We start from the raw sequence: 210750 nt of genomic DNA, 5'->3' as shown, positions 1-210750 counted from the left end.
CGGGCCCTCAAAATATCAGGGAGCAGGCGGCAGAGAAAAAAGTGAGAGAGGAAGTGTGGATACATTTTTTAAAAACCTTGCCTGCCCATGCAGTCTTTTTTTTTTTTTTTCATTACAAGCATTCAAATCTATCGCAGGTTGCTATTAATAGAAATGTGTTGCACATTGATTGAATGCTTATTATTATAATTTAAGTGAATGTGACTCTTGCTCTCCTCCTCCTGCAGGAGTGCGCACTAAATTACAGCCCTCCACATTTCTTTCTCCCCTCTATCTCTTCAACAGCACTCAGAGATTCATTTCACATGCGAGACAAAATAGGTCAATAACTTAAATGTGCTCTACCTTTGCGAAAGAAGAACATGTTTATGAGGGTCTTTATCACGCACTGCAGTACTTTACGAACCTCACACAGCAGCAAATTCTTTATTTAAGCGAATGCATTCAGCTGATTAGATGAAAAGCTCGAAATGCTCTGTACATTGCTCCTCAGTGTATCTGTCTAATGAGTGCGTTATAAAGAAATCATGACGTGTCTCTCTCTTATGAGCTGACAGCACAGAAGAGAAGCTCTGGGGCCCAAGTGTGTCCGCGGTGTTGTTTGGACGATGGTGTGGACGCAGTTTATGATAAATTGGAAACGGGAATCACCAGCAAGCGGTGAAGGACTCGGGGATGAGGCAGCCGCAGTACAGTCGGTCCACTCTTTTTTTTCCGGCGTGGGAGTGATGAGAATACGCCCACAAAAGTAGAACCTGTGGGAGCGATGGGCTCCTGACCTTTGAGCTCTTCATTCCTTACTTTACTTTTTCCCCCCCACGTGTAGAATAACCTGAATAAACATCTGCGTATGGCGTTCAGTCCTCATTATCACATCACATTATCCCCGTCAGACTGTAATATATTCTGATAGATACAGACACCGGAGGTTAATTGACCAAACGGGGGATTCAACTGCTGTCACAGAGCGCGGCCACGCCAGCTCTGCAAAGCCTCCCTGGCTGCATGCATGGCCCAAAGTGTTTCTCCAGCATGATGCTACAATTTGAGTTGCCATGGCAACAGCCCACACAAGCACACATGCCCACATTGTACATAGGAATTAAAAAAGAAAAAGAAAAACAGGCATAACCTCATCTCTGCGAACAACCTTGAGGGGAAAGAAAAAACATTTTTTTAGTCCTAATAACCTGCAGAGCATCAACACATTTCTTCATGGTGAGTTAGTAATTACAGAGATGAGGCTGGTAACTAGAGTCATTCCGCCCACATGGTAGGACGCAGGCTGGCTGCAACTCCCCAGTGAACACATGCATGCAGGTGGTGTTAGTATAGAGCTGGAAGCATCTACCGCACTAAGTATTACATTACTCCACACCACACCTCACTGCAGTGTGCAATCCTGCTCTGCTGATCATTTTCTACCTACGCCACCGCTTTCCCTCACACGTCCTGACTCATAGGACACATGACTGGCCTCCAAGTTTGAAAATAAATAATGAAAAGGCGGACGCAAGTCAATCACCTTTAATCTGATGTCTGTACCTTAAGTAATTAACAACTGCAGCATCAGCAGTTTTGCCATCAGTCAACTCGAGGTCAGGGAGATGCTTCCCTACTTTAGGCCTGAGCGCTGCCAAATTAATGTCAGCCTGGTGTCAAGGGTTCAAGGAGGAAATTCAATCCGCAAACTGTACATCAGTGGTAAATATTGTGTTGTACCTAAGTGAAAAAAAATGTATATATATATTTTTTTTAAGTGAATATTTGCACCATAACTGCATAGTTTCCACACGACTCCTCTAACCCTCTCATACTCAAATCACATTTACACAGCGGCAGCCCCGGGTGTTCTCGACAGCCAGAGTGTCAAAGTCCCATTCAAATAATTAATTCGATCCATATGCGACTGCTAGGAATACGGGACGCAGTGGGAATGTCAATGCGCAGAATATATCCCGCAGATCTACATGTGACATAGAGACAGCAGCGCTAAAGCCTTTGACCTTCAAATAACACGGTTAAAGACACATAATACGTGCACACAAAGACCCTGTTTAGTCAATGCGGTCATTATTGATCACTTGTCACTGGAAGGAAGGAACATGGCAGGGAAATCAATTACACATATGCAGTGTATAATCAAATTTCTGCCAAAGCGCTGGGCTAAGGGGAAATGGTGAACTGACATATAAGCTCTCTACGGGGGAAATATCATTGCTGTATTGAACACTATTCATATGAACTGAGAGTGAGGGAAAGAGGGAGAAGGGAGAGACCGCTCCGGTGGAGTAGGTAACGATCTTAGGGATAATAAGGGATACATTATTTAATATCTCTATTTATTCATTTAAAAACAGGGAGTAGGGAGATCATTATATATTGATAGCTGATAGAGAAGATGGGTTTTGATTACGTGGAGGAGGCATAAGGTGTATCTGCCTGGGTCCGTCACTGACTTACTGCCGATTGCTGTCTCAAGTGGTCAAGAAAAGTGGGGGCCGGCCATCTTATTGTCATCTGCGGATCAGATTACTTTCCGGAGGGGTGAAATGGAGCATCTCACATGGTTGGTTCAGTTGCCAGTTGTTGCATTTTGAGGTCTGGGCTGTTTTGCATGGTCGTCGACACTGGTAGTGTGTCAGAATGAGTGGAGGGGATGGATGTTGTGTTTACGTCCTAAAAAGAGGAAGGGAAATATAGTTTCCAGTCAGTTTTAGAGGAAATCTGTTGCCAGGGGCAGATCCAGGGATGGTGCAAGGGGGGCACTGGCCCCAGCTGAAAACTGGAGTGCCCCTGTCCTGTCTAAGCTTTTTATTTTCTTTGCTTTTTTGAAATTAAAAATGTGCATTGTCAGTGTTTCTAATTTTGTGTAATTGAGGTGGAGGGTTCAGGATATCCCTCTGGGTTTTCTGCCTCCTTTACTGCACAGCTTAATATTATTTTGCATTTGTGTGACGTAACCTTGCTCAAAGCTATAGAACTAACAATAAACCAGGAATGACTTAAAAGTGCACCTTGCTGAATCAGGAATTGAGCATGGTTTGGACCCTCTGTGTAAATTATGGCCCCCCCTTGTGGCCCCCTGCTTTAGAAAAATCCTATATACGCCCCTGTTCTTTGCAGTGCTGCGAAGAGTGTATTCTGCATTTATAGTCACTGTGTATATCTTTATAGTCATTTCACTAAAGAGTGTGCACCTGATTCCATTAGACACTTCAAACCCAGCCTTTAAGGGACCATTGAGACAGGACGGAATCATGGGAGACTATGATTTGATGTTTGCGATATGAAATAAAGGTTATAATATGTGTGTATTACACTATTATAGCAGTTATTATACCCGAAACAGTAAAAAAAAAATCTAACATGAAGTCCATGCTGCTACATCGTGTTTGCGTTTCTATAAAATAAACCTGCTGCCAAGTTGCATTAGTGTTTTCACCTCTGGGATGTGGTGCAGCCCTTGTGCCCCCTCTGCCTGCTCCTCCTTAACTAGTGTGCAGCGGGACGGTCCTCTCCGCAGTTCGCTTATCCCGTTCCCTCCCGTTGGCTTTTTACGCGCACGACGTCTGCGACCACAGTGATTCAGTGGAGCCCGTCTCCTCCGCACGCTCCCAGCTTTTATTTGGATGAGGACTCTTTCCACAGTGTCCCGATGGCGAAACCAAAACGCCGCCCCTGTGTCCGCAGCCGCTGAGGAACACGTTTGTCTCTTTATCTTTCTTTCTCTTGTCCTCGCCTCGACTCGTTTTCAACAAAATGCGGGACGCGCGGTCTTTGCGCAGCGTCCGCGGAGTGCTCTGCTCGGCCGTGGCCGCTTGACGAGAGGGGGATCCCGGCTCCCTTTTCCATCCGCGGCTCCTGTAGGACCGAGAGGAGTTTTGCATGCAAACGGTGGCTTATCCCTGCAAGGTGAGCCTGACTTCAATTCTCTTTGTGTTGCATTTTACATTCTAACATCTACTTTTAAACAGAGTCGAGAGGAAATCCTGTGCGTTGCCAGCACAAATTGGATGTAGACTGATTTAGGTGCACGTATATAAAGGCATCAGAGAATTACTGAGCACAAGAGGCGTTGTAGCGTAACAGGTTTGAATGTATTCAACTGCAGAACAAGTAGTTTCCCCCTTTACATCCATATCTACTCCTATTTGGAATAATACTATGGTACAGTTGTGATCCAAGCAACTAGGCAGTGGCGAATGTAAACTGTTGCATTCAGGAACAACCTCTTGGTGGATTCTCGACACTGAAATTACAGGTTTAGTCTGAATTAAGATGTGTATTTTCTTAAATTAACACAAAAAAAAATTGTTGTTGCATTTATCCAAGTGTAAAGCATATTTAAATTCTCTGTGTTTGATTATAAATTCTCTAGAGCAGCTTTTTTCACACAAACACACACAGAAAATGTGACAATAACAATTAAAGGCATGTGGTAATGGGGGCTTCGATAAAAAGACCCCGGGACCTGCTGTCAGGTGCCTCCTCCATCCACAGTAATAATACATGAATGAATTTCAAGACTCCTTCCGTCCCACTTGTGTCCTGACCCTACCCCGGGGTCCACATTTTGACCGATGGTGCACCAACAGGGGCTCATCTCCTCGCCACAGCCACAACAGTTGCCAGTGTAAAAGCAAAGCAGCCATATTGACTGTTAAAACAAAGTCATTGATTCTGTCTCACACCTCCGTGGAAACGTGATGACGGGATCAATGAAGCTGTGCTATTTTTGACTGACAATATGAGCTAACAAGTGTAGAGAGTTGATTTATTATTCAATTTTGTAAATGTGCACAGGCATTATATTGTGATTTACTGTATCCCCCATATTGATACTGAAATTGACTCATGTGTCATCAGTCATTTTGTCATGTTTCAAACTATCCTTTTTCTCTCCTCAGCCATGGAGGGACTTGCCTAAAGAGGATCCAACATAATTTAAAAGCATTTTGGACTTTTTTTTTTTTGTGTCATCGTAACATCTCCCTCACGTCAAGTCTCCCTCTCCATCACCATGGCTGAGAAGCTTGGACCAGCAGGGCTCAAGCCCCCCAACGCCCGGAACAGCCCCTCGCTGCCCCCAGAGCCCATCGATATAATCCGCACCAAAGCCCGCTCGCGCAGAGTCCGCCTTAACGTTGGGGGTCTAAACCACGAGGTGCTGTGGCGGACCCTAGACCGACTACCCAGGACCCGGCTCGGCAAGCTCCGAGACTGCAACACCCACGAGTCCCTGATGGAGGTCTGCGACGACTACAGCCTGAACGAAAACGAGTACTTCTTCGACCGGCACCCGGGGGCATTCACGTCCATTCTGAACTTTTACCGCACGGGCAAGTTACACATGATGGAGGAGATGTGCGCCCTCTCATTCGGCCAGGAGTTGGACTACTGGGGGATAGACGAGATCTACCTGGAGTCCTGCTGCCAGGCCCGCTACCACCAGAAGAAGGAGCAGATGAACGAGGAGCTGCGGCGGGAGGCCGAGACAATGAGGGAGCGGGAGGGCGAGGGAGAGTTTGATAACACCTGCTGCCCGGACAAGAGGAAGAAGCTGTGGGATCTCCTGGAGAAGCCCAGCTCCTCGGTGGCTGCCAAGGTAGGGAACCGAAACTGGAAGTGTGATCACACCGCCCCCATCTCACAATTCCTGTTCACATGCAACGACGAACACGCTGGATCACAACACATTACATGCACACTTATTCGAGACCTGCTCCCACCATAATCATCATGAGTTCATTGATTTGGATCTCAGGCCACCCTGTGTTGTTCTCTCGCCAGGTGCTTTCTTGTCCGACCTGTTTGTTTTCCGTCACTGGAAACAGGGACAGCTGTTAATGGTGAATTGAACGCAGAGAAAATGTGCAGTGTTGGGGATGTAACGGAGAAAAAGAAGCAGAGGATGGGGAGTGACAGTGGAGACAAGGATGCAAACATGGTAAAGTCACATGTAAAGTTATGCAAGTGAAACACCGGGAGTGGAAACACTACAGGGTCTAGATTTACACTGCATTAGCTTTGACAAGATAATTGGTAGGTGAGTCAGCCTCGAGTGTCGCTTTCTCTGCTTAGATGAAGTGTGTCAGCGTAGATCGGACCAGTCAGTGACTTGTGACGTGACACATCTCTCGGAGGGAGAGAATTGTCGCCGCTCGTGCCACATCGCTGATTGGATGATCATCTTTACGGAAACGACAGGATGAATACAGTCTCTTTAGCTCTTTACTATTTTTGCTTTGGCCATTTTTGATTTGAAGGCTGGGGAAGGGGGGGGGGGTAGTCATGAGTGTTTCTCCCTTCCCACGTACCACATGTTTCAGAGAGCTGCAGCCCTCAGTCACATTTTCATGATGAATCCTGCAGAAATGACTGTGCGGCAATGTCAAGCACCCCCGAAAACGATGACATCTCCCTCAAATCCTCCCCCCCACCACCCATGCATTCCACCCCTGCTCTGACTCAGTCCCTCAATTAGGTAGGTCAACCTTGATGAAATCCAATCACTGGTAATTTACGTTGGGTCTCCAGTATCCTGATCTCATCATCGGCCAGTGCAGGGCTGGGCTGGCCGGGATTATTTTCCATGTCAGAGGATCATAAAAACAGGGTCCAGTGTGTGTGTGTGTGTGTGTGTGTGCGTGTGTGCGTGTGTGCGTGTGCGCGTGTGCGTGTGCGCGTGTGCGTGTGTGTGTGTGTGTGTGTGGGAGACCAAAGCCACAGCATCCCCTCTGTGTAAGAAATGCAGCTCCTGATCATGCGTTGTGCTGGTGGTGTACTTGTTGTGAGCACTTTCCCTTTGAATCAAAGGATGTCTCCCTGGCCAAAACATTTTTAGAAATCCTGATATATTTAACTTTATATTCCTGGTGTCTTGGGCTAAATTTAGAGCTCAGTATTATGCTTTTAAAAATAGCAAAAAATACCCAAATGAAACTGAATACATAGATCCAGTTACAGGACTTCTATTTGATTCCCTGTGCTATTCCTGCATGGCTTGTTTTCCCCGAACAAACTGCTGATCTGTGATTGACAGGGGTCTCGTCTCATCTTAATAATTGTTTCCAGCCTCCATTGAGAAGCCGGGTATCGTATGAATCATTTTAAAGGAGGCTGCCAATATCTAATCTAAGGCAAATCAGGTGATGGGAGCCAGGTAATTTGATGTGCTGTGTGATATTCAAAGTGATTTACCTTCTCATTACGGGCCCCGCATTCTCGAGACACATCTCCGTACTGCTCACCTGTTCACTATCGTGTGGGGAAAGCCTGTGGAACCTTAAAGGGAAATCCCACTCTAATTCAAAATTGCATTTACATCCTGCTGAGTGCTCTGCAAGGAGGACTTTAACATGACTCTAATGGCTGGGCCCTGTGTGCGCACTACAGCTGAAAGTACATTTGGAAATACACTGCAGTGTCCGCTCGACTGTCAGATGGCAGCTCCCCGGGGTCGGGGAAGCCTTTTACGGGGCGCGCACCGTGCAGTGTGAACCCTTAAAGCTACTGACCGAGGAAATGTCATTACTAGGCTGGTACACAACTGAGCACTTTGATACAAAGCAACCTGAGCCTTTTTTTCCAAATGCAATCACAGATTATGGCATATAAATATTCTCTCTCATTTTCTGTCTCTTTCTCTTTCACTCCCTTTTCTTTTCTCTTCTCTTAATCTAATATTAGCTCCCGATGTGTTGCTTTATGGCACTTGTGGTCCTCTGTTCCCTTAAACAAAGGTTAAGCACGAGAGAACTGACCTTTTCAACAGCGTCAATCAAACCAGAATTACAACCATCATGCTTTTGCAGAGTGGGAAAGAAAAACGACTGTGGAACCAGCCACGCTCCACAATCGGGTTTTTTTGGTGCAAAGTTGGGTGAGGGGTGTTCGGCGTGACCCACAAGTGAGGGAGGAGAGGTGGTGGAAAGGGTAGTGACAGAGGAAAGCCCAGAGAGAGGGTGATGTAAGCGGTGCAGTCATGTAAATAAGTCACGCCTCCGGATGCTGAGCTGGATCTTTGCAAAACCTTTACCGATGAATAATGAATGAAATGGTCAAAACATAAGAGGACACGGGCTAATGCAGTGGCCTCTCTGTGTTTAGGTTGAGTAAGGAGGAGGAGGAGGAGGAGGAGGTGGAGGAGGAAGTGGAGGAGAGTTATTTTGTGCCCCGTTCTATCTGCTGCTTGTCTTGTCACAGGTCCATAAGGTGTGTTTGGGAAGTTTCTATTGGAATTTGAATCAGGGCATCGTAATCTTTCCGACTCTGTTTGTTCTGCATCGCGGTACATTTCTATTCTGTCCGAGTGTCAGCTCATAGCCAGGAGGTATAATGTGCTACTAAATTATACAAGAACTGAGAGGCCATCATGTCCAGAGAAACTGTAATTTCTATTAATCCAGCAGAACGTGTCATCCTTGATACTGAGCCAGAAGGATTTGTGCTGCCCTGACCCTCCTTTGTTTACAATGAGTCACGGTTGTAGTTGTACAGCCAATACACTTAGCATGAGCTCATATAAGGGAGCCATATCCAAATTACTGGACTGCTTTAAGGGCTTTTGAATTCCAGCGCCTTTTGCTTTATATCTCCCCGTGTAAATGTATTAAAAATGCATATCTCCATTCCCGCGACAGCCGATCTTGCAGCTTGTAACTTGCAAATGTAGCTTGGAGAATACCTGCTTGTGATTTACCACTGGAATTGTGTTTTTTGCTCCGCATGACGTGGGACGTTATGCAGAGAGTGTGCAGTAAATATCAGGCCCTCACCACGTGTTACTCCACAGCAGTGATTTAAGTGAGAGCTTCAACTATAACATATGAATCCGGCTCTGTCCCTGGTATCATATATTACTGGTATGAGTTGTTTCCATTTAATATATGTATAGAATATTTTGCAAGAACAGCATCTTTTTTATTTTGATTTGTGCTCACGCAGAGCTCCTAGATAAGCTTTTCAGAATATTAACTGCGTAATATGAAATATTAAAGCTGTAATACACTCGTCACTCCGAGGCTGAAATTATTCCATTTTCTCGACGTCAGACCTCAGTCAGTCTGTGTAAATAACGGCTGTGGATTCTGGGCATTTTCAAAAGATCGACGTTTCTACTTGCCAGACAATTTCAAGGTGGACTTTTTCTGTCTCCCTCCTTCCTCCCTACATCGGCCAAGTCCATCCCCGTGCTTGCTCTTAATGTGGATGTGCACCATTACTCTCTCCTTTATCTAATAAGCTGGTCGAGCTAGTGGGAATGCTAAGCAGTGGGCCTGCATGGGCGCAGACGGGTGCTGTTTGGTCCTCCCACGCTTGGAAGCAGCCAGAGTCAGTCCACCACAGACACTGATGATGATGATGATGATGATGCCACAATGTGATGAAGCTGTAGAATCACAAGGTATCATAGCAGACAAACACCGATATGCTGATTATTGACCTTATTCTTAATAACACTTTTAATTTCTATTATGATGCTTACAAGTTACTAATAGAATATCCTGTTCATATTTCTGTTTACATGTTACAGAGCGTAGTCGTTGCGCCATTTCATCCGACGTTATCCCGATAGTTTTAAAACCCTGACCTGAAATATTAAAAAAATTGCCAACAGCCATAGATCGGTATCACAAAATGCTGGCAAAACATGATCGGACGTTATCATGCAATTAAGACTTATACATCTCTCTACATGTCCCTACTTGATTGTTGCACATTCAGAATATGACCTTATTCGGGTTAAGATAATCAGAAAATGCTGTTTTCATAGCAGTGTCTTACTCAGACCATTGGCTTCGTCAGGTTAATCTTGGAATATCCGTGTTAATGTAAAATGACTCATTGTTGTCATGATCATCTGTCTGGATGCGCTGCACACTGTTGATTCATTGTCGTTTCAGCCATGCACAACTTATAAAGTGTGAGAAAAGTTCCACCCACTGCTTTGCTGTAACTTCACAACAGGAGTCCCAGTCCTGCACGGGGTCCATTTTTGCAAACCTGCACCCGCAAAGCTCTGTACTGGAACCGCACAGACAGGTTCACCTGATCTAATGGGTGATGGTGTCCTTGTCCTCCTGTTTGCGTTCTTGGGAAAATATCTGTAAAGTGATGCAGCACCTGTGCACCTGCAGCTGTCAGTGCGTTTCCGACTTGCCTCGCTTGTGGCTATAAAAATGCTAATACCTTTTCGGCTCTTTTACACATACACTTTTAACGTATTCATAGCTGGCCATTTTTGTCTTTATGTAATCTGTTTCAATGTAATAGCAGTACGCTGTTTGTTGAGGGGAAGTGAACGGGATAAGGGTGGTAGGTGGTAGGCTTTCACAATAAAACAAATCCTTGCGCCTGATTGGGCTTCATATAAGCTGATTTAGATAAAAAGAATCACTGCACAATCAATTTAATTTAATTGCTCTCGCCCGCTGCCCGCCTGCATTTAGTTCATGATTTTGTATAAATGTATATTTTAACCGATTACACATCCTGGTGCAGTGAGAGTCAAAGAAGAAGAGAGGCAGGGGATAGAGAAAATGAGTGAGAGGCCTTCAGTCAGCACTACGTCAAAAGTCCTGTACAGTATGGTTCAAGCAGCAGGTCCACTACCTTTTGCCTCATTATCATCCTTTCATCTCTGCATGAATTGTGATCGGTCTTCAGGAGGTTAAATCAATGGGAACTGACATTTTATGGAAGAAATGTTCTCAGCTTGTTGGACAAATGGATCGTAGTTACATTTTTGCTTATTTTGTAAAAAAAAGCCTTTCCCACTGGCTGCTGTTCACGGCTCCTGCAGCCATGTGAAATCAGATTTTTGCTGTTTATGGCTCTTCAGTCATAATTCAGATGCTAACTTTCAAGTCGGACATTTCTCTCGTTGCGACTCCTCTGTGCAAGAGGCAGAGCGGCTGATAATACCTGCAACCTGTCGGAGTTATTATTCCACTAAAGTATTGCTGTACTACATTATCTTATTTGACCTTTAGCAAGTTATCGTGATGTATTATAGGAGCGTGGTTTATCATTTAGGTAGAGCACACCTTCTCCCCTCCTGCTGCCTCCGAGTTACATAAGCCTTCCAGCAGACCTCTAATCAGTACAGCCTAGCATTTAGGCAGCAGCACCTAAATCCTCTTTACCCCGCAATCATAATCAGATAAGAGAGAACCTCCCTAGATTATAGGCATGAGTTCTTATAGTGTCTGTGTTGGTGGAGAGAGGAAGCAGCATTTATCATCTGCATGCTCCAGGACACACTTTAACCCCGGACCCCCTGTACAACGCCCTCTTTCTTTTCTCTGGATAAGTCAAGTTTATTTTTATATTTTGTATGAAAGGCAAAGACTCAATGTGCTTCAAAATAAAAAATAAAAGATACAACATATAATATGTGACCTGAAAATCTATGAAATAAAATAAATGAATAAAAATAAACTCAATTTAACTCCTTCTAAATTAACACGAGGAACAATTTCATCAAACAGCAACAACCTGCTGTTACCGTAGATACTCCTGATTTTTCTTTTTTTTTAAATCCATCTGCAACCATCCCTGTTGTTTTCATGTAAAGTGACTGATTTGTCTTATATACAGTAAATACTCATCGTAAACTCTAGTTTCCTCATATGGAAAACAAACTGCACCAGTTGGAATTTATAGCTGCATGTTACTAAGCAGCAAATATCAACATTCACAACAGCAGCGATGCACGTTCACCAGGATTATGGTACAATTAAAATTAATAAAAAATTCTATGAAACAGTTCTTGCAGTTCCAGACGTAGCGTCTGACCTGTTTACATAATTTTTTTCTGAGTTTACACTGATGCTGCAGATGCATTTTATTCCTGCTGATCATGTTGAAGGACCTTTGTGTGCAAGAATAGAAATGCATGTGGTGAACATTAAACAAGGAGAACATCAAATCAACAGTTCACCACACTAATGCTATTTTTATTTTTAATTGCTGTAAAAATTGCACTCGCACTAGATGACCTCCGCCTGTTAAAAGGGCTGACGAGACCTCATTTGGGTTTTACAGTAGAGGTGTCCCAGGGTCATATTTGTAAAGAGGAGGGAAGTTAGGACACTGCAGCCCTTTAATGGTCCAACTAAAACGTTTGTATCTGTTGAGTTTCACCTGCGGGCTTGAAAGGGAATAATTCAACTGAGGCGGAGGAGGAAGTAGTTGGAGAAAAAGCAGCAGAAAGCTATTGCTGCTACTGACCATTAAAATTGATCAGTTGAAAACATACTGTTGTACATTTTTAATTATTCAAGAAATGCTCATTGATCATCGTGTAGCCTAATTGCAAAACACAAATGCACCCTCTTCTTTTTGCTTTGCTTTTTTAACAAATAACCGACGGCTGTTTTGCAGAGGAATGACAATGCTGCAAAAAAAATCACTGGACTGTCTCGGGGCTTATTGCGCTTGACCGTGCACATCGTGATACACAAATTAAAGCCGCCATTAAGTGAAACCCCTGCACGGCAGCACAACACTTTGTTAAGTAGTTAAAGTAATGAAGACCGGCGAGGACAACGGGCGAAGCATGATTCAGTGGAACTTCAGTGGAACAAGAAAAACTCACTTTAGCACAAGTCTAGTATAAACGACATGGCCAATACAAGCCAAGGCTAATGAGCGGCCAGATGGTGTGAGAGGCCTGATGGTTGAAGTCTCATTAGTAATTCCACTGTCATCCACAGAATACACCCTCACATTCTCTGACAGACCTTATTTCACCTTATTTCGCCTACGGCTGCGAAACGAGGATTGTTTATGGCATTGATTAATATGTCAACCACTCTCTCAATTAATCATTTAGTGTGTAAAAGGGTTAGAAAATAGTCGAAAACGCTGCTCACAATGTTTAAGAACCCACGCTTGTTTTGTCAAACCAGCAGTAAAAAAGATCATTTCATTTACAACCAAATAAAACAAGGAAAGCACAAATCCTCAAGTTTTAAAAGCTAAAACTGGATGTGAAAGTTCTCCTCAGATCATATGTTCAACCTGTTGTTGCATTTTGGAGACAAGCTGTGAGCAAAACACAGCTTGTCTCCAAAATATGCCACAGTTTAAGTTGATTATCGTTAGCAAACATGTTCACGTCCAATAGAGTCAGCAACATTAGCATTTCTCTTAAGTCCAAATGCTTCACTACCTACTGTCCGTACTGTCCTACTGTCCGTACGTGTTCGTACAGAGTTGGTAGCATAGAAGGCAAGTAGCATAGTGTAAATGTATATAGCTTTATTGTTGAAAACAGCTAATGCAACCATAAACAATATGTGAACAACTGCTTTTCTGCTACTGCTTATACCTGCTCTAGTCATGTGATCCATAGTTAACATTAGATTATTGACCACCGCTACTTGAAGTGAGGATTATTAGAGTACGTTTGCCTGTAGTTTCCTCTTTTCCCTTTTTACCTGTTTCACACATCATGCCTGTTCGGCCTGCACCAAAACCCAGGAGAAGTAAACTGGCACAAGGCCCGAGGGTCCGAGCACCATCACAGCCAGACATAAATCCCACTGATGGTTGGGAGTGGCCGTGGACCAGTAGTGAGCAGCTGCCAGCCTGAGTGACACTCTGAGTAAGAGGCTAATGTGTTCCTTCCTCCGCCCGCTTCTCTCATCTCCTCCCTGTCTTCCTCCTCATTGCCTCGGCCGCTGCCTCTTGTGAGGTTTGCTCACCCTATCGCTCGCTGTTTTTCTCGTCGCAGAAGGCATCAGAAAATAGGGGCAGATGGAGAGAGGACAGTGGCGGGTGGAGAGTCATCATTCTAAACGCTGCAAACACCAGGTCTCTATTACGTGCCTCAGTGATCCCCCTACACACACACACACACACACACACACACACACACACACACACACACACACACACACACACACACACACACACACACACACACACACACAAACACTGTGTAGTCACAGTTAACACTCAGTCTTCCACATCTCTGCACATCCACACAATGATACACACATTATGCACTCAATAACAGCACACAAGCAAACGTGCTCATATGCAACACTCGCTCACACACACACACACACACACACACACACACACACACACACACACACAAACACACCTCTTTATCTGCAAACCTTCAAATACTGCTGAGCCAGCTTTCTGTGGGTGCCACAACACAGTCAGTGCCACGCTGTTGTCTCACTCTCTCCATGCCATCTCTTTTTCAATATCCTTCACCCCCCTCCTCTACTCCTACCACAGCTGCTTTCCTCCCCTCACATTTTCTTTTTTATCACCACCACTATACAATCCAGCCATTTCCTCTTATAACTTCAACTTCCTGCGCCCCTCTCGTCCCTGTTTTCCCGTCCCCTACACATTTCTGTCTTAAAGCCGAAAGCTGAGTTGTGATCCCGCTCGACCTTCCATCTTGGAAGCGGTGACTTGTAAGTGCATTGGTATTCATTGCGGTGTTTTCACATTTGGCTCTTTATCAATCATATTTGGTGATTTAGCAACAGCTCAGCTCAGAGGTGCTCTGTTGCTTTATTATACAGAGGAAAGTGTGAGTGGTTTTGTGTGTTAAAAACTGTGAATTCACAAACAATCCAGACACCTTGAAAAATTACGAGTGGAGAAAACCAAATGGAAAAAAAGGGATATTCCTTGGAGTCCTGGCAGTCATCTCTGCCCAAGAAAAACCCTCCGATAAGCTCTTGAAAGTAAAAAACATCAACGTGTAATCAACTTAATTTTACTTGTTCCCTCTGAAATCCTGTTTGCGTAGTTTCCATGGTGACCGTGGTGTGCCATGGTGACTTATTGACACCCAGGGAGCAATTCATCTCTATACAGGCTGTGTGAGAGGCAGAGCAGCTGGTACCTCAGCCCCCACAACCACAACCCCTAATGCAAATGTAAGGGAAATGCTCGAGCTCTACCTTATTGCATGTGTTCTCACTCATTTCAGCCCATGCCCTCAGATTGCATGCTTTCTTCCCTGGGATGTGTTCTCCGCCCCCTGGCGAAGTGTCTTTGGTCATTTTTCTGTCACGAATGCTGAAATACTTCTCAACGGCACTGCAACAACCTCCTAATGTGCAGCAGGGTGTGCAGAACGAGTCCACGCAGGCATGCACAGCGCAGTCGCTGCTGTGGTATGATTAGTGTAAAATACCTTTCACTTTAATTGCAGCAAAATGCACTAATCTGTTCCTCTCTGTTTGAGACCATCCGAAAAAAGAGGAGAGCCGCAGGAAAGATGGGTTTGGGTTCATGTGAAGGAGAGAGGAATAGAGGCGTCTCTGTTTTTCTTGAGGCTCGGCCCTCCAGGTCAGTCCGAGTCTCAGGAGCGTCAGCAGCAGCACGGGGACTTGGCTTGCAGCTTATTAATTAAAACCCCTGCTCTATGAAGGAGCCTCTGAGGATATAAAAGAGAAAAGAGACGGATAGAGCAGATCAGTGGGAGGTTGAAAGCGGGGTTGATACCCACTTGTTAGCCATTGCCTCATGGACACAGGGTGACGAGGGTCGGGCGAGAGGGGAAGCAAGGACAATTTCCTGCTCATCACCTCCCCCTCATCCTCCTCCTCCTCATCCTTTTTCCTGTCTTTTTCCTATTTCCCCTCCTCTGTTGGACCGCTTCCATTTTCATACGCTGTCTTCCATCATGTGCTGTTGGTGTCACTGTGGGCTACGCTGCCAGCTGTTTGCTGTCTCCCAGCGCCGCAGGAAGTGACAGAAAAAATGATCATATCTCCTGCTCTTTGTTGTGTGTGTGGGCCTCCCGCGTCTTCTGCTGCGCCACAGGAGTTCCCTCGTTGCTGACCACAGTAACTCTTGTGCTTTAATGCACCTTAAATTACATTTTTCATATATCTGGGGAAGCTTTCTTTAAAAAGGTCATTTGAAATAGATTTTCTTTCATGTGAATTTAAAAGGACAATATTTAACAATTTACTACCGTGATAGGATATATTTCTGGGAGGGTTTTTTTTCATTGAATTCTCTTGAGAATGTGTCACTGAAGGTATTAGATGATGAATTGTGATAATAAGTTCAAATAACAATGTTGGTCCCATAAATTTTCATCACCAGCAAGTCAAACTTTTAATGCTTTAGTTTACAGCTCGGAAAGCTCATGAAATTCCCATTAACCTGAAATCTCATTTATGCACAACATTAGATATGTATACGGAAACGAGTGGAACGCAGTACCACCGGAAATGGTGGGGGGCAGTATTGCTGATACTTTTACAAGTTGGTAGAAAATCACGACCTCCTTCACCGTCGCCATCTGTATTGTTGTGAGAATTCCTCTGCTCTGCTCTGCCCTCTAATGGATGTTCTGTGTAACAACCATGTCAACGTAAAGGACACATTAAAGTATGTGGGCAGTGATGGTCACATTGTTTCAAATGGACATGTCTCATTTGGTGCGTAATGGCAGAATAACTGAGCCTTTAGTTGTGAATTATACTTAATGTTTTTTATCAAATGTCAGCATGCTAATATACGGAACTAAGACGTAAACATTGAAAGTATGTTCGCGTGCTGACGTTAGCATATAGCTCCAAACAACAGTTTTAAGGTCTCTTGCAAACTCTCTTTGTAAGAGAAGAAACCAAATAACATAATATTTTTATAAAGCTTGAAAGTGAAAGTGAAAATGGTGCTTTACACCAAACTGTTTACGATTTGATTTAGTCCTTTAGGCAGCAGAGACCAGTCACTAAAACCTTCCTGTAACCTAAAGGTCATATTGCTCTAATCCGCGTTGCAGCTCATGTGAGAAATATGATAAAAAAGTAAAGCTTTACACAATATAATATATTCTATTCATCACCAGTTTTCCTTTGTCATTCAGCCTCCATCCAAGCCATTCATGAAATTAGTGTCAGTCAAACACATCCCTAAATGTCCTCCCAAGCAGAACTGTCCATCTGTGTGTCTAGTCAGACGAGGTCACGAGAGGCATTGATACAGTCCCTTAACTCCCTGACTGTATGATTGTAATCAGCTTACTGCCCTCAGGAGGCAAGGACCCGGCTGGCCCGAGGGCTCACAGGGACTAAGACACACACTCCGACCATGTGACCCTTGTCGATGTCAGGAAGCTGAACCCTGGGCCAAAAGATCAGCGTCTGATACGCCTGAAAGGTCACAGTGACGTCTGACGCCTTTCTCTGGCGTATGTGTGGATGTGGACCTTTTGGCTGCACATTTTAAATATATATGGGTGCAAAGCTGCTTTCAGGCACGCGCTGAACTCCAGACAATTTACTGAAATTTTTAGGAGGGGCTGTGTGTGAGAACTTACATGTCCAAGTTAGTTGCTAGGGACATTTTCGGGAAAGCTCAGGATTAAGAAGAGGTGCCATACTTGCAGAGGATGTAGATGAAGATGTCAAATTGGAAAGATAATGCGTTTCTAAAGCTTTTGACAAAAAGGGCCGACGCTGGTGTTGATGTGCTATAAACAAAAACTTTTATGTCATGTCCTGATTCCTGCATTCTCTACCCAGGTGACACCTTTACCTGAAAGTTCTGAACCTTTTCCTGTTTTTGTGAACACGTCTGACCCAAACAATCTCCTGCTGTGTTCCTCATACCAGAAAATGTCTGGACCCCATTTTCCCGGAGATCATATCTGAAAACGGCTGAATCCTTTTGAAAGTTGAAGAATAAAAGTAACGCTCGACATCTTCTCCAGTGACGCCTCACATCACAGCACAAATTTTTCCGCTGCTTCTTTTTGTGCTTTTATGGGTCACTGCCACCTGGAGAAGGATGTGTCCTCCATCACTGCGGGATCAGAGAATATTTGGGCCTGTCGGGTGTTGACATTTCATGGAGACCTTCCAAATCGATCAGATGGCTCTCAGATATTAACCGGTGTGCTGAAAGGCCCACCTGTCTCATTTTATTGCGAAGCACAAGTTGTGTAGTATTAAGTACTGAGGAAGTCTCAAACATCAGTGGTCTTGCACGCTGTGACTGCACCGGCACCTTTACACCCTTGTATATTGCTGATATTTGCTGTTTCGCTCCCTGAGCTGCGGCACATATCGTGTATTTATGTCTGGATTCTTTTGTTTATTTCCCTGAACTTGGTGCTTCTTTTATAGCCCCTCTGCTCTTTTTCTCTTTGCTTGTCCGTGATTCCCCCGCAGTGACTCACACTAAAGTTGATTCTCTTTATACCCGTCTTTGATTATCCACATCTCTCATGTGAAATTCTTGTTGGCCTCTTCTTCTTCTCTGTCCTTCATTTTACTGTCGTGTCCTCTAATCATTCACTCCTGCTCCCAAATCACCTGTTTCCTCTTCAGTGTCCTGCCTTCCAGATACTCTTTAAAAACTAATATTCATTTATACAACTTTTCAAACCATTTTTTATTAAATTTGCTTCGTCTGCTGCCATTCGGATCCACTGTGAGAGTGAGTTCCGCACCCTGCGTCCAGACTCACCGGCGCTGGGGATTGTCTCTGGCAATAGGCCAACTAAAGATTTTTAAAGTATACTTGTTTTGCAATAAATCCCCCTTAAGTAGCATGACAGTATCTAAAGGCCACCTAGCGCTATTAACTATCCCTAGTTTTTGTCTCCTGCTTTAACGTAATGAATAAGGTGTCTGAAAGCGAATAACAATACTAATGTTGATGGATGACTGTTGATACAAGGCAAAGTAGCGGCTGCCGTTGTCACGTTTCCAGCGCCACCATTCTCGCCTTTTTGAGTGGTTGCTTTCCCGCACTAACACTGAAAGTCTTCCCGCTCCACTTGAATCACACTAATACCACTTTAAAACTGCATTAACATCACCACAAATGTCGTCTTATGTCACAGATAGACATCATAAAGCTTAGCATTGAAAATACCAAAGACGCGCAGCACTTAGAGGCAAATGTAAAGGGAAGCTCACCTCTAAAATACCCACAAGTTAGGCGGCTAGTGCCACCACGGTAAGTGAGAGTAAACAACAGTGTGTAATCGCACAGAGAATTAAACCTTAGAATCTAGATTTTCCCTACTCTGGTTAGTCTTGTGGGAATGCGGAGGGAGATTAAGAGGTAACATATAGCTGCATTGTGAATGGGTAAAGGCTAATGCGGATTATAATGTGAAGCATTAAATCGGTTAAGGCAGTGATTTATCCACCCTTGGATGCTGAATTCATCTCCTCTGTTATTAATTCAATATGTATTTATTCCCTTTCTTCACATGTCACAGCTGATGAAACCCCTGGCCTTTAATCTTTGCTAAATTCAGCCTGGACAAGGCAGATGTTTATGATTCCAGGGTGACCTTTTTGGCCGTGTGTGTATGGACATGTACTTTATGTATCAGTAGGCATGTTGATTTAATTTTTTAAGTAAGCATACAGGAGACACATACTGAGGATTATTCATCAAAGACAGATGAAAGACAACACGGTGTCAGATTCATTTCCATCCCACTGATGACAGGCATCATCAAAAGATTTATTTAGTTAAAAATCACATCTTTTTTTATTTTTGTTTTTCGTCTCATTTCTCCACCTTCATTCACTCCTTCGTTTTCCTCCCGTCTCCGAGTTCACCCTCAGATTTACAGGTTTATACAGCTGACGGATCTCCTTGGAGGAATGCGTCTGCAGAAACAGCGCGCACTTTGGCAGTGGAAAGTCGTCCGACGGTGGAATGCTGTTTACGTTTAATAGTTTAAAAGTTTCATAAATATTAATTTGAAAATGTTTACCATTTTGAGCGGTGATTCAATCACAGACGTGTAATTTCTCTCACAGAACGCAGGAAAGATTCCTCAAATTACTCCTAATTGGAAGCCCAAGCCCATATTCTTGTGAGGGTTAACGCTGGAGTAGGAATGTGTAAATCCAGCCTCCTGTTTGACTGACAGACAGGCCGACACACCCCCAACCTGATGTGCTGCTACCCTAATCCCATCTGACGACACTACAGAGTCTAAAGACAGAAATCAACGGCCTTGTTACATAGTGTCAACTGCGACATCCTGCCAGCCTGTCATCGCTGTAATCACACGCCCATGATGACGGCAAATCAATTAGCATTGCTGGCAAATATCAGATTAAGACTAAACGAGGTCAGAGGGAGGCTCATTAAAACAGTTGTCTGTTTGGCTCATCTAATAGACGGCCAGGCTGAGGCTTAAAGGCGGAGGGTTAGAGTTGCTAAGGGATACTATGGATTGCCGGGGTTCAGGGCCTAATCTGGAGTGTTTGGCTTCTCTTCGTCTCCAAGAGGAACAACGAGGAGGAAGGACGGGATTACAGGTGGAGGTGGACATAAAAAAGAGAAATGGTTTTATGCTTGGATTTAAAGCTGATCTTGGCAAACTTTTTGGGGTAATAGTGGGACAGATGACATTTTCCTGCTTTCTAGCATCTTTTAGCCCATTGTTTCGGTTGTGTGGCTTAGAGCAGATGTTTTGGTTCACTCTCACTTGTCTCACCGGCATTGTTTGTCCATGTTTATAGTTATAACTGGTGAACATAGTCGAACATCTAGCAGGTTAAAGCAGGGGGTCGAAACCAAAAACAGAACAAAGAGCCAAGACGGTAAATATTAATATTTATTTGCGGAATCATCTAAAACATGACTCCAATGTTTGAGTAGGCAAAACAATTTGTTGCTCACAAATTGGCTTGACAATTTTGAGGCAAATTTTGGGCAAATTTTGAGCCTCATTGGACCATGTTTTGTTTTTATTTTGAAAAATAACCATATTTCCACTAACTTTAATCAAGTGTAGAAGTGCAGTTTGCTTAATATACATTTATCATACTTTATTTACCATGACTACAATCTTTCCCCGATCATATTACCACAATAACATATTTTTATTTGCCATGCAATATCTTTATGATAACGTGTTTACATACATGTGTGCCCCCTTTCCTGCCCAGTTACAGGTGGGATACCCCGCATGCCCGCAGAAACAGACAGTATATAAGAGCCCTCCCATTTGTCCCCACAGGGCTTTGTACTGAAAAAATGCAGCGTACACAGCCTGCAGATTACATTAGTGCACACTGCATGCATGTGCACATAGCGTGTATGCTTGTGCATGACTGTGTAGGAGTGCAAATGCAGCACACTGTAGCCAGCCATGTAGAACATTGCATGGACAGCATCATGCAAAGTACATTGCGACTCGAGTGCTCTGCAGAAAGCGCGGAGTTCCATTCACGAGAATATATCAAACACCGTCTCAGTTATAAATGTCGAACAAATTTCCCTTTCGTTCTTTGTCCTGTAGATTGAACGTGAGCTCTGGATGAGCTAATGTTTTGCTGAGACCGTTTTTTTCCCCCCGCTCTGAACACGAGTAGTATGATAATGAAATCTCCAATCTTATCTGCTGCAGATATCTGCTCTGCTCTCAGACAAAGCACTCATTCATATCCGCGAGCGCCAGTGGAGGCTGTTTTAAAGGAGCAGTTAGTAAGGGAGATGCACTTTGATATGAAATATTGATAGCATGGACATTTACTTGAATGGCAACGACGTGCTCACAAACAAAAAGCAGGGAGTTTTGGCGAAGGAAAAATAAACCTGAATGATAGAGTAAAGGCGGGGAACTACCATAGGCAGTGAGAGAGAGAGGGGGGTTCAGTGTGTCAGAGTAACAGAATGCAGTTGGAGGGATGAAATCTTATTATGAAGAAGCACAGTAGATGAAGCTTCACAGGGACGGAGCTTTGGTTAAGGTTGTGATCCTGTGACCAGAACAGAGAGGTGGCTCCATAATCGACAACATTTTACTGATCACAATCTGCCACAGGGATCATTTGCCACAAAGAAGAATGAACTCTACTGAATTACAATCAATAGTTACTAAATAATTTCCTAATTTAATATATTTGATGTGTGTTTACTTTGGCCTCTGCAAATTGAGGTGAATGTTTAATGGTCATGTGTGTTCAGTCCTGTGTGTATAGTCTGTATATTTATATGTGGGGCAGTGATCCACTGTACCTGCACCTGATCCATCCCCTTATTGAGGCCGTAAAACAACCGCACATCGATTGTTTACATCCCTTTATTTATTCCCATCATTCCCATTCTTCATCTCCTTCCACTCTGCTATACTTTATCTCTCTTCCTCTTCCTTTTCTGCCCTTGATGCCAATCCCTTTTTCTTGTTCCACCCACACACACACCTACTATCCTCTGCTCCTCTATCCAGCAGAGACAACTGCACTGCATTTAACTTCCTCCCCGCGGAGGACACTTCGTGTAACCTTTTATCATCCCAAATCGTGCTTTTGTACTCACTTAATATTTCATGAAATTGTATACAACAATTTTCGGACACTTGAGTTTGTTATTTTTCAAAATGTGACCCTGTTTGTTTACTGAGCATTAGGAGTTCAAGTCCACGTCAGACATCAAAGGCAAAATTAGCAAATCAGCCAATGCCTGCACTGGTACTAATCCGGCAGAAACATAGAGAGGGCTATTTAAAGTTCAGTTTTCACTGCAACAAGTCAAATTTAGCACAGCCACAGAACTGTATGGATATCACTTTATCATCCTGATAACTTAATCCCTTCTTTGTGTAGTCATGCAGGAGGCAGAGATAGAGTGGCTGGGGGGGGTAGATGGGTGTGAGCGTGTATTAATAAGCTCACGGAACTCTGGTTGGAGCAAAAGGAAAATACCTGCCGGAGATACGGGAAGGTGATGAGGAGAGAATGACCCTGATGGGCTTTGATAGTGATGGAGGGCCACTTGTGTTTATGTTTCCTGCTAAAACAGATAGGTTTTTTTTTAAATAAAAAGTTCAGAGAGAGTGTGGAAATTGTCTTCGGTTAAAGTTGAACCAGCTTCAAAAGAGGCGGCGGGAGCGCTTGCCTCAGATAGCGGGGGTGTTTCAACACAACGCACTCCCACACAACTGCTTCCAAGAGGCCGAGGAACCCAGTGAAAGTGATGTTTATTTTACACCAAAATACTGTCTCGGGCTATGGGGGTTATGTCTATGTGTGAGGGCAGTGCGCACATTTCTCTAAAGCCCTATCATTGCATGCTCTCAGTTTCCAGATTAGCATTTCATCAAGTGTTTTGGCTGCAGTCTTCATTTGACTTTAAGATAGATATGTTTATATGCTCATGCAGGGTGAGGTCATTGACGGCTGGAGCATATTTATTCTACAAGAGAAAAGATGGTGTGGTGTTGGTGAGGCTGGATATGTAAAAAAAACTGATGAACTGTAGCACGAAAAAACAAAATGTAAATGTGGAGATGGAAGATAAAAGGTGGAGAGGCATAAAGACAGAGAGAGAGAGACAGAGAGAGAGAGAGAGAGAGAGAGAGAGAGAGAGAGAGAGAGAGAGAGAGAGAGAGAGAGAGAGGGATCAGAAAGGGCAGAAGGGAGGGAAAGAGAGATGAGAGAAGGAAACGAGAGATGGTGGGATGAAGGGTGGGGGGACTAATGTGTCCTTCATGGGGTGAGGCTGGACAGAAATGGCTCAGCGTGGAGCTAAATTGACTCCATTACAGGAGCAGCGCACCGGAAAGCATCAGTGACATCACCCACCCCTCCCAGACAGGCAGTTACAACTCTCGGAGGGAAGAGCATGGGAATGATGGGAGCAGTCTATCTGCAGGATGTGGTAACCGCTGTGGTTTAGGCGTGTTTACTGCCGCTTTGCATGTTTTACACGTGACACCGCTGAGATGGGCAAGATAATTCTCTGTAGACACAGTGTACAAGTAACAAAGCTCAAACTACTAAGTGGTGCCTATAGAGCAGCGCACTCATCAATGCACTCGCCAGCATGTTGCACCTGCAGTGAATCGTGGCACATGTGGCTACAGGCCATGTGGGTACTGCACTATATGAACACATTAACCTTCATGCACTTATATAAATATTGAAATTGGGTCAATTCATGTTTATAAATCGTATCTGTTAGGTTTTATATCAGTAATTCAGTTATTACAAGTCATTGATTCAATTTCAGTGTAATATTTATGATTATATTAGTGCTAAAACTAAGTATTTACAATTTAAAAATTCTTTGTTTTGTCTCACCCACGGCTCTTGTTTTGGTTATAGATGATACGAACATATTATACTTATAGAGTTATGTACAGTCACACAGCTAAGGAGATTAGACAGAAATTGGCCTTATTAAACAAAAACATTTCTTTTTATAGGAAAAACAATCTCATTTATTTTGAAATACTGACTTGGACCTCATCTATAAGCATGGGTGAGACATCACTGCCTCGTGTGCACTCGCGCCGTCGTGTCACCTCGTCTGAACTCCCCCTCCTGAAAGCGTCTGAGCGTTTGCTTCTGTTTCAGAGAAAACAGGTGATGGTGTCCGTACAACTCATTGGACCATCAACACCTACACTAAAAGCAGAGCGACTAAATACAAAATGCAGTTAAAATTCTGAGCCAAATCCTAGCTGCTATCTCAGATCAACAGCAACACACAGGAATCCTCATCAGCCCTGTTCCAGTGTCAGATTGCTCATGCACCGGCTTAAGGGAAGGTCATGCTTCCACAAGTATGGCATTCATATGCCACGCTGCCATGTTGCTCTGTGTACTTGTATTGTAATACACTGTGTGTTTCGGATCATTAAAGAGGCCTCACCACGGATATGGTGACAGGCTTTGTGGTTTAAGTTGATCTCTTGTGTCCCTCCTCGCCTCTCAAACTGGATCGATACGGTTTATGGGACGGTGTTCATCATACCTGGTTTCAAATGTCCCTTTTTTACATCCCGCCATTCATTTCTGCTACTTAATGCTTCCCACTGTGTTCCAACTGTTGACTCATACCAACGGGGGCTTCCTCTGAGTTCAGAACCCTCAGCGTTATTTATAGAGGCAGAAAACACAAGAAGGAAGATGTAACCAAGACAACAGTGGATACTTTCACATTCCGCAATGGATTGGGCTGAATGGAAAAGAAAGCATACAATTATGTCTCTTCCCTTACTGTGATACATCTGCCTGATTATAGAGGCACAGCATGCACAAGCTGGTGAACACATCCAAACAGAAGTGACTGTGGAACACAGTGTGCAGCATGTAAACACCCCTCAGACAACAACGTAATCTTGTCAAATTATTCCACTGGCGTTTGTCTCTGTCTCAAAACTGCTTGTGTATCGACTTTGTCCAGAACTCATTTGAAGCACTGTTGCCATTGGATTAACCTGCACTCTCCATGTCCTGAGCAGACCACGCTGAGTGGTCTCTTGGCTTTGCATTAGGAGGAGCAACACTCAGGTAATGAACAACGAACAAGGGTAGAAAAATATGGTATGCACCAGCGAGCGACTGATTAGAGGAGGTTAGAGGAGTAATTATGCAGCTGTATGGAGTAGTTAATTAAAAGGAGCACTTGGCAGATCAAGCGTGTTAGACACGCAGAGTATAAGATGGAGGTGCCTCACCGCAGTACCCGGCCAGGACAGTGGGAACTGTGCAGCTGCATTCTCCCTGGCCCCTGGCCGAGGCCTTGGTTTGTGCCCACGACCTGTCCTCCATTTCCTCAAATGAATCCCCGGCTGTTCCACGAAGCCAGAGCACCTGCTGTCCGCTCTTTACCAGACCGATTTCCATCTGTTCCTCTTTGAATCTCCTCTGAAGAATAAGCTCGGGGAAGACAAGGAGAGGGAGACCCTCTCATGGTTAATGCAACAGAACCACGTTGTCGACTCTTCTCGTCTCTCTGGCCCGCTCCATTATTGATGGCTTTTTCCAGAGGAATTGTACAGTAACTGATTTCAGCCAGCTGGTCTTGATCCATGAGTGACAGTCACAGATCATAGGTCTCCGATGTACTGTAAGAGCTTTGCACAGGAGATGCCACTATTCTTCACAGCTGAAGCCAGTGCGTGTCTTCTATATCATATTTCAAATTTCTTCCAGCTTACAGTGAAATATTCCCTTAAATCTCTTGTTCGTGCATGACATCTGATACCTCTGGACGGAGCCACACGGAGCGTCACAGTGTTTGTGTCTCTCTTGTCTTTTCTGTTGGCGAGAGCAACATCAATGGACTTTATGAGTTGCATTTGTGCTCGTCATGGTGACCAGTAATTACTGCATTGGAAGAAAACAGAGGGACATTGTGGTCTTTACAATTCACTTAACCCCCATTATATTCACAGATTTGATCTGGTCCCCCCTTACCCTCATTAGCAGGGTAATTATCAAACTGAGCCCCAAGACACTAAACCCACATTTGGTGGAGCAGCATCTCTTTGTTATCACGCTTCTATTAATTAGACACATCCTGACTCAGCTTTTGTGAACCGCTCTGATGTTCTCGTGTAGGATCAGAAACTTCTCACACCTGCAAAGCTTAATCGCAGCTCCTGTGCTATCAGTGGCCCTGCATCTCCTCATTTGCTAATAACACTGTGACCCTGCCGCCAGAGCGGTTCCGGTGGCCCCTGTCATCACAGGGCGCCACTCCATCACCACAATTAAAGCTTTATGTTTCAGGTCGCCAGGTCTCCGGCTCTAGAGGAGGTGAAATGAAAGACACTGCACGTTGAAGGGGGCTCATGGGAAAGCTTGCGGTGAAGGAGGAGTGGAAGGAGGGTGGGTGTGCACTGACAGGGGAGGGGGATTATCTGTCCTTGCATTTATGCAAATAAAGAAGTTTCCTACTTCACAGTATTTGACAGAGAGGGGAAGAGGTTATTTTATCAGTGGAAGAAAAAAGTGAGCGATGAAGGGGAAAGGAAAGGAGGGAGAGAAGTTACTTCTCAGACAATAGAAAGTGAACGAGGGATGAAAGGAGAGCGAGTGGCAATGAAAGGCGAAGGGAAGGACAGGAGCTTTTTGATGTGGAGTTGGTTCGGCCGTGGTGAGGGGCCCACCTTTTTTGTTCAGGTGCACTTTGCCCAGATCTGAAACGGGCTGACTCGGACGGCTCTTTGGATTTCTGCGAGGCTTATTTCCTTATCAAAGAGCGCTACCTCTTAGAACCCACGACTGCGGGGCTGGCTTACTGTCTGCCCTGTCAGTTTATTTAAATGAACTCAGCTTTTATGCAAGCTAGTCAGGAGAACAGGGCAGGCACCTTCTACATTCCCATTTCTGTCTCAGCTGCGGAGGACGGCCTCTATGGCTCGAGCCGATTGGTTGATTTGGCAGTGGAGGTTTTTTTTTTTTTTCTTTGTTTGCTTTGAGAATACTCACTCACAAGGGTGATCAGCCTTTTTCAAGTAAGTCATTAAAGTGGTTGTGCTCATACTCTTATCAGTAAAAGCCATTAAATGTAATTGTATTCACTAATAATCTCTTTACGGTAGTTGCTTTAGTGCTACAGTACAACTCCCATGCTGGAGTCATATACATAAGAAATTCAAAGGGTGGATGGATGGATGGATGATATCATCCTTATACTCTCTACACTCATTAGAGGTGTATTAAGATATTGCTAATGTACACTGGAAGTTTCCGTCTGCTGCTCGTTCACATTTAAAACATTTGACTAGTCGTGAAACACCGTCTCACGACTTCAGGCATTTCTTTTTAATATTTTTAATCTTTCAGAACATTATCAATATGGGATATGGTTAGCAATGGAACACTGAGTGGCCACAGTAAGCTTTCAGTTAAAGAGATGTGCCATCTTCCTCCTCAGCAACTCCTTTCACTGTATCGGCAGTTGTGTGGCTAATTACTCACTGTGCTCCATGGAATCAAACTGCGGTTGCGAATAGCTAATTATTATTCACTGACTTTTCTATTAAAACAACATCAGTTTTTTGGGCTGCACTGTAAACAGACACACAAGTTGCTCTTTTGTTGTATTTCTCACAGGATCCTGTAGCTGCTCAAGGAGTATTTGATGCCTCCAGACCCCCACTTACAGTTTGTTGTCAAATCAAATATTAAGGATGATTAATTTCATAAATTAATTTTATGAAAAGGTGAGATGTCTCACTTCTTCATGTATACCCCAGCTGTGCATTTGGTGGTTGAATACTTAATTAAAGAAATTATAAGCTCGGATTTTTCAGTGCATTTTCTCTTTAGTGTTGGTTTGGGCAGCTATTCATAGTGTAACGCAGAAATACAGGAAGGAGACAAAGCCCGTTTGGTCTAAATATATCCAGTTGGAGGTTAAGTGTATTCTAAGGTGGAAACAGACACGGCCGTCCCAGTGGACGCTCTGTCCCGGACTTTATTTTTATGTCTCGACAGCAGGACTGACTTTTACTGTGCTCTACCTGTCCTATGAATGTGGCAGACTCCCCCTCATCCTTCTGTGATCTCGCCCACACAACAGCAGGCCGACATGGCCCATGGCGAAGTTAGCTTTTTCCGCGACCGTAAGAAAATGTACACACATAGCAAAAACAAACGCCACGAACCATGACCGGCAAGATTGATAAAGGAGAAAGACCAAAAAAAAAAGGAGAACATGGAGTGAAGGCTAAGTTGTTGAATACATATGAAAGAAAGGACGACAGAGCGAAAGGATAGGATGATAGAATACAGTAGAGACAGCTGAGTCACATAGCTTCTGTCTGAAATAATCAGATGGTGTTATTCATGTGGAGCAAGCTGCACCACGCTGCCACGGGCCATGTGCAGCAGCTGAATTACTGCAAAGAAAGTGAATGACAAGCTAATGGGACTTCTGTGGGAGTGTGAGGAAGCACTCGGAGGGGAGATGCGCGCATGTGTTTACTTTGTGACATTTGCAACATCATCCCGGCTCATTATTGGCTTGTTTTCCTTTCCTTCTCTCTCTGTATTTTTTTTTTTCTTCTCGTGAGTGAGGCTGTCCAAATAACACATGGAGCAATGACGGGGAAAGGGACCTGCATTTGTCTTCCATACTCCAGCTGACTGGGAGAACTAACCGGTTTTCTGTGAGATGGAGTTTGCAGTTTGAAAAGCAATCTCTGTCAGATGATTTACTTCACGGAGAACAATACCTCTATATTACATGACCTGACCGAAGCTGGGGCACGCACACACAAACCTACACAGACAGGACCTACACTGATATACACCCACGTCGCCATGTAGAAACACATGGACGCTTCCACAATGAGCTCCGCAGAGAATCAACGTGATATATTTAAGCAGATCATATAACCTCACTCTGTGCATAATGTGCACATGCTCCCATTACCTTTGGTCTTTCTCTTTCATGTTCACAAACCAGTGTCCTCACCTCATCCAACCTCATAATATACTGACCTTTCATCCAAAAAATCCAGGAAAGGCAGAACCTGCAGCTGCGAAACCGCAACGTTACATTAATATCTCTCCTTTTTCATCCTATGCAAAGTCCCGTCTGTGTACGTTTAGCCCGTATGTGTAATGTACGTCTCCAAACACGATCATTGCACCATCCTCACGTCAAACCGTGAGACTGTATTGCATCCTCCTCCTCCTCAAGTCCCACAACGCTGCAGACCATCAATAATGAACCAATTCGGGGGGTTTGATGTGGTGCTAAACAGCAGGATATGATACGTGGAGAGGAGTGTTGGCATATTTTTTATTCTCTGTGTAGTGCGAATGAATTGTTTTTCCCCAGTCTCCTCTTGCTTCATCCCATCATGCAGGTGGAGGACGGCCAGGCCAGATATTAGCGAGAATTTGTCTGCAGGAATTCAACCACCAAAGGTTTATGCATATATTCATACTTAATGTGGGCAAATTACTTGAAAAATATGAATTCAGCAGTAAATACTTTGCTCATTGCATCACTTTTGTTAACAGCAAAGTTGAAGGGGTCTTGAAACAACCGCAAATTCTTATAATAACTTTATCTACCAACTGCTTGTGAAAATGGTTTTAAAATGAGAAAGAAGCTATCTACTGAAATCTAATGTGAGCTTGCACCCCTAAAGCCTCTAAAAATTGCTTACACACAAATTAATTATGTTTGTTCCACTTAAAGTTATGTTACCTTGACACAAGTAATTTCTTCAGTGAATATCGGCAATACACTTGTGGGGCTTGGCCCGAGGTGTAGCTTGAATTGATTAAAGCGTTAAGGACATGTTTAGCTTTTCAAGTAATATAAATAATAACCTATTAGAGAACATTTAAAGGTACAGTTTAAAAGTAGCATAGGTTATCAGCTGGCTGGTCTTTATGTCGTCTTTTGTCCTCCTGGGTTTTAAACTCCCATTATGTCTTTGGTGTGGGTTTTCTCTTTTCTTTTTGTTGGTTTCCTGCCTAAGGGCAGAACATCATTAACGCTGGGATCCACTGTGAAGCCCCCTGAGACTTAGTTCACAAGTCAGCGAATCACAATGAAAAAAGGCACAACCTGCCTCTTTGCTGTAATCGTTTTATATGTCGCTGCTCCCCTGTGGAAAAGCCAGGTGCACGTCATAAGTGATTTGTTATCATCATCACGCTCAACAATTTACTTGTGTTTGGGGAACGAGTTCAGTCATCAGTGACGGCTGAAAATTGCGGCAGAAGATTGGTGAACGAGTTAATAACAATTCTTTCATGCATGTGATGCAGTTGTCTAATCCATTAAGTAAAACCCATGTGGCGAAGGGTCATGCAGCCTCTAACTAGATTCCAATAGCTGGTGTTAATTTGATATCAGGTATAAAAGAAAGGTGAGGGAGTCATTACACCGTGAGGGGCTGTTCTATCCTATATTTTCATCCTCATGGAAACCATTATTCTGTTTCATTTGTCACATGAGGCGTGCAGGACGGCCCTGTGATTAATGGGGGCTTTAATCCCGTCTCCTTTCCCCCCCCCCTCTTACATTCCTGTCTTCATTTCATCCCACTAATCTCCCACATTTCCGTACCTCCTCACCCTCTGCTTCTGTTCTGTATGATAGGAACAGCCGAGCGTTTGGTGAATGATGTGTCTAAACTCTAAACTTTTGGATAACACGTAATAGGCATAATAGTGGAAGAATTTGTGATTGATACAGCGGATGGCTGACAGTCAACTTGAAGAGCATGGATAGGTTTACGTTGGTTGTTTGGTTGGTAGGTAGGTAGGTAGGTTGGTTGGTTGGTTGGTAGGTAGGTAGGTAGGTTGGTTGGTAGGTAAGTATGTAGGTTGGTGGGTTGGTTGGAAGGTAGGTAGGTAGGTTAGTTGGTTGGTTGGTTGGTTGGTTGGTTGGTAAGTAGGTAGGTAGGTAGACAGACATACAGATCAACTCTTTGGCCTTCAACTTTGTTGTCGACACAGCAGGAACGTTGACCGCCTTGTACCATTTGGTTCTCACCTTCCCCGTGACCTCCCATCTCTGGGGGATGAGAGTATGGGAGCCAGTAATTAGCCACCCTGTTGAGATTGTGGTGACATTAGCCTTTGTCTAATTTAACGCAAGCTGATTATATGACTCACTGACACACCTGAAGGGTTTCATCGCTGGGTATTAGGGACGTGAGTGGAATTGGTTTGGCTCTGCCCGTAGCTTGGCTCTAATGAAAGCATTCACTCTTTTATGACAAATAGCCCGAAACAGCGTCTGAGTTCCAGCGCTATTAGCGATCTTTCAAGTTAACAAAAGGTGGAGAGATTTAATGAGGTTCAACATGGAGCCTGATAAAACCAACACATTACAGAACGTTCTCCAAAACCATCATCCCATCCAGCTGATTCGCTGTTAAGAGATGCTAAACATCCTCTCTGCGGTTGTTTCTCAATGATTGGAGTTTAATATGTGTGATGTGTGTTTGGCAGGCGTACTAATGTTCAAGAGGCCCCGCTGTGATCTCCTATTACTATTGAATGTTGTAATTTGCTGTACTCTGCGTAAAAGCCGTCATTATCTTGGGGCAGCTGAATGATGCGTTGTTGCTGATTGCAGGAAGCAGTGAGGGATCTGTTGTACCGCATCACACTTTAAAGGCTTATTATAGATTCACCGGGAAACACATGCACCCACCAGGTCATTATCAGACATCACATTGCAGAGACGGAAACATAATCAGAACCACACACACAAAGATGGAGATTGTAAAGACAGTGCACATAGGGAGGCTCATCCCTGTCCCAGCAGTGTGTTCCAGGGAATATTGACTTTATTACTGCACCACCACGGCTCCACCCACTGAAAACCATCAGCCGCATCAGTCGCTGATATCAAGCATGTTTCACTTCATTAATAAGGCCATTATCAGCGATGATGCTTATCAGGAGGGGACAGATGCTGAACATGCATGTGTGTGTGAACGTCTGCAGGGGAAATTATTTCTGGAACTGTCAAGGTCCTGACGACTTTCCCCTCGGTGTCTAATGTGCGTGTGTGTGATCTTGTCGTGGTCTGACATATAGGATGCGGCGAGTTCATCCAACACGCCGCGCAGCAGGTGCGACACCGCGTGAAAGCATCTGTTAACTGAGACAGAGAGTTTGTCCGTGTGCTGTGTTGAGAACCATTGCAACAAGTTAGAGAAGCGAGCCGTCATCATAATGGCGCACCATTGTCCATCTCCACAACAATTTGCAGATCCGGCCTCGTAGCCAGCACCAGCGCATGACTCAGTGCGAGCCAATTTTGATTTATCTGTGGCTTTTGCCATGTGAAAATGATTCATAGCTCTACTTTATCCAAACCCATGCAGCATGCAGTCTGGCACACTCCTTATAAGTGCCTGCTTTTATAAATCATGGTCTGAATATGCATCGACCTGCTTTTTATGGATGAACCTCATATTGTTTGTACACCACAGAATTTAGTGTAGCATGTGCAGTGGCAAACAGTGATACGGTTTATTGTGGCATTTCATGTTTTAATGCAATGTATTTGTGGAGGTATTTTTATATTTTTATTCTTGAATAATTCTAAAATAACGTCGGTTTTCCTTTTGACTTTGCATCAGGACACAATGCTGTGTCAGGGCGTGTAACATGTGAAATCGTACATTCGCATCAGTGTACATGCAGTGGCTGGCCAAAATGTTTTTGCGGACATTAATGATACACTCTGGTATCTCTGTGAGGAAGCTGCTAATTGTTAGTTATTGGAGTCAGGGAAATAGAGATGATAAAAGCTCTTAGAGATCACTGCCGTCACGAGAGAAAGCTTTCCTACAGCGCCTGGCCCTCTTCACTCTTATGTCTGCAAAGGGTGTTCCTCAGTCAAGAAGCTAAATAGACTTCCTGGAAGACACACAGAAGAACAGCTTGATAATCTGGAGGGTGTTTATTTAAAGTACAAGTGACATAGCTAACTTATGAAGTTATTATAATGATAAATATCGATTATGATTTATAAAGGGGAAAAAAACAGTTTTTAAAATGTTTGTCACAAGTTACCAGAGCTCATACCATCAGAGATATAACTAAGGTATATCATTTTCACATTTTTGTTATTGATAGGCCTATATAACTTTAAAATCAACATAATAAATAAGAATAATGTTATATTTTACCAATATATTCACCTGTACCAAGGAGGTTATGTTTTCATCTGTTTGTCTGTTAGTTAGCAGGAATACACAAAAACTTCTGGACAGATTCCTACAAAACTGGATGAAAGGATGTTGTATGGATCGAGCCCATTATATTTTAGTACAAAGTCGATTTGTCCGAGAATTATTTGTGGATCTTGATGAAGAAAATATTTACGTTTAAGGCAATGATATTTATGAGTGTGTGCCTTTTGATGCAGATCCAAATAAAAATCTGGATCTAGTGAATTTAAGTGTGGTTTTAGTGTTGGGCCTTGACGGAGGTATGCGCTCTACTGATAGATATTAATATGTTCTTCCACATTATTTCCCTCTTGTTACCTAATAAGAAAAATGAAACCTTAGTATTAAAGAGATGTTCTTATATTTTCAAAGTTTTAGTACTTTGTCCGTGAACTCATCTCCTAATCGACTGTCTGCTCCATTCTTCCCCCTTCAGCGAAGCTTTTAACAGTTTATGGAGAAAAATGTCATGACATACTTTTCGTACGTGAGTAGCAGATCCTCAGACTCAACAGTTGAGGCTGGGGCAGTGAAGCGTGCAGTTTCTGAGTTCATCAAGCCTTTATGTGTACTGTCAGAGTGCCCTCCTGGAAAAGACTACAATGACATTTAATAGGAGGATGGCTGCTGGCATGAGGCCTACCTGTCACTTTCCTGAGGCTTGATGTAAACAATGCGCACAGTTGTGACAAAGTCATCCAACTGCATACTGTATGGTTTTTAACTCACCAACATTTACTGCAGAATAAAAGCGTGCACCTATATACTGTACAGATGGACGTATAGGAAAGTGACTAATGAAATGTATAATGTGTCGACCTAAATGACCTCTTCCACAGTTTTTCTGAGATATGACACATCACTTGGCACCGCATTGCCTTTTCCACCTTCACTACAGACAATGGTGCAGGACATCCATAATTCATGACATCATCACACATGTACAAAGGGATACTCACTTTGATTTGTCTCCACATGTGTGCGCGAGAGGAGGAGGTGGGTCGTGTTTAACAGGCGGCGTGGACAGAATAGCTGTACAACCCGGCTGAGTCAGTGTTACATGTTCACTAAGCGCTCGACTGAGGTTAATCTAGTTAAATGGGATTGAACCAGACAGTGTGCGCTGTGCTGTGTGTTTGGGACATGACAGCGTCTGTTGCGTCACTGTTTGGTGGGAAAGTTTCCTAAAGAAATCAGGGGATTAGCGAGAAAGTGCGAAACGTGTCTGACGGGCGAGAAAAGAGCTTTATTTATAAATTCTGAACATGGACCAAAAAGGAGCTTGAAACGTGTGTGTGTGCTTTAATGCAAATGGTAGAGTAGAGATAGAAGAAATAGATGTCTGATGAAAGAGGTGAATAAAAGAATTAACTCGAGCCTCAGTTGTGCTATTGTAAATTTATTACAACAATCTACAGAGAAAAGTTTAGATTTTAGATTTTGTAGAGGCCTCCAGACCTCTCAGGTCAATCTCCCCTGAGACATAAATCCATCAATATTAAAGGTATCAAATTATAAATCCGTCCAAATCCCTCGACTAGTATGAAAAGATAAACTTGAGGGTCAATCTGTGAAGACATTTTCACGAGGACTTCTCAGACTTTAAACTGCACCTTTTGTTTGCTGCTGAAGCAATTTTTGAATGACAAGCAACCTATGAGGTGTGCAATTAGTTGCTCTCACACTTTTTAACTCACATAAGAGGAAACACCCCGGGGTTCACCTGAGGTAACCATAAATTACAAAACTCTGCGTCTCCATCCTTCTGTGCAACGACACCTCAGATGAAACGCCAAAACAGCACAGAGCTCAGGTGTCCCTCGGACCTCTGCGGTGGCAGCTATGCTTTGTCGGTACCCGGCAGTGCGCTTTGATATTCTACCAGTTCTTGTAGCTCACTGAACTACGGAGTGTCGGTAATGGCCTGATATTCCGTCACCTAATAAACCTTCTCCCATGACAACCAGTGACCTGTGAACTATGAAGTATTACAAGCCAACGGGTCTTCAACACCCACCTCTGTTTGACACTCCACACTCCTCACTAAGTCGCTCTTTCATTGTTTGTCGTAAACAGCTTTTCGTATGAGTCACATAGAGTTATATTCGACCCTTGTTAACATGCAGTGTGCATTTTATAGACACCTTTGGTGGAAAATTACTCGACATCAGTATGGATAGGTCCATAAATCTAAACGTACCGCAGGTGTAAAAGTTCTGTTGAGATGGGGTGTAAAATAGACAGAGAGACGGTGTGAGAGACTGAATTTACATACACAGAGAAACAATCTTCTGGTCTTGTGGATGCAGAGACGCAGATTTGTGATTTATGCAGGGCCATAAATCGAGCGGGAGGAGAATCATTATGAGCGCTAAGAGTGCAAGAACAAAAAAAACAGCCTTTGTTTCCTCTTAAACTTGGAGCTTTTTCTCATTGTCTGCCTCGTCGCTCTCCTCCTCATCCCACACGCCTCGGAGCTCATCCCACACAACCCTAATCTTGTGTTCCGATGGGGATTAGCCCATAATTCAGATTGTTCCTAAACTTTGGCACTGTCTCGTCACTGTCTTGCCTCAGTCAGCACATTATGTCCCCGAGATTAAGATGTGGCCTGGTATGCTTTATTCTCACATCCCTCTAAGCCCAAAACCCAAATTCAATTAAAGAACAATCGCACCCCAAATTGCGTTCTAATTGCCATAGGCTTGTTGGCATGAGCTCCCAAAAAAAATGTCTTGTTGTGTTTTCCGGAAAGCTGCCCACCCGCATAACAAGGAGGGATTGTACCGGAAGTTTTGAGTGGATAGAGAAAGACCCACTCGGATTGAATTACTTTGCCATTACCGACCACTTAACAGTGGAGACACACACACGCGCGCACACATCAGCAGCAGCATCTGTTTTATGGAAGTCTAGATGGTATGCACTTTATTTCATCCACTTCCCGGAGACAGAGGTTGGAGACAGAAAACTAAGAAATACACATCTAGCCTCCAAACACTACTGTTGGGGCTGGAAACTCTCTGATGTAACATAAATGTCGGGATTGCAGGAAGGCATCGGGGGTTTGATTCATACTCAGACGTAATTGCACTTGAAGAGGTCTGTGGCTTGCGGTTTCTTAATGGTTAAGGGAGGGTGGTGGAGTTCATTATGTGGCATCTGTCTGTCAGTTCAACCTTAATGTCTTGAATGCCAGAACCCACATATGACTGAAACACATGTTGAGAGCTTGTGCACCATGAAGAACCACATGGCAATTTTGGTCTTCACGTTAACCACTGATGGCGGAAAACTCTCCCTGCTGTCTTGGTGTTCTGGTAATTGACTGATTTGTTCTGAGGAAAGTAAAATTTGCTCTGTCAAGATCAAATATAATAACCGACTCAACGAGCCAGTGATTTTTCTGATCTGCAGCACAAAGTGTGTCTGGTAGAATTTGGCAGATAACATGAAGTCATGTCCGACCGGTGTTCCTGCCCTTCCTGCTGTCACAATACACGTCGCATCCTTGTGAAGACCTGAGGTCAGTTGACAGACAACAAAGACGTCCAGTGGTGTCCGCTGATAAGGGCCAGTTACCATGGCGACAAAGTGTAGTGGCCCCCTGCGTTGTAAAGAGCTGAATACTTGATGAGTCCTATTATTGTTGCCATGTCTGGGATTGCGATAAGATTAAATCTCTGGCAACAGGGACATGGCTGTACACACAAAATATATGTTTAGACATTTTGAGGTCACAACCTAAACCGACGGGCATGCAAAGTTTGCAAAGTAATTGATTGATCTGTATCTGACAAGGAAAGCAATTTGGGTTTGAAACCTACTTCTGCTGATGTGATTGATGTGATAAAAGAAAAAAGAAGAACATTTAAAGGGAGCAGATAAAAGTGGTGCAAGTTCTTTGGAGGATAAAGATTAAAGTTAGAATAATTCAGATTTTTAAACCTGTAGGTTATTTATCACTGTTTCAGCAGAATTCCAACTAGCAGATTTTAATGCATGGCAAAGAACTGCTTTCAATTCCACCAGGGGGTGATCAAGATGCTTTGGCTTCACTTTGTGGGAGCACTCATGTCGTCCATCTTAATGTAAAGTCTATGGTTTCAGACCATTCCACAACAGTTTTTTGTCAGTAATGCACCAAGAAATGTAGAAATATGGCAACAAAAGGTACAGACTAAACAGAGTGCTAGCAAACGTTCATGGATGAAAGCAGTGTAGCATTCAAAACAAACATTTCAGAATAATTGGCATCACAGCTTTATGGCTAAGGACGTGTTTTTAAGAAGTTGAGAGCGTTGGGATGCAGGCGGTGCATTTTGGAGAGTAACACTACTGTCAGCTTTCTGAGCAAGAATTGCTTTGTAACAGCATGCACATTAATTCCACCTGAAAGAAGAAAAACAGTTTTCTCCTCTCTGTGTCCTTTTTCGTTTATTTACAGCTGTTTTACTCTCATTATCAAAGCATCTCTGTGTTTGCTCATTTCTCGCTTTCGTGAACTGAGCCTCCTACTTCTGCTTTGAAGTGATTTATTCATTAATTAGCTGCAACAGAGCACTCTAGAGGCAGCGCTTGTTAGCCGCTGTGCAAGAATATCATCTATTCTGAGTGGGCCAGCGCTGCTGACCCTTCGCTCGCTGCACAGATGGTTATTTGCTCCTCGGTTGGTGTAACACATTGTTCTATTCAGTCAGGTCAGCATGGAGACATACTTGTTGTACTGGTTATATAAGTGCTGGTTTTGGAGAATGAATATTTGATTGAGGCCCTTAATGCAGAGTGAGCGTGTAGATGAGGAGGCGGTCAGTGGGCGGGGAGCAGCGAGCTGCATCTCTGTCCGGGAGTTGGCCAGGTGCCAACACAGAAGAGAGCTTTTACTGTACCCACTCCTCTACTCTTCGCTCTACTCTCCAATTTCCTTTTCCTCTTTCTCTCCTCCTCTCCTACACCCCGTGTCGGGTTGACCGTCACTTGTACAGCACCTTCATAAAGAACAGCAGGAGCAGGACAAAATGCTCCGCTGAAGGGTTTAGGATGTCTTTTGTCCCTGTGGCAATTAAGCTCTTTAATGAGCAGTGTTGATGCAATTGGCTTTTCGTTCTTTGTGCGACGCAATTACTCGCCGTGCTATTGTCTGCACAGCGTTTACATCGGCACATTAGCGCCCTTGGTTGTTATGATTTTGTGTTTTATCCCGCTATTGGCTTTACACTTGGCTTTCGCTGACCCTCCCTACTGTTGTTGTAAGGAGCTATGTAATTTCCTTTCAATGACTCTGCTTGGCGTTATTGATTTTGGTTATATGTCTCTGTCGACGTATTGTATATGTCTCTGTCTGTGGTGGCAAACCATTTTCCCCTCCAGGGAATCATAAAGTGAAATCTCTTCCATCCTCTCCTCTCAATTTCCACTCCTCTTTGCCTCTGGACTTTGCTCTGTGCTCTCAAGGCAGAGGGCTTTTGATTATTTTCCAAAAATCCAGGAGGCACTTGTCTAAAAAGGGTGTGAGGTCTGGTGGGATGTGGGATGTGTCTGTGTTGGGGTATGGATGGAGGCTTGGTGAGTGTTCATGTTTATGTATATGACTGCATGTGCATCACAGCTCAGGGAAGACACGGGGGAGTTCAGTCACATGCACGACAAGCGAGGGTTTCCGCCCTTAAGGTTGAGTAAGCTGAAGTTTGATTCCAATAGCACGTTAAAGTGAAAAGTTATGTTTGCATTGAATAACACAGCATTTTGTGCAATTAGCTTATATCAGAAATTGACCAATGCTTTATTGATACTGAGGAGAATTAAAACTAACAGTAGAAGGGAAACGCTGCAGGTCACAGCCTCCTCTGAGGAAATACAAGAAAAATGGAGATAGAGTAAACCTTCTCTTGAGATTATATGTCAATGCTGTTCAAATAATAGAGTGGTGCATCATGCAGAGGCCTCAGGGCCACTTTCAGTTGTTGTCAGTAACTTCTCACCAGCTCCTCCTGACAGAATTCACTGCGCATTGAGAAATTCCAATATATAGTAACAGCACTGAAAAATGTGGTGATTTTAAGGAAGTAGTTTTATCAATTGTTGAATTGTTTTGATTAAATGAATTTAATAATGTACGTTCAGCTTGATATATTTAGTGTGAATCATTACTTTCTTTATTTACCTATTGAGTCAGGAGTGTATTTCAGAATTAAATGGTTCAGCAGTAAATTAAACTAATTCAAACCTTTTATTCAGTTAGTTTATTGCTTCGCCAAAAGAAAATAAGAGTGCCTGAGAATAAAGAGCTGTTTATAAAAAGTACAATCAGACAAGTGAGGCTGTAGTTGAGTATATTCTGCAGTCGCTGCACTCACAGACAAGCTGGGTTAAAGAGATCAGGGCCTTCTGTGAATTATTTCACCCTCTTGACTTCGCTGCTCACCTTCCACTGTGGCTACGCTTGGACAACAAGACAGTGTCAGGCAAATCACCTTTTCTGGCCACGTTGTCCTGAGTGGTTTTTTTAGAGGTTCTTTAGAGGGGTGCAGCTGCGTGTTGGCAATTTTTCCACTCCGTTCTCTCCTCACCCACCAACCACCCGCTGCCCCGTGGGGAGGTCATTTACAGAGGTAGTTTGGATCACCAGTTTAATGCCTCCCTAATTGCCGCTTCCAGGTTGCTGAGCGAATTATATGGAAGTGGAGAGGACAGCTGGGTGTGAGGGGGGGACCAACAGGGGTACGAGGGTCAGCTCACACACAAAGGCACTGGCTAATGATAGCAGCATGGACACACAGGGAGAGCCAGGTACACAGCCATATACACACCTGATGGATGGAATGAAATTGAAAACCAACCACGGTCACATGGACCTTCAGTGAGCATCTCAACAGTATTAGGGCCATGCTGAAGAAAATCTTTTGGCTCAGCCCCACATTATCATAGGTATCAGGACTTTGCAAAGTCTATTCTGAAGAAAGAACCGCACAGACTTTTCAAGAATTTGGATCCAGAAGAAGTGGATTTCTGGCGAGCACAGAAATCCACAGGCTGTCCTTGAGAGTAAAAAAAATGTTTTTCTTTATTTTCGTAATATTGTATCGTTTTTCTCGTAATATTATAACTTTTTTCTCATTGCAATACAACTTTCTACAGCTTCTTTTTTTTCTCCATCCATATGGCGCTATAATACTCCATCGTCAACTGACCGTTACAACAATTGATATAAAGACATGGAAAAGAGAGATATAAGCACAGGCAGGGTGGAAAAGAAAGAGAGAGTGACGGATGGTGTATACAACAACGCTCACAGGGATTTATAGTTTTCATAACACATCTGTTTACAGAAACAGTTCCTGTTTTGTTTATATTTTGTCTTGAATAATCTGCATTTAATGCAGAGACGTTTGTTTAACATCTACATCCTCTCTCCCTGGGCACAAATCAGAGTTAGACTCTGTCACAGCTCGAGACCTTTTAAACAGATTTTTCACACAATCCAGATTTGTCAAACACAGATAAAAAGGACAATGGTCTTTGTTTTATGTCCCTGCAGATTTATTTGAATATTCTCTCTGACATTTAGTTGGATTTGTGGTGTGAGTTCCCAGTGGCTAAAACGTGCTCCACTTGTGCTGTGGCATTTAGCCGTTGCCATGGCCCTGTACCATATTTACCAACTGCAGGCCACAGTGGCTTCTTGACAGCTGTGTGTGTGTGTGTGTGTGTGTGTGTGTGTGTGTGTGTGTGTGTGTGTGTGTGTGTGTGTGTGTGTCGGACCTGTGTGTGAACCTGTGTCGCTCTTGTTTAACTTTGAACATCTCACACACAATTTAAAACGCGTGGAAACCATGTTTTTAAACAAATTATTTTTCATCCATAAAGATGCAGCTTCCTCTTTGCCCTTTGCGTTCTGCGCTTCCGGGCCACCTCCTACAGAAATAGGAATATTTACATAAAGATAAGAAGTCAAAGTACTTTCTGATATCATGATTAGCAGTGATTGATTCTCCGCATCTTTGTTATTAATTTTTGTTGTGCGGGGACCATTATGCAAATTGAAAGGACTGCATTTCATTAAAATTAACTGTCAGCTTGAGAGCAGAGACTCATTAACTGGAACTGCAAAGGTTTCTTGTGAATGATTTCTCTAGCCCATGCTCCAAAATCCAGTTATTCTTAGCTTTGGTAGCTCCGGGCAACTGTTGCCATGCATACATATCCATAGATACGCTTGGTGGCGCAGGCTTTTCTTTTTCCTTTTCCTTTTTTTTTTTGTTTTCCAGCAGTGGGGAGACGCAGTGGTAAGGAGGGTGAAAAGAATGTGATTGGTGAAATTAACCCAGGGGATCATTGATTTCTGAAGGGTGGGAGATATAGCAGTTTGTTTCCACAGTCGTGCACGGAACCATGAAATGTCCATTGTTTAACAGCGATGCTTGGATTGTCGCCGGGTCGATGGAAAAGGGTCCCCAGTGGGGAGCAAAGGCACAAAGTACAATTGGAAACAAAAATATAAGACGTGACGAGGTGTTGTGGACTGTTTCTGCATTTGTATGCATGTATACCTGTTACTTGTGTTAGAGCACATCTTTGTTTCCTGTGAAACAAAGATGTGAGTTTCATGTGAGTACATGAAGCGGGTGGCTTAGTTGTTCCTGCTGGCCTGGTGCGGCCAGATGTTTGTGGAAAGCTTCCCAGAAAAGAAAGCTCTCTCTTGTAAACATTTCAACAATACCTTAAGCTTCTTATAGACTTATATGCTGTGTTTGACCCACATGCCTTTAATTTACTTTTATTCATCCGTTATACAAAACTCTGTAATTCGATATTGTTTACATTTCAGTGATGGAGAGATAGAAACTGCAGTTAGAAGATGAGACCTGTGATGGCGATGACATAAGACATTACGACATTTTCTACTTTTACTGCCTTATGTGCTGCTATGTCAATTTTGAATGTCCTCTATGGAAGATCAATAAAGGGTTATCTGATCTCATCTTATCGTATCTTGTCTAGTTTGGGTCTTTTTTTTCCATCTGAAATGAAATTGTAAGAACATGACGTGAATCCGATACCCATGCTGAACCTATTTCGAATCAGCTCTTTTCTTTAAGGTTAGTGGACCACCACAGAAACCCTGTGACCGTATACGATTCACTTGTGTTTTCCAAACTTCCTCTGCTGTCTGCTGGTGCTCTTGCAAGTGTAAATCGATGTGGAACCTGTTGACTTCTAACAGCGTGGTTCTTACATAAGAGCTCAACATTAAACGGACCTGAAATGTGCTTGAACTTGCAGTCTTGAATATGAAAAAGCAGGAAGATTATTTCTCTTCATCCTCTTTTTACTTCCTCCCTTGCTCGGTATCAGTGGCAAGTTATGAAACTATATTACTATTATAACTATTAAAGAGATTATTTAGAGATTTCAGAGTAAGCTTCAGTAAAGCCAGCATAAAGACATCGGGATTAGGTTGGAGGTAGTTTATTTATTTATTTTTTTGGTTGCTCTCCCTCGGTAAATGGACGTGATGGATGTTGGCTGTATCGGCTAAACCCTCCAATGACCAATGGAGAGTGATCACAAATGAAAAGGGGGAGGTGAAGGAATCCAGTGTGTTAGTGTTTGCGGCAAAGGTTAGGACAACAGATTGAATTTCCTCAGCTTTGCTCCATCTATACATGGATTTATCGCAAGCGAGCCTTAAGCTGGCATTCTTAACTCATTAATTCTGGTCCGGAAGAGAGAGAGAGAGAGAGTGTTTGTGTGGGTGTGTGTGTGTGTAGATGCATGCGTGTGTGTGTGTGTGTGTGTGTGTGTGTGTGTGTGTGTGTGTGTGTGTAGATGCATGCGTGTGTGTGTGTGTACCAGTGCTGTCAGTACGACGTTCCTGTGGCGTCCTCGCTCAAGAGCAGCGTTTGACAGGAGGTGGCAGTGTGGGAAGCAAAGGGGAGCTCATCCCTGCCAACCCTTAAACTCACTGATCAGCTCCTGATCAATGTAATTATTTATCTTTCACTTTCATTTCCTTTTCCTTAAGTGTCCTGCTGTTCAAAATGCACTGAGACGTTTTCAGCTGAAGGAAAACGTTTGTTTTTACGACCCTTCCGTTGCGCAGAGGACCATCGCCCATCCCCGCGGAGAGAAACGTACTCGGCTAATCACCCGTCGGCTTTTTGATTAAAGTCTCACGGGATGCTGCATGAAAGTTCAGAAAGCACAAAGCCGGAGTGACAGTAGCTGCAGTCTCTTAATTTAATTACATACATGAGAGGCTGTAATGTAGCCGCGTCAAACCTGTGTTATGGCAGAGGGAATGTGCCGGGTGTCACAGGAGATCATGGTTTGTTCTTGTCAGGTCCTCTCTGCTTGGGAATTTTACACTTTAAAGTCTTAAGATAAAGAAAGAGAGAAGTGGTGAACCTTAAATACAGCTCAAAAAAACATTTAGGGATATTGAGACTTAAGGCCTTTAAGTCTGAATCAGAGGCACAGTGGATAAAACCTCTATTTGCAAGCTTCTTAGACCTGGGAGCATTTCTTTACCGCCATCAATAACTCGTTAAAATGAGATCATTGTACAATCCTCGGAGCACGGCGTCAGGGGGAACAAATGCAGAGAAGATAAAAACAAGGATGAGGAGCTCACAAGCTGCAGTGTTTACCAGCCAGCCCGACTGGTGGAGCTCACGACACAGTTGAGATCTGATTGCTCAGGAGGGGGTCTGGGACGCACTTGGCCACCTTCTTTTAACCCTGGACCCCATTTTCAGACATGACCTGTGGGTAAAATCTGGAGAATTGGTCACAAGAAATTACATATTCAAAAGGTTAGTCATGATAAAATTCCCCTTATGGGCTTAAAAAGGTTTTATGTAACTTTACACCTTCGTTTCTCATGACTTCATGAATGAGATGTATGAATATGGTAATATGGCCCCGCTCTCACAGCTCACGATGGTTGAGGATCCTTTTCCCGCCACTGAGCTCCACCCACATGTTGACAGGATCGGTTTATTAGGTTTGTGACATCGTGTTTAAAAACATGGTTTTCACAGGAGTGGGACTTTTGAACATTGACCGCCACATGATTATTTCCAAAGGAGTAAAATCTTATTTCACTGTAGAGCTGTGTGTCTACAGTGACACACACTGACCCTCCTCACTAAAACACACACAAACACTCACATAGACAAACACACAATCACAGTCTCACTGGCTAAAATCAACACCTCATCTGGTCTTTGCAAACAGAAATGATGCACATGTTTATTTGCATATAGAGCGAGGAAGTGAGCTCACCAGGTGTGAAGGGACGCGTACTAAAAGCTGTCCAGTTGTCATGGGACTCCCAGTGCTCATGTTAATGCCAGGTATTATCAAAGCGTATATGTTTATAGAACAAATAATTTCACAAAGACAGATGAAATTAGCTTTTAAAGACTTTTAATCAGAAAAAGGAGGAGAAACTGGCTTATACTTTTTAATTCTATTCCATGATTTTGACAAAATTTCAGAATTTTATCTTATTCAACTTTTCATTTCCCTATGGTATTTCACCTTGAGTCCAAAAGCTACAGTAATTTTTCAATAACCTTACCTCCACCCTCTCTTTTATCTTCCTCTTCACCTCCACACTGTTCTCTTCTCGCCTCTCTCCCAAACACAGTCGCCCGCCGCAGTTCAACTCATCCTAATCTTTCCCTCATTTCCATATTGCTGACTGTATCTTGTTAATCACTAACCTGCAGCCATGTCCCTGACAATCTGACCTGCTTCGACCTCCCGTGTCTCCTGTCGTCTTTGGCCCGGGGGCTGATTTCATCTCTGAGTAACTCTGCCACCATCTGTCTTCCTGCACTCTCCTTATCTTTCACAAACCTCGCTTCCACGTGCAGCGGCCACATCACCTTTTTTGAATAAACACAACTGTTCACAACACACACTGCGGCGTGTTTCCAGTCACCAGCCAACACCCACCCAAAATTGCCTCTGCTCTTTACCTCCAATCTTTTTCATTGTTGTGTTTTGTTCTGGAAGTGTGTTTTCTTCACTGATAACTATCTTAATCTTGTTTTCACATTTCAAACTGTTTCTGAAAAGCTTATCGTCGTTAAAATGTTATGCAGCGTTTTATTCAAACGGAGCTGGCACGCAGAGACGTATAGTTACAGTACTTACAGTATATTGCTAGTTGGGTGTGTAATATTTATAACCCATCACTGTTGATTTAAGTAAAACAACGCCGCGCCAAATGGGGAGATAGGATATTATGTAAAGCATGAGTATTGCTCAGTATAAACAGTAAAACCACTTTGCTTTGCTGTATGGAGTCTCACGAGTTAAGCACTGATCCAGATGTAATATGAGCAGGTGATAAAAGCTATATTTGGGGAGTAACTAAAAGTGATGTTACAACCCTGTATTTATGTCTGTAATCACCACACTGTGATATTAAGCTCCTCTGGTGCTGCGACTGAGGGCTGAACTTTCTGTCCATCTGCTCCGATATTAACAAAACCTGGAAGGATGATGGATCTTGGCAATGTGCAGGGATATTTAGAGCTGCGTGAAGTTGTATTTCTGTATCAACACTGAATAAAATGGCTCCCTGTAAAAGTCAACAAACCAAGTCAATGCCAGCTCCTATAAAGCTGAGGGCAGCGGCTCATATAAACTTGTTGAACATCACCTCAGCAGATGGAGCGCACGACAGTTATACCTGAGTTTTTACGATCGCACCACCTTAGGTCAGCTCGGACGATTTAACATCATACTACCAATATCACTGAAATTGTATCGAGATGGTGTCAGGATGACGTATTACAAAATGTTGTTGAGGGAAATAAAAAGGGTCACTCTGGCAATTTAGTATCGAACTTTCATAAAGTTACGAGACTAACAAGAAATTTTCAAAGTGGCTTTGGAGTAGCACATTGCAATACATGGGATATGTAAGCTATTGTTGGTATAATTTATTATTATGTCTATATTTGGAATATAGCGTGCCACCATATTTGTATTCGCCAGGGCTTACGTAATGAGAATGGTTGTGAATAGTGGGAGTTGATATATCTTGAGCTTTAGTCCCTAGAATGGGCAAAACTCCCAAAACCCTGGATTAGCAGATTTTGGGGACCGGGGTCAATGCCGAACATTAGGGAGTCAAATATTTTGAATACCAATATATTATTAATCCCTTATGACATAGAGGTATAATTGAATTTATAAATAACTATTAAAAGAAAATACACATGCAACAAAGGTATATAGAACTCAAATAAGAAAATAATCTGATTTTTTCATGTAAAATAAAAAGATAAATGCACATATTTTCTTTATTCTGTGTAATAAAAGTTTTCATATCGGGAAACACTGTTACCAAAAGGCTCATATTGGCCAATATCACCAACCACCTGGCTGTAACTATTTCTAGAATACATTATATTTTTATGTTGCATATTACATATTATGCCGTGCTATTTCCTACCAACATTAGGCTGTAAGAACATTGATATGATGTCACCTTTTTGTGGACTAAAGTAGATTTGATATGTGTTGGAAATAAAGCTCAATGGGCCAAGCGAAATGGAGGCCGGCCACCCCCCTATGCAATGAGCAGACACTCCAGTACCCCTGCAAATGGATGCCCCCCACTCAGCCAACAGACACCTCAAACTAGAGCTGACATATTTTACTTCATTCTGTTGAGATGAAAAGAGGTAAGAGTACATGAGGGAAGAAAGCGCCCAGCCTCACAGCCTGTTATCAGAGTAGATTACCTCATACTCATAGATTCACTGCCAGCACCGTGATATAGGAAGAGGCAATAGAAAGTTGGCCATTTAAAGAAATATGACTGTCATAGCCCATCGTCTAGATACGTGGTCATACTTACAAGCTGTAATGCCCGACCACAGCCACCCGTTCAGAAGGAAGGATAGATTACACGGCTCCAGACCTTATCCATCCTCTCGCACTGCGGGCTGGAGGAAACTGTAACCATGGTCACCTCATTAAAGCAGCAGAGGAAGAGAAAAGAAAATCATAGCAGGGGAGACAGCCTTATAGCTCTACAAAATACCACACACACTTGCACATACCCACACGTACACTCAGACACACTCACAAGCACTCTGTGAGTTCATAAACGCACCGGCACACTCTTTAATATGACTTATTGTGAGTCCCACTGGTTACGAATTTTGAAAGTGGTGATGTCAGCGTCGTGTCATGACGAGACCTGAGGTCAGGGATATTTCTGCTGGTAATTGAATGCCTTTGAACAAATAAATTAGATCTGCAGGACAGGTGCAATTTGGCGTTTATTGGAAATGAGCTTGCAGAAGCATGTCCATCTGGGGATTTGCTATTTTTAAGGCATATCAAAAAGAAAAGTCTGGTTGGAATATTCCCCGGGAAACACTTTGGATCTTTTTCTCCAATAATCTGGGACCCAAATGTTGGAAATTCAATACACCCACTTTTTCATTGTTCCTGGAAATAGCTGTAGCAGTATTGATCGCGGTACTCTCTGGGTTTTTGGCAAGGACTACTCTCACTCTGGAGGATTAGCCACTCACCAAAGTGTTCCCCCAGAATATACCATCGTTCAGCCTTCACCATCTCGTCAGGACCGGCTAAAAACAACCCTGGAGTCAAATTATATACAACATGGCAGTAATGCACCTTGATGTTGGTCGGCACTCGCCACTAAACCAAACAAAGAAGAAGAAGAATTATATACAATTTTAAGTGATAGTTTAACCTTAGTCACAAATATGACGAAGGTCACTGGAGTATGTTAATGCAAAGCTGTGGCCCTTTATGTAAATACAACATATTATGATCCTGCTTGGAAGATTCTCTATAACTAATACATTATTGAATGAATTTAGAAAATCAAGATGGATAAAAGTTGAAGTAGTGCCTATATTTCCCACTGTTAGAGTCAAATAAAGTTTAATCAACCCCTCTGAGGAAAGTAGGAAATGGAAATGTGTAACCTTTCAGCAAAATTTGTTAAAAAGATGCTAATGAAGTAAGTGGTAAAGACTTTCAAGTAAAGTGCAGTATGTGCAAAAAGTTAAGGTTGTGGGTAAAAGATTTGTTTTCTCTAACTCCTCCTTATGTGGACTATATTCTATATTCTGCATCATGACTTCCTCCTTTTATCCTATCACACAGCCACACATCATTAAAACCTATAAAAAGACTCTTTGAAATGCACTTTAAAAAGGTTATTTCTACCTCGGGGATGGATCCAAGAATTTCTTTTCCCTTTCTTTAGCATTTTTTTCAACACTTTTGTTGATTTTTCAGAGCATAATTCATGGATCTTGATTGATCTAATATTGGCCTTGGTGGAGGTATGGTGCTCTAATCAGACTTATTCTTGTTCTCTCTGAAAAGTTGACAGTCAACTGATTTCTTTTGTGGAGTTGCAACCTTGATATCTTTGGATTTTTACTGAAAATCAAAAATGTTTTCATAGTTTGGACACAAAAGGATTTGTCTGTTTTCCTCAACCACAAAACACAGAATATATCATAGTAGTATATAAAATCACACAAAGCTCTCACTGGCAACACATACATGTTATCACTGCTGCCTCCTGACAAAAACGATGTCTCCTGATGACCTCTCAGATCTCTCATTTCCTCAGGAAGGATTATAAAGCGATGCTAAACCCCTGTCGGTGCAGAGGTCACGGAGCGAGAGCTACTTCTCCCCATATTTCCTCTCAGCTGGAGATGGGCTGTGTCAGTCAGTCAGCAGAGATGCAGGGATAAACAACACAGAGGATTATATTTATTCCTATCTGTGATTCTGTGTTTCTCTGGCTTCTCTGTCGCCTGACATTGAATCTATTTGTAGTTACACACACGGCAACAGTTTGAATGAAAGCTGGTTGAGTAAGAGGAGACATCTTGTTCCACGCTGACCCTGTACCTCACAGTGTGGGAGATGAACAACGATGCTTTGCAGCAGTGATACATAAACCATATGGTTATTTGGAAATACAAGAGGGGAGGGCGCTGAGCAAAAATATTCAGCCTTCCTGCAAGAGCAGGCTAATGATGCTACGAGGATGTTATTTGGACAAACTGTTCAGTCCAGCCTGTGCATCATGTTAGGGCAGGCACGGCGCTGTGTTGGGACAGAGCCAGGCTAGCTGTTTCCCCCTGCTTCCAGTCTTTATGCTAAGCTAAGGTAATAGTCTCCTGGCTTGTGAACGTTTAGTCTAATAAACTGACATTTTCTACCAATTTAAATATAGGAACACAAATTAAATAATCACAGTGTGTGCAGGTTTTTCGATGCTTTATCATAGTTACAGGGTTCTGCAACTTAATGTCTCCATTACAAATACATATATAGGAGCTTTGGAAGAAAACATTAAGAAGACTATTCCTTTTCATTATTTTCGAATGAAGACGGGAGGAAATTGTGCTTCTGCAAACTGTTGTTGAATAGCTGTTATTGAATATGCATAATACTGCCATAAGAATTAAGTTGGTGAATCATGCAGAAAAAAAATATTCCTCACAAGGATGCAAAAGTAGAAAAAATGTCCGTGAAAGCCACACAGAGTTTATCTATTCAGCATTTTCTCAATATTACCATGACCTGCTCGATTGTTTTTCAAGTTCTAGTCGTGACATACGTGCAACCATAGACAACAGAGAAATCCTGGGACACACACTTATCTCTGCAGCCATGGGACTAATTGTAACAGGCCAGACCACGAGGCAGTAAAGTGAAGGTCACCTTGTGTTTAGCCTCAGCTGATAAGCTGTAATGTTGTCTTTTGTGATGCCACGCTCTCCAAGGACCCTCTGCAGCTTCCAACGCCGGATCAATGCACTAAATCAGACCGTCTCATTATGGCACCCATGGGCGTGTGTGTGTGTCTGTGTCTGTGCATTTGCGTCATGCAGGTTTCTAATTTTGTGCAGGATGTACTTGGGTATTTTTCATTTGTGGAGATTCTTTTCTGTTAGTTTAGATCCATACTGACCCCTCACTTAACATTTGTTAATGCAGTCATTAACTCAGATAAATCATTAAAAAAAATGTCAGGTTGCTGAGCTGGATGTCTCAGTTGACATTTTGTGACATTCAATGATGTTAATAAGGTATGAAATTAGGGTCTCATTCAAGCAAAATGTCATTTTTATAAGACATAACGTTTGACATTCTTTGTGACCATTCTTCAGTTCATCAGCAGATTTGAGTCTCAGCCCTCTTGTGTTGAATAAATGACAATCAATCGCTTCTAAAACGGCAGCAGGCAATTTGACCTTTTCAGGGAAAGTGGAAAGTTTGTGCGTGAGTGAGATTTTTCTTCTCCTTTTTGTGTGTTTGTGCCCGCGCGTCGGTCGACATGCACTTGCATTTGTGCACATGTGTGTGTACATGTGCGCCGGAAGAATAGAGTTCTGTGCCCAGAGCCAGTAATAGCTACCTTGAAGGTTCACCTTCAAAACTCCTGATTACAACTTGTACCTGCCTCTTTCTTGCCTCCTCTCTCTTTATTCCCCTGTTCTGCAGGTTCTCCATCCACCTCTGCTGTAATTCATGCATGTCCTCGAAACCCAACACTTCCCTTGCCTGGGAATGAAAGCAGGAAATGCTCTGAAGAACTTCAGTCTCTCGCCACACTGACGAACTGTGTCATTGTTTTGAAATCCTAATATCCCTGCTCTCTAACAGAATCAGTGAAGCTATTGTATAAAATCTCATTAGCACATTGTCAATGTGGCAAACTAGCCTCTCTTACGACTGATATTTTTATTTGGCTCGCTGCGTCCTCGTCTCACACACTCAGGCCTGTAATTTCCCCTGCTTGCTTGTTTTTTATCTCCGTTTTAAAACATAATTCTCCCTCTCTCCTGGCGCGATAGTTCCCATATCTACAGCGGGATGTGTTGCTATGTGGAGCTGGAGGCGGGGCTGGGTGACAGCAGGTCGAGCGATTGCGAGCAGGAGGGGGAGAAAAAGGAGGAGAAAGTCTTGGAGTCGGCTAAATGAAGGGAAATCCAAATCTTTCAATTAATCTGCTTTAGCTCCCCTGTGGGCAGATGTTAGAGCGACTGCAGCGGGGCACAGGTCAGGGAAATAAATAGACAAGGGGAATAAGGAGTGAAAAAAAGAAGGAATCAGAACTTCATTGCTGCCTCGGAGTTGTTACATACCCTCGACATAATCTTCTCTGCCCTTCCAGCCACCTTGTCCAAATCTTTTCCTCTGCTTCTGTTTTTTTTCTACCCACACCAACAACATCTGGGTTAAAAAAACGTCAGTGACGCCAGTTCTGCTTTTAATCTGATGTGCCAAGAATCCGTGTGATATAATAGACTATACCATCCCATGGAGCTGGGCAATACATCACTACAATATATATTATTATTATTACAGTGTAAGATTCAGTGCTTTTGTCATATTTCTATTCCCAGGCCAATTTTCGAAAAATCGTTCTATTATAGTTAAATCGACAGTGAATAAATCTTATCAGTGTCATCCAGGGTAAATTGTTAGCAGGTTATTTTTTCTAACAAAATATTGCAACTAAAGCACAATTAAAGATTTTTGATTTAGTTTAAGGTTAAACGGTACCGATAATGGATGGATGGATGACTCACTGTGGATTGATATCAGAGTGTATTTATATGAAAGTGAGGTATTTCTTCTCTGTCTCAGTAGAAGACACAGGTGTTGGGTGGCTTTGAGGAAAGGATCATTTGAACATCCGTGAATGACAGCGGGTGACCTGATGGTTGAGTTAAACATCTCTGCAGCATCTGCAGCCAATAAAAAGGGAATCTGAGGTGCACTCAGCCTCTCAATTAACCCGAGAGCACAGACAAAGAAGCAGAGTCAATTTCCTCACCTCGAGATTATCTGAGACTTTAATCAGCGGTAGGAAGCTAAAATCGTACATGTAATGATGAACACCAGACGATTAGCCACACCGTGTGTCCAAGTGGGAAACTCCTCGTCCTCATTATTCTCCGCTGCGCAGCGCAATTTAACAAACAGCAGTGGTCGCTCATATCGCTACGAAAGCCCCCTCTTCTTGGGCAGGGGCCGACGCTGTAATCTACACCTCAATTGGTGTTCCGGAAGAATAGAGATGGCTCAGCAGAGCTTTAATCAGCAGTGACACTATCTGATTAACAGGCAAACTTTCATGCAGGTGGACAGTGCTGACAGGGAGATCGGGTAGGGAGGGAGGACGAAGGATGAAGGGAGGACAAAATAATAGACAAGGCTAATATTGAGAGAGCGTATAAACCGTTCGAACACTGAGGAATTGCGAGAATTCCCCGGTTATTTACCTTAATGAGCCTTGTGAGCTATAGTGATGGACTTTTTTCAACCAATAAGCTGAGTTTAACTTTAAAGAATCGCCGCGCACCTCAGCGTTGAAACTTATAAATTATGTTTATCTCCCAAATAACAACGTGAATTGAGCTGCATAAACACTGTTTCTTTTGATCGATCAAGCAACACGGGAGCTTTCCTAATTCCCCGCTCCACGGTGAAGGCTTTTCGTTCCGCTTTCATAAGCAATAACATTTCAATAGGTGTACGAAATGGCTTTTCCTGAGGCATATATCTGCTGAGAGCTCGCTGTGCATGGATTATCTTTTTCTGAATACACCGGAGTAATAACCCTTTGATAACGCGTCTCCATGAGGTGGCCTGGGTGTGACATTGGTATTGCCTCTGCCGGAAATGTTCATAGATCTGTTTTCATGGTGAACACATACCGAGGGCGAGTTCTTGCGTAGAAGGAGCTCTAAAGAGTGATAGATTAAACCTGAATTTTCATTCCTCGTTGCAAATTGAAATGATTGATTTGGCTATTATATGTGTTTTTCTGCCCCGGACCCTCGCAGATATCTCCTGTTAGGGTTTCCATTAACATTGTCTGGTTTCAGCCAGCCTATGTGCGGCGTTCTCATTTAGGATTATTGTATGGATTAGAGCAAATCTCGGTGTACATAAATCTTTTCATCAAGGCTTTCCCTTTCTGTGTCACAATATAATCTTAAATGACGTAAGTCGGCCGTATACGTACATGGCACCGCTATCATTTCTGATCCCCGCTTGCTTTTTATGTGAATTTCCTGTGAAGTATCCAATATATCACACTTTAGTAATGTGCTTTTGTTCTGCCACATCCAAATCTCTCATTACCAATTCAATTCTGGGCTCCATCAGCACCACATGCATGTTATGATAAGACCCTTGTAAATCAACTGTAACTAATAGAGCCTGCCAAAGAGAGACGACCTTCTCATGATAAGGGTTTATGCTAGCTCCTCTGTGAGACTGTAGCACAGTGGCGCTTTGACCTTAATGGTAATGATGTTAGCAGGCTAAACTGCCCTCAGTGACAATTAATGCATGCTAACATACAAGTACCATACCGCTACCACATCTTAAAGATTCACCCACATTAAACTGCAATTTTCTTTTCCTGGAAATCTTCTTTTCTTCCGCGCTCCAAAAGTTGCTCCATAAGTCCTTCAAAAGTTTCTCCAAAAGTTGCGCTGGACTGCCACTGGCAAGTACTGTTATAAGAAGGGGGAAGAAGAGGTGAATTCCTGTGGCGAAGCGTTAGCCAGAGCTCGGTAAAGAGTCAGTTGTTTGGCTTTGTCCCGCAAATAAAATGCGGCGTGTACCATGTATCGGCACTAGCCAATCACAACATTATAATTATAATGTTAATAATAATACGCCATAAGTTGTTATTCGTTGAAATGCAAAGGTATACTCGGTATTAGCTGGAACGCAAAGTCCAGGTATCGGAATTTGTATCAGGAAGAAATGATATCGGAAAATATCTACTTTTGGGAAGCTAGCTGTAATGCTGTCCATCCTTTTATACAGTCTATGGTGTGGAGAGGCCGATACTACCGTCCTCACAAGCAACACAGCAAGCACGGCTAAAAACTGCATCGCACTCCATCACATTTCCAGTCCACCCATCTATCAGCCAGCAGCAGCTACATCTGGTCCCTCCACTCTGTGTGCAGCCATGTTTAGTTTGCTAGCACCACAGCTTGCAGCCTTATTAGCACCAACAAATTTGTTCTTGACACTAATTACAGCTTCACAGTAAGCTGTGCAGTGGGCTAGACAAATGAAAGGCAGCAATCTCCCCATCACCGGGACCTTTTGTAAGCACCAGCAGTGACAGGTGTGGGGGAAGAGGGAGGGAAACAATGGATCCTCTTCTCGTCGCCGGGTTAAAAGGTGGCTTCTTCAAAGGAAGGGGGAGGAGGGGGAGGAGAGGATGGGAGGGCAACAGTGGCAAGGTCATCTGGAGGGGATTTCTTTTCTGTCTGTATTGAAGGTTGAGGGAAGTTAAAAGGAGGTTCCCAGGGCCTCGCTGCTCCATGCATCACTGGGGAGTCAATACGTCTATGTTGGGATCGGTTCTCCTCCTGCCTGAGCACTATATAAGTTCCCATCACTTCATGTTTTCCTTTTAACAGGCTTTTCGAATCCACAGCAACAAGAGCTCGCCATCTCCTGTTGTTTTCACTGGAACAATCTGCATCTCCTGTCCAGTTCCAGTCTATATAGGTGTATCCCCATGTGAAATGCGAGTTCACAGCACAGCTCAGCACAGCAATGGCCCGTGACTGTGCAAGTATCTAAAAATGGAACAGTTCCCGTGATGTCAAGTTACTCTCAACCCTCCAAAACATTCACTGTGAAGGCCTATGGTGGCAAAATGTTGGCACCGGTAATGGGCTCACTCACAGGACTTACTACTTTAGAGGAGTCAGGATGTAACTGATGATGAGGAAGGTGTGTAGGTGGCCCCACCAACGCTGCTGCAGATCAGTGGAGAGAGCGGCAGGCGGGAGGAGCTGCAGCACACACACACACACACACACACACACACAAATACACACACATGCACAAACACAGATACGAACGTGTGCTCCCACACTCAGCTATTGCTCTGAAGAGGGAAAACAGTGAGGAGAGAGAGAGAGAGAGAGAGAGAGAGAGAGAGAGAGAGAGAGAGAGAGAGAGAGAGAGAGAGAGAGAGTGTGTGTTTTAGGGAGTGTGGATCATAAAGTAGATACCAGGGATTGAGTTTGTTTCTGGTCAGGGATCATGAGCCAGGCTACGGGATGCCTGGAGCATACTTTAAGCTGCTGGGAGGACAGAGGCTCCTTCAGGAGGGGCCACCACGTCCAGATAGTGCTCTTATTTACTGCTGAACGTTTTTTTTTTTATGTCACACAAGGGTTGCTATGGTTTGTTTGAGCCGACTTTGTTGTAACTCAGGTGCCAAATGGGTTGGATTCGTCAGATCGGCAATGGGCATCAGGCCTGAGTTGCAGAAAGTTTAGGCAACCCCTGGAAAGTATTTGGAAGTCAATTAATTATAATTCCTGCAAACACCAACATCTGGCACATTAGAATAGAGCTGATACAGTAAATGCCAGGCTTCAGGCAGCCCAAGCAGGGTAAAACAAACAGGAGAAATTATTTGGAAAGGCTTTTTATCCAAGGTCCACTACATGTACACACTGAAACTTGGCTTGACTGATAGCGATACTCTGAAGCACCAAATATGGCGTGGATGCGGCACAGACTCTTGGGGAGATTCCGTGGTCCTCCCTCCCACATGTTCTCCCATCTGCACTGTTTTGTGGCAATGTGTGACTCCCGACTCCGCTAAACGCAGCACACTGAGCGTATGTGAGCACATGCACATACAGTATGTGAGCAGCATAGTACAGTGAAGCATTCAAACTTTCACGCCTGCTGCAGCTCTCTTACAATAATTGTATATTGTATGTAGATTTCATGGAATTCACAGAGGAAATTAATCATGTGTGTGTGTGTGTGCGTGTGTGTGTGTGTGTGTGTGTGTGTGTGTGTGTGTGTGTGTGTGTGTGTGTGTGTGTGTTTGTGTGTGTGCGTCTGTGTGCGCGAGTGCAGCCAATTACTCATGAAAGAAGGAGTGGCCAAAGATATTTGTACTCATTTCCTCAGACAGTCGTACACGTGACCGTCACTTTTTTCTTCCCTTCTCTTCTTCTCTTCTTGCTGATTTTTTTTCTGGATTGTCTTGTCCGCCGAAGCGATTAGAAAAGATTTACTCTCCTTGAGGATTATTTTTGTTCTCCATTCAGTCACTAAATCACCCACTAATAAACTCCCTCGGAAGAAATAAATGAAACACTGACATTTGGATATCCTCATTTTTGAATACATCTCTTTTAGTCCCTCCAACATCCACCTCATCAACCTTAGAGTAACCCCTAACCCAATGACACTCTCCTAAAAAGCCCGGTTATTTCAGGTCCAAATGAAAATAAAGCCACTCAAGGGTATTTTCTAACATCTCCATACAGTGGCATCAGCATTATAAGTCTGTGTATCCATTAAGTCCAAAGTAATGATACACTTGGGATGCAAAGAGACGAAGCTGCATCTGTTTCTCCTCAAATTAATAATTGAGAGAGATTGATTATTCAGTGAGGACTGCTTAGGTTGTGTCATACATTTTATTTTAATTGGTCATTTGTCTCTGATAATCAGCGTCTGGTCCTCCAACGGTCCAAAGGTTGAACTTTCACGATCGTCGCATGAAAGAAGGAATGAAGTAAACAAGTTCATGAGAAAGAATACAGTGGAAGAAAGGCCTGTTTCAGCAGACTTATGATATTAGTGTGTCCTGCGTGTGTTGTTGCACCAACACGCATTCAAGTGCCTAAAATGCTTCAACCCCAAAGGCATCCACATGTTCTATGTTCTCCCGCTTGCCTCATTTCCCAGCGATGCCTCACACATCAGCACACTGACATGAAGAAAAAAAGAACATGGCTTGTTTATCCAGCAGCCCACAGTGAAGCCACATGCTCCGGCGCAGTGCAGCATATGAGCGGTGCCACTGACTGTCATCAATATCTGCCTCGTTGGCATTAACAAACATGACTGCGCCGCACGGAATCGTTCGGGGGGTTTGCTTGTCAGGCAGGATTACCCGCGACCCTCCTGCAGATGGCTTCGGCAACTTGTCTCTTTTTCTTGTCCTGACCAGAGACGTCAGATAAAGCAAGGGCTGTTTCACACTGTGTTCATTCTTCATCCAGTCAGTCAGTCAGAAGTGATGATGCGTTACTCGGAGGCAAGACGCTGCTGTAAGGAGTTGTACTGACACAAGGAGATGAATCGGGAGGGAAAGTAGGGGGAGAGGCAGAGCGAAGGAAGGCAGTGACTATTAATAAGGGGACGACGTGATACATATAGCATGACTATTTTAAGCTAGAGTCCTTATAGGCACGTCTCATCACTCAGCAGCCATCTTGGCAAAGGGCCCAGACGATTTGGCATATCAAGACCAACCTCCTGTCTAAATGAATCAAATATGATAAAAAAAACAACAACACACTTTTAAAGTTAGCTATTTTTGTTCCAAAATAAGGTATTAAACCGCTTTTTATTTTAGGAAATGTCGAAAACTACCTCTTTCGTGCTTTTTGGTTTGTTACTTTTGGCATAATCCTTTAGACAAATACACAAACAAACCGACACCCACTTCCCTCTCTATCTGTACTTTAAATGACATTATTTGATTATTATTATTGAATAATTCCACACCTCATGATATACATTGTGGAGGAAGGACCATTGACTGAATACAAGGATGGACGATATGACAGCTCCCCAAATTTGAAGCCAAAACAAAGCCTGCAGTGTAGGTCATTATATTGCTTTTATTATATATACATTATTATTTATTTGAGGCTATAAAATGGGGTGACAAGTCATGATTGACAGCTGAGCCTGGCTCCTGATTGGTCAAGCAAGGCAGGACCTCGATAGCGCGGATCGCTACTTTGCTAAATTTGGCTCCAAGATGTCTTAATATTTGCCTTTTTCAGTATCAAACAAGTTTTTTAGATGCTTAACCCTCAGCCAAACCACAGTTAATTCAACATAAACATGGTGTTTCCCTCGACACGGCTACTCACTGTGTGGCCACCATGTGCCGATATCGTAGAAAGTAATAATAACCAGGGAAAGGTTGGCAATAGGAGAAAGGCAAAGTGTTTTCGGTGGATTTAAAACGGGATTTCAGGGGGTCATGAGCGGACTTTTTAATATCTGTGGCTTTCAGTTTCAATTTGACTGTAATTTATGTGCCTAGGATTCCCTCGAAAGCTGCGCTGATACAGAGTGGAATATCCTGGTGGGGGAAAAAATGTAAACGGGGTAATTTTCAGGTCTGTTAGCAGCTGGTGTGGAGACGCAACTGTGGTTTTTCCTCGATGGTATAGCATGAGTTGGATGAAGGGGTGGTTGGAGGAGAATGCAGTGAGGGAGCACAATGTGATCTCAGTGCCAAGGTTAAAGCCACTGTTGTTCATGTGGCAACTGTTCTTTAAAGCCACAGTGACATCAGATTGTGGTCCGCTGTCCCCGCGCTGAATTTAGCCTGGCAGCCATGGGATCCACTGTTCCTGTTTGTCAAGCAGGAATCACTTATGCCAGCAGTGACATCATCAGTCAGCCGCACATGGAAAGCTTTTAAACCAAAGACACGCGCACACACGCACACACACACATATATATACACACAATCCAGTACAGAGGCATTCAGGAATATCATCTTTATGTTGTCGATGTTATTTGTGTTACACCGGTGTCGAGTCACAGTCCGCTCCCTGTTCCGTCTTCGCTGGTTTAGACACAAACTGGTCAGAAACAAAGAAATGACTTGTTTGCTTTTCAACCAAGTCGTCATAGTGAGGAATTAAACTGTGATTTGTGGAGCCGAAAAAAAGAAATCTCACTCGTTGCAACAGTAATCCCTGTGGGTGCACCTGAGCTCCATTATTACAAACACACGCCTCGCTTTTTACGTGACCACATTTCTCTAGAAACCACCCCACCCCTCCTTCCATTAATTGTAATGAAGATTTCAAGTGGGGGTTTTTTTTTTCCAGAGTGAAAGCCACACGCTGGGAGGGCTTGTGACTGGGTTTAATGAAAAAGAATCAATATTTACATTGATTGTGGGATTTTCTGAGAGCACGGTGTGCCTCGGCGGGCCGGTCTGTAAGCAGCGTACATTTTGTACTTCGGCAGAAGCCGAACACCGAGGTCAGCACAGATTGTTAGAAGGCGTCATTAGCGATGGTTGTTAATGGGCCTGTCGCTAAGAGCTGCGGCGGGGTTTTCACTGTTATTCACACACAAAGCCACGCAGGATTACGCAGGAAACTACAGAATGGATCACCACGGAGCTTGTTGGAAGGATGTAGTATGGGTCGGGATGGAGCCATTAAATTTGGTGCGGATCCAGGATTTTTCTTTTTCACTTTATTTAACAATGAGAGATAGGGGGCGTTTTTTGATCATTTCCTGTCGGGAATAATTCATGGATCCTGATGAAAAGAATCATGCATATTTAGGGAACGGATATCTATGAGTGTGCGCAATTTGGTGCAGCTTGATTGAATTTAAGAGGATTGTTGGGCCTTGGCGGAGGTATGCGCTCTAGTGAGTGCCATTCTAGTTTGAATGAAATCAGATTAAAAAAGCATTAGATTATTAACAGATATCCTCTCAGAGTATGTGTAATGATATCATAACTGCTGTAATTTGGAAGAGATGTTGCTCTCATGATAACGTGTAAAAGTATTCAACCTTCTCATTCAGGGGCAGAGGCTCACACTCATTTTACTGGACATCATTCCGGTTTGTGCACGTATGTGTGAGGATGAGAACCTGCCGCTTCCTCAGACTTACCCCATGTGTATCCATCGTGTTAAGCTAAGTGCTGCGGGGAGCGGGTTATGTTTTCTTGAAGAATCACTTTGTGCGGTGTTCGCTCGATGTGCATCACTAGCAGGGCGAGGCGGAGGGGACCTGTATCTTGTATCCTGGCTTAAATTATGAAGAGAAAAGAGCTCCCTTACTGTTGGAGAGTTGGGGGGGGTGGTACCTTTAATAAATTGTTTACCTGCTGTTATGCAGCTGAGACAACTCGGTGGGGAAAAAAAGCAATAGGATCAGTGACACCAGTAGAAGAGACACGGCCAATTATTTTGACCTTGAGCTGCTCCGACGAAGTGTGTGTGAAGTGGGAAGAGTTGTTCAATGGGTCTCAGGTTTTTCATAAGCGAAAAAGTAAAAGTTCAAAAAGCAGTCCAATTACAGCAAGTCTGAGAGTTTGAAGTTGCTTATAATTCTCAACTTTTTCTCACACGCTCAGTGAGAACTGGAGCCACAGTTATAAATTATAAATACTAGGCTTCACCATTTTCATGAGCGCACAAAGATTTCTGCCTTTTAATAGAAATGGCTCCCCCTGGTTTCAGCGGCACCCTTACCTCTCTCATTATATTACATATATCTGTTCTGTAAATGTAAGTCTGCTACTGTTTATTATCCGTGTTACAGCAGAAAGAAAGAAGCACACACAGTTTACGATGAGAGCAAGAGGCGACCCACTGTGACGTCAGTAATTGGTTTGAAGCCTCAAGTTTGGCATTTTGGCCTTTGCCATCTTGGGTTTGAGGAAGTTACCTTAATTGAAAAAGGGGGCGGTGACCCTGACTGATGTGCACGCCCACCTATACCTGCGACCTCCAAAAATCATGTTTGGATCAGATGCGCTTATAAATTGAATATTTTGAATTTGAACAAGTAATTTTACTGTACATTTTCCCACAATGTTCAAATTAACATTAAAAGTTGAAACAAAAAGCGAACAGCACTATACTTGCACCCATTGGATGGTACTAGCTGTCAATCACATTAAGTCCATGCCCCAATGCATACTTTGCTTTAAGGGTCTTTTGGACTAAATGGGACCATAATTTCCAAAATGAAGATCATGCTGTATTGAAGAAGACTTGAAATTAGTGATTGAGAACATAAACTCCTTATTAAAATGTTTACTAGTGTTCGTTATCAAGTGAGAAGTACAATCATGTCTCAGAGACTTCTATAGAAAGTGATTTCTCTTTGCAACCAGTGAAGTTGGTCATTTAAGAGAACACAAGATTACAGCTACTTCTGCATTGGCCTCACTTTCTGGACCCAGAGTCTAAATTAATTTATATATTCAGTTTTTGGATGTGAGTTAGGAGCCAATATTTGAAAAAATCTAAATGCTTAGGGCAGAAATTCTCCTGCTTTATTCACCTGCCTCCTTTTGACTGGACTTCTTACTATCTGGAATAAGTTATGTGGCTGTTTGAGATGGACTGCTTTCAAAGATGCTTATGGATGTAAAAGAGAAGATCTGTTTTACAACCTTAACACAAGCCAAAGACGAAATCCTCTCGGCTCCTTCTTCATCAAGATATAATTTACACCTGATTCCACATTAACCTGTTTTACGGTGTTTTCTCTCGACGGTGCACAGGACTTATTAGACTTTTAAAAATGAAACAGTTCCCTACAAGGTGGCAGTGCATGCGTTTTATACATCGACGTAATAAAAGTGATTAATGGTCACTTTACGGTCCCCCCCGCCAGGCTGGACCGTAAATCAGCCAAATATACTATCATCTGACAGTAATATAAGATTTGTGCTTGCTTGTTGTTATTTCGCAACATTTGTAACTATTATAAAAACAACAAAATGTCGTAAGTAAAAGAAGTGATGCAGATTTTCTGGAATTTTAGAAATCCAACAATGTGACCCTGATGATCTGAAGCCATGTAGGTTCAGTAACAGAGTCACACTGACATTAGCTTCTCAGGCGCTGGCTGGCAGCATTAGACGTAGCTTCAGTGGAGCATCAGCTAAAGGCAGAGTTGTCTCATCTCTGTATATTTACATCCTGTCTATTGAACGTGATCTTGAGAGAGAACTGTGTAACAAACGTTATTTCTTTAGTTTATATAACCGTCATCTGACACATGATCCTCTTCACATCATTCTCTGGATCCTTCTCTACAGTCTCTTGTTATTTCTGAATAAAATAAATCACATGTGGCGTTGCAGTGAGAAATAAATGTATTGCTGATGTACAGCTTGGATCAGTGGTGGAGGAAGTAAAAGTGCAAATAAAAAGTACCACAAGAACTTTTGTACTTCAATAAAAGTAAGTAAATACTTGAGTATTTAAGTTAAATACAGATACATGAAAAATGTACTTAAATACAGTAATGAAGTACTATGTACTTTGTTACATCCCAGCACTGATTTTGGTTCCGTTTTCTATGTTTCATGTGACTGGTTGATTGTTTTGTTTAAAAATAGTGACGTAATAGTTATTTTTTCTTCCAACCAACAATCTTCACATGTTGCCTTTACAGCAATGTTAAAAACGATGATTTATTGATGCTCTACATTGTGGATTTTCTGTCCATTGATCAACTGATTAATAGGCCTTGAGGACATTGCATGAACAAGTCACTGCTCTCGTCTGCTCGGTTTATAAACTCGCTGTGCAGACAGTGCACAGCGAGTGTTATTGGATTTCATGATTTCATGATTTATTACTGCACAGCCGATGAGAGACAGAAAAGATACCATTAGAACTAATACTGCGGGTGCTTCCCTCCGCAGGGTGTTCAGAGGTCATGATCAGAGCCGGGGCTAGTTGGGATTTGGTGTCTTGCATATTCAGCAGCGCAGATGTTTGCCAACACGTGGGTTTTCAAAAGTGGTCTTCTGCATGGAGGGCAGCGTCTCTTCTCACTAAACTGCTTCGTAACCCCCACGTGTGAATTTTTCATGTGCTCTGAATCGTGTGTCTTCATGCGCATGAGCCCCGGGGCACGATGACTATATTATCATCAGCAAATGGTCTGCTGTAATTTGTGTCTCTTGCTGCGTCTGCTCATGTATGTACAACCCTCCAATTCTCTCACCTCCAGCCCTCAGGCCACACACTCGGCTGTAATAACCATACGGCGGTGCACTTAACCCCTGCTCATCAACGGAAACATCTCAAGTGTTGAGAATTCACCGTCTGTGTGTCGGTGCAAACACCAGAGGCTCCACTCTGTGTCCTCCTGCACGGAGCTGCGGTTTAGGATGTTGGATCTGCAGGGGCTTTCAAAACCTTTCTATCTGAGGCTGATTCAGGATAATTGTAATAGGATTTGATGTCTATCTTTAGTCGGGATGTAAAGAAGGTTGTAAGCAGTTTCTCACTCTTTCCCTCACATGAGTAGTTGTAGACATATCTGATATCACACCTACCCTTTCATTTTCAGCCGCCCTCCCTTCCCACCTGCATGGAAACACTCTCGGTGTGTGTGCGGAAATGTTGTGGGAGCTTATCGTCTTACACACACAGATTTGTTAATCCCGTACCTGCTCCGACGCTGCTGTGCTGATTACCTGATCTGAATGGGCCGTAAGCCGGATGGCCACACTGACACACATTTAAAATAGTTGCCTGTGCAAGCGACACAAACCTGCACAAACACACACACACACACACACACACACACACACACACACACACACACACACACACACACACACACACACACACACACACACACACAAACACGAAAAAGTCATTTCAAAATGGGAAATTCAAAACAGAAGAATCACTTCACACAAACGAGGTGTATAATGGGAAATGGTGAAAGACATATTCATACGACGTTAATCGTTCCCAGAAGATGTTTCCTGTTGACTTTGGTGGTCCCATGACTTTTCCTCCAGCCTCCATAGCTCATATTTCAAATACTTTAGTTTGTGACTTTTCTTTCAGCCTCAGCTGTAATTTATGTTTAGTGCTAATTAGCTAATCGTAGTATGCTAACCTACTAAGACGATGAACCTAGTAAATAAACATGTTAGCAACGTTATTGTGTGCAACCTGCTGTTTACTTAAGCATTTAGCTCAAAGCTGACAGAGCAGCGAGCACGGCTGCAATCACTACAACAAAGATGGACGACATGACAAATACCAAAAAGTGAAGCCAAACCATTTTGCTGGCTGTTTGCATAAACCCCACCTCCTTCACTAAAAAGTCATAGTATATGTTAAATGCATTTTTCCCAAAGTTGGTATTTATATACTTTAATAGTTCCTTTTTTTATTATTAATTTTGATTTTATTTTGTTATTTGATGCTCTGAAAAAAGAGCGAGAGACTGCGATTGTTCAAGCACATTTTGGCTCAAAATGACGTCAAAAATACAAGCTGGTGGAAACTATATCCAGGAAATTTTTGCTTCACTTTTGTGCAATGGGAGGAAATGGAGAGTGTCTATGGTCGGGAGTTTTAATGGATAATAAAGCCTGGTCCTAATGACGTGTGAGTGAGTTTAAGTGTGTGTGTGTGTGTGAATGTGTGTGTGTGTGCTTGTGTGTGATTGTCCTCATTTGGATTAATTAAAGGAAATCTCCCGTGAAGAGTGGGGGGCGTCCCAATCTTTGTCTTCTCAAGGACATACCACCTATCAATAACACCCCCAGCCTCCACCTCAACCTTCATGCAATACCACCACCCACACAGATGTTCACACACACGCACACGCACACAGGCGTACCTCATTCGAACGCCATGGTAACAGTCACCCAGTGCTGCTCCTAAGCCTGGTGATCATCACTCTCATCTGCTGTGGAACAAAGGCTGTGGAACTCTGTGTGTTATTGCAGCTCCCTTATCAGCGCCTCCTGCTTGCCTCTGTCATGAAGCAGCACTCTGCTCACATGCTCAGTCATTCATAGCGCTTTTATTTCAAAGTCACATTTCCATTGTGGTGCGTCGTCTGTTCCTTTGTTGCTGACGACCAGAGTATGATCCAGCATGAGTCATTACTAAAGTAAACATCACGGGCACGTTGCGAGGGAGAGAATGGTATGATTTGCTCTGCGTCAGGGGTTTCCCCGGCTCAGATAATTGCTGAAATCACTCAGCTGGCCCCATGCATTTATTAAAACTCATAGCTGTGCCTTCGAGCACAAAATCTCCTCTAATCTTACAGTTAGTCCCGGTGATGGCGGAGCCTTTCAGACAGTGAATAGCGGGGGGATTCCCTTCCCATGGTTTACGGAGAAAAGGGTCATTATGTTGTTGACACCTTGGTCGCTGAGTTTCTCTCTTTCCACGGCAGCAGACGGCAAGGTCATGGTGTTGTTTGGTAATTGGGATCCAGGAAGCGAAATTGGGATAAAATTGGACCAAGATGACGGAAAGAACAAGTTAGTGCAGGAACAAGAAGAGAGAGCAAACACAGAAGCTGTGAATTATCACTTCACAGGTAACAGGATGACACAATTTCATCCAAAGAATAGATTTTCTTTTTTTTTTTCTTTTTTTTTAAATTTTATTTCTTTTTTATTTGTGGCCTTTGCTCGTCTGTTGTCTGACTCTTCATTTACTCAGCTGCCGTGTCGTGTCTCGGTCGCATACAAGCAAACATCATCAGGCCGAATCTCATTAGAGACGGAGGCATGTTGTCGACTGGGTGTGTTTCTCGTGGTAAACAAAGCTCGGTTCATATTCACCCCAGCTCCCCAGAGGAGAGACGGAACAAGGTTGTTCAGGAAAATCAGGGAATGGGAAAGTGCATTTGTGCCTCTGTGTGTGTGTGTTTTATTTTGAGTTTTCATGATGAGTGAAGTGTTACAGGTGGACCGTGATGGAGGTACTGGTTGGTCCATGTAAGTTATGCTGAATAACAGTAAATCATTCGGGCCACAAGTGAGAGTTTTCCACTGTGAGAGTTGTAGACATCGACACAACGTGCACAGCTGAAGCCAATAATTCAAACAGGCCACATTTTGGAGCGATGGTGTTGTGGTGGGTTCTGGATGCTATAATGTTGTGGGGAATATAAATGATGCGGTGCGCCACTCAGTGTTGTGTTTTTCTTTATTATCCTCCCTTTATTCTTTATGCTTGATAAGGATTATCTGCTCCTCGGTGGGTATGAGTTCATCCCGCAGTCCCGGCTGAGAGACAGAGAAGGAGACGGCGAAGAGAAAGACGAGCGTGTTTCTTATTCTCCGCGTGAAGGATAGAGGGAATAGCCCGAGGGATTTTTCTAGCTCCTCCTTATGTGCATCAAAAAGCTTGAGAGTGGAGTTCTCTCTCTCGACCTCAGACTGACCCTCTTTGCAAAGACAGAAAGTCACAAAGAGACTTTTTTTTTTACCAGTTGAATTCAGCATCAAAGGGAGGAGGAGCGCCCTCATGTGGAATCAGGCACCCTGGAATCTGCTCTCTCCCAAGCACAGTGAGTGACTACTGGAGTGATGGTGGGGGGCTCATGACCTCCTAAACTGTTCCTACTTGCAGCACTGAAAAGCTGTTTTCAGACTTTCTCCGGAGTTTGTCTTTCTTTTTCATCTGGAGATATTTGTATTCTTATTGTTTTTTTATTTTTGCCTCTGTCGCACACATCGGCTAATTTGGACAATCTCAGGACTCTCTCCCAGGGAGCTGGCAGGAGAAACTGTGGAGAAAATGCATGAGCCTCTAACTCAGAACAAAAGTTCCCCCCGAGTGGCAAACGTTTTTCCCATTTCGTTGGAATTCATGGTGGCGTTCACCGAGCCCGACGCGTTTTTGCTTTGTATTCCAATGCTCCAAGTAACCTCTGCTTCCCCTGAAATCCGTCTCCGTCATCCCGCTGCTCAGAGGGCTTCTCAGCTGAATGGTAAAGACTCTGCAAAAAAAAAAACACAACAATGTTAAAGTCACAAAGCTGCTGTCTGCTCGACTTGCGTGCTGGGAGTGCTGGGAGACATCTCCATGGTTACACGGTTTGACTCAGACAGCGAGGTGATGAGTAGTCATTGAGGATAACAGATAGAGGTACGAGAGGAGAGGGAAGGTGGGGGGGATGCTGCTTTTCATGTGCGGGTGTAGTGCCGGGATGCTATAGGACCGTGCTGCGTGCACCTGAATGTGACAGGGAGTGTTTTTAAAAGAGAGGAAAAGGATTGTGAGAGTAAGAGAAAGGAGAGTGTGAGGTGGGCATTTTACAAGCATTTGTACTGTATGTATGTTTGCAAGTGTGTGTGTGAGTGTATACGTGTGTGTGTGAGTGTATACGTGTGTGTGTGCATACGCCTTTGTGCATATGTGTGTGGGAGGTGAGGGGCAGAGATGTTTTTTTTCCTGTGAGGTTTCCCTGGTTTTCTCTGTGAAGGAAAAGAACCAAGGAGAGGTGACAGGAGGCTAATTCATATTCTGAGTAAATTTCTGGAAATACAACACAATACACACAACACACACACACACACACATATATATATATTGTGTGTGTGTGTGTGTGTCTTCTACTTCTACCACGACCACTTCCACCCAACCCTCCCCATCCTCCCTCAGCCTCCAAGCTCAGATTGATGATGTTTTCAGGAGACTCAGGGGGGGGGACGGGCGCAGGGAGCTTGTAAGATATCCTTCCTGTGTTGTTATTTGCATAAACGTACAGGGGAGCTGTGGAGGAGCCCAACACCCTGCGAGTTGATGTCTCCGCACGCAGCACAATCGTGAATATGAACTATTTCACGGTTCCATGGTCTGCGTGTCTGTTTCTGCTTCCTCCCTCTGGTCTGTGGCCGGAGGAAGTGTTGATTATGGGGCCTCGGCCGGGTGATTAACACAGTGATCACTACTCAGGCGCAGTGTGGCTAGCACACTTAGCAGTAATTACACTTAGCCCTGTTGACTGTTCTCTCAGGCTCTCTCTCTCCCTCTCTCTCTCTCTCTCTCTCTCTCTCTCTCTCTCTCTCTCTCTCTCTCTCTCTCTCTCTCTCTCCTACTCTCTCTCTCTGTCACACATGGAGACACACCCCTCTGGGAGCAAGGAGCTGAAAATGACTCAAAGCAAGAGAGCGAGTTATCTCCTGCAATTATTTACCGAACTATTATGGCTTGTGTTCCCTTTTTTAAAAGATAAATATTTTGCACGTGCAGATATAATATAACAAGCATGTGTGTAGGTGTGTTATTTGCATATATATATATATATACTAGAAAAGCCCTCGTGTATGTGCATGTGCATCAGGGTGTGAATGATCCAGAGGGTTACTGGCTGTATCTGTGGTCCGCCTGCTGTTCTCTGCTCTCAGGGAGGGGGGGTGTCAGAGGCATATAGGTTAATAATGTTGTCACGGCATAAGGGCCGAAGGCTTGTTCTCCCCAGAAACTCTCTCACACACGCACACACACACAAATGCAGGAACAAGTACACACACGGTACACACAGAAACATATGCACGGCTGTTTCCAGGTCCACCAGAATTTTTTACTGTCAGTGAAAGGACATGGAAGAAGGAAATTGTTTAAATTGGTTTCTATTGTAAATCATTGAGCCCAAACAACACTGAATCTTTGGAGCAGATGCCAACACAAATTTTAGGGCGTATGGAAATTCTGAAATTGACACATAAGCAGATATTCTTCATAGAAATTCATTCATAACATGCAACGAGCTATTCAGTCTGTAGATTTGATCCTTTTGATTTAGTTTTGTCTTTATTTGAAATGAATCTACTTATTTAATTAAACAATTCCAAGCATCTTTTTCTGCATCATGTTCTTTGAAATGTTTTAGCAATGGCACATATCAGACATATACACTCATAACAATATATCGGTGATATATTTGTGGCCAATATCGGCATTTTGGCTCTATAAATCCGGCTGTCGTAAAAATGTGAGTCTTGTAAAACTTTGTCTCTAGAGGACAAAAGTATAGAAACAAGCAAACGTTGAGCTCAAGCTGTCTCATAGCTCCTGGCAAGTTCTGACATATTTTAGAGGAATTAGTGATGTTGGATTTTCTCCCTCTTTGTGCAGAGTATTTTCTTTATTACTGCAGGTTTTAAACTTATTATGTATTTTTTTATAAATAAATATTTCCCTGTGGATCTTTGGAGTTTTATAGAAAATACAGCTCTGAGACTGCCTTGCAGATTTAGTGCAATCTGCTCTCCCTCTTACCGCCGGGGTCTGCCTGTAATTCCCCCCGCTCTCTGTTTTCCTTTTTTCTTGCTGACATTTGTGTTGTGAAAGTCACAAGCCCTGATTGGCTGCAGGGCGGCTAAGAGGGCGATAGTGATGGGCAGATTACGGAGGAAGGACAACGAGGGCCAGATAAAGAGCGCAATGCAGATTGGTGTGATTAGGTGTTTGCCAAAAGTGAAAAGAGCTTAAAGTGTTGATCTCATGAGACCAAACAAGACATTGTCTAGAATCTTAGTTTGTGCTTTGCATTAAATGATGCGTGGCGCAGTGTGCTTGACTTTCCTCAGTGCCCTTCCTCGGGAAAGAGGCCTGGTCTCAGTGGGAAACCACTTTTACATCCAACGCTTAATTCACAAAACTGCTGAGTCGCCCACAGAAATAGCATCACCACACTGTGTGTTATTTTTTTTTAATACACTGATGAAGTATAGTTGGACTGCAATCATATCTGTCCTGGAGACTGTGGGTGTGGCAACCTGAGAACACACACATAGGGCTGTGTTACAGGATATACAGCAGGATGGACCCAGCATCTATTTCAGTCTCAACGATCCACTCAGAGCTTTAAATATATATTCATCAATACGCTTGATTGAGAAGGAGAAGAGTTGCTGAATTTATCCCAAGGTTGAGTCCAGGAATGACGTGTTAGCAATGTGACGTTCAGCATCTGAAGTTTGTGAGTGTGGGAATTGATTGCGCAGCAGCTCCTTCATAAATGTTTTAAGTTTTACCTGAGTGCTGTTGTGCTGCGCTGCCTTGTGGCTTAAAAAACACACACACCAACACTCAGCTGCAGGCTGTCGCTCAGACCTGAGGACTCTTTATTTGTTATATAGATGAATCATTTTAAAATGTATTAGCCTAATGAAGATGAGAAACAAATGTAAGAGATGCACTTAAGTGTTTGGAGGGCTGTGTTTTTTCTAGTAATTTTTTAGCATTGCAGTGCCAGTTCTAAACCGGTCTGTTCTGGAATGGGCTGTTTGTTCGGCCTGTGGTGATGCTGGTTGCAGTTTTCTTTCTGAAACTGTAAAGGTGACCTGCAGTTACTGAGCCCTGGCAAGCAAAGACCGGCTGGTGGACTCAGAACCCTGAAGCTGCACCACTGCTGCTTCACCTGTTCAGCTGTTTGTTCATAGTTCCGGTAAAAGCTCAGCTCCGTACGCAGTTAGAATCTGGAGAATCATTTGTCGTGAAAGCGTTGATGAGTCCCAGCCGCCGCTGCTACAGAGCGTCGCTTGCCTGGTTAATCAAAGTTTATTAATAGTGAACGTATCACGTCTGCAAATCGCACCAAATTCAACACTGCACTTCCTTGGCCTCATTCCAAGTGTGAAGCCGATAATGGTTCTCGAGATATGCGCTCCACATATAGACAGACACAAAGACAGAGATTTCTGGGATTATTATAACAAGAATGAAAAGTTTAGTAGCCTAATGAAAACGAGAAAAGAATTATCAGACCAATGTATGAAAAGCTGGCTGAGTGGCGGCTCATTTAAGTTGTAAGAGATGTACTTACGGGGTCTGGAGGGTCATGATTTTTGTTCTTATACTTAAAGTCTTCAACTGGGAATAAGAAGCATTTTCCTTTTTCTTTTCTTTCTTTCTTGTCTTTGTAAATTTGAAGACCTGTTGTTTTTTAGTATAACTGTGAATTCAATCTTCTCCCTCTTCTGTCAGGAGAATGGTTGACGACTATTGCTTCTTCTGGACGTTTCCACATTCAGCTGGTGTTTATCTGACAGGTTGGAGAGCAGAAGGTGGACAAACAGCGCGCTGCATTGATTTTTTTGCCAAACTTCTCAACTTCCTGTTGGTATTTAGTTTGGTTCCCTGTGACACCGGTTTTCCTCAAAGTTAGAAAAAAATCATGTTATTTTTTCCCCTTCAAAGTTAGAAGAGGTTGTTTATTTGCACGTTCCACCAGTATCACATCACACTTTGGTTTTCTGTCTCCTCTATGTCACTAAAACCAAAATCCAGCTTCATAACCGACTCACAGGAAATCATACGCTGGTGTATTACCCCTTGATTGCAACAATGAATTAGTCTTAATGAGATTCTGCTAATGTGTCATGTGAACAAACACCAGAGGGGAACTGTCGGTCCAATGTGTCAGCTAATACATTGTTTTCTGTGCAGGATATTTCTGTTTGCTGATCACGGCTGTGTCACTCCTCTGACCTGTAATGAGTTGTGCCACACGCTGACACAAACACGGCCGCGCTGCCTGTTCTGTGCAGGCGTGTTTGTGCGACTGCTGGTCCGATGGATGAACACGGGCTATAAATATTTCATATTAGCCCATTTTCCTCCCTGGTTCCAGAAGCAAACGCACAAAACAAACAGTATAAATAAAGACTGGAGGAGTGAAAGGGCTTTGAGAGGGAGGTTGAAAAGCACTTGAAGTGTGTTTACAAGAATGAGAAGAAAAGGGAACAAAAAAATGCAGCTATTGTACAGTCTCCATGCAGGGAATCGTCCTAGTGAGGGAATGTGGGGATGGTGGAGGGACTCAATCACATGGAGTGGTCACCATCAGTCCATCCATCGTTTATCTGTGCCGCTTATCCTTTTGAAATACAACATGACAACATACAGAGACAAACATATTCATAACAACACTCAATTTAGACTCAGAGTCTCGAAACGAGCCTAACAGTGAGCGCTGACTTTTAGAACGGCTCATTTTCTCCTTTTGACGTTTCAGAAAAATCCTCACAAAAAGAGTTTTAAGCCTGGAACCAGGTCGACCAACTGCAAGATGAATCGTGACTATGAGAAATTTCATTAGGAGAAAAATGGAAAAAGGCAAATGGAAAAGATAAAGAGTGACAAATAAAACACAGCTGATATGAAGCGGACTTTGTTTCACAATCTCAGCTTTGGGTAAAGTCTACATTGGATGGTTACTATTACTCTGACCCAGACCCCTATCTGCATGTTTGTGCCCTGTGGAGGGAAGCCAGAGAAAACTCACGCAGACACGGGAAACATGCAGACTCCACACAGTAAGACCAAGATTCAAACCGGAAACTTTCTTCCAGCGCGGCCACATAAATTATCATTTTTCAATTATTTATCGATGAATCCTAATTTTTACATCCTGTACTATTTTGGCAAAGAAACAGCCTCCATATCGCTCAGTAAGCAAAAGTTATCGGTGACCTGAAAGCAAATGAGGATTAGTTATTGATCAATGTTCCTCTCGAACGCCGTCTCATGCCCCTTCCACCACGTTTCGTGCAGCTGACTGAGCCCCACACGCTCAGCGTATATAGCATTGGCTGAAACCCTCAGGACCCCCTGCTGTTGCACGCCTCCAGCAAGGATAGTATGAAAGTGAGAGAGATTTCTGCTCCTGGTGCTCCAAAAACCAGCAAGAAAAATAGTTTGTCCCTGACAGTGATTGTAAAGGCACCTCAGAGAGTCTGACCCTGAGATTGTGACGTTAATAACATTGTGCCAATACTCCTGACAAAGGCTGCGCAGCACAGAGGGACACATTATATAGTCTCGCTGACTGATGACAAATTAAACTGTAAGTGGCGCAGTGTGGCGATGCTGCGCTGTGCCAAGACAAATGGGATACATCCACTGCAATTATTGACTGCACGGAAAGCTGAACAGCTCAATAGGTTTTTTTCTCAAAATAATAAGCCTTCATTGTTGTATTATCCCAAAGGAGTTGCCAGGGATAGTTAACCAGATGGACACCGCAGTGCTTTGTTTTATCTAGATTGTGTTGCAAAGTTGTGACACCAAAAAAGGAGGATTTGGGACACACTTCAGTCACCAGACACATTGTACCAGTTTCAAGCTGAATCAGTCTGGTCATTTTTCTCCAGTGATTTATCAGCTAATTTCTCTTGTCCGCAGACTAATGTTTTTAGAATTGAGGCCCACGTCGTAACGACTGTGGCATTCCTCCAAACATCTCTGAACCTCAGAGGAGCCGTGGGACAAAAACAGCGGACGGCCACCGAATGTCTCAATCCTGGAAACTGGCCACAGAGGAGGCACTCAACCCCCGCACTCCTGACAGAGTGGGAGAGAAGAGGTCTCTCCTCCTTTGTAGATTAATGTTGAGTCTCTCTGAGCGTGCTTGTGTCATACCCCCAATATTCATGCCTTACAAATCTCTCTTTAAGTATCAGAGGTTCCTTGATAATGTCGTATTTGCGGCTACTAATGGCTCACAAACTGAATTTTAAAGCATTTGGGAGCCGAATGTTGTCATTTGGGTCCTCGTGGTCCTGTGTCCATCATAAAGAGACACTGGGCTGAATGATGAAGAAAAATACCCCACTGCTCCACATAAGAAGAGAAAAGAATAGTTAAGCCTGTGAAAATGAGAGCTGAAATAGTCAGAATGACAGTATGTGAAAGTATAGAATAGAATAAAATGGGTTATAAGATAGAAAATAAAAATTTAATGAAATTTAAATACAGAGAATACACGGATAGACATTTTATTTATAATTGCACAAGGAAGTGAACTCTATTTGTGCATTATGTATCAGGAGATATTGAAATACAAGTATACATATATGCATATATAGACTGCATAAGTATATAGGTAGGTTTGGTACATAATATAAAATTTTGTTTTATATATGTATTTATATCGGTATAATTTAATAGTAGTATCCTAAACACTAGTATACTATACATAGCCTAATATAATTATATGTATGTTTATATATGTGTATATATGAGTCATACACATGAAATAAGTCAAGACTATAAGTACAGTCATTGATTTAATGAAGAGATGATTCTTTAATACTTAAACTAAGATCTGTGACAACGTGACACCCAGCTCTCGTGTGCGCTTTGACGGAGTCGTTACACTAAAGAGATCCAGTCCCTGAAGAGGAAATCATACAAGTCCCCGGGATAAATCCATATTACTGTCGCCATAATCGCCGCGATTCCACAGCAAAAAAATTATCATACCTGAGGAACGGCTCAATTTGTCCTGCGCACAAAGTGATGACACGGGGGGGAGGAGGTGGACGTCAGTGGGGACCTCTGAGGTGGATCATGGTCCGTAAGAGCTCCGAGCAGGGAGATCAATAAGGGCTCGCTGGGGCCTGGCTCAGTGTCCATAATGTGATGTGCACACGATCGATACCGAGCTGGTAGATGGGGCGACTGGTGTGGTGCAGGTTATTTTTCAACCCCCCACACACACACACACACACACAGCATCTTTCCTCCCTCAGTGTAAGGAATGATGGGGATGCGGGGGCCAAGGAGGTGATAGGAGAAGCGGGGTGTAACGTGTGCGACCACAGGGCTGGCACCGCTGACAGGACGTTTAGAGAGAGGAGTTAGTGGCCTGGCATCCTGCGGGAAGCTCAAAGTGGAGGGGGTTAAAGGCCAGCCTCTCATTTCCAAGAGTAGTGGTTGAGATGACGGGCGGCTGAAGATGGAAGTCGAGAGAGGCTCGAGAGGGCTCTCGACTCTGCGGCCGCCGCGTCCTTCCTGCTCTCGTTCAACTTCACACTTCCTGCTCGGGCCCTCCCACAGGATCTGATCCTAACCTTTAAAACGGGCTCTGAGATAAAATAGTGAGGGGTGGGTGTGGGAGTTTGTGGCTAAAATACATTTGGTCGCTCTATACACAGGAGATATTCACCTAAATTGCTAAAGCTAAACCATCGCCAGCTTTATTTTTTTCATGCTGTCCCTCGACAAGCTGAGCCAGCTGGTTTTTGTGAGGACATTTGTCAAGTGATTTATTTTATTTCCAGAATGTGTTTCATAAAGTCTCTAAAAATATTGTATTAAATAAAAAATGTGGTATGTGGTATTTAATAATTCCATCTGTTCTCCAAATTAGAGCAGCTCTCCTGCACCGTCATGAGCAAACTGTTCCAGGTGGAGTTTTGTGCAGAGAAAGTAAAAGAGCCAGAATAAGCCACAGACAAGTAAAGCATGTCACACGTTCCCTAATTATCCGAAGACATTACCTTCCTGTCTAAGCCAATCAGGTCTCATGACTGGCCTGACCGTGACCTCACCCGGTCGTCCTGAGGTCAATACCCTCACAGGAACAGGGACAGGGACAGAGAGAGAGAGAGAGAGAGAGAGAGAGAGAGAGAGAGAGAGAGAGAGAGAGAGAGAGAGAGAGAGAGGAGGTGGAGAAAGTGGTAAAACACTAAAACCTTTAACTTAATTTGATGCAAATCTTAAATACATCCAATTGGTCCACAGGTAACTTTGCTGTGTACCACAAAATTGAGCAGATTTTCTCAATATTGCCTTTTAAAAACTGAGGCAATAACGTTCATTCCAAAGAAATCACAGGAAAATGTTGCTCTCATTCTTTGGCTGTGGAAAGTATAAATATTGTTTAATTCAGTAAATTGATCCGGATACTAGTGACATTATAATCTCATTTTCACAGAACTCATAATTAGAGAATTGTTCTGCGGCTTATTCCAGTGAAATATCTCGTTTCGCTTCCTTCCTCCCCCCCCGGTTCCCTTCCAGGTCCACTGACGTGCTTGTTTCCGTTTGGTTAATCCACCGCTCAAGGCATTTGACGCTATGCTTAATGCACCACCACACGTGCAAATCAGGGACGACTAAGTCTGAGTAATTGATCTTTTTAACTACTCCCACTCAATTACAGCAGGTTAATGTAAGCCACCTCAGGATTGCTCATCATCGCACTCAAACGCCCTTTGCTGGTGTCAGTGAGCAGAGGGTGGACGGGCGTTCACACGGATGTGGATCAATGAGAATCATCACTTTCTCTACGTGTGTGTGTGTGTGTGTGTGGTCCAGGTTTACACAGTCACATTATGGGGATTTGTCTTCCTTAAGGGGACAAAGAGCAAGTCCTCATAACGTAAATCATCACATGTTAAGGGGAAGACCCATTTTAAAGTGAAGTTAATGTTAAGCTGAGGTTTGGGTGTGAATTGTGGTTAGGTTAGAGGTTAGAGTTCGGCATCATGGTTAAGGTTTGGGATAAGGTTTCAGTTCGACTGTCCACAATGAATGGAAGTCAATGCAAATTCCCAGTAAGGGGTGCTATTCAAATCTATATTTGTGTGTGTCTGTGTGACTGTGTGTACGTGTGTGTGTGTATGTGTGTGTGTGTGTGTGCGTCAGCTGTTCATAGCGCAGTTTTAAAGGGTTCTCTTTCTCCAAACTGTGGAACAGTAGAAGATTAACTGTCTCCTCTGAGGCAGCTACTGTGAATCTAAATAAAGAGTAGTTGACCTCTAAAGAATCGGTTACCTTTCGACCTGTATTTCCATACATCATTCTTATTCTTGTGGAGTTAAACAAACTGCCCCATGAGCTGCACAATTTACCACCAGTAAAACCTATAAACTGAGCAAGATCATTACCTCATTTCCTACTCTTCCCCCTCTTTACCTGTCTGGGCTGACTCGGTGCCAAGGTGTTCAGCGACCGGCGCGCGAGCGAAAGGTTCCTCCGATCGGGCGACTTGGCACCGCGGGCTGAGCCTCAAATGAGCTCGCCAAAGAAAAAGTTGAGGGGCAAGGCAGCAATCTGCGTCCCGACTGTGACTCCGCAGTCTTTCCAGCTCAGTGCCAGACCTCCCCCAGGTTGCCTCACCTATAGCTGCTAATAGGTTTAACCTAATCAGCACCAGCATTCATGTAGTGATAACACTTCCTCTGCTGAGCCATGACACCAGCTTGTCTCTACTCCGCTCCCGGGCCCTTTTCTCTCTCTTTCTTTCTCACGCAGGAAGTTCTTTTCTCTAAAAGCATTTTTGCATGAAGCATTACAACGTGTCTACAGGCCTGTGTGCAGCCGGTGGAAATGGCTGACCCCTGAGCACTGCAGAATCCTTGCGGCTAACATGTGATGTTTGCTAAATTAACGAAGTCACAAAGGAGATACAGTGAGTGAGCGGCGGGACGGCTCTGAGTAAATTTGTGCAAGTTAATCAGTGTGTTCTGCAACTTAATGTGGTTTGTGATTAGTATTCAGGGTGCCTGGTTTTTCCCATCTTGTCTCAGACTCTTCAATCTTTGTTCATTAGATTTTAATAGGTTTTATATTGTCTGGGTCGTAGAGGACTTCACAGAAAAGAATGCAGATTTGGACTTGACTTTTGAAGTTGCACTGCGGTGCTGTCGACTGTTAAATGCGGGGGTTATAGTGACAGAGAGTGACGGATATGGAGAGGTCGTATCAGAGGGCTGAATGACAAGCGAGCCATGTATTCACCTCATAACGTGATGTGACATTCAAACACACTCCTCTCACTGCACCATATATCAGTCGGCCTCATTTTCTAAATGAGCGATGTCAGAACGTCTAAGGACAGATTTAATCTATCGAGGTCAATAAATCCTGGTCAAGGTAAAGAGCCACGGTTTGCAACGCAGCCTCATGCTGAGCTGACCTCACAGGATTACGCAGGATGTTCCTGCCCGTCCCCCTCCCTGAGCGGAAAGCCATAGGAGACCATGTCAATATCAGCCTTTCACTTTAAAGGCCCTTTTACAAAAGTTTTGTGCATCTAATTTTCTTTGTAAACTGAAAGTAAAGGAATTATATTTTATAACAGTGAGAGGGAATAGCAGAGTGTTGCCAACAGGTGGAGCCAGAATCCTTTTATCCTTCTGTTGTGGAGGAGATCACATGCAAACACACTCCTCTAGTGTATTTCCAAAATAGATTTCTGGCCTACTTACTTTCCCTGGATTCATTATTTTGGTCATTTTGTATTCCAATGTTACTTTCCTCTGTGTTAATACAATAAATAAACCCTGATGATGATGATGGTATAAAAATAGAAATGCCAGATTTTTGGGGGTAATTCAATTCACTTTATATTGAAGGTCGATGCCAATACCAATGTTAGGAAGTAAAACATTTCTGATACTGATATATTGGCCAATAGATATGTATCTTTTTAAATGGCAATGATTCCTAAGAGGTTGTTATCAAACTTTTATGGTAAATAAATGTATTTGAGGCTTGATATTTCACACATGTGAATACATTATTTAGTATCCTACTAATATGTTCTTCCTCTCTGTGCTCTCTTTTCAGATTCTGGCCATCATATCGATCCTCTTCATCATCCTCTCTACCATCGCCCTGTCCCTCAACACCTTACCAGAGCTCCAGGTGTCAGACGAGTTCGGCCAGGCCAACGACAACCCCCAGCTGGCCCACGTGGAAGCCGTGTGCATCGCCTGGTTCACCATGGAGTACCTCCTTCGCTTCCTCTCCTCGCCTAATAAGTGGAAGTTCTTCAAAGGCCCACTGAATGTCATTGACTTGCTGGCCATCCTGCCCTACTATGTCACCATCTTCCTAACGGAGTCCAATAAGAGCGTGCTGCAGTTCCAGAACGTGCGGCGCGTGGTGCAGATATTCAGGATCATGAGAATATTGAGGATCCTGAAGTTAGCCAGGCACTCCACGGGGCTCCAGTCTCTAGGGTTCACTCTGAGAAGGAGCTACAATGAACTTGGCCTTCTTATTCTATTTCTCGCCATGGGCATCATGATATTCTCCAGCTTGGTGTTCTTTGCTGAGAAAGACGAGGATGCCACTAAATTCACCAGTATCCCTGCCTCGTTCTGGTGGGCAACCATTACAATGACCACAGTGGGCTACGGGGACATTTACCCACAGACTTTGCTTGGTAAGATTGTGGGTGGGCTCTGCTGCATTGCAGGAGTGCTGGTAATTGCCCTCCCCATCCCCATTATTGTCAACAACTTCTCTGAGTTCTACAAGGAGCAGAAGAGGCAGGAGAAGGCCATCAAGAGGAGGGAGGCACTGGAGCGAGCCAAGAGGAATGGCAGCATCGTGTCGATGAACCTAAAAGATGCCTTTGCCCGCAGTATGGAACTGATGGATGTGGTGGTAGAGAAAGGAGAGGATAAAACCTCCCTTGACAACCACCTGTCACCGAGCCGCTTGGGCAGCTCAACCAGGCACGCCTCCTCAGAAATCAACCTGAAGTCAAACCCAGAGTCTCTGCCGCAGAATTCCCCTCAACGTATAACCATCACCACCACTGGAAGTCCGCAGCGGACCAGCAGGACCCCACAGCACCTTAATGTCCAGAAACTGGAGGAGATGTACAACCAGATGACCAGGTCACAGTCCTTAACTAACCTCAACACCACAAGCTCCATGAGCACCTTGAGCACAACTATGACCGCCCCCGTCTCACCGAAGAATTCTCAAAGCCCAGAATTTACATTGAAGGAGGAGGTGGAGCTGGAGATGAAGGAAGTCCCGCCCTCCTCACCAAGTAAGTTTCCTAGTTGCCCAGAAGGCCTTGAAAATCAGGACTTCACCTCAGATGAGGAAGATGATGGGCCGTATCAAATCAGACACCCCAGAGCGCCACCGCTTCTGGATCTTAGCCAACTGAGGGCCAGCAATGACGAGAGCTCTCCTGGCTTCATATGCAGGGATGGCCTCCATTTAGAAGGAGTGGAGAGTTTAAACAGTGCTGTAGAGAATATCCAGAGTCCTTCAAGAGGGAATAATCCTCTTAAAATTAAGGGGTTAAAGGTCAACTCCACCAAAACCTCTGCCGAAGGCCCACTTACACCGCCCAGCACCACTTCTCCTGGAGACATCAGCTCCAGCATCCTGGAAGAGTCGCCGGACGGAGAGACGTCACCGCTCATCCCCTGCTCAGAGGAGCTGCTCCCCATCACAGAAGAGGAGACCGACCCCATGTCCCCGAAGAGGCTGGTGGTCGACACCCCACCGGGCGACGAAGATCCATCCACGGAGAACCACGAGGAGAAGCATCTGATGGAGGTGGCGGGTGCCGCCGTTGGGCCCTTGTCGCCCAAGAAAGCAGCACAAAATTGCACCCAAGGTGTGGTCGGGGCAGGCGAGGAGGTCAAGGCTGACAGCAACCAAAGTGGACACAAAGTAGAGAACCACATGTTTACATCCGATATCCACCTGATACCCGGGGATGGCGGGCTTTCTCCGACCTGCGAAACCAGCATGTGACTGTGAGGGAAGCCGTTGGGGACAAGAGACCCACTACAACCTCGGCCTGGTGCGTGTGCGCGAGCAGCGAGAAAAGACAAAGGTGCTGTTGTAGTGAGAGATATTTTTGCATGGCATGACAAGTCCCTTTTACTTGTGTTGTTGTGTATTGCTGAAAAAGAAACTGCAGTGTTCTGTGCAGATTCAGGAATGACTTAGGAAGTGACAGCGGGCTCCCACAGGAGGCTCTTTGAAAACAGAGGGAATTCATCTACCAGACGTTTCAGTCCTCCCAATGTACATAATGACAGTCTCCTTTTTTTCTAGCAAAAGAAGGAAATGCACAGAAGGGACTTATCTGTAAAAAGCATGCATTTAAAAAAAAAAAGACAAATATTTTACGGTGCTTAGTTTGCTGAAAGCACTCCACTGTAAATACTAGGACATCCAAGGCAATGACAATGCACAGGACGGCAAAGGAAAACTGTCACTGAAGGTACAAATATTTGTAATGTGAAAAAAGGAAAGGAAGGAAGGGTTGAGCGAAGAGCCCTCGGACCGGCGTTGCATCGTAGCGACCTATAAGAAAAAAACATATCATTACCTTTTGTGGAAATGCAAAGTGTTCCCATGACGACCCTGTAATGTTTTTTTGTTTTTTCATTTTTTTTGTGTGTGACAAAATGGTGTATGAAACTTGTAACATTGACATTGTTGCTCTTTGGTTTTCATAATGACTTGTTGAACTTTTCAGTTTGGGCATCTGATATTTAGTCTTTGACTTAACCAACGCGGGCAAAGAAGGACAAAAACACCCTGTTTCCTCTCAAGCGCATACATACACCTGTAGTTGCCAAATATCTATGTAACAGGAGGACAGGAAGTATCAGATATTACCCTTATGGAAAAATATTTATCACACGGTTTCAGGAGTTCAGGACGAGGTTTAAGATGTTTTACTCCTCGTTCGGCCTTTTGTTGCCATCCAACAGAACTGAATTAAATCCTATTTACTCGCTCAGACGTCAGATATATATATATCTAAAAGTAGCTTTAAGAATAAAACAAGAAAAAACGTAGCTATAGATCGGTTGTAGACAAATTCTACGGTAGGTAAGTGAGACTCCATAGAGCAGAGTTAAGACTATTTAGTAATTCAGCACAGTAGACACTGGTCATTATACAATATAGGCTTTATACTATAATTATCTATTTTGGCAAATCAGAAGGGATAAAAAATATTCTTTGTGATATCAATGGACCAAATCAAGCACAGTGACTAGCTTTCATCTATCTCCTCGCTGCATAATATCATATATAGTAATAACATATATTATGAAAGTAGCTATGTTATTTTCCTTATGGTTTGTTTACCTGCATTGTGTTCGTTGTCCTCTCCTCAGTGCACTGACGTCGTCCACACTTGATCCATACTACTGCAATTTTATCCCATCCTGCTGACGAGTTTAAAGCATCTTCTTTTTTTTTATTTATTGTATACCCGTAGTGTCTTGGATTGTTTATTTATTGTGTTTTCATTGTGAACAAAATTTTCAGTCAAACTCGAACCCAAAGAGTTTTTTTTCTTTATTTTTCTTTATTTTTTTCTGCTCATCTTCTTTGTCGCTTTTTGTTTTACACTGACTGAAAATATCCGTTGTATGTTGCCTTCGATTCCAATTTTTATTGCTGGAATATTTGTTCATTGTTTCGGCATGACACTTGGCTGAGTGAATCAGGAGTTGGTTTGTGAACGCCACACAAACCCCAACGCTTCTGACAGGACGTGCGTGGGTGAATTCTTTGTTGTTTGTTTTCTTTCTCTTCTTCTTCTTAGTATTATCATCATGTTTTTTTTCTTTTGTTCTCACAGAGAGGTGTGGAATGTGCAATACCGCATACTGCAATCTATGCAGGCCAAGAATTGTGGCACTTTATTTTCTGTCTATGGGAATTTGTAAGTGTACAGGCAGAAATTACTTGTATTTTTCAAATGTTATATCTTTAATATGAGGCAAAAACAGTATTAACAACCACCAGAATCTCACAAACAATGCAAATGAGGATTTGACTTTTGCTTTTTCATATATTATATGGCAGGCATAATGCTGACAAGCACCTTAATGCCACGTATCAATGGACCTCAAATTTATCGGTGGGAAAAAGGGATCCAAATTGACCACTTTGGGCCTTTTATATCACTGTTAGATTCATGCAGGAATCCAACAGACGTCTGTGGAAGATATAAAGACAAACTTCAATGGCCACACACAAAGGCTTTTATGTTTTTTGTGAATTAACATTGAGAATGATTCTATTTTTTCTAAAAACCAAAATGGAGCACGACCACAATTTCCTGCCATATGGTGGTTGAAATGATGCGTGCCTTTTCATAACGCCGCCGTTTATGAGAAGGTAGCAAGTCATTTTGCTTTGTTCATATAGCACTGTACAGAAAATTCTAATTTTATAGGAGAAATCAGGTCTTTATGTAATAGATACAAGTAATGTTATTGAGTTCTCAGGTTTTCTATAACTCTCTGATGTTCCAATTGGATTGATTCGTTGTTTTTTCTTTAACAGCTATAACGTCAACTAGTTACTTCTGTACTTTTCTTGAATGGTGATGTTGTCAAATCCATGTCGATGTCTCGGCTCCCGTGGTGTAGGAGCGGCAATATTTCTCCCTCCTCCCGGGTGATCTGTGCACCACATTCAGTATCCACCGCCCCATCAGTCTTCAGTGAGGCAGGACGGAGCACGAGCAAAAAGAAAGGGACAAAAAAAAAGTTGGAACAGAAGGCGAGTGAGGGGTCTGAGTGACGGCAGACAGGCAGTGAGAGATCCCTACTGTCACCACACTGATCCATCTGGTTATTTCCCATCATGACACAACTCTGAGCTCCCGTCCCAGCAGCTTCAGGGGCTCTAACCCCACGTCATGCCCTCAGGCTCGTGGATCAGTGGGTGAGAGGACTGACTAGGATGAGGGAACGCTGTGAGAGAAAAACGACCCCCAAAAAGGTTACATCACATCTGTCGTGGTCCATATTTCCTTTTGTCTGTGTTTAGCCCAGACCATCGTGATTTGAGTCCGTAAACACAGATTCATGTGAAATGATTGATCCCTCCTTAGAAACTCAGATTGTTTGCTCCAAAGTAAACGAGTGGGGTCAGCACCTGTACGTTCATTTATTTATTATTTCATCCGTTGTTTGTAGTTATCATGTCTCTGTGTTATCCTCGAGTAATCCTTCATTTTGACAGGTAGGGTGGAGAAACAAGGGATTCGGGATTGATCAGCTGTTTGATTGACGTTTGTGTGGATACTGGAATGAATTGCGTGAGCTGACAGCGGAAACGGATCGTGCTCTGTCTTACTCTCTCATGATGGCATTATCACCTGTGATACTGTACAGAGTGCAAACGTTGTGTCTTTATTTTCTCTGAGAGAATGGGTATTGTCCGTGTCACTCATGCGTGCTTATTAAAACCTCGCTCCCTGAAACGCATAAAGCTATATTGTTTCTTCTTACGTCTCTGTGTATCCTGCCTCTTACATTTGGATTTGTTTGTTTTTATCTGTTCAGCTTTTTAGAACACGATCATTAGACACACTCTGAGCTACAGACTGTTTTCTGTACAAAGCGACATCTTTGTATGCATGTAGTTGTCCGAACAATTATGTGACCACAGAACACTTTGTCATGGTACATGTATGTCAACATTTCTGTAGAGCATTGTTCCCCATTACATCTATTAGCATATGCAGAATTACAAATAAATGTGTATATAACTCGTGTGTGTGTGTGTGTGGTGTTCTATAGATGATGTTTCTCAGCGGCTTCTACATTCCCTGGATACATATCTTGTATATTAAGGATGATTACATATTAAGATTCAAATATATGCTTTAATAAATCATCTCTATAGAGCATTAATTAAAACCGATTCTGCATTTGCTGCAAGAAAGTAGGAAAAGTGGTTTTTTTCAGATCCAAAAGTGCACACAACTCACTAATCTTGCATGGCTGGCTTATAAATGATTTATCACTGGAGGGAAATGTATTCCGTTCCATTAGATGCAATTAATGGATCTCCGCTCTTCTGCTGTGAACTGCTGCCAATGAGTGGTACTGAACATGAGCAGCTCTCCCAAACCTCAGAAACCAGACGATCTGGTGTGTAATGTGTTTAATACGAAACAACGGCACCCATGCATCCTCTCCGAAAGGAAGCAAAGAGGTTAATAATGTATTGTACTGATGTAGTATTGTATCACATGGGACCATAATGACAGTATCCATTACGTCCGTTGTGTCAGAGGATTAAAACTGCACAATCTAGTGTATAACAAGTTTGAATACATAAAACGTGAGTGAGGATTTCGGCATCTGATTTTGGTCACTTGTAAAATGTGTTGCAGGTGTAGCTTTGAAGTCAGACTAAACCCATAAAATATAAAGACTTGAATTTCCATCTATGTTATTAACATTTTAAAGTATTGATACAAAAAACCCTAATGCACTCTTCCTGTGGAAAAATCAAAAAGCTTTTATAAGTATGACTAATGCATGGCAAAGATAAAAAAAAAATAATAATAGACATATTGCTGCACACTGGCCTTCATCAGGCTTTCAGGGTGCCTCGCTTTATTTATTTTTTGTTTTTATATCTTTTGTTGCACACATAGAAAACAAACATGCTCCTTTATTGCCTCTCATCATTAAAAAAATGTTTAAAAGTCAAGGAAACTTTATTTTGTCTACATATTGTACTATATACACAAACGAAAAGACCACAACAACTTTATCCCTTCTAATACTTCAGTGTCAGGAGACATAGGACATGACCTAACAAGACACTACTCTGTGGTCAGTTGTTTTCTATTGGACTGAGATGCACTTTATTTATTTGTTTATTTGTTTATTTATTTATGTGTTTGTTTTGGTCACTGTATCATATTTATTTCTATCAGTGGTATTTTGTCGTTGCTCCTGGCCGCCAGAGGGCGCTGCGATCTGTACAGGCGATGCCAAACTATCACAAACCCTAAAGCGCGCGGAACTCAAACCACTTCCGAAGAAGAAGAAGAAGAAGAAGAAGTTGAGCCTCAGATATAAATATGGAGCCTGAAAAGAACAATAAAAGTGAGACAGACGCGAGTGAACTCGAGCAAAGCGTCAGTTTCCAGCAGGTTTCCTCCGTGGCCACCGGCTGGATGGTGGACTTCATGTTCCGGAGCCTGTGTCGACACTTTAAAGAGGCTGAGTTCGAGGAATTCAACGAGACGCTGTCGGTTTTCGAGGGTAAGGTGTAAACAGCTAACAAACCAGTAGCTAGTTCATCAACCGCCGACACAGTTAACTTTATACTAACTAAAGAGTCCTGGTATCAGATAGAACATAACTAGCGGTTAACAACTGGAAACCGGAAATGTACAATCAAAATGTAAACAACGCTGTTAAAGTCAAGACTCAACGTGTATGACGTCACACTGGTCACACAAAAACAGGTCATGTGGAAAAGCCAGATCCTCCATTAAAAAGCTATGTGGTTCATGAATAGAATTATACCGTAATAAAACGATAATGAGACATTTAGGCTTCCCATTACAAAAGCTCAGTATCAACTGGTGCGTGTAAGTCCCAGTGGTAGATTTTTGATGTTAGTTGTCTTTTGTCTTTTTAGCCATTTCTAAGAGTCCGGCTCTCAAAGAAGACGTCTACAGTGAGAAAATACTGATTTCTGCCTTCCTCGCCCGAGTCATGCATGGAAAACAGCTGGGTGAGTTCCTGCAGTGTGAACATTCACATGAGCTCTGTGCATTTCTGCAGAGAGTTGCTTGTGTTTTGCTGCCTGTTAGTGGAAGTTAGGGAGGACAGGCTGTTCGACTTGCACCGATCAGCCTCAATATTAAAACTGGTAGATGGTTTTATCTGTAGACTGTGTTAAGAGAGGGTTTATGCTGGGTCTCAATCATTTTAATGTTCATTTGATGCCATTTTTTCAAAAATCCATTGTACAACATTAAAAAGAGTTAATGGTTTTGCTGCTGTGGCTGATCGCTGTAAAGCAGCAAGGGGCTCCCGGTGGAAGCTTCTTCCTGAGCGTGTTTATCTGTTGAAGCTGATCCCAGCTCAGATAAAAAAAAAATGTATAGCTGTTAAAGTCTCTTGAGCCAGTGTTCTGATAACAACTGTAGTATCGCATAAATATAAATGTTCCCACTCTCAGTCTGTTTTTACTGTGTAACACGCTGTTTGTCTCCAGACGTCCTGTTTGAGGAGGACCAGGGTGTGATGCCTCTGATGTCCGCCACCAAAATATGGTCAAACCTGGAAGACACTGTGGCAGATGAAACTGTGTTTAAAAACATAACCAATCTTTTGGTTGTCCAGGTAATCTTACTGTCAGATATTTTTTTCTATTGTAGTCTGGTAATTGTAACGCCAGCAAGATTTGACCTGAAAATATCCTGTTATAAATATCCTGTTAAGTATAGAATGATTTTAATGTATTTCTGGTGAAAGCTACAGTCTGTAGGTTATAACGGAACAATATCAACAGTTAACAGTGATGTTACGCAGATGCTTTGTTTTTATTTTCAGTTTTAAGTCTCGTGTGTTTTCCATGTGTCTAGTCTGTGGCTGTTTGTCTGGAGAAAGGCGAAAGATCTTCGGCCTCCTCAGCTCTGAAGTGGTTTGAGAATAACGATGAGCTTCCACAGGTCTGTGTCCTTTAGGGTCTTTTTAAAAACATTGGGTCAATACTATGCTGTTTGATTTTAATACTTAATAATCAATACTGTTTTAACAGAAAGTGGGAGTCAAGCTGAAAACAATCGTGGCACAGACAGAAACTTACCACCCATTACTCATGAGCTTCAGCTTTAACCACCTGCTGGAGACAGTCCGGTCTTACCTGGAGGTTTACCTGGAGAAGAATCCGTCTGACGACCTTCTAAAGGTAAAGGATCCGGTGTGTTATGGGTCAAAACTACCCAAGGTCCCTTTTTCCACGTTCAGCTTAGTTCATAAAAGATGTAGACCAGCTTTAAAATGGGTGTTTGTCCACACCACAAGTTTCAGGTCAACGGGTCATACAACAGTAGACTGGGTTGTGGGGACTTAACAGAGTATATCGTATATCGGCCATATCGGGTTTTTTCAAGACTTATTTTTAATTTACACCTTGCTTGAAAAAGTTTTTCCCCTGGACAGTAACATTAGTTAGATCCTTCACTCGAAGGGAGGATGTTTGATTGTTTAATACATCCATTAAACTTCTGATGGATTGTGAGACAATAGGCTCCTGGGTATAGAGAAGTAAAAGGCCTCACATCTCTTCTATATGGGAGCCCCAGACTGAAACACTAAATATCAGCAGACATTACATTTTAGTCGTTTGATGTTATTTTGTGTCTCCTGTGGTCATTTGGTTTATCTCCGAGGTAGAATTGTTTCACTTTATGATAGTTCTCTCTTTGCAGACTTTTTACTGAGCTCTCTGACTTGGGTACATTAACAGTCACTTAACATCAAGGCTCTGGCCCAGGGGTCTCCTGATCCCCCAGACTCTTGGACCTTTGCCCTGTAGGCCTGTATGTTTTATCCTGACCAGTATAACTGTGTCCAACTAATTGAATCACATTCTCAAGTTATTAAAAGGGTCTTAAAAACTTTTTTTGATTTGGTGAACACTGCCAAAACTTTTTTTTTTATATTTAAAGACTTCAAACGTATTTTGTTGTCATCATGTTTGAGGTTCATTGGATTTCTGAAGCAAAGCAGAAGTTCTACAGTGTTATGTGGGAAATAATCATTTGTGCAGCTGGCCCTGCAGGACTAATCCCAGTGTAAAATTAAGGATCAAGCTTTTTGTGGTTGAAAAACACGGAAAGAAATTAATTGTGCAAGAAATAGTTTGGTCTGAGAGCAAGACTTTGACCAAGAGGATTAGTCTCCTCTTTGCTCACAAATGAAAATAATATGTTGCCTGTGTGGTGGTTTGTTTTCAGCTTAACCTCGCACCAACATGTCATAAATTCACCTTAACAAGTATGAAAATAAGTCTTGAGGTTTTTGCTGCTCAGCTGTTTGTGAGGTGATGACTTAACTATCAAATACAGAAGGTGTCTGGTGTTATGCTCCAGCTAACAGCGAGGATTTATGAATACATTTCAGCAGCCAGTACATTTTCTTGATCTTGTGTTTGGGAGCTAATCGGCTCCGCTCTTGTTCTTCTGAATAATGGCGTCCTGACCAACTGAAGGTTCTGATGTGACTTATCAGTCACAGCTAATGGACAATTTGTCATCAAATTAGTTGGAAGGGCAAACTGCTCAGTTCAGCAGAGGCCTCCTCGGGGTCCAGCACACTTACTTATTCATGAAAGTTTCAGGAGTGATTTACATAGAGGCCGCTGACCAAGGTTAAACATAGAAGTGTATTATAATGACCGACCTCATTAGTTTCACGTTATAGCAACACCTCCACCTGAAAGTTAATTGTTTTGGGAAAATAATGAAAAAGTAACATCATCTTTATAAAATGTAACTTTGTCTGTTTTTCTGTTTAACTCTCCATCCATCAGGAAGCCACCAAGAGAGTCCTGTCATCACAGGGTGTCGAGGGTTTAAAGGACAAGGTGAAGCATGAGAGCTCTCACTCTGAAACAGCCGATGAATCAATGGAGAACGATTTAAAGTAGGAAATAACTTTTTAGACCACACGTGTTTATTGATATGATCCACTTCTGTTCTGTATTTAACATTGTATATGTACAATCATGTCTTACCAGGACAAAAGAGAGCACCACGTGTTTGGGGTCAGTACGAACAAGTGTTTAAATGTGTCGTCTCAATAAGAAATCTTTGTTTTAGAGATGGTCCAATACCATTTTGTCCTTCCCAATACCAAATTTTTACACTTGCATTTCAACAGAACAAAACGGAAACTACTCTCAACTAAGATCACTGAGGTATGGAAACCTGAATCGGGCAAGAAGCCTTGTGTCTCCATCAGGAGAATCTCCAAGAGTGGTAAGTTCAATTTTTCCTCTGACTTTTATTTTCTATAAAATGTAGAAATACTTTCATAGATAATCCTGAGAATGAACAAAAGCTAATGTTAAACCTCCCTCCGTCAGAGTTGACTCAGATATTATCTGAGAAGTCGATGGACAGCACAGACATCCAGAAGAAAAGAAAAGCACATCAGGTAGGTTGAGTCTCATTTAATGCCAGTTAATTCTATCTATTAAGTCTTTCGAGGCATCACTCAAGTGCCGCCTTTCATTTAGGGCAATTTCCTTTGTTTAGAAATGGACCCTTGAGCTGGACAAATACCTCAAGGCTGGCGTTAGACTTCACGGCCCCGGGAAGTGGTCTCGCATATTAATGGATTACGACTTTGAAGGACGCACAGGAACGATGCTCAAAGACCGGTGGAGAGTTTTAATGAGGGCAAACGAAGTCTGCTGAAAAAGGAGAGTGAGCCCACACCCCTTTCTTTAACTTATATTCATTGACCTAACTGATCCACTTCTCTTAATAACTGAAAATGTTCCTTTGTGTTATTGGCTTGTAATACTTTATTTGCACTAAGAAGATATACCACCAGAGGGCAGTCAACACAGAAAAATTACTACTTGCATTGCTTTCTATGACAGATGCAGTTAATTTTCCATTTTTTCCGTTTAATTTAGTCATGTCACCAGACCATGAGCTGTTGTGTTTTCTATTTTGAATAAATGTATGATAGTCACAAATGTAAAATATTTTTTTAATTTTACAAATCAAAGTTAAATAGCTTTGACAGAAGAAGGTTACAAAAACAAAATAGTAGCTTGTTACAATAAAAATGTACAAAAAACAACTGACAGGTTTTTAATGCGTGTTGGAAGTGGTGTCTTTACACAGTATGCTACATTAAACAGAACAATGGAAATGTGCATGGTGATTTGAAAAATGCTTTTACATCATGTGTGATATGTGAAGTATATTAACATACTTCTAGTTGCACTGCGCCACCATCACATGTATTAAGTCTCTTAGTACAAGAAGCCTGCAGCGTCAACACCTCAGATCTGAGCGATATCTCAGTTCCACTGATGAGGGATCAGATCGGAGCTCTGCTCTCTGGTTCGGATCAGATGAAGACGAAGCTGTGCTGCGGTGGACAGTGACACTGGTGGGTTCTCTGGACCTTCTTCCACGTCCCGCGGCACTGAGGGTTCCCCACCGCCTGCCAGCGGAGCGACGCTTCTCTGCAACACAAGATGTTGGTGGTTTTTACACGACGCTACATCAATTTCACATCTGGGTCCCACAAAACACAAATTTACTGATTTACTGCCGTTCTCAGGGGTACATTAAGTTAAACTGTTGGTGGAGGGAACTTATTCTGCTCAGATTTGTCTGGTTAAGGTGGCTCCTTCGTCATAGTTTCAACATATCTTCAAACATAAAGTCCCTCTCTGGTATTTTTAAAAATCGTATGTTTCCCTTGTGCCTTTTTATTTGGGCAAAAAAAGCAATCAGCGCAATGCTGCAGTAAACAAATGTCAATCTGAAGTAGACGGACAGGATTTGTGATGTCATAAATCTAAGAAACCAATCCTGTCAGACTGGGGGTGGGGCTCAGTAGCTTTAAGGATTTATGCCAGAGGGCAGCTAAGGCTCTATCCTAAACTGACTGAGAAGGAACTACATGAGTCCGAACCAGACAGGCTTTCTGTTTTTTTGTGGGGTTAGGTAGAAATGAAATGAAGGAAGGTGTAATGTTACATTTAAGCCATCTTCAGTTCATGAGGGGATATTGTTGAGAGAAGGTGGATGTAAAAGGTTCATAACTTCATACTTGTCCGACTCCTGACCGTCTCCTTGGCAGCTGCCGCTATTGTTTCGCATGGCAGGAGGTTCACATGCCACACACACTCTGAAGCCCTCCGTTATGTAGCGCATCCAGTGTGTGTGTGGCCGGTTCTCCACGGTGCAGTGGGGCGTCCGCGACTCCAGTGTGAATTCCACACAGAACCTGAGGGGAGACAGGGGCAGAGTCAGAGTCACACACACACACACACACACACTCACTCAAACCAGGACTAAAGATGACATGTCACCCAGCTTGTGATAACATCTGCTTTAGGATGAACTAAAGAGAAAATACACAAAAACACTCTGCTCGGCTCACAATGCCTCACCTTACAACACCCAGACCTATTGTGCATGTGCCTTTCATGTGACCGTCCTCATTAAAGTCTTCATTTCAAAGGATTGTGTGTAGTCTCTGCGCTGTTATATTTAATAGTGTGTGGACAGACACACAGGTGAGCAAACAGCTACTGGTGGCTGATGCTCATGGCTCATGGATTAAAAAACGTTGGGCTGTTATCTTTTTTTTCCCCCCCCTAAATGGTTTGGGTTACACAGCACGAAGCTCAAATGAGATTAACCCCTCGGCAGCGCTGGTGAACTTTTCAACTCTTGAATTTAAAGATACCTGAGGTCAGGTGCAGGAGCATGATGGTGTGAAACCTACCCAGGGTCCAGGGGGTTTCCATAGCTGTCATGCTTAGGCCTTCCCTTGCCAAACTCCATGCTGGTGATGAATGCAGGACCTGACAAGAGGAATTCAGAGTCTCAGTTTGTTCAAGTTTAGTCCATTTAAAGTGCAAGATCACAGAGTTGACTTTACTTTAAACCATATAAACTAGAATGGCACTCACAGGAAAACAGCACCAAATGGCTGCACCAAATTTCACACAGACGTAGACATCAGTTCCCTAATTGGGCCTGATGGTTTTGATCAGATCCACAGATGATTCCCTGGGAAATCACTGTTAAAGAAAAACAAATTCCTGGATCCGCCCCTTTGCATCTGCACCTAAATTGAATGGTTTTTTTCTTAGGTTCCCCCCCCCCCACACCTCTCACAAAATGTAATTGAAATCATCAAGTAGTTCTTGTGTGATCCTCCTAATATACAAATACACAAATCCAATCGATGTTGTCAGATGCTGTTGTGAAAGTTTCATGAGGAATTCTTTGCCATGAAGGGGGGGTTGTGTTGTGATGGAGTTATTAATCAGTTTTAGGTTTTTGTTTGGGAGTGAGGTGCATTATGGGAAAATAGATGTCAGCATTAGGAAAGGAACAGCACACTTTTACCAAGGCAGCAACACAACCACTGCACCAACCATCTCCCTGATTTCATTCAATAGAGAATAAAAAGACTTAATTAAATACGAACACAACTTCCCCCCCAAAAAGTAAACAGTTCTGGCAAAGGTAAGAGTTTATTTGACAAATTGGAAACAGGTAAAATCAATGTAGGTCAATGTAACGTCCTCTGAAGTTATGGGGACGTGTGTGTTGTACTTATTTTCTACCATTTTAAGCATCGACCCTACAGAGAGAGGACCTTTTGACCGGCCCTCTCTTTCTCAATGGGATGTTTTGAGGGGTTGGTTTTCGGGTCAGAGCTGGGTTAGGCATTTAGTTTGTAGGGTCAAGGTTTGGGAAAGGGGCTCAGGAATGTATTATATCAATGAGTGTCCTCACTAAGACACAAGTACAAATGTGTGTTTGTGTGTATATACAAATACCTGAGTTGAGTCCACAGTGGTTGCCCTGGTGATCCCTGTACTCCCTGCAGCCGGCCCGTTGCTCAAGGCTGGGACAGGCCTCTCCACTGTTACTGGGCCGCTGCTCTACCTGGCGGATGCGGACTCGCACCGACGGCAGGCAGGGCTTGGCACAGCCGCTCCAAAAGCTCCAGTCGCTCACGGCGCAGTCCTGAGCTGGATGTTAACACCCACAGTCATTATTATTACAGGATATCCTCCGCAGCAGCAAACAATCAAACTGCAGTAAAGGTCAGAGATGTTGGACCTGAACTTGCTCCTTCAATCTTCCGACAATGGTATAAAAGCAAGAGTACTATTCTTATGTGAAACTGGAAGTGAGCTAAGTTTCCAGAACAAAACCTTAGATTAATGGAGCACTGAAGCGTTCAGTAGAATTAGTTTCCTGCTCTAGTACAAGAGCTTTGAGATAAACCCATTCGATCATCACGATGAAGCTTTGATGTATTAAGCATGAAGATCTTTTGGTGACTACCGGCCTTTAACACGTATTAGCTACGCCCGGCTTGTTTGACTGGAACTGTAATTGCTACGACTGATTGACAGAATCACATTCCTCGCATATTTGGACTAATTCGGTTATGTGGGCCAGTCCGCTGAAACGAGGTTAGACACAAAGCTGCCCGGGAAGTTCGGTGTGTGCCCGTCATTGTTTTTATGATGCTGCGGCCATTTGCACCGAGATCACTGCACAAGTTAGAAGGCAGAGGACAGGGGGGAAACCAAACATCAGAGTTTGACAGGACTGTGAGGACGAATATGCACGAGGAATTTCACATGTATGGGAAAAAAATGTTGGCACATATACACACTGATAAGCAGCCCAGTAACGACCAGGTACTGAAAATAACCTTTCGTCTCCATCTTTCAAGCGAGAATCATAAATCTAAGGCGTGTGCAGGAGAAAAACAAACACTCCCTCCAAGCGGCCCCTCCGTTCATCCCTCACCTGGACACTCGGTGAAGTAGTCGAAGCAGCAGTCCTTGGTCCTGACGCAGCCCTCGTCGCAGTAGCACTCCCCATACACGCGGTCCATCCTCCAGTCGGTGGTGGAACAGCTCAAGTCTCGGCCCCGGCAGCATTTGCCCGAACAACCGCCTGACACCAAGTGGTTCTTGGCCAGTGTCGAAACCAGCAGCAACAAACAGGCAAACTCCTCAGATGATCCCATCATCATGATGGGGGGGTCAGGCCAGAGGTCAACCCCTGGAGTGAAACACCGGCCTCCTGGTTTCCCTCTCCGTCTTCTCCTCTTCTGGATGTGTGTATTCCCACCGTCGTCCTTCTCTCACCCTGTCACGCTCATGACCGTGAGAGGGAGAGTTTGGAAATACCAGCCCAGCCCAACTCGGCCGAGACTGTGCCGTGCCACAGGAACCCTTGTGACCTGGAATTCCTGTGCCCAGCCTCTCCGTCTCCCTCCAGAAGCAGAGCGACCTACAGAGCAGAGCCCCCCATCCCAGCTCTGATCATCAGACTGTCTCTCATGTTGTGTGTGTCTGTGTGTGTGTGTGTGCTCCCTCTCTCCCTTCCTCCCCGTTTCCATCTGAGCACCTCCCTCGAGTCGATCACACACACGGGAAGAGACAATGAGGGCGAGGGAGGGGTGAGCCGCTCAGTGTTTTCCCTCCTGTTCTCTCTCTCTCTCTCTCTCTCTCTCTCTATTCCTCACCTGTCTCCCTCTTGTTTACCTTTTCTCTCTCTTTGCCTCTCTCCGTGCAGAGTTACCGTGACCCCGGTGTGAGGTTTGCCCACCACAGACCTCCAGTCCCAAAAGAAAGGGAGGAATGTGAGCGGTTGGCAGGTCTCCAGTGGATTGTGCCAGGGGGGCCCGCTGAGCATTGTAAGGCCCCCCCCCCTTTGGTTCTCACCTCGTTCTCTTTCAGGTTACTGTAATGTAGCAGAAATCACTTCAGACATTCAGGGTTTCTTTTGTTTTAGATTATTCGATTATCTGATATTGACTTTGTTTAAAGGAATAGTTCAAACGTTTTGAGGAATAAGCTTATTCGCTTTCTTGCAGAATGTTGGATGACAATATTGATTGTTTGCTGATTGGTCAGGGAAGAACCGATAACATTTTGGTGTGGATCTAGATCGGGGGGGGGGGGAATCCTAGAACTTTTTTTCCCACTTTATTCAACACTGCAAGATTTTTCAACATTTCCCTTAATTGAGTGTGTGAAATTTGTTGCAGCTTAATTGAATTTACTGTTGGGCCCTATTGGAGGTATATGTGCTCAGTGCTATTCAAGTTAAATATGGAGCTAGAGCTCGTTGGCAGAAAACAGGGAGACTTCTAACTGCTGATGATATCTGACCATATCAACCTGCCAGCATCAATAAAGACCAATAATTAACAATGCCTTAATTAATTTTATCTGCACAAAAACACAGGTTGTTAGATTGCAACCTCACCGTGATAACAATCCTCTAGGAAACTACTGCATCCGCCCAGGAAACAGGCTGTGAATAGTATTGTTTGCAGACCACGGTGTGGCCCTAATGTAAAACTGTTGACACACAGAGTAGGTGAACTGCAGATGACACATTCATCTCATTCACTGTAATTCAGCGGGGGCCTGTGTGTGACGTCTTATTCAGGCAGATTGTTTAATCTCATTTGGATTCGGCTCCTTGCTGACAGTCGATTGGTTAACAGGTCTATTAGATTCGCTGCCATGAGGGAAATTAAGACATGCTGAAAGGAGAAGGCAGTTATCTGAAGGTTTGTAGTATCTAGTGACCTAACCATGTTTTTGCCCATTCAAAAAAAGAAAAGAAAGAAAATTTCTTCAATGTCTTCAACATGTTCTGATGCCGCTGGTGTTGTTACAGATGTGCAGTTTGAAATAAATGGAGAGTCATGGTTAAGATTTGCTTCTTGACAACCGCCCATCTCAAAAACATTGATCATTTGATCAGATGAGCAGTTGTGAAAAAACAGAGGACGGACAGATTGAGATACCTGGAATCATTCTGAGGATTCAAGTGGTGCAAAAATCATCACAAAACTAAATGTTCAGACGAACGCTTTCCAGTTAATTATGAATAGATATGCATGTGAATTAAAGGGAAAATTAGACATGTAATTTTGCAGGGCATCGGCAAAAAGCATCTTTCATTGGAGCCTGAATGTCTGAGGATGTTGTGAACTCCGAAGAGTGTCGGCGTGTATTTGAGCGGTTCCTCCTCCGTCTCATGGGAAACAAATGAGGCCTCCGCAGGGAGCGTCAGTGGGGAATGAGACCTCCCCGAGCCCGCTGCTACAGGAGCAACAGCTATTTGTAATAATCAGGATACTTTGCCTCCGCCGTCTTGAAAAACAAGCTCACACCGAGCAGAGGGGGGTCTCCCTGGGTCCTTTGATTCTTCTTCTCGCTACGGAGAAGGTAGGTCAAGCGACAGTAATAGTCTTCATCTTCACCATAATCATCAGCAACAGCATCAGTGAGGAGCATGTGGCTGCATCAGTGTTTCATAAAGTTGGAGGACGTTGAACCCTAATTGACCCTGTGAGTTGATGCATAAGTATATTTGGTAAATTAACTCAACAAATATTCACTTTCACTAGATGCCGGTTTCTATTCTACACATTCATCAATCAGTTCCTGTAAATATGTCAACAACAAAATGTAGAAAAAGTCCCTATGTCCCAATGTAGGTGACAGGGAAAACAGATCCTGGATCCATGCCAAAACCTAAGGGGTTCTCCCTTAGGTCATGCCCCACCCCTCCACAAAATCTCATGGAAATCGGTTGAGCGGTTTTTGCGTAATCTTGCATATAAACAAACAAGAGCACAACCTCCTTGGTGGAGCTAAATCTGACTCATTTTGAAACGGTTGTGTGGTTTTTCTGTTGCTGCATCATCACGTAAGCTCTCATCAGTCATTTCAAGAAGATGTCTGATCTCATTTTGTGTGAGTCTTGTCCTGTTACACCTTATTTTGTGTAAAACAAAAGGGGGATGCCCCCGAGACGTCACTCAGGCCGACGCACACATTTAGTGAATTCTCAGCGCCGGTTTGATCCGTCCACTGAGGCGAGACTTAGAGCCGCATCAGTTTGCTGTGGCTTCAGCACGTTGGAAGTGCACATCAAAGCGTGTGTGTTTTACCTCTGACAGGCCCCTGAACCTGGACCTCCTGCTCTTACTGTGCACTTGTCAAAGACGATCAGCCTTCCCGCACAAACCCGCCCTGCTCGCGGTTTCCCCCCCTCTGCTCACGTACACTAAGAAAAGGGGATTAAGCCCCATGTTCATGTGTGGCAACACATTGTTTATGATCTTCAAACTGGGTCCCAAACTGCTGTTTCAGACCCTGAGTTCACGACATTCACATGTACACACACTGCTCAGTTTATCTGATATATAAAGACACACAAAGACACACTAATCAGATTGAGTTTTGAAGGAGAGGGTGCGTTCCTCCACTTGTTGCTCTGGGCGTTATGGCGACGGCAGGGTGGGCTCTCGCTCCAATCTCGCCTATATGGCGAATGCAAACGGTGGCTGTCCCCATGGTAACGCCTGACCTGGGTTGCTATAGTTTCAAAACACGTGTTGACAAATGCTAGAATTATCCATTTAATCTCGCCACGTGCCGTGAGAGGTCGACTGATGAGGTCACCTCCGAGCAGGACAACACCCGCTCAGTTTCACCTACACACTCAACAACATCTCGCACAACCTGAACACACAATAAGCCTCCATATGGTTTGACAGTAACTAATGACAGAGCAAATATATTACACACAGTTGAGTTCACTTAATCTCTCCTGTCATTTTCTGTAATTTCTTACATTTAAGAGACTTTTCATAATAAAATAAAAATATTAAATGCTGAATGAGGCATGAGCTCAAAAAAGACTGAAACATGACCTTGGGAATTATTAACCTTAACCAAATATTTTATTACTTCGTCGGGCTAATTAGGGTGAGTTTGTTTCCTGCTGATGAGGACACTCGGTTTCTGTCTCATGAATGGAAGCCTTTGTCCACGACCCTTTAAATTTATAGCTCAGCTGTCTCCGACTTCCTCCCTCCGCTGCTATATCTGAACATTTGGGAGGAGGTGTGTGTGTGTGTGTGTGTTCTGGGGAGTGTTCATACAATTCTATGTCTATGTGTGCATTTGTCCATTTGGTGGCATTCGATAGTCTGGGAGTCTTTCATCTTTTTTTTTTTTTATGAATGACAAGGACAGCGAGCTGCATGAGTCATTATTTAAAGAGTCGAGAAGGTGGATGTTTGACTTGGCTTCCGTCAGGTCCCATTTTGAAGGTGGAGGTTGATGAGGCTGATCAGGTGAATCCAGATGAATTTCCTTAAAGAAGACAGATAACTACACGTAAGTGGCAGCGTCTCATCTGCACCTTATGACTTAACACCCTCACCTCTTCATGAGCGTCTATTATGACGAGCCACCTCGTATATCCCACTAATGACGTTCCATTCATTACAGGCCATTACTGAGTGATAGTTTATGCATGATAGCACGCTTCTCCAGGACTGATGGCGGCCTGGCAGCAGCCCTGCAGGTCGGCCGGCCTCGGAGCTGTGCCAAAGTAATGACAACAAAGACAATTATATTGATAGAAGTTTTTCCTCTGCCCGAAACCTGACATCATCGCTGATAATTGTCCCCTCATCGGTCACCTATCCTGGCATGTACTTCCATATGTATGTAAATCAATGAGGATATTAGAGGCAGCAGCAGGCGGATGAAGGAGGACGTGTGGGAGGGGAGTGGGACTGACCTCGGCCTCTGACAGAGATGAAACTTCAGGTAATGATAATGACTATAGGGGAGATGGTGCATCTATCACTGGGGCTTTCATAAATTCTGTTGTGACATGTCAGCAAGTAGTGGAAAGGTTAGGCCTCTAGACCTCACTGTGTTTGTGTGTGGGTGTGTGTGTGTGTTACCAAGTGTACAAATATCATAAAATGCAAAGCTATGCATCAAGGACTGGATCTGAGAATCATTTTTGCATAATTTCTCAGTAATACTTTGGCTCGTGTATTTGTTGGAGAACATGTCACATCTCACTCTTAACTGGTAATAACAGGTATTTTTGAGGTTGTAGGAAAAAAGATAGGAAATTACAGAATACCTTCTTTCCTGGCAGCTGTAAAAATGTGTAAATGTGTATGCAAAAAAAAGATTTTCTCATCTGGAAATTCTAGCCAGAGAGCATAAGCAAAGGAACTAGAGATTTTTTGCAGCGCAGTAACTCTGTTGCCGTAGATTAGAAGCAGTTTTGGGCTCTTCTGTGTTTATATCAGGGCAAAGACAAAGATTTGACCTCTGAGTGAACCACTTGAATACACAGAGATTGCCATTGAGTTCCTGTTGACTCATGCAGCCTTTATACTCGTGTAGCATTTGTTTTGATCACTGTGTAACTATCTTTTAGGATCTTTTAACCTTTTTAGACCCTGAACTGGTTTCACAACAGAGGAGGAAGAATCAGTCACAGAGTTATGGCCTTGATAAACAAAGACTTTTTATTGCATTTTATATTTCTCTGCAAATAGAGAATATGATTATTTGGACATGTAGCGAGATATCACTTAACTGATCAAGATTGTACTGCAACAGGTTTAGCAATGCTACGTCAATCAGTGTCAAAGGGTGGCTGGAAATCTTGGGAAATACACTTTTTCTCTTTCTTGCCAGGAGTTGAGAGAGAAGATTGATGCCACTCCCATTTCTGTCCAATACACATAGGGCTACAGATGCAGCCGGTTAGCACAGCTTAGCACAAAGACGTGACACATAGGGAGACAGCTTGACTACTAGCTATTCAGTTTGCCTAGTATACTAGCTATTCACCTACAAACAACAAAATCCAGTAGTATCATGCTCACTAAAAGTAGGTCTGTGCCAATGTGTTCCGCACCACAGCCAATACTTCAACATAAGAATTCAAAGTTAAGCAATGTAACTAGAGTATTTCTTAGTCACAAGCAGTAACATCCAAGAACCAGGTTCACACATGATTGGGAGGTGTGCAGAAGGATCCTTTGCGGAAAACTTTCATCCTCCTCCTGTGGTGTACCCCAAGGCTCCATCCTAGGTCCTTTTATAGTTTCACTGGGGGCTGCCCTTAGGAAATTCCATATCCCTTATCACTTCTATGCTAATGACACAAGATTCAAGATTCTATAATTGTTTTTAAAGGGTCTGTAAATCTCCAATCTCCTCTGTCAACATAGTCAATACATTTTAATCACTTTAAAAATCTCTGTTATATTTACTTCATCCTTTTCTTTCCTGTTAATACTGTGGTCAATTGCTGGTGTTTTTTAAATGTACTCAGTAACTTATTGGGACTTAGCTTCTGGCGCAGTTTACAGCTAACACATCGAAATAGTGAATTTTTGAAGGTAATCGAATACTGATCTTTATCCTTGGGCCCAAAACTATCTCTTTTACTCTCATACTGACCCAAATATATTTAGGGCAGTTTTGATTTGAGGTGTTGGCAAAGTAATAATTTGGCAGACAGACTACATTCTTCGATCCCTGCTGATGGAGTCAACTGGCACAATATCAAGTCAGGTGAAACAGTAACACAACCAGGCTATTCTTCTCTAGAGCAGTGTTTCAGGAAATATTCATACTTTTTATTGAAAAGCCAACATTTATAATACTATATCATGGATTTTCGTCGCAAAATAACTAAATAAAAGTGCACCTGAAGCTGTTTGTACTTTAAATTTTGTATTTTTGCCTCAACATCTCTAAAACCTGTAGAAACTGGCTGAATAGAACCAGTGCTGTCCTCTTGGTCTGGTTCTGTCCTGGTTCACAGTTGCGTCAACTTGCAGTGAAACGATAAACCACTTGTTGGCAGGCCCCAGCACGGCTCTTATTAAAGACCTCATTGTTGACTGTTTGTTCCAGGTCATTTTGTTTCAGTCCACTTGAAAAGGACGCTAAAATCCCTGCAAGAGACCAGGCCTCCATTTGAGCGTGAACACAGCCCCTTCACTGAGCATGAATACGTGGGATGGCTCCGGGTTTTCTAGGTCACTGTGCGTCCCTGAAATGCACACCTTACGATCCGCACAGGGGGACGGAGGGAGACAAACACTGTCTGCACACTTCTATTTAATATGAGGAATACACTCATTTAAATCAAACACAGTTTCAAAGTGTCAGCTGTGGCCAAAATGCTCAATCCTATGTGAATCCTGATCCCAGTTGTCAGTCTTTGTGGACTATCCTCCCTTGAATTTTCTTTGCTGTCTCCGCTTTGTTTAATCAAATAGAAATGTCACAAAAATAATGAAATAAAAAAACCTTGATCTCTCACTTGAAAGCGGTTCACTGCATCAAAAAGCTTTAATCTGTCACTTTGAGGCCCGTCTGCCTCTGTTCTAAATGATCTCAGACTGCAGGAGGCTGTCATCCTTCAAATGACACTGATGTGCACCATCGAGGCCGGGTTCTGTTTTCCCATGCCGTTCTGATTAGTACTGGGTAAAACTGAAAATGACTGTAGTGGAGAGATAACACACGGTGGAGATAAGAGGAACAGCTGCAACAACTTCATTTTGGAAATATGTCATTTTCTGCATTTCATATTTGCAGACAACATGCTGAGTGAAATTTTAAAAGACTTAGTATTAAAATGTTGGATTAGGAAGGTGGAAGTTGATAAGAGGGTTGAGAAGAGAATTTGTTTCTGTGACACGACACTTGTGTCCTCCCCGTGTCCTGGTGTTTCTACTGTATCAGACCCACAGCCTCCGGCGGCGTCTGCAACATCTTCAAATAACAGCGGCTAATGACGTCCTCATTTCTCTCTAAACAAAACGACAACTGCTCTGACTGGTGTCTTTGTCGAACACAATGGACAAGACTATTCACAGACGTTAGCTGCCCTCTATCCAGCCACAAAACAATGCGTTATGTGGGAAAGTACCACATTCTGGGATCTGGGGGCACAGTTTTGTGTCTGTCTCGTAGATTATGGAATTCAGATTACGTTTCATTTGGCACTTTGGTGACTGTGGCGGTCGATCTGTAGCGAACGAAGCTCCCTTTATTAGCCTGTGTTCAGTAGAAAGAAAAAGAATGGGTCACAGAAGAGATAAAGTTATTGAGTTATGAAAAATAAATGTTTAATTGCAGGAAGACATGTTACAAGGCACAATAATAGTTTTGCTAAACTATCTAATATATACATAGACGTCCCACTCGCTGAACAAATCGTAACTGGTATATAACGGCAATCATCAAAACACTGTTGTAATGAGATCCCAGCCGGACAGCATCTGCAACCTACTGATGATACAGCGAGAAATATGGCAGTATTACGTAACAGCCATCACAAGCCATTAAAGAGCTAAAATAAAATTGTGGATGTTGAGTGGTAAACTACAGAGAACTGTGAGTCATAACGGGAAGGGATTTATTATTCATCATTTATTGTCAGGGGGAAATGCTGCAGTTTGCTACAGTAAATACTACGTGTGGTCACTAGAACAGAGAAGCTGCAGTCAGGAGTCCCAAAACGTGAAGAGCAGCCATGACAAGCAGGAAACTAAAATCACTGAGGATAAACAAGCTGTCAGAACGAGCCACTGAAATGAACACGGTTCCCTAAACGTTTTATTTTGTTCCGATGCTGTTGGCACAGACTCAATGGTTTTAATCCTTGACCGGTGCGACTGGGACAAAGGTGATTGTCAGGATGGAGGTTTTCTCAGTTTCCTCATTTTCTTGAGTTTTTCTTGTCTCGCCGTCTCGGCCTCCAGAGAGGACAGCTCAGATATCCTCTGGATAAAAGAGCGAGAGGCTCCGACCACCGGGTCTGGATAGGACTGGCCTGTGTGGCGAGAAAAGCAGATGTTAGGATGAGAACTAAATGAAAATACTATACTTTGGAAATAAAACTGTATAGGAGGGACATTTCCCACAATTATGGTTTACAGCCCTGTTTGAACAATCAATGTTTCATTTCAATGTTTAACACCCCGCCTCTGACTGTCCTGCTTCTCTATTTCTACATCTCCTCAATCTGTAAGTGGTATCGATTAAATCTATATCAATGAGCAGTAAAGTCTTGGATACTTTGTTCCGCCTCATCACAGTGTGCTTAAAAAACCAAAGTGTGACTGGTCCATTTGATGAAATGGAGTAAATCTAAAAGGAAAATGGCAGCACCAAGAAAAAGCCCTGAAAAGAAACTGGAGCAAACTGTTGAAATAAGAACCCTCACTCCACTTGGCAACAGTGAACACTCCCTTTTCTCTACGCGTGACCCCTTGTCCACCTCGGTTATGTACCGCGGCCGACAAGGCACCCTGCACTGACAACAGAGAGGCCCGGGATCTGTGCTTCTTTGTTTGGAGAAGGAAAATCCATTAAAATGACATGTTTGCTGCCACTAAATCAATGTCACAAACACCTGTACAGGTTGAAGGTTACACTTTCCTATTCACTCGCAACACAGGCCGGGAGTTCACAGCTGACGTGTTAAGACCACGACAAATACCCGAGTACGGAAAAACCATGTACTTAAAACCGTGGCCCCACAGTCCAAGTTCTGGAATAACTCACTTGTGTGATTGTCTCTAACAGTCAATATGTTGTTGTAGGTTGGATAATTCACCTTAGGCCTGCAGGACAAGAGGACAATGGAAGAAGCATCAGTGTGAGAACTAAATGAGAGAACTATTGATTGGCATGGAGTGATTTCGGTTTAAAGGTGGGAAATACCTGCTGAGTTTACAGTTTTCCACTGAGAAGGTGTTTCTGCCGTTGAGGAATAAACTGGAGGGAAGGAGGATGGCTGGACTCGGGTTCAGCTCGTATCTTTCAGGGTAGCTGGAAAGCAGAGGTGAGGATATTTTATGGGCATGTGAAACTTTGCCATTAGTCTAATTTTATTATTTCTGCCAAGGAGGTTATGTTTTGTCTGCCCTTGTCTTAGCAGGATTATGCAAAAACTACTGGATTTATTACCAGGAAACCTGATGAAGGATGCATTGTGGGTCAGGAAAGAATCCATTGATTTGGGCGCAGTGGATTCTGAGCATAGTGAGATAGGACTTTTTTCCCACATTTTCCTTGATTTCTCAGATAATAATTAATGGATTTTGATGAAAAAGTTCAGACATATTAAGGCAACTGATATTTATAAGTTTGTGCAATTTGGTGCCGATCCAAATTAAAATGGGGATCTAGCTTGTTTATACAATAAGTATGTTTTCCCACCATTGCTTTCAGAGAGTTCAGTATCATGTGAGAGCAAAGGCAGATATCCATCATTAACAAAGCTTAGGTGTCCTCAAAATGGAACATTCCCACAAATGGATGACTATTAGTGATAAATAATTGTGATATTATGATATTTTAGCGATGATCATGCACTCAATAATACCACAATGTTGAACGTTAAAAGCTTGAAATCTTCTTTGTGACAAATAAATGATGCGAGTCCAAATATTAATTGCATCTGGCAGCCGTTTCCTTTCCTTCCCCTTCATGTAAATTGTCATCAATGAAACAGTGGCTCAGTATAATTTGGTTTAATCTGTGCAGCTGTCTCCAGAAATATGCTTTGAAGTGGTACAGCGACAACTCCAGGACTGAGTGACGTGAATGTGCTGGTTACCCCAGAGTGAAGGGCGGCCCGGCGTGGCTGTGGGAAAGCTCCTTGGAGAGGCTGAGGGGGTGCAGGGTGCCCGCTCTGTGGTAGTCTCTCAGCAGTGGAGGGATCACGGTTCTGGTTCTCTCGAACCTGGCACCTGAAAGTAGTTTAAATTTAGCAATTCAGAACTATACAATTCTTTTTTTTCAAACAATTCAGAAACATATTTTGCTTTCATAAGAACTGTTGATTCTGAATGAAATGTTGTAATATCTGAAAGGTGATGTCACTGAAATGGGACCTGGGTATTTTGTGTATGATTACAACTCCACCTAGTGGCTGTCAGGTTACATGACAGAGACACACAAGCCTCAAACTCAATGTTTATTCAATGTAGTGGGATGTTTAAATCTGAAAAAAAATAATTCTTCATAAATGTAACAGTGAAAAGGAAAACTCTTAATCTGCAGTTCTCACATTTGTTATCAAAGAGAAAGTGTCTCCCACAGACATCCTCTGGATCGTTATTCTCGGACTCTTTGGTCACGTTAGGCGACCTGCACGTAAATTGAAAAAGTTAAACTATTAGCCACCCAAGCACAGATTTAATAAATCTTTAAATAAGTATGCAGTGAGTAAGCTATTACTATTAGACCTTTTATAAAGTGAAATATCAAACATATATGATGCACAAAGTAGTTCTTTACTCTTGTAGCCTGTTAATTGTATTTCTATCTGAGCACAACTACACCAGTCACAGTGCTAGTATGTGTACATATACATGGAAAATCAGGCTGATTCTGATGTAATTACCAAGCTTTTATTTAAAGTATTAAACTACTGATACAACTCAACTACAACTAAATACATTTATTGTACTGCCTGCTGATTAGAGGGACCCCTACTGGATCAAAAAGGTATCACAGCACTATGAAATTACACACGAAGATTGAAAGATCAAGAAATTAAGTCAGACTCAGAGATGTATTATAGGATGGATAACTTTGTGTTGTATCTCCTATAAGATGTGTATTTGTTGTCTGCTTGTGTTATGCTCGTGCAGACAAATCCTTAATGTCACCTCCAATAAGCAGGTTTACTGATGAAACCATTTTATCAGATTTTTAATTTATTATAAAAACATCTTACCCCCCGAACATGAGGCCTCCGATGAAGGACTCCCCATCTACGCACTCTACAACACACACACGAAGGGTGGTCCTCACTCACATGTTAGCTAGCTGCACGTAGTGTAGCACATACATGTAGCATGTTTACTCACTGCTCAGCGGCTGCGTGACAGGAAGTGTCCGCCTCATGTGGATCTTCTGTCTGAAGGCGGCTCGTCCTCCGCCCGCTCCCATCCCGAGGCTTCGGTACGCGAGGTGTCCGGCGGAGGCGTCAGGGCCGCAGCCGTTCGAGCCCCGCAGGGCTGCTAGAGCCTCGGCGGTGGGTAGAGAGGAGTTCACCTGGTAAGTCATCATGCTGGGAGCCGCCATAGAAACATAATAATCCCGTTATTGGGCGGAAGTGGAGAATAACGCGGTCATTATAACGGAGGAGTCTGATCATCACTGAGCAGCGAGGCTGCGGCTGCGACACCAGGTTACCATGGTGACAGGGCTCATTACATTACTAGTGGACATGGAAACGTTAGTGAAGATGGAGGTTAACCGACATGTTTAATTTAACTGGTTACTGGTGCACGGTTTCTACCATGATACAGGAGCACGGGTCTGTTTTATAAAATTGATTGTGTAACCGAATGCTATTTTGTAGAAACTTTCATACACTTGACTTGTCTTACTTAAAGACTGGTCACATTTAGTTGATATGAAGGACAAGTCCAGACCAAAACACACTTGTTATTTATGAGTTCCATAACTATATCTCCCATCACAACATTTTTATATGCAATGCTAAACCAATGCTCATTTGGTTTGCATGTAGTCACTTCTTTATTAAACATGAACAAAATAAGTCAATTCTGTTAAACACCAAATTTAATTTGAGACGGAAAAGACAGAAATAAAAAATATGCTTGATACATGAAATGGAAAACACACTGACAAAACTGGGTTTTCTCAACGTTTTTATTGTACAATGAGTCCTTTGAAAACCTGAAAGAGAAAAAGACACCATTATAATCTAAAAATGAAATAAAATTGTTGCATTACTGAAAATGTATCTCATCAGCATTTGTAGTAAGTGAATTGATGCTTAATGGCTTAAGATGTGGTTTCAGACATATTTGGCTTAATTTCAGCAAGGTTTTCACCATAGTCGATAAGATGGGGAAAAAAGATTATGCATCATTAACCACATCTAAAGACATTGCAACTTTCAACACCTACACGTGTTCCATAAACTCACCATAACTTTAGTTCATCCTCCTGATCATTCTGTTGATTTGATCCTCCCTGTTGCCGGCGTCTCCTCCCTCCACAAAGTGTGTGGTCTTCTTGTTCATACCACCACGGGGTGACGACAGTTTGAAGGGCCACAGGAAGTTGTTGGCGGGCTTGAAGTTCTTGCCAACTGTGTAAATCTCATGGATGAGGTCCTCGACGCAGATGATGCCATATTTGCCTGAAGGGAAAAAAGTGTTAAACGTGTAACTGAACTGATTTTTTACTCAACTACCTTTTCTTGGCGTCAGAAGGAAAAACTTAACACAATTTATCTATGGGAAAAAATGGTCTAAACTGTATAATATTGGACATTTGGGCTGGCTGTTAGTAAAGTGATTGCGCTTTTCACCCAGACTACAGGGACTCATTTTGCTAATTTAAATTATTTATTATTATTATTATTTTTTTAAACATCCAAATGGTAAGGTCAGACTGACATGTGGTTTCAGACAAAACTGGCTTAGTTTTCAGTATTTTTCTCACCAGAGTCGATAAGACGGGGAAAAAAGTATGCATCATTAACCACATGTAGCTGTGCCCATGTCTATTGTACACGTCAGTGTGTGCAAGTCCCTCACTATGCAACAGTTCACCCTTTGTACACTTAAAGCATGATGGCTTAGTCTCTGATAAGCAGTGATGTAAACATTATGGGTAGACACATCAATTATCAACCTTTTTCCATACTGTGAAATCTACACGTATATATCAGGTCATGATAACCATGATCATGTGATTCTCACGTTTTCTTCTAAAAACAAACTTGAAATTGTACAAGCACCTCAACATAGTCCTATGCAGAATAATTTTTGTGTGAATGTTAAACTGTCATACCGAGAGCCTTCTCCACCAGAGCGTTGTCTGTGAGGGCGATGCGCTGTTTCCTCATCCTGCCATGGCCACGTTTGTAGATGAGCTCGCGCACAGACTTCAGGTTTGGATATCTGGGGGTAAAAGTGGGTCACAAATACTTTGAAATGAGTTCAAATCAAGAAATTGGACAATTTCAAACACTAATTTTCCTAAGTGTAACTGACCAGCTGCATAAAATTTAATGAAAATACGAAGCTGTATCAGCATTAGTGAAATGAGTATACACACCCAACTAATCTTTCAATGGTAGTTTGAGAGAATGGCTAAAAACCAATGCAATTTGGTGCCCTCAACACTCAGTCAGATTGGATGAATGAGCTTTGAAAGACAAAGATTACAAATAAACATTTGTTTTCATGATTGTGGCTTTAACATTAAGACAATAGATTAACTGAGTATTTCATCAAATATGGGTGTAAATACTGCACATTGTTCAGGATCTATTAAAGTCATGGAATGTGGTTTCAGACTAAATTGGCTTATTTTCAGTCGAAATTCACCAGGGTCGATAAGATGGGGAAAAAAGTTGAGCATCATTAACCACATTCCAGACAATCAGGACTTTTATCAATATCCCTTGTGTTTAATCCTAATTCTAGTGTGTTCACTCAACTGATCAGCTTTGATCAAAATGAAACCATGTGGTCATTTGCATCTAAGTGACAAAGTCTTACCCCCAAGCAATGTATGGCTCGGCGATCCTCAGCATGTTGATGGAAGCCTTGTTCAGCTTGACGAAGACACCGTTGAAGATCTGGCGCAGACGGAGCAGCTGCAGAACTTTGCGGACCTTTGGGCTGACACCATTGATACTGGAAAACACATGAAGTGTGATTAGCATGATTCTAGTTCATTCAATGTTTTGTCAAATTTCAGCATTATGTGTGGTTTCAGAATATAATTGGCTTATGTAAGTCGTGAATCAGCATAGTCGATCAGACGGGGAAAGAGTGTACATCATTAACCACGAGAGCTGAACCACAACATTTACATGGATTGCAATGTTAAACTACATTGAGGAGTTACTGAATGAATGTTCTGGACACTAAAACTTCCAAATATGTCATCACTGATACACATGCAAGTTAATCAGAGTTTTATACAGTCTTTAAGCCACCATCAATAAATGCTGACAACTTTAATTGTAGCCTGCAAGATTTAGACAAAGGCCACATGAGTTCAGGAATAACTTCACTTAAGATTTAATGGAGGGAACCTGACTCAATGTGGAAAGCTAGTGCCATGTGGTCAAAAACGTGAAGTTTGATATTTGAATCACAATCAGTTGTAACTGGTAATCCATGTAAATGTCGCCAACAACGTTGTGCTAAGCAGGGAGAATTATGTTCCCACACACTGGACTCAACTCACCCTCTGATCCTCATGACAAAGGCCAGTTTGGGCTCAGCTGGGACATAGTAGTTTCCCACTTTGCGGGCAGTACGGGACAGACGGACCTCGCGCCTGAACATCTGCTTGTACTCCTTGTGGTACTTCTCAGCCCGCTTGTAGATCAGCTTCCTGGTCACCTTGCGGGCCTGTGGACACACGTACCCATCTTCAGTGAGACCGGGACTGATGGATGAGTCGCTGATTAAACATATACAAGTAGAATACAAAGTCTTATAAGAGATAGTGTCTCACGTCTTCGGACCTACTTTTTTCTCAGCCAGCATCTTCTTGACACGCATGGCCTTCATGGTGGCGAAGGCCTTTCGCCTTTTCAAAAGGCTCTCAGGGACCGCCGGAACCTTTTTTCTGTAGAAGACAAAGAAAACGTCAGGACTCTTCCGTAAGCACACATCTAATATCACGTAAACTCGGCTTATTTAATTACTAACGAGAAACCATTCCTTCCCGAATGTAGCTGCTAGCATGTTAGCCGGTGACTAGCCGGCGTCCAAACAGGCTTTGTTAACCACTCTGAACATTAGCTTACATGACTACACATAATTAACAAACATACATTCAACATTTAACTGCAAGTTCCTACCTTGGTTCTCATCATTAGCATTGAAACTAGCCACGTCTAAGTAGCACGGGGGCCACACCGACAGCCATGTTGTACTCTGACTATCCGGCTACACACGAAGTCGCCATAATGTAAGTAAATATCCTACAATCCTGAACAATACCACCCTGAGCATGATGCAGGGAAACTAAACTACTCATCCAGGAGGCAAAATGGACAAAGATGGACATTTTAACAGCGGATGTGATTAGATTTCTGTTCAGCAGCAAACACTCACTCTGCGTCCGCCATTGCGTCCACCGAGAAAGAGGGATTTTCCTATGCGCATGTCCGGGTTAAAGGATTAAGGACCCCGGGCCGGGGCTGTCCGTCCAGATGCCTGATTCGACTGTGACGCTTCAGCGAGCTAAACACAAGCTCAGCGATATAATGTAAAAGTCAATATATAATATTATATAATTCATGGCGTCAGGTCACTTTAGTGTGTTGCTGGACATATTGCATTAACACGTACAGCGTCACCTTCTCGGTAAGTTTTTATTTTGTTTTACCTTTTAAAAAGTGGCGTTACAAGTTCAACATTACCGTAAAGTTAAAGGTAACTTCCGTTAATCGTACGTACATTTTCTTATTTTGATAAAATTATTTTTTTTAATGCACATTTGTTGCGTAAAACGTTCCCTTTTCCATGATGGTACTGCGCTGGTTGAACCAATAGGGGGCGCACACGTGTCATTTCAAAGCCCCAGAATGAAGGAGCGTGTGGAGGTGAAGTTTTTCTCTGCAGGGTCTGAGGAGAGAAGAGAAAACACCTTCAGGTTGTAAAACCCAGACAGGGTGATGCTCAGCGAGGTTATACAACCATAACACAGTGTGTTGCTGGACTGCCTTTGATTCAAAGTCTGAGAGTTTTAAGCTATTTTGAGTCAAAGTGAAGTAAAAGTACTGTTTTCCCCATACTTTTTACTTTACGTCAATATTTCTCCTATTTGTAAATATACTCTCATCTCTACTTTTACTTTAACTAAACATTTTTGCACATGCAGCTTTTAATGCTGGACCATTTCTTTCTTTTTAAATGCAGTGTCTTTACCTGATTAATAGAACAATCATCACATGTTGGCACATCAGCTCACATCAGTAAAGGACCTGCAAAATACTGACCCTCCCCCAAACACCAAACATGGGCAAAGCCATGCACAAAGGCTGCTGCAGATGCACACACACACACAAGAAAAGACTGGATCATAACCAGAAAATAGCTGTTATGTGTTTTAGATTTCCAATTTAAATCAAGTATATGTTTTCAAAACAAGTAAAATGACCAAATTGAGATTTTCTTCAAGGAAAAGTTCCCCTGATCTTTGCTAATTGTACTTGTGTAATCTCATAATTTAAATGTTCCTAAAATCCTCATCCCAAATCCTATCTATTTAAAAAAAAAAAAGATTAAAACAAGATCACACATGAAAGGAATCAAAACCAGTAGGCTTGAATTATAATCGGACACATGGCACGTTTTCTGATTATAAACATCTTTATTATAGATCAAAATCCAAAGCAGAAAGAAGAAGCAGCCGCTTTAACATGTGACAAAAAAAATGTCTCTGATCTTCCACTGACTTTGGTGAAAAACAGCAGTGTTAGGTAAAATCCTCCAGGTTACATCACCTCCGAGTGTGATGAATGCACCCGGCGCGCAAGTCTCAGTCCTATTGGGTCCAGCGCTGATGGGTGGACTGAATAAATAGCGAGGGAGATGCGGCTGAGGATGAGATGAGTGAAGGAGCAGCAGAGGAAGTAGGAGGCACAGTTCACAGCAGCTACTCGTGTTGACTCTGTGGCTGCAGCCGTGCGTCTTAGAGGCGACTGGACTCTGACTGAGCAGCATCTCCACTCCTCCCGTCCACTCTTCATGCTGCGGTGCTCTTTTGCGCCACGTTTGCGTTTCCCTGCGTGAAGCCGCGATACAAGTTTAACCGCACTTCTCCGCCGCAAACAGGTTGCAGGAGGTGAAGCTTTCTCTCTCTCTCTCTCCCCCACCCCCCCACCCCCTCCGCGCGCCGCCTCTCCTCGCTGCTCTTTCTTTTTTTCTCGGCTTGAATTGAATTCGAGATCTCGGTGGAAAGATGATGATCATCATCGCGGAGTTCTTCGTGGTCATCCTCAAAGTGCTCTGGGCTTTTGTGACCGCCGGGGCCAAGTGGGTGGTGCGGCCCAAGGAGAAGAGCGTGGCGGGACAGGTGTGCGTGATCACCGGCGCCGGCAGCGGCCTCGGGCGGCTCTTCGCCAAGGAGTTCGCCCGGAGACGAGCGATACTCGTGTTGTGGGACATAAACAGCCAGAGCAACGAGGAAACGGCGGAGATGGTGCGGCAGATTTACCACGAACTGGACGCTCCCATCACAAAAGACGGTGAGTGGGGCTTTTAATGTGTATTTACACCGTTTTGGATGTGCGCAGGTTTTACGCACGGGTGGCGACATCGCTTAAAAGTCTTGCACAATATTTTGTTTTGTTCAATTGGTGTGCAAAAGTGTGCAACAGTCCCTGATCAATTTATGATTGTGCAATCTAAACAAAATCACCCATGTGTTTTAAAAACCCAGATTGATCACTTCCAATAACTTCTTCCATTGATCGCGTCACTCTCTCCATCCCTGCAGGACCCATCGGAGGTGTAGAGGAGGTCCCCCCCTTCCAGCCGCAGGTCTACACCTACGCGTGTGACGTCGGGAAGCGGGAGAGTGTGTATTCCACAGCCGAGAAGGTGCGTCGAGAGGTGGGCGAAGTGGACATGCTCATCAACAACGCCGGCGTCGTCTCCGGCCACCACCTCCTGGAGTGCCCCGACGAGCTGATCGAGCGCACCATGGTGGTCAACTGCCACGCACACTTCTGGGTGAGTTTGACGCACTGGGAGTAAAATAAGAGTAAAGCTCTCTGTGAATGTTGGGGATTAACGTGTGATGGTTTGATCTGCCCACTGTGTTTGCTGGGATGCCAGGTTCACAGGAATGTTTCCACCCTGTTCACAATCTCATCCCTGTGTGTGCCAAACAAATTCAGGAATCAGATCTGTGTGCGTGTGTGTGTCTGTGTGTGTGTGTTCCCCAAGTATTGAGGAAACATGACCATAAATAGTTGGCTGGTGTGTTTATACTCCAGCTCGGCTTTGTTTAATTCTGCCAGAGGAAAGTCACGGGTTTGGCTCCCTGAAAGTCTTTTGCCGTTGCTGCTCTTTGGCAGCTCCAGATCACTGATGATCCCCCTGGTATGTCAGCCCTTCCTTCTCCTCTCTTTTTTGCCGCACAAATCAAACTTCCGTGAATGAAGCAGAGAGAGGAGGGATGGGGGGTCTCCTGTACGTGGTTTTGGGGGGGGGGGGGTCTCCTGTACGTGGTTTGGGTCTGTCTCTCATCCACCGCTCACCACATTTCGTTGGCAGGGAGTGATTTGTTGTGTATCAGATTTTACTCTGGCTCCGTTCCCCTGGCCCTTTTTTCCCCCAGTGTGAATACTTATCTGAAAGGCTATGAGGACTTGATGGAGTGAATGTGTTGCACTTGAGATAAGCGTACGCTGCAGTGTTGTTAGACCAGGCCAGGGGCTAAAACAGCCCATTTAGGAGGAGTGTAGAGACGGTGGTTGCCACAGCATTTAGAAGTCAATTGAAGAGCAACGTCACTGGTGGGATTGAGAGTCGGTTGTTAGGCATTTAAGCCCCTCTCCTCCAAGAAAGAGAAAAAAAACCCATTAATGAGAATTGATTTTGTTGCTGGGCTGCAACACCTGTTATAGTGTTTTTTTCACAAATTGGTTTACAGGTCTGTTGTGGAGTCCGTTTTTAGGATTGGGAATGTGTCCTCTGCCTATTTGCGTCCCTCTGAATTGACCATTTCATCTTTGTCACAATACATTAAGCAACGCATCAAGTGAAGCGGATGATGTTCATTTTGAGACTTTGGCTGCGGGGCTCCCTGTGCATTCACGATGATACCATGAAACCACGGTGATTGTGAGGCTCACTAATTGAGCATGCAAATCTCTTGTGTTGTCAGTCACTCAGGTTGTGTGTTTCTTCCTCTTTTTTTTTAATGGACGCTCCATTCAGCCACTGACGCGCCTCTCTGCTGGCCATCCCCACGTTCTTTTACACCCAGGATTTGGAGTCAGGGTCCAGTGGCTGGGTGGCAGATTTGGGATTTCTTAATAGAGGTCTGTGTTTGTGTTCGCCCATATTCTGTGGCGAGCGTGGTTTCTTTAGGAGTGAAGAGGGGGGTGAGGCAGATGAAAGAAGCACTTAATGAATGGCGACAGCCAGTATGGAGGATGTGGTTCATTAAAGACACAAGCTACATGAATAGAGCTTAGACTAACAGGGACCTGTCCACTTCCCTGTCTTACACAAACATGGGACAGTCTCTCACTGCATGCAGGTGGTGCTTTCACACAAACCTTTTTTTTTTAACTGCAGGTTTTTATTGTCTAGTTGTGGTTTATGAATCGACAAATAGCCTCAGCTTATGCCGTGAAGTGGAGTTTAAACACTGTTTATTGGGTTTCGATGCTTTAAAGACTTTTTACTTAAATGAATTCATGATGTTTTTTAAACCGTTAGACAAAGATTACATTTACAGAAGCAGGTCTGCAAATTTGCTTTCTCCACCACTCCTGCTGCTGTTAAGCTTTCATTACACACATTTATATTCCTCAGCGGTGGACGTGCAAAGCTTCAGATTCATTCTTTTCAGTGTGTTGATCTTATTCAGCTTGTCCAGTGTCACGTTCTGGCAAAACATCATCATGACTTTAGCCATAAAGGGAGACATTAGAGAAGATCTGTCAACTTGCAAAAACCCCTGAGCCTCCGCCCAGCTTTAATCCCATCCAGATAATGACATTTCCCAAAAGTAGAAGTTTCTCAAACGCAACGTAACAGCAGGTTCAAAGCCTCTGACATCTGAAACGCACAAATAAGCAAAGTCTGAGTCCAGAGGAAGGAGGAGAAAAGATTTGTATTCTGTGTAAGTTTTCATTTGGGAATAGGGCAGGGATTGACATGAGCAGGAAAGGGGTGATAATCGTGTGTGTGTGTGTGTGTGTGTGTCTCAGACCCCACACTTCTTCTGTCCTCCTTCCACAGGCCCCACTGACTCCTCCCAATCTGATTTGGAGCAGTGGGTGCAGCTGCATTGGAGTCATGGGGGCCAGCTCTGCCCCACACACACACACACGGAACAATTATGATTCAGTCTCTCGCTCCCTTTAGGTTTTTATGAGACGGGGTCATCACATTGAATTTGTCTGACGCTCTGATTAGTCCAGCTGGCAATTTTTGATGGGTCTCAGTTTTGAGTCATGCGAGGATGTCATTCCCACCAGAGTTAGTTTTTTCGGGGGGGGATTTATGTGTGTCTCAGTGGAATGACATGAGAGGAAATCCTCCTCAGCATCTTGAGCTGGTTACCCAACAGGTGGTTGAACAATGAGCATTAGTTCATCCTCCGCGTTGAGGTCCCACCTCTCTTGCGCGTGACGACATGAAAAGCGCGACGGTGACATGGCGGGAAAAGAGCAACAGGAGAGAAAAGAGGAAGGAAGGCAGTGCCGTCCCATCCGCAGGCGAGGCGAGAGGGTAATGGTAAGCTACTGCTGACCCACTTTATCTGACAATTGGTTTCTTGTCTGTGGATCAACTTGACAAGATGCCAGGCGACAGGAGCCAAGTTCCGAAGGCCGCATTCCTGCTGTATCCAGAGAAAGGACGCAGCCAGGCAGAAGGGTCCTACTTGACTGGTTTTATATGGGCCCCTCCTCAGGCCCAGCGCACCTGTACCCCCCGGGTGGAGCGAGCCGTGACTACTCCTGTATTGGGTCTCACTCTGAGCACATACCTGTTATACTTCAAGGGATGGGATTCGGTCTTATTCCTAATTTTTCCATTGTGAAAATGCCCATTACAATTTCGTAGAGCCCATGAGGTCTTATGGCAATACATTAAGATATTTGGTTTCCTATCATAGGGTTGAGAAGAAAATCAAATCCTCAAGTTTGAAAGGCTAGAGTCAAAGAATGACCAGTTATCTAAATAGTTTATATGAGCGATTTAATTCAATTCAAATTGGGATAGAATTCATTAAAGAGGGAAATTAAATCAAATCACAAATTCAATTGTCCGGCCAAAAAAAAAAAAACTTTCAAAATTGAAATTTAGCTCTAGGGGTCAGGTTTGGTTCTTGTGATATTTTACTATTTATCCCTATCAACGTTTATGAGATATATTCATATCAATTATTCACAGAAGAATTTCGTCTTACAAAGCGACGGAAACCGGTCGAAAGAATCACAAGCTCCTCAAGTAAAACATTCACAAGCTGGAGTTCTCGTGGCCAAGGTCTGATGCCTGAGGACTTTAATCAGTGAAGCCTTAAACAAAAAAAAGTGAACGACATGATCAAATGACTTGAACCTGAAATGTTCAGAAACATCGAACATGAATGATTTTTGATTTTTAATGTCTATTTAGTTTTGATGAGTCATTACATTGGATCCTGGGACTTGTAGTGTTGACGCCACTTCCTCCCTCGACTATTGATGTTGCGTTCGAGGTAAATTGGATGCTTGTTGCAGTCATTGGAGGGGGGGGGTGTAATCGACTGTGGTGGTGTCTCGCCCGACTACAGCATGGCCACCGCAACATGACCAATCTGCATCCATCATCCCTGACGACCACTAAACCCAACCCACTCAAATTCCATGATCTGTTGCAGGATCAGACGAGGCATTTTTCTCTCTCCCTCCCTCGTTCTCTTGTTCAGGGAGAAGTCAGCCCAATTAAATGGCCATCTGGTCTGACGCAAAGGCCAATATTTTGTTCATATTCCTGTTGGTCAGACGCTAGCACTAATACAGCCTGACACCCCAGCTGCAAGGAGCTTTGTGTGGCTTAAATGCTCCTGGGGGCACACACCAATTAGGGGGTGCAGCGGGCAGGGCACCCCCACATAGGCCAAGGAGGCCCGGCTGTGTCAGCGGGTAATTTAGCGGAACAAGAGAGCGTTGAGACCCAATTACAGCAGCTCTTGATGTAAGACACGAGCCCCTGGTTGCCTTCACACATTTTGTGTCTGAGAGGTCAGAGGAGGTCATACCCACATGCCAGAGCTGCCATGAGAAGCAGGACATCGTCGGAGGGTGGGAGAGAGACGGGACGGTCGGACACGTTCAGCCACGTCCTCGGGCTCCGGGAATCGGCCTCTCCTCCATCAGCTCCAGTTATTTTCAGACCACTCAGCAAACTTGTCCGGTTGCATCGAAGTGTTGGCTTCAGTCGTAGTGTGCTGCGCCAAATCGAGTTGTTCCCTGCGCTCTGAACGTTGCTGTGGGAGTGGGAAACTTTGGCTCAGAACAGGTACGGGCATATCTTAAGTTAATGCTTCATTTGCACGCAACTCTCTCTCCCTCATCCCACTGCCATTCTGGCTCGCTGAGGCCTCCCGCTCTCCCGCTCCCTCTCCTTGGGCCCCATCATTTGATGAGCTGAATATTGCAGCAACTTCGAAATGTATGTCCAGGAAAAGAGCAGATGTTTGGAGCTGAGTCAGATCAGTTATACTGTACCTGGTTATAGAATAAAACTCCAACACGATGAAGTCATCCGCCTTTAAACCAGGCTTCCTCTGCGTGGATTTGACTTATTGCGTAAGAGTTTTTATTTATCGCACAAAACAAGCAGAGAGACAGGGGTTGCACTGGAAGTCAGTAGGTCCGATGCAGTTAATCTCTGGGTGCAGCTTTTAATGAGGCTTTTCCTCCCCTGCCAGTGGTTTCATGGCTGTACTACCTGGTACCGTGCTCTCCCTCTCTGGCTCTGTGCTCCCCTCCAGCAAATGTTTACAAAGGAGGTTGAATCATTTCTTTGGCAGAGCTTCCACACTGTACCGACCACTGAAACTGTTATGTTATGTCAAGTACAGAACCACAAAATCACTGGAAACTATCAGAAGTAATAAAAAGCTGACCCCAATTTTCCAGTGTTACCTAAAAATTCAAAGGTGTCCCATTTTACATTGCACCCTGCAAACTGGGCAACGATTCATGCTCTATTTATCAGCAAATTCTATCAGCGTTGTAATTTAAAGGTGCCCTGAGTGTTTTTCTAACCTCTGACATTAAGAAAGCAGTGCAGCCTGTGTGTATTGGTCCTCACTATGGCAGCGCACATCTGACTTGAATAGCTCCAGCTCAGCTCCCAACAAAAGGCCTGCCGGTTGTTTGTAGACCTCCTAGTGGGAGAGTGATTGGTCAGTTCCTATCATGGCCGTCACATGTCACACCTGCTGATTGGCTCCTGCTGTGTCCAGGGCAGCTCCAGAGTCAGCAGACAGGCAGACTTGAGGAATGGATCCGTAGGTTAATCAGCTGCAACCGCTGAGTGTTTTTTCTCTGCATCTCCTCCCCGGCGTTGCTCTTCTCACCACCTCGCCAACTCCCATTGGACAGGCGGGTGGAACCACTCTGGCTCTCACGTGGCGCTCCGGTGAAGCCCTTTCATCTCGGGCCTCGTCTCACCACAGATTGTTCGGCTGACTGCTGCTCGGGGCAGACGATAGGCTGAATTGTATTGTTGGAAGTGCTGAGTGAACGGAGGCCTATGATTGGTGTTGTCACCGGCTCTTTAGAGCCAGGCCCGACGACGGGCACCAGATCTGTGTGGGAAAAGAACAGATTGTACCGCAGCACACACACCACACACCCTATCAGTGGCTACCTGTAGAGGGGAAAACCCTCATCCCCCCTCTTCCTTCTCTTATTCACACCTGCCACAAAGAGAACAACCTGTGCCGTTTTTAAACGTTTAAATGCTTCACCTCCAGCGCTCAGTTTTTTTTTTGTGTCTGTTATGAATTCTCATTCAAACGCCTCTCTCTGAATCACCATGGAGAAGAGGCCGAAACGGAGAAGGGAACTAGAGGGAGGCCGAGACGATCAAAGGGCTTTGGCACAGACAAACTGCACAAGTGAACTAACCTTCTTCTTTTTTCCCTCTGCCCTTCTGTCTCTTCTGTCCTTCCCCCAGACCACCAAGGCGTTTCTCCCCAAGATGCTGGAGCTGAATCATGGTCATATTGTGACGGTTGCCAGCTCTCTGGGTTTATTCAGCACAGCTGGAGTGGAGGTTAGTATCATACACAACACAACACAACACATACACATCCCATCGTTCCCACCATCCAAAACCAGTGCTCTTTTCTCCAAAAGCGTCGGCATGCCAGCTTGCACACTGAGCCGGGGGGAGGTTAGGCCCCTTTTCTCTGGTTGTCCCTCCACCCGTTAAATTAAGGGACACAGATGAGCATTGGGGAGCCTCTTATAGTTTCCTCTATCTGCAGCAGTGGGGGTGTGGGGCCCCTAATGGGCTCTGGCCCCAGGGCCAGAACGAGCTGACAGCTCCCCGAGGGACAGAGACATCTTCATCACTGCTTTGTGAGCAACTTGATGCTCGCTCAGTATTCAGCTCACAGCAGCTTTCATTGGATAAACGTTTGCTTTTCCTTTCTATAGTTTTTTATTATTCCTCTTCCCCACCACAGATTATTTTTATTTTAATGCATATTACTGGGCTCATTTATCTCTATAACCACAGAGCGAGTAAACGGGTAGCTCTCCTAGAAGGGTTCATTTCAGAGAAAGTTCCAGACGATCTGCAGAGACAACTAATCCCTCGCCCTTTGTTTTTATAGCTGCACATGTGCTGTTTTGTAAAAACATTCATCCATAATGATTAAGTCCCCTTCAAAGGGAATGAAGTGTAGTCAGTTTTTGTTAAGCGATTATGCCTCGGAGAAATGCCTTGAATGGTTTCAGATGAGCACATTAATATCAGGGAACCAAAGCCCTCACTTGTCATGTGGGCAGTTCATCTCTTTATCCTCCCCGTGTTTATTGACGTGCATCTGTGTTTGCTCAGCCCTTCTTTTTTTAAAAAAAGATTATTTCCACAACGAACCACATCAAACCCTCCCCACCAAGCTGAGCAGTCTTCTGATGCACAGGAGAAGAATGCTAATGAAACAGTAGAACGGTGGTCGGGCTCGCTCAGGGTTTTTGTGGCTGTGTCATTAACGGCAAGGAGAGACCTCTGTGCCCACGGGGCATGTGCGCTAATGTTCTCTGTGGTTCCTGGGCGCAGGCAGGGGCAGAGTTTTACAGGATTAACCTGTTCTCTCTCTCTCTCTCTCTCTCTCTCGCTCGCTCGCTCGCTCGCTCGCTCGCCATCATCCCTCAGGATTACTGCGCCAGTAAGTTTGGTGCCATTGGGTTCCACGAGTCGCTGAGCCACGAGCTGAAGGCCTCGGAGAAGGACGGCATCAAAATGACGCTGGTGTGCCCGTACCTGGTCGACACCGGGATGTTCAAGGGCTGCAGGATAAGGTGGGTTTTCCTGCACCGCTGCCTGGTGTCATTGTCTCTACATGCAGCTCTTTCTTTGCACCTGGCCGGAGTTTGTCATCTGTAATTTTCACCACATGAAATTGCCTCACAAACACCTTTTGAACTTCAAAGCAGCAGCTGACGTTTTTTGTGACACACGCACATACAGTATTATAAACTCCTCTGGTCAGCGATCTGCTTAAACAAAGAGAGCGACTTTCCCATGAGAGGAGAACCTCCCCAACAGGTGCACCTGCCCCCCACCACCTCCCCCCTCCCCGGCTTCTCTAATAGCCTTCACTTTGTTTGACGGCCACAGTCAGCGGGCGGCTTTACTGTCCCAGCACTCGGAGCAATTACTGTTACTGTTCACATCCTGTTTCACCATTATCACCTTTCTCATAATTGGCTAAAGCTTGTTGCAATTGTCACTCTTTAAAAGTGAATTCCAAAGTGATAACTAGAGCAGCGTGTATACCTCGGCCACAGTCCCCTTATGTAACCACTTTTAAATTCACTCGATCCAGATTTTTAATAGGATCTGCTCCAAATTGCACATATAAATATCAGTCCCCTAAACAAGATTAATGTATTATTTTCTGAGAAATCAACAAAATGCAACATCCTTCCTCCAAGTTGTGTTGTAATCCGTCCTGTTGTTTTTCCACTATTGGTCTTCCTATCAACCTGCAAATCAGAAAACCTATTTTAGTAAAAGATAAGAATTGTACCTTTCTCTCTCCTCTCAGGAAGGAGATTGAGCCTTTCCTTCCTCCCCTGAAGCCAGAGTTCTGCGTTAAACAAGCCATGAGGGCCATCCTCACCGACCAGCACATGATCTGTACACCTCGCATCGTCTATATGGTCAACTTCATGAAAAGGTGAGCAGCCTCCAACAGTCTAACGTGCCCTCTTTACCTCGTCCTGTTTGCTCCCTCAGTAAATAGCATGTGTTTTAACCTGTGTCACTAATCTGACCTCTGCCCTTTCTTCGCAGCATCCTGCCCTTCGAGGCCATCGTGTGCATGTACCGGTTCCTCGGCGCCGACAAGTGCATGTACCCCTTCCTAGCTCAAAGAAAGGAGGCCATGAACAACAACGAGGCGAAGAATGGAATCTAGGGGGCGCTGTTTGCAAAAACGAACAGGGGCACATACACGTGCAGGCATGAGGAAACAACCACTGAGGATGCAAATGGGGGAAGGAAGAAGAAAAAGACTGAATCTAGACTGGTGCACTTGCATTGAGCAAATGCAAAGGTTTACCATATTGTTCCTCTGGAACAAAGAAAGCTGTGTACTACACAAAGGATTTATTTTACTTTGTTCTGTCTTTTTTTTTTAAGTTTGTTTAAAGAAACCAACATCTATATACTATGTCACTAGTTTTGAAATCATACAGAAAAGATATCCAATAATTAACTTTTTACATAATGTAGTCACCAGCCTTTTTCTAGTGTCATTGTGGAAATATACAGTATGTTACTGTACAAACAGTAAGAATCTTTAGTTTTTTCACTTTTATTTTATTTTTGTAGACATGCACTGTAATTTCAGTTGTTTTCTTTCAATGCAGCAAGTCAAACTACCCCCACACACACACACACACACACACACACACACACACACACACACACACACACACACACACAGAGAGAGACTCTTTCTCCCCTCAGTCAGGAAACCAGTTCACAGCTGATTATAGCCTGTGCCATTTAAAAAAATAAATAAATAAAGTAAAATAATGATTTCACAATTAAACTTTACCATATTTTTGTTTTTGTTCCGTAAGTTACCGACACGTAGCATATGTTAAAAATGAAGTCATTCCAAACGGGACGTTAAATGGCCAGACTGAGTGAAACCTTCACAGGAGACTCACCAGTGGCTCTGTCAGAGGTCCTTGTTATTTCAGGTCTTCAACGACCAACCTCTCAAGTATAAAGTGGACGAGGGAGTTGACGTCCAACAAGCATGTCTGACGCATTCAGAATGTACCACTTTGGGAGAACCCGAGAGGAAATCAATTCTCATTTCTCTCATTTGTCTTGATTTTTCCAGATCTGTGGTTGTTTATATTGTAAATTTATGTTACCGATATTATTTGAGTAAGAAAATAACCCGACAAAGGCTGTAACTCCGCTGTCCCCGTACTGATGTGTGGTTGAGGGAAATATATTAAAAGACACTAGCTTTCTATTATCCTTTCCAAAGTAACACTTTAACACTCCTGTCCATCGTCCACCTTGTACAGTTAAAGTGAAATGTAAATGTTTAAATGTTGTGAATACCCCAAGTTTCCCCCCGAAACGACTGTCTCCACCATATTTGATTTATAAATATTTTATATACCTTTTGTTTGGGACGACGAGAGTTTTTGAATTTCAACTACATTCCAATGGGCGTCATTCCTTCAGTCTCGGGGATGAGCCTAAATTCTCTACCTCTTCATTTTATTTTTGACAGTATGACATACGCCTCTTTTTTTTGTAATTTTCTGAAGACTGCTCCATAGCCGAGCAAATGTGGTTCCAATGTTTAGTGTCTCTACCTAACTTAAATTAATAAAGTGATTTAGATTATTACCTGGTGTGTCGTTACTACCTGTGAAACAGCAGGAGAAAACTCAGCTGGTCTTACGCCTCCATGTTTTCCATGAGATGGAGATGAATTAGAATTGAAGGCGTTTCACAGAAGTGAAACAATCACTTAGCAGAAACACCCCTGCAGTTGTTACTGTGAGGTCTGTGAATCAGCACAGTGAGTGAAAGGAAACAGGATCTTCTGTAATTCTACCGGTGAACTTCTCGGACGCAGCTTTCATTTTGAAGATTTTCCTCTTTAGATGAGTATCGGTCTCACTGTCCTCCCACACCTGAGTCAGAGCACTGTAGAGACGTCCCTTTTGTAAGTAATTATACAATGTGTACACACTCGCAGACATGTGACCTTTGCTGAGGAAAGAGTTGCTCAAGACAATGATAGTCATACACGCTCACAGAAAGTCAGAAGTCATGATGTTGTGGGTTATAGGTCAGCTTTGGGTCATGGGTGCTAATTTATTCATTCAGAGGAAGAACAATGAAGGGATTTGGTCGAGGAAGTTGTGGAGGAAGAACTCAAACATGCTCAGCTCAAGATAAAATAACCACATTAAATGTTCTACCTGAGCAAAAGTTAATCATAGTTTTTTAATACGTTTTAAAAGTAAAAATGTTCATGTCTTAAAAGTACTTGTTGAATATAATCTATTCCCCAGTACATCATTATGGTGAAGATTTAGCCTCTGCTGAATCCATTTTAGCTGGATGGAGGCGGGGTCTACTGTTACCTGCCCGCTCTGATTGGATCAATGGACTAATTCCCCTATCGTTACTTCTAAATGTAAAAAAAGTGTGTATCTCCGCCAAGGTCTCATGGATCTTTATTTAGATCTGCACCAAAATACACACACTCATAAATATCAGTCCCCTGAACATGAAATAAAATAAAGATCCATGAATTCTTCTGTGACAGATCAGTGAAAATGTTGAAAAATCTCGCAATATTAAAGAAAGTGAAAAAAACTAAAAACAATCTTGAGTGCGACCCTTTATCCAGATCTGCACCTAAATTCAATGTGTTCTTTCCTGACTCATACCACACACTGGTTTCCTGGTAATCCCCTCTGTCGTTTCTGGGTAATCCTGCCAAGGCGGAGGTAACAAATGTGAAGATGAAACACATGATGCACGAAAAACGTATTCCAGTGCAGTAGCAAAAAGTAAATAAACTTTGTTCCGTCCCACCACTGCATTGTTGAGACGTCTCAGAGCAAAGACTCCTACAGTTTATACAGGAGCTGATCTGCGGCCGGAGCATTTGCTTCCCCACAGGAAAGCAAGAGAGAAAAAAGGAAAGCAAAGTTTCCTAATTGGCGTCAGCTAAGTCTCACATTTAGACGTCATGAGCTCTATTTGGACTCACATGCTCCAACTGCTGAGTTGTTTGTGCCTCTGGGGCCACGTCCTATTGGTCAGAAGATGTTTCAGTGACCTGAGGTGCTGCGTGAAAGTCTCTAATTCAACAAACACACACACGGTTGTTGTTGAGACGGGTAAAGAGTTGATTTGAAGGTTAATGAAAAGGCTCAGTTCTCCGAGTCATCCTGCTGAGTCGCATTAAAACATTTGTATATTTGGTGTCATCAACGATTCCCTCTGGATGTTTGAGACAAATGAAAATATTGTGCTCGTACAGATATGTTTTCCTTTTAATTTTTCACAAAAGTTGCACCTTGTTAATTGATTTCAAAAGTTTATCTATCAGTAAAAGATGTCTCCTAATACAATAATTTAATAAATAGTAACAATTCTTGATTTAATAAAGATGTGTTTAATAAAACATTTGATCAAAACAAAAATTACAATTAAACTCTGTACAGACATCATGTGGAGCAAGAAGCTCGGACATCTAAGTGAAGTTACCATGAGCCATTTTTAAATTCTAATATTATTCCTTTTCATACCAATAAAAGAAGATTTATCTCTTCCCCAGACACATCTTCCTGTTTGTGTTCTGATGCTCAATAGATTAACAAATCTAATAAATAAAAACACACACACACAATTAGCGGTGTCTGGTTTTTCCCCCTGCAGAACATTTGAGGAATGCCAAGATCATGAGCCTGGAGCCTGAAGGTTTGATTTCTGTGTATTTCAGTAAGAGTTGGGCAAACAGCCACGTCTCCAAACACTGTGAGTCCTGTCTCAGACCTTTCACCCATTCTCTGAAGACAGTTACCAGATTAAGATTTGACATCAGGCGTGAGAACGGTATTTTTCAACCTGGGCCCCATGTTTGTAAATGTGTGAATGAATGTTACTTAAACTATGTTTGGTGTCGGTCAAGTTGATCGTCCCCTCCGGTAGCCGCGTCACGACAACAGTGGCTACAATGTAATCGAATGGGGCAACTGCGACAGTATTAGACTGTGACGGGTGTCTGGACTTGTTTGAGACGGATGAAGAGCTCCTACAGCGCTAACAAGGAGAAAGAGAGAGACGCAACAATCAGAGAACAAAGAATTTTATTGTTGAAAAAAAAACAACTTTAGATGGACATTTCGTGGAGTGTCCAAGTTGCCCCATTTACACAGAAAGTTTTTTCAGAAGGGGTGGCTCAGCAGACAGAGGCAAGAGGTGACGTATTATTTCCACTGAGGTGATCACGTTTTTGTTTCCAGCACATCGACGTCGGCTCTCATCCCCAAAAACTCTCTTGCCTGTCTATGTTGGCGTCTTCACGTGTTGGCACCACTTTTTCATCCTGAGGTACTTGTATTCTTTTTGTTTTTCAGTTTTGAAAAGTAAAAAATGTCATTAACACGCTTGCAGTGAATCCTGGTGCTTCTCACACTGAGACAGTATTTGGAGTTTTTGAAGGGGGGCTGGCAGGAGAAACCCCGGAGAAGGTCCAGAGCCTCTCACTTGGACGTTTGATTCTCACACACAGCCTCTCCAGAGAATGTCAGGAGATTATTTCCCTTTAATACCAAAAACTGAGATTTATATAAGACCATAAACAGATTAGAAGCTGTCAGGAGCTGGTGAAGCTCTGACCACACAGAAAATACACTCATCCGACAGTGAACATGTCCATTAGTTAACAGCACTAGGAAATTATTCACAAGAACAAAGTAGATTTCTTATCTGTTGAATGTTGGAACTGAACTAATTCACTGATCTAACTTTGTATCTGTAAAATAATCCTCAAGCTGCTGGATGTAACACAGAGAAACATGGAACAGGGAGTTAAAGGGATCCTCCACACGTGCATCAGGGTGACAGCAGACACTCGTCTCTCCACAGAACAAAGCCATTACAGTGGCGGTGAATACACCCATCCTCCAGACGACTGCTCGCTGCGATCAGCTCCTCGCCAGCCTCCGCCGCGGAGATGTCAGAGCTTCAGCCCCTCGGTACGCAGAGCTCCTCTGCCATGACTAATCAGGGCTGGATAAAGTTGCTCAGTGGGAGATTAGTTCTAATATGAGGGAGAGTTGTACTGACAGTTTGGATCCCTGTGTGTACAGAAGCAATCAGCACCGACTGCAGCCTCTTCCAGCTACTGTTAGAACGCCACAGAGCTGGAAAAACACTGCTATTAAACAGGCCTTCTTGTGGCTCTGCTAAAGAACACCAAACATATCCTGTTCACTCATCAAAGAAAGAAAACTATTAGGATTTTTGGCTCGCATCGATGCTTGGACATTGATCAGTATCTATCGGATTCCTCTCACTCCTTTATCCTCCTGTTAGTACAGCTCTAATTTAGAGGACTTCAAGGGTTCAAGGGTTGATGGGACATAATTCAGATGGAAAAATCGATGACTCCCCGCATTTGCTTTTGCTTTGCACCGACGAGCTCCACAGCCCCATTGATTTTGTTCTATTTTGGGCCGGTAAGGTTCAATTCCCATATTGGCTGGTCAGAGCGAGGCGATTCATCTTGGGTGTAACGTGGCCTCAAGCTGGTCCCGCACGCTACCTGAACAGGCTTCTGGAATAGAGATCTCCCGCTAATGCGTGTGAACGGCCTTGGCGCTCCTCCTCCTCGGCGGGCCGAGCAGATGTAGCTGCCAGCTGAGTCCATTAGTCAGCGGAGCCGAATTAGAGCACCCGCTCGCTCATTCATCTCGCTAATGGGAGAGGGAGCGGGGTTGGGTTTGGTGATGCAGAGGCCGGAGCACGGCACAGGTAGTGGAGGGAGGAAGCGAGTAAAGGTGATGCAACAGAAAAATGTCAGATATAAGGAGCGAGCACACACACACACACGCACATACACACACTCCCTTGAGCTATCAGACCAGCTGAAAGTTAAAGATTAAGTTTCTCTGCTTAGAAAAAAGGGAGAGCTTTTCTTTCCCTAGGTGACGACAATCATTACAGCATGAGGTTTGTCTCCAGTATAAATTAACAGAATGACATGCCATTAGAAATAATGTAGCTATTCATTCATCAAACAGCGAAGGACAAGATGAAAAAGCACCTTTGTCCTCGGACAGCGATCTGTTACTTTGTGCCATTTAACTATGAAAATGTGGATGAACGTGCATAATAAATCCCCTTCTATTATATAATATCTACTTTGTGTAGTGCAGCCCGGGTCTTATGCCTCTGTGCCACAGACCGTCTTTGTTGTCAAAAACACAAATCAATGAGCCGCACCATTGTACTGGGTGACAATTACAATAAACCTTGGTGGTGCCATTTATCAACTCGTCAAGGAGGTTTTGTTTTTATTGCTCTTTGAATGTCAGCAGGATTGCACAGAAACTACTAAATCAATTTTCTTAGGACATTGGCCAAGAGAGAACCCATTAAATTTTGGCACAGATCTGGACACAGATGCAGTTTCAGGAATTGTTTTCCCACTTTCTTTAACATTGCTACATGGGTCGTTTTTGACATTTTCACTGATTTCACAGAGAATAACTTATGGATCTTGATGAAAAATTTGACATATATAGGGAATGGAAATTTACGAGTGTTGTAAAGTCACCTGAGGGGGTTAATCCATGGTCCAATAGTCCCCAGCACTTCCTCCTCCACCTTCCATGAAACGACTCTGCTGAAAATCACTGAGCCATGTTTGAAAATGAAATCAATGTATGTGTTGTGTTTTCTGTAGGAATCAATGGGCCTGGAGCTGTGAGCCACACACACACACACACACACACGGTGGGAAAGTGATAAAGTATCGTGAGACGCGTTATTGTTTTTTTCCCACAATTTGCTGAGGCAATAAAAAAAAAGAACATCCACAGATTTGTGACATAAGAAGTGTGAGATATTCCTGAGATGAAACACCGTGGTGAGCCGGGGTGGCAGATGTGTTCGGATCATCAGAGGTCATCAGATAAAGAAAACAGTATTTGCTACAGATATAGATAAAGCAGTAGATGATCATGTGTTGTGACGAGATTTGGAGACTGTTGGTTTGTTAAAAGCACAAACATTCATCCTTTTTATATTATTATTATTATTATGTTGACTGAATGCAGTCAGATATGCTTCCAAGAGGTAAAACGCAAACACAAAAACACAAGATATGACTTGTGTGTTGAGGTGAATGTAATCAAGAATTATTTGAGATTTATCATTTGGTCATTTGAACAAAATCTCAGTTTTACTAAAGCCGTTTTTCAGACAGAAAATGTCCGGATTATCGGATCCGGATATTTTCCAGACTTTGCAGATGTCTGATGTGGTTGTAAATACTGGAAAAAGCACGTAAGTGGACTTTTGAGTAATAGTTCATGTTTTACAGATGGTGGAGTTAACACCACGTCAGCATTTAATATCCAACACTTTGCTACAGCTCCTGTCGTCACAGGGTTTCTCATTTTCTCATACTTTAATTCAGCTTATGTCTTTAGAATAAGTGCAAAAATAAGTAGGACTGATTATGACGAGATTAAACGGTGTTAATTATTTACAGAGATGTTTGCTTTGACACTTGCTTGGAGAAGAAAGAGGCGTAAAACAGTTTTTCCACATGAACTGAGGTGTTTTTACTGCATTTCAATAACAGAAACAGCCTTAATACACATTGCACTCACAGCGAAGAAGAAGACACATCCTCAATGTCAGTGAACAAAGTGATTCATACAGTGGCCTTCTTCAAGGGGAGGGGAGTCTGCGGCTCGGACGCAGGCTCCCTCTCTCCGCTGCAGAGGTGCACTCCAGAATGCAGGCGTTAAAAGCACCCAGTTGATGCCTCAGTGGGTCAATACAACACACACAATGGGTGTAGATGTGATCGACAAAACTGTGGGAGGGGGAGAGGGAGGGAGAGAGGAGGGGAGATCCACTGACACAAAATCACTGGAATAGAGAGGACTTCTTTTTCTTCTTTTTTTTCCGTTCACTGGAGGACATGCAGGCCGTACAAAACTCTCCGGAGTTTGGACTCTACGTTTAAAAGTTTACTGGCGTTGAGAGAATGTGCGCGAAAGACGAGCCACTGTCGGTGCCACTGGCCTCTTTTTTTTCTTTTATCTAGTTAAAAAGCACAACTGTGGTGTCCCCTCGGTCTCCGCCGTTGGTTCAGGTGATGCTCCAGTGATGCTATGCCAGTGTGTGCGTGGAGGGGGAGGGGGAGGGGGGGGGTCATGTTAAAAAAGGACAGGCGGACCCTTCAGGAACTAAACGTCTGGGCCGGTCAGCGCGTCTACTGATTACTGCTAACACCAGTTTTGTCCGTTTTGTCCACATGAAAAAACGTTTTCTTGGTTATTTTTCGGAATATGATACTCTTGCAAGTCATACACATCCATATAGATAGATGAACTCTTTTTTTATGTCAGCATACAAGGTAAGCTGGGTGACTATATATGAAGACAACAACTACAACTTTCACAGCACTGGCATTGGTTAATTTTAAATACAGTACTCAAGCATTGTTAGATTAATAAAATAACAAAAAAAAAATAACAAAAAAAAAAAGGAAACGAAACATAATACCCCCGAAAAAATAAGCTACTGTACGCAAGTTGGTTTCTCCCCTAAAATGTTTCGGTTGTATTTCAATGGCATGATGTACATATTTGTTTAACCATACCAACAGACATTTAACCAAAGGGAAACGTGTCTATCACTTTGGATTTCCCAGGATTTTCATACAGTACCATGCATTTATCTCATTAGTTTGTATTTCATTTATTTAGTTCTTCACTTTTTTTTTCGTCTCTAAATTTGGACTGAAATCATCGATAAACGTGTTAGGATAGCGTTGTCTTCACATAGACTCAGGTAATGGTGTTTTAGTCGGTCATTTCTCGGTGCACATCCACCCTATTGCATGGCGACAGGTTTTGCAGGATACAGTGGCGATCGTGGGGGGAAAGGGGGAGACGTGGAGAGGTAAGGGTGGTGGGGGGGGGGGTAGCGGGGAGTAGTGGAGTGTAGGTTGTTGCTGCAGGTTATGGGAGATCAGGGAGAAGGGTGGGGAGGTAGGGGTGGGATTGGAAGGTTTGTGTATGCCGAAAGGAGGAGAAGGAGAGGGGGATGTCAGCTCCTAGACGACAGCCTTTGAATCCTTGCAGACCTGAGTGGTGGTGCCTGAGTTAGTCTGTTTAATGTCCGTCCTCCCTCCCACATGGTTCACTGGTCTGAAAAAGACAAATGAAACTCCGTTAGGGGCGGATTCCGTCCAAGGCCTGTGTACGTTGGAGAATTGTTGTGAGTAATCAGTCCTGCTCCGGGGGAATTTGTTCCAGTTCTTTCCAAACAAGATAGGTGATTCTCGTAAAAACAAAAGTTAGAGGAGAGAAAAAACGAAAGTGGGGCAGCCGTGACTCCAGACACTTAACAAGCCCTTGACCTCACTCTGTTTCACACTACCTGATCAGCTGCGGATGCTTTTATCAAAACGGAGTGATAGTGTGTGTGTGTGTGGGGGGGTGCAGCCACAAGAAAAGTAGCTGAATTGAAAGAAAGAAAAAGCCACTTTCCGTACTGATAACTGTAATAATCTGAGGCTGAGTGACCAAAGAATGGGCTAAAGGCAAGGCGTCGGTAAATTACCGTCTTTCAGGCTAAAATGGCGTTTTCGCTAAAAAAATCTTTGTCCAAACAAGCATTTTGACTCTGTATAAGTTTATATCTCCGTCCTTACTAACACGCCTGAAAACATATCACGTGACCACTGGGCACAACCGCAGACAACAGGGTCAGTAAGACTTGTGATCATCTATGTTGCGTTCTACACTGGCTGCTTTCTTCCAGAAGGAGGTTATGTGATAGGAGCCTGACCAATCAGCGAAGGCTATATCATGACTGAAAGGACCAAATCAGCCCGTTGGGGGTTTCAAAATAGAATGGGGATAGCAGTGTTTCGAAACTTTTAGTGACTCTAAAACTCTGGAGCAGAGTGGACACCGGCCGTCTCCGTAGCAGAGCTGATGCGTTTTTCAAATGAGAACGTGCCTGTATGGATGAACGTGAGAAATAAGGGATTCACTGCTCAGGTGAAAGTGTGATCTCTGTCATATTTGCCCCTCTCCTCTGACGTAAATGAAGTTGTTAAACTGCTCTTTCCTCTCTTTGTTCCTTTGCTCTTTCGCTCTAAACGAGATGCTGGGCTGCGAGAGAACAGCCGAGCCCGAACGTTTCCCAGGACACACCTAATGTGAAAATACCCTGTGATTTCCTTACACGGGGTCCCTACTTTCCTACTTCACTCTCCAGTGTCATCCTTCCTTCCTTCCTTCCTTCCTTTCCTCTCTTTGCTTCTCTTGGAGGAGAAGGGGGATGAGAGGAGGAGGTAGGTTGGAGAAAACCCTCTTCTGTGTCAGAGCTAAGCCTCGGTGGTTGATAGCCATCATGCAAAGAACTGAGCACTGATGGGAGCACGGCACATGTAAATATATATACGCCTACAGCTGCTCTCCTATGGAATAGAAATGTCGAGCGGAAATGTTGGGACGTGTGTGTGGGTGGGGGGGCAGATGATGGGCCACTGATAATTTATAATGGGACAGATTGGTGCGCGCACACACACGCACATTTGGATCCTCAGATTCACCCTGATTGGCCGGTTGGTAAAACATTGCACGAGCGTGGAGTTAGATCCGTGTTCTACCGTACCTTGATGGGGCCGTCCACCGGGTCCAGTCCCTGCTCCGACAGCTGTTTCAAGGCACTTAGAGCAGCCTGAGAAGAGAGAGAACAACAGATGGTCGAGTGAGAGAGGGGAGGAAGGGAGAGAGGGAGGACGGAGGTGGGAGGAGAGTGAGTGTCACCCTTCAGCTGCTTTTCAAATAACACTTACTCTGGGAAACCTGATGCCAGCAGGACACTTTCCCTTCACTCTCTGTTGTCTTTGGCTCCTCTCCTCTCACTGTTTATCTTGCGTTATTGGGTTAACATTTCCACTTTATGTTTTGGCTGCTCTGCATTTTCCTAAGTCAATGTGAGTGACATCTGTATTCCCTGTGACCACAGCTAAACTAACAGCAGCAGGTCCGAAACCTAGAAATCCTCGAGGTTTTGACACACCACACACGTTATGATTTAATCTGTGCAGCCCCAAACCCACACCAACAAGCAGTAAGTGAAAATAAAGCTGTGTGCATGTAAATGTTTTACTGTTAATTCTGAAATTAAGCTCCTGAGCTTTCAGTGCAAAATGAGGCCACTCAGGCACACCAGATCTACCTCATATCCACTCATCTGTTGCAATGTAATTCCACGTCTTAAAAAATAACTTTATCTTCCTATATTTCTATGAATTTACTCTGTGCAACTTAAAAATGTTTCCCTGGCTTGTTTTGCCAAGCTCGGACCAAACATGAGGTCATTTCCTTCCTGCTCATCGCCCGTCTGTCTGTGCCAGCTACAGGGGCTGCTGGATGTGAGGGGGTCAGGTCTACTATCATAATAAATGCAACATGTGTGGGAGTCAGGAGGTGTAGCCTGGACTGGGCCAAAAGCTATGTGTGCTAAAGTCAATATAAAGTCTAATTAATGGAAAAGGGTTTGTTAGAAAAACTTTTATTTGACACCTATTTACTGCATATTCAGAGAGCGCTGATCCACACAATTAATGTCACAACCAGACACCACTTGTGAACCACTTCTAGCTTAAGTGTGGCAAGCCGAGCTGCTCAGTCTCATATTAACCAGGTTGTAGGTCTGATCCTGACAAGGACACTTCCTCTATCGCAGCGATTGGCTCCAGATGTGTCTCTGTCTCTCAGTGTGGGCTGACTATGAGCTGAGTGGGGAGCTGGGGAATACACTTTATGTCCCGGAGGAGCTGACACCAGTGGGTCTGTGCAGACCTCTACACATCATGCTAATCATTAAGGGGGACCACCGTTGAAATACTGTATCTGAAATTACCCATAGACACACCATCAGCCTGATGGATGAATCTGCTCGATATTATATTACATAACCTAACATTTCTCATTTAGGATCTGAGCATAAAGAAATCCTAACACAGCAAAGCAAGATTCCTGTAATTGGTTTGTTAGCAACGATAATGTTTTGGCATTCAATTAACATGTTCACACGTTTCAAAACATGTTCATCTGTCATGATTGTAATGAATAAAAAAATGCAATCAATCATCGTTAGATTTAGTCGTAGTTTCATTTACCAACATCATGCGACACCTATTACTTATTGTAATAGGGGTATTTTATTTACTTTTTAATATTTAAAATATTATATAATTTTATTGTGGTTTTATCCTCTTATGAAACAATATTTCATTATGAGAAGTTCTATACAAAGAAAGCTTATTATTGTTATTATTTGGTTTTCCATCTTTCTGAACTAAAACCTCAATAAAAACATTATTTTTATTATCCGACAACAGCATTTCGAGTACAAACAGTCAGATTTAACTTCATAAATGTACATGACTATAAGAAAAGCTGAATAAAATAATGCCAACACCTCCACTTTATAATTCTACACATCTGGATCTACAGGGGTTAAGACGAGCCTGGATCCATTATGTGCTATCACTGGTTAATCAGAGCTGAGATAAGGCGTAATTGGCTCTGCTCAGTAGATGAGTGAGATGTGACGACTGCTCGCTGCACCTCATCATGAAGCCCACCTACCGCTCTCTGTGCATTCATCTTATTACAGATATCAACTGTGTGACACATCGACCGGTCTCCTCGTGAGAATATCTGACTGGCACACGTTTTCCTGACGCTCTCAGACACACAGACGAGAAGCGTCTCCATGTGAATGATGGTCTGCTGCTTTAAGCTTGTACGCACCGAGAGGAAACATTCATCACACTTTAATCCTGACAAAATATAAATCCCACTGCACGGCGTATCAACGTGTCTCTGTGGAATGCAACGTACAGAGGAGGATGTTACAGACTATTATCTGTGCGCTTTCTCCCAAAATCATTTTCAAAGCGTTTAACTTCAGATTATGAGAAACATAAGACAGGAAGCGTAATTCATGACTCACAGGTGCAAGGGTCAAAATCTGGTTTATATCCATCACATTGAGGAAAAAAAAGCTCTGTGATACTTACAGGTACAAAAAAAATCTGTAACAACAATAGTGGTTTGAAAAATTGATACTGTTGGGTTATTACTTAGGGCCTTTCTCCAGAGACTCAGAAATCAACTAAAGCCCCTCTAAGTCTGTAACAGACAATTTATGGTGCAATGTGTTTTTTTCTCTGCGAAGATCTGACAGCCTCCGAGATTTAGGGGCTTATACTTGCAGTGATTTAAGGTGACAGCCCAGTAGAACATGACAGCTGAAGGAATGTTTTCACAATTGTACTGTTAATAAACATAAATCATATGAAGGGGACTCTTGATAAAACAGTTTTTTTTTGCAAATCCATGTTCGGTACCATCACGACACCCAACACTGACCAGAGCTGTCCACACACACCGAAGCAGAAAAAGTAATTAAGATAAGGGGGAAACTTAACGCAGCCGGGTTCATCTCAGACACATGATCAGTGTCACACCCGATAAACAACAGGGACACATCAAACTCCCGTTGCCTCCGGTGACCAATAAATTGCAATCACAACCAACTTCCCCATGATTACTTCTTGTTTGTTGTATTTATTCAATCGGTTTGGGACCTTTTTTTCCCTCCCTAAGTAAATAGCTTGAGCCCATCTGTTGGAGGTTGGGGGGGTGGTGGGGGTGACTGGAGATAAACAGCCATAAATCAGGGGCTTGACGGCGGCAGTTCTGCTGATATACGACAGGCAGGTATAAAGGCCGAGGCAGCCAATCCCTGAAGCTCGGCGGCTCAGCGAAGGACGCGCAGCCTAAGACAAATAGTGGGCCTATCTGTGGGAATGGCAGGCAGTGAAATCATTATTTTTCTAATGAGATAAGTTGGCAACGTTAGAGGCAACCGCTACACTGATGCATCAACACCAGAGGAGTATGTTTAGTCTGAGGCCGTGACATGCAAGGTGGAGGTGGTCCATCGCTGTCACGGAACAAAGAGAGAGTATGAAACTTTAGAGACAAAGTGCAAAGAGAAAGCTCTGAACTGAGTCATTAAGGAATGGGAGAGGGACGGACGGCCAGAGGATTTGGAAATTTAAGTTTTTAACAGAGAAAAATGGTTTGTTGGCCACGAAAAGCTCCCCCACATCTGAAGCTAGAAAGGAACATGCATTTCCTTTCTCAATGTGTTGTCCAACCACTTCTGCACCAAAAGTGTTTATAGCTATTCTGAACAGCCAATCCAAAGGAGAGACAGGCCAGCCATTTAAACTTAACAGCACATATTTTAACAGTTATTCACAATATTGCATTTATACACAAGAAAGGATGAAAATTTAAAACAAAGCCTCATTCACATCTGTAAACTCCATTGGCCCAATAATGCTGCTCCAACACCAAAACACAGGATTGTTTGGGAGAACATTCAATGCTTTGTTTTGACAATGTTAACATCTACAAGCACATATTCTAGGTAAATACCTTGAAACAAAAATAGCACTGTGCTTCTTTTACCTTGTAACCATCATAATGTGAAATAATTAAAGACAATAACACTTCAATACTTCTCTCGCACTGGCAACATGCCCACACCAGCAGCTCTTTGGCTTCGCTATGGGACAAGTCACCTTCATCACCTCCTCTTCACTTATCATCTTTCCTCACCCCAACTTTAGATAACAATCCAGCACTCACCACCAATCCAAAACTGTAGCGCCCCCATGGCCTCTTCACACATGGACTCATTCATCCATCTATCTAGTTGTCCCTAGTTCAAAGGCTTGGACAAACAGTGGTCAAATGTGACGGCGTCTGAGGAGGATCCGCGACCGTGGCCGAGCTCCTGATGTGGAGTGACAAGGGCAGCTCATTTTTCTGGGCCTGCTGCGCCCTTAATGGCTTCCCCAACAGAGGGTTTGCCTCCATCAGCGGCTTAGCAAAACAAAGGCCTAGTCCCACAGGAGTCCACAACATGGGCCTGATGGATCTGATGGATCGTTGGATCACACTGACCCTGACAAATCAGACCCTTGTGTCAGCTCTCGCTACTGGACTTCTTGGTTCTTGGGAAGAAATGAAGACATTTTTGGGAATGAGAGGCTGATGAGACAATGTGAAAAATAGAGAAGAAAAGGGATATGAGAGCGTAAGGGCGGAAGGAGAGGAAAGGAAATGTTTGGTGGGAAAAGGAACCAGAGATCACAGGGGACAATCCTTCGATCTCCATCACTTCACCCTCTGTCCCTGAGCAGCCATCAAAGACATCAGGGAGGTCCAAATGAGCTAAAGAACACCAGCACATCATTCAATCTCGCATACTTGGATCTCTTTCTCTCCTCCTACTCTGAATCTTCCTAGTAGCAGAAGAAAGGGGAATGTTACCCTAGTTTGCTTGTTCTCTTGACATTATCTGATCAGATCCTGCCTCTGCTCTGCTGGAGGCCAGATGAAAGCACAGACACCAGCGTAAGGTTTAACCCAGTGACCCATTCTCTAGAGTAGTGTTATATTTACCTCTTTAGCGAGCAGATACAAATTCCCAGGGCTTTCTGTAGCTCTGTACGGTCCAGCTGGACTAATCAAACCCTTCTCTAATCTTAAGTACAGGCCAAGGGCATCAGCGGCAGCCTCCCATCTTTGCTTTGATCCTGCGTCATTATCTAAATCATCCAATGGAACAGGAAGCAGGAGCTGCTGCAGCGAGGGTCCAAGAGTAACTTTTAGGTCTGTCTGCCAAAGGCAGGTAAAATAAAAATACTTTTCACTCGCCACAGAACAGCACAGGTCGGTGTTTTATGGGCTTTCCCAGAAGTTTGCACCATTTGAAGTATAGTATAACTAAAGCATGAATCTTGGAAAAGGCCAAACTGGGTCCCATCCACAATTTTCTCTCTCTCTTTAGAATCTCCCCTCCTCTTTGTCTGTCCTCTCCTGAGTTCTATCTTCAATCTCAAATCGGTGTTACCTCTCTGTCTTTGCAAGCGAACAAACACAATAATTATGTTTATTAATACAGGCTGAAGACATTTAACAGTTTTTATGTAAAAACAGTCTTTGTTATGGCTAAAGAGTAGAGCATTGCATCATTTACAGAAACAATATTTGGCCGGACACACCTCCGCACTTTTACCGAGTACCACTCCACTACTGATTTACACAAACTCCAGAATCGTTTTACAACCATTTCCAGTTTCTTCTTAGAACTCGAGATGACGCTGGGGTGGGTGGACCGTAAACCACACCGCTTGCTTTTGTTTGCTCAACTGTACAATGGACATTCATCCTCTAATTCTGCCATAACATGCTCGCTGTCAGGTCTTAACAACACCAGAAAGAGTCCGATTAATGATGGGTGGCTAGTGCTGAGCCGCTGTGGGGCGGGGCGCGGGGGCGACTCGGAACATGAAGGGGATAGGGGGACGGCTACTCATGAGGATGATCTAAGGGATGTCCACTAGACTAAACAATGAAAAGAGTGGATTTCAAACAGGGTGTTTTACAGGCAGGACCTGGGAAGAAGGAAAAATGAGTGCCCTGTTGTCAGAGTGGTTCTGAAGCTGGATATATTGTTCTGGAGAGGGCTTGTTCTGTTTTCAAAAGGCCACATAAAACCTTGACAGTGCTCCCTCTTATTGCCCTCACTCCCAAAAGCACAAAGAAATATGAGAAGAGAAGAGAAGTGAGGAGGAGAGAAAATCCCAGCCTTCCTTTTCTTTCCGATGTTAGCCCTGTTGTCACTACCGTGCCATCACGTCACATATTCCTCTGATGTTCATTAAGTTCCTTTAAACATTATCTATCGCAGATCTTTTCCTTTCTTCCTTCTGTCATGCAGTCTCAAGCTTCTCCTCATCCCTTGGCTTTCGTTTCCTCTAAATTCTTTTCTTTTCCTTCTACCCACATCAAAACCCTGGACAGGGATCACTCGATCATTCCCGGATAGCTCGCGGAGAACACCTGTGTGTGCATGAGTGCTGGCAGTGTATGGGTCTATTTGTTAATGCGGTGTGATATGTACATGGATTCTTGAGTCACTACAGAGAAAATGTATTCAGATCCTCGCACCAAATCTCTTCTTCACGCTCTCTCCAGATTTCACATCCTCTTCCACATCAGAGGCATTGATAAAAAGGGGCAGTGTGCGCTGGCTGTGGCCTCGCTGTAGCCTGACATGACGTTGATTCCTCTGAAGTAGCACTTCACATCTGCCGCTTCACTTCTTGTGCAACAGTGTACCAACTGTTAATGTTGTACAGCTGAATAAACTTATCTGTGAGAAAATCTATTTGATTTCTGCATACTTCTCAGTCGTGTGTGCATGCTACCGCATTACGATGACCAGAATTCCTGGAGTGGATAGTGTGTATTTTAAAATTTTTTTTTTTTGGTGTGTGATGAATGCTGAAGGATGGCTGAGCTAAGTTAGCGGGTAACGGCTGTGGGGCTCCCCAGGGGGGCAAGCCTTTGCTGACATGGGAAGCCATAAATAAGGGCCCGGGGCGCAGCGCCATGTCATGCGTCATTTGGGCCGGAGAGGCCTGCTTTATCCCCTCCCATCTCCGAGCTGCTGAGCATGGCACCTCCTAGGGCGTAATACAAAACATATGAGCAGAGGGCGAGGGGCAGAAGCTCCTCAGCATACCATACTCCTGCCTTGTCAGCAAAGCATCTCCGAGGAAAAGCAGATACAGCCGAAGACGACCTCTGTGATAACACTGTACTAGTCTGCTGCAATCAAACTTTGTCAAGAGGCCGTACCCTAATCACTGAGCTTCGTGATTACCTCCGCCAAGAAGATTATGTTTTCACCCATGTTTGTTGTTTGTTGATGTCTGTTTGGTTACGCAAAAAGTTCTGAGGCAATTTGCACCGAACTTGGAGGGATGCGGCACGGGCCAGATGAAGAACCAATTGAATATTGGTGCAGATCCAGTTAAAGGAGCAGATCACAGAAGTTTTTTATCATACATTATATCACACAACGTACTTTTAATCACTTGTGAATGATTCCCACATGTATTAACTGCTGATAAATACTTTATAACACCAAAAATATGAGCCAATTTAAAAAATATCGGATCATTCATTACTCATTGGAAAAGATTCAAACCCATATTAGGCCAATACAAACACAGAGGGTGAGCAGTAAGAGGTGAAGAGAATAAGGGAGATTAAGAGTGACTCAACACCGGTCAGATGACACATTCTCTGACCAAGAAGAAACACGTGTCACACTTTCACTTTGCTTTATGAATGGAGAGAGTAACATATCTCCATTGAGAAAAGAGCGTGACACCCACAGGAAGTTACGCAGGAGAAGCTATATTTCGGTCTACCCTCAATATTTCTTAACTTATTCCACGGTTGCTGATGAGTAAGTGACTAAATACAGCCTGATATGAGATATGGGGCATGAATAATGCAGTAGTGATGGAAGTACTGTGTGTGAAAAGAAAAACAGCCTCAAGGCCAGTGACTCACCAACATGACCACTGACAAAGCTGAAATGCATCTCAAAGAGATGGGGAGAAGACAAGGGCCCTTAAATTTCAATGGCCAATCACCCCCCCCTACCACCGCCACACACAAATGCAACCTGGGTAATTAGACACAGTCTAGGTTCTATTCCTTTGTGACTCATTCAATTTATTCATAATTCATACTTCACTTGTGTTCAGAGAATAATGTTGTTAGTCATCTAAAGAAAAAGTCGAAGGGCTCGTCAAATCTCATGCTAAAAATTCATTTCCTAGGCTCAGTGTAAAGAAAGCCCCTTGTGACTGTTCTAAATTGTTCATATCTGTTTCCATCAGGATTACAGAGGCTCCACAGCAGTGTTACATCACCTCGTCTTCACCTGCAGAGATATACCTTTCTATCCCGAAGGGAGAAGCTTCTATAATCCTGAACAATCGGACTCAAATTGCCCTCTGGGAGGTACGAAAAGCTGCAGGAAGAAAAGCGAGCCTTCAGGCACTCGCTCTCTTATCAGTGGAGAGATATTGATCGTTCCCAAGGGGCGTCCCATTTCTCCCTTTTCTGCTCTTCCGAGCCTTTCTACGTTTCTTTGTGTCGAAAATTGACCACATGGTTCTCTTAACTGCCCTCTGTCTGCCAATCTTCAATGTCATGAATAGAAAAATGAAAAACTTCCACTGTTTGCTTGGCGATGAAGTCTACAACTTAAGCCGTTTTTATATGAACTCCGGAAAATGTCCAGACATGTCCACACTTTTCCTTTTAGAAATGAAGAACAGAGAAGGAGATACGAGTCAGACGCATTGACAACAGCAGGAGAATGTCCGGAACATTCAGGCGAGAGACTGAGTCTGGGTAGAAGGACACGACATAACGTATAAATGCCTGAAGCAACTTACTTGGACATTTAAGTTCTCGCACACTTCCCCTCCTGATAAATTCAGGAAATAGTCTGGAGTTCATTGCATGTCTGACAGCGGCATTAGTTCAAGTGGGTGTGGATACAAATGTGATGGCAGTACCTGGCGGCTACACAACCAGAGGGATCTTTTCTATCTGCAGCCTGGAAGCATAGGCAGCAGTTTGCATAGATCATATACTAAGTAAAGACACTGCAGTGAGCCGTATCAATTGCTTGTTCGGATATCAGCCTGGATGTCAAAGAGCATTGCAGGCTGTTATCAGCCCTACTGTTAAAATTGGAATCTGTCACTATACATCGTTGGGTAAGTGATAGACGCTAAACTTTACAGAGTTATTATTAAACCCTATTTCATCACAATGACGTCAAAGGCTCCCGGTTGTCTTGGGCACAGATTTTCAGAATGAATTAAGGCTAAGGGTACGCCTGACAATAGAAGTTTGTGCAATGTTTCAGCTGAGCGCATATGAAGGCAAAAGTGTTGATGCTTGTTCAGCATGATCACACTCAAAAGTGGGACAAAAAGACGGCAGCATCAGAGAAGTTCTGATAATAACTTCAGACTTTCAGAAAGTTTTCTACTCAATGGCTCCTGATGTGTTGCATTTATTTCTAAGTGGAAAATTAGGCAATTGTGTGAAGAATGAAAAAAGTGAGCGAGAGGGAGTCCAAACTCTTCTTGCTCTCTTTTCCACACCTTGTCAGATTGATGGTTTCAGAAACTCACAAGAATCGACGGACATAGTTGGTAAGGTATGTGGCCAGGACGTCCAGACACTCTTTCGAATAATCACTTCATCTAAAGCATGCTCTCCCCTTCAGACCAACAAAAAAAAGGATGACAAGATTTACAGAAGAGGCTGACAGGTGTGGAAAGGCAAAAAAAGAGGAACTTGGGAATGTAGTATATGAAGGGGTTAAGATAAAGGGTGAGTGGAGAGGGGTTAAGTGTCTTACTGTGACAGCCGGCAGCTGCATGCAATAATCCCAGACTCTCCATCATGAGCCCTTTATGTTTTCTTGTCAGAGACGGCAGTGTGTATAAGAGAGTGGATGTCTGGTGGAAAAATCATCCGGTAACTAGAGAGCACACGGAGTCAGACAGCATTTTACACCTTCCCCTCGTCTCTTTAGGCCAATTCATGGCTTCCACTTGCCCTCGGACGGAAGCGGACGTGCTGCGATTCATACTAAAATCTGGGGAACGAGTACGCTAGGGTGCACACTGGCAAACATCACCGCCGTCTGAGAGGAGGACGCTTGTTTGATTGAACTACATGGCTGTACGATACGAAAAAGTCAAAAAGGAAAACCATGTGTGTGAGCTCATACTGTGGACCCTCACGAGCTTGGACAGGTGATGAATTTTACGTCATGAAAATGTTCATCCATGTAGCTCATTCAGTTCCTTTGTGCATTGACTTATAATCACCTCAGACACACGAGGGACTATCTGTAGAACGAGGGACATATCTGTGACCAGTGGATGGATATTTTGTCTTTGACTTAAATTACAAGAAATGCTGAGAGGGGCTGCAACTCACCGTGTGACTGGGCCTTTCGAGCCCGCTTATGCCTAAAGGAGCCCCCTAAGTGTTATGAAAACTCTCCTATGTTCCTATGGCAACTGTCAGTGTGTACTGCAGACACAGATTATGTATTAGGCATGTTTACCAAAAACAATAAATTCCATAATGCTTATATCAAGGAGCAGGCCTCGCTGGGTAGGGCTCCTATGACCAGGCTGATTTTCTGATCAACACGTCCAGGGGCGACACGCACAAGCCAAATACTACAGGGGAAAAAAAGATAATGTAATGCACAGTGAAAACATATGTCTATTTAAAATGTTAGCATAATGCCATTACCGAGCTGGTCTGAAGCCGGCGGCCCTGTCACAAAGTGTTCATAAACAACAGGAACCGATCTCAACAGGAACAAAGACATGTTATGGGTTCAGTCTGCAAACACCGACGTGAGCCAAGGCCAGACGCAGAGTGGCTGACGTGATGAGCAAACATAAATTCACATAGGCACGGTGGGCCTCACATACACCATAAAAGCAGCATGACATGATCTTTCCAAAGGCGGAGAGCAAAGGAAATTGAATATCCTGTGTGTGCCACAATTTTGACCAGATAGGACATTTTTTAATATCAAATTTCTGTAAAATATCATGAGTTAGGGCGAGAATAAAATCTAATGGGATTAAATTGAAATGATTCAGAATTATTTTTTCAGAATACGCAGCTTTCTTTATAGTGACAAAAAAGTTCAGAACCCTCTCCCCACTCTGAAGCAGTAGCACATTACAGAGGATATAACCCATTATTTGTCAGTGATGCTGTGATTTCATCCACTAAAGAGCAATAAGTACTTAATCCTCTGTGGGCAAGTTTTACGAGCTGCCTCACACATTTTTACAGCACGGCAAACAGACAGTAAACACCAGGAAGGCGCTGCACTTTAACACATGATTAAGACACAGCTAATTAGATTGTGGACAGTAAAACTGTGAGGATAATCGTAAAAAAAAAAAAAAGGGAGCAGCGGCAGGGCCGAGCGAGGAATCGGGTGCAACCAGCAGACATTTAAGTCAGGGCACTCCAGGTCACTGACAAATGATCGTGGCGGGGTGTCTCATTTCTGCTGCCTTGTCTGTGGCCAAAATGTAAATTGCAGACTTTCTGAGGTAAAAAATGAAAAGACTCTCACACTCAAGCCCCTCATGTCCACCATCCATCCATCGCTCCATTCTTCTCCTATGCAGTGGCTGGTCCCATGAAACAGGGGTCAGGGTACTAATGGAGGACCTTGTGGCCTTGTGCGCCTTTGGAAACAACCCCCTCCACTGCTTACTCTCTTATAAATCAAGCAGGCTTCATTGAGAGTGGCAGAGTCCTCTGATGTCCCAGCCATGTCTCATTTCAAAGTCCATCTGAAGGCTCACACGGTTCCACGTTTACTCACTGGGCACAAGGGAGATATGTGTGTGTGTGTGTGTGTGTGTGTGTGTGTGTGTGTGTGTGTGTGTGTGTGTGTGTGTGTGTGTGTGTGTGTGTGGAGGGGGTGAGGGCGAGATTCAAAGAGAAAAAGACTGAGAGAGAAACTGAGTGAGAACGAAAGAAAATGAGTTAGGGTCTAGAGAGAAGCAGGGGGAAATTAGAAATAGAAAAAAATGTCCCTGAGGGAAAAAGGGGCCTCTAAAACAAATGTTTATTTAGTAACTATGCCGCATTAGACCTCTCACTTGAAAGCATGTACAATAAATCAAACCATTTTGGGAATCACTTTAACACAGTGTGCACTTGTGTGTGTGTGTGTGTGTGTGTGTGTGTGTGTGTGTGTGTGTGTGTGTGTGTGTGTGTGTATTGGCATTTGTGGAGGTGGTGTAGATAAAATGCCTTCCTCTGTTGTACATGTACAGTTTACAAAGCATCCGCAAGTGCAATCAAAACATAATTTCCCTCCCTTCATGGTAAATTGAGGTGTGTTTTCTATAGAAGGATAAGTGATTGAGATAATGACATTCTGCGGTTTGCTCGAGTCCATGCATTCATAACAAAGCCAGATGAGTTACATATGGATTTAAAATTAATGTTTTCCTGACTACAGTTTTCCATAGCACTTCTCTCTATACATCATGTGAATGACGCTGAGAGCACCTAATCTAAACCAGTGACACATACAGTCCCTCTTGAGGCATATAGCAGGAAAGGAATTGCATTTCTTTGCAATCAATATGATTTTGAAAAAAGAAAAATGGCAGAACAGGGAGAATATCAGAGAATATTAATGCCTTAAATCCAACCTTGAGAAATGCCTCAAAATATGATGTTACATATGTTAAAGCAATAGTTCTGTTCTCTTGCCTGTTTGAGGGTTGAGTGAGAAGATTAGAACCACACTCACATCTATAAACCTGTTTTCAAACATGAACTCCAGAAATATCTGAACAATTGGGTGAATATTCAGCAGCAGGAGATTGTAAAGATTGTAAAACATTTTTGTTTACTTGAACCTTTAACTAGATCTTTCACTTGCCAGCAGATTTCTTTTCTGTTTATATGCCTTTTTTTGTCATGTCATTTTAACAGCAGATCCTATTGGTTTTCATTTTCCTTAAAATTATAAGATAGAGCATTTTCACCAATTTCCCAGGGAATAATTAATGGATCTTGATGGGAAAAAACAACATTTAAGTGACTGTTATCCGAGTTTGTGCAATTTGGTGCAACTTGATGGAATTTAAGGGACCATTGGGCTTTGGCGGTGGTATGCTCTCTAATGAGGGCCATTCGGCTTAAAAATTAGAGTTTACACACTTATATACACCAACATTGTGTACCTGAAATTGCAATTAAGCTCAATTGGTCTCATCAGTAGAGAATATTCAGGATAAATGCTTGCTAAACCACTACAAGCCTTTAAGGCTGCGAAAGCTGTCACACTCAACAGGAGGGAGCAGGCCTGTCTGTTGCTCAGCTAGATGAAACATGCAAAGTCAATCTCCCCTAAAAAAACACGATGCATCTCCTCTTTCACTTGCCGCTGCGATTTCTTCCTCTCACGTTAAGTAGCGACAGTGTGGTTTGCTTAATCCTTTCTTATCTCCTTTAAATGCAAAGGGAGTTTGCATGTAAAACACAACACAAGCTGCCACTTGTGACTTTATTTACCGAGGAGATTTAGAAGGGCATGAAGATACTGTTTTGGGGGCAGGCACACACACATACAGTGTTTACATAAACCGCAGGAGTATGTGACACCTTAGTCGTAACTGGTGTTAACCCCCGATGTGCCTGTTGTTTTGAGTGTTTCAAAATGTCTGCAGTTTGAGGCCTGAGAACGCGTTAACATCAAGAGGAGAGGATGGTGGTTGTGATGGTGGGGGGTGTGGGGTGGGGCGAGGCACAGACAGACAGAAAAACATTCCCCAGTCGCTACGCTCATCTCCATAACTCAGTACGCAGCCGCAGAGCGCTGATCCTAACATGGGACATTAACGACCCGACGCCCACCACCGTTTCATTTAGGGGCTAATTCATGTCTGCCACAACAGAGGGGCTCATCTTTATTCCTCCGGGTTGTATTTAGGGTTAAATATATGACATGTAGTAATTCTGTATCAGGCAGGAGGAGCCTCGTCTCACACGGTTGTGGACCTGTCAGCGAAATCTGAGTGATACCACACCGTAATCACACTGTGTGCGATAGAAATCAAAAACAACTTTTACAAACAAATAGCATCCAAGCATCTGGGAGATCTGATTTCATTTAGTCAGGAAAGCAACAAAAGAGTGAAATTACAACCAACAATACAGGTCATTGTGAAAAGTGTGTGTGTGTTGTAAATGTGTGGTTGTTTTTGTCAGAGTGGCAAAATCGTTTGCCTGCAATTACTGTCAGTGTGATTTGCTTTTGGAGCGCTGCAATAATGATTAATTCTCAGAAGTTTTTAACCACAAGACGTATGTCACGTATCAAGTTAAATGGCTTTTTAAAAATCCAGAACTTTTCTTTGCAGCGTTGCACAATAGCAGCTCAATGTGTTGTGCAACTCTCCAGTCGTGGGGCAGGACTGACAGTGACTACGTTCACATGTATGCTAATATGCAGATATTAACCAGATTAAGCCAAGAGTCTGAATAAGACACTGCAATGGAAACAGTATTTTCTTATTACTTTAACAAAGAAAACACCCAAAATGATATAAATCATCGTACATTAAACCTTCAGGTTGGGATAATGTCAAATATAATAGTGTAGTGGACGTAATGACGTGAGTAATAATCGGGCTATGCTCTGTAACATGTAAACGGGAATATTAATTGAATATTCTCTTAGCAACTGAAACATCGGAATGGAAATATTGCCTCATTCCGAACAAGGTCAATAGTCAGAATATTGGTGTCTATGTAAACGTAGTCAGTGTTGGATCGTCGTCCTTTGCTTCATCTGTCTTCTGATATGCTGGAGCATTGTCATTTTAACTGTGTGTATAAACCATGTGTAAAAACTGAATACACGTTTCCACTGAGCTCATAAAGAGGATTATGAATTAACACATCAACAAGAGACAATTTACATAATGTTGGTTATGAAACCAAGCAGAGACGTTAACCTTTGCAGAGTTGAAACGAAACAGTGTCAGTGTTAGAAAAGGTGTTTTTTCTTCCCAGGTGAGATAACTCACACATTATCACCGGGAGATGGCGAAGCGGAGGGAAAAGATTAAATACCTGGCCCTTATCTCTGGGACCTTTTCAGCGAGGCGAACTATCACTCAGTATCAAATGACATTAAGCTAATGTGCCAAAGACGCTACAAAAGAGCGGTGGGTAACTTGCTTGTGCCTTCCACGGGGGGGGGATAAGTGAAGAGAGGTGTGATTGGTTTAGGGACCCTTACACCAAATTTGTTTGTGTGGGAAATGACACTAGTAGTCTTGCAGCACCTAAGGTTGCAAGGCCACTGCCAAAATATCATGCTCCTCTTAGCATGGAGGTGATAATGAATCTAGCACCTTTGTTTACCTTAAAGCAATCACACTGGTCTAACAGGTACGAAAGCAACAGGGAGGTGGGGAGGGGGGGGGCAATTAATATGTATACACATAAACAGATTTAAAACCTCCCTTTTATTCATTAGTTACCAACAACAAAATTTGTTATTTGCACAAAATAAAAGACAAAAGCTAATTAGGATGGTAACGCTACAAGTAAAATCACGTTTGTGATCAGTCGTGGGCACGGCCTCGAATGTTTTCAGCTCTCTAACTGGATCATGTGTCAACAATTCAGCTTTCAGAGACACTCCAGGTTATGGAATTTAATCTAAACTGACAGGTAGGGTAACACTATCTGTCATGCTCACCATATATTTGAGTGTCTGACAATTTTACACATCTCTGACAAGTGTCGAGTTACTTTCTCGCACATACTTTACCAACACTCGCCAACAGCCTGGAGCGCAGACACTGAGGATTTCAGTTTTGTTTTCATAACTACAGAACAGAAGTTATCGTCTGCTTCGCCGGCACTTGCGGATAAATATTGTTTCTTGTCATGGAAGCCCGTTTAATCATCTTCCATCCATGTTTTGTTAACACGTTGCTGCTCAGAGTGATGATGTATTAGTACGCAGAGATCATGGAAGACTGAAGAGTAAAAGAGAGCGTTTCTCTTTTCATTGAAGTCTGAGGTACGGCTCTGATCCTTGCATTACATGACATGAGACACATGCACACCAGAGGAAACCTTTTAGAAATGCTGTCTGCATTAACTCATATTGCTCAGGGATCGTGACACAAGGCCGGCTGCTTTGTTACACGGTGTTAAAGGGTCAGCTCACCCATATCACAAATATACTGTACCTAACTTTTTTTTCTAAAGAAAAAGTCCCTACAATGACTGGAAGGATGTTCTGCGGATTATCCTCAAAATTAGGAAAAGTTATTCAGTAAAAAGCTCCATTCATCTCTGTGAAATCTCTAAACAAACAAAAGCAAAGTTATCTGCCCGAATAGATACTGTAATAAATAATATATTTCAACAGTCCCCTTATGGAACCACATTTAAATTCACTAGATCTGAACTTTTATTTGGATCTGCACCAAGATCCAAACACAGAAATCCTCAAATTTTGAAAAACGATGAGGTGATGAGGTAAACTCTGCTTCGCATATTGAAAACGTGATAAATATTTTTCAATATGTTAACATTTTAAAGACTGAATGATGTGTCGATTAAGTGGATAAAGTTATCAGTGGTTTACTGACTAATGGAAATAATAATTATCTGCAGCCCTAAAGTGAGGGATGAACTGACATTTCATAGTTAAGTTTTAATTTCCACCTTATACTAAATACAGTGCAAGTTAGTTTATTATTTTAAATTTTCCATATTATGTTTAAAAGTAAGTCAAGCACAGTCCAACTCAAGTGTCTGTGTTTAGTTCCACACCATGTCAGCTCTTCACAGACATGCTAATGTTCCAAGGGGCCACTTGAAACTATCAGCACGTCCCCTAATGGGCAAGTTCATGTTTATTCTCTCCCCACTGGTCACTGCTTCCTCTGGTGCGCCAAAAAGAAGACAGTCACTATCTCCCATTTTCTCATCTCCTGTCGTCATCAATCTCTCGTAATCCCACTCGATCAATTTCTCTCCAGTACCCCCCCCCCCCTTCTTTCTCTTGTTGCCTTTCTGGATCCTTTACCCCTCCCCCTCCTCCATCATTCTTTCACTGCTTCTTCTCCTCTCCCATCTCACTCTAATCTCCTGGTCTGAAAGGTGTTTCCTGAGGAGTGCATGTGGGAAGACAGGCGGGAGTGATGGATCGCTCCGTGGATGCTTCACTTTGTCCGCTCTCCAGGGTGGGAACGGGGTGGGGTAAGGGTGGCGGGAGCGGCAGGGGTCTGGTAGGTCTGACAGTGGGAGCTGGGTGAGGTGGTGTCGGGGAGGCGGGAAAACCACGAAAGGTGGTGTTGTGGGGGAGCGGGGGCGCTCTGTGACCGCTCCCCCTCCTGTTATGTATGATGTGGACTAATTACACACAAGAATGAGCGCTGTGCAAACATGTGCTTCCTGCTGCAAACTGCAACCACAACATGTTTGTTAAATCTTTAATGTCCGCTTCAAAATGACTGAATGAATGAATTGTGAAACATTGCATTAAGACATTAAACAGCTATTCATCCATCACTCTATTTCCTGGCAAAGAGATTAGGCCTCGTAATACTCCAATTTCACTTAATAAAACAGATCAAGTAAAAATGTTCAGCTCAATTTAGGATAAATCTCCAACTTTTCCAGCCACAACCCACAACACAAAGGTTTTACATCTGGCTCACCACAAATGTGTCACTGGCGAAGCATTCCTTAAACCTCTATATAAAGGCAGTGTCTCAGAGCTCTTCACCATCACTTTGCCTGGTGGACAGTGGTTTTTACTCGGGCCACAAACCAACCGTAATGTTATTGTTGTTACCTTCAGTAGACAATTCTATCTGTTCTAATTCTAACAGTGCTTGTGTTTCCTCTTGCGAGTCCTTTCCATGGAGCCGTGGAAATTCTTCGGACTGGCTCCGCTCAGAGAAGCAGCAGATGAATGCTCCTGCGGGCCAATGTTTTGGATCATTGCACTCAGCTGTGACCGGATATCAGCCAAACATTTATTGGTTCTTTTCAAGCTCGTTTTTTTAAACCCAAACTTTCCTGCAGATACAGACATAACATGTACGCATGAACTGAAGTGGAAAATCCTGACAAACTATATCATGTGATTTTTTTTTACAACTTGCCTCTTCACATACAGCTGGAAATCACCTCATGAAGCATTAAAAATTTGATTCAAGGAGATGGTGTCGTTCTTTTAATGACTTGATTATCTCTGCTTGAAATAACACCGGCAGAGGGTGATAAGTTTAATCAGACTTAGAGATGTCTCTCTTCTGCATCCATTCAAAGATTTCAGCTTGTGTAAATGCAGATTAGGCCCCGCTCCTCTGTTTTCCCCACATACATCCAGGTGCTGTGTTTGGTTACACGTCACAGGCACATAAAGAGGAGATAGACGAGACAGATAAGCGCGGAGGAGAGGCTGTCCGACAGCTGCCTGCCTGGTTGGGTAACACTCCAGCGGGACCCCCCGCAAGGAGCCCGGCCTGGGGCGACGTCTGCGCTCCAGTAGGGAAGTAAGACTTCAAACACGAGGCCTGAGCAACCTCCACCCCTTTGCAGCTCCCTCTCCTGCTGTTCTCTTGGGCTCGGTGGGGGATCTCTGAAGACCGTCCCAGCAGTCATCACGCCATGAATCAGGGCCACTGTACTCACTACACTCTACTGTCACTTTCTTCCCTCACTTATATCCACACTTCCAGACAAATAAACGAAGGCAGGAATGTGTGCAACATGCAAATAGTTGTGCTCCTCACCACTGGGCCTCATTATTAGGTCCCTCCAGCCCTTCATCCTTCAAATCCACATACCAGGGACAAGGTCAGATGCCCAATTAATTTTGGCAGAACAGTTCAATGATTTGTTTTTGCAGGGCGGACTGGGTAACCTGGTGGCATGGTTATCTGTATGAGTCTGTGGATCTGGCAGAAGATAACAGAAGAGGTGAAGAGAGCAAGCAGGTGAACAAATGGTGTTTTGGTAAGTTAATGTCGGCCGAATGTCTGGGAAAGAGGGAACCATCTCCGTACATAAAGTCTGTTCATCTGCAGGTTTCAAAGAAAATTGGTTTGACTCACAGAGACGAGAGAAAAGTAACATTTTCCATAACACCAGACACCTGGAAAACCTGATGCAGCTCGCAAGAAATAAATCCTGACAAAGGCGTCCAGTGGGCCTCATTACCTGAAAACACTTCTACAACACATTTAATCCTGATGTCCGGCATGTCATATCAAATCAGCCAAAATGTGCTCTTGCTGCAGGAGACCCATGCAGCCACAGCTGACAATCTGAGAGACGGAGCCCCTGGGAGCCAGGGTGGCTCAGCTGAGGACATAGCTGCACGCAAAGCAACCCCACACACACAAATACAGACAAACACACACAAGAGTCTGGTGGCAGACAACAGTCCCCCTGTCATCTTCGATTGCGGCCTGCTCATGTTGGACCAGCGACACCTCACACACAGCTCAGTGGGCCTTGGCCCCCCTGGTGTCCCACTGCCGCCACAGAGGGACTGCCAGACAGTTACTTCAGCTCTGCAGAACAAACACAGGAATCGGCCTGTCTAAAAAAGTATGGAGGGAAATATGTCTAAATATATATCGAAGTGCAATGGTCTATTTTCGGCCTTTTTTAGAAGACAGATAATCAATGAGTGAGAGAGGAACCGAGCAGACAACGGGTCTGGAAGTTTGTGGTCACGGAGTAACTCATGGTTGTAAGCTTGAGTGCGCTTCAAACAAGAGGTCACCAAAATATAATCCTGCAGCTGAATATGGGAGCAGAGAACATTGTTTTACAGTGCTGCCTTAAAAAAAGTTGCTTCACGGTGTAGTTTTCCTTTCTCCTCTATTTGTTGGAGGACATGTTGACAAACATCTTTGGCTCCGGGCAACGTTCATTGAATGCAGCAGCCTGCGGGCTCACATGTGTTTGGCAGATGGCACCGAATAGATGGCACATAAGGTCAGAAGGAGCACTCAGCTGTATATCTCTCGCACATACAGGCCCGCCAGGAATGTCTGCACAAGGCCAAGGATTATGGCACCTCAGGTCTGTGGTGTGTGTGTGTGTTTATGTGTAGGTGCGTCTCTGGTGTGTGTTCCTGTCTGTGTTTGCACTTGTTGATAAAGATCGGAAACCCATTGTAAAAATGATACTGACAACACCTCTGCTCTGGATCATTAGTGTTTACTCTCCCACACAAATGATTTACTCTTATGTCACAAACTTTGTACCTTTTATGGGCAATTCATTCTCTATTAGTACACAAATACTTCAGTATGTTTGAGATACATTCTTCCATTTATGTGCACAGTACTTGATGATGCAATGTAAAAACATTTGCACAAAACAGCCCAAAATGAGACTTGAGGACGTGACCTGATGTAGCAGGAGCTGGAAACACCACCTCTTTCTCAGTGTAAACTTTGCTCAGCTGCAATGTTAAGTGTTCACAAGGCGGAAACTTACAACATAAATAAATTAAAATGGGTGGCACCACAGAAACTACTTCTTATGTAGAGATTGATTATTCGTAAACGTGGACGGAAATGAAGTGAAGCCAAGGAACCAGCTGAACTTGTTAATAACTTGTTACTTTTAAACATATTTAAAGCAAAGAGCAAAAGAGGCAATGACGATAAATCTGACACTTGATATAAAAGCGTTTCAAAAACGAAGTAAATTTAAAAAGTACCTCAGTATTTATAGAAAGCCTGTTTACGATTTACTCATTTCTATGCTACTGTTCTACAGTTGGACAATTAACTAATCAGATTACATATTTTCATTGGTATTTGAAAGACAAAAGGTTTCAGGGCCATGTGTGTTCTTTCTTCAAGTCATTGTTTTACTGCCATATGATGACAGCTGCTAATTAAGTGTAATAATCAAAAGCTGCAATAGTTTTTTTTAATGATGTAACAAATGATTACACAAATTAAGGTTGAAACAGATCTGACTTGTTAACACTTCTATTGCAACACCTGACACCTGACATCTGATGTATCCACTCTTCACCCAATTGCCAAATAAATCCTGGAAAGTAAGAATACACAAAGGACTTATTTGAATAATTAGAAACACGTTTCGGAAACAACCGTTTTCAATGGAGACACGAGTCCCACAAATTTCTATTGTATTGTGTCTGGAGACAACAACACGAGACAAAACTGTAAATCAGACAGAAAGAAGAAAGTTTCTAACCGTTTTGAATTAATCCAGATCTCGCACATGCTTCATCAAGTGTTGTTTTGTATGTACTGTTTGGTTTCCTCAGCTACTCATCCACAACTGCAGTCCATATCTCACACATCTTTCCTTCACACATCACGGGCAGAGATGTGTGGAGAGGATTTCCGTCGGCTGTTGATCCTTATCAAACGCTCTGCTCTACCTGACATAAACCTCCATGAAAGCAAATGAGATAACGAGGCAGGAACTTCCCAGAGAGGCGTATAATGACACAGACCAGAGGGAGCATGCGTTACTCTGTTAGCCGTGTGTGTACAGCAACAAAGACAGGCTCCGGGAGAGGTTTAATGCTTCTTCTCCGAGACATCCTCTGTTCCATCTCATCAGATTTACAATGTCTAATTGCACAGATAAAAGTGCTGGGTGTGTGTTTGTGCGTATCTGTGCCAAGGCCAACACGTGGCATAGGCAACACGTGGAGCTCCCCTGGATTATTAGTTGTCGAGTCAGACGCTTGACGGATTGATCTGAATGGGTGCAACTGAGCTCGTCCAGCACACGAGGGAACCTGTTCTATTGACTTACAGGTAAACTCTGAGGGCCTTATTAGTAAGTCAACAACTACTCCATCCTCACAGCGGCCGGCATCATCACCATCATCACGGTAAAGCTGACAAAATGTGTGACGCCTTCGGGCCTACTTTGTTCAACAAGTGTTGGGGTTTGGGGGCTGCTGAGGGCGACCCCCTCATTGTTAGGTGCTCCCTTTGTGGTCGTACTCCTCACTGTACTGAGATGAGGGAAAGAAAAGGCTTCTAACAGTCGGTCATGCCCCAGTGCTCCTGGCAACAACAGGTCCTGAGGACGCAGACCTGCCTGGCCTATATTGGCTTGGCTCTCAGTTAGCGGTGGCGGCACCAGCCCCCTGTCAGCTGTCCCATTCAGGGACTGGGCCGGCCCTTTATTAAAGCTTTGAAGGCTGCCGAACAAAGGGGCGTCCTATGTTTAGATGATAGAATGTAAGCAACTGCTTTTCTGCTTGGGCAACACAAGACAAAGAGCCTCCTTCTGAATATGGGGAGTACGCGAGAGAGAGTGAGTGAGAAAAACCGAAGAGGGAGGGAGAAAATACGAGGGGCAGGCCACGAGCTGTGGTGATACTCCGTCTATGATAGATTGAAAATCATAGTGAGCTGGCAGCTGCGTGTGTGAGGAACAGAGGCTTGTCTGACCAAAATGCAACGAGGGATTATTACCACAGGTGGTTCCGATGATCTGGCGATTAATAATTAAGCCACGGAGCCAAGACTTCTCCGTTAATTAGAGGATGGAGGAAGATGGAGGACCGCTGCCTCCTCACAATATGACCTATATACTACACTGTATACACTACATGCCACACTTCAGTGAACCAGGATAAGCAGATACTTAGGGGTCGAGCACAGATGATATTAGCAGACATTATTGGCTCTAACAGTATGTTGGCTGAAGCAAATCATAGAGGAGTTAACTACAGCATTAAAAACCTGTCTTGACCTGTCAACGCTGATGCATATATGACATGTATTTTTGTCAGTAGTTTTAGTTTGATGTGTTTTTATCCATAGTTATTACACAAAATGATTAAACCTCCATTCATGTATGTTAGGCCAGTTTTGGTCTGGGGATTCCTTTTTGCTCACTGCGGAGAGTGTTTGGGCAAAGTAAAATTAAACCTCTAGAAGGAGTGTGGATGCCCAAACCAAGCTTGTCGGCACAAAACGAGTTGGGCTGATTCAGACAAAAACGTTGAAATGATATTCAGTTTTAGTCAAATTGGCGGTATTTGATTTTTTACACCCAACATGCCTGTAAATCGCATAAATCACTGGGCTTGGGTCAGGCTCGGACACAAAAAACAAATGCCTGACATGTTCGGGTTGGGCTCGGCTAGTTTTCTCTCGGGCTCGGTCAGATTTGCACAGAAAATTGTGGCCTGAGCTGCATTCTATTCTATATGAGAGTCTAGGTTGGAAAGATGGTGAGCATTTTGATGTAGGAACTGCTTGCTACCAGGTTTGTGCAAGAGCATTCAGATTGCTGATTGATCATGTACGTTTTTAGATTGATGCTGCAACACTTTGAGCTTCCACATTTCATTTTTGTGAACTGCTTCTAACAGCATGAATTCAGTGAGACACCCACCCCCCCACCCCTTACTTGCATACACGTACGCTCACACATACCTGGTCATGGCTGGCTTGGAGGGTGCTCCCAGTGCCGTGGAAAGTCATTTGCACAGGGGAGAGGGTCAGATAGGTCACAAAATCCTTACCACTCTGCGCATCAGTGTACTGCACCTGGGAAAGAGGGCAAAGGTCGACAAATTCAGTTAGCCAAAAAAGTAAACACAGGAAAACATCAGTCAGTGCACAGATGACGAGAGCACTGAGGTTTTCAGCGGGATACGGTCTCGTGTTTTTGGAAGTGGTTGGCTTGAGAGTAAATCTTGCATGTCTAATTGCCACCAGAACATTTGTGGACAATTACCCCACACCACACCACACCGAGATGGCAATGGGGGGAAATGGATGTATGGACGTGTACACGTGTTGGCGAGGGGGCATCCGAGGGGGTGGTGGTGACATCACTGGCGACCCCTCATCATTGAGAGGGTAACTCTGCAGGCATTCTTAAATGCTGCGCAATTAGGGCTGTTATGACATGATGCTCCTCTGGGACAGTCTGCTCCTGAGATCCAAGGGCTTTGGGCAAGACTGCTTATCTGCCCTACTTCTCACTGACTCCGCGCACATTTGCATGTGTATATGTCCGTTTATGTGCGCATGTGTTTGCCTGGCCTACTTATGCCAAGGACAGCTGCAGGCATTCTAATAAATGGCGCAAATAAGCATGAGAACTGAAAGCAGGGAAATATCGGACTGATGGAGGGAGACAAAGGACAGACGGGACGGGAGAGGGACATTAGTGAGTCAAAATGGTTTCACACTACCAAGGGCAAATGAAAAAGTAAGCGAGCAGGTATGAATGAATCTAGCTTTGGAAACAACACGGCTTCTAGTACACTTCACTAAAAGTGGACTGCACTCCTCAGATAAGTCAGATATAATAAAAATGGGCTGTTACTAGATTTTCTGACGGGAATTGTAGAGTTTCGGCCAAAATGAACAATAATAATTACGTAGTTTTACTCTCTAATCAGGGGAAAGTATGTGTGTGTGTGTGTGTGTATTTCCCTGTGTGTATTCTAACTAACCTCACGTGATCTAAGTTTGATCTCATCTCAGCTACAGTTTTGTTGGCCATGCATACGTAACTCATGTGCACACACATGCACGCACAGACATATATGACCTGTGACTGAAAGCTTCCAGAGCGAGGTGTGTGCGTCTCTCCGAATGAGTTATGATCGTATGTGGACAAGTGTGTGTGTGTGCTCCAGCCGGCCAGACACATGGACGTCTGCCCATAAAGACACAGACCCATCATAACATACACAAACACACGTTGATATGAGCATGTGCGCACAGAGATATGAGCGATCAGGTGATGTTAAATATAGTCCGCGCGAGGAAGACACACATGCATGTGAACGCACACCTGCTGATGCGGAGATGGGCCCACGGTGATAAATTGTGGAATGCTATCTGTTATGTGTATGAATGATGAATGTAGTAAAGTTAGCCGTGGAAAAAGCTTTCTCTGACAAGTTAATCTCTAATAAATTCTCCAGACGTCAACATTAGCGGGACGGAGAAAGAAAGAGAGAGAGGGGTGAAGAAAAGAAAAAAGATGGAGGCGGGGGACTTTTTAGGGGCAGGAATATAATTGTCCGGTAACACGAATCCCATTTCAGAAAGTTTGGAAATATATGTGAATGTGCTAAGCTGCTTCTATAAATCTCGGGAATTCCGCTTGTGTGTGAAGAAAAACAGGACTATGGGTGTGATCCCAAAGATATGGATCTGTGTGTGTGTGTGTGTGCGCGCACAACTGTCCAGTATGCTGGTTCATTTAGGCCGTACAAGGGGCTGCGGTTGAGAGCCTGTGATATATGGTGTAATCATGCTGTCTGATCAGCGGGCACTTGGCTCGGTTCATCTATTGCGAGCTGTCAGGCCTCCAGCTGAGGGTGAGGCCCTTCGATGGTGCTGGAGGAAACAGACCGTCTCTTTCAGCCTCTCACTGCACAGACATATGCAACTTAGAATTCCCAACTTCTTCCATTGTGCGTTTGGTTGGTTAAGTATTGTTTGATCATCAGGGTCCAAAGATTAGGAGTTGATTAAAGTAATTAAATCAAAACCCTTAACCATTTTTTAATCAAACATAAAGAGTGTTTTTAAAGTTTGATCTACATGTAAAAGGTCTATTCAATGTCAAAGTTTTATGTCTGTTTCATTCAGTCAGAGTAAAGATCTACTTTTGTGTTTTCTGTTCATTCTGTCATTTTTCCAGTGACAGGTCTCAACTGCCATTTAATAGATACACGTACCGCTCATCTACCCAACAGGATGAACTGTAAACCCTTTGGTAATACTTTAACTATCTCTCTAAGGCCATTATCTGATGACATTTTAAATTTGTCCAGTATTAATGAGCAAATTCTTCAGTCTCAGCAATACTTTGTCCTTAGATGTCATTAGCAGATGTTAGCATACAAATATGCTGACCTAAAATGGAGAATATGGTCAACATTTTAGCTGCGAAACATCGAAATATTAGCATTGTCACTGTCAGGATATGATCATGCCAACGTTAGCATTTAGTCCAAAGCAACTCTGTCAATTTCAGGAAAATGTCCGCACTTCAGTGGATGTCTAAAAGCAGCTTTAAAGATCTCATGGTGGGTCTAGAAACATACATTTTTTTGTACCTGTAATGCTCATTGACACAAAATGATATTGGAGATAAATCTTGATATCCTCTCATCACCAGCCAAAATCTGATTAAAACAAGGTTGGCAGGTCACCATAAATCACCTGGAGGTTTTTGTTTCTTGGTACTTAATTGATAAAACAGACAAAGTACCTGCTTACTTTCATTTACCAGTGCCTGTAACCCATCGACAGGAAAAAATGTCTGTCGATCTTCTAGCATCAAAGAACATTACAGCATCATCTCATTGGCAATGATTTTGTGGAAAGTAAAAGAACAAGCATCTTGAAAACAAACTGTCTATTATCCCATCAAGCCAGTCTGTTTTGAGTGCATGTTTGTATGCATCTGTGAGTGCATGCATTCTAAACAGGCCTAACTAATCATCCCAGGTCCCAACTCCAAAAACAGCCTCTAATCCACTTCCTTTAGAGACAAAGAGGCAGGAGAGTTATGCAAGGCCTGCGATTGATCGGCGGCACTAATGTGGAACGACCTCTGACATCTGGCTTCTAAAGCTGGATGGCTCCTCTTCAAATGCTGCTCGTTATTCGAACAAACACGAACATGCACAAACTAAAAAGAAATCACAGTCATAGCGCCCATGCAGCCATGCTTGAATTTTATGTGAAGTGCACAAATATGCACCGCAAATACCCACAAATACAGATCTAGATAGGCATGAGAGGGCGCAAAGTACATGCACATATACACAAAGGATATAATTGTACGACTCTATTATTAGGATTGTGTTCCCCAAAAAACAATACTTAGTACTGAAGGACAATGAGCTAGTCGAGTGCAGGAGAGTGAGTCAAAGAGCATGGAAATAACTTTGACTCTACCAAAATAAACAAGCCATTTTCAGCCGAAGCTGACCCGCTGTCATTGTTGGTGAGAAGCAATTAGAGGTCCACATCGAGTCACTTCAGCTGGAACCTCAGGGGTCAAGAGTGTTTGAAGCGCACTGTTAATATACCTTTCACTTCTACTAATGGTTGAGGGAAAACAAAGCTGCTACTCTAAAAACTTTAGAGTGCACTTTGGCCCAATCACAGACAGAGGTCTTAAGACAATGAGACAAAGTGAGTATAGAGTTTTATTGAAGCCAGTTGGTGATTGAGAACTTGCATTCACGAATGGGATTTTCTCAGGAAATACCAGAAAAAAAGAAACCACTGTAAAATTGAATGCAATCTATCAGCGTAAACTGCTGACAGTCAGATGGGTGGTGTTTCACTGGTGGTTTTTAAGCAAACAACTAAGATTATACTAAAACAAGGTCAGTTGTTAAAATTATATACCAAAAAGTGAGCAGAAGGGCACTCAGAGAGCACATCCCTCCACAAAGGGGTTCTTCCTTGGCCCATAGTCCACGCTTCCATCAAGTTTCAAGGAAACGCTTGAGTAGATTTTGCATAATCTTGCAGGCAATCAGACAAACAGCAATGAAAACATCACCTCTAGGTAATAACTAAAGTATTTGAATCAAAAGGGCACTACTGACAAGCACACTTGTCTGTTAGCTAGCTATAGGAAGTCCAGGAGTAGCCATGATGTGAATGTGTAAATGTCCATAAAACTGCTCCCCCTCTGCTTGACAAGTCCCAGCTTTTGTCAAAGGAACATGATCACGTCAATGAAAATGAGAAATGATAAAGGCTGGTACTGTACCTAGCTTCCAGAAACAATAGCGTTCTGCAGCCACGAGACATCAGTAATTTATGATGAATGCAAACAAGCAGTATCAGATCCTTATTGGTCAGAGCACTGGTCTGAGATGTTAGGAGATGTATTGATTTCACATTAGCATCGTTTTTGTTTTTTGCTTTAACTAGTCAAACACTGCTCGTCTTGCTTATCCTGACGGTACGCCAATGGAAAGTGGCACTTGATTTTGCAGTACTAGAAAAAAATATTCCTGGTACAAGGTTTTGATTTACTAGGAGAGAAACAACATTCGAGACATTATTATCATAACTATGCATTGTTTTCTGACCACTTTGTTTTATCCAGAGAGGTTTGGGCACAGAACACGGCCCAAAGGGGATTTTTTACTATGTTATTATCCATCATTAAATTGTCATCAAAATATTTGGGACTCTGTTTGCAACTTGTGAAAGAGCTCGCTCAGTACAGAAGTAGATTAAACTGGTGGTAGACGGCAGGCCAGGGTACTTCTGAGAACAGTAATTGGTGTGTGCAGATAATGAAGAGAGTTTGGATTCCAAAGAAAGTGCCAGCTTAACACACCCTCCATCTACCCATGCATCGCTGCCTAGTGTTGAGAATTACATGAAATATGATCTATACTATCAAAATACAAAGAACAAAAGCACGTGAAAGAAAGATTACGCTGCATATTCAAATTTGCAATGTGCTGTGCTGGCACTTGAGGATATTTGATTTAAAGGTCTGCAAATGGGCTTGATTGTGTAAAAACATCATCACTCAGTTATGCCAAACACACACAGACACAGGCGTGCGCACCGACATGAACGCAGAAGGCCACCATGTTAGCAGAGAGACTGTGCGCCGAGCCAGCGCAGCATCAACGGTCTGATTTATACCACCGACAAAACTTGTTTTCGAAGATCGCTCTTCACACAAATATGCCGCAGAGCACAGCTGGAAGCCATCACCCTGCCGTGGAAATCAAACGTGGTGGGATTAGCCATCCCAAAACGTATTTTCTAACGCAAATCCCAGAGTAAACACAGAGTCGAGGAATGAGACGATGACAAGGAGGTTGGAAACAAACTGTTAGAGGAGTCTTTGAACGTTTGTACCAGATCGGGCGTTTGATGTTGATACAGAGAGATGAGAGTCAGCAGTGGAGATCAGGAAGGGAGGAGAGAGGGTGGGGGAAAAAAGACAGAGGGTAGGAACTACCAGGCAGGGTACGAGGAGTAGTCGGAAACATTTGAAGTGGTCTTTCTAGTAAGCCAAAGAGGGAAGCGGCGAGAGGGAAGAGCAAACAACGTGCAAGTGTGAGAAATCCTGGGAACTGCACTGAATGGATATCAACACCAGCCACCCTCCCAGGATAGTGTTTTCATTAACATGGGATTTCCAACATAGAAGTACTGATTCCAGCGCAGCCATGAATACGGCCCTGCCTCCTCTCTAAAAATCCATCTCCCAACCTCAGCCCGTCATGGCTAGATAACATAACTCAGCCGATTGCTATCTCCGCTGTGTTATTGCTTTTGGATTTAGCAGGTGGACAGAACTGACAGATGCAGCAGATACCGCTCAGCTCTTCCAGACACAACCTGGAATGTTATGTTATCGTACAGTGTGCGATCTATGATTGCCATGCATGCAAGAGGATATTAACAGTTTCTAACAGGTGGCAAAAACCTGCGTCATTAAGATCTCAGATGTGACCCATATGATTGTGACAGCGCCAACCCATACATTTTAGTCAAACAAACGAAACTATCAGGTTCTGTTTTATGCTGCTGATCACAACTCTACAGGCCGAGGAAAATCTCTGCAACAATACACAAAGTGGCTCCGTCATATTTTCCATTTGCACAACCAGAGCTCAACCTCAGGAGGGGTTGTAATTTCCAATTCTTGCAGGAAAGGTGCGACATTTACTGTACCGGCCAGTTGCTTAGGAATATGGCTAACAGTATTACATTATGCAGAACAAAAATAATGAGCCGCTTGCTGGAAGGTTCTCTGCCTAATTTTTATGGAGCTTGGGCAAAACGATGCTAATCTAATCATTGTCCAGAACAAGCAAAATCAAATCATTATAACTTAGGAGCAAGACTTTTTTCGAAACTTAACATTTCATAGTGGACGTGATTCTAAGAAAAAAACACCTCCTCCTATAAATGAAAAGGTTAAGAGAGTCAATTTAATACACATGGATTTTGCGGCTACAGCCTTACTGGGTCATATTTGGTCTAATGTGACCAGTATCTTACGGGAGCTAATGTTAGCTTATATAAGCAATGTTTTTATATGATACTTTTACCCAGTCAGTTTGTTGACTTCATGACTCTTCTCCACTTGTACTACTTTAACATTAGCTTAGCATTTTAAGCAAATTGTATAGTGATTTAGCATTTAGCAATATCTAACCAAAGCCATTTTCAGATATGAACGCCAGATAATGTCCGGTGCAACCATCTCGGACATTTGCCTTCTCTAATACAGGCCCTCAAAAGACATTTCAGGAAAATATCCGGACTTCAGTGCATGTCTGAAAGCAGCGAAATATGGGACTGTTGTGTTTCTAACTGCTGTGTGTTGACGTAGATCAAATCACGATGGTTCGAATGATATACAGATGTAAACACAATAGGTCCACACATCCTAAACATAAATCTGATATGAGATGCACACAGTGGAACTAAATGTTTCTGTGGATAAAAACAAACAAATCCTGTCATCCTCGAGAGTACGACAATAACTTTTCCATGTTAGACACATGCCTGTCCACTGGCTACTCATGTAACTAACTGGGGATCATGTAACTTGCCATTATGCCTGAAGAATCACTCTGTGTTTGCCCACAAACAAGAGCAGCATGTGATCCCTCTCACACACACACACACACACACACACACACACACACACACACACACACACACACACACACACACACACACACACACACACACACACACACACACACACACACACACACACACACACACACACACACACACACACACACACACACACGTATTTCATCCACACTTCCTTTCTCGCTCTGTCCACTTCACTCCTGTCTTCTTCATTAATTCGCTCAACCACTAAATCACTCCAACTCTGCCGACCCACATGCACAGACCGAAAGAGCTGTGATGATTAAAAAGCCAATTGGAAATAAAGTGGATGTAATCAAGTGTGACGAGCTCGAGAGTAAATCATTAGCGCATTTGTCTCAGTCCAGGTGTGTACTGTGGTTTCATTTGAAGGTGAAGATAAAAAAAAATATCATTAGATTTCCATCAATCATTGATCTTTGATATAAAATCTCCTGCTCACTTTGGGAAAATGGGTAAAAGGTAATAATCTGAAGTAGCAGCAGTCTGTCATGACTATTAAGTAATGTGATGGCAGAGTAGATGGGCAGCTGGTGACTGCAATGCTGAGGTCAAAGCCTTCAACAAACTACACAAACAGCAAGAGAAGTAAGAGTTGGTCATTAAGAACAGAGGAAGCAATTAAGATGGAGCTGCAGAAAGATATTATGTATATTACATATTTATAATAAACCAGAAAGCAAAGAGAGATACACGGACATAGAGAAAGAAGCAGAATCTGTTACGTGGCTCTTACTCAGAACTTCATCCTTGGCCCATGTGTTGTCTATTACCTCCTGCTTCTTTGTTTCTGCCCTACTTCTAGCACACATACCCACCGTGCCAACAACACGCCAGCCAAATTAATAGGAAATACACACACACACACACAACACACACACACAACACACACACACACACACACACACACACACACACACACACACACACACACACACACACACACACACACACACACACACACACACACACACACACACACACACACACACACACACACACACACGAGTAAGTGCCAGCATCCTCGCTCCAAGCTGGCGTGAGTACAACACACTGTTGCTTATCCAGTCAGAGCTTCCACCAGAGGCTATTTTCCAATCAAATCAAAAGAAGGGCTTAGCAGGTAGGTCCGGCCCTTTGTCTGCTGAGCTGGATGGCTGAAACAGACACTATGAGAATGTCCTCTGTGTTTGCTTAGTTGCTTTAATCCAATGTTGGGCAGTCATTGTAATCCGCTCACTTGGATAACATAATTACATTACAAAAACAAAGTTACTAATCAGACCAGGAGATTATTATCAAATTACTGAAAAAAAATCTTATGGTGGATCTGAGCCCTTGTTTGTTGTTGAGTGTGGTCAAGTGAGAGCTGGCCCGACACGAAGCGGCACATTATGTGTCCGGTGGAAAAGCCGACAAGTGCAGGTTTTGGCAAAAACATTTGAATGTCTGTGGTGGTTTATCCCACAAAAACACATAAGAATACATAAGCCTTAAGAGGTCTGCTTGACATGGCTGTTGAGACAACCAGAGGTTCTCATTACAAACCAAGATGATTTGAAACATCCCCTCAATGGAACACATATTGTCTGCATGTCTCAATTACAGCCTGAATTCCTCACTTAAGAAACACAAACACACGGAAATATGTGACGACACTGATAGTTAAGTGTGTATTTATTCACAGAAATGCATGTAAGGGTGCACAGACAAAAGATATGTGTATACATGTGGGAAATAACTTATGGTTTGTATAGCATGCAAGAGAACGACGAGGACTTAAACTTCACACAGGCTTTGACCAACTCTTCCATTTCTACTAAACAGAACCTGCTGTGTGTGTGTGTGTGTTTGGGCTTGGCCTGGCAGCAGAGCTCTCTCAGGTTACCCACACACAGGAAGGCTCAGAGCAATAACAAAGGCCTTTCAAAAGAACCCTCAGCAGGTTAAGATAAAATGTTTTCGCTCTAACTGATAAAAAGCATCTGCAGCTTTAGTGAACGGGCGCTGGTATCAGTGGCGTGGTATGCGCTACAGATCGGGCGGCGCAGATTAAAACAGAACATGGGTTGTCTCTTTATTGGACACAAAGACACACACGGAGTGCTGAGAGTGAGCTGTGTGTGTGTGTGTGTGTGTGTGTGTGTGTGTGTGTGTGTGTGTGTGTGTGTGTGTGTGTGTGTGTCCAGTCCTGTAATGACAGAAGCACCTGTGAGGTTTAGTTCCTGGTTTAAATCAGCAGCCTGCCAATAATGCCTACAGGGTGAAACAGAAAACAAATTGTGTTTTATTGAGCGATACTATGTTCTAGACTCTTCACACGAGGCCACTTGTCCTGTAGTGGTATCCCTCTCATTACTCTCTTCTTCTCAGAAAGGCTTTTCCGAGCAGTCGTGTCATTATCTACAAACATAAATGCAGCAGTTGCAGGTGATTAGAGGTGAAGATTGTGCACAATATGCTCCGTGCACGTGTTTGGATCCATAGAGCCTCTATCGCTTTAGTGACAAGGTTTCAAGTGGTGTACATGTGGTTTCCTCTGTTCAACCCCACAGGTTGACCAAGACCACATTCATATTTATACGGAGGGAGAATCCAAGGGAGTGTGTGTGCATGCGTGCTTTGTGTGTGTGTGTGTGTGTATGGGTGGGTGGGTAGAGGGGAAATATTTTTTGTATGGTCACGCGAACATCTGTGTGCCGTCACTTTAGCATGTGTGCACACTGCATGACTGTACCACAGGGTGTTCGCAGCTTTTACCAAGTTTGAATTTTGACTTTTATGACCTAATTGATGCCAGTTAGAAATGAAATACAAGCCCTTGTTCCACAAGGGGGGAAAAATGTGAAACTGGAAACAATTGTGTGCCTATCAGCATGGAGTCCTCTGTGATGGGGCATTTAGGGGCATCCAGAAGAAACAAAGAACATTTGTGAAAAAAACAGAATTACTTTCTCCAACATAAGTCTCACTTTCTGCATTTTCATTTCTATCACTTCACTCATCACAGTAAATGCAGGTTGCAGACTACAGCCTAGTTCACACTACACGATTGCAGCTTTTAAGAGTTCACAAACAGCGATTGGAGTGAATTAGGCTCAGAGATTTCTTGGGGTTTTGAGGTTTGAAATCTGAACCAGGAAGTCTGAAATGTGATGTTTTTGGACAGCTCAAGCAAATGCTACTATTTCACCTTTGTTCTTTCTTTGAAATAAGTTTGTCACTATTATCAAAAGGAAAGCCAAAACTACAGATGGAGACTTCAATTTAGATATTTTTCCGGCTCTACAGACACCCTAGTGGCAGCATGTCCACCTTGTTGCATCTTACCTGGAAGCCCTGGATGCGAGCCAGGTAGTCCAACTGCTGTGCAGGCTGCACCGAGACGCCACAGGCCAGAGCCGGGTTCTTCCCTTTTATGGGCAGGGAGGCGTCAGCAGTGGGTGACTGGCCATTAAGAAGCAGCTCCCTGGCCATGGTAGCAGTCGGGCTGGGTGAAGAGGGTGAGCCGCTGTAATACGGAGGGTGTCCTGGGGGCAGCGGGGCAGAGCAGGGCCCCATGTCTTTGGATGGTATGTAGTTGACGGAGTTGCCATTGTTGCCGCTGCTGCAAGGGCCCGAGGCGCTGCCCCCCTGCTTCCTGCTGGCCTCCATCTCCTGGTAGACGTCGGGGCTGAGGTGGAGCAGACCTTTCTGTGCTGGAGGGGTCAAGGAAGAGGGGAGGGAGGAGAGGAAAACAGGAACAAATTAAATGATGGATAAATTAACAGAGATGAGAAGGTGGAGGAGCAGAGGGCAGAGAATGACCATGAATTGTGTTTATTAAGAGCATTAAGGACAGAGTAGGAGAAAGAGGGAGAAGGGAGAGAAAAATGGTTTATTATTCCTCTCGTTATTAAGGGTCAAATGATCGAAATACACACACTCCTCTGCTGCTCACTACCCCCATGACAGTTTCTTCTAGAGGTCGCCATGACCTTTAGAACAAACTTTGGACCCGACCAGGAACAGACTCACCCGTACCTGACATGCATGAATTTATTTTCATGTGGTTTGGCATTTCCGAGCACTTTCAAAGTGTCTGCTGGAAAACACACAGAACCTCTTACTTTCTCACGATAAAACACGAAGACACAGACACAAATGGAGAATCTAGCAATATCAGATTGGATTTGACTTCATCACTGACGGAAAACGGCATCGGCAGCTAACTGGCGTCCTGCTTCACTTCTAACGTCTCCTCAACAACAGACATGTTAGAACTCAGCGGCAGGTTCGCTCTCAGATCAAGGTTCTTGAGGGAATATTTCAGTGGCTCGAGGAAACATCCTGAGCGATTTTGATCCAGGATGCGGAGGAACCTTTGTTGTCTGAGCGGCTTTTCTTCAACAGGATGCAGCTCCATCCAGACATGCTGTGGTTTTAGCCAGCTAAGCGCAACAGCGATCCAAGCCCATGTTTGCAATCCAGACCATTTGGATAAATCTAAATGTTGGCTTCCTGCGCTCTGACATCACTATCCTGAAATGGTCGTGACAGGTGGAAAAGGGGGGGAAACACCGACGGGTTTCGTCACTATTCGGCTGCGTTAGAAATAAGAGGAAAGAAAATGAGATGTGAAAGGAGAAGACGAAATGTGAAGGGAGAGTAAAGGAGGAAAAAAAAGTGGGATGAGCTGGGAGCCAGTTCAGATGGAAGATGAGGTTGGGATGTGAAACCCATGCGGAGCCTCCGAAGTCCAGCCAAGGTCACCAGAGACAGGAAGACCAGCTGTGTATGTGTCTGTGCGTACGTCTGCGGGCTTGTTTGTGTGTGCGTACAGACCAACAGCTGGGAGAAAGCGCTGGACTGAGCACATGACTGACAGGACACTTCCTGTTTGAGTTAACATTACCATCTCTCACACACACACACACACACACAGACACACACGCTAGTCTAGGGTTTCTGGGAACCTGCAGACAGTATTTCCCATTATGAACAATGAAGTTTGCCTTCCTTTCCAGAGAAGCAGTAAAGCTGAAGGAAACAGCAATGAAACCCAGGACTTATTACTCATACTACAACAAACTGCCCCAGGCCAACAATGACACAACTTCTAGGATTCCCCCTCCCAATCATGATGACAACTTTAATTTAAATTTACACAAGTAAAACTTGCAGGCCTTTGCATTCTGAGACGTCATAAAAATGTAAGGTGTTAGCCAACATGACATCAGCAGTGGACAAAGGGTACTGAAGAGAGGGGGGGGGGGAGGCAGTGAATGTAATCCATGTGAGTGTGTGTGATTGTCTGCTTAAGTGTGCGTGGGCGTGCATGTGACGATGTTTGCATGTGATTGAGCGCTCAAAGCTGGTGTCAGATGGCAAACAAGAGCGTGAGAGCAAGAATGAGCAAGAGTGAGACAAAAGGAGGAGACGTAGTGAGAGTGAATAAGTAAGAGTGACGAAGTGTGTTTGTGCTTGAGGATGTTGGACAGCGATTGTGAAATTGTGTACATGAAGTGGGAAGCAAGTTGGGGGAAAGGAGAGAGCGAGAGCAGTGGGGGGAGAAGGCGAAGGAGAGTGTGTTTGTGGTGCTGGTTCCAGGCAGTTTTGGAGGGGTCCCACCCAGGCTCGGCGTCCAGTGGGCCAGGGGAGCGCTGGAGGGAAGCCAGAGTCAAGCATGAGACTGATCGAAAACAGATAGGGCTGAAGCCCGCCGCTATAAATCACCACGGTGGAGCAAGACCTTCACATAGTTCACACATGCACAAAACGGACGGACACACGCACACACACAAATATATGCACAGCAGGAAATGAAATGTGGCAACTCGAGAGAAAAGCCCTGCTGCAATACCCATGGGAATAGAAGAAAGAAAAATCACTCTCTTCTTACTTCTTTTTTGCTCTCCCTTCCTGTCTCTAAGCCACCGTGTTTGTTGTAGCGCTGCATCCCACAGCTTACCAGGGCAAAGGACACTGACACACACACCCACACACACACACACACACACTTACAACAACACAATGAGTGCTTGTGGATGCCTGAGGTGTGAGTGTTCCATGTGGAAGATGAACAGAAGTACAGAGCCATTAAAGGACAGGCCATGAGACACATTTACCTAATTTCTCCAAGTTTGTCTAACATAATGCTGCAACCACAGGTGTAGTGCTGCTTCTTTAAAGGGATAGTTCACCCAAAAATGAAAATCCACTCATTATCTCCTCACCACTGTGTCGATGGAAGGGTGGGTGAAGTGTTTGAGTCCAGAAAACACTTCTGGGGTAAACAGCATTGCAGCCAAATCCAATAAAATTGAAGTAAATGGCGACCACTTCTTCAAACGTAAAAGAACAGAAAAATAAACATAAAATGCCTCCACACTGCTCCTGTGGTGTCATCCCAGTGTCCATAAGCCCCGACATTCAAATTTGACTCGAAACTGCGTCATTTACACCTTGTTTTTAGCCTAATTTGGTATTGGATTTGGCTGCAATGCGGTTTACCCCTGAAACTCCAAAAGTGTTTTGTGGACTCAAACACTTCACTCACTCCTCCATCGGCATAGTTGTGAGTAGATAATGAGTGAATTTTCATTTTTAGGTGATTTGTTGCAACACAACACATACGGCTGCGATGCATTGTACAGACACTGACATGTAGACAGCAATTTGTAAAAACAGCCGGCATTCATAACCACAAGGATACAACAAGTTGCTCTTCTTCTGATTGAGCCTCTATGTGGCACTTAGTGGCTGAGAGGAGCTCTGACACCTGTATTATTGAAGCAGACTTGCAGTACCCACCAGTGACCACTGGTGTCATGATATAAATAAGGACTGATATTATCTAGTGTGACTTGAAAAGCCTTCTAAGATTTTAAAGGGCCTGTGAAGTTTTCTTGTGGCTAAATGTGGATTTTGTTGGAGTCACATGTTGCATTTCTCACTAAATCCCATTGTTTGCATCTTTAAGAAGAACTAAAACCCTGTCGAATGAATTTTCTCTCTCGTAACAACATAGAAGTCGTTTTCAGACACGACCTATAGGACTTTGCCTTTTACACATGCACAGCGCAGCGGGAGGTTCTCTGCACAGACGCGTTCACAACAGCAACAAATCCTCATTATTCAGGCGACAGGTGGTGCAGCCGGATGCAGCAGACAGAGGCAGGAAGTGACGTATCAATTCCGTGGCAGGGATCATGTTTACAGAACCCCGACACCGACTCTTATCACCACAAACTCTCTTGACATCTTCGTCTGTGTCTTCTATGTGTGTATCACCACTTTTTCAGGGGGAGATATTTGTTTTCTTTTTTTCATTTTTGCGTCTGTCGCGTGTTCAGCATCATCAACCTCCCCCCACTAACTCGCGGTGAATCCAATGAGGGATCCTCGAATTCTCCTGACTTTATACTCGGGGGCCAAGCGGAAAAACTCTGCAGACTCGGCTCTCACTCGGATATTTGCGTTCACACATGCACCTCTTCTGAGAAAAAAATCTGTGGAGTTCAATGCATCTCTGCAGCTTCACAAAGCCACATTTTTAAGAATATTATATTGTGCAATGTTTGCATCCAAGTGTCTTTGCCAGCAGTCTTCTTTGTTGGCACGCAACTGCCACCGACTGTCAGCGGAATACTGCAAAACCAACAGCAGGATGTGAATTACGCCACGTGCGCTTGCACGTTTGAATCCGCCTGCATGATACAAATAAAATGAGGACACACACGTAAACACTGCAGCCCAGTGCTTCTTAATACTAGGAGAGGACTTGGCTACGAAAGTAAGAATTTGATGTGTAAATATCAAGATAAATGACTTTGGTCCCCGAAACTTTGATCACACAGAAATAGCTCAAGACAACCTATTCTCTATTGCTTGTGTGAGAGTTTTTCCTCTATAAATACACGTCAGCACAAACTACGATTCAGCACTGTTTCTCACATATTAAATTTTTTTACAATCGTTCTCATTCCAGAACATATTTTTTATTGAATACGCTGCAATTCTGCAAACTGATTGAGTTATTCCTTCTTCCATTTAATGAACAACAAAGTCAATCAAAACAACAGACACACCAGAAATATCTTCTATTCAGCAATCACAAGACACACACATAGAAAACCGAGACCAGCTGCATCTGTTTGAGTGAGTTGTAAATGGTGTTTATGCAATAAACATTATTCAGACATTAGCGTCGTGTGAGTGTTCTGTGGTTTGGGCAACTTTAAAGAGGTAATTAGCAGACAGTTAAGCCTCACGCTGAGTGTGAGATAAACTATGAGTCGGAATGGCACGGGACCAAAGACACACTCCATGCCAGCAACAGGAATAATCACCAAAGAAGGAAGACGTGGTTTCCCAGGGGGCTCTTCTGTGGAGGTATTGGGCAAGGCCTGGAGTGTGGGCTACCATAGAGACCACAACCACCAAAATAAGTTTACCCAACAGAGCAATCTTTTATCCCTAAACACAATTAAGGTGATGCATCTTTCTCAAAATTGGACTAAATCACAGATATGATTGCTGTGTAAATTGTGGCAGGGGCTCCATTGTCATCTGGATTCTGTATATGGAGCGTGGACCAGCAATGAGCAAACACAAGAAGTGCGAGTGATTGGTCTCACCCGTCTGCTTTGTTCTTTCTAACATAGGAAAAGCTGAAACATCACATCAATTCTCCTCTCTGGGCCGAAAGCTGGATACCCCTGTGCTGGCAGCGCTGCCAAAAGCCTCCATTAGACCCAAGTGACGACAGCACATTCAAATCTAATAAGGCTATCTGTTTGTTTTCCACTCTGCTGCTCCACATCTCACAGGCTATTCATTTGTCCCTTTAAACGGCTCTTTCTCCAGCTGCTGGCATTTACTCCGCTGCCATTTGGAGTGAAACTGCTCGCAGTCGTTTTATCAGAGTGGGACATCACAGCAAATCAAGCTCAGGTAATACGACGCACGTAAATCTGCTTAAGCAAACCCAGGACGAGGAATTCTTTGCTTATTCTACCTTTAATAAATATTAACTTACTCGGCTCTCACACCATGTGGAAAAATGACAGCGGTGCCAGACACTGGAGAACAGGAAAACAACTGAAAATAGAAAGTGAAGTCTTGTAATAGCATTTTGACTTTTCTGTGAGCGGAAGACCCTTTCATTGTTTTTATTTTGATTACAGACGAGACGGCCAACTCAACAACAGACACAGCTGATGGAGACCAGCTGCTTCCTACAAAATTGCATCCATGCACTTTTTAGAGAACAGTCCTTCGCCCTCTATAAATGAAACGCCCCTTAAGGCCCTCGCATTCCCATGTAGATTCATACATAAATCCTGTCGTGAAACTATTTTGTCTACGGTATAAATTTTCCATAAGTAGAGGATTTTTTCCAAATGAGAGAATGACTGAGGAGGAGACAGTCATTTATGTGTCTCTGTGTTTGCTTCATATCTGATTCCAGTTTTGACAGAGACAGATGGACGGAGACAATCATCAGGGTTTATCTTGGCTTTTTGCAGTGAAGCAGAATCTTGCATTATGCCTTTGTTACAGCACTGTGACATGACATTTTTCAGTGCAGCAGGAGACTAAACAAGAATTAAGCCTTGTACGAGACTTAATCCTATACATAAAGTCTGGGCTGTGTGTGTGTACGCAGACATGGTTTACACACATGTGCATGAGAAAAAAGTTTTAAAAAAAGAAGACAATGTTGGTAACATTTAACAAAGGATGTGGAATCCAGTACCCAGCAGCACTCAGTTTACTTCCATCTGCACAGGGGCCTGAGTGTATAGATGATGAAATGTACCCTCACGACCAGTGTGATGGAGTACTAGGGCCACTTAATAAAAATAATGATTAAAGTCGTAATATTACAAGAAAAATAGTCACAAATCTATGAAAGTCACAAGAAAGTCACAATTTTCGTGATGATAGAGGGGACAAATCAGAAGATCAGTCTGTCACCAGCATTAAACAAGGTATGTGGTGCATTTTGTTAGCTATAAGGTTCAGTAACAACGATACATTTAATCTTTTGGCTCATCAGCCCCACATTATCATTAGTATCAGGACTTTGAAAGAATCACATAGACTTGGACAAAGTTGCCTCTTTGAGAGGAAATGGTTGTTATCATTGGATACATCTGCGTGATATTCAAGGGTTTTCATTGTTTCTCAAGAAACATTCTGGATTCGGGAGAAGCGGAAGTATGACGTAATATTATGACTTTGTACTCTCATAATATGACTCCTTTCTTGTTAAATGACCCGTAATGTTTTTTTCTTCAATATTTCCCGAATACCAAGCTGCATAGTGTGGAAATATTGGCATAACTTGATGATTTCAAATTTAGACAAGCTGGCCAACACTGTGTAACTAAGCCTGACTAAAAACCACCAGAGGCACTGGATCATCCGAGTTTCACCTAAATTGCACAAACAAACTTACATATATTATAATATAGATATAACTTGAATAAAAAACTGCCTCTATCCTTGTGGCATCATGTGCCAATAACTGCATAATTGCATCAATTGTAATGAAACATAGTCACAAGCTGAATCTAAAGGGATGTCATATGCAGATACACAAGAGTATGCGATTATACATAGCATGTTGTACAACAATACTGCTTTATGGGCTAACGTGCATCAACTGTGCAGCAGTGTTTGCAATGACAATTGAGTTAATTCAAAGTTCCAGCACTTTGAATGGGCTCTTTATCTTACGTTGCCTGCAGCTGGCATGTGTTAGACACAGCTAAGTGAGATATATCTTGCTTCATATAAAGCCTTATATCATATCATCACATATCCTGCCTCATGATGTGCTTTGTGTCTCTGTGTGTGTAGGATGTGTGTGTGTGTGTGTGTGTGTGTGTGTGTGTGTGTGTGTGTGTGTGTGTGTGTGTGTGTGTGTGTGTGTGTGTGTGTGTGTGTGTGTGTGTGTGTGTGTGTGTGTGTGTGTGTGCATCTGGACTCCTGCGTGCTTGTGTGTTAATCCTGAGTGAAAGGCTACGTTTTTTGCACAGGAAGGCAGTGGGGGGACTCCCCGGAGGGCCTCAGTGTGCCGGCTCTGTAAGCCTGTATGAATGAGCCTGAATTCGCAGGCTCCCCACGAGGACGCACGGCCGATTAAGCTGACAGTCAGAGGCCCATTGACCAGTCACAGAGATTAAACGCCGGGCCATCTCGACAGCTAAAACCACCTGCAGGATGGAGGGAACGATAGACAGCCGGAGAGGAGGAGGAGAAGGAAGTGGGAGAGAGACACAGGGAGACGTGCGGATACTCACTGTTACTTGTCGCTTCGGTAAAGGACGCCTTTTGTCCGTTCCAGCCTTTGTTGTCCATCTGTAGTGATGCAGAGAGAAGGAGAGAAGGGGGAGGTAAAGAGAGATGTAGATCCTTGAACAGACAGCTTCTTCACGCATGTCTGACAAGTTCCTTCCTACTGTTTGGGCCACAAAGAGACGAGCGCTCACAGGAGGGGACGCTTAAGGAGCCTAGTGTCCGTCTAGGCCAGCTACTTAATTAAAGGGGTTGTCAATGTTTAGCGACTATAAAAAGGCTCTTATTCAGTGCGTTTCTTCTGCTGCGGTATGCGTAAACACACGCAGCCATAAACACGTGTGTGAAAATGAAAATCTCTGATGTGTGTGACAGCTAAGGAGATGACATGATTGTAAACAAATACCCCCCCCCCGCCCCTCTCCGTCTCTCACTCTCACACACGTCTCTTCTCACTCCACAGATCACCCACAGTCCCAGGATGGGAATGTAGTGCAACACAGTTGGCAACAAAAGGGGAGGCAGGGAAGGATGGAGAGCGACAGAGAGAGAGAGAGAGAGAGAGAGAGAGAGAGAGACAACCTATCCCACAAAACAGGATATTGTTTAATTATCCCACAGAGCCCGGGGTTGTCTAAGGATCTAAAGAAAATTACGGCGTCAAAATAATATTCAGCTTTTTTCCCGTCAATGCACAGCCATGTATCAGCCAGTAACTCCATTGTGTCCAAATATTTTGACTTGAGTGTAACCAGAAATGTCTCTCTGCTTATTTCCAGTACAGCACACTGTCATTTATCTGAAACCTTAGTCATCAAATCATGGTGGTTTATGGGGCTAAAAAATTAAACCATGCAACGAAGTGGACAGGAATTTAATAACTTTCCAAAATGTCCTTGTCAACACTTGTCACAGTGTTTTTAGTGTGATGGGGGTTCAGCACTGTCAAACACATGATGAGCTGAAGCTTAAGAGGTTTTTCAGGGGTAAATACACAACAGACCAGACTGAATATTAGACTGTTTAGTATGAAAATGAAACATTGAATGCAAACTGTGTTGTGGTTTCTATGGAGAATAGAACTCAACCTCACAGTCATTCTGATCAGAGCAATGTGTCATCCTTTGGCTGTATGGTATAGCTGTCTGAATAAAATATATGCAGCGGCACATATCTAACTAATGAGCTGTCTGGGGAACGCTGAATAGTCCTAGTTGTGATTCCTGGTTGTGTAACATCATCTCTATCTAAATATGCTCCCTTGAGCTTAAAAACCAATGGGGTGAATAAAGATGATGGTGATCAATGGCTGCTTGCAAAACACGTTTGGTTCAGAGGAGCTGAGCAGGTTACATAAGAGAGGTCAGCAGCGCTGGGATTCGTGATGTATCCAAGGATCGCCTTGGTATCAGTATTTCATGAATTCTGCACGGGGCTGTAGAGATAGTGTATAGACAAAATAATGGTGGTGCATAGAATTTCTTTTTATGTAATCCTTCAGCATACAGCTGCATAGGCACTCACCGACCAGCATCACCATCCCTGAAGCCCTGCGGCTAACGGGTCCGGAATACCAATTACAAAACGCACTACATGACATTTCAGAGTAAGAGTGTGTGTGCGTGTGCGTTATGTGTGTGTAAGCAGGTTTTCTCTAACATTACAAGACAAGGGTGCAGTGCCTAAGCATTTTTGCAAAGCAGGACCGAGAGTGAAAGAGCGACAGTAACAGACAGCTGCCCACAGACGCCCTACAAAAATGTTGGTAACTTCATGTTTGTTCCCCGCTTCACGTCACAGTTTCAGGAAACATGTGTGGGTGCATCTCCTTGCAAATTGAGTGCATCTCCTTGTGTGCAGGTCAATAACACAACAATGTGAAAGCGATCAATTAATCACTGAGCACATTTTTGCTCTATTCTTCTAGTGAATGTGTGAGTGTTATGTGGAAAAGAAAACAATGCCTGTTTTCCACAATGATGTAATATGTGTACTTATTTACACAATGCACCACAGCCAGTTGCTGTATGCTTAGATTAAAAGAAATCTATTCTTTAACAATTAATTGACTGTTAACATAGTTAAAAGTACACACCATGTAATTGCAACTTCCATGGTTTAATACTGATATAATACATTTTCTGTAAATGAAAAGATTCTTTCTGCTCTAATTCAAAAATTAAGTTAGGGTTACGTCGAGAACTGGTTTGATTATTAATCAAATAATGAATGGGCCGAAAATTAAACAGTAACAACTTTAAAATCCATGAATCAATTAATTAATCATCATTAAGCATAAACAATAATTCACTGGTTCCAGTTTCTTTGATGTGAGGCTTTGCTGTTTTATAATGTTGTGAAACACCACTAGCAAATTGAAGACACCATAATGGAGCAATGACATTTTACAAGGTTATAGATTAATTGAAAAATTGCTGATTATTAGAAGCCTTCCACCTCCATGTAAACGTTATGCTTACAGTAATCATGCAGTACAATAGATGAATAGTTACACAACCAAACAGAGTGGTACGAATATCAAGTTGCTCCAGAAGATGTGAGTCAGTGTAAGCATCGGTGGTAAAGTAGATCTCGTACCTCGGTGGGGCTCTGAGGGACTGTGGAGGCCTTGTATCCCAGCTGCAGCAGCATCGCCTCGGCTGCGTTCCGCTTGGCCACTTTCTTGTTCGGCCCTGTTCCCGTGGCAACCTCGTTATTCACCTTCACCTGCATGTGCACGGATGCGAGAACAGACACAGGAGGAAAACACACTTGTAAGTGCATGAGACACACTTGCCCAGGTGATACCAGATCGCACGGTTTTTCCATGACTTTGCTTTAGTTTCACACTTTCAGTCGACAGCACTTTGCTTTCTGGCTCGAGTCAGCCGTGCAATTTGCATCGCACAAGAAGGCTCCAAGTGAAGTGTTTGTTTTCCAGTGATCCCAAAACATTAAATCTGTCTTCACAGAATGTAAACAGATATTTCCAAGAGAATATCAGACGTCGTTATGTTATGCAAACAGACAATTACACTGTACAAATACCATTCGGGGAGCCAAGGCCTGTGAAGAGCCAGGCCTCAGTGCACTTATTCAAAGTGGTCTGACATGCTCACTGAGAGCTGGTCTGCATGCATCAAGTAGGCCACGACTTACACTGAGCAGGACGGCCTAAATAAATTACCAAATTACTAAAATAAACACAATTACTCTTTTATTAAATGTTAAAGGACTATCAGCCACACAAAGGCTCCGGACACAAAGTGGAGCCTCTTTTTTGACAAAAGATGTGAAAACAGAGACTCATTTGAGCCCTGCTGCTTACCGAGGGAAACAATGTGGAAATTTTAGAAGAGTGAGTGGATGGCACAAAAGGAACGCACACACTCGCAGGGCTTAATGTGTGTATCAAAGAGGCATGGAGAATAGGTTTGAGGCTGAATTACTCCCCGATGCTAAGAGAAGCTCTGTTCCTCATGTGAAAGAAAAGATTTACGGAAGGAGAAACAAAGAGGGAGAGTTTGACTGAGAGACACGCACACAGACGGAGACACTGCTGTTAAAATGTGCATAAATTTAAAATGGACTGGGCTTTGCTGGTTGTTTGAACAGCAACAAAGCTAAGAAACAGAAACAGACACCGACTTGACTTAAATCTTGATGATACACACAGACTGTAGCAACAACAGTGATCAAACATGCTTAACATTTTATATTTTTCTTTCTACCTAAAGAGACAAATGTGTGAGATAAAGCTGTTATCAACACACGCAAATATGCATTTACATACATGTAGACATTAGACTGTATAAATAGATGGACGACGTTTCTCCAACTAATGAGAAATTAAGCCAAAATATCACATATACGAGAGCTGCCGTCTTGCCCCAAAGACGTTATCTGGAGCCATAGTCTGCACAGTAGTGATCGGGAGCTGGAGCCGGGGTAGCGAGGTCCCGTCTATGCACTCGCTTAACCAATCGGGAATCAGCCTCAACTGTCAATGATGACATTTCAAACCCATTTTTGGCATCAAGTAACCAATTAAAACCAAACTCACCAGCAAAATGATCTAATATCCGTGTGATAAGAACTACAACTTTCACTTGTCGTCCATCTTTTTATACAGTCTATGATGTAGACTATAATCTGGCCTCTATGATTCCTGTAATAGCTACAAAGCACTTACATGATTCACAGTAAGACCATTTAAAAAGAATATTTTTACGATTCGTAAAAGCCCTTACAAATTGAGCTTGATTGGATGAGTCATGTCTAATGGTGAGCAACTCATTACAGCATGACGGAAACTGAATGAAAAAGAGAAACTGAATAAATGCTTTTCCTGATACATTGTCTCACTATGCAGAATAATGCCTTGATCTAGTTATAACTAAATTAATAGCGTTCATGAACTGAGAAAGACTGGCAGAAAGGATAGCAGAAGGTAATAGATAGCTTTACATTTCGACCATGTAAAAGTAATACGGATAAAATGGATACAAGCGATGTCAGTAAGAATCAGGCAAATCTAATTTAAGGATGACAATACAAACCCAACCAAGAACTAATTGACAGGTTTCCAATGAACTGTGCTCTCGTTACATAAAGATGTGGCTTTTTTTATTTGTGACCTCAAACACAGTAGTTCATGCAACTCGGAAACAGGTATGTAGCATCTGTTAAGGTTCCTTCCACATACAAAGTCCCTGTTCTGTTTACTGGATTAGCGATAAACAGCAAATCATCTCTAACTTTGTTAAGTGTTAAAGGTCACTGCTGCAGCGAGACCACAAAATCTTATTCCGTTAATGAACACTGGCTCCCTACTACACCACCACAGTCTAATGTGTAATTCTGAGGTACGGAACACCATCTGGGTGCTTTCTTCACAGGCAGCAACAGCTTGAAATCTAAATCTACGAGTATAAAAGAGTTGGCTGCACCACTGAGGGACAACAGGGCGGTTAAGATGGATATGAATCTATTTGAGGTTTAACTGCATGTAATAAAAATGGTGAATATTTAAAGGAACATTTCAGAGGGGGAATTGGGTGGATGAGAAACAGAGGGGCGGAGAGAGGAAGAGGTAGAGGAGAAGTGGGGAGGGTCAGAAATCATAACATTGTAAAGAGTAGGTTTTCTAATTTAACTATAAATGATCTTCTACATACAAAATGGTATCAGAGCTGGGAGAGCACACATGACAAAAATAGCAAACCAGAGCATGGTCCCGGGAGGAAACTAAGAAACCTGTGCTTTTGTGGAAAGAGGTTATATAAAGCTGCCGGCTTCCTTTGGTCAGACGGAGAGGGTCTATTCTTGCTCTCGCCATTGGCTTGTTCTCCCAACAAGGTGATAAAGCATCTTCTTAAATATATTTCTACTCATACTCTGATCATATCATTTATCTATGAAGGCAAGTTAAAGCAGATTATCATTCAGCTCCTGTGCTTCATGGGCATATATTTGCTAAAACCTGGTTTCTTACAAGAGCATAGACTGTGACAGGATTATGTAAGAAATGAATTACTGACCTGCATGATGAACTCCCGGCGTCGGGGCATCCCCCTCTCTGAGAGCAGCAGGTACTCGGGCTCCTTCTCTTTCTTGGCCTGTTGGATCTGGGCGAGACGGCTGATGGGGTTCATGCCCTGGCCATAGTCTGGTCCCGTCTGGCAAGAAAAGAGCAGACACGTGGTGATTGATTTCAAATGTCAAATTCTATTATTGCCTTATCGGAAGTTTGCTGAGCCTACCTGATAAAAGGGGTGTGTTCCTTTCGTAATACAAAGCAATTCATAGGTTCAAGGAAATTATTTAAGATTCAACTGATTTTTTACAGCGCCACTGGCACGAGATGATTCTGTTGTCCTAAAGAGTATGATGACTGGCAGTAGCAACACCTCTAAGTTGACTGCACCTCGACAGATTCCTTCCTCTTTACGTGGCCATTTGATTTCACAGAATGAAATCATAGCCGGCCTTTCCACCCACACTCTTGCCTTCCCCTGCCCAGCCGTTGTACCTTGAGGATGGTTTTGGTGCGTTTCTTGTAGTGCGTCTTGGGTTTCTCCACGGCGGGGATGAAGGGCAGCTTCTTCAGGTCCTGCAGAATGGTCAGAGCGGCTCGCTTTTTGGACAGCTTCTTGCTATTTCCTTCGCCATTGGCAGAGAACTCCCCCACAGAGACGCGAGTCAAGAAGCTTTTCATGTGTGGGGGGCCGCTCTCCTTCAACACCTGGTGACACCAGGGGGAAAAGAGGGACTTTGTGTTAATAAACATCTAGTTAATTTTGTGTTACACCAGGTTGGTCACGAAATGTTTTACAGAAAACAGACAAACAGTTAAAAGATAAAGTGAAAGACGGACAATAAATCTGTCTGTGTCTGAGCGTTTTTGGTGTGTGTGATATGTGTGAGGGTGTGTGTGCAGCGCGCTCTGCGAGCAGCTACACCAGGTGGTCCAAAACATCTGCTCTTGATGGTCACAGTGCTACCCACCCATATGTGTGTGTTATTCATATACAAAACACACACACACATTGATGCACAAACACACATATGAAGAGTAACATGTTCCTAGATGACGGTCCCTGGTGGTGAAGGCTCAGTTTCCTTCCTCTAGTCTCTGGTCACCTGGGAGACCTAAAACAAACACCGGCTGGCGTTAGGTCATGCTTCTGCAATCACATCCACTTCCTGTGAAGTCCAAGAACAGTGTGTGTGTGTAGCAGGTGGGTTTCTCTCAAACCTTATTCAGAAAAACACACTGGTGGAAGAGTTGGGTTACACACACTTACTGACAGTACGTTTTCAGCTATTGTGGACGCCTTTTCAACGCGTAGCTTTGCTGACTTTCTCCCCCTGTAGCTACAGCTGCTGCGTGGAAGTGTTTCTCTGGACGTCCACTAAACTCTCTTTCCTGGGCCCCTCTCCCGCTCGCCTTCATTCGAGTTTAATTTCAGGTGCAGACAGCACAAATTGTAGCGATCAGATGCAATCTAAGAACTGTTCATTTAAACCCAGTGACCGATCAAACTGATTAAAATGATGAGCGGAACCTCAAGAATTCCTCAGATACTTCACACATCAACACAGACTAATACCAGACCTCGGAGAGAACAAAGGACGATGTGCGCACACCGTTTCCTCCCCGCGACAACAAGACCCTCGCAAACCAGTGTTTTGTTCGATTAAAATAAAACGATAAAGTCGGTTCTGCAAATGAAAAGATAACAATGACAGGTCAAGTAAAACTAGTCCCATAGCTCCTGCCACAAACATCATGGGAGTCTGATCACAAGTGGACAGCGTTAATTTTGTCCGTTCACACTTGACATTAAAATTCATCCTGTGCTGTGTCTCCTGTGACCTCACATAATCGGATCTCACTTCCCCGCTCCATATGCAGATGAACACATATGTCATTACTGTTGGCAAACACCAAACTATGTCGTTGATTTATTGTGAAACTGGCAGGGGACACAAGCAGAGGAGCCAGTCCTACATATGTGGCCCAGGACGGATTGGCGTTCACACAACGAGAAGAATGTGGCCATATGCGTCCCAGACCACATTCTAATGTGGTTCGAGTGATCAGATCTCCTGTTACAGTGGAAACTATCAATAAAGACATTAAAGTCATTTATCTGCTGTGAAATTGTATTTTAGCTTCATTAAATGTAGGCTGAAATATTTAGGTTTCTTTACCGTATCCCTGTAGGTAACTGCAGGACATTCTGGTTAACACTGCTGACACTGGGCCTCATGTTTGCTGTCAGTGTACCTGTCAACATTCCTGCACTATGAGTGTAAGTATACAGTATGTAAGGATGTGTGTTCGGCTGTTAGCTTGGACAGCGAGCGCTCCAAAGCTTCTCTCCAACACTCTCGCACCCGGGGGATGTACTCTGGTCTTGCTCATCACCAGAAAAGGGAAACGCAACATGGCAGCTTTGTGTACATTACCACATTCAATGGGACTGGATACGTCCCATTTCTGACTTATTTCAGCTGTGCCAGGGGTGTTGATAATGACAGAGTACATCACTGGCCACAGGTCGGCTGAGATTATATCACTTAAGAGAAAATAAATATGAGCTACTAACAAAATATAGATGCGTCTTGGTTACGGGCCAGCAGGCGCAAGGTCTATAAAGATGAGTCGTCTTCTGTAGCTGTGCTCACTTAATCCCTTCTCCCTCTCCGTACTCATCACAGACTCCTTCAAACATGTGTAACTGCTCAGCTCATGTGGTTGTGCAGGATGGTAGGTTAACCAAGACATAAACACTCCTGCACCAGAGAATGGATTTGCACACAAGCTGGTTTTCCCACACACAAACACGAGCACATAGAAAGATAAACAGTTTCTTCAAGTTATGGAAACCAGGACGATGTTTGCTTTCCTTTCCTGATCACCCAAAACACTTGTTTAATGGTGAAACACAGAACTTGCACGAATGAGTGCTTGCAGTGATAAGATTTACTTGTGCTTTGTGAAGTGAAAACAAAAAGGAAGAAATCAAACGTGGCCTTTATAGGTAGATGGTCTAGTCGACAAAGCGTATGAGACAAAGTGCGTATCTGTGCACACATGTCACACACTCCCGACCCAGGATGGCGGCAGACGAGCTGCAGTCAGTCTGCTGGCAGACGATACGGGATCTGCGCCACGCCGATGGGATTTCAGCACTTTCATTTATCTGCACACACACCCACACACCCACACACACATACATGCAAACAAACACACAAACACACCTGTCTCCCTCCTAATGACAAGGATCAGGTTGTGCACAGGAAACACTTGGTAATTCAATGTTGATGTTTTTTTTTTCCAGTCCCCTTCTCTTCTTGTCTCTTCATCTCTTCTTTTACAAACATGGGAGGCCTTCTCTTTGGCTTCTTATGGAGACATTAATACCCTGGGCAGACGGAGGATATGTGCATGCGAGACCTCAGGTACTCTGGAAGAGGAGGCTATGGGAGCAGGGTAGGACAATGGTGGGGACTGGGAGAGGGAAGAAAGGCTCTTTTGTGATGAGTGGTGGATGGACAAGCCCTGAGGGAAGCTGCTTCTTGTAAGATGGGTGGTTCTTGGCCCGGACCCTCTTTTCTTGTGTCCTCCTTGGAAAAGGAGCCTCCGATCCAACACACAAGCTGTGATTTATAGATTGGTTCCTCTTTGATGCTGACATCTGTTTGATATTGCCTGACGGGCGGATTAAATGAGCCAACTGCCTCTCAGGGTGGCGGCGACCCTCATCGTTGCAGAGGGATGAGAAAGCAGACACTCGTTAGCAGTGACTCACGAGTAATTTCATGCCCGAGTGAGGGCAGGGATGAGATGATGTGAAAACATGGCCGCTGCGAGCCGAATTCACATGAGAGATGACCATTATAGTTCTGTGTAGGATCCATGAATGCATAACAGTGTACAGTGCATGCATGTGAGCTTTGGGTTGGCGGTGTGGGAGTGCAGCGTTTCTTCTCAGAGCATCAAAGAAGACACGGTAAAGAGGAGGAGACATGGCAGGACAGGAGATGAGGCCAAACTTTGTCTAATGAGTTATAGTGTAATGGATCCAAATGGGCAAAAAGAGACGCGTTATTCATACTTGGTCTCCAGCCACAGCGTAGTGGCAGTGTGAGAGCATATTGCATGCAACACACTGATTGAGGGTGAAAATGAATCTGCTGGAGAACCATGAGGAGTATGAGGGGGAGAAAGGGGGCATGTTATGCCAAGAGAGGGAGACGATGATTGCAGCCTGGCCTTCACACGGTTTAGTTTGACATGGCACAGAGAGAAAATGTGGAACGACTGATATCCAGAGATGGAAAACAAAACTAATCAACATCTTCATGTGCAAGAGTTTTAGCAAAAAAGAAAACAAAAAAGAGAGAAATTAAGGAAACAGGACTGTTTCCTGCTTCCTGACTCTACTTTAAATCATGGAAATCTATTTGAAGCACAGAAAAGGCTGAACGATCCAAGCAAAACACACACTGTCACAGAATGCACACAAATTATAATGTGTGAAATAGGCAAAGATTATTAGCTGTTGACATAGATAGAGATAGATGGTGAAAGACTGACAAAGTGGGAGAGAAAGCACAGGGAGAAAAAGTTCCTGATTTACTGCTCATCAGACAGCGGTAATGAACAGCCAGCCTCTAGACTGACAGCGAGCAGAACAGAGACTGATTGGAGGAATGTGGCTGTGGTCTGCTTTTAAAAACCGCAGCTCTCAGCTTCCAATTTGGAAGGACTGAAAATGAAAGTGGAGTAATTGCTCACAGTGACAAAGACATGGCAGATAACGAATCACATCAAACCAGATTTAGCAGGCTGAAATTATTAATAGCAGTTCCAGGAAGGATAGCCATGTCATGCTCTGATGAGCAAATGTGTTGCAGAACAAAGATGAGCAAGAGGAGGGGGTGTCAAAAGGGAGGATTGGACCACTTTTCACGTAATTTTTCCAGTGTTGTGTAAACTCTTATTAGTAGGAAAAGTCAACAGACTGAGCAAAGTCTCCCTCCCTTCCTTCCATCCCAGCCTCCATTTCCTCTCACCCCCATCTGCCGATCCCCGTAGCCTCAACACGCTACCGCCCTGTGTGTGATTTTTGGGAGTGATGGTAGGAGAGGTGGAAGGGAGGGATTCTGGGGAGGAAGGGAGGGGGCACACAGAGTAAACTGAGCCTCCCATGTTTTTGGCACCTTGCAGAGTACAGAAGAAGAAGAGGGAGCAATGAGGGGAGAGAATATTGGATGAGTCAGCGAAGATATGGCGAAAGCCAAAGAGAAGAGACCCAGCAGGTCATTTGAGGACACACTGGAGGTTTCGTGGATTTGGAAAAGTTGTGGGCACTAGTCGCGTCCTGTAATGTCCAGAGGATTCGAGCCACACGAAACTCAAACCTTGAGCAAGGCAGTGGAAAAGACCAGCTGTAGATTGTAGCAGCACTGGGCAGTTCTCAGCTCAGTTCATCAATGTCACCAACCCTCTGCCAAAAGCTTTTCCCAGAGAGGCAGGTCTGAAAAAGATTATGTTCTTATCAAACAGACACCGCCATGGCTGAACAGGCAGGCCAGCACTGAGGTGGCTTGAGATTGATTTCCACTAATGGTCACTGCGTGCTGGGTGTTGAGCCGACAGTGAATGTACTCAGGTGAAAAGGTAAATCCCTGCTAGGTCTCTATTTTTTTCCTTAAAAGGCCCAGCAAAAGGGGTAACAGAAATTAAACCCTAAACTTTGCCACGCACTGTCAGTTTTTGACTACTGACAACGAGACCACATGTTTTGCAGAAAACTGAAAACCTCTCCATGGCAGGAAATGTTGGAGCGATGCAGCCACAGTCAGTGGCAGGTGTGTGATGAATAACACGACGCACATGCGAGAGAGCACAAGCGTAACTTGTGGTCAAGCACCGAGCTGATGTTAGTTTTGTCAGATCATGTCCATCTGGTGGTACTTTTATATAACACATTAAAATGAAGGTAATTTGACGCTTGATATTCAGCAGCTGCTAACTTTTTTATAACCTTTTTTGAGAACAAGATCTCTTCTGCAAGACTCTTAGTAGAGAAAAACATTGGTATAGATGCAGCAAAATATTGATTGGCTTAATGACTCATCATAGACAGTTCTGCCCCTCAACAACGTGCTGGGGTTTACAAACATAATGAATGCCACAGCTTAACATAGAAAATTAAAATTAAAATATGGATTAAGGGTGGCAAAATTGGTGCAATGTGACCCGATAAAACATAAGGAAGGTAAATAAATTGAGCAACAAAAGATTGGGAATGTGACATATTTGTATCAATTTCTATATTTTTTTCTAAATGTGTTTGTAATTTAATATTTGTAAGTATTTAATCTCGTCTTTTCTGTGTGTGGATGAACTGTCCCTTTTGTTTGCTCTCCCGCTCGGCTTAAACTCCCTGTTGGGGGACGAATATTATAAAGGTATTTTGAATTGAATTGGAATATCTCAGTCCAGGCAACACTAAAGGAAATTAAACATTTCTGATCTTCACTTACTATAGATATTACATTTACAAAGCGGGATGAAAATCAGCTAAGTTCTCTTGATAGAGGAATTCTTTTTACATTTAAGAAGACTTTTAATAACTTTTAATACTTGCACATTTTTTACGACCTTACATCCCATTCGTCTCTTTTTATGGTTTCTCTAAGTGTGAGCAAACTTAAAAATATTAGTAGATTGTATTTTGCTTCACAGGAATTTACAGGCTGACTAATGAAGGGATTATTGTTACAGGACCGGATGATCAACATTAATCAGCATCTTATCAGCTGAGTCACTGGGACCACGCTACTAAAACCCATACAGAAGCCTTGAATCAGTCTGGGAACTTAACACCATGAGAATTTCCACAAGCCTTAAAATACAGTAATCCAGTTAAGAATTCCTACGAGCATATTTTTTATTTTTAACTACGTCAAAGATAAGTGACCGCAGTTCATATTTCATCATTACTGAGGGTTAAGTCTTGATCAGTGTAGCTCCCTCAGTTTGAGTTGTTCTGTTTTTGTAATCATTACAACACTGTGGTATTTCACAAACTGAGGAGATACATCATGACTCCTCATATATTCCCTAAATGCACGGCCTTATCCATTCATTCATTCCTGTGATAACTTCCAGGAAAATCAAGACAATTCCGTGTCACTCGTTTGTGGATGTGATATTTAAACTGTCATGTCTTTCTCACCTCAAAGTTGACAGACAAATTCCTCTTGAGGGCAATTTCGTAGACCAGGCTGATCTCTGATTTGCTGGCATCAGTACCTTCCTCAGTCTCCCCTTTCTCTTCTGGGCTCTGGGAAAGAAAAAGAAAAAACACAGGTCAAAACATTAAAAAGGAGTCACACAGTCAAATTTGTGTCACCTCTCGGTATAAGGTGTCTGAATGGTTCTGTTTTGTTTTGTTTCTTTTTGTTCTTGTCTTCAGTTTTAGTAGTTGTCAAGTGGTGAGAAAAGCTGGTTTAAGGGGAGTCTGACTGTTATGGTGAATGCTAATGAGACCTGGAAGAGCCTCAAACATAATTTACAGGGGATTCAGGTTTGTATTTTGGTTTTACAGTAAATTGGAAATACACAATACCATGAATAAGTGTGTACACTGTTAAAACCCACAATATGTCAGGTAACATTATGTCTGTGGATACAGCTGCATTATTAATGCTAACCGTGTTGCAATGGCATTATCATAGTGAGTCTACTGGGCTTTAAAAAAGTGAGGTAGGTGCAAGGTGTTCTCCCCATAGCATTCCCGGCAAACGCAATAACAAATCCCAGTTCTGCAGATATGAAACTATATTCAGTCATAAAGAACACTTGGTGCTTGAGGCCTGCTATGATGTTCCTTCATGTGTGGATATTTCTTTTAATAATTTGGACCAATACAGAGATTTTGTCTTCAGAATTTAAATGAGCCAATCCTCCTTAATATTTGATGGGGGTTTTTTTTGCAATAAAGTAAATGGAAACAAATGCGTTGTATTCCTTTTTTTTTTTTTTTACGATACTGAAAAATAAAGGATTATGACCCCAAAAATGGTGGCACACATCTAATCAAGACTTTTCCACATCGCCCACATGGAGCGTGGATGTCCGCCAAGCTGCTGCAACAAGACGCCTGTCTGTTTTCTGTCGAAGATCCTTATCTGAGACGAGATTGAGAACTCAGTATTCCTGGACATGACTGGTGGTCCTGTCTGCACAGGAAGGTCTCTCTTAAAAAGGGGTTGGCCACTAAATTTGAGAATTATCGTCTATAAACTCCCTGTTCGAGAGTCAAATTATTATTTGTGAACATCAAGAACTGTATCTCCCTCAAAACAGAAACTGGAGAACAGGACCTCATAAGAAAAGGGTTGTTAGGGTCAGTGGGAAAGCACCAGCAGATTTTATTGGGATAACTACATATTTGTTGGATCCAGATCGACCTAACAACATTGCTTGTGTTAAAAAGAATTCCTTCTTTTTTTTTCAATCCACAAAATTTGCCGCCCATGAGTCTATGAAGTAATTGTGGACTTGATACCAGATGGCTCTGGTCTGAGCTCTCAGTCAGTTTAATCGTTTTTGAATTACAAAGTTAGTGGTTAAGATATGGATCAGACGGAGTAAATCTGTGAGCATGATTTTCAGGGATTCTATTATTTGCCTATGAATTAAAGTAATACTACTTATCCCTTCTACTAGTAAAGAAACAAATCCCTCGTTTGCACCGTAGAGATCATATCAGTCATACACAGGGCTTTTCGGTGCCAATTGTCTATGGGAATGCAGATTGCCGTCTCGATCTTTATCTTCTCATGTCCACCTCTTTGTCTGATTAAGTCTGAATGGCTGTGGTCTTTCCCTTTGGGCACCTTCCCTTCTCCTGCTCCTCATTGTGTGACCCGATACGTTGCATGATTCATACTGCGAGATCTCTTGGATTTCACAGGAAACAGTCACGTGGTCTGACGCACCTACCGCACTGGGAGCAAAGACTTCACTTTGGCAAGAGGTGCCCTTTGTTTTGTGCGTGCCGAGACATACATTATCTGCCTCTTGGGCTGTCTGAATGTATGTGGACATGAGAGAAACCTGAGAGTGAATCAGTCCAAGGCGCCTCAGCCCTTTCTTCTGCTTCTCGTCTCCTAATTTCTATTCATGATTTTTCATCCGCTGCCGTTTCCAGCGTTCCTGACCCCTCTCAAGGCTGCATTATCAAGTCACTGGGTAGAAGGGTGTGTATTCATGTTCAAATTGGAATGACCAAGTAGATCCTCAACCTTCCTGTGACAAAGACAGATAGGGGCTAACTCCTGGTGCTGCTTCGACTCATGGATGTGATGGACACAACCTTCAGTAAAGAACTAATACACAAGTTCCTATTTAATCTTGAAAATCAAATTTATGGACGTTTCAAGAACAAAAGACAGTTTTATACATGGATCAAGTCTAATTACTGTTACAACACTCAGGACATTCTCTCTGTAAACATTTGATCTGGTTAGTTCTGATTTCACATTATAATTTAGGCAGCACACAAGACTTGTGTATGACATATGTACGTTCTGTCATCATCACCTACGTTGGCTGCGTCTACATACACTTAACATTGATTGGTTTGCCACAGTAAGGTTATGTAACACTTACAGCATCACAAACTCACACTCGTCGTGTCAAACATTTTATCGTCATAGGCGAAGACCGCAAGCAATCCTGGAGGAACCAGTGATGTTCCCGCTTCTTTTTCTTCCTCTATTGTTTTATTCTGTCTCAACTTCCTGCAATTGGTCCGATTCACCTCGTTTGGTTGGACTAAATTCTGGTCTTTTGGTCTGGACTACAAAATAATATTTTATGTTCATAAAGCAAACGTTGACAGACGTATTTACAAGTTGATGAGCTGCGAGGCGGCAAGAGACGCACAAGCAGACAGAAGCCTGTAAGCTGTTTACTAAGGTGAAATCAAAAAATATATAAAAACAACTTCCATTTCTATTTTTGCACAACACATTTGTTATTCATTAATTCATAAATGTTCGACGACTTGTAAAGAGCCTGCATGTGTTGCTCTGAGACATTAACACTCGTCCTGGAGGAGCTGCTTGAATGGACAGTGACTGTGGGCGAACAGAATGCTTCACATTCACATCTATGCCCATGGGAAGGAGAATGCTTTTCCATAATTGGGGAAAAGCATCTACATCAGAAGGATCAAAAGGAGCGACTCGCAATAGAAAGACCAACATCCGTTTCTGAAAAGTAATTCTATTAAAGACAAGGTACAATTTCACAGGTCTAAATATAGCTTCCTTCGCAATAACCATGTCAAGACCATGGCACCTTTCTTCTAGGAACCGATAATGCAGATTTCCACTCATAAAAAACCCAGTCAAGCAATTTTTTATGAGATACGCCAACTGGGTTTCCCAGGACAGGAAGTTCATGTGTCCTAATTTTTATAGAATCGCCAGCATCTTAAAACCCCTGGCGCTGGATTTATGAATTAGTCAGCAGTTTCATTGCTTTGATGATATTGCCCGAAGCTGTGTGAAGATGGAGATGTTTCCTTTGTGTTTCCTAGGGTACATAGTGTTGCTTAACCTGTGTATAAACACTGTAATTAAAGCGTCACTGATATTTACCTGTGGTGTTCCTCAAAATAAAAGGTTTGACAGCCCATGGTGAAAAACAACACTTTTAGCCTGAGGGTGTCCACATATTAACACATGCACGAGCACACACACACACACTTGTGGAGACAGAATGACAGACATATACTGTAGACACAATGTGCCTCAATTTGTAAAGCAAGACTCAGAAGCAGCGGCAAACAAAGAGCTCATTTATGAAGGCCGACGCCACAAGACAGCGAGTCAGGCAAGTGAGAGGAGCCAAAGCGTTTTGAATAACCATCGGCGATGCCAGGCGTTGAGGATATGGGGTAATTTGATTTCCGGTGGGAGATGATAACAACAGTTAACAGCTATGCCTGAGGGGAAACTCTGGAAAGGTACAGTGACATTGGGAGTGGGCTGAAAGAAGGTAGAAAAAAAGACACGAGGAGCATGTAACACGTCCCCGCCAGGTGCAAACTAAAACTGTGGAGATTAGAGGGCCTAAATTATACATCAGAGTAATTAGAGATGAGGTGGCTTTGGATTCAATCTGATGAAAGCTGGTTATGCATTAATCTTAGTGACTGCAAAAAAAAATACTGCATAACACTCTTTAAAGGCTCTCGAGGGGGAGGTCCAATAGATCAGCGGCACAAATCCGGACTTTTCATTAAGGGAAGAGTTGTCAAGTTGGACGGGGTCAAGTAGAGAAAGAGACAGTCATGTGAGGTGGTCACAAAGAGGATTGAGGGTGCAGGGAGAGGTGGAATGTTTGAGTGGAGAGTGGAATCGACTTTTAGAAAGAAAATGAATGACAAACCATCAGGTTTTGTGTTCATTAATAAATGTATAATGTTCACATTTGAGCTACACAGTTGAGCTAAGTCGATTATATCACAAACCGATCACTCCACAGACAGACATTTCATTTTGAGCAAACTTGTTATATTATAATTAGTAACAGTTGCCAAGGAATGTGACGGTTGTCAGAATAATGCGCGACTAAACATTGAGTACAAGTGAAGAAACTTCCACTGTGGTTTCTTGGAGAACAAGAATAGTGTCCTTAGGATAGTAAGCGTGAAATGAGGAGAGACAATGGGGACATGCAGCAAAGGACCGGGTAAGAATTGGACCTGTGGCCACTGCAGGACTGAGGACTGAAAGCCTCCATGTGCGAGTCGGGCGCCCCAATTTCAAAAAAATTTGTTGTCAACAAATCTCATTAAAAGTCCAAAACCACAATGAATTGATCCACTCAACTAACAACCGCTGAAATTTGTCAAAAGTATCATCTCTGTAGCCAAAGTCTGACACACAGCAGCTTATTTTCCTGTGTCTGAGAGCTGTTTTCCAAAAATATTGCATTGAACATGGACACCATATAGTTCAAGTCAATCTCAGGCATCTTTTTTTCCAATTTCTCAAGAATAATAAAATATGAAATGATGAAGCCATAAGTTTAATAAAGGGAGCTGAATACTCTATTGTTTGTAATTGCATAGTGCAAATGCAATAAAACGAGTATTGCAGCAGCCTGTGCAATTCAGAAGAATTTAAAGTAATAAAACAATGTTTTTTGCTTATTAAATGAATGAGACACATTAATAACAATCTGCAAAAAGTTGAGCAAGCAAAGTTCGGGATTTAACAATATTTTGCTTTTGTAAGCTGGAGAGAATTCCATGTTTTAATGGTACTGTACGGAAATTATCAGCGTGGGATTCCCAAAGAATAGGTCAACAAGGGCATGTTAAAAACTACCAGTATTAGTGTGAGTTTAGTGTAAGATTATATGTGTGTGTGCGTGTGTTTACCTGTGGTGGCCGTTCTGGAATAGGTTCATTGCGCAGGGCTTCCAGGGCCTTCATGGCAGCGCTGTGTCGTGCTGCTTGGCGGGTGCGTCCGTCGCCAATAAACTCATTAGTCCCCACTGAGAGTTGCACATAAAAGATCTTAGGAACAGGATAATGGTACCTGGAATGAACAGAAAAACAACATTGAGAAGGGAATATTTATATTATTATAAAAAAAACTGTCTATCTCAACATATGAGGAGCAAAAGGATATTAGAGGGTTGTTTACACCCTAAAGGGAGCATTTATATCTGACATAAAAACAGATGAAAAGCAAAGGAGGCGAGGCTCCAACTTTATGAGCCAAGTTATCACACCATTTACAGCGTTCCCAAATTAAAGGCCCATCACTTCATCAGGGTCAATTACAACACAATGGCGTGTTGGCCAACCACTTGAGTAATGTCTTGCTATTGAATCTCAGCTTAGCGATGCCTAACAAAGCACAGGGACATATATATCCCCTCCTCTTTCTTCTTGCTCTGCACATAGATTTTCCTCTCTTTCTTTGGGTCGTGACAAGAGCGGGACTGGGCTGTCACCGAAGAGATTTAGAGGTCTGCAAGTCCGCGTGTGTGATACCCCCTCCTGGGTCAGGGGGAGAATGGCTGAGAATGTCTGCCGGTCCGTGGACAAGGAAAGAGAAATAGTGGGAACGCTAGCGAGAAAGGAGAGGATTCCCAAGTTTTTCATATCCGTCTCCCTGTCGGCTTTCTTCTCTGCCGGTATACACTTATATTCACATGGACATACAGCCACCATATGTGGCAGACACAAACGGCTAGCCGCAGTCTAGCAGTCAAAATGTGTATATCCTAGAAACCGTTGCAGTTTCTTTCTCAACCGAGCACACACATGCACATCATTACATGAAGAGATCTCGAGTCGAAGCACCATATTCAACTGGGCTTCTTCTGAAACCTATAAACACTCCCTCCTGCACATATCAATGTATTTAATGCCTGAGATCAGATGTTATGAGTCATTTCTTCTCTTAAGTGTAAGAAGACAAAGAGTCTACAGCTCTGCTGGCTGCACTGTGGAGCTGCAGTAATAGCAGTCGGCATGAATGTTGACGAGACATTTCACTGAAAACCACAAATCTGAACCTCATGTAGGAGGAAAAAAAACACCATTCAATTTTATTTTTGCCAATCTATTGACACTATTTCATTGGATAAGTTTAAACGCTTTGACCTGCTGATGGGGACATATCAAAAGTCAGGGATCAGTAAATCATTTGATGTTAGCAACCTGCAAATACACAACAAGTATCACAGCAGTTCATCCCATAGATGTTGACCCATTGCACAAAAAAACAAACATGTCAACATAAGAGGAAGTGAATAACCGATATAATAATAATTGTAATAATTATAATAATAACTTGAATTAACATTGCCCCTTTCAAGAGACACAAGGACGCTTTACATGTGTCAGTGAAAGATCATCTGGGGATCATGAATTGTCTGTACACAAAAGCAAAGTAATTCAACTAGTTGTTAAAATATTTCAATCTGGACTACAGAGGTGGATAGAATGACAACCATGGCTCACATGGGTAAAAGTTATAAACATACATCCATTATGTAATGTTTCAGTATATTTATAGTAATCGTGTCAGACTTGATTGAGCAGCTGCCTTGGGATGTGTCAGTGTTGGCAATGTTGGCCAGTTTCCCAAAGGGATAGGAAAGATGCATCCTAAAGATGTTTGTCCAGAAAGAAAAGTTACAGATTTATCATTTGGATCTTGTTTTCATAGTTTAGGGCAATCACTGTATGCACCAATTTGATGGTTGATGTGGAATATTGATCAGACTGAACAAGAAAAATTAGCAACCAAATGGTCATACAGATTCTTAACTCCCATGTTTTATTAGAAGAGAAAACAAAGGTTTACAGACCAATATCTCCAATTTCACATTTACCTCCAAATAAAGTTACAGATACTATGACTTAAGATCTGGCTTTGAGTTTATTGCCTCATCACACTCCACTGTGGCAATGTTGTCATGTTTCCAGATGTTACGTACTTTGGTGAGTACAGTGTTATCACAACTAACAGAAACTGTGGCAGAGTAAATAAGACCGACTGGAATCTACCTCCAACAAGATTAAGTTATTCTGAAACTACATGTTGACGTTTTTGGCCTCTTTTCCAGTAACATACCAGAACACTAACTCGTACAAGATAAATCTCTACAACACGTCATTCCACTGAAACATCTCTTCCCCCAAACTCCTGACCATGAGTCAGCATTTTACTCCCAGAATTCCAGCAGGTCTTTCTCCAGCCCACAGCCCTCCTCTCATCCGTCTGCTCTCAGCTCCTCCTGGCCACGGGAGCCTTCCCTGGGCGGGGGCCCGCCTGGCCCTCGCACGTCAAGTGTGGCCCCAGGGTCTCAGAGGACATGCCAAGTGCAACATGGGCTCGGGCCAACAGCGCTGAGCAGAGATGGGAGCAGCTGGGGCTGGAGTGCTGAGTACAGGTGCAGAGAGGAAGAGAGAGAGGGATAAGAAAGAAAGAAAGAAAGAAAGAAAGAAAGAAAGAGAGGGAGGGAAAGAGGGAGAGAAGAGAGAGAGGGGGACATGGAGGGAGGCCTGTGGGGGACCCTACTCCACAACGTGGGAAAGTAGTGGCTTACACACAAGAAAGTCAGCCAAGAACACAGGCGAGCACACGCACACACATCAAAATCATGCATTGCGGACAAAAAAAGGCCGGGGAATCACGTCAGCACACTGTGGCCAGCACAAAAATCAGCACATGCTGGCTGGATCTGCCTGTTCTGTGTTATCAATTATTATTATTGTTATTATTATTACTACAGAGAGGGAACTGGACCAGGACACCTGTGGGGAGGGTGCAGAGACGGCTGAAAGGGAAAGAAAATAATAAAAAACAGGATTTTGTCTCGGTGATGACGTGATTGTGTGTGTGTGTGTGTGTGTGTGTGTGTGTGTGTGTGTGTGGGGGGTGTGTGTGGTATGACTCAGTGATGAGTGACGGGGCAGCGAGAGAAGAGCCACCTGATGCCGCAACTCAATCAAATGATAACTCATCAGCGTTGCACTATGTGTAATGGATTTCACTTTGAAGGCATCTCTTTCATGTGGGCTACGTTAGTTAAGGTCACCATTTCATCATAATCATTCAAAGACTCGTGCACGAACACACACGCAGACGGACACAGTCAAAGCTCCAGACGTTTACTGAGCCCACACGCAGTCCTACCAGGAAATTGCAAGATATGGTATTGCAATTATTACTATAAACGACAGGGTGACATTTCAGCTGGAAACTATTTTCTCTTGTGGAATGCAAAATTGTTTACTTTGCAAATGCCTGTGTAGAAAAAAAAGCTCATCACACTTGTTCTTCAGCTGAACACTAAATACAGCCACTACTTTTCATAGCAGTATACATTACATGAAGTGACGTCAGGGAGATCACATGTATAATGGCAAGCAACACATAAAAATACCACCAGTCCCATAGATGTGCACCTCATGTTTTTGTAGTTTGTCTTTTAGGTTAGTTATGAAGTTCTTGGAAATCCTGCAGTGCATCATTTTCAGTAGTTACAATGATGAACAACTGGAAAATGACTTGGCAGATTACTTACTAAAAAGCTAAATTGAATTAAGCGTATTCCCAAAATGTGGTTTGAACACGACACTGCTGGGAAAATAGTCAGTGTAGTCCAGCAATTTAACGGTGACCATGCGACATGAAGAAGCTTTCAAGTCACAGATAAATACATTGAAAAAAAAAAACAAGATGCAAACGCAAAGTGATGCATCGGAGGAAAATTAAAAATATGTGGCCTGTAATTAAACACATGATACTGCTGACCAGTTGCAGATGGCGCACAGGGAGCCATGAAAAACTTCAGCTGCTTTGGCTGGCAAACCTGTGCAGACCGCAGCAATCAAAACCAAATGCAGGGCTTCCTTTCAGCCGTAAACCTGCCATTCTGCCCATGAGAACGCATCAATCTCCGCTGTGCTCAGAATAGAAAGAACGCCACCGTTAATCAGCCCAGTCGACCGTGACTTGTGGTTGGGAGCATCAGTGGATGTCACCTACACTTCCCATTAGTGATTAAAAAGTAAATGCGCTCCTCTTCCACCTCTTCAAGTCTGTTGATACTGGCTGCGGTAAACGTATTAAGGTGCCCACACATTGTGCAACAGGTTCAATGCCTGTCACTCTGAATCGTGTCTAATAAAGCTTTGGAAGCAATCAGTGTCAGACTGCGTTTTAATTTTGAGGCATGTCAGATGATGGGACGAATTCCTGCTGGATCGCAGCGCTGCCATGTGCACAGACAAAAAAAAAAACATGCAAGCAAAAACACGTATCATTCAACTGCACACTGGTGATTTGAAAATGCAGCAAAAGGAGGTCATCTCATGTGTCAGCGCTCTTTGTATAAAATGGGTGCTTGGAGGAGGGTGATAGATATATTCTTTTTGCACATATTTCCCAGTAACTCAACAACAAACTTGGACTGATGATGTGATAATGGACTAAATTGTGTGTGGGGTGGTGCTGTCATTTTGGTTGGGCTGCCAGGTTCTTTTGACACATTCCTCCATTTCTTGAAAATAATTACAAAATGTTGCACAACAAACAATTCACGGAAAAGTAGATAACAAAGGACAAATGTTAGCAAAAGCATGATGCAGACCTAACAGTGGTGTACACTGATTGTTTGGCTTCATAAAGTGGGTCATGGCTACAGTCACATTTTGGGCTTTTGTCACAAAATTTCAGAATTTTCAGACTTTTGACACAGCCTGTGTTTGGTTGCCGAATGACACATTTCACTACATTCATCTCACAATCTAAAGCCAAAAATCACTCGGCCTCTACAAGTAACTTAAGTCAAATGAATCTTTCTAGTGCAGAGGCAATCCTCTCTCAATCTAGATTGGTCTATTTCAAATGGATAACTGTGTCATTTACATCTGCATACTTTGATAAATGGCAAAACACCACTTTTCACTCCTCGCTACTGCTCATGGTTTAAAAGAAATTCAATAATACTTGTGGGTTTCTATTGTATATGAGTTGGAAACATATGTTTTCTACAACAAAAGCAGCAGAAAGTAAAAAAAGAGTGGGCTAACAAAACACAGACAAATCATGACATGAATAAGGGAGTGTACTGGCCCACTTTGTCTTCCAGCGTCACTGAACTTGACCACCAAGACATCTACTGGCCACACACGCAAACACAAATAGCTGTGTGCATTAAACCACAATTACACAGACATAAACACACACACACGGAGCCCTGTACTGGGAGCAACAGGGTGACAGAGATTTGGAAGAAAAAGAAAAACTTGGACCGACTCACTTCTCCACCAGCTGCACTTTCTTCCAATCCCCTGCCAGACTTTTACTTGTTTTCTCTCCCTCCCAACATCCAGACTTCATTCCCTGTGTCCATCATTGATTGCTCTCCTTCTCTTCTGCCTCACGCAATAGCTAATGCAGAAAATGCAGAGTGGTTCAAGAAATCAATCCATTTAGTCCGATAATTACTGCTTAAAAACACCAACTGTCGTAGTGTTGGGGGTTGTGTAAGTAATTCCTTTGACAGTGTCTGTGGTTAGAAACCACTTATCCACTAAGAAGAAGCAGATTAAAGTGTGACATTAAAGCAGTGGTTGGCAAATGAAATTATTCTTTTGGCTGTAATTGCTCATTAAGCAATATGTTTTTGGCCTTTGTACATGACACAGAAACCCACACGTCTGTTTCAAGATAGATGAAAAATATAATCATGGCACTTTGGAGCATTTCTTTCCACATGTGTTTTCATAACGTTGAAGTTTTCATCTTTAATTTTCTTTATTTTCAACTATTTGCATGCATCTTTTTGAAGTTGTAGTGTGTTGAGCCCTCAGAGCCACAATAGAATGTGATTTTTTTTTATTTTGGTTGTAAGGCTGCTGAGAACTAAATGTTGCCTTTAAACTATACATTTATTTTTATTTATAAACTATACAAAATATATACTTTTAGTAAAGAGTTTGGCCTTGGGTCAATTGTGCTTTTAAACTATTTACAACACAAATGGCAGTCAGTAGAGCACATACCTCCCCCATGTCCCGTAAGTCCACTTGTGAAACCACATTTCAATTCATGAGGAGAGCGATCCAAATTACACACACTCACTCACACACACACACACACACTCATAAATATCAGTCCCCTAGTCCGATGCTGGATTTTTATCAAGAACGATGAATTTTCTAAATGTTATAGAATGCTATGTTACAAAAAGTGAATTTATGAAACAGCCCCATCACTTGAATCTGCACCAAAATGTAACGCGTTCTTCCCCGACCCAAACCACACCCTTCCAGTGGGTTGCACGATAATCGAGTAAATCACTTCTTACAATCAAACAAACAAACAAACAAACAAACAAACAGGCAGGGGTGAAAACATAGCCTCCGGGAACAGATTATCAAGTGATAATTAGAAAATGTGTGAGCATGTGTGTGCATGTGACTCACAGCCGTATCAGAGAAGTCCCAACCAGCGTTATTCAATCAGACGTGCCCCCCTAAGGCAAGTCTGACCCTCTACACTGTGAAGGTGGAGAATTAAAATGCTCGATGTTAAGTCAAACTATCACTGCCGGGAGTATTGGAGATGCTTTGATATCAACCTTGTCCAAATGTTTATCACTAACACACATCAAATCAGCCTCGTGTAAATTCTATCATATGTCGTTTGTTCACATTCTGTAGGTTTTATATTAAACTCTGACATGGAGACAGTTTATTTACTCCCTCTCTCGCTCCCTCCAGTGTAATGTAATATACTGCTGGGTCTCAGGTGCTGCAGACAGCTGGTGTCTCACACGCCTCATATCAGTGCCTTTACTCAGCTCCTTATTACCAACAGCCCAGAGACACAGTGCATAAAACACAGGTTTCCCAAGTGACGTGGGTACTTCATAACTTTAATTAAACTGACCAATGTGACAGCGTTCATTGTTTCCAATGTTTGTTGTGGTTTTAGTTTGGAACCTGAGATTAAAGCCATCTTTGTGCGAGCTCTGTAATCTTTGTAGTCTGTGCCCTCCTTCCACGACTGACTCACAAGAAGTCATGCTCCATGTAAACCTACCCAGGCCCTCCTGTCACACTTAACTGCTGAGTCACAGTGGTCCATCAAGTACTGTTTCCAAACATGTGAGATTTACAGCACTGTGGCTGACAGGTGGCGTGCTACAGGGAAAAAGATTCAAGGCCTACTACGTAAAAGTGACGACGGTTAGTCATCAAAGACGCCTATTCTTTAATCGTCTGACTAAAAACAGCCGTTGCGTGAATAATTCTGAATTTTTAAGCACAACAGAAGACGCGGCCAATGAGTGCAAAACAATTGTGTTTGTTAACATTTGTGTTGTGTTAACCATGGCCACCTTCCAGTGCCAACTGTCTAAAATCAGAACATTCTGTCCTCATTGGCAATATTGTTACAAAATAAAAACAATTATTATGGCTAAGTTGCTCTGACTTGGTTGCTATGCAAGCTGTCATACATACTAATGATTTTTCTTCAGAAACATCTCCAGGGCAACATGTTATTATATTTTACTGCCTGATTAATGTTTTTTCTTCAATGATGAGTATGATTAAATTAGTTGCAACATCAATGAGCCTTCCAGATCGAGTGGGTGTCAGCTATCAAAGGGGGTCAACCGTGCCCTTGAACTCAATGAAGCAGCACCAAATTGCACACCCTCATAGAATAAAATGTATTTTCTTAATCCAAGCTCTACATATTTGGTTGTGTTTTCTTTTGTTTAACGTTCAAGCTTCAATTACATGTCTTTGTCATAAGGGTTTGATAACGATATCTTATGAATCATTGCCAATTTTCAAAATACATATATTGGCCAATATATCAATAGGGAACATTTTTTGGTCAGGGTTTATTAGTTATACCATATTGTTTGAATAATCCTCAGCGGCATGCATGGGTACAGTAATAAATATCCCTCATTGTGGAACCTGCAAAGCACCTAATTTGTTTAATTACAAAAGCTAATTTGGTTAATTTCTCTTCACTCCTTCAGTCGCATTCATTCAAACAGGTGAGTGCGATGCAGTTCACACTCAGATGTGAGACCATCTACAATATGATTCTTTCAGCTACACTGTGGTTTGCTTGTGCTGAGAAAGCAACATGGGACCAATTACAGGATGTAAAAACACAGCTTCACTGCTCGGTTTCCACTATTTCCTCATGAGCTCTCAGCTGGTATAAGACCACCAAAGAGCTGCAGCATCACTTAACAGAACAAGCTTTGTTTTGACACCACAAGATGACAGGTTCTCTAACAGCAACATGGCAGAGTGAGCCTAAAGATAATCCTACAGTATGTCTACTGCTGGTTTGATTCAAACTCCAGTCAAAAACGGTGGTAGAAAGATTTCTGTTATTTCTTAATCCCTCATCACTTCTTCCAGAGACTGTTCCAAGCACAGGAGAGTGATACGTGATTGTGATGTGGACTGAGCCCAAAATGTACCTAAAATCTGTCTCTTCTTCAAAAAGGAAACCTGACCTCCTCACCAAAATAAAAAGGTATTGGGATGGAAAAAGAAGAAACATACAAACACTTGGACGAAACTTGACTGGAAATGGGTGACTGCTTTTCTGCAGAGTTAATGATTCATATCATTCAGTGCTGATGTCTGTAAACCCAAGAAATCTCTCGACAAACCTTTCCTCTTGACAGCCATTTGCTGCTGAGCTACCCAGGAGGTAAGACAAATCACTCTGAGCTGTACAGCATAAGAAGGCTCCAATTTCCTGGGAAAAGCTACAAGTAAGGTAAAGTACAAGTGGTGTGTATTCGCACAAACATACGGATGTGAGTTCTTGTGAAGAAGCGCACTTTAGTCACCTACCGTGCCAAGCGCGCTGAAAAGGCGGCACGACAAAAGGTGGGTCTACTGATGTAACCTGCTTCGTGCGTACTGGTCTCAGGTTCGTTTTTACATTCAATACATCAAGGTGAGAGAGGCGAGGAGGACAGACGGGGATACACAAACTCGAAACTCCACTCAGACGCGAGGAGATGAAAGGGGAGACCAGACTATGTGTGTCATCGAGTCTGTTGAGTACAAATCATGCCGAGCATTTGTTTATGTTGGACCTGTATTCCACTCCTCCACCCCCGGTCTCCTCTATAAAACACTGCTTTATGAGTTTACACCCATTTCTACAATTAGGACAGATTATACTTTGTTCTGGCAAGTCGCCCGAGGAAATTTATGTCCCATCTGAGTGAATGCATCTGAGTTACTGATGTATGCAGATATTTGGTGGGTTGAAAAAAAAAATATGCAATGTAATAAAACGTTATTCCTCTGAAGTCTCTACCTTGTGGGCTTTGGCAGGCCCCTTTTGTTTTAGGGCAGCACTGATGATGGGACCGATAAGAGAAACCATATCTGTGGAATGCCTGAGTGGACCAAAGAGCACACAGTGTCCCGATTAAGCTGCATGAGTTTTGTAAAGCCCAACAGGCCAGCGAGCAATATAAAAAAACTATATAATAAAGTTGAGAGGGAGACAGGGAGGGGGAAAAAAAGGGGAGATGTGTGTGTGAAGAGGACCTCAGAGGATATCCGATACCTCCACATATGAGGAGATGAGAGGAAATGTCGAATATAGAAAAGCGCTCATGGGCAGATTCGCCTTTTCAGCGAGCCAGGTTGGCTCAATTAGAGATGTAGATGACAAAGTACACCTGTGTGTGTATGTCTCTCTCTGTGTGTGTGTGTGTGTGTGTGTGTGTGTGTGTGTTGTGTGTGTGTGTGTGTGTGTGTGTGTGTGTGTGTGTGTGTGTGTGTGTGTGTGTGTGTGTGTGTGTGTGTGTGTGTGTGTGTGCGCGCGCGCCCTTCGGGTCTCTGCCACAGTTGTCCTAGCTGATGTTATTCAAAAAATCTTGCAGGCATGAGAAGGCTATTGATTTGTCAAGGATGACCATCTCTTATCGCATCTGTCTCTTTGTTTCTTACAAAAGCATGCACATGCACGCACGCACACACGCACCCAGCGTCATGAAGGCACACGTAAGGTTCTCATTGATTTTACAAGGACACTGCCGTATAGCAGTAAGTCAATTCTAGAATACAGCGATAATCTATAATAACCCTTCATGTGCCTCAATCAAAAGCCGAGCTCAGCAAACTCAGGTATTTAATGCCACTGAAATGTGTTCATGGTCAGTATTCATTGTATCTGCTTGTGCTGCTTTTCTTTGGAACATACGCGTTTCAAAGGAGGATTATGATTAATATGTTACACTAAATCCATTTGGTCCCAATAAAGATCCAACTGGGATCCAACCTCGAATTCATTTTGTGTCTTTTAAAACAGACATTTCATGTCAATGTGCATCCGAGAGTCATTTCATTTCCTGCTACAATAAAACACTGGGGGTGCACAGTAGCTCTTTTGTAACAAGGTCACTTCATAATATGCTCCTGGAAACAGACAGAGCCAAGACACATGGGGAGAAATTGCAAATAAGCTGCTCATAATGCATCAATAAAATCAATTACTCATCAACTACAGATCAAACTCTTGATTTTATCGATTCATTTTATCATTGGATTTTTGTTTATTTCTACTATTTTATGCCCTATATACGCTAATATCTGATTTATTCCCAGATTCTTTTCTATAAAATCTGCAGTAAATGTTTCTTTCTGAACACTCAGCGACAGTCAAACAAACCTAACCAGCAGCACCACCAACTCATAACGGAAATAAGTGTCTCTTTTTGCACCACACAGGCCATTTGTTTTTATCGGCTTTACACTGAAAACTATTTTGTGCTTGGCTGGTCGATAAGATCAGTGACAGGGAAATAATAGTTAAGTCGTGGGCCAATTCGTCAGGAAACAGAGCGGTAAGACTTGTGATAATTCCATGAGGTTTTGTCATTAAGAGCAAAAACTTACAGATACAGTGATTTTCTTCACTGTTAATTTAAAATATATTGAAAGTTGCAGCTTTAAAAATTAAAATGAAACAACAGGACCTCCAAACGGTTGATATGCTGTGAATCCACTGCAGCACCGGTGACCCTGTCTTCCTCTCACTTTTCTCCGGGGAAAGCAGCACAGGCCTGCTCAGTATCTCTCCCCCATCCCAGGAGGAAATGTCACAAAGCAAAGCACTTCCCCCCCCCCCAGTCCTTCAGCCCACTGTCCTTCCAGCTGACATAATGTTACCGTCATAACCAAATTAGGGTGGGGAGAAGGTGGGTGGCTTCTGACTGCTCTGCTCTAACTGTGCAAAGTCTTATCCAAATTCCCACTCTGACAGAATGCGGGATGCCGGCACCCCCGCTCCCCCGGGAGCCGAGCAGCAGGAGGAGAGCTGGGAGCGCCGTGGACGTCTACGCTGGAGGAGCCCAGTATGACTCATTGGAATCAGGTGCTCCAATGATAACACAGCGAGCGGGGAATGTCCATGAGGCGAACATTGATGTAACTTCATTTCTTGATAGCACAAATATTTCCCTGATTCAATGACCCTAGTTGTGAATCATCTGGGCTGGATTTCCTTCTGATGATTCAGTCATTTCACTAATTGAATCAACTGAAATCATTACATATTTGAGGATGAACAATGGCATGGATGTGACTGCACAATAACTAATGATTTAGACGTAGACTTGGATGGAAAAGACTTATGCACAGGCCCCTTCGCCATAAATAAGATTCATTTAGACGCTGATGAATGCACGTTTCATATTATCGCTATACTTCCTCATCAGGGCACTTTCTGATTTAATCAATACTGGTCTAGGTGGTGATTAGAGTGCTGATGGATCAGAGCCAGGTTGCCCTTTTAATGATGAGATTTTCCATCAACATGACTCCGGATCATGAATGATCACGAAGGACATGGGCATATGGAAACCTTCGCTTCCCTGCAGCATCATTAAGGTGACTGATTGTAGATATGGTCCGTCACTCCAGCACATATTCTGTCATCTGATGAAGGGAATTCATAGTCAGAAGGTCTCGCTTTCATTAATCCAGGTCTCGACTAAACTGAAACAAGGAGACCCCGTGAAAACATAAATGACCTTGGGATAAGATACACTCTTAAGTCTTTTAGTCTGTGTCCCCCCCACCACCCCCACCCTGACGCTTACAAAGTGGCAAAAGAAAACAAAACGGACCATGAGGAAAAGATACTGCCTGTCTTTTAGAAACTCATCACTGTGACATATGACATTGACAGACTTGCTGGGAAACACATTCTCTACTCTGGCCCACAGACGTTTGTCTTTTACCCCCTGTTTGTTCCTGCATGGATCAAATAGTGGAAGATGTGTGCCAGATGCTTGACTGTCTTCTGACTAGACTCCGTTACCCAACACTGCAACTGAATCACGGACATTTTCTGGCAACATGTCCACATTTCAAAATTAAATCCTAAAACCTTTGGCATCCGAATTATTTACGATAGGAATTTAAGGAGCCTAAAGTTTATGTAAAAAAGCAAAACAGACATATGCTTCCCTGTTATGTTTCTGTGTTTTACAGTGGAAACTCTGAATCCAAATATTGTAAATTACACGGCAGAGGTTTATATGTTAAAAAACCAGCACAAATTCACCACATTCCTAACTTACATCACAAAATGGGTGCTCCATCACCTTATAAAAGCAGTGCTGGGGTTTCTTTAAATGAGGAAACACTGCCACCTGGAGGGAATTCCACTGACTCCTGAAAATGACTTCATGTCTATTAAAAATAACCTGGATGAACAAGTGCTTTTGTCATCTGCTCAGGAACACACAGCTCAACCTCTGTAAACTGCTTAGTATTTAAAATTATTTTACAGTAAGCGCACCAACAACACCATAAAAATACGAAGCTGACTTTAAGTACAAACACTCCAGACAAAATATTGATGTCTCTCCTAGAAAACAGAGGAAAAATTGTTTGCTCTTCCTCAGTGTACTTTACACAGTTTGTTGTTAATTCAAACCATAATATGGCATCCTGTCTTTTACTACCTTGTTTTCAAGGCAGGCAACCCTATGCAATGCCAAAAATAACGTTATCTAACTGAGGAAGAGGGGGGGATCATTGATTTCGCCTCTGTGGAAAGAATGAATATGGACGGAGACTAAGAGCTACTGGAACCCATGAGGGCACCACACCCATCAGTTTAGAAAACATATGTAGCGGAGGACTGCATCTGACACACAGATGAGCCAGTGGGATTAAAGAAACAATTCTGTTTGAGGGCATCGGAAATAAATCAAGACCATCATCACTTGGTTTCAATGGGAAGAAAGATGTTTAGAAAGGTCAGGTTCTGTCAGTTTTGGCCAAGTTCGGTTTAGAGGACCCACCTTTGGTTGAACATCCCTCTGAAGTTGTAGTTTGCTCTGTAGTTGGGCATGGGTTTAGGATCCAAAGGCCTATATATAGCTGGCTCTCCTCTCTTCATGGCCAGACCGTTCAGCTCCACTGTGGGTGTTATACTGCCTGTGTGACAAAGTGAGGAAATTAGATAAGGAAGATTGAAATAGTAATAATAATAATAATAATAATAAGATATTAATAAAACAATTACATCAGCCAATAAAGTGTATGATCTCAGCACAACATAACTGTTATGACACAGACGCCCCAATTGACTTCAATAGTTGTACAATACACACGATAACATTGAACTGAAAATTTGAGGATGTCTGTATAATGTTTAAAAACTGTACAAATTTTCTACCCAACTGATTTTGTACGATGCTTGCACTGCTAATCCCAAATGATGCACAGCCTATCACAGGACTTTCTTTATCCTATTAAGAAGTATAGCTGTGATGTCTTTCACTACATCCAGGGCCACAGAGGGCAGAGGAGATAAGACAAGTCGAGTGATATTAATTTGGCCAAAGATAAAACATAAGTCAGTACTTAGGCTTTATTATGAGGGTCGGCACTGGCTTAGTTCTGAACATGTATTATTTAATTACATCCGAAGGGATGAGAGCTGTGCCTCGATGTCAAACAGAGTGGAAATCTAAGAATCTACTGAAACTTTCCAGTAATAATTGAGACAGAAAGATATTACAAGAACAATTAGCACCTAATGTTATAATCACACCTGCACCTGAAAAAAGTGATGTGAAAAAGTGATCCACTTTTATATTTGGATGTGCACAAAATTACACACACACACTCATAAATATCAGCCCTCTCAAAATGCAGTTTTTTCATCAAGATCCATCCATTATTCTCTGAGAAATGTTGAAAATCGAAAGAAAGAAAAGAAATAGAAATAATTCCTGGATCCGCCGGCTGATCCAGATTCGCACCGAAAGTAATGGGTTCTTACTTGGGTGATGCCCCAACCCTCCACAAACTGTTATGGAAATCGGTATTGTAGTTTTTGCGTTATCCTGCTAACTAACACATTAACGCGGATTAAAACACAACTTCCTTGGCGGATAATAAACAAAACTTATTTAACCAGCAACAACAGAATTCAACTGTTATATATAATGTAAAAGTAATAACATTAAGGATGACCCTTAATGTTATATTGTGTAGCAGTGATGAGATGACAAAATGTCAGTAAACTAGAAGTGAGTAAAACTACATTTTATTTACAATTTACAAAAATTTGAGGAAGCCTGAATTATGCACTACAGGCTGTTACTTTTTACTTGAAATATTTTGGTCGTGAATAAAACACTTATCTGCTTTGAGAGTAACACTAATGACAAAGTGTTAAATTATTATGCAGATTTTTTTCGAGTAGAATCTGCCACATTTAAGAAACTACAATATTTATTCCAGGTCGATCACATGAGAAACAACTGAGTGTAAAGGTGATCACACACGTTTTTTTGTTCACAGTAAAAATTGGATTTCTTGTGGTCTCGATACCTGGGTTACTGTTGATGTCCACTTTAGGGGAGCGGGGCGCAGGCCTGGGGAGGACACTCTCGTCCAGGGCTTTGGCGGCTGTGGAGTGTTGGGCCTTTTTAATGCTGGTGCCCTCCGCCTCCCACACCTGCTCCCCCAGAGTCAGCTGCACGGTGAAGATCTGGAACAGTGACACCCAGAGAGAGAGAGAGAGAGAGACATTACCCGGCAGCAATGACATGTTTACTGGCATCTCTCGGGAGCCCATATGGCAGGAGCTGGATGTGTTCAGCTGCATGACCAATTCTCATTTACGAACAGTACTCAAAAATCTGAAGCACATACTCCATCACATACTTGGCACATTTAGCACTTTGTGTACAAAGCCAAGACAGATATGACATCGTAATTGTTTTTAATAAAAAATAAATAAAATGCTGCTTTTAAAAATGCCCACTGTTATTTACTGGTTATAATTTCCTATACAGAAATGAACATGTTCTCCAGGCCTTTAAAAAGAAGCTCTTGAGCTTTTCCAGACAAATGTAGACGACTGTGGGGTCATTATTACTCACCTTAGCGTGTGCAGGGCCTCTCTCATTGAGGAGCTTGTACTGTGGTTGGATCCTATTGAAACGGGCTAACTCATTCACCAAACACATTGGAGTTTTCTCTTTAGGGTTTGCCATGTTCTCCTGGGGCGAGCCTGAATAAGAGCACAGCAGAATACATGATATACTGACCTACATCTTTATAGAGCCAGAAATAGACCTGCACACTTGAAGAATTACTATGTAGGCCTATGTATATAATATATTTGATCATTTGAGTGAGTGCCATACATACATAGGTTATTCTTGCACTGTAAAATATTTTTAGGAGAGACATAAATATATGCTTATGGTATTTACCCCCCTTAGCAAACATACAGGGGTTCAACTGTGTTTTTATCTGACTGAATGCGAGAATTTCCAACAGGGTAGTAAAAGCCATTCAGGACTATGGCTTACAATGCAGTCAATTTCATTCATTGATATATTATCACTTTATATAAATGTGCCAAGGGCTGGGACACAAGCAGCACTAAAGATCTGGTTCAGAACATAATAGGAAAGTTCTACATTCAGTGATGTGATCAATACAACAACATTTTACAATGTGCAATGGAAAGAACAGTCACATTTCTTTCCATTCTGTTTGTAAATGAAGCTACTGATACTCATTCTGATACAATGTTTCCTTTATGGCTTGAATCAAAATCAGAATTACCTTGTAATACAATTACTATTATTGCAATATCTGATTAATGTTTTTTTTATTTAAATTCAATGCTGGTAATGCTGTATTAAAGCGTATTTTGCATTGTATGTGGCAAATTCAAAATAAGAGACTGATGAAAAGTAAGAAGTTCATAAAATGTTGGACATCACAATAGCTAATTATAGTGAATGATGATTAAAACCACATATATTGCAAAAAATGTACGTCTCCTGAAAGCAAACCTTTTCAGTTAAATGGTCAGTGTACCTGGCGGTGTGATAGACACAGGGGCGTCCCCATATCCGACTGCAGGAGCAGGGCAGGCGGGTGTGGGGGCCGGGCCTGTGCCGTTGACGGAGGGCTGCAGACCCAGGGATCCTGGGCTGGCCATGGCCGTCGGGGGAACTCCGGGGGAGAGGCCAGGACCAGCCAGGGGTGCTGAGGTCTGTACTTTCACTTGAGCCATGCTCTATTCCTGAAACCAGACAATCAGTTAACTTTTGAGTTTGTTTGAAACCGATTGATCATTGCAAAGTGTAATCATATCCCTTCAGATAGATTACTGGTGGGACACATCTGAGTTATTATTGATGAAAAAGATTGGCGAAATGATTATTTGCCTTAGACTTCATTCTGTATTAGGCATTTGTGGACACAAACATTTATACTAATACACATTAGTGTCAGCTCAGTTCAAAGCTGTTCACTATACTTTGACAGGTTTCTGAGGCAAGGCCCAGAGAGCATACTTCAAACCGAGCAGCAAAGGCCTATCTCACATTCTGATCCACCGGCAGCTAATACACCCAGACAATGAACCTTTATTTGAAGGAGCTTTGCTCATGTTACTGCTGCTAAGCTCCCCGGAAAAATCAGGGAATCCTGTGATAGCAGCCTGAACAAGACAACGGTCATTCAGTGACGTTATATTTGAGACTTGAGAGTGGGCGTACGTCGATTAGACAGGTGAAGGTGAAACAGCAGAGCGACCTCAACAATCTGGTTGAAGTCAAATATCTTTTTATGGATGTGTGCAGTATTTTCATGAATGCAATAACAAACAGCTCCTAGCCTGCAGCCGCCATGTGCTTTTCATGAACGAAACATGAAACAAAGTGAATATGTTCAATGTTAAAAACTAAATGAAAGGAAGGCACAAACTGCACCACAACATCTCGCCAAGATGGACTCACTATTGGTTCACATCAATATGGGGGAAGGCAGTGAAGGGGAAATGAGGGGGAATTGTTGTCCTGTCCCCGCGGAGGTTGGTGCAGAGGGTCAGACTGAGACATGAACTCCTGGTGTGTGGAGCTATGAAAACAGCAGCTATGAGCATGGGCCCCCTTCAGGTGCTGGATAATAACATGAAGCACCATGTCAGCCTGGGATAACCTGCGAGATCCTGAACGTGAATATGCACAAAAAAATGATCCTTCAGCTGCTGCATGAAGGGAAGAGAAGGGTCAGATCACACGTGGGTCAAAGGTGACGGGGTTTCAAGCAGGAGAACAGGAGTTGTTGACACTGTTTACAGCTGAGGGCCAGGGAGGTGTAAACAACAGAGCGAATGCATGTGCACGAAGCAACATGCACTTTTACTACGCTCTGGCACGTGACCTTCATTGATCAATTGCATGCAGTGTGATTGATTAGTGCACCTCGCGTGGCCCTGAGGTTCTCGGGGGGTCCCACTCTTTATTTCACTCTCACACAACAATAACAACACACACATATAAATACAAATATAACATCCAAACAGCAGCCTCCGTGCGTGGTGGTGTTACACAGTGACTTGGCCGTGCAGGTGCTGTGTGCTCGGGGTTGACTGACACCGCTACCGAGCCGGTGTGCGACCCCTGAACCTCCACCACGGCTCCCCGACTGTGTCCAGCTTTAGCCGGAAGCTAACGCCGCCACGGAGAAAAACACAAATTTCCCGCAAATGTCAGCGCCTGAAACCCGCAGCGCCTGACTCCCCGTGCACGCCCGCTGTCACGGAAGTGCCGGTGTCCTTCCCCCCGGGGAGCACACGCCGCCGAGCCGCCTCCGGTTGCGCTAGTTTAGCCGGTTGAAGCTCATCATGGCTGATCGGCCGAGCGCCCCCCTCTTGCTAGCATCTCCCTACCGCCCCATCCTCCGCCACGGTCTGGGGGGGGATTCGAGCCCGAGGAGCCACACACACGGACGGGCGACAGCCTGGCGAATAGTCCGGAGACTGTCTGACAACACGGGGACAAATACGAGAGTGTGTTTTTTACCTTTGTCCAGAGCCAGACCCCAGTTACACCTCCGACATTGGCAAACACTAAAGAGAACTGGATAGAGGAGGGGACGGACCACGTCATTTCTCTGGGTGAAACGATGGAAACGTGTCGCGTTAGAAGTAAAGAAGGTGGTTCGGTTTAACAGCTGGTTTATAAACTTCCTTCTTTTTTATTTGATTAATTTTGATGTGTTTGCTTGTAAGCCGCCCACTTGCAGCCGGTGGAGTTTGAGGTTGGTGTCGAGTGGATCGTCCACCCCCGCGGCGACACGAGTGGTTCATTCCCGGTGTGCTTCCTCAGAGCTCGGTGTAACTTTGATTCAGAAGGGAAAAAACCTTTTCACACTGGTTTTCCTGCAAACTGCATTTATCTCACACGTAAATAAACACTTGTAATTGTTTTATGTTGTGCATTTTACAAGAATAAGCATAATA

General features: G+C 43.2%; 7 protein-coding genes and 4 non-coding genes across 14 annotated transcripts; 3 read left to right on the top strand and 8 right to left on the bottom strand.

The window, feature by feature from the left end:
• Positions 1-3512: 3512 nt before the first annotated feature.
• kcnb2b (potassium voltage-gated channel subfamily B member 2b) lies at positions 3513-84154 on the top strand. The gene is made up of 3 exons (XM_035143242.2): positions 3513-3915; positions 4911-5608; positions 78433-84154. Exons 2-3 carry the CDS (start codon positions 5024-5026, stop codon positions 80371-80373), a joined length of 2526 nt encoding a protein of 841 aa, XP_034999133.2. The 5' UTR covers positions 3513-3915; positions 4911-5023; the 3' UTR covers positions 80374-84154.
• Positions 84155-85425: 1271 nt separating this feature from the next.
• terf1 (telomeric repeat binding factor (NIMA-interacting) 1) lies at positions 85426-90230 on the top strand. Of its 2 annotated transcripts, none has more exons than XM_035142998.2 (10): positions 85426-85661; positions 86044-86139; positions 86626-86753; positions 86996-87082; positions 87172-87321; positions 88948-89060; positions 89155-89181; positions 89298-89395; positions 89503-89573; positions 89675-90230. In XM_035142998.2, the coding sequence occupies exons 1-10, from the start codon at positions 85478-85480 to the stop codon at positions 89834-89836; spliced, it is 1116 nt and encodes a 371-aa protein (XP_034998889.2). In that variant the 5' UTR covers positions 85426-85477; the 3' UTR covers positions 89837-90230. The 2 variants fall into 2 exon arrangements, with proteins under 2 accessions (XP_034998889.2, XP_034998890.2); XM_035142999.2 differs by having other exon boundaries at positions 89656-89832.
• LOC118098832 (somatomedin-B and thrombospondin type-1 domain-containing protein) lies at positions 90219-94761 on the bottom strand. The gene is made up of 5 exons (XM_035143001.2): positions 93950-94761; positions 92962-93156; positions 91896-91974; positions 91215-91391; positions 90219-90621 (listed from the first exon to the last, which is right to left on the bottom strand). The coding sequence occupies exons 1-5, from the start codon at positions 94176-94178 to the stop codon at positions 90504-90506; spliced, it is 798 nt and encodes a 265-aa protein (XP_034998892.1). The 5' UTR covers positions 94179-94761; the 3' UTR covers positions 90219-90503.
• A 7354-nt stretch (positions 94762-102115) lies between these two features.
• Positions 102116-106540, bottom strand: si:ch211-171b20.3. Of its 2 annotated transcripts, XM_047344634.1 has the most exons (7): positions 105897-106540; positions 105764-105809; positions 105092-105171; positions 104639-104771; positions 103741-103848; positions 103582-103640; positions 102116-102847 (listed from the first exon to the last, which is right to left on the bottom strand). In XM_047344634.1, exons 1-7 carry the CDS (start codon positions 106111-106113, stop codon positions 102708-102710), a joined length of 783 nt encoding a protein of 260 aa, XP_047200590.1. In that variant the 5' UTR covers positions 106114-106540; the 3' UTR covers positions 102116-102707. The 2 variants fall into 2 exon arrangements, with proteins under 2 accessions (XP_047200590.1, XP_047200592.1); XM_047344636.1 differs by lacking the exons at positions 105092-105171; positions 105764-105809.
• A 149-nt stretch (positions 106541-106689) lies between these two features.
• rpl7 (ribosomal protein L7) lies at positions 106690-110249 on the bottom strand. The gene is made up of 7 exons (XM_035143202.2): positions 110148-110249; positions 109557-109656; positions 109270-109436; positions 108573-108710; positions 107860-107969; positions 106988-107203; positions 106690-106734 (listed from the first exon to the last, which is right to left on the bottom strand). Exons 1-6 carry the CDS (start codon positions 110159-110161, stop codon positions 106995-106997), a joined length of 738 nt encoding a protein of 245 aa, XP_034999093.1. The 5' UTR covers positions 110162-110249; the 3' UTR covers positions 106690-106734; positions 106988-106994.
• Positions 106847-106940, bottom strand: LOC118098977. The gene has a single exon (XR_004694234.1). It is a non-coding gene; the product is annotated as a small nucleolar SNORD12/SNORD106 (small nucleolar RNA).
• LOC118098968 lies at positions 107462-107554 on the bottom strand. Its single transcript, XR_004694226.1, has one exon. It is a non-coding gene; the product is annotated as a small nucleolar SNORD12/SNORD106 (small nucleolar RNA).
• LOC118098978 lies at positions 108354-108445 on the bottom strand. The gene has a single exon (XR_004694235.1). It is a non-coding gene; the product is annotated as a small nucleolar SNORD12/SNORD106 (small nucleolar RNA).
• Positions 108783-108866, bottom strand: LOC118098969. The gene has a single exon (XR_004694227.2). It is a non-coding gene; the product is annotated as a small nucleolar SNORD12/SNORD106 (small nucleolar RNA).
• A 1108-nt stretch (positions 110250-111357) lies between the features above and the next one.
• rdh10a (retinol dehydrogenase 10a) lies at positions 111358-122891 on the top strand. The gene is made up of 6 exons (XM_035143201.2): positions 111358-112285; positions 112537-112772; positions 118953-119051; positions 120162-120307; positions 121057-121188; positions 121305-122891. The coding sequence occupies exons 1-6, from the start codon at positions 112000-112002 to the stop codon at positions 121426-121428; spliced, it is 1023 nt and encodes a 340-aa protein (XP_034999092.1). The 5' UTR covers positions 111358-111999; the 3' UTR covers positions 121429-122891.
• A 5944-nt stretch (positions 122892-128835) lies between these two features.
• On the bottom strand, positions 128836-210446 carry stau2 (staufen double-stranded RNA binding protein 2). Of its 2 annotated transcripts, none has more exons than XM_035143200.2 (15): positions 210311-210446; positions 208317-208524; positions 207365-207495; positions 206811-206985; positions 205271-205406; positions 191802-191961; positions 186576-186683; positions 179849-180061; positions 179358-179495; positions 176416-176544; positions 173823-173880; positions 165862-166229; positions 155311-155424; positions 131937-132002; positions 128836-130459 (listed from the first exon to the last, which is right to left on the bottom strand). In XM_035143200.2, exons 2-15 carry the CDS (start codon positions 208513-208515, stop codon positions 130424-130426), a joined length of 2031 nt encoding a protein of 676 aa, XP_034999091.1. In that variant the 5' UTR covers positions 208516-208524; positions 210311-210446; the 3' UTR covers positions 128836-130423. The 2 variants fall into 2 exon arrangements, with proteins under 2 accessions (XP_034999091.1, XP_034999090.1); XM_035143199.2 differs by having other exon boundaries at positions 206811-206970.
• Between the last annotated feature and the right edge of the window lie 304 nt (positions 210447-210750).

The sequence above is a fragment of the Hippoglossus stenolepis genome, chromosome 19, assembly GCF_022539355.2.
Source record: "Hippoglossus stenolepis isolate QCI-W04-F060 chromosome 19, HSTE1.2, whole genome shotgun sequence".
NCBI classification, from domain to species: domain Eukaryota; kingdom Metazoa; phylum Chordata; class Actinopteri; order Pleuronectiformes; family Pleuronectidae; genus Hippoglossus; species Hippoglossus stenolepis.
The sequence above is the reverse complement of the archived record's forward strand: the minus strand, read 5'-3'. Positions and strand labels throughout refer to the sequence as shown.

Excerpts from the sequence above, each read along its gene's own strand:
- stau2 (XM_035143200.2), bottom strand. The coding sequence starts at position 208,515 with ATGGCTCAAGTGAAAGTACAGACCTCAGCACCCCTGGCTGGTCCTGGC. Across the intron at positions 205,407-206,810 it reads GGACATCAACAGTAACCCAG|GCAGTATAACACCCACAGTG; the intron begins GTATCGAGACCA and ends TTTGTCACACAG. Across the intron at positions 179,496-179,848 it reads GCACCAAAACCATCCTCAAG|ACGGGACCAGACTATGGCCA; the intron begins GTACAACGGCTG and ends TTTTCTTGCCAG.
- si:ch211-171b20.3 (XM_047344634.1), bottom strand. The coding sequence starts at position 106,113 with ATGGCGGCTCCCAGCATGATGACTTACCAGGTGAACTCCTCTCTACCC. Across the intron at positions 105,810-105,896 it reads TGTCACGCAGCCGCTGAGCA|AGTGCGTAGATGGGGAGTCC; the intron begins GTGAGTAAACAT and ends TGTGTGTTGTAG. Across the intron at positions 103,849-104,638 it reads GGGCCGCCCTTCACTCTGGG|CTACCCTGAAAGATACGAGC; the intron begins GTAACCAGCACA and ends TCTGCTTTCCAG.
- rdh10a (XM_035143201.2), top strand. The coding sequence starts at position 112,000 with ATGATGATCATCATCGCGGAGTTCTTCGTGGTCATCCTCAAAGTGCTC. Across the intron at positions 119,052-120,161 it reads TCAGCACAGCTGGAGTGGAG|GATTACTGCGCCAGTAAGTT; the intron begins GTTAGTATCATA and ends ATCATCCCTCAG. Across the intron at positions 120,308-121,056 it reads TTCAAGGGCTGCAGGATAAG|GAAGGAGATTGAGCCTTTCC; the intron begins GTGGGTTTTCCT and ends CTCTCCTCTCAG.
- LOC118098832 (XM_035143001.2), bottom strand. The coding sequence starts at position 94,178 with ATGATGATGGGATCATCTGAGGAGTTTGCCTGTTTGTTGCTGCTGGTT. Across the intron at positions 91,975-92,961 it reads CCACTGTGGACTCAACTCAG|GTCCTGCATTCATCACCAGC; the intron begins GTATTTGTATAT and ends TCCTCTTGTCAG. Across the intron at positions 91,392-91,895 it reads GGAAACCCCCTGGACCCTGG|GTTCTGTGTGGAATTCACAC; the intron begins GTAGGTTTCACA and ends GTCTCCCCTCAG.
- terf1 (XM_035142998.2), top strand. The coding sequence starts at position 85,478 with ATGGAGCCTGAAAAGAACAATAAAAGTGAGACAGACGCGAGTGAACTC. Across the intron at positions 86,140-86,625 it reads CATGCATGGAAAACAGCTGG|ACGTCCTGTTTGAGGAGGAC; the intron begins GTGAGTTCCTGC and ends GTTTGTCTCCAG. Across the intron at positions 87,083-87,171 it reads ATAACGATGAGCTTCCACAG|AAAGTGGGAGTCAAGCTGAA; the intron begins GTCTGTGTCCTT and ends CTGTTTTAACAG.
- kcnb2b (XM_035143242.2), top strand. The coding sequence starts at position 5,024 with ATGGCTGAGAAGCTTGGACCAGCAGGGCTCAAGCCCCCCAACGCCCGG. Across the intron at positions 5,609-78,432 it reads GCTCCTCGGTGGCTGCCAAG|ATTCTGGCCATCATATCGAT; the intron begins GTAGGGAACCGA and ends CTCTCTTTTCAG.
- rpl7 (XM_035143202.2), bottom strand. Across the intron at positions 109,437-109,556 it reads AGATGCTGGCTGAGAAAAAA|GCCCGCAAGGTGACCAGGAA; the intron begins GTAGGTCCGAAG and ends GTGTGTCCACAG. Across the intron at positions 108,711-109,269 it reads TTTGTCATGAGGATCAGAGG|TATCAATGGTGTCAGCCCAA; the intron begins GTGAGTTGAGTC and ends TGTGTTTTCCAG.